Here is a 242,868-nt window from a genome sequence, read left to right on the forward strand (position 1 = left end):
GGGTCCCCCCCCCGTCGTTCTTCCCGGACCTCCTGTCCCATGATCCTCTCGTATCCCCTTTTGCCTATCACCTGTCCAGCTCTTGGCTCTATCCCTCCCCCTCCTGTCTTCTCTCATTTTGGATCTCCCCCTCCCCCTCCAACTTTCAAATCTCTTACTCACTCTTCCTTCAGTTAGTCCTGACGAAGGGTCTCGGCCTGAAACGTCGACTGCACCTCTTCCTAGAGATGCTGCCTGGCCTGGTGCGTTCACCAGCAACTTTGATGTGTGTTGCTTAAAGTGAGATAATTGGTTGTGGGAAATTCTCAATGGATGGGCAAATGAGTGTAGTTATCCCCTTTTGTTCCAGAGCCTGATTGTTGTGTGTTAGTAACTCTTCTTGAACCTGGTGGTGTGAGTCCTGAGGCACCTGTACCTTTTACGTACAAGTAGGTGATAAAAAAGACTGAGCAATACAAGACAGTTGTGCAAAAAAAAAATCAATCATAGACAAGGGACTTCAGATACGTTGACTGTCCGTTTTCCCCTATGTATGGTGTCTGACCCGCTGAACTTCTCTGGTGCTTTGTGTGTTACCATAAGATATTGGAGCAGATGTAGGCCATTTGGCCCACATCAGAGACAAGTCAATGCTAGTACAGGGGGTGGTGCATTGTGTTCCATTGGTGACACAGGATTAGAATTGTTTAAAATCACTGAAGAACCTGACAGTTGTAGCTGTTCCTGAAACTGGACTTCTGGCTGCTATGTCTTGTGCTCAGTGGTAGCAGCAAGAAGAGGGCGTGTCGTAAACACAAAATAATCTGCAGATGCTGAGTTCCTCCAGCGTGTTGTGAGTGTTGAAGAAGAAGGCATGACCTGGATGGTGGGGATACTTGATGATAGATGTAGCTTTCTTGAGGCAGCACCTCGTACAGATACTCTCAATGGTGGGGATGACTATGTCCAATACTCTCTACAACCTCCAATGTTCCTCCATGTTAGAACTGCCTACCAGGCTATGAATGCAAGTATTCACAGTACTTTCAATAGTGCATTTGTAGAATACTGTGAGAGTAATTGGTAACATTCAAAGTTCAAAGTAAATTTTAATATCTAGGTGCGTATGTATCACCATATACATTTTTGTGGGCATATTCATTATAAGGCATCCATTAGTCTTGTTAGATCTGCGCCTGGAAAGTCTTCACTCTCCAGGGTGCAGGCCTGAGCAAGGTTGAATGGAAGACAGGCAGTTGCCCATGCTGCAAGTCTCCCCTCTCCACGACACCGATGTTGTCCAAGGGCAGGGCAAGGGCCGATACAGCTTGGCACCAGTGTCGTCGCAGAGCACTGTGTGGTTAAGTGCCTTGCTCAAGGACACAACACGCTGCCTCGTCTTCAGGCCACTAGTCCAATGCCTTAAACACTTGGCCAAGTGCCCACATCATTAAATTCATAATATTCATCATATTCATTATCATATTCATTAAATCTATGGAGTAATAACCATAACAGAATCAATGGAAGTCCATTCAAGCAGAGTGCAGAAGACAACAAACTTCAAATAAAAGAAGAAATAATAATAATAATAATAAATAAGCAATAAATATCAAGAATGAGATGAAGAATCCTTGAAAGTGAGGCCATAGGTTGTGGGAACATTTCAATGATGGAGCAAGGGAAGTTGAGTGAAGTTTTCCCTTTCGTTCAAGAGCCTGATGGTTGAGGGGTAGAAGCTGTTCCTGAACCTGGCAGTGTGAGTCCTGAGGCTCCTGTACCTTCTTCCTGATGGCAGCAGCGAGAAGAGAGCATGACCTGGGAGGTGGGGATTCCTAATGATGGATGCTGCTTTCCTATGATGGCATTTCATGTAGAGGAGATGATTTTTTGAAGACTACAAATTTCACTAGGCCTTGTCGTCTTGGCTGTCTACCATCACAAAGGACAATATCGTAGAGTCCCACAGCACAGAAATGTGCCTTTGGTCCATCCATACTATCATATTCTTCTCCCAGTAGCCACCCACTTCAACTCTGCTTCCCACTCCCATTCAGATATATCCATACATGGCCTCCTCTACTGCCATGATGAGGCTAAACTCAGGTTGGAGGAGCAACACCTCATATACCGTCTAGGTAGTCTCCAGCCCCTTGGTATGAACATAGAATTCTCCAACTTCCGGTAATTCCCCCCTCCCTTCCCCTATCCCTATGTCACTTTGCCCCCTCCCCCAGCTGCCTACCACCTCCCTCATGGTTCCGCCTCCTTCTACTACCCATTGTGTTTTCCCCTATTCTTTCTTCACCTTTCCTGCCTATCACCTCTCTGCCTCCCTTCCCCCACCCTTTTATCTTTTCCCTTACTGGTTTTTCACCTGGAACCTACCAGCCTTCTCCTTCCCACCCTCCCCCCACCTTCTTTATAGGGCCTCTGCCCCTTCCCCCTACAGTCCTGACAAAGGGTTCCGGCCCGAAACGTCGATTGGTCATTTCCACTAATGCTACCCAACCTGCTGAGTTCCTCCAGCGTGTTGTGAGTGTTGCTTTGACCCCAGCATCTGCAGATTATTTTGTGTCTATCATATTCTTCATTTATAGGCACCCGTTAGTCTTGTGAGACCATGGATTTGCACCTTGGAAGGTTTCCAGGGCGCAGGCCTGGGCAAGGTTGTATGGAAGACTGGCAGTTGCCCATGCTGCAAGTCTCCCCTCTCCACGCCACCGATGTTGTCCAAGGGAAGGGTACTAGGTGTCGTCGCGGAGCAATGTGTTGTTAAGTGCCTTGCTCAAGGACACAACACGCTGCCTCAGCTGAGGCTCAAACTAGAGACCTTCAGATCACTAGACTGACGCCTAAACCACTTGGCCACATGACAACACCTTTCTTCATTATACCAGTCTAATCTACAGCCTTCTATACCCTGGAGATTCCTGTGCTCATCCACACATTTTAGATGGAGTGAAATGACCTTTCCTACCATCTTATCAGACAGGTTCTAACTGCTGTCCAGGTTAAAATAAAGATCCCTCACATTCTCCTAGATCCTGCCTTAAACCTATGCCCTTTGGCTTTAGACATCTCTTTTATGGGGAAAAGTTTCTCACTGTTCACACCTCTTGTCATTTTGGTTACCCCTATAAGGTCCACTCTCAGCTTTTGTTTCAACAGAAACAAACCCAGCCTATCCTGTCTCTCTTCGTCACTGAAACATCTCATTCTATGCACCATCCTGGTGAATCTTCACTCTGTTCTCTCCACTGAAATCAGGCCCTTTCGATAGAGTAGCGTTCAAATCTGCACACAATACTCCAGCTTTAACTAGTCAATGTTTTATAAAGTTGTACTGTGACCTCCATGTACTTACAGGTTTTGTCCAAGCTAGTGAACTACAGATTTCCATATGTCTTCTACACCACACCATTGATCTATGCTGCACCCTTTGGAGATCTATGGACTTACATACTCAGATTCTTCTGTTTCTGTAAACACCCCAAGGTCCCCCCTCATCCATAGTACATATCCAAGCCCCCCCCCCAAAAGTGCCTCACCCTGCACTTGTTAGGATTAAGTTCCATCCAACATTGCTCTGTCCATCTTACCAGCTGAGAAATATCCCTACCCGTCCCATTATCAACAACATTAACAATTTTCATGTCATTTGCAAATTACTAATCAGACCGCCTATGTACACACAACAGGGTCACGTGAAGCCATGGAAGCAGGAAGCAGGTGGATGGTCAGTTGAGCAGCTGGTGCATACCACAAGTCCTGATATGCGACCACTGACACCAGGCAGAAAATCTCCAAAGAGTATTGATAGTGGCCGGGGTCACCCATCTTGTAAAGCTACTGCCCAGAATAAGGCAATGGCAAACCACATCTGTAGAAAAATTTGCCCAGAACAATCATGGTCAACAGACTATGATCACCCACCTGGCACATAATGATGAAGATGATGTGCATATACAAATTATTAAATACATATGACAAACGGTAAGGAAAGTCTGCAGATGCTAAAAATCCAAAGCAGCACACACAAAATGCTGGAGGAACTCAGAATACAGTCAATGTTTTGGCCAAGACCCTTCTTCAGGACTGAGAAGGAAAGGGGAAGACACCTCCTTCCCTTTCTCCTCTGGTCCACTCTCCTCTCCTATTAGATTCCTTCTTCTCCAGCCCTTGTCCTTGCCCACCCACCTGGCTTCACCTATCACCTTCCAGCTAGCCTTTTTCTTCTCTCTCACATTTTTATTCTGGCATCTTCCCCCTTCCTTCTCAGTCCCAAAGAAGTAAGTGCCTCACCCCAAAATGTCGACTATCTATTCATTTCCTCCTGCTCACAGACATTCAGCTCTGAATAAATACCCAACAATCAGGCATTGCAATGCACACAAATTGCTGGGGGAACTCAGCAGGTGAGGCAGCATCTAGGAAAAGAGTACAGTCAACGTCTCGGGCTGAAACCCTTCGGCAGGAGTTTTCCATGGAGGCTGCCTGACCTGCTGAGTTCCTCCAGCACCTTGTGTGTGTTGCTTGGATTTCTCATCTGCGGATTTTCCCTTGCTTGTGATTGAATTACTGCGTCGCTCTCTGAGAAGTCAAGTAGTAAAGACTTAGGTCCTGACGAAGGGTCTCGGCCCGAAACGTCGACTGTACCTCTTCCTAGAGATGCTGCCTGGCCTATTGCGTTCACCAGCAACTTTGATGCATATTGCTCGTAAAGACTTAAATTTCTATTACACCATTCACCTCAGACTTCGGAGATCTGGATGTCCAGCCACTGTTTCCACGTAAAGAAATTTCCCCCTAGCATGCATGGTGAGATTCCCATAGGCAGCACTGTGAAGCTGACCAGATGAACCTTTTCATGGGTTTTGTATGAGGAATAAATGGCAGACAGGGATAATACCCCTTTATTGCTTCAGCTGAAGGGTCTTGCCCTGAAATATTGACTCTCCACTTTCCTCCAGAGATGCTACCTGACCCATTGAGTTTCTCAAATGGTTTGCGCCTGCTCCTTGGTTTGGGCTTGGCAGTGACATTTGCGGTTTCTGCTTTCTATATTTTTTATTATTTAAAGGTATAGGATGGTAACAAGCCCTTCCAGCCTCACCACCCGATTCCACTGACATGAACAATGAACCCAGGCCACAGTATGTCTTTAGAATGTTGGAGGAAACTGAAGCACCTGAAAGAAATGGGCCGTCGGGGAGAGTATACAATAGGGTAGTGGGAGGTAGGATGCACAGCAGGGATAGAAGTCAGTGTAACGTTAATACAGTGCCACTGGCCCAGGTTCAGTTCTGCCGCTCCTTACAGACAGTGGCGGAATTGAAGCTGGGTCGCGAGCACTGTAATAATGTTATGTTGACCTCTGCCCTGCTGTTCCACCCCAGTAAGCATTTTATATGCTGCTGAACCCCGTTCGCCTCCAGCCATTAACTCCGATACTTCTTAAGAGACCGGATCGATGAAAAGTGACAATTTCCCCTCAAAAAATACAGTTCGCACTGAGACAGGTGAATCACATCACAAGCAAGTCCCAATCCAGTAAAACTGGTGGTTGATGTTTCAGCAACAGTGGTAATTTACATCCCAACAGCATGTACAAAATGGTAAACAAATTGACGAAGGCAATGTCTGTATGAAAATTGCCTTTTTTTCTTATATTGAGCAGCAAGATCATAATCAGGACAACAGTGAGGAGACACCGGGATGTGCCATTGAGACAGTCCCTTCATAAGTAATGCAGGAAATTACAAAGTTAAGGCAAATAAAAAAGTAAGTGGGATTAATGTAGGATTAGTGTAAATAAGTGGGTGATGGTCACCATGGACTTGGTGGGACAAATGGCCTGTTTCTGTGCAGTATGTCACTGAGACTCTCTTCAGTGCACCCAACCTCCCAACAAGCTTCCTAGTGGGGTGGAGCTGATAGACAGTACACACAGGAAGTTCTTCAGCCCACATTGACTCCCCTCCAGAACTAAGATCTCACTGGTCTCGATCATCAAACGGCAGCATGCAAATATCTGCAAACCCAATGGACCTCTGGAATAGAAACTGTGAAAAGGGCCTGAGGCCTTGCTTTGAGAGCTCTGGGACGTGAACCCAGGATGTTGGACCGGGAGGTGACAACCTTACCAGCTATGCCACTGTGTAGCCCTGCTGTGTCGTCCAAGAAAACACTCTGTAGATTCGTAGAGTAATACAACAACTTCAGACCAACTCACCTCTCCCAACCAAGCTAATCCTATTTTCCTGCATTGACCCATGAACTATTCTTATTGATCTACCTGTCAAAGTGCTTTTTCAACATTGTAACTGTACCCACATCTACCATCTCCTCTGGCATCTCACTCCATAACTATCAGCCTTTATGTGAAGGTCTTACTTCTTAGCTCCCCTCTCATCTTAACCTTATGCCCTTTAGTTTTAGACTCCCTTACCCTCAGAAATGTACTGTGATCATCCACCTATGCCTGCCATAAATTTTGTATCCTTCTTTGAGATCACCCCTCAGCCTCCTTCACTCCAGGGAAAAGAGTCTATCCAAGCCTCTCCTTATAACCTGAGCCCTCCAGCCCTGATATTGTCCCCATGAATATTTTCTGTACCCTCTCTCGGTCAGAGTCGCGCTGCCGTGTTTAGCCAAGATTTTTGCACTGGAGCCTCCAGCGTGGGACGTGAATGCACTAACCCAAAAGAAACCCTCCTCTGCCGGGAGGAGTAAACCCAACCAAGAACCTCAAGTCCCCTCATCGGAGGCCAAGCCTCCCGCATCCGGCCGCAGTGCCAAGCTGAGAAGGGGACCCCCGGCCTCTTTGCTCCGGCTGCGTGGGAAGGAGCTGACCAGAGACATTGTCCGATGCCGCAGGTTGCTCCTAAGCTGACTCAGCACAATGCGCGCTCCGTATCAGGACAGCTCGGCCTCTAGCAGGTGTTGCCTGTGTTATCGCAGGCTGTCTGGCTGGGGAACGATTAATAAATATCAACAATCTGCAACATAGATAATGGACTGCACTCACTCGACTCCCTGTAGCTATAAGGCAGGCTGGAACACATTCAAGCACAATGGAGCTCCTTGGCTCTTGAAATAAAAAGATAAAAGAGGGTTGCACTTGTGTAGAACTCTTCACTCCCAGTATGTCTTTAATCACTGTACAGCCGGTGAAGTTTTTATATCAAGTCTACTCACTGTGATAATAACTATACTAAATATACAATTTGTATTTAAGGTATAGGGCAAATTAATTGGGAGGTGAATACTGGGATAAGATGCTGGCCGGTGGCATAGTAACTTCGAGGCAAGTGGTCCTGGTGTTGAATCCAGCACGTTTTCCATCCATGCTGGGTTGAGCATTGAGCTAGCAACTCGACCTTGTTAAAAAAAACAGGCAAAAGCGCTAAAGAAACAGCAGGGTGACTGCCTGATGTGCCACAAGGCGTGAAAGGAACAACAACTGGGGTAAGAAAAGAAGCCATGCCAACTCTGTCCTCCAATGAAATCGCAACAGGTCTTTCAACTCAACCCGACTTTCCTGTACGGGTCCCATATTCTTTCATTTTGCTAAGATCCAAAATCTGTTCACTTGTCACGAACTCAAGTGCTGGCTGTGTGGAGTTTGCATGTTCTCTCTGTGAATGTGTGGGATCCCCCCTCCCTCACCAGTGGCTCTGGTTTCCTACCCTTTCTCAAAGACATGCGGGTCAGTAGATTAATTGGCTACTGTAAGTTGCTTCCTAGGTGTGAGTGGGTGGTGTCATCTCGGGGGAGTTGATGGGAATGTGAGGGGGCGGGGGAATAAAATGGGATGAGTGCAAATGGGCAGACTCAGTGGGCTGAAGGGCCTTCTTTCAAGCTGCCCAACTCTGTTACTCACAAGCATTTCTTCAAGGCAAGGTTGCAGAATCTTTTATGTCCCAGAAAGCAGAACAGGTCCTCAGTTTACCACACTCGTCTTTAACAGTCAGAACCTCTGACAATATTTCAGTGATATACCCTGACTCTAGTATGCGAGGACATCGGCCGAGGTACTAGTGCTCATTTCTGGAACTGGATTGTGTCCATATGTTCATAACCAGATAAAGGTATCAGTTACTGAGCCGGACGACACAGCTCAATGTTTTTCACCTCAGAAAGCAGATGACAACAGCGACGATGGAAACTGGAATCTAGAACAAAAGCAGAACATTGGAAGAACACAGAGGGTCAATCCACAACTTTCTTTTATTTCAAAAATAATGTTTGTTCATAATAACATAGAAGCAGTGCAAAACAGGTTATGGCCTATCCAGGACCTCCCCTCCCCACCTTCCTATTCTGGCTTCTTCCCCCTTCCTTTGATGATAGTCTCAGCCCAAAGTGTCGATTGTTTATTCTTTTTCATAAATGCTGCCTGACCTGCTGAGTTCCTCCAGCATTTTGTGTGTCTTACATTTTTAGTGCCATTTGTCAATAGATTCACTAGTGTTAACCCTTTTAAAAAAAACTTTAACACCATTGCCACTCACGTGCCCCCGGGATGATACACCCATCTGTTGTTTGATGGGCTTCCCCAACAGCCCCTGGTAATGGAAGGAGCCTGGACTGTGGTTTTTTGTGGAAGCTAAAGGTGTATGTCACTCTGTCACGACTGGGAGGGAACAGGAAAGAGTGCCAATATGTAGCAGTACAGAAGGTGGGTTGGACGGAGGCTGGTAGGTGATAGCTGGAGCGATATTAGGAGGGGATGGGGGCAGATGGAACTGGGGGTATGTGAAAGGGGAACAAAGGGGAGTGAAAACTCAGTGGACAGGAGGGTGTGTGTAGGGGGTGGGGGGTGGAATAGAACACCATGAGTTACCTGAAACTGAAAGCCCATTATTCATAACGCTGGGTTGAAAGCTACCCAAGGGAAGGATGAGACCTTATTTACCTTCCTTCTGCTTCTGCTGTGAAGCAGGCCAATGGGAAAGTCACAGAAACATCTTTCTGCGGGACATAATCTTAAGATGATAGTAGGAATGTAGCAGTAGTGCGCTCACTCGAGTTGAGTATGGTGTTCTCCTGAGGGGTTGTCTGTTGGTAGGTGGGACTAGCTCAGTTAAGTAACTTGGTCAGAATGGACAAGATGGGCCGAGCGGCCTGCTTCTGTGCTGAGTAGCTCTACAACTCGAGATGTACATGCTTTATAGTAGTAGATCGATGACTTGAGTCGGGTACAATGTCCTCCTAAGGGGTTGTCTATCGGTGGGTGTTCAGGTAGCCGTAGGGGTTGATCTGGGATCCACCTATTCTGGTGCAGTGTGGGCAAGAGTAAGTGGTGATTCTGGTTAGTGTCTGGGTCTTTTGGTTGTTCAGTTTTTCCTTTCACAGCTGCTGCTTGTTCTCTACTGCACAGTGGAGGCCAATCTTACGTAATGCAACTCCCTCTTGAGCAGCTTTCCTCCGGATGTGTCTGTTTAATGTCTTCCCAGTTTTTAAATGTAATGTTAAATATTTTCAGGCTGATGTTGATGTTATCTTTGAAGCATTTCCTTTGCCCTGCAGGGGCAACTGGGAGTAAAGGATCTGTTTGGAGTTGAGTTAGACACCCACATGACATGAGCTATCCAATGGAGTTGGTGTTACTTTGTCATGGTGGAGATGCTGTTCAAGTTGGCCTCCTCCAGTATGCCAGTGTTAGTGTGTCTGTCCTTCCAGCTGATCCTCAAAATCTGTTGTAAAGGTCTTTGGGGATGTTGTTCCAGGCCTTTCCAGTGCCTGCTTTAGGTGGCCCATGGTTCAGTTCCGGTCAGTAATGCAGGAAGGAGGACTGCTCTATTCACCAAAAGTTTTGTTTGGACCTGTAGTTCATGGTCTTCAAGAACTCTCTCTTGCATAGGCTCCACTTGGACTACTCCGGCAGTGGTTGATCTCTGAGTCAATGTCTGCTTTTGAGGAGAGAATATTGATAAGTTAGAGAAAGTGGTCTATATTTTTAAGGGTGATATTGTCAACTTTTATGGAGGGCTGGTTGTTTGGGAGGTGGCTGATATATGACCTGTGTCTTTTTTATATTCAAGACAAGACCCAGTGCCCTTTATATATCTTGGCAAAGGCATTAATGATACATTGGAGATCTTCTTGTACGGGGGATTTTAGAGGTAACCTTTTTACACGTCACACTCTCTGTCAGGATTGGTGGTAGAGGAAGATACATTAAGGATACTTAAGAAGCTCTTAGCTAGATACATGGGTGACAGAAAAATTGAGGGCTATGTAGGAGGGAAGGGTTAGATTGATCTTAGACTAGGTAAAAGGGTTGGCACAACATCATGGGTCGAAGGTTGTGTACTGCACCGTATTATTCTGCTTTAATTATTCCACCACAGTTCTGGTCATGGTTCATTGCCCCTTCTAATCTCAGGAAAGGGTGGCAATCAAAACCCAGCCTCGACTGTTTTTTTTAATTCTCTCAGTAAAGGAGAGGTATTCAAAGAAGTTAACATCAGCTATCATGGGACAAAGTTAAGCCGTGACTTTAAGAAAGTAACTGTTTGGAATCAAAATCCTGATTGTTATTTCACAACAGTAGGTCAGCGGTCACAGTGATAAGACCACATTCCAAAGACGTATGAAATAGTAAGGGTTAGTGAGTAATGAGCGTGCTAAGCATGGTGACACTTGCAAGCGTCCCCAGCACATATTCGTTTGTTGACGCGAATGTTGCAATTCACTGTATGTTTAGATGTTTCGATGTACATGTGACAAAGAAAGATAATCTAATGTAGTGTAATCTAATGATGATAAGTGCACTTAGCTCAGTTGTAAATTTTCATCCAGCTGGCAGTATGATCTTGCATTTTGCAGTGTGTATTTACCTACACAGTTCTTCCCCTGCAGCTACTGCATATACTCTGCATTCTGTTTGCTTTTTACTTGCTCGAATTGCTTATGCGTGGCACGACCTGCCTGGAAGGTACACAGAGTATTTTAACCATATCTCGGTATATTTGTGGTGGCACAGCAGCAGAGTGGTTAGCACAATGTTTCGCAATACCACCAACTCCGGTTCAATTCCTGCCGTTGTGTGAGGAGTTTGCACATCCTCCCCGTGACCACTTGGGTTTGCTCCCACAGTCCAAAGATATACCGGTTGATAGGTTAATTAGTCATTGTAAATTGTCCTCTGATTAGGCTAGGTTTAAATTAGGGGGATTGCTGGGCGGTATGGCTTGAAGGGCCAGAAGGGCCTATTCCGTGCTGTATGTCAATAAATAAATAATATACCGATATTGATGGGGTGAGAAAGTTAGTAAAAGGAACACGTGCATTTACTTTGTGCAGTTAACAATTCGAGGACACCCAGCAGCAATTCACATTTACGGGACGGGAAAAGGCAGGAAGGTAGAAAGAGACGACCATTTGGCCTGAGCCTGCTTCACTCTTCATGCCTTTTCCTTTATCACAACACCATATTCCTGCACTCCCTGCACTCCTTGGCGCCTTTGGCATGCGAAACCTCAGACTGTGGTGTGAGAGTGGAACGGGCTGCCGGGGGAAGTGGTGGTCGCGGGCTCAATTGCAACATTTAAGAGAGGTTTGGATAAGTACAATAGTGAGAGGGGTATGGACAGTGTGGGTCGATAGGACTCTGCAGAACGGCAGGCAGGCACTGTCTAGATGTTTCTGTGATTGTAGAGCTCAATGACTCTGCGACTCAACCTAAGTCTGGTCCTGATGAACGCTCTTGGCCCAAAAATTTTGATTGTTTATTCTCCTCCGTAGATGCTGCCTAACGTGCTAAAGTCCTTCAGTGTTTTGTGAGTGTTACTTAACTTAATGTAGGATTAATCAAGGATTAGTGTAAATAGATAGATAGATATACTTTATTGATCCCGAGGGAAATTGGGTTTCATTACAGCCGCACCAACCAAGAATAGAGCATAAATATAGTAATACAAAAACCACAAACAATCAAACAACAAAATGCAAACTATGCCAGATGGAATAGCCTAGGGCCAGCCTATTGGCTCAGGGTGTTTGATCCTCCACAGGAGGAGCTGCAAAGTCCGATGGCCACAGGCAGGAACAACCTCCCGTGATGCCAAGTGTTGTATCTCGGTGGAATATGGCCGGCGTCCAACAGCAAAGACTTCAATATCCGGTCTACAAACATGTTCCTCGATCATAATATGACCCGGATTGCACCATCTGTTGTTAACCAGAACAATAAGCACCCAACTCCTTTACGCTTACCGCTCTCAGTGCACTTCTGGTCAGCCCAAACGGTCTGGAAGCCGTCCATGTAGAAGTTTTGATCGGGTATGTCCTCGTGCAGCCCCATTCCAGTAAAACACATAACACTGCACTCCCGAAATGTCCTCTGACGCCTGGCTAGCGCCGTGAACTCGTCCATTTTATTACCCACTGAACTCCTCTTCTCCATAAGTCTCTGTTGTCTCGACCCGGTCCTCTTTCCTCGCCTTTGTGATCCCCCTCTGCATCCTCTGTGTGTTTTCCTCCAGATTTCAGCAGGGGTGTCCGCCGCTCTGCTCGCTAAACCGGCCGGCGTAAACTCAATCAGCCGGTCCCTGGAATAAACAATGCGACCATGCTTCTGTCCCGCTAATGAGACGAATCGGAATGTAACTATTTCCAGCACTAAAAACCCAAATAAAACTCTCTCTACCAGCATGTTAGAGAGGGTGCAGCTTCAACGTGTTACCGTGAAAAAAAATACAAAAAATAACGTAAGTTAAAAAAGTAAGAATACTAGTCGGAACGGCTGTAACAGGCTGCATGCACGACCGGCGCACAGCGCACTAATTGAATGGACTCGATGGGCCAAAAGGCTCTTTCTGAACTGCATGTCTCTATGACCATCAACGATTAATGTTTCAGTTGATAAAACCACAAAGCTATCATCCCCAGACACTTCACAGGAAAGGCTATCAAGCAGTATTCCACAGAGAGTAACATGAGAAAACATTCGAGGGCAACCAGGTAGTTTTTCAAAGAGGAATGTTTGAAGATGGGAGGTAGGGTGACATTCAGGGATAGAATTCCAGAGTTTTGGCTAAAAGGGATGAATTGTTTGAGCTTAGACAATTCAGCATAACTGTCTGGACCAATGCCTTCCCTTTATTTGTTACAGGTGCATCGAAACTTGCAATGAAGTGTGTCTGTTGCACCAGTGACCAACACAGTCCGAAGATGTGCTGGGAACAGCCCACAAATGCCATCATGCTTCTCGCGCAAACATCTTACTAATCCTAACGGGGTCACCTTTGGAATGTGGGAGGAAACCAGAAAACCCAGAAGAAACCCACGAGATCATGAGGAGAACGTACAAACTCCTTAAAGACAGTGACGGGAACAGAAGCCCAATCTTATGCTAACCGCTACAATCCCATGTCACCCCCATGCGAGATGCTACACCAAGCTGCCCCAGCCCTAACCTCCCGCCCTGTGTCAAAGAGCAAAGATCTTTGGCCAGTCTTTGGCTCTCAGTCAATGCTTGTAAAAGCAAATCGCCTGACTATTATCACAATGCTCTGAGCTTGGTGTGGGAAATGTGGTTGCCATGAGTACACCACAATGATTTATTAGTCTCCTTCAGCATTTTGTGTGCGGGCCAGCATCTGCAGAGTCTCTTGGATCTATGTAACCACGAGACTTTTAGTTCAAACTGGGGATTGCACAGGAGGCCAACAGTGCAGAAGTGAAAGGAAAGTTGGATGGTTGGAGGAGGGGGTAGAGATCAAGAAAATTAGGGCCATCGACACGCTGAAATAATTGAGACATTAATGCAGCTCAATGTTGATCTTTATTTGATATCACTCCTATCAAGAATTTGGGGACCTTTTATTGGTTGAGAGATCCGTATGCACTCAGTGGCCACTTTATTGGGTACTTAACTGGCCACTGAGTATATGTTCTGGCATTCTGCGGCTGTAGCCCATCCGACGTGTTGTATATTCAGAGGTGATCTTCTTCACTTCAGTGTTGTAATGCTTGCTTATTAGTGATTATCACCTCCTTGTGAGCTTGAACCAGTCTGACCATTCTACTCTGACCCCTCTCATTAACAAGGCACTTTTGACCACAGAACTAGATGTATTTTTGATTTTCTGTAAATTCTAGAGACCATTGTGTATAAAAATCTCAGGTGATCAGCAGTTACTTAGATATTTAAATCATCCCTTCTGGCATGTGGCCAAGTGGTTAAAGCATTGGACTAGCGACCTGAAGGTCGTGAGTTCGAGCCCCAGCCGAGGGAACGTGTTGTGTCCTTGAGCAAGGCACTTAATCACACATTGCTCTGCAATGACACTGCTGCCAAGTTGGATGGGTCCTAATGGACAACATTGGTATCGTGGAGAGGGGAGACATGGGCAGCTGCTGGTCTTCCATACAACCTTGCCCAGGCCTGCACCCTGGAGAGTGAAGACTTTCCAGGTGCAGATCCATGGTCTCGCAAGACTAATGGATGCCTTTACTTTTCTTCTGGCACCAACAATCATTCCAACAGTCATTCCAAAGTCACTTAGATCACATTTCTTCCCCATTCTAATGTTTGATCTGAACAACAATTGAACCTCTTGACCATGTCTGCATGCTTTTATATATTGAGTTGCTGCCACATGATGGGCTGATTAGATATTTGCATTAATGAGTAGATAGATAGGTGTACCTAATAAACCAGCCACTGAGTGTATATACTCTTGTCAAAGTGAGTCATTGATTATAGTCATAGTCATAATCATACTTTATTGATCCCGGGGGAAATTGGTTTTCGTTACAGTTGCACCATAAATAATTAAATAGTATTATGTAAATTATGCCAGGAAATAAGTCCAGGACCAGCCTATTGGCTCAGGGTGTCTGACCCTCCAAGGGAGGAGTTGTAAAGTTTGATGGTCACAGGTAGGGATGACTTCCTGTGATGCTCTGTGTTGCATTTCGGTGGAATGAGTCTCTGGCTGAATGTACTCCTGTGCCCACCCAGGACCTTATGTAGTGGATGGGAGACATTGTCCAAGATGGCATGCAACTTGGACAGCATCCTCTTTTCAGACACCACCGTCAGAGAGTCCAGTTCCATCCCCACCAACATCACTGGCCTTACGAATGAGTTTGTTGATTCTGTTGGTGTCTGCTATCCTCAGCCTGCTGCCCCAGCACACAACAGCAAACACGATCGCACTGGCCACCACAGACTGAAAGCCCTTTGGACAGAATGGGCATTTGGACGCAAGCTCTATCCTTTTAGTATCCACGATTACAAGGTCACCAGTCCTGTTTCACTAGTGACAGCAATTCTTCTTCCTTGAGCAAATTAATTGGAATTGGAATTGGATTATTATCACATGTACAAGATCAGGTGTTCTTGACATCACAGCAGAACCAATTAGCTTTCTCAGTTAAACAGAACCATGGGCTTAACTGATAGTTACTTGTTCGATATCAGTGTCAGAGAAAGTCTACATGCTTCAGTGACCTTCTCACATATTCCTCCCTCTATAATTTGTGTGTTAAACCTTTCAGATGCCATTTGAAGTCCCTTCAAGTGCCCACTTCTAGGTCCTGTTAGGACTTTACTGAAAGGCCAGCTAGAAAGAAATTATTTCTCAGTTTTGCTGAAGGACTTTGATCTGAAATGTTATTTCTGTTTCTCTCCCCACAGATGCTGCCTGGCCTGCTGAGTGTTTATAACAGTTCTGTTTTTGCTCCAGAAACTCTTTCCTCTGCTTCAGGGGTCTAGCAATGGTGAGAAGAGTGGACAGAATTACAATCAGGACGTCAAGGAATGAAGTTAAAGATTAGCTTTATTTGTCATGTCACAGTGAAATGTGAAATCCAGTGAAATCCACTTCAAGTACGTCAGATGCTGGAGGAAACAATGTAGTCATTTGTTCCTTTCAAATCAGGAAGATGACAGAGCTCCTCTCCAGGTTAGAGCATCCCACTTATGGATTTCCTGTATGCACCAATTAGTGTTTGGGAGACCGGTGGGCTGGATGGGGATGGATTTGCTGGCTACTGTGGGGCTGCAGGCATCTTCTACCAGGTGGGAATGGGACATTTCAGCCTTCAGCCCTCCTCTTTTAACCCCTGAGCTGCACCAATTGTGTGGAACTGAGCTGAGTGGAGCACTGAGTTGACTCACTTAATCATTAAGGCCGGCTGGCGGCCGCTCTTCCTGCCCCTGCTCGTTTCCCTGTCACAGCGGTCTCTGTGATCCTCTCCCACACTCTGTTTTCATTTCTGAATTGTGTGCAGCTTTCAAACAGGAAACCAGCCTTAACCTGGGGACTGCCTGTGTCTTCTAGTAAACGGAGGTTATGTAAGGATATGGGCAATCAGAATCCAAATCAGGTCAATTATCACTAACACATGTTGTGTTGTGGCAGAGGTACAATGCAAGATAGAAAAAATGACTATGTTACAATAAAAAATAAAATAAATATGTCATAAAAAAGAGGAATAGTGAGTAGTGTTCACAGACAGTGTTCATGAGTTCACAGACCATTCAGAAATCTGATAGCGAAAGGGAAGAAATTGTTCCTAAAATGTTGAGTGTGCATGTTCCAGCTCCTATACCTACACTACCAAACTCTGTAGAGAGCGGGTCCTGGAGCTGCAGTATGCAGACGATTGTGCTCTTGTGGCCCATACTCCGGAGGATCTTCAGACTGTCCTTGCTGTGGCGGTGAGAGCGTACAGCAGGATGGGGCTGACTGTCAGTACGACCAAGATGGAAGTGGTTTGCCAATGGAGTACCAGTGTCCCACCCACTCTACCTGCCTTCACTGTTGGTGATGAAGAGCTGTCAGTGGTGCCGTCTTTCAAATATCTGGGGAGCATTCTCTCTGAGGATAGCGGCATTGACAACCACATCCAGAGCCGCATTAAACAGGCATCAGCTGCCTTTGAGAGACTTCGGCGTAGAGTCTTTCAGAACAGGAGCTTTCTTCCTCCCACAAAGGTCGCCTTATACCAAGCGGTCTGTGTCACCACCCTCCTTTATAGCTGTGAAGCTTGGGTAACCTACAGCCATCACATCAAGTCCTTGGAGCGCTTCCACATAAGCTGCCTCCAGCGCATCCTGGGAATTACCTGGAGTGAGCTGGTGCCTCACACTGAAATACTTGTAAAGACCAACTGCATGAGTATTGAGACCATGATGACCCAGCATCAGCTGCAGTGGCTGGGGCACGTGATAAGGATGCCCCCATGTTGGCTACCCCGCAGAGTGTTATACGGCCAGGTACATCATGGTCGACGCTCAGCTGGAGGGCCGAAGAAGCGCGATAAGGATCAGATGAAGAACGCTTTAAGGAAGTGCAAGATCAGACCCGAGGACCTGGAGGATGTTGCTGCTGACTGTACCACTTGGTGACAGCTTTGTAGGGACGGGGTTCGTATTCTGGAGATGGAAAGAACAACCAGAAGACAGCAGAAGAGAGCCAGGAGAAATGCAGCCATGGTTGCCACCACTACCACCACCACTACCTGTCCTATATACATATACATGTCCCATATACATATAGAAACATAGAAACATAGAAAATAGGTGCAGGAGTAGGCCATTCGGCCCTTCGAGCCTGCACCGCCATTTATTATGATCATGGCTGATCATCCAACTCAGAACCCAGCCTTCCCTCCATACCCCCTGACCCCTGTAGCCACAAGGGCCATATCTAACTTCCTTTTAAACATAGCTAATGAACTGGCCTCAACAGTTTGCTGTTTACCCAAGGGGTATATATACACATATACATGTCCCACCTGCATATGGGTCCAGGATAGGAATGCATAGTCACCGTTAAAGGAGTGGGCGTCGTCATTGGATTTTGATGGAGAATCGAAAAAGAAGATACCTACACTCTAATGGGAAGAGGACATGTCCTGGATGGTGAGGGTCCTTAATGATAGACACTGTCTTCTCGAAGGACGGCCTCATGCAGCCAATTGGTAGATTGAGGGGACTGGGTCGTACATTACCTGCGATTTTGCCGAGTCACTGAGCAGATGGCAAACTGAACAGCTTTTTGCTGTTTCTGGCATAAAGACTCCTGCATTCTGGAAAACACCCTGTCACTGGAATAGTATGCTATGGGATTTTGCTTACTTGAGGGAGGAGCCATGATGTGATCCTTCCTCAGGTGAGGATTATGGTGATTATTGTATTACGGATTTACTGATTATGCCCACAAAAATGGATTTCAGGGCTATATATGGTGACTTAGATGGACTTTGTTAATAATTGCAGTTGAAATTTGAAGGCCAGCGATCCCTTAGGTATATACTGGAGTGTCAGTGAGGCTATACGCTGTGGTGCGGGACTGAGCACGTGACCTGAGGTGAGTGCGCTCCATAGCCACAGAGACAGAAGAAGAACTGTGCAGCATCAATGCCTATTGCTACATTGCCCTTAACCTCAAAAATGTTCTCAGGGCCTTCAGACCAGACTAGGGCAGCCCAGTTGCACTGCTAGCTGAGCTCTTGCCTCATAGTTCCACGTAAAGGGTTTGATACTGACCTCCGATGCTGTCTGTATGCAGAGTTTCTGAATTTCCTTCCTGTGCTCTGGTTTCCTCCCACGTCTCAAAAGTACACAGGTTAGTCAGTGAAATGGCCACAGTAAATTGCCCCTGGCGTGTAGAGGAGTGTTAGAATCTGAGTGCAGTTGATGGAAATGTGAGGAGAATAAGTAGGATTACTGCAAATGGGTGTTTGATGGTCAGCACTCTGTGGGCTGAAAGGCCTGTTTCTGTACTATGTCTATCTAGGAGTGTAATCACACAATAATTGACACTGTGCTTAATATGCAGATGTTAGGAGAGACGACCAAAGATTTTTTGGGAAGAAAATCTTGAGCAAGGCACATAAAATGTTGGAGGAACTCAGCAAGTCAAGCAGCATCTATGGAGAGGAATAACCAGTCAGCAAATCTGGGTGAGTACACAGTCACAGAGTTGGACAGCAGCAGACATCACAGAGGGGGAGCAGTGAGAGAGGGTCTTACTGAACCCCCATTGGAGAGAAGGTTTAAACTTCAGAGTAGGCTTCCCTTGAAAAGACTTCACAGTGAAGTAGCAAATCATAAACACAGGAGATTCTGCAGATGCTGGAATTCTTGAGCAACACACACTTCTCTTTGACAGTGGTTCAGCAAGACCTTGTCTCACCACTCTCTGCTGTTCTGCAACACTTCGACCATGTGTTCACCCAGACTCACTGACTGTTTATTCCCCCTCTACTGTCGCCGGCTGGTTTGCTGAGTTCGTCCAGCACTTTGCGGGTGTGTGTGTGTGTGTGTGTGTGTGTGTGTGTGTGTGTGTGTGTGTGTGCGCGCGCACGCGCTTGGAAAGGTTAGGTTTTAAGAGAAGAGTAAAGTAGGCAAGGGAATTCCAGAGCTTAGGACCTGGCAGCTGAAGGCACGTCGGCCAGTGGTGAATGAAGTGGAGTTGGTCAAAAGGCCCAAACTGGAGGAGGATGAGGGTGGGAGGAGTTGTGAGAAGGACGGGAGCATGCTGTGGGGATTGGATTTGGGAACTTGCACCCGATAGAGTGCCAGAGGGGAATGGGACCTCCATCTTCACCTGTACCGTAGATCACCCAAGCAGGAAGCCCAAGCTCCCCCAGCAGCAAGTGACAACTTAAACCTCAGCCCAGCTCTGCAATTAATGCCCCTCAAGCTCAAGCAGCCCTGGATTTTCCCTCTTGGACTGCAGGCTGGAACAGAAGCTGTTTTCAGGGGGTCTGCAGCAGGTGGAGAAGGAGCAGGGAGGGGATGAAATTAAACTGTGGTTTAATCTTCCTGGAAATTCAAAGCTGAAAGGACATGATAAAGAGGATCACTTCTCACTGATAGGCTGCCTGTCTGAGATAGAGAAACACCCACCTCTCGAAAAATGTTCTGAATACTTGGAATCACTCAGCTGAGCTCCTGAAAACTCTGAAGGGCTTCAGTCAGGCAGGCAATGGGGAAGATCTTTCTCCTAGGCATTCATACAAAGTTTACAGAGCAGGATTCCCAGTGTCCATGGCTGAACTATGCAGAGGAGCCTTCTCCATGTTATTGGGCAACGCAAGCTTGACATCAGTACAATGATCACCAGTGCACTGAATGTCTCAGCGTCACCCAGACCTTTTCTCTCAGTTCCTCTGCACTGCCAATTGTCCACAATTCTCACTTGTGGAGGTCCCTGTTGATTCGGTTCTTTTCCTGTTTTAACCAGACCAGTAGAGGTAAACCAGTTTAAGTCATTTACTAAGGCATTTAACTGGTTCAAAGCAACAACCAAGGACTCTTGTCCTGCCAATACAACACGTCCACACTTTTCAGTCTCAGTTGGTACAAAATGGGTTCATAGGATTACAGGGTCGTAAATTCAGTCAGCTCCATCATGGGCACTGACCTCTGTGGTATCCAGGGCATCTTCAAGGAGTGATGCCTTCAAAGGCAGCCATCATTAAGGACTTCCACCACCCAGGTCATGTCTTATTCTCATTGCTACTGTAACGAAGGAGGTACAGAAGCCTGAAGGCACAGACTCAGCGATTCAGGAACAGCTTTTTCCCCTCTGCCATCTGATTTCTGAATGGACATTGAACCCATGAACGTTACCTCACTACCTTTTTATTTTTATTTTTGCACTACTTATTTAATTTAACTACTTAATATATATATATACTTACTGTAGTTCATGTATTTTTTGTCTTTTATTATGTATTGCATTGTACTGCTGGAGCAAAGACAAGAAATTTCATGACATATGCCAGTGATATTAAACCTGATTCTGATTCTGAGTTATACAACATGGAAACTGACCATTTACCTCAAGTAATCCAGGCTGATCATGGACCCCATACAAGCTGGTGCCATTTTCCAGCATTTGGCACATAACCTTCTAACTATCTTCAATCCATTTACCTACCCAACTGCCTTTCAGAAGTTATTGCACCTTCCTCAACCACTTCCTCTGGCAGCTCATTTCCCATACGCACCACCCTCTGTGTAAAAATGTTGGCCTTCAAGTTCCTTCTCATTTTTTCCCCTCTCAACTCAAATCAATACCCTCTGGTTCGTGATTGCCCAAGCCTGGGAGAACTCAAATCAATACCCTCTGGTTCGTGATTGCCCAAGCCTGGGAGAACTCAAATCAATACCCTCTGGTTCGTGATTGCCCAAGCCTGGGAGAACTCAAATCAATACCCTCTGGTTCGTGATTGCCCAAGCCTGGGAGAAGAGCTACTTTCGGTCTCGGAGATGCAGCTTGTGCAGCCACTACCTCACAGCGCTCGAGTCTCAGGTTTAATACCGACCTCAGGTGCTGTCTGTGTGGAGTTTGTATGCTCTCCCTGTGACCACTTGGGTTTTAACCAGATGCTCTGGTTCCTCCCACATCTGTAAAACATGCAGTAGGTAAGTTAATTGTCAAATTTACTAGTGTGTAGGTGAGCGGTAGCTTCCAGGGGAACTGCTGAGAACGACAGGAGAATAAAAAATGGGATTAACGTAGCATTAGTGTAGTTAACGGTAAACATGGACTCTGTGGGCCAAAGGGTCTGTTTATGTGCCAAACTCTCTATAACTCTATGACATTGTACAAGGCCCAGCAACAAGTTTCAAATCCCACGCATTTCAGTGCTATTTAAAGACATAACACATTTTGGTAAAATTATTACCTCTGCCTTAACCCTCCACCTCTATCTCCACTTATCTTTGTGTTCCCAAACTTTATTGTTTCACCACCAGTTTGGTTTAAAATATGCTCAAACTTATTTTCAAGTTCGTCTGTGGTCTCATCCCTCCCCGTCCCTGTGGACTTCTCCTGCCCAACAACTCTCCGAGATCTTGGCCCTCCTCCAGTTCCAGCCTTGATCTCTCCACCACTGATGAGTCATAGTCATAGAAAAGTACAAGGCCCTTCAGCCCATCTAGTGCATGCTAAAACTATTTAAACTGCCTACTCACATAGGCCTGATCTGGGACCATGGCCCTCCATATCCCTATCGTCCATATGCCTATCCAAACTTCACTTAAAAATTGAAATTGAGCTCAGAGGCACCACTTTGAGTGAAGAAGTTTCTCCATATGTTCCTCTTAAACTTTTCACCTTTCAACCTTAAAACATAACCTCTGGTTGTAGTCCCACCCAACCTCAGTGGAAAAAGCCTGCTTGCACTTACCCTATCTATACCCCTCATAATTTTGCATACCTCTATCAAATCTCTTCTCAAACGTCTACATTCTAAGGAATAAAGTCCTAACCTATTCAATATTTCCTTATAACTCAGATCCTTGTAAATTCTCTCTGCACTCTTTCAACCTGGTTTACATCTTTTCTGTAGGTAGGTGACCTAAACTGCATACAGTACTCCATATTAGGCCTCACCAACAGCTCATACCACTTCAACAGAACATCCCATTTCCTGTACTCAATACATTGAGTTATGAAAGCCAATGTGCCAAAAGCTTTCTTTACAACCCTATCTACCTGTGATAACACTTTCAACAAATTATGGACCTGTATTCCCAGATCCCTTTGTTCTACCACACTCCTCAATGCCCTACTATTCACTGTGTAAGATCTACCTTGGTTGGTCCTACTGAAGTGCAACACCTCGCACTTGTCTGCATTAAATTCCATCTGCCATATTTCAATCCATTTTTCCAGCTGATGCATATCGCTCTGCAAGCCATGATAGCCTTCCTTGCTGTCCACTACATCTCCAATCTTGGTGTCATCTGCAAATTTGCTGATCTGGTTAACCACATTATCCTCCAGATCATGGATATACTGTACATGACAAACAACAAAAGATCCAGCACCGATCCCTGTGGCACTCCCTAGCCACAGGCCTCCAGTCAGAGAGGCAACCATCGACTACCACTCTCTGGTTTCTCTGATAAAGCCAGTTTACTACCTCATGAATGCCAGGTGACTGAACTATTTTGACCAACCTCTCGTATGGGGGACCTTGTCAAATGCCATGAAAAAGTCCATGTAGTCAACATCCACTGCCTCGCCTTCATCTACTTTCCTGGATGAGTGAACACAGCCTGGGTTCTAGGCCCCAAACACCAACACCACATCCCTCTGCCTCTCAACCAAACTTTCAAATGGCTGCCTTCACATCTTCTTCTTGCTTGGCTTAAGTGCACGTATAAAAGAAGCATGAAACTATTAATGTATTATTTCAAGTGGTATCTGTCGAAGGGAGCTCAGGTACCATTACAACACATGGCAGAAACACCTTCTCTTTGAAGTAAAAGCAGAGGAAACATCATCGGTAACTCTTTTATTACACAGTGGTTTTTTTTTGTTTGCAAATTCCAAGTAAATAACCAACTTTGAGATGCACAACTGTGGTTTTCATTACTGTACAAAGCAGATGGGTCGGGGAGGCTACAAAAGACTCAGATATGGACCATAACAAAAAATTGAGCTGTTGCCTATTAACTCTTCAAGTTTGGTGTGATTTTCATTGCCTTTCCTTCTTGGCATGAGATGTGGTCTCCCCTTCTGAGGACTTGTGTCGCAAGAGTAAAATAAAACAGCGAGTGACCCTGAATTCCAGTGTGGCCCTCCATGGCTTCAAGACCCCATGCTGGATCACTCTCTCCTTGCGCTCCTGGCAAAGAGCCAAGGAGAACCGTGTCCCAGCTTCTGGACCACAGTATCTGCTCAAGGGATCGAGAGAGACACAGTCAGAGACTGAAGCCGAGACAGTGTGTGCGTGTGTGTTTGTTTCTGCTTATCTGACTGTGTAATTGAGTGTGTGTGTGTGTGTGTGTGTGTGTGTGTGTGTGTGTGTGTGTGTGTGTGTGTGTGCGTGTGTGTGTGTGTCTGCCATGCATGTCAGTGGGTATGAGAGATGGTGCATGCTTGTGTGGTCAAATCTTTGGTTGCATACATGTGCTGCCATATACATGTGTATATGCATCTGTGTAGATTTGTGTGTAAATAATCTATTGCGTGCGTTTGTGCATGCGTGTACATCTGTGTGTGTGTGTGTGTGTGTGTGTTTTGACACTGGTAGGTAACGTTCAGTGTGCTGCTTCCTTGGCAGGAGCACACCTCACACCGGAGAATTATTTTACCCCCGCAGCCTGCTTTATCCTTGAAGTGGGAGTATAGCACCAACGTTGCATTGATCACATGAGGCCGTGTCACTCTCTGCCATTGACAGTATTTCACTGGGCATCTCCATTGGCAAGCGTTACTGCAGACCTATTCTTTGGCTGCAACGTTACCAGTTGGACAGATGGTTGCTCATCACTCCGGGAAAGTGGTCGAATTGCTCCTCTGTCTCCACGCTCAAGGAGCCACCTAGATGGGAAAGAGACAGGAAGAAGGTTAAAAGCATCCTATGTACTGTGACGGTTGAAAAAAATCTCTACCTCCTCAGTAGATGCTGTGCTACTGTTCTCACCCATCTAGCTCTGATATAAAGTGGCGAGGGGCTTCTGTTACCTTCTGCTGGTTACTCCCTGGCTCTGTCTTGCTTTCTACTGGACATTCTCTCTTCTCCCCTCTCCCAGTGGGCAGAAGATATGAACGTCTGGAAGCATGTACTGCCAGACTCAACGACAACTTGTATCTCACCATTATTAGGCTCATGAATGGACCTCATATGACAAGACAGACATTTGACCTCATATTCCACCTTGTTATGATCTTGCACTTTGCGTTTATCTGCACTGGATTTTCTTTGAAGTTTTTACACTTCATTCTGCATTGTTATTGTTTTACCTTGTTGCACTGTGTAATGATTTGATCTTTGTGAACAGTTTGTGAAACGAACTTTTCACTATCTTAGCACACTATACAGCAAATTTTTTCAAACATATTGCTTCCTCAGAAAGTTTCTATGGTTATGATAGAACCCTTAAAACTGAACATAAATATAACTTCATTCTACTTGTACCACGTATGAATTTGGAGAAACAAGAAATTAACTTTTATTAAATGTAATACATTTAATTGCACAACGACACTTTGCAATAGTTCAACTAAGCTAAAAATGTTTTGTTGGTGATTTTCATCTGTACTCAGTGTCTGAGGCTTCTTGCTTAAGTGTCCAACAATAACCAGCCAGCATTTCTGGATTCCAGTTGCCCTGATACCTTTTCTCCATGACTGCAATGTCCTAGTGAAACTTTTCACCATGCTCGTCACTGACAGTGCCAAGATTTGCAGGGAAGAAGTCTAAATGGGAATGCAGAAGATGTAACTTCGGTGACATATTGCACTTCTTGTTTTTGCATGCTTCAAGCATGTTGCCAACCAGCAGCACATAGTTTGGTGCTCTGTAGTTACCAAGAAAATTTTCAACCTCCTTGAATGCCTTCCATGCAATTTTCTCCAGTCCCACTAGAAGATTTTTAAATTGCCTGTCATTGATGATGTGTTTGATTTGTGGACCAACAAAGGTGCCTTCCTTAATCTTGACATCTGTGACTCTGGAAAACATCTGTATCAAATATCAAAATACTTCCCAAAAATCTTTGTGCCTGGTGTCAGCAGATCCTTGCAGCCTTGAACTCAGTAATTCTGCTTTTGCCTTTGACAAACCCATGTCTCTGACCCAGTGACTTAACTCAGAATGAGTTATCGGATAAGATTCCCTCGACATAAGGGGTTCAAAATTCGTATCACTATCAGTTTTGTTTTCCATTCCTGGCTCTTGCATCATGACAGCTTCATCTGCCTCATCTAGACCCCATGTGTCTGGTGAATTCAGTACAGGAAAACTGTTGTCTTACAGCACAAATCTCATGGCTGAAGGGAGATCAGGGTATTCAATAGATTTCTTGCTCTTAGCAGAGAAACCAGACAAGTGGGACAGACAAAAGTAGCAGTCTGTCACATGATCCTTCTGCTCTAACCATATCACGGAGACAATGAATGGCATTGACTTTTGAGTCCCTCTGAGCCAAGCTTCAAGATCAATAGCACATGTTGTGCAAGAAATGTGAGAGCCCAGGCTTTGTAATGGTCGCCAATTTTACGTCCAAAGTAGAGTTCATAGGCTTTCTTAATAAGGGGAGTCATGCTCCACCTTCGAAATTTAGGCGTATACTCGCCACAAATAAAACAGAAACTATCATGGTTGTTGCTACATTGGCGAGACATTTTGCTATCCATATACTCCTGAATATACAATTTCTTTATTATAGTGAGTACACACAATATCCTATCCACACTGAGCATGCGCTTCAATGTGATCGCAAACCGATGTACATGTGAACTCAATGTATAGAACGGTTTGTATGCGTGATGCTTTTATAGCCTTTCTAAAATCTGTTCTGCTGTGCAGCATTCACCCTGCATAAGCATGCCTGGACAGGATAAAAACCTTTCAGCTTACGTTGTGGGCGACATTTTAATTGACTTGAATTATGAATTAAAATAACAAATACAGACAATTTTAAAAAATAGTGAGTGAAGGGAATTTTCATGGTGATTTTAATGATCAGCAGCCCAAAATCCATAAGGTACACCCAAAAGTATTCAGGTAGCAAAATCTTTGTTGTCCAATGTAATAAAGTAATATAACTCGAGCCTTCCAGTCCCAGTAATATCCTGTTTCGTCTTTTCTGCATCTTTTCCAGCTTAGATAGATTGGGAGGCCAATCTTCATACTTTTCCTGAACAGAAAGACTTGATGATTGTCCAACATTAACTTTTTCAGTATGCAGTACAAGCTTTTCACTGTACCTTGGTACATGAGACAATAATAAACCAATACTTATCCCTGTAAGTGTAACTGCTACACCTGTCGCTACACCTCCTCTCTTGCCACTATTCAGGGCCCCAAACAGTCCTTCCAGGTGAGGCAACACTTCACTTGTGAGCCTGTTGGGGTCATCTATTGCATCCGGTGCTCCCGGTGCGGCCTCCTACATCGGGGGACCGCTTCGTCGAGCACCTCCTCTCTGTCCGCCACAACAGACAGAATCTCCTGGTTGCCACCCACTTCAACTTTGCTTCACATTCCCATTCGGATACGTCCATACATGGCCTCCTCTACTGCCATGATGAGGCTAAACTCAGGTTGGAGGAGCAACACCTCATATACCATCTAGGTAGTCTCCAGCCCCTTGGTATGAACATAGAATTCTCCAACTTCCGGTAATTCCCTCCCCCTCCCTTCCCCTATCCCTATGTCACTCTGCCCCCTCACCCAGCTGCCTATCACCTCCCTCATGGTTCCACCTCCTTCTACTACCCATTGTGTTTTCCCCTATTCCTTCTTCACCTTTCCTGCTTATCCCCTCCCCCACCCCTTTATCTTTCCCCTTACTGGTTTTTCACCTGGAACCTACCAGCCTTCTCCTTCCCACCCTCCCCCCACCTTCTTTATAGGGCCTCTGCCCTTTCCCTCTTCAGTACTAATGAAGGGTTCCGGCCCGAAACGTTGACTGATCGTTTCCGCGGATGCTGCCCGACCTGCTGAGTTCCTCCAGCGTGTTGTGAGTGTCGCTTTGACCCCAGCACCTGCAGAATATTTTGTGTAAACCAATACCAATATCACCCAAAGCAAGCAACGTTCAAATCATAGCCTCAGCTAAAATAACTCTTGTACTGTTTATGAAAACAATAGCAGGCTAGGCAGCCCCTCTGGCTGTCCAGACAATCACTAGAATAAACCTGATCTGGTGGCAACTCCATCCCCTTTAATTATTTTGGTGAACATGACTGCGGCTTCAGTTCTGCTGGTCGCAGTGCTTCCTATCTCATTTTACCGCCTCCATTACACTGGTCTGCCAAGCCATGAATCACTTCCTAATCACTGCCACTTTGACTCAGGAACTTTGCACTGTGTGAAGATTTCAGCACATCCACACCAGCAAAGCACATCAGAAAAGTACTTCCTTTCTAAACATTTTCACTTTCAGATCTCCTAAAAGGAAAGTACAAAATGGGACAATGCAAGAAACAGCTCTGTTACAAGGAAGAGGAAAGTATTGAGCTCAAGTTTTGTCCCAGGAGAATAATATGCAAATATTCCATTGTTACACAATGAGTATACATGTAATGGAATTCACTTGCTTTGTCATCGATAAGGGTGAAGCAGAAAAAAATACTTAGCATGGGTTATATGTATTTAAGGGCATTTCTTTAATCATTCTCATAAAATGCATACAATTTACTGTGTAGGGAATAAGTAATTAATGTAGGGCTAATGTAAATGGTTGTCTAGGATTCTGTGGGTCTTGTGCTGCATGTCTTGTGGGTCTTGGGGGTCTAGGATTCTTGTGCTGCATGTCTCCATAACTATTACAAGTTACGGAGTGTGCTGTATTGCGATATGCAGGGAGGAAATTGGCGAGCTTCTGATTCAGTGTTATTATATGTAAACACGAGGAATTCTGCAGATGCTGGAAATTCAAGCAACACACATCAAAGTTGCTGGTGAACGCAGCAGACCAGGCAGCATCTCTAGGAAGAGGTACAGTCGACGTTTCAGGCCGAGACCCTTCATCAGGACTAACTGAAGGAAGAGTTAGTAAGAGATTTGAAAGTGGGAGGGGGAGGGGGAGATCCAAAATGATAGGAGAAGACAGGAGGGGGAGGGATGGAGCTAAGAGCTGGACAGGTGATTGGCAAAAGGGACATGAGAGGATCATGGGACAGGAGGCCCAGGGAGAAAGAAAAGGGGGAGGGGGGAAAATACCCCAGAGGATGGGCAAGGGGTATAGTGAGAGGGACAGAGGGAGAAAAAGGAGAGAGAGAAAAAGAATATGTGTATATAAATAAATAACAGATGGGGTACGAGGGGGAGGTGGGGCATTAGCGGAAGTTTGAGAAGTCAATGTTCATGCTATCAGGTTGGAGGCTACCCAGACAGAATATAAGGTGTTGTTCCTCCAACCTGAGTGTGGCTTCATCTTTACAGTAGAGGAGGCCGTGGATAGATATGTCAGAATGGGAATGGGATGTGGAATTAAAATGTGTGGCCACTGGGAGATCCTGCTTTCTCTGGTGGACAGAGCGTAGGTGTTCAGTGAAATGATCTCACAGTCTGCGTCGGGTCTCGCCAAAATATAGAAGGCCACATTGGGAGCACCAGACGCAGTATATCACCCCAGCCGACTCACAGGTGAAGTGTCGCCTCACCTGGAAGGACTGTCTGGGGCCCTGAATGGTGGTAAGGGAGGAAGTGTAAGGGCATATATAGCACTTGTTCCACTTATTATAGTGTCTTTTGCTGATATTGCTCACAGTATGTTCTTTAGACTCTGTAGAAACCTTTCAATCAAGCTATTTGCGGCTAGGTGGTACCGTGCAGGTGTAATATGTCATTTTCAGGAAAAACTGAAACAGTTCCACAACAAACTGTGGTCTGTAGTCATTGACGACGATTTCTGGAACACCAGTCTCTGAGAAGAGGCTTCTCAACACATTTACTGTGAGGGAGGCTGTAATGGAGGCTGTTGGGAACACTTCTGTATTCTTTGAGGCTGCATCCACTACTACCAACCACGAATGTTCCTTTATTCCCCTCCTCAGCCCCACTCCTTGGCATTCTCCCTGTAACCTTTGATACCATGGCCAATCAAGAACCTATCAATCTCCGCCTTGAATACACCCAGCTGCCTGTGGCAACAAATTCCACAAATTCACCAACCTCTGGCTAAAGAAATTTCTCCACATCTCTGTTTTAAATAGACGCTCCTCTATCCTGAGGCTACCCTCTACCCTCTTGTCCTAGACTTCTCCACCATCTGAAACATCCTTTCCACATCTACGCTGTCTAGGCCTTTCAACATTCTAAAGATTCCAATGAGATACTCCCTCATCCTTCTAAATTCCAGTGAGTACAGGCCCTGAGCCATCAAACGATCCTCAAAACTTTCATTCCCAGAATCATCCTTCTGAACCTCCTCTGAACCCTCTTCAATGCCAGCACATCTTTTCTTAGATAGGGTGCCCCAAACTGTTCACAATACTCAAGGTGAGGACTCAGCAGTGCCATACAAAGCCTCAGCATCACAACCCTGATCTTGTATTCTAGATCTCTTGAAATGAATGCTAACATGGCATTTGCCTTCCTCACCACCAACTCAACCCGCAAGCTAACCTTTAGTGTATTCTGCACGAGGACTCCCAAGACCCTCTGCACCTCAGATTTTTGGAGTTCTCTGTTTAGAAATAATATGGACATTTACTTCTACCAAAGTGAATAACCAGCATTTTCCGACATTGTATTTCATTTGCCATTTTCCTGCCCATTCTCCTAATCTGACTATGTCATTCTGCAGCATTTCTGTTTCCTCAACACTACCTGGTTCTCCACCAATCTTTGTATCATCTGCAAACTTGGCAACAAAGCCATCTATTCCATCATCTAAATCATTGATCTACAGCATAAAAAGAAGCGGTCCCAACACCGACCCTTGCGGAACACCACTAGTCACTGGCAGTCAACCAGAAAAGGATACTTTTATTTCAATTTGCTGCCTCCTACCAATCAGCCAATGCTCTAACCATGTTAGTAACTTTCCATCTTAACTTGGTAAGCAGCCTCATGTGTACCACCTTGTCAAAGGCCTCCTGAAAATCCAAATATACAACATCCACAACATCCCCTTTATCTATCCTACTTGTAATCTCCTCAGAGAATTCTAACAGGGTCGTCAGGCAAGATTTTTCCTTAAGAAAATCATGCTGATTTAATCTTATCTTGTTCTATGTCACCAAGCACCAAGTACTCCAGAACCTCATCCTTAACAATTGATTCCAACATCTTCCCAACCAATGAGGTCAGGCTAACTCGTCTATAATTTCCTTCTGCTGCCTCTTTTCCTTTCTTAAAAAGTAGAGTGATATTTGGAATTTTCCAGTCCTCCAGAATCATGCCAGAGCCCAATGATTCTTGAAAGTTCAGTACTAGTACCACCACAATCTCTACCGCTACCTCTTTCAGAACCTTAAGGTGCAGTTCATCTGGGTGACTTATGCACCTTTAGGTCCTTCAGCTTTTTAAGCACCTTCTTCCTTGTAATAGTAACTGCACTCACTTCTCTTCCCTCACACCCTTCAACACCTGTCACACTGCTAGTGTCTTCCACATTGAAGACTGATGCAAAATACTCATTTAGTTCATCTGTCATCTCCTTGTCTCCTGTTATGTTTTCTCTGGCCTCATTTTCTAGCAGTCCTACATCCACTCTGATCCCTCTTTTATTTTTTATATACCTGAAAATGCTTTTTCTATCCCCCTTGATATTGTTTGTTAGCTTGCTTCTATATTTTTCCATACTTTTCCCTCTGAATGATTCTTTTAGTTGCTTTCTGTAAGGTTTTAAAAGCTCTATCCTCTATCTTCCCGCTAATTTTTGCTTTGTTGTATGCCTTGTCTTTTGTTTTTACATTAGCTTTGACTTCCTTTATCAGCCATGGTTGTACTATTTTGCCATTTGAGTATTTCTTTGTTTTTTGGAATACATCTTTCCTGCACCTTCCTTATTCTTCACAGAAACTGAAGCCATTGCTGCTCTGCTGTCATCCCTGCCAGCATCTCCTTCCAATTTACATTGGCCAACATCATCTGTCATACCTCAAAGATTTCCTTTACTCCACTGAAATACTACTATGTCAGACTTTATTTTCTCCCTATGAAATTTCAAGTTGAACTCAATCATATTGTGGTTGCTGTCTCCTAAGGGTTCCTTTACCTTAAGCTCCCTAATCATCTCCAATTCATTACATAACACCCAATATAGTATAGCTGATCCCCTGGTAGGCTCAACATCAAACTGCTCTAAAAAGCCATCGCATAGGCATTCAACAAATTCACTCTTTTGAGGTCCATTACCTACCTGATTTTTCCTCTCTACTGGCATGTTAAAGGTTCCCATGACTATCATAATATTGCCTTTTTGACATACCTTTTCTATTTCCCATTTTGGAGGCCTGTATATAACTGCCATCAGGGTTATTTTACTCTTGCAGTTTCTTAACTCAACCCACAAGGATTCAACTTCTTCCAATCCTATGTCACATCTTTCTAATGATTTATACTTTATATTTAATACTTTATTGTTGCCAAACAATTGATACTAGAACGTACAGTCATCATAGCGATATTTGATTCTGCGCTTCCCGCTCCCTGGATTACAAATCGATATTAAATATTAAAAATTTAAATTATAAATCATAAATAGAAAATATAAAAATGGAAAGTAAGGTAGTGCAAAAAAAACAGATGCAGGTCTGGATATTTGGAGGGTACGGCCTAGATCCAGGTCAGGATCCGTTCAGCAGTCTTATCACAGTTGGAAAAAAGCTGTTCCCAAATCTGGCTGTACGAGTCTTCAAGCTCCTGAGCCTTCTCCCGGAGGGAAGAGGGATGAAAAGTGTGTTGGCTGGGTGGGTCGTGTCAATGATTATCCTGGCAGCACTGCTCCAACAGCATGTGGTGTAAAGTGAGTTCAAGGATGGAAGATTGGTTTGTGTGATGTGCTGCGCCGTGTTCACGATCTTCTGCAGCTTCTTCCAGTCTTGGACAGGACAACTTCCATACCAGGTTGTGATGCACTCTAGAAGAATGCTTTCTACGGTTCATTTGATGCCTTAAGTGCGCACGCGCCGGTCGTGCATGCAGCCTGTTACAGCCGTTCCGACGAGTAGTCTTACTTTTTTAACTTGCGTTATTTTTTGTTTTTTTTTCACGGTAACACGTTGAAGCTGCACCCTCTCTAACATGCTGGTAGAGAGAGTTTTATTTGGGTTTTTAGCGCTGGAAATAGTTACATTCTGACTCGTCTCATTAGTGGGGCAGAAGCATGGTCGCATTGTTTATTCCAGGGACCAGCTGATTGAGTTTATGCCGGCCGGTTTAGCGAGCAGAGCGGCGGACACCCCTGCTGAAATCTGGAGGAAAACACACAGAGGATGCAGAGGGGGATCACAAAGGCAAGGAAAGAGGACCGGGTTGAGACAACAGAGACTTATGGAGAAGAGGAGTTCGGTGGGTAATAAAATGGACGAGTTCACGGCGCTAGCCAGGAGTCAGAGAACATTTCGGGAGTGCAGTGTTATGTGTTTCACTGGAACGGGGCTGCATGGGGACATAGCCGATCAAAACTTCTCCATGGACGGCTTCCAGACCATTCGGGCTGGCCGGAAGTGCACTGAGAGCGGTAAGCGTAAAGGTGTTGGGTGCTTACTGTTCTGGTTAACAACGGATGGTGCAATCCAGGTCATATTACGATCGAGGAACGTGTTTGTAGACCAGATATTGAACATTTTGCTGTTGGACTCCAGCTATATTCCACCGAGATACAACACTGGGCATCATCGGAGGTTGTTCCTGCCTGTGGCCATCGAACTTTGCAGCTCCTCCCGTGGAGGGTCAGACACCCTGAGCCAATAGGCTGGTCCTGGACTTATTTCCATCTGGCATAGTTTGCATTTTGTTGTTTGATTGTTTGTGGTTTTTGTATTGTTATATTTATGCTCTATTCTTGGTTGCTGTGGCTGTAACAAAACCCAATTTCCCTCGGGATCAATAAAGTATATCTACCTATCTATCTATTCTTTACCAAGAAAGTGAGAAACGACTTGGATGTGCTCCAGTTTGCCTGCTGGTGCAACAGGTCTACAACAAATGCCACCTCATTGGTTCTTCACTCAACCCTGGAACATTTGAACATCAAGGATGCATATATCAGGATCCCAATCCGTACATGTCAAGCTGCTCGATCTGTTGATCTATCTCAGGCCACCAGACAAAGCTTTGAGACAATGCTTTCATTTTGACCATGCCTAGATGACTGGTTTGTACCTCATCCAACACTTTAATGCCCAGCTTGGATGGTACAACAACTCTCAATCCCTGCAAAAGGCAACCCCCATCAAGGGAAGTTCATCCTGGTGCAGTAAAAATGGTGAGGCCTGAGAATGCATGGGGTCTTTTCTGGTTTCCCTTTGGTTTCATGTCTACTGGGGGGCTTTTAATCTGCTTTAGTGAGAATACATCAAGAGAAGTGTCTCCTTTTGTAAATTTTTCAGGTATTTCCTTTTCCAAGGGTAAACGGAACAATCCATCAGCATTTCTGTGATTAGTCGTCCTCCTGAATTTAATGTTGTAATTGTGTCCTCCAAGAAAAAAAGATCCCATCTCTGCATCCGTGCTGGTGCAATTAGTGGAACACATTTCTGTGGACTGAAAGTGGACACGAGTGGCTGATAATCAGTCATGAGAGTAAACTCGCTCCCATACAAGTACTGTTTGAAACATTTTACACCCCAAACCAAACTCAAGGCCGTTCTGTCAATCTGTGCACAATTTTTCTCTGCACTGGTAAGGGAATTTGATGCAAATGGGTTTACTTCCGTTATTCACACCATGTGACATTCCTGCATTTATATCATAAAGCGGGCTGTCACAGGCAAACGTCACTGGATGTTATGGATCATAATGTGTGAGTAATGTGTCTGATGTCACCATTTCCTTTTTTTTTGGAAAGCCACCTCACATTGCTTTGTCCATTGCCAGTTTTTCCTGATCTGTAGTCAATGGGTGGAGCACAGTGGCAGGTTTGCCAGGAACCTGTTAAAGTAATTGACAAGTTCTCAAAAGAACCTCAAAAGTGACATGTCCTATGGCCTTGGGGCATCCACCACTGCTTGAATTTTCTCCGCAAACTTGTGTAAATCTTGTGCGTCAGTGCTAAGTGATGTCTGGCTTAACGAATTCACGCTTGTTGAGTCATGCTCTGAGCCCATAATCTTCTTATCTTTTTAACAATGTCTTGAGAATTTGGAGATGTTCCTTGTCATCCTTATTGGTAACAAAGATGTCATCCAGGTAACACTGAGTGCCTTGGCAGCTTTGCAGCGCCTGGTTCATAGGTTTCTGCCAGAGTGCAGGTGCTACTCCAAAAATAAGGCTATTTTAATGATAAAGTCATTTGTGAGCGTTTATGGTGAGAAACGCCTTGGACTCTTCTACCATCTCCATCTGTAGTTAGGCCTCAGCTAAGTCCACTTTTCTGACGTGTTTCCCTCTAAAAACATTCACCAAGATTTCCTCTATCTTGGGCAACGGGTCCTTAAGATCACCACAAATCTTGAAAGACCCATTCGTCTTGGCTACTGGGACCAGTGACACTGTCCATGGACTCCATTCAACCCTGGCAAGAATTCCTTCAGTCTCCATGCGATCTAGCTCACTGGCTACTTTACGATAGATTGTACGAGGAATTGGATGGGTTTTGTAAAACTTGGATGTGGCATTTTTTACTTAACACTATTTTACCCTTGAAAGGCATGTTTGAGTTTTCCAATACCATTCCTGAACATTGCTATGGCATCATCCAGTACCTTTCCTAATTCACTTTCAGTTGACTCTATGGCAGGCAAAGTGGCATGCAAATAGTGGATGGATCACCAATCAGGTTGTAGTTGTCTCAGCTAATCATAGCCCTACAATGCTGGCCCTCCTGTTTTTACCATATCCAAGCCCAAAGTGGCTTGTTGGTTGTTGTATTTCACAGTTACAAATGTCATCCCCACAGGAATGATCTTTTCTTATGAGTTCTTAGTTGAAAATTTGCAGGCCTCAGTTCAGTACCTTTCAAATGCCATTCAAACTCATTTTGTGGAATGGCTAAAACAGCTGAGCCAGTATCCAATTCCATTTTAATTAATTTGCCATTCACTTCTGGTGTAAGCCATACTACTTGTCTCCTGTTAGTTTTCACATTGGAAACCTCAAGGCTACCGAGTCTTGTGTCACTCTCATCATTTTCAGATTTGTCATCAACTACATGCAATTTAGTGCTCTTTTTGGAACTGCAACTTAACTTTTAAAAGAAAATATTTTTCTCTTTTCTTTGTATGTTCTTTGTATGTGTCCCTCTTTAGTCTGCATTGGTGTGGTATATGTGAGCCCCAGCCACAACAGTAACACAATTTGTTAGGCCAGGCTGCTTTCTGTTTAGACGTTGCAATTTTTTCACACTCATTTTCATTCCTGAGTGTAACTCAACTGTGTTTCTGGCTGTTGTTTCCATTGACACAGCAATTTCAAATGATCTCTTAAATGTGAATTGTGTTTTAGTTAGGAGTCATTTTTGAATGCTTTCTTGTAAGATGCCATAAACTAAATGATCTCTCAGTGCATCATTAAGCCGATCACTGAACTGACAATGCTCAGGTAGTTTCTTCAACTGAGTCACATAAGCTGAAAAGACTCCTTCCTTTTGATTCTGCTCATGAAACCTAAAGCATCCTGCAATCAGTAATGATTTTGGTTCTAAATGTTCCTGTATTGCTTTCATGATAGCAGCAAAGCTCATTTCAGCTGGTATGGTTGAAGCAGTTAAACTTCTAAGCAAACTGTTTTTTTCCCCCACCATTGTACTCAATATCACTGGCACTTGCTCTTCATTGGCTATTTCATTTGCTTCAAAATACTGTTCAATTCATTCAGTATACATCATCTAGTTATCTGTGGAGATATTGAATGAATATATCTTTCCAATGTAGCCAGCCATTTCTGCTTTTTTTTATTATTTATAGTTATCATCACCCTGTCTTTCTGTTTATGATGAACCTATGAACTCTGTCTGTTTCTGCCTCTTTTTTTTAACTCAGCAGTTTCTCCCGTTCCTTCCAAAGAAACACGTTTTTTTAAACTCAAACATCTCTCTCTCTCTCATCTTCCAAAAAATAAAATGAGCTGCACTTCAGCAGATAGGTTGTCGTCTTAGGTTACTTTAAGATCTTACCCATCACTACTTTTATGTTTCGTAACTCCAGAAACTCATTAAAATAAAAACTCGGGAGCCCTGGATAACCGGTCACTCTTATTTTTACTTTTGTGAGGTGCGCACATACGACGTGGTGGCACAATGATGTATGCCATGCACGTACTTCTTACGTATAACCCGTGATTAATTATTTAAACAAAGAATGCTTATTAAACTATATGTGTATGTGTGTGTTATATATATATATATACATAGGCATCTGTTAGTCTCATGAGACCATGGATTTGCGCCTTGGAAGGTTTCCAGGGTGCAGACCTGGGCAAGGTTGTATGGAAGACCAGCAGTTGCCCATGCTGCAAGTCTCCCCTCTCTACACCATCAATGCTGTCCAAGGGAAGGGCATTAGGACCCATACAGCTTGGCACTGGTGTCGTTGCAGAGCAATGTGTGGTTAAGTGCCTTGCTCAAGGACACGTACGCTGCCTCAGCCAAGGCTCGAACTAGCGACCTTCAAATCACTAGACGAACACCTTAACCACTTGGCCACGCGCCAACACATGAAACAATATATTTACAATATTACCAATACTGTACGTTACTGAAATATTAAATTCACTACATAAATACTCAGCTGGTTAGGCAGCATCTGCCTAAAGTCATCAGTCTGAACTGTTAACTATTTCTCCCGCTGCAGACGCTGCCTAACCGGCTGAGTATTTATGTAGTGAATTTCTTCTTCTTTGGCTGTCCATCAATTTCAGTCAACATTGAAATCGATGGACAGCCGAAGAAGAACAAATTCATGACATAAATACTCAGCCGGTTAGGCAGCATCTGCAGCGGAAGAAATAGTTAATAGTTCAGACTGATGACTTCTTGTCAAAAGTGGAAAGGTGAGAAAGCAAGTTTGCTTTATGATGCAGAAATTGGGAAGGGTGGAGGCCCATGTTGTCCAGGTGATACGATGCTTTCAGTGCCATATAGTTAGAAGTTAGTGAGGGGAAAAGCAAAGAAGGGAACTGTGAGATGCACTTGCTGGAATTCAGAAGCAAAAGAGAGTGTTGGAAGTATGAATGGGTCAAGCAGCTTTTGTGGAGAGAAATAGTGAGTTAACTTTATGGACATAGAAGAGTAGCCTTACATTAGAACTGTCCAGTTCTGTCATAAACAGGAAAGGCTGGTTATCTGGAATGATTGAATCCAACATGAGCTCTGAGGGCAAAAAATGAGGTACTGTCCCTCAAATATATTGATAACGCAGAAGGCCAAGGATAAAGAGGTCATAGTGGAAGTGGAAAGGAAAATTAAAGAGATAGGTGACATTACGTTAAGACAGAACAGGGCACATGTAGATGGAAACAATGGTCTGAGCCTCCAGGAATGTATTCAACTACAGCTAGTGTCCCTGCTCCCAGGAGGTGCATTCAGTCAGCCTAGGCAGGTGTTGGGAGCTCCCAGAATGGTTTGGTCTGAACCTCTAGATTGATAGCAACTGCTTTACACCTGGCAGAGACAATCAACTCCCTCAGACCTGTGTCCAACTGTGTGAGAGAGAGAGAGAGAGAGAGAGAGAGAGAGAGAGAGAGAGCGTGAATCTCAGACTCAGACCTGTATCCAAATGTGTGTGTGTGAGAGAGAGTGTGAATCTCAGCCCTTCTTGGGAGTAAATCTTTCACCAACCTGCCTTATTTTATTGGATCTGATTTTACCTCATGCTGATAGACAGCAGAAAAGACTTTTTCCTTTATGGTTTAAGATTACTGTCACAGCAAGGCTCACCAATGTGGCAGTTGTAAGACCAAATGCGATGCCCATCGTACTTGCATCGACATTTCACCATGTTGTTGGTGTAGTCGGACTCTGCCACCTCGAAGTTAGGGTTGACGACAACCTGTGGAGGGAAGGACAGGTTAACTGGGTTCCTTGAACAGCTTACATGAACACACATCCGTACACAGACACATGTCCATACCTAAATGCGCTCACACATATGTATGCATATGCACACACATACACCTGGAAAACCTTTCACTTCTGGGAGCTGATAGGGCTGGATGGAGGAGAGGAAGAGCATTTTATCCCTGGTCACCTTGCATTTATATGGCGCCTAGCTTAGCCTCGAAGTCTGGACTCCAGCATTTGGTGCTGAACTCTCAGCCACTGTGTTTCAGGATGACTGCTCAGACATGCTGGAGATGAGTGATTAGTTCACCAGTTTCCACTGGGTTTGTTATTATTTCAAAAATAAAATTTATTCATAAAACATACAAAACAGTACACAGTTTATTTTATATTCATACTCTCATTAAGTTAATACCATTGCCGCTGGTGTACTGTTTCTTTGAACAATACCCCTATTGACTCTGTGATTTCAGTCTCTGAGACGTGACAGCATCCTTCAGAAGGATGAACACACAGAAAGCACTCGGCCCAGATGGGGTACTTGCCCGAGTACTAAAGACCTGTGCTGATCAGTTGGCAGCAGTGTTCACTGATATCTTTAACCTCTCACTCCGGCAGGCTTCAGTTTTACCGGTGCCTAAGAAGAACATGGTAACCTTTCTCAATGATTGTTGTCCTGTAGTACTCACATCCACTGCGATGAAGTGCTTTGAGAGGTTGGTGATGAACATATCAACTGCTGCCTGAGAAGTGATTTAGATCCACTCCAACAGGTCCACAGTAGATGCCATTTTACTGGCTCTTTACTCAACCCTGGAATAGCTGGACAGCAAAGATGCATACATTAGGATGCTCTTTATTGACTACAGCTCGGTATTAAATACTATCATCCCCTCATAACTAATCAATAAGCTTCAAGACCTTGGCCTCAATACCTTCTTGTGCAATTGGATTTCCTTGCTTGCAGACCCCAGTCAGTTCGGATTGGGGTCCTTCACAATCTCCACCAGCACAGATGCACCACAAGGCTGTGTGCTTAGCCCCTGCTCTACTTGCTTTATAATTATGACTGTGAGTCTAAGCACAACTCCAATACCATATTTAAGTTTTTGATGACATTACTCATGAATCAGAGATGGTACTGAATCAGCAAGTACAATAGGATGGAGATTGAGAATCTGGCTGAGTGGAGCCACAACAACAACCTCTCACAATATCAGCAGGACCAAGGAGCTAATTATTGACTTCAGGAGGAGGAAACCAGAAGCCCATGAGCCAGTCCTCATCAGGGCATCAGAGATACAGAGGGTCAGCAACTTTAAATTCCTTGGTGCTATCATTTCAGAGGATCTGTCCAATTGTAGTTGGAGAACACACACACACACACACACACACACACACACACACCTATAATTTCCTCCAAACACTTTAACATTCACCCTCTCATATTGGCTATTTCCACCCTGAGATAAAGGCATTGGCTATCCAATCTATCAATGCTTCTTATCATCTTACCACTGTGCCTGTCCCTCCCAATAATATACCTTTACTGATACACCAGGCACAAGCTGGTTGACTGTGTCACCATACAGCTATGTTCAGTTCATGTGACCATCTGGAACCCCCACATGCCAGCCATTTTAATCCCCCTCCCCATTCCTACACCAATCTGTCTGTAACCATGGCAGCATCCCTGGAAGGACCTCACTGCAGGAGGACTTTTGTTTCCACAGACGAGCCCAGTTCTGGGTCACCCTCTTGCCCGAGGGGTGGGCACACTCACCTGCAGCACGTACTCTCCCGGGGGAACGTCCGTGATGTCGATCCACTGGCAGTCAATGTCGTGCCGGTATGTATCCCAGCAGCCCGCTGTGATACCCTGCTCCCCAAAGTTGGCGCACTGGTAGTTCTTCCGCTCCTCTGAAAGGCAGGCATCCCATCGTTAATCTCTGAAGTGTGTGTGGGGGGTGGGTAGCATGGCAGCGTGGGGGTTGGCATAGTGTTTCACCATGTCAGCGATTGGGGGTCAATTCCTGCTACTGTCTGTAAGGAGGTTGTACGTCCTTCCTGTGATCATGTGGGTTTCCCATGGTGCTCTGCTTTCCTCCCACACTCCGAAGATGTACAGATTAGTATGGGAGGTAAATTGTGGGCAGGCTACATTGGGACCAGAAACATGGCGACATTGTGGACTGACCCAGAACACCCTTGCAATGTGTTTTGGTGAATATGTGACAATTACAGATAAACTTTGAAAATAAAGAGACAGAAATATAGAGACAGCGAGATACAGAGACAGAGAGACACAGATTCAGAGAGATCGTAACAGAGAGACACAGAGACAGAGAGAGAGAGAGAGAGAGAGAGAGAGAGGGAGAGGAGATAGAGAGAGGGAGAGAGAACCATATGAAAGGCAAAAGTGAAGAAGAGAAGGAAAGATGGAAAATAATCAGGAGCATCAGTGATGAACTGAAAGAGGAGAAAAGAGAGAGAGGAGAGAAAGAAAGATATAGAGACGAGAAGGAAGGGGAGAGAAAGATAGATGAAGACAGAGAGCCAGAGGAAAGGTGGAGAGAAGACTTGGATTTCTGTGGTCCTTTTCCAGATAACAGTTAGTCCCAGTGCATGTTAGACCCATTGAGGTGTCCCTGCTGGCCATCAGCAGCTGTGGCTCAGTGCCTCCAGCTTCTGAATCAATAGATTTTAAGTTCAGGTTCCCCACCAGAGACGGGAGCACAACAGTGTAAGCTTACACTGCAGTGGCGCCATGTTGTCGGACGTCACCTTCCACATGACACACCAGTTCAGGTCGGGGAGCAGTCTACAGTTAAAGAGTCACGGAGCACTACAGCACAGAAACAGGCCCCTTGGCTCATTGAGTCCATGCTAACCTGGTTTGGGCCCATCTACCTTCACCGGGAACATTGAATAAAGCCCTTCGCTGCTCAATCTTTCCCTAGGACTCAGTCCCCCAAGCCAGAGTGGAGAAGGAAATTGGAGACATGAATTAAATTACTAAACCACGCGTAAAAACAACTGCTGCTGAACTCAGTGTACATTAAAAAAAAAATTATTACAGACAGGAAATAATTGAAGTAGATTTAACTTCCAGGGGATCTGAAGTGGAAAAGCACTTAGGGGTAGGAGTTTGGGGGTACCAGGATGTGGCTGAGCTGGGATCTGGATGACCTCAAGTTTAAGCTGGCAGAGGGAGATTGAATAGAGTAGTTATCCACTGCTAACATAGATCTGAGTGATCTCCGGGGAAGATTTGGGTGTTTATACAGAGGTATTACATCTGTTTTCAGATGACAAAGGAGAAGACCATTTGGCCCATTTAGTCACTGCCATTTCTCAGACCAATCCCAGCAATCCCATTCCCCCACAATTTCCCCCGTTACTACTTTCTGGGTGGCGTGGTGGAGATACATCTCTACCGAAGGAAGTGTAATATGCTCCTTCCCTCTGCTAGCCTGCGGGTCACTCTTGGGCAAGGTGTAGACCTGCTTAGCTCTCCCGATCAGGGTCACCTGCAGACATGGGAGGAGATGGTGGACAGTTGTACGAGCAGCTCGTGCAAATCACAGGTCCTGGTTTTTACGACTACAGACACCAGGCAGGCATCCTCTGAACAGTGTAGATATTGGCTGGGGTCACGCATCTTGTAACGGCACTGCCCAGAAGAAGGCAGTGGCAAACCACTTCTGTAGAAAAATTTGCCAAGAACAATCATGGTCATGGAAAGACTATGATCGCCCACGTCATAATGAACAAACAATTCTCTCACACATACACACATAGACCCTCCTGATTCACCCACCACCCACCTATACTTGGAACATTTACGACAGCCATCTAACCTAACAACCAGCACACCGCTGAGATGTCACAAGGCCACAAGGAGAACATGCAAACTCTGCACGGAAAGGGCTCGACGTCAGGATCGAACCTGAGACACTGGAGGCATTGGGCAGCAGCACCTCTTGCTATGTTGCAGCATTCTTGCAAGAATTGGAAAACAGCCGATCTAATTGGGATCTCGCTCCGACTCATACTCCCGCAGCGGTGTCATTACCTGAGTCACACTCTGTATCCTCGAGACAGAAGCTGGCCTTGTGACCCTCCGCAACCTTTGTCCCATTCAGCGATAAAAGGTCATAATTGGTAAAAACCTCCATGCTGTGGTAGTGCCTGCAAGTTGAACAGAGAGAGAACTTTAGTCAGCTTTAGACACCGCCCTTAAAGTCACCAAACATTGCAGGTTAATCCCCAGTTTACCGAATTCATACGAGGCTCCAAGGGATCTTCATTAAAAATACAGTAAATGGCAAGGAAGAAAGGTGAGTATTGACAGCCATTCCTGCTTAACTTTACCCTTTCTTGTGGGTATGATCAATCAGTGGGAGAGACTGGGATAACTCTGAAGAGTGGGTCCTCTCTCTCCACCCGTCAGGTGTCAAAATGGTCCACCAAATTTTTGCTTTTTGAACAAATAATTGGCAAGTATAAGAATGGAACACTTGGGCAGGTTGTATAGTTATACTGTAAACCCATTGGATGGCAGAGTTTGCTTCTCAACTCGTGCAACTACCACAGACTGAATATATCAATAGTTTAAAGACTTAGCAAGTGGGTAGTAAGTGTGCTGTCTGGTATAAACCTCTTCCTCCTTTGACTATATGTTTGCTGTGCTTCATTACATTCTGAAGACTCAAAACTTCACAAGATTCAAAGACTCTCACAAAGCCTTGGGGCAGAGGATTCCAACCTTTTTTATGCCATGGACCCCTACCATTAACTGAAGGGTCTGTGGATCCCAGGTTGGGAGCCCCTGCGTTGGAGTGACAATGATCAGCAGATACAACCAGTCTTTATCCCCACAGCTCTGATCCTTTGGGCTGTTAAAGGTTCTAGATGCCTGTCTGGGATTAACCAGCTGGCATTGTACCCTCAAGAACTATCTAAAACTGACATCGTTAAGACTAGCCCTGGGCCCGAGTACTCAGAATGTGCGTGGCCCAACTAGCAGGTCTGTTTTTAATCTCTCGCTCTCCCGGTGTAGAGTGCCCTAGTGCTTCAAAACATCTACCATTGTCCCTGTACCTAGAAAAACCAAGGTAACGTGTCTGAATGACTAGCGTCCTGTCGCATTCACCTCAATAATAAGAAAATGCTTTGAGAGGCTGGTCAACGACTCAGCTACCACCCACACTGGACCCCCTACAATTCGCCTACCGACACAACCGATCGACAGACGACTCATTGGCCACTGCTCTACACATCGTCCTTACACACCTGGAGAAGAGGGATGCTTTTGTGAGAATGCTGTTCTTGGACTACAGTCCTGCATTCAACACCATAATTCCCTCCAGGCTCGACAAGAAGCTCAGAAACCTTGGCCTTCACCTTGCCCTGTGTAGCTGGATCCTGGACTTGGATCAGATCACCGGCTCCCTCAACTCTGCCCCTCTGACCCTCAACACAGGTGCCCCTCAGGGCTATGTCTGAGCCCCCTCCTTTGCTCTCCGTATACCCATGATTGTGTCGCCACCCACAGCTCCAATCTGCTAATTCAATTTGCTGATGACACTACACTGATTGGCCTAATCTCAAATAATAATGTGGCCGCCTACAGAGAGCAAGTCATCACCCTGACACAGTGGTGACAAGAAAACAGCCTCTCCCTCAATGTCGCAAAAACAAAGAGGCTGGTTGTGGACTACAGGAGGAATGGAGACAGGCTAGCCCCTATTGGCATCAATCGATCTGGGGTTAAGAGGATGAACAGCTTTAAATTCCTCAGCATAAACATCACTGAGGATCTCATGTAGTCTGTACATACCGGCTGTGTGGTGAAAAAGGCACAACAGCGCCTCTTTCACCTCAGACGGTTGAAGAAGTTTGGTATGGCCCCCCCCAAATTCTAAGAACTTTCTATAGGGGCACGATTGAGAGCATCCTGACTGGTATGGGAACTGTACCTCCCTCAATCGCAGGACTCTGCAGAGAGTGATGCGGACAGCCCAGCGCATCTGCAGATGTGAACTTCCCACTATTCAGGACATTTACAAAGACAGGTGTGTAAAAAGGGCCCGAAGGATCATTGGGGACCCGAGTCACCCCAACCACAAACTGTTCCAGCTGCTACCATCCGGGAAACGGTACCACAACATGAAACCCAGGACCAACAGGCTCCGGGACGGCTTCCTCCACCAGGCCATCAGAATACTTAATTCATGTTGATACAGCTGTATTTCTATGTTATATTGACTATCCTGTTGTACATAATATTTATTATAAATTACTATAATTGCACTTTACACATTTGAACATTTTTACTCTTGTATATGAAGGATGTAAGTAATAAAGTCAATTCAATTCAACTCAGTGGGGTCAGCATCACAAGAGGACACCACCTGCCCACAAGCCCCAAAAACCAAGAGCAGACAATGTTGTCCAACAACTCACAATTTAACATGGAACACGAGCTGGGTGCCCATCCTAATTCATGCTGGAGGAACTCAGTGGGTAAAGGCCGTCAGTGGGGGAACAGGAATGGTCAATTATTTGGTTCAGGACCCCACATCAGGACTGAGCGCAGAGAGGGAAGGTAGCCGTTATAATGAGGAGAGCGGGAGGGTTGAGACGGGCCAATCATTGATTTGAGGATGGAAGAGAGGTGATGGATGATGGGCAGAAGGAAGAGGGGAGGGGTGGAGTTGGGAGTCGGAGGCAAGTGGATGATAGGTGATAGGTGATAAAGACATCATGTGTTCGTCAACAGAAGAGGAGAACATTGACCTCTTGTTGACTGGAATTCCACAGGACTTAGAGGGCAGAAACTAGCCATTAAGCCCAAATAAACCCATGGCGATAGTCCTCAGCACCCTCTTTCCACTTTAGCTCACCCGCTCAGCACAGCCTCCTGCTCTCTCCTCCTCCACCAGGCTTTTCCATAACTGCAGCAGCACACAGAAGTTTGATAGCGGAACTCAGCAGGCCAGGCAGTATCTATGGAGGAGAATAGACAATGGATGTCTCAGGCCGAGGCCCAGCCTGACCTGCTGCGTTCGTCCAGAATTCTGTGTGTGTTGCTCAAGATTTCAAACATCTGCTGAATCTGTTGTGTCAGTAACTGCAGTGCAGAGGGGAAGAGCTGTAGTGTTGGCACCACTGGTTTTTGGAAAGGGAATAAACCATCCCTGCATGAACAAATAGGAGGAGTGAGCCATTGAGCCCTTGGGGTTAATTCCAAAACAACTCTGGTTGAACTGATCTCAGGGTCAGCATTTTCTTGCCAATTTCATGTTGAGCTTGACTCCCCCGTAATCAAGAATTCTCTCTCAAACATCTCCAATGACTCCACTTCCTCGGCTCTCCGGGAAAGAAGGTTTTAGTTCTAATTCCCTTCTGAGGGAGGGAATTAATTCTCTCTTGTTCCATCACCTCCATTGTAAAAGGATGACCCCTTGTTCTGAGGGATGACCAGAGGGAAGGGTCTCAGGACCTGGTACTGATGGATGGTTAAGCAGGGACTTACACAATGACAAGATGGAGTACAGAAAGCGGATATGGAGCCTGGTGACGTGGTATCAAGACAACAATGTTTCTTTCCCGCAGTATCAGAAAAAATGAAGGAGCTGATTATTAACAGGAATTAGGATAGAGTATGTGTCCGTATCTGCATCTATGCTGATGTAGGAATGATTCAGAGTTTCAAATTCCTACATGTAAGTATCACCCACACTTTTTTTCACGTTTGGCCATGAAGATATTATGACCAAAGAAGCAATCCTCTACCTCCTTAGAAGGCCAAGGAAATTCAGTATGACCTTAGAAAGCATCCTACCCAGATGCATTACAGCTCGGTATGGCTAACCACCCTGCCTATGACTTCTAGAAAGTGCAGAAAGTTGTGGGCACATCTCAGTCCATCATGAAAATCAGTCTCCCCTCCACTTATGCACTCTGCACTTTCCGTTGCCTGAAGAAAGCAGCCGAGATAACCCAAGTCCTATTTTCCACCCCAGACATTCTTTTTTTTCACCTCTCCCATTGAACAGAAGACAGAAAAGCCTGACAGTATGAACCACACAATTCAAGGACAGCTTCCATCGAAAAGTAAAAGACAAGATGTTGAACTGGATTTTCCAGCCTACCTCATTGTGACCCTTGAACTTTAGTTCTGTCTCTGCTATTTTCTCTGTAATTAAAACACTATATTCTACCATTTGTTCACATTTTACTACCTCACTGTAACTATGAATGTTATAACACATCTTTACCAGCCCCCCCCCCACTTTCCCCTTTCCACAGAGATTGCACCCTCCATGATTCCCGTGTCCATTCATTCCCCACCCCCCCCCCCACGAATCTCCCTCCTGGCACTTCTCCCTGCAAGTGGCGGAAGTCCTACCCCTGCCCATTTAGCTCCTCCCTCTCCTCCATTCAGGGCCCCAAACAGCCCTTCCAGGTGAGGCAACACTTCACCTGTGAATCTGTTGTGGTGATCTATTGCATTCGGTGCTCCCGGTGTGGCCTCCTCTACACTGGTGAGCCCCACCGTAAATTGGGGATCACTTCACCCAGCGCCTCAGCTCAAACCGCTAAAAGCGGGATTTCCCAGTGGCCAACCATTTTAATTCCTATTCCCATTCCCATTCTGACACGTCGGTCCATGGCCTCCTCTTGTGCCACAATGAGGCCACTCTCAGAGTAGAGGAGCAACACCTCATATTGCATCTGGGTAGCCTCCAACCTGCTGGAATGAACATTGATTTCTCCTTCCGGTAAAAAAAAATCCCTCCCTCTTCCTTCTTCTTGTATTCCCCACTCCGTCCTCTTACGTCATATCGCCTGGCTATCACCTCCCCCTGCCCCTCCTCCTTCCCTTTCTCCCATGGTCCGCCCTCCTCTCCTGTCAGATTCCTTCCTTTCCAGCCCTTGACCTTTCCCACCCACCTGGCTTCACCCATCTCCTTCCAGCTGTCCTCCTTCCCCTCCCCCCATCTTTTTATTCCGGCATCTTCCTCCTTCCTTTCCAGTCCTGAAGAAGGGCTTAGGCCCAAAATATCGACTGTCTGTTCATTTCTATAGATGCTACCTGACCTGCTGAGTTCCTCCAGCATTATGTATGTGTTGCTATGTACGTTATGATGTATCTGGATGGTCAGAAAGCACTGTATCAAAGTTCAAAGTAAATTTATTGTCAAAGAACGTTTATGTCACCATTTATGACCTTGAGATTCATTGGTGCATGTGACAATAATAACCAATACCAATATGTAGCTGTTGTCAGTGTCAGGACTGGGGGAGCTTGGAGCCCTGGCCTGATGGATTGCTTGGGTAATGGGATGGTCAGAATAAGAGGAATAATCTCAGAGCCCCAACCTTTATGCAACACTGGGCACGTGATGACGTCTGGGGATTTTCTCAAGACTCAGTCCTGGATGAGTGGAGATCTGTGGGGGAGATGAGTAGAGATCTGTGGGGGCTGAAGCAGGTGGGTGAAGTGGTAAGGAATAATCAAAGCTGTCCAGAGGAATGGGATATAAAATTGATTGACCTTACCAGCCTTCACAGTTCTGTACTTATACAGATAAGCAGGCCATTCTGCCCAAGTGGTCCATGCTAACAAAGATTTCCATCTAAGCTTCTCCCATTTACTGGCATTCTACCCATATACCTCTGAACCGTTTCTGTACATAGTACAAGTACTTTTAAATGCTCTTAATGTACCAACTAAACCACCTTCTCTGGCAGTTCAATTCAAATACCATGAGACCACAAGGTATAAGAGCAGAATTAAGCCAGGTGGTCTATCAAGTCTTCTCTTCTGTTCTATCATGGCTGATTTGAGCTGTGGCTAGGCATAGCTCAAACGTCATCTATAAGTTTGCTGACAGCACAATTATTGTTGACAGAGTTTCAGATGACGACAAGAAGGAAGGCGTACAGGAGTGAGGTAGATCAGCTAACTGAGTGGTGTTGCTGCAACAGCCTTGCACCCAACATCCATAAAACCAAAGAACTGGTTGCGGACTTCAGACATGGTAAGCTGAGGGAACACACACGAGTCCTCATTGAGGGATCTGAAGTGGAAAGAGCAAGGAATTTCAAGTTCCTGGGTGTCAGCATGTCTGAGAATTTGTTCAGGGCCCAACATATCAATGCAGTTACAAAGAAGGCACAACAATGGCTATATTTCATTAGGAGTTTGAGGAAATTTGGTATGTCACTAAAGACACTCACAAATTTCTACAGATGTACCTTGGAACACATTCTAATTTGTTGCATCACCATCTGGTATGGTGGGGTGCTGGCACTGCACAGGATTGAAATACACGGCAGAAAGTCGTAAACTCAGTCAGCTCCATCATGGGCACTAGCCTCCTCAGCATCCAGGACTTCTTCAAGGAACGGTGCCTCAAAAAGTGCAGTAACAAATATTCAGGACCCCTATCGCTCAGGGCACGCCCTCTTCTCATTGCTATCAGCAGGGAGGAAGTACAGGAGCCTGAAGGCACACACTCAGTGATTCAGGAATAGCTTCAGATTTCTTAATGGACATTGAACCCATGAATATTACCTCACTACTTTTTCCCCCTCCTTTCACACTACTTATTTAATCTTACTTTTAATATATATACTTACTGTAATTTACTGCTGCCACATAACAAGAAATTTCACAACATTTGCCAGTAATATTAAATCTGATTCTGATTATTATTCCTCTCAACCCATTCTCCTTGCCTTCACCCTGTATCCTTTGCTGTCCTTACTAACTAAGAACCTACCACCTTTGCATTAAACATACTCAATGACTTCGCTCTGCAGCCATCTGTGGCAATGAATTCCACAGATTCACCTGCTCTGGCTAAAAAAATTCCTCCTCATCTCTGTTCTAAAGAGAAGTCTTAGTATTCTGAAGCTGTGTCCGCTTGCTCTAAACTCCCCCCACTATTGGACCTCTCCACGTCAAATCTGTCCAGGTCTTTCACTATTCAATAGGTTTCAAAGAGATTCCCTTAAACTCATGTGATTACATGCTCAGTGCCATCCACACCCTTCATATGTTAACCCTTTAATTCCCAGGATTATTCTCATTAAACCTCCTCTGGATGCTCTACAATGCCCCAGCACATCTTTTGTTAGATATGGGGCCCTATATTGTTCACAATACTCCAAATGCAGTCTGACTAATGCCTTATAAGTTCTCAGCATTACATCTTTGTTTTTATATTCCAGTGGTCTTGTAATGTATGTTAACATTGCAATTGCCTTCCTTCCTACCACACACTGGGTGAAAAGTTTGCTACTCATGTTCCTGTTAAACCTCTTCACACACACCCGACACCTATACCCTCAAGTTTCTGATTCCCCAAACCTGTGAAAAAGACAAAATGCATGGACCCTGTCTGCACCCCTCATGATTTTACACACCTCTCTAAGATCACTTCCCGCTCTCCTTGGTTCCAGTGAAAAAAATTCCAAACTTGCTCAACCCCTCTCCATAACTCAGTCACTCAACTGCCAGAAACATCCTTGCCAATCTCGTCTGCACGCACAGGAAAACCTTTCATGGTCACTCCCAGTTGCCCCGGTAAATAGAACAACACACACAGACTGCAGGAGAAACTCCTCAGATCAGGCAGGATCTATGGAAGGGAATAAATGTTCGAAATTTCAGGCCAAGACCTTTCATCAGGACTTCCCTACCGTAAATGTTGCCTGACCTGCCGAGTTTCCACAGCATTTCATGTGTGTTGCTCAAAATTTCCAGCATCTGCAGAATCTCCTGTGTATTAAGATATGGCCAAGAAGAGAGCCATTTCATGAGTTCACCAATAAACTAGAAGTCTGTCAACATTCTAGAGTGATATAAAATAATCCATAAATTATCATTCTGTAAAACATTTATTTTGCATCGAATACGTCTGATAAATAAGAGCACAAAGTGAATGAATTGGTATTTCTCTCCGTCCGTCAGAGTTGTTGAGTGTCACAGACAGCAGAGGGCGCTCCTAGTGCCTTTTGTAGCCCAGCACAGCCCCAATGTCGCCACCCGGTGGTTAGGATTAACCCAGCGCAGGAGCTGCCCACCGTAACTTCCGTGCTTCACCATGGCCTGCTCACCTCCATGTGTAAAGCTGCAGTTCAGAATGTTGCTTACTGCAATATATGTTTTTTGACAACACCATTTTGTCAGTTGCCTGGAATATGAGCACGTATCTGCCAAGACCCTGCAAAAATTAACCGAGCTTCAATAATCCCCATTTCTCACCAATGCACTCCGGAACTGAGGGCGAATGATCTTGCAAGGAGCACCACTTATAAATTTGTTATGTTGAAGATCAGCAACACAGACAGGCAATTCAGTATAGAACATAGACAAGTACAGTACAGGAACAGGCCCTTCATCCCTCCATGTCTGTGCTGTGACCATGATGCCAGCTAACTAGTGCTATCAGTCCACACATGGTCTACCCTCAGTGGCCACTTTATTTGCTGCAGGAGGCACCTAATCAAGTGGCCACTGAGAGTATTTCTGTATGTTTGTGGTCTTCTGCTGCTGTAGCCCAACCATTCCAAGCTTCGACACGTTGTGTGTTCAGAGATGCTCTTCAGTACACCACTGTTGTAACATGTGGTTAATGTCACCTTCCTGTCAGCTTGAACTGGTCTGGCCATTGACCTCTGACCTCTCTCGTTAACAAGGAAGGCATTTTCGTCCACAGACTGCCACTCGCTGGATGGTTTTTTCCTCGCACCATTCTCCGTAAACTCCAGAGACCGTTGCGCGTCAGCCGTTTCTGAGATATTCAATCCGCCAGTCTGGCACCAACAATCATTCCATAGTAAAAGTCATTTACATCGCATTTCTTCCCCATTCTGATGTTTGGTCTCCAAACAACCGAATTTTCTTGCCCATGTCTGCATGCTTTTATACATTGAGTTGCTGCTGCGTGATTGGCTGATTAGATATTTCCAATAGCAAGCAGGTGTGCAGTTGTATAGGTGTACAGGTGTACCTAATAAACCAGCCACTGCATATCCCCTTCATTCCGTGCCTCTCTAACTGTCTCTTGGTAAGACCATAAGACCATAAGATATGGGAGCAGCATTTGGCCATTTCCACTTTTCCTCTAAGGCCCAATCTCCTGCCTTCCCCCTGTATCCCTTCATGCCCTGACCAATCAAGAATCTAGCAACCTCTGCCTTAAGTACACATAAAGACTTGGCCTCCACAGATGCCTGTGGCAAAATATCCCACAGATTCATCACTCTCCGGCTAAAGAAATTCCTCCTCATCTCCATTCCAAAAGGATGACCCTCTATTTTGAGGCTGTGTCCTCTGGTTTTAGGCACTCCCACCATAGGAAACATCCTGTCCACATCCACTGTATCAAGGCCTTTCACCATTTCATAGGTTTCAATTAGGCCACCCCCTCATTCATCCAAATTCCAGTGAGTACAGGCCCAGAGCCATCAAATGCTCTTCTTAAGACAAGCCATTCAATCCTGGAATCATTTTTGTGAACCTCATTTGAACTCTCTCCAGTTTCAGCACATTCTTTCCAAGACAAGGGGCCCAAACCTGCTCACAATACTCCAAGTGAGGCCTCACCAGTGCTTTACAAAGTCTCAACCTTACATCCTTGCTTTTATATTCTAGTTCTCTTGAAATGTATGCGAATATTGCATTTACCTTCCTCACCACAGACTCAACCTGCAAATTAACCTTCAGGGATTACTACACAAGGGATTCCTAAATCCCTTTGCACCTCAGATTTTTGTATTTTCTTTCCATTTAGAAAATAGTCAACCCTTCCATTTCTTCTACCAAAGTGCATGACTATACACTTCCCGACACTGTATTCCATCTAAATGCCTCTATTGTACCTGCTTCCACCATCAGCTCCGGCAGCATATTCCAGGCATCCACTACTATTAAAGTAAAAATACTTGCCCCACACATCTACTTTGAATTTAACCCCACTTCCCCCACCTTAAATGCAGGCCCCGTTGTATTAGAAAAACCTAAAACCCTGGGAAAGGACACTGGCTTCTTATAAATCTTATAAATTTCTATCAGGTGCCCCTCAACTATTACCACTCCAGAGAAAACACCACAAGTTTGTCCAAAGTTTTATGACACATGCCCTCTCATCCAGATATTACCGGATAAACCTCTTCTACAGCCTCTCCAAAGCTCCACATCTTTCCTGACCAGAGCTGCAAAGGTGGCCTTCCAAATTTTTACATAGCTGTAATGTGCATTTAAAAGCTTATCATATTTGTATTCAGTAAGCAGATTCCAGCCAGTGATCAGCGTCTGGTGAATGATCGGAATCGATAGTCAGTGTCTGGTCAGTCACTGCAATTGGCTACCAGTGTCAGGTGAAACACTGGATGGCCAGTTTCTGGTAAATCACTGGAATTGATGGCCAGAGTCGAATAAACACAGAGATTGATGGTGAGTCACTGGACGTCAGTACCTGGTTGATTGCTATGACTTTTTTCCTTGGAAGGTTAATAATCTTCCTTCCTGTGCTGGCGCTGTTAGGGGCAGGGTGGTTACTGAGGTTACTGATACCAGACCACAAGAGACACAGTGAAAATGATGCAGCATGAGGCCAATCAGCCCATTGTTCCCTGCTAGCCCAGGGGGTGGTGTTACATAGGAGGCCTGATGCCTGCCATGATGAGACAGGTTTGCCCACCTACCTGTGGCACTCGTGCCACTGCCACTCATGCCGCCCCGCCTTTGGCCGGAAGTCGGCCTCGCCGTTGTTGTGGATCTGGGAGGAGAAGCGCAGGAGTCGACGGAAGCTGCTGAGGAGGGGCTGCCCCTCGGCCGACGCGGCCAGGCAGTTCTCCTCCATCGCGCAGGTCAGCATGGCCATGGGCCGGTTCTCCAGGTACGTGGTCTCCTGAACGACCTGGGGGTTGAGAACGATGTCGGAAGCAGCTGGAAACGAGACAGCAGAGGTGTTAAACAAAAGCAGCACACTGTCAGATGAACCCAGCCGGCCGAGGCAGCAGCCGTGAACAGAGAAAAAAGTTCACTGCCATTGCACACGTCCAGTGAGGTACAGGCACAATGAAAAACCTACCTGCGGTAGCATTGCAAGTACCTATAGTCGACTCAAACAACAGGCAGAACATAAAGCATACGGAAATTATACAGGTCAGAGGAAAATATATAAAAAGCAAAGGGTCAACAACTCTTCTCAGAGCACAGAAACAGAGACGTTAACATATACAAGCTGCTCCCATTCCCAAAGGAACCAGCTCCCCTCCATCTGGAAGTTAAAAATTCATCGTGTGGTTGTGCAAGAGACGAACGTGGCTGCACTAGGAGTGTTGGGTTCAGTCTTGGTCACCCTGCTACAGGATAGTTGTTAGTAAACTGGAAAGAGTGCAGCGAAGATTGATAAGAATGCTGCCAGGACTTGGGGGACTGAGTTATCGGGAGAGGTTGAACAGTCTGGGACTTTTTCCCTTTGAGAGTAGGGGACTGACAGGTGATCTTACAGAGATGTATAAACTCATAAGGGCATAGATAACACCAATAAAAAAGCCGAGAGACCAAGAAACAAAAAGGAACCAGAAAGTTAAACCCAAGCTGGGACTACAGAAGACAAGTAACCACTAAACAGCTTTCTATGATCCAAAGGGCCTGTACTGTGCTGCACTCTTCCATGCTTTTATTCAATGTTCTCTGCCCTTGATTTACTGACTTCTCCAAAGATGAAAAGTCCTTTCTATTCACTCTGTCAAAGCCTCTCAGAATTTTGAAAAATTCTTCAGCCTCCTCTGTTCCAAGGAAAACAAGCAAGCTCCTCCACATTTTCCTTGGTTAACGTATTCGAGTCATTGTCATAGTCATATTTCACTGATCCCGAGGGAAATTGGGTTTCGTTACAGTTGCACCAACCAAGAATAGAGTATAAACATAGCAATATAAAACCATAAATAATTAAATAATAATATGTAAATTATGCCAGAAGGAAATAAGTCTAGCACCAGCCTTTTGGCTCAGGGTGTCTGACCCTCCAAGGGAGGAGTTATAAAGTTTGATGGCCACAGGCAGGAATGACTTCCTATGACGCTCTGTGTTGCATCTCGGTGGAATGAGCCTCTGGCTGAATGTACTCCTGTGCCCAACCAGTACATTGTGTAGTGGATGGGAGACATTGTCCAAGAGTTGTGCAACGTGTTCATCTATCAGTGCTCTTCACAGGGCAATCACAGGTTAACTGTATTGTGGTAACTGGACATACAACTTGTTGCCCTGCCTTTTGGAGTGTTAGATCAGCTGAACCCAGGTGAGGAAATGGGGGACTTACCTTCAGTGCAGGAGATGCCAGCGGCAAAGCGCCCTCCGCTGTTGGAGCACTCAAGATCTTCACCATGGTGGCGACACTGGAACAGGGACACTTCGGCCCCCGAGCACTTGACTCCACTCATCACCACTTCATCTGCTGATGGATCGCCGTTCCAGAACCAGGAGTCCTGGGAAGAAATAATGAAATAAAATTAGAGATGCCACAGGCACAGTGGGGATGGGGTGAAAACAAATCATAAGGAATGTCCCATGGGACTCAAATATTCCTGCATTTGACTTTGGATGCATCCCTTGAAGAATTGCTCCGAGTCATTGGTATGCTTGCCTCTTCCCAGGACTATCACTCTCCTCAATATCAGCCCTCTTGTATCCCACCTTCCATGCTATCTACCTTGCCTTTACCTCAGTATGTTCATCCTAAGGGAAAAGGAGCAATTGTGCAATATACTGTATAGAGAAAGATTAACTCATCTGGCCAAACAGTAACTGGGTGTTCAGGCCTCTCAAGGGATCAGAAAGGCTGCTGTCTCTGGCTGGATCTGTTCCAGGAGATTTGTCCTGTGGCCTCTCAAGTCCAATTCTCCCTGCAGTGACGTCCCCATGTTTAAACAGACAGGGTAAAAATGTTTCTCCTCGATTCTTTGTTGTCTATATTTATGACTTTCACAAACAGAACTCTCTCTCCAAGTCCCAAATCTAAACTTCATGATTTTAAAGATCTCTTTCAGACACCCACCCAGCCTTTTCTTCGACTGGAATCCCAGCCTGTTCAATCCATGGTGGTAGTTTGATACGATCAACTCCAAGGTCATCTGCTTAAGTCTTTCTTGAATCTCTTTCTCATCTACATAGTTTCCTTAGCCAAGGGACGGGACAATACATAACTAATGATATGAGAACCACAGATGTAGTTAGTGCAATGTAATGACTGACATTTGGAGTGATGGTATACTTATCAAGATTACATTTGCAAGGCAGATTTTTGCTGTCAAGTATTCATTAAAGGTGCCGAGCAGTGGTGCTACCCAGAATGAAGTTGATATAGTTAAGGACTCTGGTTATTGCTATTGGTTTAATATGTATCAAGATACAATTTTTGTTTTGCATCCACACAGATCATGTCATATATAATTACACTGAGATAGTAGAAAGGAAACAAAATGCAGAATATGGTGATATAGTTATGGAAAAAGTGCAGTGCAGATAGTCAAATAAAGTACAAGGGCTATGAAAAGGCAGACCGAGAGTTCGTCCTTTAGTGTTTGAAAGTGCAGTAACATACCTGAACTGCGTGGTCAGCAAAACCCAGACCCAGCTGCCGACACACTACCAAGGCTTCCATGATGCCCCAGTTGTCACTGCAGACTGTGCCCCACCTCATGGTACCATCCTTCCTCGCCAAAACCTCGACCCGTCCTTCATAAGGTGTACGACCTCCAACCAGTCGAATCTGGGCAGCATAAATTTCAATAGGACAGAGGCAGAGAGAAAGGGATATGAGCTGTGGCATTGATCTATTCAGGACAACGCTGCTTACTTCCAATATTCCTCATGGTTCCTTCTTCTATGTCAACAAACATGATCTCGGTGTTTTTACTGATCTCAACTGTGGGCATCTCTGGCATGGACAGCGATAATTGGCCAATCCTGGTTGCCATTGAGAAAGTCGTGGTACTGTTCCTTTCACTATTAACAAAATATTTCAGGATGAGGGAATGGTCAATAGTAGTCCAAGTCACGTTGGTGACTATGGTCCCATGAACTTTGCTGATCATCTTATTTTAAGTTACAAATGGAGGGAGAGAGTGTTAATGAACTTTAGACATTTTTATTCAGTTATATCCAATAGGAAGACAACATTTCTTTAAAGAAAATGACATATAAATGACATATATCCCACTGAGAGTTCATTACGAGGGCCCTGCTTCATAATGAGAACTGTAGATGAGAGCTGGGTTTAAATAGGCTGCAGGTGATGTGTTGAAAATGACTGGCATCACCTGCAGCCTATTTAAACCCAGTTGTCATCCACAATCCTTGTTCACTCATTGAACTAGCTAGCCTCAACCAGTTTCTCCTGGCCTTTAGTCACCTTGTTACCTAAGAGTTTAGTATCTGTTCTCTCTTGTTTTATGGTCCTCGTGGTTTGGTATTTTGCAGTTGATTATTAAAGTAATTGCTTACTGCTAAATCATATCACCCGCACTGCTTTTGGGTCAAGCTTCCTTTACATTTCCTGACAGATGGAGGGATTTAGGAAGGAGAATTTCAGGCAACAAGGTACCATATTGCTGCCTCCCAGCTCCAATAACCCAGTTTCAGACCTGACCTCCAGTACTGACTGTGAGGAGTTTGCATATTCTCCCTCAAAGCTCAAAGTAAACTTATTATAAAAATATGTACATTTCACCATATACTACCTTGAGATTCATTTTCTTTCAGGCATTTACAGAAAGAAAAAGAAATACAATCGAATTTACGCAAAATTGTACATAGAGAAAGACTGACCAACAACCGATATACAAAAGAAGTCTAACCATGCAAATTAAAAACAAATAATACTGAGAACACGAGTTGTAAAGAGTCCTTGAACATTAGTGTGTAGGTCATAGAATTAGTACAGGGTAGTTGTGATTGAAGTTATCCATACTGGTTCAGGAGCCTGATGGTTGCAGGGCAATAATTGTTCCTGAACCTGGTGGTGTGGGACCTCCTGCCTGATTGTAGTCGTGAGAAGAGGGCAGAGCCTGAATGGTGGGGGTCTTGAGGATGGATGCTGTTTTCCTTTTGGCAGTGTTTCACGTGAGTGTGCTTAGTGATGGGAAACCCTGTGACCACGTAGGTTCCCTCCTTGTGCTCCAGTTCCCTCCCATGTCACAAAGATGTGACGGCAGGTAGGATGACTGGTCATTGTAAATTCCCCCGAGTGTTTGAGTGAGTGGTAGAATCTGAGGGGAGTTGATGGAGTTATGGAGTAAATAAAATGTCATTAGTGTAGGATTAGTGTAATTGGGTGCATGAAGGTTAGCACAGACTCGGTGGGCAGAAGGGCCTACTTCTGTGCTCCATTTTCCTATGACTTTGATGAGAACTGTCAGCATTGTGAATAGTGGGTGGGGCGATCACGAGCAAACAAGGACAACACATCCTATGTCTGAGAGCAAATTCCAGAACTATAAACGATTCAATTCTGAAAGAAAACAGAAAATAAAATCATTACTCGGCATCTGTGAGGAGAGAAACAGGGAGAGACTCGTGGATCATCAGGACTTGTCAGAAGTGTCCAGAAGAGTCTTTGGTTTTAAGATGGCTGGAGGATTGCAACCCCTGATGCCTGAAAACAAAGAAAAACGCCTGTATTCAAGTATTGGATGCAATGAAAAATGAGGTTGAACAGGACTGGTCTGTGGCAGGGAGGTGGGCAGAGACTAGAATGGTGGAGAAAGAATGGTCAGGATAAGAGAAAGTTTTGTGGAATGAGATCAGGCTGAAATGATAGAAGAGAGCTATCATGTTGAGGTTGGAGGCTGTGAAAGGAAGGTGAAAAGAAGAACCCTGTCAATGATGTTGTAATTGTTTGGGGAACACGATCTGTTTGCTAGTGTGGTGTTAGTTCACAGGTATGAAGGGGTATCAAGTAGTTGGTTCACAGGTAGAGCCAAACAGTCACAGTACCATCTGTGTCTTTTTTTTTTAAGATTAACTTCATTAGTCACATATATAGGCGGGAGGAGAAGATGGCGGCGCGACGCAGCGCGCACAGCTCTCTGGTGAAATGATATCGTATTTGTAAGTAGGACGCCATGCACAATTCTGATTTGATGGAGACAGACGTGAGAAGCAGAGGAACATCTGGAGAAATTTCTGAAATGTCCAGTTCGCTGCCGCTGCTACCGTGCGAGCGAGAATCTCCGGAGGGAAGGCCCCAAAATCCCCGGCTTTGCCTGCTGCTGGCGACCGAGGCTGAGGTTGAAGCGTTCGGCAGAGTACTCGGTGTCGGGGGGCTGATCAGAGCTCGAAGTTTTCGGGCGACTCAGAGTCGGACTGTGATCGGGCATGGCAGGGAGAGTTTTCTTCCTTCTCCCGTCTGCGTGAGATGTGGGACATTTGAGAGACTTTGAACTTTTTTACTGTGCCATGGCCTGTTCTTCATCAAGTTATGGTATTGTTGCACTGTTGTAACTACATGTTATAATTATGTGGTTTTGTTAGTTTTTCGGTCTTGGTCTGTCCTGTGTTTCTGTGATATCACATCGGAGGAATATTGTATCATTTCTTAACGCATGAATTACTAAATGACAATAAAAGAGGACTGCGTGTCCTCATAATCTAATCTAATCTATATCGAAATATCGAAAGGTACAGTGAAATGTGTCGGTTTCAGCAACAACCAACACAGTCTGAGGATTGTGTTGGGGGCAGTCCGCAAATATCACTAAGCTTCCAGCACCAACATAGCATACCCCAGCTCGCTAACCTGAGCTGTGTGTGCTTGGAATGTGAGAGGAAGCTGGAGCTTCCAGAGGAAACCCACGCGGTCACCGGGAGAACGTACAAACTCCTTCCAGTCAGTGGCGGGAATTGAACCCCGAACTGACAATCGCTGGTGCTGTAAAGCGTTATACTAACTGCTATGCTACAACCCTGCCCTTGTCAACAGGTCAAAAGCAGTGCTCACGGGTGGTGCTTTCTAAGTCTGATGCTGCAAGATCCATGCAAAATGTGACCAAATGGAGTGATAAAAATCAAAATGGTTAATGCCAATTTGGCAGCTTGGGATAAGAATATATATAATTGGTGAGAGGGAGAGATCTTCATGGATGGTAAGTTCTAGAGATAGAAGAAAGGGACCACAGTCTGAGGAGAAGACATCTGGCCAGATAAATGAACAGAGGTAAAGGCAGCAGAAGCGTTTTAATAAAAATATCACTGGTGGAACCCATGATGCTGAATGTTGGCGATGACGATGTGCATGGTTGGGTGAGGTTGGGAGAGGAACGTCGATCCAGAGGAGAGTTTAAATTGAAAAGCTGTTGGAAGTTTGTGATCCTCAGTGAATGTTAGGAGGCAATAATGTTGCAAAACCATTGAACTCAACAAAGAAAGAAGTGAAACTGAGGAACTTGGGAGCCTTGAGACAGAGTAAGTGCATGCTACTGGAGAGAGTGGGGAAGAGCGTGCGTATGCCTACAGAGGGCATTAAATGTGGACTTCAAGCTGTGACGGCAACAGTAACTGAGCAGTAGCGAGTACGCTGAGGAAATCTGCATTTATGGGTGAATCTGAAATGTGGCAGGCGGGATTTCTGATGGAATCTCCATGGAATAAGGTAGAGCCGGAGACAATTGTGGATCAGAGACGTGACTGTGAACTGAGCCTGTGAAACATCTTGGAATGTTTTACGTTAAAAGTAATAGAAAGTGCAAAGAACAGTATGGGTCCTATCAGCCCCACCAAGCATGCAGTCCTTTTCTCAGGAAAAGGGAGTCAAAAACTAGGCATGGGACTATGGCAAGAGGGGAAATATTTAAAAGGGACCTGGGCAGGAACTTCTTAGTGCAGAAGGTGGTGCATATGTGGAATGAGCTGCCAGAGGAAGTGGTTTGAGGTGGGTACAATAACAACATTTAAAAGACAGTTGAACAGGAATATGGATAGGAAAGTCTATCCATATAGGGGGATATAGGCCAAATGCAGGGCAATGGGACTAGCTGAGGTGGGCTCCCTAGTCAGTATTGATGCATAGGACTGAAGGGGCTGTCTCCATACTCTAAAACAAAATGGTTTTACCCCACCTGGTTTTCAAAACCCATGTTTGGAATGTTACACCGCACTGAAGCGTCCTCATCATGGTTACACAAGTCGTACTGGTTGAAGAAGCAGTCGATGATAGAGTCCTCAAAGCCTGTACAGGACACCTTACTCATGTGAATTGTGCCGATTCCTGTGAGAGAGAGACTTTGGTGAGATGCGAGCATTATGCGGCTCCCAGTCCCTGGCCTGTGGCAGTTTCTGAAACCTCAGGGAGACACAAGGGACACCCAGGTCAGGCATCCTCTAGGCCAGTGGTCCCCAGCCGGTACAGGGCCACAAAGCATGTGCTACCAGGCCGCAAAGAAACGATATGATTTGGCGATATGAAACGATATGAGTCAAGGGCACCTTTCCTCATTCCCTGTCATGCACTGTTGAACTTGAACACTCCCCCACCCCACCCTCCGTCGGCCGGTCCACAAGAATATTGTCAATATTAAACCGGTCCGCAGTGCAGAAAAGGTTGGGGACCCCTGGTTTAGGCTGCTGAGTCCGATCCAAATCAATGACTGACAACAATCAGTGTTTCAAATGTTCCAATGCAAATCACAGATGGTGAATCCATGCCCTTTGGGTCTAGATTTGATCTGCTTTGGTATCAAGAGGGTAAATAAAGTTTTTAACTCCAACAATAGAATTAAGAACTTCAGGGTCACCATTGTGGTAAACTCCCCTTGAACTGATCTTTACAATCCTAATCCAACCTCAAGGACAGATGCTCTTACAATATCACAGACTAATTTTGCACAAGTGCCTCCTTTTCCTCTTCATCATTTTGTACAATTTGTGTATTATTTCTCTGTGCTGTCTAAATTCACATGCCCGTGGATACAAGATTTTCACTTACCTGCATCTTACCATACTTGTGCAGGTGACTATGAGCTTGAGTTGAATGAATTGACAATCCTAATGCTCCTGTTGTTACATCAACACTATCACCAGGCAGTACAAACAATTCTTTTATTACAGACATGAGAAAGTCTGCTGGAAATCCAAATCAACACATACAGTACGCTGGAGGAATTCAGCAGATCAGGCAGTATCTACGGAGATGAATAAACAGTCGATACTTTGGCCCAAGACCCTTCTTCAGGGCTGAGAAGGAAGGGGGAAGATGCCAGAATAAAAAGGCTGGGGAGGGGAGAGAGGCTAGCTGGAAGGTGATCGGTGAAGCCAGGTGGGTGGGAAAGGTCAAGGGCTGATGAGGAGGGAATCTGATAGGAGAGGAGAGTGGACCATAGGAGAAATGAAAGGAGGAGAGGACCTGGGGGAAGTAATAGGCAGATGAGAAGTAAAAGGTCAGAGGGGTAATTTGGTTCCAGAAGGAAAAAAAAAATCGATATTCATGTCATCAGTTTGGAGGGTACCCAGGCGGAATATAAAATGTTGCTCCACCACCCTGAAGGTGACCTCATCTTGGCACAAGAGGAGGCCTTTGATCCACAAGTTCTTTTGTCAACTCGTCTCAAATTGTCTGATAGAAAATTAAAGCAAGCTACCCCTGTCCTCTGTCCACCCAGACAGATTTGAGACTAGATGCTGCCTGACTCACTGAGTTCCTGCAGCACTTTGTATGTTGCTTCAGATTCCAGCATCTGCAGTCTCCCGTGTCTCGAGATCCTGAGGAATAATTTTGAAAAAGAACAGGGGTATCCTTACTGAAACTTATCAAGATCATCGAAACAGGCTAAATGGTCCTGTTTTGCCATAAATGGTTTGCCAATGAGCACATCTACATGAAACGCTGTTGCAGGAAAGCAGCATCCATCATCAGGGACCCCCATCGCCCAGGACATGCTCTCTTCTTGCAGCCGTCATCAGGAAGAAGATACAGGAGCCTCAGGACTCACATCACCGGGTTCAGAAACAGTTACTACCTCTCAATCATCAGGCTCTTGAACCAAAGGGGATAAATTCACTCAACTTCACTTCATCATTGAAATGTTCCCTCAATGTATGGACTCACTTTCAAGGGCTCTTCATCTCATGTTCTCGATATTTATTGCTTATTTATTCATTATTATTATTTCTTTCTTATTGTATTTGCACAGTTTGTTGTCTTTTGCAAGTTGGTGTGGTCCTTCATTGATCCTGTTAGGGCTATTATGAATTTATTGAGTATGCCTGCAAGAAAATGAATGTCAGGGCTGTATATGGTGACGTATATCGTACTTTGATAATAAATTTACTTTGAACTTTGCTGTCATGAATAAGCTACAGTGTTTCCTAAATTAACATTGACTAGACTTTTTCTTTAATTGTCGAACAGTTGGGACGTCGAGAGAGAGAGAGAGAGAGAGGAGATACAAGAGATGCAAGTAATGGAATCTACAATAGCACGCCAGCTGCTGCAAAAAAATCAATGGGTTGAGCAGCATCCATGGAGGCCCTTCATCAGATGTTGTAAAAGGTGTTACAGAAACACCAGCCTTTCTGTTATTTGGAAAACACTATGAAAATAATTGTTAAATCACCTGGGATAGGAAGAAAGAGAGGAAGGAAAGAAAGGGCAAAAGGGAGGAGGATATTTTCAGAGGGAAGAACAAGGCAAAGGACAGAAGGGGAGAAAGACATAGCAGGGAAATGGAAGAAAAATCATTTATGGAGAGAATGAAAGAAGAAACAAAAGACGAATAAGAGAGTATGGGTGGGAGAGGCGGAGAAAGAAAACAGAATAAACAGAGAGAGAGAGGGGAGGGAGAGAGATAGTGTAAGTATCTGGGACGGTAGCTGGTGCTGACCTCGCTGTGTGCCTTGGGAAGGCTTTACATCTGGCCGTATAAACAGCTGCACTCTAACAGCCATAGGAAGGCCAGATCCCCTTTGGCAGGGAGTCAGGAATTTTCTGAAATGTTTTGCTGGGACTTGGCACACTGTTAGGGACAAGCAATGAAAAGTGGAATGCAGACAAGAACGCAGGGTGAAGGTGATGGGCTGGGGTGGACAGCTAATTTGATATACAGTAACGAATGGTCAATTAATAGCAATAGACAAGACATGGTGGGCAAGGTACAGCAGATTACGGAGAACCAATTTACTATTATTAAGCTTCAAACATACCCAGGAACATTCTACACTGGTGAACAGTGGTGTATCAGGAAGATAATAATGCCTTCATGTGTAACATTTAATTCATGAGATTATAGTTGCAAGAGGTTTCTAGGAAAAAATTTACAAAATACTTGGATTAGCCCCAGACATACATATATTTAAATGGGAAAAGGAAGCTTTTATTTCTGCACTAGAGAGCCGATATGACCTTCAATTAACAGTGGACCAAAAAGCAATGGAACAGGAAACACTCAGTACAACAGTACGCCTTCAGTACGACAGCACACACTTAGTACAGAAGTACACCCTCACACAGCATACTTTCAGTACTAGGACCACAAGACATAGTGGCCAAATTAGGCCATTTGCCCCAATGATTCTGCTCTGTCATTCTATCATGGCCAACTTATTCTCTCTCTCAACCCCGTTTTCCTGCCTTCTCCCCATAATCTTTGACGCCCTTACTAATCAAGATCCTATCAACCTCTGCATTAAATATTCCCAATGTCTCGTCCTCCACAGCCGTCTGCAGTGATGAATTCCACCCTCGAGCTAGAGAAATTCCTCCTCATCTCTGTTCTAAAGGGAAGTCCCAAGTACAGCAGCATACCCCCAGTATTGCAGCATATCGTCAGTAACGCAGCACAGCCTGGATACTACAGCACGGTCACAGAACCACAGGATGGGTTGATCACCGTTGCACGTGAGAAGTGAGGGCTGGAGAACATGCTCCAAATACAAGGCACAAACCTAGGTGTAATCTCCAGATGACTGTGAAGGCAAATAAAGCTACCAGTCCACCAAGGTCCACAAGGGTGTGGAACGCATTATTCCATGCTGGATGTTTATATCCCATTGTATGTAATTTCTGCCTGTGAGATCAGGTTCTGGTTAAACTTCTTCAGTCTCTGTTCACAAGGATGAAGATGTATCTTTTTTATGATAGTGTCTTAATTGTTGTTTTCTTCTGCGTTTTTCTCTCTCTTTGGAAACTCCCAACTCGGGCCAGCAGCTGTCCAGTGGCCTGAGGGTGACCCAGCTTTGGTCTTTGCATGTGGGAGAACACAGCCAGTCTACAAAGCAAATAATGTTCCCGAAACCTCCTTTTAAAACACAGCAGGGTCTCACACGAGCTTTCCGTTGTCTTGGATCACAGGCAGTGGCTTCAAGGGACTAGTGGAGATGATCTACGTTGACAGCCCATTAATGTGTTTCATTTGTTCTCCCGGGTGGATGTAAAAGATTCCAGACTTCCAAAGTCTGAGTGGTAAAATATTCCCGGTGCCCTGACCAAGAAACAGGATTTGGTTATCTAATTCTGGGATCCTGCTGTGCATAAATTAGCTGACACATCTCCTACCCTGCAGCGGTGAGCACATTTCCTTGGCCTTCAGGTGATTTGGGATGCTTTGAGGTTATAAAACAAATGTTGCTGCTTACACTCAATCTCAACCCTGGACTGTGGGAATGGAGGGGAAGGAATGAGGTTATCAGGGAGTAGTGGGAGTAAAATGGAGGGAAAGGGCCACAGGGGACGAAAGGTGGGGAAGGCCTCACCTTTTCCCATTTGAGATCCAGCCAAGGCATCCTTGGCTGTGCCAAAGCCCAGTTGCCGGCAGACCACGCTGGCTGACACCAGACTCCACTGGTCGTCACATATGGTTCCCCAATTCCCGTCCTTCAACACTTCCACTCTGCCTTCTCCGATCCTGGCTCCTCCCCTGAGACGAACTTGTGGTTCCTGTGGATACAAAACAATTCGTTGGCCACCTAGACACCTGCAGAGAGCAGTGGGAATTTTTCCCTTTCCCCTGCCCTGCTATACCGCGCCCCAGCACTGCTTACGGCAAATATTGGCAGCTTGAGAAAGCTGGGATTCCCAACCTCTTACCCCATTCAGACAGGGAAGGATGAGCAGAGGATGGTGGAGGAGAAAGCACTGAGGTCAGGTTGAATTATCAATGCACTCAGGGAAATGCATGCAACAGAACACCCGCCAAGTGGGGAAAACCCCATCAGTGTCCTAAGAAGCTTTAATGGCGCAAGGCAGGGATCTTCATGTGTAGATCATTAAGATGCACGCACAGGGAAGCAAAAAGTAATTAAAAAGGCTAAAGAATTGCTGGCCATTGTATCTTATGAACTAGAACACACAGAGGCAGATGTTGGTAAGACCTCTGACAAAGTTAGAAATATAAAGGTTGAGCATGGTGCAACTAGTGTTCTGAGCTGTGTATATTTCATTGCAAGAAATTAATAGGAAAGGCGGATAATAGTTCTGAAGATGAGGTCGCTGGTTTACAAACAGAGATAATGTGTAGTGAAGAGAGGCTGCTGATAGGGAAAAATTGATGAGCTGCAATGTAAGAAGAATCTCAGGATGTATATTGTACACATTTCTCTGATATTAAACTTACCAATTGAAACCTATTGAAAAGGGTCAATGCAGGACTGAAGGTGTTAAATTTGAATGTGTGCAGTATATGGAATAAGGTCGATGAAATTGTAGCACAGTTGCAAATTGGCATGTATGATGTAGGCATCACTAAATCATGACTGAAAGAAGATTTTAGCTGGAGCTTAATGTCCAGGGATACACGTTGTATCGAAAGGATAGCTAGGAAGGCAGAATGGGTGGCATTTGAAATCAAATCATTAGAAAGAGGTGACATAGGGTTGAAAGGTATTAAATCATTGTAAACAGAGCCAAGGTAAAAAGACCCTGATGGGAGCTGCAGTAAGGATGGGGTCTACATATTGCAACAGGAGATAGAAAATGCACGCCAAAAGGGCAATGTCACAATGGTCATGGTGGATTTCAATATGCAGGTAGATTGGGAATACCAGGTTGGTGCTGGATTCCAAGAGTGACGATGAGATGGCTTTTAAGGGCAGCTCATGGTTGATTCCACTGGGGGATCAACTATACTGGATTGGGTGCTATATAATGAAGTGGAATTGATTAGAGAGCTTGAGGTAAAAGAACCCTTATGGGTAGAGATCATAATATAATCAAATTCACCCTGAAACTTGAGAAGGAGAAGCTAAAGTCAGATGTATCAGTATTACAGTGGAGTAAAGGGAATTACAGAGGCCTAAGAGAGGCATTGGCCAGCATTGACTGGAAAAGAACACTGGCAGGGATGATGGCAGAGCCTCAATGGCTGAATTTCTAGAAGTAATTTGGAAGGCACAGGATATATACATCCCAAAAAGGAAGAAGTATTCTAAAGGCAAGATGACACAACTGTGGCTAACAAGAGAAGCCAAAGCCAACATAAAAGCCGAAGAGAGGGTATATAACAGAGCAAAAATTAGAACGTAGAACATAGAAATTTATGGCACAGCAGGAAGGAGCTTAAGAAAGAAATTAGGAGAGCCAGAAGAGGCCATGAGAAAGCCTTGGCGGACAGGATTAAGGAAATTCCCAAGGCATTCTACAAATATGTGAAGAGCAAGAGGATAAGACGTGAGAGAATAGGACCAATCAACAGTGGCAGTGGAAAAGTGTATATGGAATCGAAGGAGATAGCAGAGGTACTTAATGAGTACATTGCTTCAGTATTCACTACAGAAAACAATCTTGGCAATTGTAGGGATGACTTGCAGCGGACTGAAGAGCTTGAGAATGCAGATATTAAGAAAGAGGATATGCTGGAGCTTTTAGAAAGCATCAAGTTGGATAAGTCACCGGGACTGGATGAGATGTACCCCAGGCTACTGTGGGAGGCGAGAGAGGTGATTACTGAGCCTTTGGCAATTATCTTTGCATCATCAATGGGGATGGGAGAGGTTCCGGAGGATTGGAGGGTTGTGGATGTTGTTCCATTATTCAAGAAAGGGAGTAGAGATAGCCCAGGAAATTATAGACCAGTGAGTCTTACTTCAGTGGTTGGTAAGTTGATGGAGAAGATCCTGAGAAGCTGGATTTATGAACATTTGGAAAGGCATAAAATGATTAGGAATAGTCAGCATGGCTTTGTGAAAGGCAAGTCGTGCCTGACGAGCCTGATTGAATTTTTTGAGGATGTGACTAAACACATTGATGAAGGTAGAGCCATAGATGTCGTGTATAAGGATTTCAGCAAGGCATTTGACATGGTACCCCATGCAAGGCTTATTGAGAAAGTAAGGAGGCATGGGATCCAAGGGAACATTGCCTTGTGGATCCAGAACTGGCTTGCCCACAGAAGGCAAAGAGTGGTTGTAGATGGGTCATATTCTGCATGGAGGTCGGGGACCAGTGGTGTGCCTCAGGGATCTGTTCTGGGACCCCTTATTCTTCGTGATTTTTATAAATGATCTGGATAAGGAAGTGGAGGAATGAATTAGTAAATTTGCTGATGACAGAAACACTGGGGGTGTTGTGAATAGTGTGGAAGGCTGTCAGAGGTTACAGCGGGACATTGATAGGATGCAAAACAGGGCTGAGAAGTGGCAGATAGAGTTCAACCCAGATAAGTGTGAGGTGGTTCATTTTGGTAGGTCAAATATGATGGCAGAATATAGTATTAATGGTAATACTCTTGGCAGTGTGGAGGATCAGAGGGATCTTGGGGTCTGAGTCCATAGGACACTCAAAGCTGTTGCGCAGGTTGACTTTGTGGTTAAGAAAGCATATGGTGCATTGGCTTCCATCAATCATGGGATTGAGTTTAGGAGCCGAGAGGTAATGTTGCAGCTATATAGGACCCTGGTCAGACCCCACATGGAGTATTGTGCTCAGTTCTAGTCGCCTCACTACAGGAAGGATGTGGAAATCATAGAAAGGGTGCAGAAGAGATTTACAAGGATGTTGCCTGGATTGGGGAGCATGCCTTATGAGAATAGGTTGAGTGAACTTGGCCTTTTTCCCTTGGAACGATGGAGGATGACACAGTTTTAAGGTGCTTGGAAGTAGGCACAGAGGAGATGTCAGGGGTAAGTTTTTTTACGCAGAGAGTGGTGAGTGCGTGGAATGGGCAGCCAGCGACTGTGGTGGAGGCGGATATGATAGGGTCTTTTAAGAGACACCTGGTACATGGAGCTCAGAAAAATAGAGGCCTATGGGTAACCCTAGAAAATTTCTAAGGTAGGGACATGTTCGGCACAGCTTTGTGGGCCAAAGGGCCTGTATTGTGCTGTAAGTTTTCTTTGTTCTTTCTATGTTCTATTATAGGCATTTCAGCCCACAATGTCGTACCAACCATGTAACCTACTCTAGAAATTGCGAGAATTTCCCTAGTGCAAAGCCCTCTATTTTTCTAAGCTCCATGTACCTACTTAACATGTACCTCTTAAAAGACCCTATTGTATCTGCTTCCATCACGGCTACTGGCAGTGCATTCCACACACCCACCACTCTCTGTGTGAAAAACTTATCCCTGACATCCCCTTGGTACTTATTTCCAAGCACCTCAAAACTATGCCCCTTATCATCTTATACACCTCTGTCAGGTCACCTCTCATCCCCCGTCAAATTAGTGGGTAGTTAGAGAATTGGGTTGCTTTTAAAAACAGTTGACATAAGTCAACTAAAAAGGTCATTAAGAAGGTAAAGATGGAACACAAAAGTAAGCTATATTAAAGAGGTGATATTAAAGAGGATACCGAAAGTTTCTTCAGAAACATGAAGTGTAAAAGAGAGGTGAGAGTGGATATCGGACTGCTGGAGTAACTGGGGACTAGGAAATGGTGGATAAACTGAGTAAGTATTTTGCATCAATCTTCACTGTGGAAGACACTAGCAGTATGTTGGAAGTTGCAGGTGTCAGGGATCATGAAGGGTGTGAAGTTACCATTACTAGGGAGAAGGGTCTTGGGAAACTGAAAGATCTGAAGGTAGATAAGACACCTGGACCAGATGGTATACACCCCAGTGTTCCGAAAAGGTGGTTGAAGAGATTGCGGAGGCGTTAGTAATGATCTTTCAAGAATCACTAGATTCCGGAATGGTTCCAGAAGACTAGAGAATTGCAAATTTCACTCTGCTCTTCAAGAAAGGAAAGAGGCAGAAGAAAGGAGACTATAGGCCAGTTAGTCTGACCTCAGTGGTTTGGAAGATGTTGGAGGGGATTATGTTGGATGAGGTCTCAGGCCAGATGACAAAATAGTCTGTAGACAGCATGGTTTCCTCAAGGGAAAATCTTTCCTGACAAATCTGTTGGAATTCTTTGAAGAAATAACAAGCAGTATAAACAAAGGAGAATTGGTTGATGTTGTGTTCTTGGATTTTCAGAAGGTCTTTGACAAGGTACAACACACAAGGTTACTTAACAAGCTACCAGCCCATGGCATTACAGGAAAGATTCTACCATGGATCAAGCAGTGGCTGATTGGCAGGAGGCAAAGAGGGGGAATAAAGGGAACCTTTTCTGGTTGGCTGTCAGTGAATACTGGTGTTCTATAGGGATCTGCGTTGGGACTGATTCTTTTTATGTTATATGTCAGTGATTTGGATAATGGAATTGATGGCTTTCTTGCAAAGTTTGCAGACAATATGAAGATAGGTGGAAGGGCAGGTAGTTTTGAGGAAGTAGAGAGACTAGAGAAGAACGTAGACGGATTAGGAGAATGGACAAAGAAATGGCAGATGGAATACAGTGTCAGGAAGTGTACGGTTATGGACTTTGGTAGAAGAAATGAAAGGTTGACTATTTTCTAAATGGTAAGAAAATACAAAAAATTGAGAAGCAAATGACTTGAGGGTCCTTACACCGGATTCCCTAAAGGTTAATTTTCAGTTTGAGTCTGTGGTAGGGAAGGCAAATGCGATGTTAGCAGTAATTGAAAGAGGATTAGAAGATAAATGCAAGGATGTAATGATGAGATTTTATAAAGCACTGGTAAGGCCTCACTTGGAGTATTGTGAGCAGTATTGGGCCCCTTATCTAAGAAAGGATGTGTTGAAACTGGAGAGGATTCAAAGGAAGTTCATGAAAATGATTCCAGGATTGAAAAGCTTGTCATATGAAGAGTGTTTGATGGCCCTGGTATTCACTAGAATTTAGAAGAATGAGGGGTACCTCATTGAAACCTATGAAATGGTGATAGACTTTGATAGAGTGGATGTGGAGAGGATGTTTCCAATGATGGGAGAGTCTAAGACCAGAGGACATGGCCTCAGAACAGAGGGGTGTCTTTTTAGAATGGAGATGAGGAGGAATTTCTTTAGCCAGGGTGGTGAATCTGTGGAATTCTCTGCCACAGGCAGCTTTATGTATATTTAAGGCAGAGGTTGATAAATTCTTGATTGATCAGGGCATGAAGGGATGGGGAGAAGGCAGGAGATTGGGACTGACAGGAAAATTGGATCAACCATGGTGAAACGGAGGAGCAGACTTGATAGGCCAAATGCCCTCATCCTGCTCCTATATCTTATGGTTTTATAACACAAAGGGTAGAAGTTCCCTATTGTGAGCAAAAACACTAGTTAACCACACTGAGCAGAGTTCCAGATTTCAGGGTAGGGATATATTGATTGAGGAGGGAATGGAGTAGTAATTCCATTGGTAGGCATCTCCATGGCTTAGAGAGTCTAGGAGCCAGGCTGCGATGAGTGGGAGTGGTTAGAAAGGATGGTTAGGAAGACAACAGAGAGCCAAGTTGCACACTTAACAGTTGTCAATACTGAATCAGGCCATTCAGCCGATTGACTCCATGCTGACCCATTCTCAACAATGGCCCCAGATTCTACCACTCGCCAACACATTTACAGCAGCCAATTTACCTACCAATCTGCATTTTTTTAAATGTGGGAGAAGACCGGAGGAAACCCATGTGGACACAAGGAAAACGGCAGACTCCACACAGATAACACCGGAGGACAGGATCAAACCCAGGTTTGCAACTGTGAGGCACTGGTTCTACCAGCTGTGGCTTTGTGCTGGTTATCAAAAACCTCAAGCAGAGGATAGCTTGGAACTCATCCCTACAAGTAAGAAACTGGGTCAACTGTACATTTTAAATCTGCACATGATAGATTTGTGATAATCAAAAGCTTCAGGTGAGATGGGGATGAGGCAGGAGCATGGAAGGAGGTTACAGATGACTTATTGGGAGGAGGGACAAGCACAATAGGGTGGGTGGTACCCCCATTCCCACATGCCCAGGTGGAAAACTCAGCTGGAGAATGAGGTACACTTACGTGTCTGAAGCTTTTTGGTCTTCTACTACAACACGATGCCCGTAAGCTGAGGCTTCATAAGGCGTGGATCAGACCACATCTGGAGTGTTGTGAACAGTTGTACGCCCATGTCTAAGGAAGGACGTGCTGGCATTGGAGAGGTTCAGAGGAGATTTACGAGCATAAAAGGGCTAACGCATGAGGATTGTTTGATGGCTCCGAGCTTGTACTCACTGGTGTTTAGAAGAACGAGGGGGATCTCATTGATATCTATCAAATATTGAAAGGCCTAGACAGAGTAGACATGCAGAAGATGTTTCCACAACGGGGAAAGTCGAGGACCAGAGGGCACAGCTTCAGAATAGAAGGATGTTCCTTTGGAACAAAGGTGTGGAGGAAGGTCTTTAGCTAGAGGGTTGTAAACCTATGGAATTCATTACCATGGACTGCAGAGGTCAAGTCATTTGGTACGTTTAAAGCAGAGATTGACGGTTCTCGATTATTCAGGGTGTGAATGGTTACGGAGAGAAGGCAGAAGAGCGGGGTTGAAATCAGCTGTGATCGAGTGGCAGAACAATGGGGCGAATGGCCTATTTCTGCTCCTAGCCTTATTGTCTTATGGTCATGAGGGAATGCTGTTGACTGGCACATTTAAGGCCACAGGAGCATGCGCTGAGTGCAGCCAGCGCAAAGGCTTTGTGGGGAAGGGCTGCAATCGAACGTCCTGGATACTGAGGTACTGGGACCTGTGTAACAGTCTCTTGAGCATCGGCTGCAGCTACGTTTGTGGGCTGCCCCCTCCCCCACACAATGCTCCAACTGCGTTGCTTGTTGGCACATGCAACAAATAAAGCAGTTTTTAAATCTCCTCTCCACCAAAAAGCAGAAAGTCAATCTGATGCAGACACTAACACAGCCACAAATGGCGGTCAACATCGACATGAACGGGGCCCGACAAGCATTAATGCCGATGAGATCAAAACTGAAAATACTGGGAATATTCAACCAGTCAGGCGGTATCTAGTCGGGAAACGTAATACCAATATTTCAGGTTGTTGACACCAATGTTGTTGGTGGAATGTCAGATGGTGACAAGGAGGTGTACAGGAGCGAGATAGATCAGCTGATTAAATGTTGTCACAATGATCATCAAGAGCAAGGAACTGACTGTGAACTTCAGGAAGAGGAAATTGGGAAAACAGACACCAATCCCCATTGACGTGTCAGCGGTGGAAAGGGTGAGCAGTTCCTGGGCAAGTTCCTGGGCAACAAGATCTTAGGCCCTGAAAGGTCAGTGATCCCATAAACACTACCTCACTATTCGTCTTTAGTATTATTTATTTAATATACGGTATTTTTACTATAACATAGTAATTTTCATATCTTGCCACCACAAAGCAACAAATTTCATGACATACAATATGTCAGTGTTAATAATAATAAAACCTGATTCTGATTTGGATCTGAAAACTTAATGAGAAATCAAGTTTAAAAGGCTACACTTCTAACAGTACTGATAGCCTTAAGTCTTTGGAATGGTGCCTGATACTTGCAACTTAGAAAAGGAAACCAAGAGGGCAACCCACTGTTCACTGTCGAGCTCCATATTCAATGCTCCCAAAGTTTAAAACAAGGTTGACTTTCACCAACTGCGTAGTCACAGAGAGGATGTCAGAATACCAAACATTAATGTTAAACGTGACTCCTCTGGGAAGAGAGAGAGGAAAGAGAGGCACACGTTCCAAGTCCAACAGAGGGCAGGGTTACAAGCACCATGCCGGACTTCCGCAATACCTCCAACCAACACAGGTTCAAAGTACTTTGATTATCGAAGTATATATACATTATACAATCTTGGGATTCGTCTCTTTACAGGCAGCCACAAAACAAATAAACCCAAAAGAACCCATTAACAAAAAAGACTGACAAATTCCCAATGTGCAGAGAGGGAAGAAAAGCAAATTGTGTGAACAGTAAAAGTAAGTCAATAGCATTTGGAACAGAAGTGAGTCTGCAGGCACGAAGCCCAGAGTAGCTGGTGCAGGCCACAGCCTCCGCCTCAGTGCAGTGCAGAGCAGAGTAAATATCGTTGAGCAGACAGCAGAACCTTGTCTTGGACCCGACACTCTGCCTTTTCAATCCATCTGGCCTGATGTTTCTTAATGGTGCTCTAATTTAACACACAGTTCCATCCTTTAGCCATGTTATGAAATGAAAAACTTGTACCTTCACATTGTGGCTTTCCTAGGCCTCAGGACCAGATTGGGGTCGATAGGTTAATGGTGACTGTAAATCCAGATTTCAAATTGGGATAAAGCAAGTGAGGATATAGAACTACAATATTTTTTTTAAAGGCTCAAAGGTTTATTTATTATCTAAGTATACAACTCTGAAATCTTTCAATTCTTAATGTATAAACACCCCAAGGTACTTCAAAACAGTGACACTGTGGGGGTGGGGTTGGTTTCACAGAGGTATTTTTTAAATTTTATTGACATACAGCATGGAGTAGGCCCTTCTGGCCCTTTGAGTTGCACCACCCAGCGGTCACCCAGTTTACTCCTAGTCTGATCACCGGACAATTTACAATGATCAATTAACCTACCAAACGATACATCTTTGCAACGTTGGAGGAAACAGGAGCACCCAGAGGAAAGCCAAGCAGCCATGGGGAGAACGTACAAACTACTTACAGGCAGCGGTGGGAATTGAACCCACGTCGCAGGTACTGTAAAGCACTACGCTACCGTGCTGCCCAAATAAAATCATTTGTAAAATCATGCAGGGCACAGAGAGGGTGAGAGATCTTTTTTTGTCCCTCATTTTGGTTATCAAAAACAAGACGTAGTTTTAAGATGAGAGGTGAAAGGTTTAGTAAGAACTTAAAGGATAACTCAAGTTCACCACCAACTGGATGGCTTCTTCTCATCACCACCATCAGGGAGGAGGTACAGGAGCCTGAAGCCATTCACTCAACGTTTTAGGAACAGCTCCTTCCTGTCCTCCAACAGATTTCTGAACGGACCGTGAACCCATTAACACTACATCAATAACTCACTATCCATCCTGTTAAAAGGTCTTGACCTGAAATGTTGACTGTACTCTTTTCCAGAGTTGCTGCCTAGCCTCCTGAGTTCCTCCAGCATCTTGTGAATGTGGCTCGGATTTCCAGCATCTGCAGGTTTTCTCTTGTTTGTGGCCTCACTATTTTGGTCTGTTGATTATTTTGAAAGTTTCTTTTTGTAGCTTATATTAATTTTTAAATGTATTGTTCTGTAATGTTGCCACAAAACAACAAATTTCATGGCATATGTCAATGATGATAAACCTGATCCCGATTCTGAACTTTTTTATACAGCGGGGTGGTACGTACACTCAGTAGCTACTTTATTAAGTACACCTACTCAGTAATGCAAATATCTAATGTAGCAGCAACTCAATGCATAAAAGCATGCAGACATGGTCAAGGGGTTTGGTTGTTGTTCAGGACAAACATCACAATGGGGGAAGGAATGTGATCGAAGTGACTTTGACTGTGGAATGATTGTTGGCGCCAGACCAGGTGGTTTGAGTATCTCAGAAACTGCTGATCTCTTTGGATTTTCATGCACAGCAGTCTGCAGGTGTTTCCAACTAAGGTCCATGGACTCCTTGCTTAATGGTATTCATCCATGGCATGATCTAGAGTTTACAGGGAAATGTGCAAAACACAAAAAAAAGTGAGCAGCAATTCTGTGGAGTGAAAGTGCCCTGATAATGAGAGAGGTCAGCAGAGAATGGCTACCCTGGTTCAAGCTGATAGGTAGGCAAAAGTAGCTCAACTAACCATGTGTTGTAACAGTGGTGTGCAGAAGAGCATCTCTGAATGCACAACATGTCAAACCTTGAAGTGAATGGGCTACAGCAGCAGAAGGCCATGAACATACTCTCAGTGGTCACATTATAAGGTGCAGGAGGTACCTAATAAACTGAGAACTGAGTGTACATGGAACCAGCGGCCAGAGGAAGCGGTTGGGGGAGGTACATTAAATACGTTTAAATATAATGTGGGCAGGTAGATGGAAGACAAGAGTTGAGAGGGCTTTAGGGCAAGTACTGGGAAATGGGAATCGCTTGAATCATGAGCAAGAGAAAATCTGCAGATGCTAGAAATCCAAGCAACACACACAAAATCCTGGAGGAACTCAGCATGGCAGGCAGCATCATGGAAAAGAGTACAGTCGACGTTTCGGGCCAAAACCCTAGAGGCGGGAGGAGAAGATGGCGGCGCGACACAGCGCGCGCAGCTCTCCGGTGAAATGATATCGTATTTGTAAGTAGGATGCCGTGCACAATTCTGATTTGATGGAGACAGACATGAGAAGCAGAGGAACACCTGGGGAAATTTCTGAAATGGCCGGTTTGCTGCCGCTGCTACTGTGTGATCGAGAATCTCTGGAGGGAAGGCCCCAAAATCCCCGGCTTTGCCTGCTGCTGGTGACCAAGGCTGAGGTCGAAGCGTTCAGCAGAGATGATGCTCGGTACTCGGTGTCGGAGGGCTGATCAGAGCTCCAAGTTTTCGGACGACTCAGAGTCGGACTGTTGTCGGGCATGGCAGGGAGAGTTTTCTTCCTTCTCCCGTCTGCATGAGATGTGGGACTTTCGAGAGACTTTGAACTTTTTTACTGTGGCCATGGCCTGTTCTTCATCAAGTTATGGTATTGTTGCACTGTTGGAACTATATGTTATAATTATGTGGTTTTTGTTAGTTTTTCAGTCTTGGTATGTCCTGTGTTTCTGTGATATCACACCGGAGGAATATTGTATCATTTCTTAATGCATGCATTACTAAATGACAATAAAAGAGGACTGCGTGTCCTCATAATCTAATCTAATCTAATAAACCCTTTGGGAGGACTTGAATTATCTTGGCCAGCATGGACACATATGAGCCAAAGGGCCTTTTTCCGTACTCTATGACTCTCTAACAGTGATATCAAATAACGTTTGACACCAAGTGACAATAACACAGGTGACCGTAAGCTTGGTCTAATAGCCAGGTGCTATGGAATGCGTAAAGTAACTGGTGTGGTGGTCAGGAAGGGACATAGGTTGGTGGCAAGGGAACGGAAGGAGGGATTAGAGGAGGATTGAACAACACACACAAGGGATCAGGGCTGAATCATCCACTTCTCTCTGTCCAGTCTCCCACTCCACTGTTCCTGAGCTTAGAGAAGGGACTAAACTGTCGAGCCTACGGTTTTTCATGTCAAAGGGATCCTCACCCACCCTCTCACCAGCCAAGAAAGTTTAGGGACCACGTGTTTTAAAAACTTCTGAGCAATTCACATTCTGGATCAAAGTGTTGGAGCACAGGAAAAATCTCTATTGATCTGTGTTTGGTCACTTAAGAAGAGAATCTCTGGCAGAACTGACTAATACGTGCAGAGGAATTGCAGCCAGAATTTCCATCTGGCTTCTATTTTCTGATGTGCATTACATACAGTAAGTGGAATGCACTGCATAATGACTTGCACTTCAAACTTAAGCTTATATAAACTATTTGAAAATACTTCTTACTAACAAGAGCCTTCATGTCCAAGCCACAGGTTCTTAATATGCCTTAGCAACGGCAGTATACACCTTCTGGTTATAAAACTACTCGTGGTTTCTGCGGGCTCCATGCCTTACTGGCATGAGCTTTGATTGTGACAACAATTGACCTCTGAAGGGCGACAACTCCAACCTTGTCAAACGTCTTAGCTTCAAACGTTCCAAGATATGTTTACTCCAAGTTAGCAGTCCACCCTCAAGCATCAGAGATGGTTATCTGATTATTTAGGGGAGATCGAATGAAAGTTTTAAAGATCATGACAGGCATAGATACAGTAGTCAGACAGCGTCCTTTTCCCCAGGGTTGAAATGGCTAATACCAGAGGGCATGCACTTAAGGTGAGAGGGGTCAAGTTCAAAGGAGATGTGCAGAACAAGATTTTTTACTCAGAGAGTGGTGGGTGGCTGGCGTGCGCTGACTGGGGTGGCAGTAGAGGCAAATACATTAGGGATTTTAAGAGACTTTTAGGTAGGCACATGAATGGGAGGGAAATGGAAGGATATAGACGTGGTGTAGGCAGAAGGGATGGACTTAATTGGCCAATTAATTACTAATATAATTGGCTCAGCACAGCTTTGTGGGCTGTTTGATAAACGTATCGTTCTATGCTCTACAACAGGAATTCTGCAGATGCTGGAAATTCAAGCAACATACATCAAAGTTGCTGGTGAACGCAGCAGGCCAAGCAGCATCTGTAGGAAGAGGTGCAGTCGATGTTTCAGGCCGAGACCCTTCGTCAGGACTAACTGAAGGAAGAGTGAGTAAGGGATTTGAAAGTTGGAGGGGGAGGGGGAGATCCAAAATGATAGAAGACAGGAGGGGGAGGGATAGAGCCGAGAGCTGGACAGGTGATAGGCAAAAGGGGATACGAGACCTCACTTTTGTCCCCCTTCGCCCACACCTCAGCGAGTTCCGTGTTCGCCACGATGCGGAACTTTTCTTCCGCCGTCTCCGTCTCCGAGCCTACTTCTTCGGCAAGGACTCTTCCACCCCCACCGATGACTCCTTCTCCCGTCTTCAACCCTCCTCTTCTTCGTGGACACCCCGCTCTGGTCTTCTGCCTGCTCTGGATCTCTTTATTGCTAACTGCCGACGGGACATCAACCGTCTCGACTTCACCGCACCTTGTCCCCATTCCAACCTCACTCCTTCGGAACGCTCTGCTCTCCACTCCCTCCGCACTAATCCTAACCTTATTATTAAACCCGCCGATAAGGGGGGTGCTGTTGTAGTCTGGCGCACTGACCTCTACCTTGCCGAGGCACAGTGACAACTCGCGGATACCTCTCTTATTTACCCCTCGATCGTGACCCCACTAAGGAGCACCAGGCCATTGTCTCCCACACCATCACCGACTTTATCCGCTCAGGGGATCTCCCATCCACTGCTACCAACCTTATAGTTCCCACACCCCGCACTTCCCGTTTCTACCTCCCACCCAAGATCCACAAACCTGCCTGTCCTGGCCAACCTATTGTCTCAGCTTGCTCCTGCCCCACCGAACTCATTTCTGCATACCTCGACACTGTTTTATCACCCCTTGTTCAATCCCTTCCGACCTATGTTCGTGACACTGCTCACGCTTTTAAACTTTTCGATGATTTTAAGTTCCCTGGCCCCCACCGCTTTATTTTCACCATGGATGCCCAGTCCTTATATACTTCCAACCCCCATCAGGAAGGTCTCAAAGCTCTATGCTTCTTTTTGGATTCCAGACCTAATCAGTTCCCCTCTACCACCACTCTGCTCCGTCTAGCGGAATTAGTCCTTACTCTTAATAATTTCTCCTTTGGTTCCTCCCACTTCCTCCAAACTAAAGGTGTAGCTATGGGCACCCGTATGGGTCCTAGCTATGCCTGCCTTTTTGTTGGGTTTGTGGAACAATCTATGTTCCGTGCCTATTCTGGTATCTGTCCCCCACTTTTCCTTCGCTACATCGACGACTGCATTGGCGCTGCTTCCTGCACGCATGCAGAACTCGTTGACTTTATTAACTTTGCCTCCAACTTTCACCCTGCCCTCAAGTTTACCTGGTCCATTTCCGACACCTTCCTCCCCTTTCTAGATCTTTCTGACTCTGTCTCTGGAGACAGCTTATCCACTGATGTCCACTATAAGCCTACTGACTCTCACAGCTATCTGGACTATTCCTCTTCTCACCCTGTCTCTTGCAAAAACGCCATCCCCTTCTCGCAATTCCTCCGTCTCCGCCGCATCTGCTCTCAGGATGAGGCTTTTCATTCTAGGACGAGGGAGATGTCTTCCTTTTTTAAAGAAAGGGGCTTCCCTTCCTCCACTATCAACTCTGCTCTTAAATGCATCTCCCCCATTTCACGTACATCTGCTCTCACTCCATCCTCCCACCACCCCACTAGGAATAGGGTTCCCCTGGTCCTCACCTACCACCCCACCAGCCTCCGGGTCCAACATATTATTCTCCGTAACTTCCGCCACCTCCAGATCCCACCACTAAGCACATCTTTCCCTCCCCCCATCTCTCTGCATTCCGCAGGGATCGCTCCCTACACAACTCCCTTGTCCATTTGTCCCCCCCATCCCTCCCCACTGATCTCCCTCCTGGCACTTATCCGTGTAAGCGGAACAAGTGCTACACATGCCCTTACACTTCCTCCCTCACCACCATTCAGGGCCCCAAATAGTCCTTCCAGGTGAGGCATCACTTCACCTGTAAGTCGACTGGGGTGATATACTGCGTCCGGTGCTCCCGATGTGGCCTTTTATATATTGGCGAGACCCGACGCAGACTGGGAGACCGCTTTGCTGAACATCTACGCTCTGTCCGCCGGAAAAAGCAGGATCTCCCAGTGGCCACACATTTTAATTCCACATCCCATTCTCATTCTGACATGTCTATCCACGGCCTCCTCTACTGTAAAGATGAAGCCACACTCAGGTTGGAGGAACAACACCTTATATTCCGTCTGGGTAGCCTCCAACCTGATGGCATGAACATTGACTTCTCTAACTTCCGCTAAGGCCCCACCTCCCCCTCGTACCCCATCTGTTACTCATTTTTATGCACACATTCTTTCTCTCACTCTCCTTTTTCTCCCTCTGTCCCTCTGTATATACCTCTTGCCCATCCTCTGGGTCACCCCCCCCCTTGTCTTTCTTCCCGGACCTCCTGTCCCATGATCTTCTCGTATCCCCTTTTGCCAATCACCTGTCCAGCTCTCGGCTCTATCCCTCTCCCTCCTGTCTTCTCCTATCATTTGGATCTCCCCCTCCCCCTCCAACTTTCAAATCCCTAACTCACTCTTCCTTCAGTTAGTCCTGACGAAGGGTCTCGGCCTGAAACGTCGACTGCACCTCTTCCTACAGATGCTGCCTGGCCTGCTGTGTTCACCAGCAACTTTGATGTGTGTTGCTCGTTCTATGTTCTACCCTTTTGCTCATTGTAGGATCTTGCTGTGTATGCGTCAGCTGCAGTACTTAATTGAACTGTGCGTGCATTTTAAAAATTACCAGCCGTTTGGAACAGGACAGGGCAAACTACCTGAGCAAACCAATTCCAAGCTTATGCAGAAACATTGATCCTGCCGGCATTCGGGCAGACACAGGCACCGCATCATGCACACAACACCCATACCTGTGAGCGCGTGCACACACTCACAGACGCAATGCAGGTGTTCATACAGAAATGCATGGACACCCATACACGGCGCATATGCTCACTCAACTATAGGTGCGCGCACACACACACACACACACACACACACACACACACACACACACCACCACCACCACCACCAACGCCGCCACCAGGATACACGAGAGAGATCCATAATTGACTCATTCAGAGCCCAGCATATCACCAGATCAAGGGACCACTTGGAACTGCAATGTCCAAACCCAATGAGTCTCCAGCCTACTCTCAGCCTTCCGACCTCCTTTACTTGACCCACCTGAACTTCTGGATGAGTTCACTGTCTTGACTTTCTGTGTTCCTTGAGTCCCCGGGCTAACACGGTTTAGGAACAGGATGAGACCATTCAGCGACTCAAACCATTCAATTCCATCAAGCCACCTTGGGTACCATTTACCCACCACCCTCCCAAGCTGGACAGCTGCACAAATCACATCACCTTGAGCGGGAAGGCTTTCCGGATTCGAGTGGAGGTGATGGTTGTGAAGGGGCGCCCAGCGACACAGCTCACCACCACGGGCATCCCGCTCTTGCATGTGTTGTTCCTGTCCACGGCGGGAGGGCCCAAGCCACAGTCGGAGAGGTGGATCTCGGTGCCTGTGCAGTTGATGGAGTAAGGCCAGTAAGTGTGCTTCTTCTTGCCCGCAAAAATCCTGCAGATAGGGGGGGAAATCAAAACCCAGTCAGTTCCATGAACGATACACCCTTCAGCAGGAACAAGAAGGAAATCATACAGCCCTTAACCTGCCCACACTACCTTCAGTTCCTCTAATGCTCTCAGCCATCAAAAATGCAAGAAATTCAGGTTAAAGGAAATTCAAGGAGCAAGGGGTCAGTGGAAAGATTTCCACCAAAGTCAAAGTCAAGTTTAGTGTCATCTGCAGAAATACATGTGTGCATGCTTGCAACGAGAAGCTTACTCGTGTCAGCAACACAGGCACACAGCGGCAGAGAAGCAGCGTTTTCAAGACCATAAATTATTTTATTTTTTTATTTAGAGACACTGAGGCACACCACCCAGCAATCCGCTGATTTTAACCCTTGCAATTTACAATGACTAATTAACCTTCTAACCAGTACACCTTTGGACTGTGGGAGGAAACCGGAGCACCCAGAAGAAACCCACGCACACATGGAAAGAACGTACAAACTTCCTTTCAGAGGACGCTGGAATTAAACTCTGAATTCCCAAGCTCTGAGTGTTAATAGCATCACCCTAACCACTATGCTAACATGGCATATACATGTGGCGTATACATGAATTATTTACAATTTTTATGAGAAAGTATGCAATTAGAAAAAAAGTCAACTTTAGTGCAAAGTGATCAAAGTGGTCATAGCTTTGCCAGAACTTTAGTGATGAAGGTTTTGCTGGTTGGTTAAAAAACTGAATGATTAAAGGGAAGAGACTGGTACTCAAATCATTTGACCATGTCCTAATCTCCCACGTTCATCAATGTCAACAGTTTAAGCAGTTTCAGCCAACTTATCCTCCCAACTCCTTTCAAAATCCAACAAACCTCTATCATTTCAAACCATTATTGGCTAGAGGCTGCAAGGTTGGACTTAAACAGGAAGAAAGACTTGTGTTTATACTCAGTGATCAGTTCTCTTAAAGTATAATTCCAAGTTCTTTGGGTGGCCCAGTGAAACAATGAGTAGACATATTGCTTCATGGCTCCAGTGACCAGGGTTCAATTCTGACTTCGGTTGCTGTCTATGTGGAGTTTGCATGTTCTCCTTACGAGCATATGGGTTTCCTCCCACATGGCAAAATAGAACAGAACAGCACAGTACAGGTTCTTCAGCCCATGATATTCTCTCAGTCCCTACCCCCCTACATAGCCCTTCATTTTTCTATCAACCATGTGCCCACCTGAGAATTTCTTAAATGTCTCTAATGTACCTCCCTCCACCACTACCCCTGAGAGAGTGATCCATATACTCACCACTCTCTGTGAAAAAACAGAGGTCAGGTCACTCATCTGAGTGCTACTGGTACCATGTAACCCAGTACTACCTGTCGCATGGTCGGGTGGTCGGCGAATAAACCAGCTCCCCCACCAGGCTTGCCTGGTGAGGAGGGTGGCTAGACACCCTGCAGGATGAAAAGCAAGACCTGTCAAAGGGCAGATGAACCCTCTCGTAGGGTCAACAGCCATCTGGGAAACACGTGCCGTGAAGCACAGAAAGGGCATCCCTTGCATTGAAGCTTGGTCTGGCCATTCGCAGCAACAGAACTTCCGCCAGCCGTCTTGGACCCCAGCATGCTGCTGGATCTGCGAGGGGATGTCAAGAGGGTGGGTCTGGACCTGTGCAACCCCCTACTCACCTAAAATCCACTCACGCACACACTGTTCCTTTCTGAGGAGTGGGGGTAACCCCACTAACTGACTGAAAGGAACCATCATCATCCTATGGGATGGATAGCCAGAGAGAGAGGGAGAAAAAAACCTACCTCTGCCATTTCCCTTGTACTTTCCTCCAATCACCTTAAAATCATGTCCCCTTGTATTAACCAGATCCACCCTGGATAAAAGTCTCTGGCTATCCACTCGATCTACTCATCTTGTATACGTCTATTAAGTTACCTCTAGTCCGCCTTTGCTCCAAAGAGAAAAGCTCTAGCTTGCTCAACCTACCCACATAAAACATGCTCTCTAATCCAGGCAACATCCTGGTAAATTGCTTCTGCACCCGCTCTAAAGCTTCCACGTCTTTTCTATAATGAGGCGACCAGTACTGTACACAATATTCCAAGTGCAGTCTAACCAGAGTTTTCGAGCTACAATATTTCCTTGCAGCTCTTGAACTCAGTCCCCTAAATAATGAAGGCCAACACTCAATATGCTTTAACAACCCTGTCAACTTGTGTGGCAACTTTAGGGGATCTGTGGATGTGAACCCCAAGACCCCTCTGTTCCTCCACACTGCTAAGAATCCTGCCATTAACCCCACATTCTGCCTTCAAATTTGACTTTCCAAAGGGAATCACTTCACACTCTTATCAGTTGATTAGGTTAATTTGCCCTAAGTTTTTAGGTGGGCAGTGGAATCTGGAGAGGGTTGTTGGGACTGTGGGGAGAATGACAAATTGGATTAATGTAGGGTCAGCACGAGTGTGGGTGATGGTAGATGCAAACTTCGTGGGTCAAAGGAAGTGTTTCAATGGTGTATAACTCAATGGCTATGAGACCCTTCTGAAGTGTCACTATTTCCATAACATGATGCCAATTTATGCACAGCATGCTTCCGCAAACTGTAATGTGATAATGATCAAATCACTGTTTTAAAGATCTGAATGAAGCACCAGGGAGAACTACTCTGCTCTTTACTATAGTATGCTGAGATCTATTGCATCCACCTGAGTTATTGGACAGAACTTTAAGTTAACATCTCATGCAGTGTTCAAGTGGAGCATGGAGGAGCTCTCCAATAATCCTTACATGGAAACGGTGAAGGAAGCCTTTGGTTTAAAGTGTGTTTAATAGACCCATTATAAAACAGCCCTAGTTTAAACACCTGGGAAAACTTTTGAGAGAAGCACCACATGCCGACAAAGCAGCACACCAATACTTCACCACTATTTTAAGTTACTTATCAAGTAAATTGAAACTGCACAGCACAGAAGGAAGCCATTCAGCCCATCATAATCATACTGGCTGCTCTGAAAGAATAATTTAATCCGACAATTCCCAATCCTATGCCACGTTTCTCTGTAACCTTGAAAAGTTAAATATCCAAAAGTTAAAATGCCAAATGCGTGTATCATAATCTTAGATCTAAAGCTAAACCATTTAGGAGCAATATCTGGCAGCATTACATTCGCATAAATAACAGTGGAATCCTCAACTCTCTTTTCCCAAAGGCTGAATTTCTGCAAGCCATCATTTTCAAGGTGGATTTGGAGAGATTTTTGTTAGATGATTATATCAATGGAGCAGGAGCATATGTGGGTAAATTGGGAAGGAAAATCAATTGGCTGTGTTGGAATATCAATGGAGGGCTAAATAACCACACTTATTTATGTTCACATTGGTCAAAGTTTGTTGTCACATATCTCCTCAAACAGCAAGATAAAAAAATAATGTGCATTTACTCCTTCAACACATCAAACTAAAACCTCAAAGCAGTTACACAACTGATTGGACTGATATGGTGACATTAGGAACAAACGTCAGTGAAGGAGGAATTTCTCGGACATTGTGAGCCAACTAGAAGATGCAGAGACATAATAACTACATATTTTAACATTGTTATCAATAACCATATAACAATTACAGCACAGAAACAGGCCATCTCGGCCCTTGTAGTCCGTGCCAAACTCTTACTCTCACCTAATCCCACCGACCTGCACTCAGCTTATAACCTTCCATTCCTTTCCTGTCCATATATCTATCCAATTTAACGTTAAACGACAAAAATAGGTTCTTAAAATATTGTACATGGGGTAAATAGCCAAACGTTTGACATTTGAGGCTGGAATTGTTGAAGGCAGAGGAATCTCCAGAAGTAAATAAGAAATTAAATTAGTATAAATAATTAAACAGTGGAATGCAATATTTACATTTTAAAAAGGGGCAGCACAGTAGTGCAGTATTGCTCTTACAGCACCAGAGGCATGGGAATCAATTCCTGTTGGTCTCTGTGAAGAGTTTGCACATTCTCACAGTGACTGTGTGGATTTCTTCAAGGTGCTCTGATTTCCTTCTACATTCCAAAGATAAATGCATTAGTATTTGGTCCAATGAGTGCATCTGGGCAGCGTGAGCTCGTCGGGCAGAAGGACCTGTTGCCATGCAGTAGCTCTAAATAACAAATAAGAATAAAGTACATCCAACTAGGGATGGCAGTCCTAGTTTCCTCTGGTACCGCTGCTCTTCTCTGCGACAGGAATTGAACTCCTGCCTCGCGCTACCCAAGGACAGCCTACCTCCTACCCACAATTGTCTCTGGGGACACATGAGCCACCTCCACACAGCCCTCTAGGGTAGTAATTCTGTTCCAACCCTCAGATCCTCGCAGTAAAGTTTGGGCTTCTCCCCACAGTTCCCTCCAGGAAGACCAGTGCCAGCTAAAATTTCTGATGGTATCAAATGGGCTCTTAGTTATAATTCTAGCTCTCTGAGATATGGCCCATACTTCCCTATGGTAAAACCTGTTCCTGTACACAATTCCCTCATATCAGATGGGCTCAAATGCTATCACAAGCAACTGTGGGTGAGAAGATGCCTTGTCCTGTTGGCAGCAAACAATAATCTTTATTCCTTTAACCAGAAATTGGGTTCTCACTTCTCTCCATCCTTTCAGAAACTACAAAACCCCACTCTTATAATCCACCCTAATTTGAATTTAAATAGTTTGGTGCTAAACACTTGTTTGTTAGTGCTCCTTAGAATATAAATGGCAGCGGTTGCTTGAAATCTCAAGCAAAGCTATAGGAAATGACCAATCTGAGTGGTGGGAATGTGCAGTCTGAACAGGAACAGATTCACTGAAAACCTTCAAGGGGAAGTGAGATATCCATGTGAAAATGAAAAGTATGCATGATTATGGAGAAAAAATACAGACATTGGAGCTACTGTATTGTGTACAGTTCTGGTCACCGAATTATAGGAAAGATGTCAATAAAATTGAGAAAGTACAGAGGAGATTTACTAGAATGTTGCCTGGGTTTCATCTCCTAAGTTAAAGAGAAAGGTTGAACAAGTTGGGTCTTTATTCTTTGGAGTGTAGAAGGTTGAGGGGGGACTTGATAGAGGTATTTAAAATTATGAGAAGGATAGATTGAGTTGACGTGGATAGGCTTTTTCCATTGAGAGTGGGGAAGATTCAAACAAGAGGACATGAGTTGAGAGTTAAAGGGCAAAAGTTTAGGGGTAACATGAGGGGGAACTTCTTTACTCAGAGAGTGGTAGCTGTGTGGAACGAGCTTCCAGCAGAAGTGGTTGAGGCAGGTTTGATGTTGTCATTTAAAGTTAAATTGGATAGATATATGGACAGGAAAAGAATGGAGGGTTATGAGCTGAGTGCAGGTCGGTGGGACTCGGTGAGAGTAAGCGTTCGGCATGGACTAGAAGGGCTGAGATGGACTGTTTCCGTGCTGTAATTGTTATATGGTTACATTGTTCTGATGGGCCAATGACCTCTCACAGTCTTTGATGTTTCTTTGAGAAGGAATGATGAAATAGGATAGTTAGCAGTTTTTAAAGGTTAGCTTGGCAGATTATTGATGAATGAAATAATGAAAACTGCTCTGAGAAAGAGAGTGTGGATCTGTGGGATTACCCTTCTGGAGGGTACTGCAGGGTCCAATTAGTCAGGTATCCTTTTCCCACCTCCATGATCATGTTATCTTCCCTCATAATTGTAATGCGAAAATTGATATCTATATAGTGATTTTTATGGGTGTGCATGAGTGGAGGGTCACTGGAGAACATAGAACATAGAGCATAGAATAGTACAGCACATTACAGGCCCTTTGGCCCACAATGTTGTACCAACCCTCAAACCCTGCCTCCCATATAAGCCCCCATCTTAAATTCCTCCATATACCTGTCTAGTAGTCTCTTAAACTTCACTAGTGTATCTGTCTCCACCACTGACTCAGGCAGTGCATTCCACGCATGAATCACTCTCTGAGTGAAAAACCTTCCTCTAATATCCCCCTCGAACTTCCCACCCCTTACCTTAAAGCCATGTCCTTTTATATCGAGCAGTCCTGCCCTGGGGAAGAGGCGCTGGCTATCCACTCTATCTATTCCTCTTATTATCTTGTACACCTCTATCATGTCTCCTCTCATCCTCCTTCTCTCCAAAGAGTAAAGCCCTAGCTCCCTTAATCTCTGATCATAATGCATACTCTTTAAACCAGGCAGCATCCTGGTAAATCTCCTCTGTACCCTTTCCAATGCTTCCACATCCTTCCTATAGTGAGGCGACCAGAACTGGACACAGTACTCCAAGTGTGGCCTAACCAGAGTTTTATAGAGCTGCATCATTACATCGCGACTCTTAAACTCTATCCCTCGACTTATGAAAGCTAACACCCCATAAGCTTTCTCAACTACTCTATCTACCTGTGAGGCAACTTTCAGGGATCTGTGGACATGTACCCCCAGATCCCTCTGCTCCTCCACACTACCAAGTATCCTGCCATTTACTTTGTACTCTGCCTTGGAGTTTGTCCTTCCAAAGTGTACCACCTCACACTTCTCCGGGTTGAATTCCATCTGCCACTTCTCAGCCCACTTCTGCATCCTATCAATGTCTCTCTGCAATCTTCGACAATCCTCTACACTATCTACAAGGCCACCAACATTTGTGTCATCTGCAAACTTGCCAACCCACCCATCTATACCCACATCCAGGTCGTTAATAAAAATCACGAAAAGAAGAGGTCCCAGAACAGATCCTCGTGGGACACCACTAGTCACAATATTCCAATCTGAATCTACTCCCTCCACCACCACCCTCTGCCTTCTGCAGGCAAGCCAATTCTGAATCCACCTGGCCAAACTTCCCTGGAACCCATGCCTTCTGACTTTCTGAATAAGCCTACCGTGTAGAACCTTGTCAAATGCCTTACTAAAATCCATATAGATCACATCCACTGCACTGCCCTCATCTATATGCCTGGTCACCACCTCAAAGAACTCTATCAGGCTTGTTAGACATGATCTGCCCTTCACAAAGCCATGCTGACTGTCCCTGATCAGACCATGATTCTCTAAATGCCCATAGATCCTATCTTTAAGAATCTTTTCCAGCAGCTTTCCCACCACAGACGTAAGGCTCACTGGTCTATAATTACCCGGACTATCCCTACTACCTTTTTTGAACAAGGGGACAACATTCGCCCCCCCTCCAATCCTCCGGTACCATTCCCGTGGACAACGAGGACATAAAGATCCTAGCCAGAGGCTCGGCAATCTCTTCTCTCGCCTCGTGGAGCAGCCTGGGGAATATTCCATCAGGCCCCGGGGACTTATCCGTCCTAATATATTTTAACAACTCCAACACCTCCTCTGCCTTAATATCAACATGCTCCAGAACATCAACCTCACTCATATTGTCCTCACCTTCATCAAGTTCCCTCTCATTGGTGAATACCGAAGAGAAGTATTCATTGAGGACCTCACTCACTTCCACAGTCTCCAGGCACATCTTCCCACCTTTCTCTAATTGGTCCTATCTTCACTCCTGGCATCCTTTTGTTTGTCACATAATTGAAGAATGCCTTGGGGTTTTCCTTTACCCTCCTCGCTAAGGCCTTCTCATGCCCCCTTCTTGCTCTTTTCAGCCCTTTCTTAAGCTCCTTTCTTGCTTCCCTATATTCCTCAATAGACCCATCTGATCCTTGCTTCCTAAATCTCATGTATGCTGCCTTCTTCCACCTGACTAGATTTTCCACCTCACTTGTCACCCATGGTTCCTTCACCCTACCATTCTTTGTCTTCCTCACCGGGACAAATTTATCCTTAACATCCTGCAAGAGATCTCTAAACATCAACCACATGTCCATAGTACATTTCCCTGCAAAAACATCATCCCAATTCACACCCGCAAGTTCTAGCCTTATAGCCTCATAATTTGCCCTTCCCCAATTAAAAATTTTCCTGTCCTCTCTGATTCTATCCTTTTCCATGATAATGTTAAAGGCCAGGGAGCGGTGGTCACTGTCCCCCAGATGCTCACCCACTGAGAGATCTGTGACCTGGCCCAGTTCATTACCTAGTACTAGATCTAGTATGGCATTCCCCCTCGTCGGCCTGTCCACATACTGTGACAGGAATCCATCCTGGACACACTTAACAAACTCTGCCCCATCTAAGCCCTTGGAACTAACCAGGTGCAAATCAATATTAGGGAAGTTAAAGTCACCCATGATAACAACCCTGTTATTTTTGCACCTTTCCAAAATCTGCCTCCCAATCTGCTCTTCGGTATCTCTGCTGCTACTAGGGGGCCTATAGAATACTCCCAATAGAGTAACTGCTCCCTTCCTGTTCCTGACTTCCACCCATACTGGCTCAAAAGAGGATCCTGCTACATTACCCACCCTTTCTGTAGCTGTAATAGTATCCCTGACCAGTAATGCCACCCCTCCTCCCCTTTTCCCCCCTCTCTATCCCCTTTAAAGCACTGAAATCCAGGAATATTGAGAATCCATTCCTGCCCTGGTGCCAGCCAAGTCTCTGTAATGGCCACTGCATCGTAATTCCATGTATGTATCCAAGCTCTCAGTTCATCACCTTTGTTCCTGATGCTTCTTGCATTGAGGTACACACACTTTAGCCCCTCTACCTTACTGTCTTTACACCCTTTATTCTGCTTCTTTTTCCTCAAGGCCTCTCTATATGTTAGATCTAGCTTTACTCCATGCACTTCTTTCACTGCTCTATCGCTCCGGGTCCCATCCCCCTTGCAAATTAGTTTAAACCCTCCCGAACCATGCTAGCAAACCTACCTGCAAGGATATTGCTCCCCCTCAAGTTCAGGTGCAACCCATCCAATCTGTACAGGTCCCACCTTCCCCAGAAGAGATCCCAATGATCCAAAAACCTAAAACCCTGCTCCCTGCACCAACTCCTCAGCCACGCATTCAACTGCCATCTCCTCCAATTCTTATCATTACTGTCACGTAGCACTGGCAGCAATCCTGAGAACGCCACCCTTGAGGTCCTGTTCTTCAGCCTTCTGCCTAGTTCCCGAAACTCACACTTCAGGATCTCATCTCTCTTCCTGTCTATGTCATTGGTACCAACATGTATCACGACTTCTGGCTGCTTTCCCTCTCGTACCAGGATGTCGTGCACCCAGTCAGAGACATCCCGGACCCTGGCACCCGGGAGGCAACAAACCATGTGGGTGTCCTTCTCACGTCCACAAAATCTCCTGTCTGCTCCCCTGACTATAGGGTCTCCAATGATGACAGCTCTCCTCTTCTCTGTCCCACCCTTCTGCACCACCGGGTCAGACTCAGTGCCAGAGGCCCTGCCACCGTGGCTCACACCTGGTTGGTCGTCCCCGCCAACAGTATCCAGGACGGTAGACTTATTATTCAGGGGAATGGCTACAGGGGTGCTCTGCACTACCTGTCTGCTCACCTTCGCTTCCCCCCCCTGACTGTCACCCAACGACCTGCTTCTGACAGCCTAGGTGTGACTACCTCCCTGTAGCTCTCATCTCTGACTGCCTCATTCTCCCTTATGAGTCGAAGGTCATCCAGCTGCTGCTCCAGATTCCTTACATGGTCTTCCAGATCGCCCAGCCGTATGCACTTCTGGCAGATGTGACTCTGCGGGAGAACCTTGGCAAAGGTACCTCCTTCATAAACAAGGGTCAATGGGCAACAGTGCTGCAGGTTGTCCTTACAGAATTAGGATGGGAGAGATATGATCATAACTGCTCTTAAGTATCTCATGGAGGAGAAGTGTTGGACAAATTGATATTAGATGAAGTGTAGCCATGTTATTATGCTGTAATTATGGGATGGTCACAGTCCTTACACACTGCTGTTTGCCAGAGAGTACAAGCTATAGTCTCTTTGTTCCTGATGGACTACCCCTTAAACCCCCAATCACAGCTGAAACCCATGACCTCTAATTACCTCATCACTGGTTATCTTACTCCATAGATGTTGGCCGATATGCTGAGCATTGCCTGCACTCTCTCTTTTTATTCTTACCCCGAGAACAGGTTAAAGGAGATCAGCTCATTCAATGCCCCTCAATGGAGTCAGGAATCAGACGCATAATTTCTAAACACAAGGGATTCTGCAGATGCTAGAACTCCAGAGTAACCCACTGGAGGAACTCAGCAGGTCAGGCAGCATCTATGGAAATGAATGAACAGTCAACATTTTGGGCTGAGACCTTCCATCACAATTGGAAAGGAAGGGGAAAGATGCCAGAATAAGAAGGTGGAGGGAGGGGATGAGGAGAAGCTATAAGGTGATAGGTAAACCAGGCTGGGTGGAGGAGAGGAGATGAAGAAAGAAGCTGGGAGGTGATAGGTGGAAAAGAAGAAGGAACCCAATAGGAGAGAAGAAGGAACCACAGGAGGAAAGGAAGGAGGAGTGGTTTGAGGAAGAGGTGGGAAAGGATGAAAGGTGTAGAATTGATGAGAGAAGGGGAAGGGGAAAAATTACTGGAAATTGGAGAAATGAAGTTCAAGTTCAATTTATTGTTATTCAACCATACACATGTATACTGCCAAACGAAACAATGTTCCTCCAGACCAAGGTGCACAACACGGTACATGTAACTCACACACAATACATAAGGTAATATTACCACAAATAAATTAACAAATAATAAGGCACATTTATGACACAAGTTAAAAAGTAAATTGTACAACTCTGCTGGCACTTCATACGTGATGATACCTGAACGATGCCAGGGAATATAGTAGCCTTACAGCCTGGGGGAAGAAACTGGTTCCCATCTAATGGTTTGAGTCCTAATGCTATGGTACCTCCTGCCTGATGGTAGGGTGTCAAAGAGATTGTTGGACGGATGGGACGGATCAGTGGCAATGGTAAGGGCACTGTATACGTGGTGCTCCTGATAAATATCTGTGATGGCAGGAAGAGAGACCCTGATAATCCTCTCAGCATGCCTCCCAATTCTTTGTATGGACTTACGGTCAGATGCCTTGCAATTTCCATACCAGACGATTATGTAGCTGCTCAGGACACTCTCGATGATGCTCCCACAAAAATTGTCTAGAATAGAGGGGTGGGGAGCCTCGCTTGCCTCAAACTCCTCAGGAAGTGGAGAGCACATTGCTGTGCTTTCTTGAAAACTTCTGTTATGTGCAATCCCAGAAACCTGGTGTTCCTAAATCTCACCACGGAGGAGCTGTGTATGTGCAGTGAGGAGTGGTCAGTCCACACCTTCCCAAAGTCCATAATCATCTCTTTGGTCTTGTCCACACTGGGACTCAAGTTGTTGTGCTCACGCCATTTTACCAGTTCCTCTACCTCCTCTGTGTACACCGTCTCATTTTCATTGTTGATGAGGCCAGCCACTGTTGTGTCATCAGCAAGCTTGGCGATTCAGTTTGAACTGGATCTAGCAGTGCAGTCGTGTCAGCAGAGTGAACAACAGCGTGCTGAGAATTCAGCCCTGAGTAGTGCCAGTGCTCAGTGTGATGGAGCTAGAGGTGTTTCTGCCAACATGGACTGACTGTGGCCTTTCTGTCGAGAAGCCCAGGATCCAGTTGGGACCCAATTTTACCCAACAGCTTCTAAGGGGTGATCAAGGTTGGATAGATTTTTGCATTCTAGGGGAATTAAGGGCTATGGGGAAAAGGCAGGTAGGTGGAGACGAGTCTATGGCCAGATCAGCCATGATCTTATTGAATGGCGGAGCAGGCTCGACGGGCCAGATGGCCTACTCCTGCTCCTGTTTCTTACGTTCTTATGAACATATTAAATGGCGAGCAGAAGTTGATAAAACAGCATCCTGGCATATGAGGGACATGACAGAGTGGAGTGCAGGAGCTATGGCATCATCAGTGGAATGGTCTGAGCGACAAGCGAACTGGAAAGGGTCCAATGTAGCAGGAAGATGGGATTTAATGTGATACATAACCAACCACTCAAAGCACTTCATTATTGTACAGGTCAGTGCCGCTGGATGGTAGTCTTTGAGGCAGTGAATTGATGTTCATGCCATCAGGTTGGAGGCTTCCTAGTCAGAATATGAGGTGTTTCTCCTTCGACCTGAGAGTGATTTCATTGTGGCAGAAGAGGAGGCCATGAACAAACATGTTGGAACGGGAATGGGGATAGGAATTAAAATGGTCGGCCACCGTGAAATTCCACTTTTTGTGGATGGAGCAGAGGTGCTCGACAAAGCGTCCCCCAATCTACATCAGATTTCACTAATGTAGAAGAGGCCACTTTGGGAGCTCCAAGTACAGTAGGTGACCCCAACAGACTTGCAAGTGAAATGTTGCCTCACCTGGAAGGACTGTTTGGGGTCCCAAATGGAATTGAGGGAGGAGATGAATCAGCAGGTGTAGAATTTCTGCTGCTTGCAGGGATAAGTGGCAGGAGGAGGAATAATTTCTAACTCACTTATATTTGTTTTGGGAGAAGTAATTCACAGAGGGGAGTTTAAGACAAAGTACAAGACACCTTGTAAAGTAGCATTTCATGGTCAAGTCTGTTTCAATAGAGATAAATATGTGATGGTGCATTTTGAAAATAATAATATTCCTCAGCAACAGGTAAAGAGTAGGTGGGGAGATTCATCTATCATCTACATACTGATACATTGAGGAGATAGGAAAGTGAACCAAACATTCACTCTCACTGATAGTAGACTTCAGGAGAGGGAAACCAGAGGCCCATGAGCCAGTAATCATTGGAGGATCAGGGGGTGGAGAGAATCTGTAACTTTAAGTTCCTGGGTGTTACTATCTCAGAGGACCTATTCTGGACCCATCATAGAAATATAATTGTGAAGAAAGCACGACAGCATCTCAGGAATCTGCGGAGATTTGGCATGTCATCATAAACCTTGGCAAACTGCATAGATGTGTGGTGGAAAGTGTGCTGACTGGCTGCATTATGGCCTGGTATGGGAAAACCAATGCCTTTAGGCAGATAGTCAGACGAAAAGTAGCGGATTCGATCCAATACCTCACAGGTAAAGCCCTCCCGCCCATTGAGCACATCTACATGAAACATCGCCATAGAAAAGCAGCATCCATTATCAAAGATCTTCACCACCCAGGCCATGCTCCTTTCTCATTGCTGACAAACTCTTTTCTCATCAGATAGAAATTACAGATGTCTCAGGACTTGTACCACCAGTTTCAAGAACAGTTACTACCCCTCAACCATCAGGCTCTTGAACAAAAGGGAATAACTACACTCATTTAAGGACTCTTTTATCTTGTTATTTCATGCTTGGTTTTTATTGCTATTTGTTTATAACCTGCATTTGCATGGAGTGTTTACAGTTTACAGATCCTGTTTATAGTTACAGTTCGATAGATTTGCTAAATATGCCGGCAGAGAAACAATCTCAGGGTTGTATGCGGTGACATGTACATACTCTGATAATAAATTTCATTTTGAACATTGGCATTCATTTCTGGAGGGTTGCAGATGAAATGTAAGTTATGTTCTCTGGGACCACCAAGACCACAGTTTCTATAGGAAGATGAAATGTAGCACCACTGTAGAATGAGCAAACAAAAAAAGATTCCAGAAGATGATGCCAGCAGCATGAGGTTATACCTATCAGGATATATTGAATAGCCCTAAACTGAGGAGTGATCTGACTGAAGATCATAAGATATAGGAGCAGAATTAAGCCACCTGGCAATTCGACTTTAGACAATGAAAGGGCTGATGTGAGAAAGGGAGAAAAAAGAGAGAGACAGAAAATGTTACACAATGTGACGTGAAGCTCCAGTCTCCACTTACAAAGGAGGTCAGGGCTTCATGTCATCAATGGAAGACCATCACCAATAAAGCCAACGGAGAATATGGACTGAAGGACAGATGAAGTGAAGGGCAGACAGGTCATCCAGGGTAAGCTGGATATACATGGGGAGAGAAGATGGAAAGGCACACTATTAGGGTGAAGATATGGTAGAGAATATACACTGGAAGGCACCAGATAGGCTGAAAGATGTGTGTCTCTGCTCTGTACCAGATTTAGGATGCTTGCACTCATCAACAAAGGAAGCCTTAATTCTGATTTAATGTGCAATGAAGGTATTATTTCAGACACAGGGTGGCCTAAATCACTTCATCTCCTCTCCGCAGCCTCACACCACATTCCGCAATCCCACGTAACGTGTCTCACTCCTACCAGTAGGGTACAGCCTCGGAATCCTACAGGAGGGAGAGGTGCATACCTATCCTCTTGTGAGTTACCTGCTCTTCCACATCACATTGAAAGCTCCAACGAGCCCAACTTTCTCCTTACTTGTAAACTCTGGCATTATAGCTTTTGTGCTTCGGGAATCCGAACATGCCGCAGATCACCCTTGTGTTCAGCTCCGTCCAGCCCGTGCTACAGATCTGCTTCCATTGGTCATCCTGTTTAACCTCCACGTAACCCTCGGTCACAGGCAAGCTCCTCCTGGAGGATCCAAAGACCGCCTTAATGCGAATGTCTTCTACGTGTTGCTGCGCCTCCTGAAGTTAAAATGAAAGATTTTTATTAGGTAGCACGTGCTGTTCTTTCCTCCACCTCTAACACCTGCTTTACACCTGAGTCAGAAGGCATTAAAATGTACTATATTACTACACAGAAAGTGACCATTTAGCCTATTGAAGAAATAGACATTAGCCTCATCCTTTCCTTTCACTCTGGCCATGCTACTTATCTACTTCCCTTCGGAATATTCCCTTCCACTGCCAAATTGATGCAATTCAATTCCTAAACAAATAAGTTCTTCAGGTGCTGGAAATAAACACAAAATGCGGGAGGAAGCAGGTCAGGCAGATTCCATGGAAATGAACAAACAGTCAAAGTTTTGGGCCGAGACCCCAATTCAATTGCTGACCACGACTAACTTAACCAATTTCGCATTCATACAATCTCTGTCAAATGTCCACAAGGTCAAAGAGTCTTAGAATCAGAAGTTATGCATCATGAAACCAAGCCCATCAGCCCAATTCGTCCTTGTTGACCAAAATGTCTGTTTGAGCCAGGTTGAGTTGCCTGCATATCGCTCTAAAACTTTCCTATCCATTTACCTTTCCAATTGTCTTTTAAACATCATAACTGAACTCATCATTACCATTTGCTCGAGAAGCTCATTACATACATCCATCACCCTCTGTGAAAATTTTGCCCCTCAGGTCCCTTTTAAGTCTTCCTCCTCTTGCCTTAACTCTATACCCTCCAATTTCAGACCGTCCTTTTTATCTACATCCATCGTGATTTCATGTAAACCTCTACATGTGTATCATCCCTTGGCCTCCTTCTTTCAACCAATCCAAACATTACTTGTAACTCAAGACCTTCAGTCCCAGGAATATCCTTGTGAATGTTTACTGCATCCTCTCTAATATTCCTATAGTGAGCCAATAGGCTGGTCCTGGATTTATTTCATAATTTACTGGCATAATTTACATATTACTATTTAACTACTTATGGTTTTATTACTATGTATTATTTATAGTGCAACTGTAACGAAAACCAATCCCGCCCCCCCCCGGGATCAATAAAGTATGACTATAACTATGACTATGACTATGAGAACAGAACTACACATAATATTTGGGTGCAGTCTCATAAACATCCTTACAAATGTAATTTATTTTCCAATTCTTGTACTCAAGATCCAGTCCAGCGAGGGCAAGCATGACAAATGTCTTCTTCAATTTTCTACACGAACCCTATCTCCTTTGTAACCCTTAGTATGCAAAAACCTATCAAGCCCTCATGTTAATAACTCAGTGTCTTGGGTTGAGAATGCCAAAGACTCAAAACTCTATGCCCTGAATGATTGGACTATTATGATCATCACATTTGGGGAGAAAACATTGTCCTACTTCTCCCTGCAAGCGAGTAAATTTGTTTTGTGTTTTGTGTTTCACTGAGATCACCTCACATTACTTGCCCCAGTGTACATAGACATCTAAAGGTTGGAGAAGAAAGAAGTTAATGATAGAAAAAGAGCTGGGGCTCCCAGATCAAACCAGGGGTTTCTCAGAGGAAAATGCTTCCTGATTTGGCTGGTTTAGGGGAGTACCTGGAGAAATGGAAGGACGCCTGGTTTAGGGAGGTAGTACTTGGAAAAACGAAAGAAGATATGTAAAGTTACAACCCCTGGGATCAAGTTGTGATGTGACATACCAATCAAGCTGTTTTTGACAAGGTGAGATGTATTGGACTCTGAGGTTTCGATCAAATGGGTGACAAAAGAAATCTCCACACCAAACCTGGGTACTAAATTGTTAGCAGCCTACACAGGGACGTGAAATAAACAAAGCCCATGCCTATTCTGAGATCCACAACGTGAATATATTTCCTTGCTATCTTCCCCACATCCTTGCTTCCCCACTGTCTAATAAAACCGATTGCTGACTTGAATCAACTTTTTGTGCAAAACCAAAGACTTTACACATTTTAAAGGAGTTTCACCTCAGATTTACAAGGCTTAATGCAGTGGGCACATGGCAGGAATTTTAAAGAAGGGTGCTGTGGAACTGGATGTTTCCTCATCTTTAACAATAACAACTTGCATTTATGTAACTATTTAAGTACGAAGATTGTCTAAAGGACATAGCAATCAATGATTTGACAATAGGCCACATAGTATGTTAGTGCAAGTGACCAAAAATGTTGTCAATATGGGAGGCCTTAGCTGTGGTTTGGAGAAAAAGAGGAAGAGAGAAGTGTAGAGGGTGAGGAGTGAATTTCAGAGCTTTAGAGCTTAGCAGCCAAAGGCATGGCCAGCACTAGGGCAGAAATTAAACCTGGAAATGCACCAAATGCCAGGGTTGGAGAAATGTTGGTATCTCACAGTGTTATGGAGTAGGAGGGGTGTGATAACATTCTTATGGTCTGGCTCCTCAGAATAATAATTGCTATGATACAATAGACTATCAAGAATTTACCTTTTTATTCATCCTCAGGATACTTTTGGGTTATCCACAATATTACTGAGATTTACAGCTCATTTCTGGATCTGAGGTGTTGCCTTATGCAACAACAGCAGCAGATTTCACACAACTGTATGACCTAACAGATTACTTCAAAGTGCAGTGATGAGTGAAATAATAGTTTTTTAGCTCAACTTATCCATGCTGACTGAAAAGTCTACCTGAGCTAGTGGCACTTGCCCGTGTTTGGCCAATGTCCCTCTAAACCCCTGCTATCCATGTACCTGTCCAAAAGTATTTTGACAATAGCAGTTGTACCTGCTCTATGGCTTCCGCTGGCATCTCGTTCCATATACTCAGCACCCTCTGAGTGAAATAGTTTTCCCTCAGGTCCCTTTTACACTTTTACTTCTCATTATAAAGATTGTGGTCACACACCTTATTTATGCCTCCTATGATCCTGGGAAAAAAAGGTACCAGTCAATCCAGCATCTTGTTATAACTTAAACCCTCCAGTCCCAGTAGCATCCTTGTGAATTTTTTTCCTGCACCCTTCCCAATTCAATGACATCCTCTCTGTAGCCGGGTGACAAGGACTGTGCACAATTATGTTGATTTCTTACATCACTACCTGGTATGGAGGCTCTAATGCACAGGATCAAAAGAGGCTGCACAGGTTTGTAGACTCAGCCAACTCCACCATGGGCACAACTCTCCCCAACATCAAGGACATCTTCAAAAGGCAGTGCTTCGAGATGGCAGCATCCATCATAAATGTCCTTCACCATCTAGGACGTGCCCTCTTCTCATTGTTACCATCAGGGAGGGGGTACAAAGACCAACACACAACATTTTAGGACCTTCTTTCCCTCTGCCATCAGATCTGAATGGTCCATGGACCCATGAACATGATCCCACTGTTCCTCTTCTGCCCTATTTTATTTATTAATTATTGTTATAATACTTTTTATGTCTTGCATTGTACTGCTGCCAGGAAACAACAAATTTCACAACATGTATCAGTGATAATAAGCTTGATTCTGATTCCTATAGCTGGGCAACCAGAACTGTGCCCGACTATGTTGGTGTGGGCACCGAGTTCAACTCAAGTCAGTTGTGGACCTGGATCATGAACAGGTGACAGATTGCATTCCTTTAAGAATACAATCAGTGTGCTTTAGTGTCAGGGCATCTTTTAACACTGCACCCCTTTAAGAAATAATTCCTACAATCAGTGCGATAGGACGTGGACATTGACTCATTGCAAGACTTACCACTACACCAGCCAAAATATTTTTTTTGTACTCCTGGGTAAGTGCTGTACTGAAAAACAGTCAGGACCTAGGAATGGAGGTGCGGTGGAAGTTGGATGCTGCAGATTCAATTTCACTGATATTGTTTTATTCAGATGAGAATAGCTTTACCTAAAATGAGATTTGATGATGATCATTTCCAGATTATTTCATGTTGCCCCAATTGCTCCCTGAATGATCCATCCGTGCATCCATTCACTCGCATTCACGATGGAACAGTGGTGCAGTGAATAGAGCTAATACACCACAGTTCCAGTGATCTTAGTTTAAACCTAACCACAAGCACTGTCTCTGTGGAGTTTGCATGTTCCCTCTGTGACAGTATGCCCCGACCAGAAGCTGCAGCCTCATCCCACAACCCAAAGATGAGCTGTTGGGTTAGTTGGATACAATACATTGATATATTAGTGCCTCAGGGGTCTTGGTCTGAAATGTCGTCTGCTTATTTCACTCCATTGATGCTGCCTGACCTGCTGAGTTCCTCAGGTGTTTTGTGTGTGAGTTGCTGTGCATTTCCAGCACCTGCAGGATCTCTTGTGTTTAACATGTTAGTGAAGGTGAAAGGCAACAGGAATCAAAGAGGAGTTAGAAATATAAAAACATAGAAAAACCTACAGCATAATACAGGTTCTTTGGCCCACAAAGCTGTGCCAAACATGTCCTTACCTTAGAAATTACCTAGGGTTACCCATTACCTTCTATTTTTCTAAGCTCCATGTACCTGTCCAGGAGTCTCTTAAAAGACCCTATCGTATCCGCCTCCACCACCGTCACCGGCAGCCCATTCCACGCACTCACCACTCTCTGTGTAAAAAACTTACCCCTGACATCTCCTCTGTACCTGCTTCCAAGCACCTTAAAACTGTGTCCTCTTGTGCTAGCCAGTTCAGCCCTGGGAAAAAGTCTCTGACTATCCACACGATCAATGCCTCTCATTATCTTATACACTTCTATCAGGTTACCTCTCATCCTCCGTCACTCCAAGGAGAAAAGGCCAAGTTCACTCAACCTATTCTCATAAGGCATGCTCCCCAATCCAGTCAACATCCTTGTAAATCTCCTCTGCACCCTTTCTATCATTTCCACATCCTTCCTGTAGTAAGGCCACCAGAACTGAGCACAGTACTCCAAGTGGGGTCTGACCAGGGTCCAACATAGCTGCAACATTACCTCTCGGCTCTTAAACTCAATCCCATGATTGATGAAGGCCATTGCACTGTATGCCTTCTTAACCACAGAGTCAACCTGTGCAGCAGCTTTGAGTGTCCTATGGACTTCGAACCCCAATGTGTGATCCTCCACACTGCCAAGAGTCTTATGATTAATACTATGTCCTGCCATCATATTTGACTACCAAGATGAACCACCTCACACTTATCTGGGTTGAACTCCATCTGCCACTTCTCAGCCCGGTTTTGCATCCTGTCAATGTCCCGCTGTAACCTCTGACAGCCCTCTACACTATCCACAACACCCCCAACCTTTGTGTCATCAGCAAATTTACTAACCCAGGCATTTTTGACAGAAAATAAACTGAACAGGTATTGGCAAACAAGGAGGAAAGGAACAAAATGGATTGCTCCCCAGAAGCACAGATTTAATAGACTGAATGGCCTTATTCTATGACATTAAAAATATTGAATTATTCCTTCATGTTCCTCTGAAGCATTGCAATTGAAATTGGCCACATTGCTCTAGGAGCCACCAATCATCAGTCTCTTCAGGATCAACTGATCTCCACTGAAAAGAAGGGCTGCCAGGTTCTCCACTTTCCCACGCAGCCTCTACATGAATATCCCCCAGTTTAATTAGCTCACTTTGCCTCTGAGCAGCTGTCTTTCCCACAAGCAAACACATCGTAATTCCTCACTGCTATAACTAAACATAAAACTCAAGTCCTTCCAAAACACTGGATTTTTTTCTCATTGCAATTATCTGCAATTCTCTTTTCTAATCTTCATGCGACAAATGTTCAAACAGCATTACCCTGAGGCTATCTTGGAAAAAGGCAGAATCTATGACATCCACATCCAGTAAATGAATGGAAGGAAAGCCTTTCTACTATGTATTCTCTCTGCAATAACATCAGAAAACATACCTAGTACCACTGCTCTTTTTATACAGTAATGCTATCTTGACCCTTTTTTGAGGTTATTATAGAGAGCACCCTTCCATTCATTCACTAGAAATGGGTGGCATTGGCAAAATCCACTTTCAGACAGCTGCAGTCCTTCTAGTGAGGGTGCTCCTGTTGTACTGGTGAAGAGAGAGTTCCAGGACTTCGAACCCGTGACACAGGTAACATTCTTCAAAGCTGGGATGGAGTTTGCCCACGCTCCCATTTTTTTTAGAGAAAGATACATTGTCCTGAATCTATTCCAAGGCTATGAAGGTAAAACGGAACGAGGAGAAATGAACTGGACAGGACTTTCAACAAGTTACAAAGGCAGAATAGCTTCCATGTAATTACCTGCTTTTCAGTTTTAAATGTGGAAGCACCCCACTCATGACAAAATTCAGGCATTGAGGTGCTATTCAATTTAGCTCTCGTCTCTTCATTATTGGAAGGATGTGGGGGCTTTAGAAAGGATGCTGAAGAGATTTACAAGGATGTTGCCTGGATCGGAGAACATATCTTTTGAGGAAAGGTTCTATGAGCTAGGGATTTTCTCTTTGGAGCAATAGAAGATGATAGGTGACTTTCTAGGGGGTGTAGAATATCGGTCGGCTGGTGGCGCAGTGAGATCAGCACCAGGCTCGAGAATGGAGGTTCCCGAGTTCGATCCAGTGATAGACCGCCCCCGTGTGTGCTCTCCATCCGTGCCAGGTTGATGTCGAGCTCGCAACTCGGCCTCGTAAAATAATATTGCGCAATGTCTGCGTGAGGAGTGGCGCCCCACACAACCTTTCGAACTGCGCCTCGTAAGGCACAAAAATGTCCGACATTGGCCTGTCAGGTCTGAGTCAACGTCATCATCATCATCGTCATCATATCATGAGAAATTTAGATAGAGTAGCAGTGGCTAATACTAGAGGACATCCATTTAAGTTCAGTGGAGGAGATGACAGGAGAAGGTTTTTTTCCACAGAGTGGTGGGTGCATGGAATGCACGACCAGAACACTGGTAGAGACTAATACAACAGGGATATTGAAGAGACTTAGATAGTAAGAAAAATGGAGGGCAATGGTCTATGTAGGAGGAAAAAGTTAGATGGATGATAGAGTAGGTTTATATGGGTTAGCACAATATTGTGGGCTGAAGGGCTCATACTGCGCTGTCCTGTTCTATGTCCTATATTCTATGACAGCCACCATTGACCCACCACTGACAGCATCTATGGGAGTTGGTGCCTCAAGGCAGCATCTGTCATAAAAGATCCCCACCATCTTGACCGCGCCCTCTCCTCGCCCTACTGTCAGGCAGGAGGTACAGAAGCCTGAAGTTCCATACCACCAGGCTCAAGAACAGGTACTTCCCTACAGCCATCAGGTTCTTGAACTGATTTGCACCGCCCTAGCCCCAGCTGAGCAATACAGCCACCTCTTCAGCAAGTATGGTTTTGATTTCAATTGAGCCTTTTGTGTTTCTTTTTGCACTAAGGTCTTGACTTTGTGTAGTTTTTCATTTTCACTGTGTGATGTAGCTTTTTGTATAATTTACATTCTGTGTGTTGTTTGTACTTCTGTGCCTGTAACGTTGTAGCATTCATGTTTTCATTGCACCAGTACCTCACCGTACTTTTGCACATGACAATAAACTCCACTTGACATAACCTCACTATGTCCTAAAGCGCTCTACAGCCAATAGACTACTGCTGAGGTACATTTAATTGATTCCAAGTGATGACAGAAGCTAACCATTTTTTGGGAGACATTTGTTTAAGCAATGAGCAATTAAGCTGATGAGGACAACTGGTGGAAGGGTGTGGGTAACTCAAAGAGAAATCATAAATTTCTAAAATATACCAAGATGGGGCAGCTGATAGTTAATGTAAGTATCTAATTAGCCAATCATGTGGCAACAACTCAATGCATAAAAGCATGCAGATATGATCAAGAGGTTCAGTTGTTTGGACCAAACATCAGAATAGGGAAGAAATGCAAAAAAAAACGTCCATTGGGGCAGTTCTGTGGGCGCAAACACCTTAATAATCAGCGATGCAATCTCACTGGCTCTCCAGTCTGCCATGGTTCACCTAGACAATAACAATACCTATGCCAGGCTGCTGTTTATTGATTACAGCTCAGCGTTCAACACGACCATACCCTCAACTCTAATCAACAAGCTCCAAAATCTGCACCTCTGCACCTCTCTCTGGAAACTGAATCCTTGACATCCTCACCGGGAGACCACAGTCTGTGCAGAACGGAAATAACATCTCTTAGCTGACAACCTACACCTGCGCACCTCAAGAGTGCGTGCTCAGCCCACTGCTCTACTCTCTCTACATCCATGACTGTGTTACTAGGCACAGCTCAAACATCATCTAAAAGTTTGCCAGTGATATAACTTTTGTTGACAGAATTTGAGATGGTGTCGAGGAGGTGTACAGGAGCGAGATAGATCAGCTGGTGAAGTGGTGTCGCAACAACAACCTTGCACTCAAAGTCTGTAAGACCAATGATTGTGGACTTGAGAAAGGGCAAGTCGAGGGAACACACACCAGTTCTCATTCAGGGATCAGAAGTGAAAAGGGGGAGCAATTTTAAGTTCCAGGGTGATAACACTTCTGAATATACACCCTGGGCCCAAAATATTGATGCAATTACAAAGAAGGCATGCCCACATCTCATTAAGAGTATGAGAAGTCTTGGTATGTCACCAAAGGTACTCGCAAATTTTTACAGATGTACCTTAGAGAGCATATTTAATTTAATTTTTTATATATTTCCAATTGTAATTTATAGGGTTTTTATTATGATGTATTGCAATGTGCTGCTGCCACAAAACAACAAAGTTCGCAACATATGCCAGTGATATTAAACCAGATTCCGATTCTGAGGTTAGAGGAGAATGGCCACACTGGTTCAAGCTGACAGAAAGATGACAGTAACTCAAATAACCACGCATCACAACAATGGTGTGCAGAAGAACACCTCTGATTGTACAACACTTTGAACCTTGAAGAGGATGGGGTACAGCTGCAAACGACCATGAGCTACACTCAACACACATCAAACTTGCTGGTGAACACAGCAGGCCAGGCAGCATCTCTAAGAAGAGGTACAGTCGACGTTTCAGGCTGAGACCCTTCATCAAGTAGCTAATAAAGAGGACACTGAGTATATATATCACATCAGAAATAGTTCATAGCTTTTAAATTGTATTGGGATATCTTGAATTGGATACAGAACTACAAAGCTTTCCCTCTTTTCATCTGAAATATTTATTCAGTTTCTCTCTCCCACAGATTCAGACGGACCTTTTCAGTATTTTCAGCACTTTGGTTTATTTCAGATTTCCAGCACCACAGTACTTTGCTTTCAATTTCCATGTGCACTGAGCCACTGATTGGGGGCGAACAGAGTTAAACTAAGGAAACCTTTCCAGGACTCACTGCCATCAAAAAGAAGATGAAAGCAAATGTGCTGTTGAAAGTTGTAGCAATCCTGAGTGGCCTGTTGGAGGGATGGACTCTTGGAGCAGCTGAGCATAAGGAACAAAATGTACTGGATCACAGAATTATTTCATTCCATGTTTGGGAGCTAAGGATAAAAGCCATATGTTGAAAATGAAGTATGCACGGACAAACAGGCTTCTTCTGTGCTGCTGCATTCAATCTGCAACTTCTACAGAATGAGTCTCTAAAAACATGCTAAGTAAAAGCTGCATTGCAGGAAGAGCCAACATTTCAAAGTTCTAAGTGAACTTATCAAAGTACCGATGCACTTACTGTACACCTGTACATCTGCTTGTTAATGCAAATATCTAATCAGCCAATCATATGGCAGCAACCCAATGCATTAAAGCATGCAGACACGGTGAAGAAGTTCAATTGCTGTTCAGGCCAAACATCGGAATGGGGAAGAAATGTGATCCAAGTGACTTTGACCATGGAATGACTGTTGGTACTATACAGGATGGTTTGAGTATCTCAGGAACTGCTGTTCTTTTTTATTTTTATGCACAACAGTCTCTAGAGTTTACAGGGAATGACATGAGAAACATCCAGCGAGTGTCAGTTCTGTGAGCGAAAACCTCTTGTTAATGAGAGAGGTCAGAGGAGAATGGCCAGACCATTTCAAACTGACAGGAAGACAACAGCAACTCAAATAACCACGTGTTACAACAGTGGCTTGCAGAAGAGCCACTTTGAAGCACATGAAACCTTGAAGTGGATGAGCTATAGGAGCAGAAGACCACACACATACGCTCATTGGCCACTTTATTAGGCGCAGGAGATACCAAATAAAGTGGCCCCTGAATGTATGTTATCATATACTACCTTTGGATGAGATATAAACCAAATTCCCCTCTGCTCTCCCACAAGCAGAGCAGCAGAGGGCATATAGAGTTGACATGGATAGGCTTTTTCCATTGAGAGTGGGGGAGATTCAAACAAGAGGACATGAGTTGATAGTTAAAGGGCAAAAGTTAAGGGATAACATGAGGGGGAACTTCTTTACTCAGAGGGTGGTAGCTGTGTGGAACGAGCTTCCAGCAGAAGTGGTTGAGGCAGGTTCGATGTTGTCATTTAAAGTTAAATTGGACAGCTATATGGACAGGAAAGGAATGGAGGGTTATGGGCTGAGTGCAGGTCGGTGGGACTAGGTGAGAGTAAGGGTTTGGCATGGACCAGAAGGGCCGAGATGGCTGTAATTGTTATATGGTTATATGGTTATATCACCCTTGGTTCTTAGACCGAATGCTTAACTTCAATGAACATCTGCTTATTTGTGGTATCATTGAGCATGCTGTGTGCTCTATGAACCACTTTAAATTGAATTAGGGAATGTTTAGCACAAATAGAGGAAGTATTAACTAATTGTAAAATCTGCCCCCAATCATCCACAGAAATGGTAAGCCCCAATTCCTGTTCCCAATCTACCCTAATCTTATCAAATGGAGCTTTCCTAAGTTTCATAATAATATTATAAATCATAGCCGATGCACCTTTCTGACATGGATTAAGGTTAATTATCGAATCTAAAATATATGTAGGAGGAAGCATTGGAAAGGAAGAAAGTATAGTACTTAGGAAATTTCTAACTTGTGCTAAACATTCCCTAATTCAATTTAAAGTGGTTCATAGAGCACATATGTCCAAAGATAAGTTAGCGCGTTTTTACTCGCATATTAATCCTTTCTGTGATAGATGTTCGGGGCAGATAGCCTCTTTAACTCATATGTTTTGGTCTTGCCCTGCTTTGGAAACTTTTTGGAGAGATATTTTCAATATTATTTCTAAGGTATTAAATATAGATATCTCTCCTCACCCTATTACTGCTATCTTTGGACTACCTAAAATTTCTAGTAATCTTTCCCCTTCAGCCCGTAGAATGATTGCATTTCTTACTTTAATGGCGAAAAGATGTATTTTACAACATTGGAAAGAGCTTAATGCTCCAACTACCTTTTTTTGGTTTTCTCAGACGATTTTATGTTTGAATTTGGAGAAAATTAGAAGTAACCTTTATGATTCTTCATTTAAATTTGAACAGATTTGGGGACCTTTTATTCGATATTTTCATTTAATGTAATATTTACCCTTCTTGTTTTTTTTTCACTGTTTTTAATGGAGGTCGGGATTGAGGACGTGATTTTAAGTTTAACTCTGTTTGGTTTCAAGTTAGCCCATTGCTTTGCCTTGCTTTTAGTTAGCTGCACGGTGGGTTTTTTTTGGGGTTTTTTTTTCTTTTTCCATTGATATATATAAAATTTAGTATACTATTATGTTATCTTGGTTTCTTATGTTTAAATTACATTGTTTGTAGTAATTTCTTTTTGGTATTGATATCTTTTGGAATTTTATTATACTTTAACATTGTATTAATGTTTATATGGCTTACCTTTTTTGTATACTTACTCAATAAAAAGATTTAAAAAGAAAGAAAGAGCATGCTGTGCACAAATGAGATGACAAATAGATTCAAGGCAACATACACGAAATGCTGGAGGAATTCAGCAGGCCAGACAACATCTATGGCAAAAAAGTAAACAGTCAATGTTTCAGGCTGGGACCCTTCATCAAGACTGGAAAGAAAGATGAGAAGTCATAATAAGAAGGTGGGGGAGAGGAGGAAGAAGCTCAAGGTGGAGGGTGATAGGTGAAACCGGGAGAGAGGGAGGGGTTGAAGTAAAGAGCTGCAAAATTGATAGGTGAAAGGGCTGGAAAAGGTGGAATTTGACTATGGAAGACAATGGAAGAAAGGGAAAAGGGAGGAGATTCTACCCTCTCCTATCAGACTTCCCCTCGTCCAGCCTTTTATTTCTTTCATCAACTAACTTCCCGGCTGTTTACTTCAACACCCCCACCCCCCCCCCGCCACTCTCCCAGTTTCACCCATCACCTACCACCTTGTACTTCTTCCTCACCACACCCCCACCTTCTTAAACTGACTTCTCATCTTTGTTCCATTCCTAATGAAGGACCCTGGGCCTGACACGTTGACTGCACTCTTTTTTCATCCATGCTGCCTAGATTACTGAGTTCCTCCAGCATCTTGTGTGTGTTGTCTTGGATTTTCAGCATCTGAGGGTTTTTTCATGTTTGTAACAAAGAGATTCAAGTTTATTTATCACATCTACATCAAAACATCTGGTGAATTGCATTGTTTGCATTAACAACCAACAGATCTGAGAATGTCTTGGGGGGCAGCCCGGAAGTATTGCCACACATTTTGGTGCCTGCATGTCTCCACAAAGCCTGGCAGAACAACACAGAACACAACAAAGCAGAAGGCAACAAACAACAGAACAACAGGAAAACCTCCCTCCCGGGACAAGCCATCCTCTTCAGCGTCCAGACTCAGACTCGAGCTTGCAGACATTGGGGTTCACCTTGCCCAGCTGCCTCACAAGATTTGCAGACTGTGGTATCTGCCTTCAAAAACACTTGAAAATCATTTCTTTAGCCAGAAAGGACACATTGGGATGTGCTGAGGTAGTGGAATACATGACTTTCCTAAGTTTTCTAGTGAGCTTTTCGATCAGGCAGTAGGAAAATAAACTTCAAGGATTGTAAAACAGGCAATTCTTCTACAAAGGTGCTTTGATGAGATCTGCAAATGGACCAGCAGTAGATCAAAGCTTGACATATTATGGATGTAATTAAACTTCAAGGAACTATTTCCTGTAAGTTTAATCACATAATTATGCATTGTTCCTTCAGTTATGCGGTTGAAAACCAATTGTATTTTTGCCAGAGCAATGCAAATAAAGACATTTCTAGGTCATTTCACACCAATGGTAGTTGACCTGGTTGCAAATGCTTCAGGGCACGCAGGACAATCTCAGCCCATGGGCTGTGCTCCCTTTGAAACATTGCTGGGTAGCTCAAATTACGCTGTCCCAAGAAGTGGTGATCATTGACTATTCCTGGAGCCACATGACTTCCAGTCCATCCTCAGTCCTGAATCTCAATTTCTATACCCGGATCTTTAATCCCAATACCCTGTTCACCCACTACTACTATGGTTTTTGGTCTAAATCTGGAACCCTCAAACACCTCATTCAGCTCCAACTCACCATGGACTCCAGTCCTCAGTCCTTGATCCCCTCACTCAGCCCCACCATCTCATGACCATGTGGGTTTGCTCTGGGTGCTCCAATATTCTCCCTCATCCCCAAAGACTAGTAGCTCCCACATCCCAAAGACAGGCAGTCAAGTTAATTGGCTACTATAAATTGCCCCTAGTGTGTGGGCAAATAGTAGAATCTGGGGGAATTGAAGGTCGAATAAAATGAGATTGCTGAAGGATTTGTGTAAATAAATGCATTTAATTGCATTATCTCTTATCCTACCTCCCCCGTCATCTGGTTTCACCTATCATTTGCCAGCTTGTACTCCTTCCTTTCCTCTACCTTCTTCCCCCTTCAGGCCCAGTACCGATGAAGGGTCTCAGCCCAAAATATGGCTGAGCAAAATTGCTGTATCAGAGGGACATCAGGAACTGCTGTGTACTTTGCTTCGTGGAAACATAGCTGTCACCCGCTATTTTGAATGCAATGCTGCAGCTCGATGGCTTCACCATTTTCCGCAAAAACTGGACAGCTCAGCCTCTTAAAGGCAGAGGAGGTGAAGTATGCTTTATGATGAACTCATTGTGGTGTACAAATGTGTCAGGTTTGTCTCAGTCCTGCACACCCGGCCAGGAAGGTCTAACGACAAAATGTTATCCATGTTATCTACCGAGGGAATTTTCTGCCATCATCCTGGTGGTGGTGTACGTTCCACCTCAGGCCAATGTCATGCAGGCATTGGAGCAGCTGAATAACATATCAGCAGACATGATACTGTGATGTCTTCATTATCATTTTGGGGGATTTCAACTTGAATTAGTCTCTGAATATCTACCACCAACATATCACCTGTAGAACCAGGGGAGCTAACATTCTTGACCACTGTTATACCACCACCAATAACACTTACCATGCCATCCCGCACCCATACTTTGGAAAATCCTATCACCTGTCTGTATTTCTACTCCCAGCATATAGGCAGAGACTAAAGACCTCAGCACCAGTGGTGAGGACCAAGATGGCATGGACAAGGAAGGCAGAGGAAGGCTTACAGGACAGCTTTGGGTCGCTGGAATGGACAATATTCAGGGATTCATCTTCAAGTCTGAATGAATACACCACAGTTGTCACTGAAAATTTATATGGATGAGTGTGTGCCTTCAAGAACATATCAGACATTATCCAAACCAAAAGCTGTGGATGAATCAGAAGATTCAGAGTCTGCTGAGAGCTAGATCTGTGGCATTCAAGACCAGTGATCCATAACTATACAAGAAGTCCAGATATGACCTACAGAAAGCTATTTTAAGGACAAAAAAATTAATTCCAATTGAGGTTAGACAGAATCAGATACACCTCGGCTCTGGCAGGGTTTGCAGGCGACTACTCCCTACAAGGCGAAACCTGACATCCTGAATGGCTGTGATGCTTCACTCTCAAATGAGCTCAATGCCTTTTACGTACATTTTGAAAGGGAGAATAAAACTTCATCTATGCAAATCTATGCAGTATCTAATGATCCTGATACTTCTGTCTCAGAGTCCAATGATCAGAACATCTTTCAAGAGGGTGTACCCTTGCAAGGCATTAACCTCTAATGGTGAACCTGGCAGGGCTCTGAAAACCTGTGCCAAGCAACTGGCGGGAATGTTCAAGGACCTCTTCAATCTCTCACTGCTGCAGTTGGAGGTTCCCATTTGCTTCAAAAGAGTGACAATCATATCAGTGTCCAAGAAGAGTAGATGAGCTGCCTCAATAACTGTCACCCAGTGGCACTCACAGCTACTGTGATGAAGTTGGTCATGGCTAGAATCAGCTCCTGCATAAGCAGGAATCTAGACTCACTGCAGTTTGCCTAACGCCACAATACATTAAGAGTGGATGCAATCTCACTGACTCTCCGATCTGCCTTTCATCACCTGGACAATAGTAATACTTACGCCAGGCTGCTATTTATTGACTAAAGCTCAGAGTTCAACACAATCATCCCCTCAGTTCTAATCAACAAACTCTAAAATCTGGTCATCTGTACCACCCTCTGCAACTGGATCCTTGACTTCCTGACTGAGCGACCACAGTCTACGCAGATCAGAAATAACATCTTCTCCTTGCTAACAATCAACACTGGCCCACCTCAAGATTGTGTGCTGTGCCCACTGCTGTACTCTCTTTACCCCCATGATGGCATGGCCGGGCACAGTTCCAACACCATCTATAAATTTCCAACCACACAACTATTGTTGGCAGAACTTCAGATGGGAACGAGGAGGAGTTCAGGAATGAGACATCAGCTGGTTGAGTGATGATGCAGCAACAAACTTGCACTCAATGTCAGTAAGACCAAGGAATTGATTGTGAACTTCAGAAAGGGTAAGTTGAGGAAACACATACCAGTCCTCATCGAGGGATCGGAAGTGGAAAGGGTGAGCAGTCTCAAGTTCCTGGGTGTCAACATCTCTGAAGATCTATCCTGGGTCCAACATATTGATGCAATTACAAAGAAGGTACAGCAGCAACTACATTTCATTCGGAGTTTGAGTAAAATTGGTATATCACCAAAGTCACTCGCAAATTTCTACAGATGTATCATGGACAGCATTCTAACTGGTTGCATCACAGTATGGTAGGAAGGGGCAACTGCACAGAATCAGATAAACTGGCAGAAAGATGTAAACTCAGCCAACTCCATCATGAGCTCATTGCTACCGTCAATGACGAGGTACAGGAGTCTGAAGATACACAGTCAATGTTTCAGGAACAGTTTCTTCCCCTCCACCATCAGATTTCTGAATGGACATTGAACCCATGAACACTAACTCAGTATTATTCCCTTCTCTTTTTGCAATACTTATTTTATTTTGATGTACTTTTTATAGTAATTAATAGTTTTAATTATTACGCGTTGTAATATACTGCTGCCACAAAACAACAAACTTCACATGTGCCAGCGATAACAACCCCGATTCTGATTCTGATTATATTTATTCCTCCCCACAGATGCTGCCAGTCCTCTGGCATGTTGTGTATGCTGCTCTGGATTTCCAGCATCTGCGGAGTCTAACTATTTAAATCGCATGAATGGAATCAGAGGAATAGGTTTGTTCAGCAACACCCCCAGAAGTATGGATGCAGAAGTGAGGCAGGGTAATCAAAGGTTCAACGTTCTGTTCACCTTCCCAAAAGGACGCTTCTTCCCTTCTGCCATCAGACTTCTGAATGGCCCATGAACACTACCTTATTATTCCTTTTCTTTGGCGTATTTATTTATTTCTGTAATTTATAATTATTTTATTTCTTTGCCCTGTACTTCTGTCACTAAACGAGTCTTGTTCGCGGTCTTCTGCTGCTGTGGCCCATCCACTTTAAGGTCCGACGCATTGTGCCTTCAGAGATGGTCTTCTGCACACCACTGTTTTCATGGTGTTTTAACAGTGGTTATTTGATTTGCTGTTGCCTTCTTGTCCGCTTGAACCAGTCTGGCCATTCTCCTCTGACCCCTCTCTTTAACAAGGCATTTACGTCCACAGAACTGCTATTCACTGGATGTCTTTTTCTTACTTGCACCATTGTAAACACTTGTCACTGTTGTACGTGAAAATCCCAGAAGATCAGCAGTTTTTGAGATACTCAAACCACCCTGTCTGGCACCAACAGTCAAAGTCACTTAGATCATATTTCTTCCCATTCTGATGTTTGGTGGGAACAACAACAGAGTTGACCACGTCTGCATGCTTTTAATGGATTGAGTTCCTGCACATGATTGTCTGTTTAAATACTTGCATTAATGAGCAAGTGTACAAGTGTACCTAATGAAGTTGCTACTGAGTATAAGGCAGTAATAATAAATCTGAGTCTGATTTGGAAGAAGATCTTCCATCACTCTGCAATGGACTTTAAGCATCCCAGCATTATTACCTGGGCAAGATCCATTTACGATGGCACTTCATAAACCTTCCTATGCCTTTGTCTGTTTCTTCTGGCATCTGTTAACAAGTTCATTAAATGTCCAAAACTAACTTAACAAATATCAGAACTACTTTGATTTAGGTCCAGTTGGTCACACCTTATCCCAACATTTCTTGTAATTTCAGTGCCATGACAATAATAAACCAATACAATACCAACAACACCTCCATACTTAATAATTGTGTAAGCCACAGGCCACCAACACTGCTAAGTATTCCTGGCCTCTAAAGAATACACTATCAAGTCCGGATTTTGTCCAGAAACAAAGTTAAGTTAGAAACAGAAAATACCGGGAGTGCCTTGAAGGTCAGGCAGCATCTGTGGGGAGAGAGACAATGAGAATGTTTTAGGTGGATATTTCATCAAATGAAAGCCTTCGGCCTGAAACAGTTACACTATTTTTTCTCCACTGCTCTGCTTTCCTAGCTGAGTATATCCACCACAATCTATTCTTCATTTCAGATTTCCAGAATCTAGAGTTCTTAAACTCAAGAACTATATAACATTGTGGTTAATCCATGCCTAAAAGCATCAAATAATTAGATCTGGCAGGGACAGGAACCTTTGGGCTCACACCCACTATCTGAAAGAAATACTGACTTCATGGGAAAAGTATCTTAACAAAACATTGTTTCTCTAAGGAACAAAGCAGAAGCTATCTGTCCAGTTCATTGGCCTGATGTTGCACTCAGTTTTACCCAAGTAAGAACAGATTTGAACAGTTGCTGGAACTCAAATGATGCTTAAAAATTAAAAATTGTAAAAACATTTGCCTCCATTTTGCATGCTAATGTAGCAGCTCATATTTACATGAGTTGACATCAAGGTACTGGCTGACATCTGTTAACAAGCTGTCCAACTGTTTGTAGAAATGCATTTTGTTTTCACCATTCCTGGTTCCTTTGTTCCCTAAACCGAGGCCACTGTGAGAGAACTTACCCAAGTCCCTGTGGAGCTTGGACTTTGCATGTTGTGAGTAATCAGATCAAACTTGCTAAGGAATCCTTTTAATCTCTTCTGTGTTATATAACAAAAACTTTTAAGCTTTACAGAAAAAAAAGATCAGGTATAAAGCTACCTTTTCACATTTAAATAATGACACAAATAATGCTGAAAGCTGGTGGTGCTACGGATAGCAATGCCTCTCAAAGTCCAACCCTACATCCCCATTGTGCGAGGTGGAAATGTGTAAGGCTGGCCTAAAGGGCTCTGGTAACCCTGTATAGGCCAATCCCCCATACAGTGGATGGAATGAATTGCAGAATTGTTGATGCACAGTTTTTTGAGGAAATTACAAGCAGGATAAACAAGGGAGATGCAGTAGATGTGGTGTACTTGGATTTTCAGAAGGCCTTTGACAAGATGCCGCACATGAGGCTGCTTAGCAAGATAAGAGCCCAAGGAATAACAGGGAAGTTACTAGCACGGGTAGAGCATTAGCTGGTTGGCAGAAAACAGAGAGTGGGAATAAAGGTATCCTATTCTGGCTGGCTGCCGGTTACCGGTGGAGTTCCACAGGGGTCAGTGTTGGGAAGGCTGCTTTTTACGGTGTATGTCAATGATTTGGACTATGGGATTAATGGATTTGTGGCTAAATTTGCCAATGATGCAAAGATAGGTGGAGGAGCGGGTAGTGTTGAGCAAACAGCAAGCCTGCAGATAGACTTAGATAGTTTAGGGGAATGGGCAAAGAAGTGGCAAATGAAATACGATGTTGGAAAGTGTATGGTCATGCACTTTGGTGGATGAAATAAATGGGTAGACCATTACTTAGATGGGGAGAAAATTCAAAATGCAGAGATACAAAGGGACTTGGGAGTCCTTGTGCAGGATACCTGAAAGGTTAACCTCCAAGTTGAGCTGGTGGTGAAGAAGGTGAATGCAATGCTGGCATTCATTTCTAGAGGTATAGAATATAAGTGTAGGGATGTGATGTTGAGATTCTATAAGGCACTCGTGAGACCACATTTGGAGTATCATGTGCAGTTTTGGGTTCCTTATTTTAGAAAGGATATACTGACATTGGAGAGGGTTCAGAGGAGATTCACGAGAATGATTCCAGGAACGAGGAATATCTGGCAGCTCTTGGGCTGTATTCCCTGGAGTTCAGGAGAATGGGGGTGATCTCAGAAACATTCTTAATGTTAAAAGGCCTGAACAGATTAGATATGGCAAAGTTATTTCTCATCTAGGGGAGTCTAGGACAAGAGGACACGACTTCAAGATTGAAAGACATCTATTTAGGATACAGCTGCAGAGAAATTATTTTCGTCAGGGGGTGGTAAATCTGTGGAATTTGTTGCCACGAGCAGCTGTGAAGGCCAAGTCATTGGATGTATTTAAGGCAGAGATAGATAGGTTCTTGATTAGCCAGGGCATCAAAGGGCATGGGAAGAAGGCAGGGGAGTGGGGATGACTGGAAGAATTAGATCAGCCCATGATTGAATGGCGGAACAGACTTGATGGGCCAAATGGCCTACTTCTGCTCCTATATCTTATAGTCTTATGGTCTAACTCCAACCATATGATCAACTTCAGAGGACGATGGAGACGGCAGGTCATCAGTGGTCTATGCTTCACTGGGGGCTGAGGGCCCATGTAAGTAAGTAAGTAGGGATAGCAACAGAATTGTCTAAGTTTAGAGCAGGACATAGGTCAGATTGAAAATTGTGTGAAGCATTGGCAGAATTATAAGGTAATGCATTTGGGAAGTCAAATGGGGTAGGACGTATACAATAATTTTGTATCAACGTACTATAGAAAGCATCTGGATACATAACAGCTTGGTAAGGCAACTGATCCGCACGTGACCACAAGAAAGTGCAGAGAGTTGTGGATATATTGTAGCTCAGCCTGTCATGGAAACCAGTCTCCCCACTGTGTTCCCTCTCTGCTTTAGTAAATCAGCCAGCATAATCAAAGACTCCACCCAATCCAGATATTCTCTCTTCTCCTGTCTCCCATCAAGCAGAAGATATAAAAGCCTGAAAGCATGTACTTGCCAGGCTCAAGAACAACTTCTACCCTACTGCAATAAGACTATGAAATAGTTCCCTAATATGACAAAATGGATTCTGGACCTCACAATCTACCTCATTATGATCTTGTCCTTGCTGTTTAGCTGCACTGCACTTTCTCTGGAGATGTTACACTTTATCTTGCATTGTCATTGTTTTACCTCAGTGCACTGTGCGATGATTTGATCTGTAAAAACAGTATAAAAGACAAGTAACCCATATTCATTCCTGACCTCCAGTGCCGTCAGTATGCTTGCACATTCTCTCCAGGCACTCCAGCTCCCTGCCTCATCTCAAAGATTTGTTGGTTGAACACTGTCATTCCCTTAGTAGTTATAAGAGTGTAGAATCTTAAGTTGTTGAAGAGAATGTGGAGAGAATAAAAATGGGATTAGTATAGGATTAGTGTATATGAGTGTTTGATGGTTGACCTGGACTTCCTGGGCACTGTTACTATCCTGGTTATATATATATATCTTCACCGCCCTCCCATCCCTCAATCACATACTACACCTGTGTTCCTGTTTCTTTCTCTGGCTTTCTTTCTTTCTTTCTGCATTTCTCTGTCCCTGTCTCTCTGTCACTCTTTCTCTTTCTCTCTCACATTCACACACACACACAAAATCTTCTCCCCTCCCCGCCCTCTCTCTCTCTCTCTCTCTGCTCCCTCTCACCACCCACCCTCACACCATTCCTGGTAGGTATAAAAACTCAGAAAAGACAGAGCAACAGATCTGAGTTTGCTCAGACCTTGTGCAACATTGATATTAGTGACTTGCCATTAGACCAGGCATTGGTGACCTGCCATTAGACCAGGCATTGGTGACTTGCCATTAGACCAGGCATTGGTGACCTGCCATTAGACCAGGCATTGGTGACCTGCCATTAGACCAGGCATTGGTGACTTGCCATTAGACCAGGCATTGGTGACCTGCCATTAGACCAGGCATTGGTGACCTGCCATTAGACCAGGCAATCCTCTGTGGATTCCAGGCTGACACTTGCTCGCGCCACGTTCCACACGTCAACTTTATAAAGGAGGCTGCTGACCTGTCCACCCAACTGACTTCAGTATGACGGTCTCCAGGGTTTCACCTGCACAATGCCAATGCTAAACCATGACCTGTCTAGCCGGAAGTTGAAGCATGAAACCCATCAGTCCAACTTGATGTCCTGGATGTGGCCATAGAGAAGTAACCATGAACGCTTACAACAGGTAACAAGGGAAGACACGTGGCAATTTCCTGATCAGGCTGTCTGGGGCTTCAGAAGCTCCATAAGCCTCAACCTGAAGACTGTTGGTCTGGCTCCCTGTCACTCAATGGTGCAGTACTTTGGACCAATTTAGAGTTGATCTTGATTCACCAAGCTCATTCATGTTCATCAATGTGCATCATGTCAGGAACTTTTCAACCCAGCCCCTCCAACACGTTGACTAGCACTGTCCCCTTCATATACAGCAGAAAGGCACATTGATCTGGACACATCTGTGAGCCCTAGACCTACTGATGTATCACCATTATAATCACTTAATATATCTAGGAAGCTCCTCTGATCAAAACTGCCAGATAATCTGTCAGCAAAGCTCCATCTGGATTCAATGTGTCAGAGGCAATTTGTGGTCCCTGACAATTAGAGTCAAGGTCTCTTCTCACTGCTGGGCTTTTCATGATAATTCTGACTGAAGCGGCAGCAAACCACGAACAGTGCTGCCTTCCATTCACAACAGCCCAGTGACAAACGTAGCACTGGACTACATTAACTACATAGAGGCTGTCTCAGTGCTTGGAAATTGCATGCACATGTGAGCATGTTCCAACTACAGTAGCCGGGTAACTGAAAGCCATACATCAAGAATGCATGGAAGACTTGAGTTAAGAATTACAGACCCCAGACAGAGCAGAATCTCCCTGGATGGATCTCAGGCTTCATGAATTTTTAAATTTAAAGTTGCCCATCACTATAAGATTAGTGGAGTTCCATGAACTTATGGCTTGAGTATTCTAGGAAACCATGTTAGGATCTGTGGCGGGACAGGAAAAGCTAATTAGAAAGTTCAAAATACATTTATTATCGAAAGTACATATATGTCGCCATTTACATTCTTACAGGCATTTACAGGAAAATGAATACAATAGAGTCTATAAAAACTATACATAAACAAAGAATGACAAACATCCAATGTGCAAAAGAGGAAAATAATAAATTTTAAAAGTAAATAAATAATACTGAGAACATGAGATTCAAAGTCCTAAAAAGTAAGTCTGCAGGTTGTGGAATCAGTTCAGAGTGAAGGTAAGTAAAGTTATCCATGCTGCTTCAGGACCCTGATAGTTGAAGGGTGGTAGTTGTTACTGAACCCTGTTGTGTGGGACCTAAAGCTCCTATGCTTCCTGCTCAATGACAGTCGTAAGAAGAGATCATGACTGGGATAATGGGGATCACTGATGATGGATTCTGCTTTCTTGTAAATGTGCTCAGGGACGGAGAGGGCTCTGGCTGTGATGGACCATCCAATATACTATGGGAAAGAGTATAGGCTTCTTATCTGTTCATTCACAAGAGTTCTAAACAACCTCAGTGTGAAAAGGAGATGCCAAGCACAGGCAGATGACTCACAACAGCTCCTGATCCAAGGCATAGACAATAATTATGTACTGCTCTTTGTAGAGTGTACAAGAAAAAGAGTTTGATGATAGAAACAGCTGCCAAAACTGGAGAAAATTGATGTTTTATAGTTGGAATATAGGTCGCATGAGGACACAGACTTCAGACATTTGGTACAAAAACCATAAAATAAGTGAGTAGAAGTTTCTTCTGCAGTCAGATGGAATGCACGGCCTGGAAAGGCAGGCAAAGCAGATTCCAGAGCGACCCTGCCTTTCTATTTTTTCTATATATAGGTATCCGTTAGTCTCATGAGACCATGGATTGGCGCCTTAGAAGGTTTCCAGGGCGCAGGCCTGGGTAAGGTTGTATGGAAGACCAGCAGTTGCCCATGCTGCAAGTCTCCCCTCTCCATGCCACCAATGTTGTCCAAGGGAAGGGCATTAGGACCCATACAGCTTGGCACCAGTGTCGTCACAGAGCACTGTGTGGTTAAGTGCCTTGCTCAAGGACACAACAGCCTGCCTCAGCCAAGGCTCAAACTAGCCACCTTCAAATCATTAGACAAATGCCTTAACCACTTGGCCACGTGCCAAGTATATATATGTAATATTAATTTGTAACTTCTAGTAATTTTAATGTCCAGCACTGTACCACTACAGTAAATCAGCGGTCCCCAAGCACCGGGCCGCGAGGAGGCGATATGATTTGGTGATATGAGTCAGCTGCACCGTTCCTCATTCCCTGTCACGGCCACTGATCAGTCATTACGCATGCGAGGTCCTGACCCGTGCGTCATCTGTGTCAGGGCGGGAAGGTGATCAACTCCTCGAGCTTGCAAATGACGGCGGACTGAAAAGTATGTTTGAGATAACATCTCTGTCGGCATTTTGGATCAAAGTCAAGGCTAAATATCCTGAGATAGCCACGAAAGCAGGGAAAACGTTGCTTCCATTTCCAACATTTTTCTGCGAAGCGGAGTTTTCTGCAATGAATGCAACGAAAACTAAACTGCGGAATAGACTGGACATAACGAACCCCTTTCCAGTATCGCTGTCTCCCATCACCCCTCGATAGGATGGTGTTGTTGCAGGGAAACAAGCCCAGGGCTCCCACTGATTCAGCGATATTGGTGTGTTGCAATGATTTTATATGTCCATACGGGGAAAATATGTACTGTGTGTTTAATATCCAAACGTTACTTAAAATGTTATGATGCTATTGACTTATAAGTGACCTATATAACCATATAACAATTACAGCACGGAAACAGCCCATCTCGACCCTTCTAGTCCGTGCCGAACGCTACTCTCACCTAGTCCCGCCGACCTGCACTCAGCCCATAACCCTCCATTCCTTTCCTGTCCATATAGCTATCCAATTTTTCTTTAAATGATTATACCGAACCTGCTTCTGCCACTTCTACTGGAAGTTCGTTCAACACTTACTTCAAGCTCCCCGATAATTGACTTATCATTATATTCATGCGAGGAAAATATGCGCTCTGTGTTTAATATTAAATTCGTTAGATAAAACCCTATTAGAAACAAAATTGAGTGTATTACCCACTTATCACCTACATTCTGGTAGTGGTTAACACCCACCCCCACAAACAGAATCGCCAAAATGGATTTGCTAGGGGTGGGGAAATCGGCAGCTCACGACGCGCATGCGCATTGGTGCACGCGCAAGGCTCCATGGTCATTGTAGTCTTTTGGGTAAACAACGCATTTGACTGCTAACAACAGGAATTCTGCAGATGCTGGGAATTCAAGCAACACACTTCAAAGTTGCTGGTGAACGCAGCAGGCCAGGCAGCATCTGTAGGAAGAGGAGCAGTCGACGTTTCAGGCCGAGACCCTTCTTCAGGACTCACTGAAGGAAGAGTGAGTAAGGCATTTGACTGCTACTCTTGTTCGTTGGCAACCCTACCACCCCCCCCCCCACCCGCCGGTCGGCCGGTCCAAAGTGCAAAAGGTTGGGGACCCCTGCAGTAAAACAATGAATTTCACAGTATATGTCAGTGATAATAAACCTGATTCTACTTGCAAAAGGGAATTGCATAAATATTTCTAGAAGAAATATTTATACTGCTGAAGAGGAAGAGCAGGGAATGATGAGTGGGGCTGGGTGAAATTGAAAGCTTTCTTAAAGGGTTGGTGTAGATTTGAAGTTGAATTACTATTCTCCTGTGCTGTATCATTGACTGACCCTACAAACCTATTAAGAGTCGGAAATGAGATATATTGGATAGGCTTTCAAAAGGCCAGCAGAGAGTATGATGATAGATTTTTATTTAATTTCTTGCAGCATTATTTGGAAAGAGGACACAAAAAAGCTGTTTGATTGATTATTGTAGTTTACAATTGAGTCATCTGGAATTCATTTAGCTTCCAATTGGATTGGGAAGGTGGGGACTGATAGACGAAGTGGGGAGAATTTGGGGCGGTGCGTAGAGGCATGAAGTTATGTGATGAAACCTGAAGGCACATCTCCAACCATTGATGCATAAAGCTCCAATGAGTCACTTAGGTACCTTGCTGTCAGAGTAATTAGATGCTACTGCACAATATGACTGCAAGTTTCCATTTGTTAACCTCCACTGTTTTATTTTCCACTTTAGTCAAAACAGCAAGTCCCAGCCTCAACAGCTGTACCTTCAGTGTAATAAACTTTAGTTCCAACAGTTGTGGAAACAGTCTTAATATCTCAGAAGACCACTGAATTAAAACAATGCAGATTTTCAACCCCTGCATGTTGGAACCTAGGTATAAGAGTATGCCTTAGGAATAATTTCAAGAATGAAAGGCTTAATGTAAGACCATAAGACAAAGGAGCAGAAGTAGGCCATTCGGCCCATCGAGTCTGCTCTGCCATTTTATCATGAGCTGATCCATTTTATCCTATTTAGTCCCACTGCCCCGCCTTCTCACCATAACCTTTGATGCCCTGGCTACTCAGATCCCTATCAATCTCTGCCTTAAATACACCCAATGACTTGGCCTCCACTGCTGCCCGTGGCAACAAATTCCATAGATTCACCACCCTCTGATTAAAAAATTTTTTTCGCATTTCTGTTCTGAAAGGGCACCCTTCAATCCTGAAGTCATGCCCTCTCGTACTAGACTCCCCCATCATGGGAAACAACTTTGCCACATCCACTCTGTCCATGCCTTTTAACATTCGAAATGTTTCTATGCCTCATTCTTCTAAACTCCAAGGAATACAGTCCAAGAGCGGACAAACGTTCCTCATATGTTAACCCTCTCATTCCCGGAATCATTCTAGTGAATCTTCTCTGTACCCTCTCCAACGTCAGCACATCCTTTCTTAAATAAGGAGACCAAAACTGCCCACAGTACTCCAAGTGAGGTCTCACCAGTGCCTTATAGAGCCTTAACATCACATCCCTGCTCCTATACTCTATTCCTCTAGAAATGAATGCCAACATTGCATTTGCCTTCTTCACTACCGACTCAACCTGAAAGATTTTGATATAGTGGATGTGGAGAGGATGATTCCTTTAGAAGAAAGTGTGGGACAGAGGGGGTGGCCTCAGAACAAAAGGACATCCAATTAGAACTGAGGTAAGGAGGAATTTTAAACCAGAGGGTGGTGAATCTGTTCAGCTCTGACCCCATTCTCTTCTCCTCACCTGCCTATCACCTCCCTCTGGTTCACTTTCTCCTTCCCTTTGTCTCAAGATACTCTCCAATTAGATTCCTTCTTCTTCAACCATTTCTCTCTTCCACCTATCCTCTCCCAGATTATTACTTAATTCCACCCCCCACATCCTGCTCACCTGGTCTCACCTATCACCTGCCAGCTTGCACTCCTTCCCCTCCCCCCCCACACCCCACCTACTTATTCTGGCTTCTGCCCTCTTCCTTTCCAGTCCTGAAGAAGGATCTTGGCCCAAAACATTGACTATTTATTGCCTTCCGTAAATGTTGCCAACTTACTCAGTTCCTCTAGCATTTTGTCTGTGTTGCTCAAGATTTCCTACATTTCCAGAATCTCTTGTGTTATGATTGCCACAGATGGCTGTGCAGGCCAGGTCATTGTGTGTATTCAAGGCAGAGGCTGGTTGAGGTGTTAAGGATTATGGGGAGAATGAAGGAAAATGGGATGGTCTGAAGGGCAAAATCAAACATTTGAGTCCAGAGTTCAGCGAGTCTGGAAGTAGAAAGCCCGAAGGCTGAAGACCAAAGTTGGTGAACCCTGAGAGAGAGGCCTAAAGGCCGAGTCTGCGAGGCTGGATCCGGGACTGGAGGCTGGAAACTTGATATCTGAGAGTCAGAGAGTCCGGGGGCAAGGACTGCAGGCCAGGAAGGTGGCCTGTCCTGTGTGTGTGTGTGTGTGTGTGAGAGGGTGGGTAAGGGTCTTATTGTTGTTGCTATTGTTGCTGCTTGTGTGGTTAGGCCGAACATGGTGAGCATGTTGTTAGTGCTGGAATGTTTGGCAATACTTGCGTGCTGGCCCCAGTAAATCCTTGGGTATATTGGTTGTTAACGTAAACAACACATTTCACTGCAGGTTTCAGTGTACATGCGATAAATAAATCTGAAACCTATAAGCAAAAATCCCTCCTGAACATGCCACCCGTTCAAACTGCACATTCCAAGTCACCACAGCTTGCTGCACTGTTTTCCCACAGGTCGCCTCCACTTTCTTTCGCAGACTAGATTGATTAAGAATTGTTTCCTCTATGAACGAAGTTCTATCCAAATGAGAAGCTACCATACTGGGTAGGTCTCCCCAAGGTTGAATGGAGTGTTGAATTTCAGTGCAAGCCAGTCATCCCAAAGGAATGAAATAGTTTAAAAATAACAAAACCTCCGAAATATGATGATTTATTCCAGTCGTTTGGTGTTCCTCAAGTTCACATCTGTACTTTGCGGACTTATAATGAAACCAGTAGCTCGGTGAGCAATACCCTCTCCGCTGAGTCAGGGAATTGCAAAAGCAGGCTCCTCTCCACAGACCTGAGCACAAATGTCTGGCTAATGTCTTTTGAAGTTATTAAACTATTCTCTAGCTGCAAAAATTCCCAACAAAAACACCTCCTAGAACAGGGAGAATTTTACAACAAAATCCAGTAGAATGCATTTCTTCAATCAACAGCACCAAAATGGACCATCAGTTCGCAACTTGTGGGATCTTTCTGTGCGCAACAGAAACCGTGTTCATGGATCATTAAGAAATCTGACGGTAGAAGGGATCACATTGCGTCTGCATAATCTCTGCTTGTACAATGAACATGTCAGTCTAGTGAGGCCTCCATTTACTTCCAAAGGCAACAAAGCAGAGCTAGTTGAAAGGCAACTTGAAACCACCATGCTTCATCTTTCCATATTGATTTAGCCTTCTCACCAGTTGTTAAAGATGCATTGGAATGCTCCTTTAAAAGTAGGGACCAAGCAAGGCACGTGGTTCAATTGTTGACCCTACTAGGGTCACTCCTGGGCCCCACCTACTGCAGTCAGTGAGATTACTGTTAAGCAGATTGATTCCAGGTGCCAGGGGTGAAGGAAAAAACATAATTCCAATAAAATCCAGCTGCCCAGAATCTGGCTCAACTGAAACACGGCAGCATCACACCCATTCACTGCTTAGCCATAATGAAATAGTGTTAGTGCTTTAAAGAAGAATGTGAAGGTCTGCTTCTGCAAGGATGCGGTGAAGGTTGTGGAAGCTGAACATAAAACACAATGCAGAATTTCCCTTCTTCAAACACAGACTGACTACACATTTTTCCCTGCTTTCAAACTCTCGCCTCCGACTCAATTCCCACAGCGGTCTATGAAAAGTTTACTCGCTGTCCCTGTGACAGTGTGGGTTTTCTCTGAGTGCTGCAATCTCCTCCCAGGTTCCGAAGGAATACAAGCAAGGGTTAGTAAGTTGTGGACATGTTATGTTGGCACCAGCAGCGTGGCAACATTTGTGAGCTGTTCTCAGCACAAACTTTGGACTGCATTGGTCCTTGGCACAACTGATACATTTCACTGTACGGTTCAATGTTTCAATGTTCATGTGACAAATAAAAGCTAATCTTCAAAATCTTCTTTGAATGAGGTGTTAGATGACTGCCCTGTCTGCTACTGTTCTGAAGAAAAATAGACTGGTGTTCTGGGCCAATACTTAGCACTCACCCACAAACATTCCCACTTAAGAGGAGTACATAGAACAGTATAGCACATGAACAAGCCCTTCACCCCATGACAGCTGCAATAAACTGATGCCAATCTAAACTAAATTTCTTCTGCCTGTACATGATCCATATTCCTCCAGTCCCTGCATGTTCATGTAACTTAAACACCACGGCAGCATCTGCTTCCTCCACTCCTGTCGGCAGCCTGTGCCTCTCTCAATATAGAATAATTGCCAAGCATATCTCCTTTAAACACACTCGTTCTCATCTTAAGGGTATGTCCTCTAGTACTTCCTTCCAGATTCAAGATTGTTTATTGTCATTTTTCAGTACACGAGTGTAAAGGAGAATGAAATGATTGGTACTCCGGATCTGATGCGGTTGAAAAAAAACACAATAAGCATGAAGAACACAATTTTAAAAACACAGTAAATATAAAAGCAGTCCTATAACACACTATATATATATATATAACTGTTATATACATAGACTGACTGTACGTACATACATCAAGTGATGCTAGATGATGTGCATGTAGTGGTGATGAGAGATGGTAGGGAGGGTTAATGGTTGGATGGTTTGAGCATGCTATGGCTCATTGGCCAGTGTTCTATATTGTACCGTCCTCACCCTCCCAATTCTCTATCTTCCCACCAGTTTTTGCTTTGTTGTATGGCCTCTCTTTTGTTTTTGCATTAGCTTTGACTTTCCATGTCAGCCATTTGAGTATTTCTTAGTTTTTGGAATACATCTGTCCTGCACCTTCCTCATTGTTCCCAGAAACTCACGCCGTTACTTCTCTGCTGTCATCCCTGCCAACATCTCCTTCCAATTTACTCTGGCCACCTCCTATCTCATACCACTGTAATGTCCTTTAATCCACTGAAAAACTGCTAGGTCAAACTTTACTTTCTCCCTATCAAATTTCAAGTTGAACTCAATCATATTGTGATCACTGCCTCCTGAGGGTTCTTTTACCTTAAGCTCCCTAATCACCTTTGGTTCATTACATAACAACCAGTCCAGTATAGCTGATCCCCTGGTAGGCTCAACAACTAACTGCTCTAAAAAGCCATCTCTTAGGCATTCAACAAACTCACTCTTTTGAGATCCACTTCCAACCTGATCTTCCCAATTAACCTGCATGATGGAATCTCCCATGACTATCATAACATTACCCCTTTGACACACTTTTTCTATTTCCTGTTGTAATCTGTGGTTCACATCCCAGCTACTGTTGGAAGGCCTGTATATAACTGCCATCAGAGACCTCTTACCCTTGCAGTTTCTTAACACAACCCACTAGCATTCAGCATCTTTTACCATGTTGCATCTTTCTTTTGATTTGATGCCATTCTTTACCAGCAGAGCCACACCTTCCTATCCCTCCGATACAAGGTGTAATCTTGGACACTCAGGTTCCAACTACAAACATCCTTCAGCCACAATTCAGTGATGGCCACAGCATTATACCTAACAATCTGTAATGGTGCAACAAGATCATCAACCTTATTTCTTATACTCCATGCATTGAGATATAAAACTCTGAGTACTGTCTTTGCTATCCTTTTTGATTCTGCGTCCCTAGTGCACTGATACTCACCCTGCTGGCTGCAATTTTGTCCTATCATCTCCTTGCCCTTTTTGACTGTCTGACTGCACACTATCTTTGCTTTTTAACCATCCGTCCTATCCTGAGCCCCTTCACTCCAGTTCCCACACCCTGCCAAATCAGTTTAAACCCGCCCCAACAGCTCCTACAAATCTGCCTGCGAGAATATTGGTCCCCCTTGGGTTCACTTGCAACCCGTCACTTTTGAACAGGTCATACCTCCCCCAGAAGAGATCTCAATGATCCAACAACCTGAAGCCCTGCCCACTGCACCAGCTTCTCAGCCAGGTACTAGTTTGCCGAATCATCATGTTTCTATGCTCACTGACGCGTGGCACAGACAGCAATCCAGAAATTACTACCCAGGAGGTCCTGCTTCTCAGCTTTCTACCTAGCTCTCTAAAATCTCTTTTCTGGACCTGTTTGCGTTTCTTTCCTATGTCATTAGTACCAATATATGCCAAGACATCAGGCTGCTCTCCCACCCTTTCCAAAATGTTGGGGATGTGATCCGAGACGTCCCTGACCTTGGCTGCTGAGCGGCAACATACCATTCGCGTATCCCGTTCACGTCCACAGAATCTCCTGTCTGTTCCCCTGAGTATTGAGTCCCTGTCACTACTGCTCCCCTCTTCTCTCTCTGTTTCTCTTCTGCACCATGGACCTATGCTCAGTGCCAGTAACCCAGTCTCTGTGGCATTCCCCTGGGAGGTCACCCCCCACAACAGTATCCAAAATGGTATACCTGTTATTGAGGAAAATGGCCACAGGGGTGTTCTGTGCTAACTGCCTATTCACATTTCCATTTCTCCTGACAGACACCCAGCTGCTTGTCTCATGCAACTTTGGGGTAACTACTTCCCAGTAACTCTGATCGATTATCTTCTCACTCTCCCGTGTAAGCCAAAGGTCATCCAGTTGCTGTTCCAGATCCTTAACACGGTTTTCAAGGAGCTGCAGCCGGATACACTTCACTCAGAAGTAGTTCCCTGGGAGACTTTGGGTCTCCCATGACTCCAACAGCATGAAGAACACACATCTGCCATTTACCATACTAGGTACAGTAAGGGAACAAAAAAGGGAACCTTAACAGAAGCTTACACAGAGCCAAAGCCTCCTTTGAGACAAAGCCTGACACTCCTACAGTCACCACTTGCCTAAACCCAGCAATGGACATCCCGCTTGTCCCTTCTGTACTTTTAAACAAGTGTCTCCGACCTGCGAGAAACCTCATTGCTGTGGCCTGCTCCAGCCACTGACTGAGCTGTCAGAATTCCATTCCAATTAGTTTACATTGAGCTTTACGATAGGAACAATTATTTCCTTGTACTTATCGACACACAATCTAATTGGATTCAAGTCCAACATGTAAAATACTGTATTTCCAAAGTCAAGACAATAGTCATATACAATTAGAGGGAAAAAAAAGAAAGTCAATTGTAGTGCAAAGTGATCAAAGTGGTCTTAGTGTCGTTATACTAAGGTAGGGATTAGGGCGCACAGGTTGCTTCAAGAACCAAATGGTTGAAGTAGCTGCTCTTGAACCTGGTGGTGTGAGACTTCAGGCTTCTGCACCTCCTGCACATTGCTAGCTGCGAGAAGATGGCGTGGCCCAGATGCTGGGGATCTTTGATAATGGATGTTGCCTTCTTGAGGAACTTCCAGGAACTTCTGCTGGTGGAGAGGGATGTGCTGTGAAGTATTAGGCAGAGTCCTCTACTCTCACAGCTTCTAACATTCCTGCCTATTAGAATTGCTCCATCAGACTATGATGTAACCAGTCAGGATACTTTTAACAGTATATCTGGAGAAGTTTGAGTGTTCGGTTGCTTGCTGAAACTTGCTTAACCTTCTAAAAAAGAACAAATCACCTGATATGTTAACACCCGGGAGTTTAAATCTGATGACCCTCCCAACTGCTAATCCACCAATGTAGATTGGTACATATTTGCCATTTTCTCCTTTCTGTAGTCAACAATCAGCTCTTTAGTTTTACTGACACTGAGTGAGAAGTTGCTGGTGCCACTCCACTTAACCAGGTGTCCTACCCCGCTACCTGTGATTCGTCCAACAACAGTGCTGTCAGTGGTGAATTTGTGGGGTTAACGTGTATCCGGGAAGTAGAGCAAGGGGCTTGGAGCTGCATCTTATCACAACTTATTCACAGCATCCAACCCTTCCACCATCGACAAACAGTTGCAGCAGTGTGTACTATCTACAGGATGCACTGCAACGACACACCGAAGTTCCTAAGGCAACACCTTCCACACCCTTGAAAGGTTGGGATGGATCCATGCAACTCCTGATATACCGACAGACGTATTGCCTGACAATGGATCAAAGTTCACTTTACATTTAGTTGAGAGCGCTATAGGGTGTAACAGCATATAACATTGATTGATTTCCCCCATTACAGGCTGTTTCTCAGAACGCAGCAGAGCAGTATCAACATGTCATAGAGTCATTCAGGCCATCTAGAAAAATGCATCCAAGAGGCCACTGAACTAGTCTCATCTGCCTGCATTTGGCTGCTAGGCCTCTACACCACTCCTATCCATGTACTTATCCAGATGGCCTTTAAATGTTGCAAATGCGCTGACCCCAACCACTATTTCTGGCAGTTCATTCCAAATATGCGCCAGCCTTTGTATGAAGAAATAGTCATAGTCATACTTTATTGATCCTGGGGGAAATTAGTTTTCGTTACAGTTGCACCATAAATAATAAATAGTAATAGAATCATAAATAGTTAAATAGTAATATGTAAATTATGCCAGTAAATTATGAAATAAGTCCAGGACCAGCCTATCTGCTCAGGGTGTCTGACCCTCCATGGGAGGAGTTGTAAAGTTTGATGGCCACAAGCAGGAAAGACTTCCTATGACTGTTTGCGGAAGATGGGGCCTTGTGGAAAAGAGGCAGGAACATGGACTATATAATCAGGAAACTACAAGAAGCAATTGATGAAGTGATGGAGTGGGGTTATGATTGGGGATGTAGATTTTCAGTAGATAAAACTCAAACTGTATTTTTTACCAGGAAAAGGGTTGAGGTAGGGAAGAAGTTAAGGATGTATGGGGTTGAATTAGAAAGGGTTGCATCATTTAAATTTCTGGGAGTTATATTTGATTCACGATTAACATGGGCAGACCATATCAGGAAAGTTGAGGAGAAATGTAAAAAAGGAATAAATGTGATGAGATGTTTGACTGGTAGGGAATGGGGAGCAAGTTGTTCAGCTTTGAAGAGAATGTATGTGGCTTTAGTAAGATCTGTATTGGATTATGGAAATATAGTATATGGATCAGCAGCTAGGTCTCTTATAAGGAAACTGGATGTGATTCAGGCTCAGGCCTTGAGAGTGTGCAGTGGGGCTTTTAAAACGTCACCAGTGTCAGCCCTACAGGTAGAAATGGGAATAATGCCTTTGGAACTAAGAAGGATGCAACTGATGGCAAACTACTGGGCTAACTTGCAGGGGCACAATGATTCTCACCCTACTAAAGGAGTGTTGCAGGAGTGCTGGGAAAATGGGAGGTTTCAGAGGGATACCTTTAGTCGGGTAGGGAATGATATCGCGAAAGAATGTGGAGTGTTTGATCTGAGGATAAGTCCTTCAGTAGTTTATCTGGTTGTGGCTCCATGGAAGCTTGTATGGCCTGACATAGACTGGCATTTGTTAGAGGTAAAAAGGAAAGAAAGATATAAAACAGATTTGGTAAATGCATTTAACTGTCATGTGATGGAAAAGTATAGTGATTATACTCACATTTATACAGATGGTGCGAAGGAACCTGAAACAGGAGTGACAGGGTTTGGGGTGGTAATACCAGCAAAAGAAATTGGATTCAGCAGAAGAACATCTAATAAGTTAGGGGTGTTTACAGTGGAGATGCTGGCAGTGTTGGTTGCGTTGCAATGGGTGCAGAAAGCCAGACCATCCAAAGCATTGATATGTTCAGATTCATCCTCAGTTCTAGCAAGTTTAAGGTCTTTTCACACAAACAGTCGGCAAGATGTACTTTATGAAGTCCTTCAGTTAGTTACAAGAATTGCAAATCAGGGAGGTCAGGTAAAATTTCTATGAGTTCCAGCACATGTAGGGGTGAAGGGGAATGAGAGGGTGGATGAGTTGGCAAAGAGGGCATTAAAGAAAGAAAATGTGGAAATGCACATTAGTATCAGTAAAGCAGAGGTTAAGTGTGTAATCTGGGAAAAAGTCAACCAAATGTGGCAAGAAAGATGGGACAGGGAGGGGAAAGGGAGGCATTTATATCAAATACAAAAGAGTATTGCAGTTACTAGGGTAGGTAATGGAAACAGAAGAGAGGAAATTGTGTGGACTAGGTTAAGGCTGGGGCACTGTGCATTAAACAAAACATTGAAAATGATAGGGAAACACCAGACAGGATTGTGTGAGGAATGTCAGGAAGAGGAGTCAGTAGAACATGTAGTTCTGAGTTGCAGGAAGTATGGGATACAGAGAAAGATAATGAGAAATAAATTAAGGGAGTTGGGGATGCAGGAATTCACATTAAAAGGGTTGCTGGGCATGGGTGAGAGAGCACAAGTCCGGGTATTTTTAGCGTTTTTAAGGGGTACAGGGGTTTTTTATAGAATATGACGAATAAACAGGAATAGGATACTAGGATGGTCAAAGACGGGAGGGTGAAGTGTAGGTGTGTGTTTTTTGTGTGTGAAGGGATTTAGAATGTATGTCTAGTGCACATTCTGGAGCAGAGGGTGGCGGTAATGCACCATTAAGCTGGATGCCAACCGCAGTAAAACAAGATACAGACAGACAGACTTCCTATGACGCTCTGTGTTGCATCTCGGTAGAATGAGTCTCTGGCTGAATGTACTCCTGTGCCCAACCAGTACATTATGTAGTGGATGGGAGACATTGACCAAGATGGCATGCAACTTAGACAGCATCTTCTTTTCAGACACCACCGTGAGAGAGTCCAGTTCCATCCCCACAACATCGCTGGCCTTATGAATGAGTTTGTTGATTCATAGAAACATAGAAACATAGAAAATAGGTGCAGGAGTAGGCCATTCGGCCCTTCGAGCCTGCACCGCCATTTATTATGATCATGGCTGATCATCCAACTCAGAACCCCGCCCCAGCCTTCCCTCCATACCCCCTGACCCCCGTAGCCACAAGGGCCATATCTAACTCCCTCTTAAATATAGCCAATGAACTGGCCTCAACAGTTTGCTGTGGCAGAGAATTCCACAGATTCACCACTCTCTGTGTGAAGAAGTTTTTCCTAATCTCGGTCCTAAAAGGCTTCCCCTCTATCCTCAAACTGTGACCCCTCGTTCTGGACTTCCCCAACATCGGGAACAATCTTCCTGCATCTAGCCTGTCCAATCCCTTTAGGATCTTATATGTTTCAATCAGATCCCCCCTCAATCTTCTAAATTCCAACGAGTACAAGCCCAGTTCATCCAGTCTTTCTTCATATGAAAGTCCTGCCATCCCAGGAATCAATCTGGTGAACCTTCTTTGTACTCCCTCTATGGGAAAGATGTCTTTCCTCAGATTAGGGGACCAAAACTGCACACAATACTCCAGGTGTGGTCTCACCAAGGCCTTGTACAACTGCAGTAGTACCTCCCTGCTCCTGTACTCGAATCCTCTCGCTATAAATGCCAGCATACCATTCGCCTTTTTCACCGCCTGCTGTACCTGCATGCCCACTTTCAATGACTGGTGTATAATGACACCCAGGTCTCGTTGCACCTCCCCTTTTCCTAATCGGCCACCATTCAGATAATAATCTGTTTTCCTATTTTTTCCACCAAAGTGGATAACTTCACATTTATCCACATTAAATTGCATCTGCCATGAATTCGCCCACTCACCCAACCTATCCAAGTCACCCTGCATCCTCTTAGCATCCTCCTCACTGCTAACACTGCCACCCAGCTTCGTGTCATCCGCAAACTTGGAGATGCTGCATTTAATTCCCTCATCCAAGTCATTAATATATATTGTAAACAACTGGGGTCCCAGCACTGAGCCTTGCGGTACCCCACTAGTCACCGCCTGCCATTCTGAAAAGGTCCCGTTTATTCCCACTCTTTGCTTCCTGTCTGCTAACCAATTCTCCACCCACACCAATACCTTACCCCCAATACCGTGTGCTTTAAGTTTGCACACTAATCTCCTGTGTGGGACCTTGTCAAAAGCCTTTTGAAAATCCAAATATACCACATCCACTGGTTCTCCCCTATCCACTCTACTAGTTACATCTTCAAAAAATTCTATGAGATTCGTCAGACATGATTTTCCTTTCACAAATCCATGCTGACTTTGTCCGATCATTTCACCGCTTTCCAAATGTGCTGTTATCACATCCTTGATAACTGACTCCAGCAGTTTCCCCACCACCGACGTTAGGCTAACTGGTCTATAATTCCCCGATTTCTCTCTCCCTCCTTTTTTAAAAAGTGGGGTTACATTAGCCACCCTCCAATCCTCAGGAACTAGTCCAGAATCTAACGAGTTTTGAAAAATTATCACTAATGCATCCACTATTTCTTGGGCTACTTCCTTAAGCACTCTGGGATGCAGACCATCTGGCCCTGGGGATTTATCTGCCTTCAATCCCTTCAATTTACCTAACACCACTTCCCTACTAACATGTAATTCGCTCAGTTCCTCCATCTCACTGGACCCTCTGTCCCTTACTATTTCTGGAAGATTATTTATGTCCTCCTTAGTGAAGACAGAACCAAAGTAATTATTCAATTGGTCTGCCATGTCCTTGCTCCCCATAATCAATTCACCTGTTTCTGTCTGCAGGGGACCTACATTTGTCTTTACCAGTCTTTTCCTTTTTACATATCTATAAAAGCTTTTACAGTCCGTTTTTATGTTCCCTGCCAGTTTTCTCTCATAATCTTTTTTCCCCTTCCTAATTAAGCCCTTTGTCCTCCTCTGCTGAACTCTGAATTTCTCCCAGTCCTCAGGTGAGCCACTTTCTCTGGCTAATTTGTATGCTTCTTCTTTGGAATTGATACTATCCCTAATTTCTCTTGTCAGCCACGGGTGCACTACCTTCCTTGATTTATTCTTTTGCCAAACTGGGATGAACAATTGTTGTAGTTCATCCATGCAACCTTTAAATGTTTGCCATTGCATATCCACCGTCAATCCTTTAAGTGTCATTTGCCAGTCTATCTTAGCTAATTCACGTCTCATACCTTCAAAGTCACCCCTCTTTAAGATTCTGTTGGTGTCTGCTACCCTCAGCCTGCTGCCCCAGCACACAACAGCAAACATGATAGCACTGTCTACCACAGACTCGTAGAACATCCTTAGCATTGTCTGGCAGATGTTAAAGGACCTCAGTCTCCTCAGGAAATAGAGACGGCTTTGTCCCTTCTTGTAGACAGCCTCAGTGTTCTTTGACAAGTCCAGTTTATTGTCAATTCGTATCCACAGGTATTTGTAATCCTCCACCATGTCCACACTGACCCCCTGGATGGAAACAGGGGTCACCGGTACCTTAGCTCTCCTCAGGTCTACCACCAGCTCCTTAGTCTTTTTCACATAAAGCTGCAGATAATTCTGCTCACGGCATGAGACAAAGTTTCCTACCGTAGCCCTGTACTCAGCCTCATCTCCCTTGCTGATGCATCCAACTATGGCAGAGTCATCCGAAAACTTCTGAAGATGACAAGACTCTGTGCAGTAGTTGAAGTCCGATGTGTAAATGGTGAAGAGAAAGGGAGACAAGACAGTCCCCTGTGGAGCCCCAGTGCTGCTGATCACTCTGTCGGACACACAGTGTTGCAAGCACACGTACTGTGGTCTGCCAGTCAGGTAATCAAGAATCCATGACACCAGGGAAGCATCCACCTGCATCGCTGTCAGCTTCTCCCCCAGCAGAGCAGGGCGGATGGTGTTGAACGCACTGGAGAAGTCAAAAAACATGACTCTCACAGTGCTCGCTGGCTTGTCCAGGTGGGCGTAGACACGGTTTAGCAGGTAGACGATGGCATCCTCAACTCCTAGTCAGAGCTGGTAGGTGACTGCCCTTGACATCCCTTTTTAATCTCTTGACACTGATCTTAAATCTATGCCCTTTTGCTTTTAGCACCTCCTCCCCAGGAAAGTGACTGTGTGCTTTCACCCTGTCAATGCCCTCGTGGTCTTAAATACCTCTATCAGGTCACCCACTCACCACTTACAGGTGTTAAACAAAGTGAGATCTCCAAGTTTACTTCAGATTTGTGATGAGTAAGAACTTGGCTAATCTTAGGTTCCATTCTGTACTATGTAATTGCACATGGTACAGCTTAACTGAGAGGTAAGTAGGCAGACAGTGATTGAAGCATAATGTTTCAAGGGAAAGGAAAACAATTTTGACTCAGTGAGGGTTAGAGTTATCAGACCAGCAAACAATAAACAGACTGAACAATGGGACTAACAGTAAACAGTTCCAAACTTTGTACTGGAAATCATGTTGGAGATGTCCACGTGGGCCATGTGATGCTAGTAAGAGACATATAAGGCATTACATATTTTGATGAAATTGTTCCTTACATCAAACTGAGTCACAAACATTCCACTGGAAGAAATCAGCAGGTCAAACAGCAGACGTTCAAGAACATCTGTCAAAACTGTGTCAACGTTTTGGTTCTTGACTCTGCATCAGGTCCTTGTGAAGGGTTTTGGGCTGAAATTTTGACATTTCCTTTCCTCCCACAGATGCTGCTTGACCCCTTGACCCCAGCAGATTGTTTGCTGCCCCACATTCCAGGATCTGGAGTCTCTCGTGCTCTTGTGTCTCCATCAAACAGAGTCATTTACAGTTCCAGAGTCATAGAACAGTAAAGAGACAAGTCAAGAGTCAGCCAGTTCCTCATTTACAACACACTATGGAGGATGTCAAACTGTCTAAGGAAGCCAAGCAACAGACTGAACCTCCCGTTACTGTTACTGTAAGCAGCGCTCACCAAGGCTCCAGCAAGATCCAGCATCACCTTGGCACACCAAACAAGAGAAAACCTCTAGATGCTGGAAATCAAAGTAACCCACGCAAACTGCTGGAGGAACTCAGCAGGCCAGGGGGCATCTGTGGAAAAGAGTGAACAGCCGATGTTTCGGGCCGAAACCTTTCATCAGGACCTCATCGTGCTGCCTGGCCTGCTGAGTTGCCCCAGCATTTTGTGTGCATCACCTTAGGTTACATTACACTTAATGGGTGGCATGGCAGCGTAGTGGTTAGTGCAATCATTTTGCAGCACCCCTGATCACTGATCGGAGTTCAATCCCCGACACTCTTCGTATGACCACATGCGTTTCCTCCAGGTGCTCAGGCTCCCTCCCACATTCCAAAGATGGACGGTTAGAGTTAGTGAGTGGTGGATATGCTATGTTAATGCCAGAAGCATGGCAACACTTGTGGTCTGCCCCCAGCATATTGCAAAAAAAATGATGATGCAAATGATGCATTCCAGTGTACGTATTGGTGTTTTGATGTACGTGTCACAAATAAAGCTCTTCTTAATCTTTATCTTGCAGCATGCCATCACTGAATTCAAGCACCTTCCAAAAGGCCTTGCTCAGTTCCTATTGGTGTTGGGCAAGGTGATTGAAATAGGGATAGACCAAAACCAGAGTGGATGGCAATGTTGGTGCAACTGAATTTTGCTGCACAGAGTGATGGAAATCTGCATTTTAGAATGCAGGGGCAAGGTTTTTTTTTCCTGAAGAGCGAAACCTCCTCTGGGGAGGCCCTGCTTTCTCAGAATCCATCATCACTTCCAAGAAAGGGGCCCTGGAGCTTGATGCTGGCAGGGTTCCCTTGGTAAGCCCCAAGTGTTCAATGCACTTAATGTAAACATCTCAGTTTGCTCTCCAAGATGTACAGGGTTAGGAGGTTGGAGGCTCTTTATGCCTACTACTAATTGACAAAGGGATAAGAGGGCTACGTGCAGGTTTGAGTTCAGCAGTTGGGAAGAAACAAAGGGTGTCTCCATGTACAGTACCTGCTGAAGTCAGGCTCAACAATCCTCATCCATGTTTATCTTACAATCTTAATGACTTCAAACATTCCTGCATGTAAACTTTTCATTTATGGAACATTAGGCTTAAAGTTCAGCTGCCTGGTTAAAATAACATCATTGCTTAATCTCTTATACTTAGCAGCTGCCCCCTTCCACTGTCCTCTTCATCCCATAAACAAATCTTAATGTACATACTTTTTCTATTGACTACACAGGCCTGATGATATTTAGAAATATTTAGGTGGATGCTTTCAAAATTCAAAGTTTAATATCAAAGAGTCATTTTCTTGCAGGCATTCACAGTAGAACAAAGAAATACAACAGGATCGATGAAAAACTACACACAAGGCTGACAAACAACCAATGTGCAAACAGAGACAATATGTGTGAACAAAAAAAAAGATAGTTACATTCATAGATAGATAATACTGACAACATAAGTTATAGAGTCCTTGAAAGGGAGTCCATAGGTTGTGGAATCAGTTCAGAGTTGAGGTGAGTGAAGTTGTCCACGCTTGTTGAAGGGTAATAACTGCTCCTGAGCTTGGTGGCTATTGTCGTCTCCACAATGCACCCAATGCAACTACTAGATGAAGTGTTTGTCAGTTTGTTGCATTCCAATTCTGAAAGTTGGGTAGAATTTCAGAGGAGTACCAATGTTCCCTGTGACACACCTACCACCACTGGTCCAAGGAAAAATCACAAAGCCAAAGTCAAGCAACACACATAAAGATTGCTGGTGAACGCAGCAGGCCAGGCAGCATCTCTAGGAAGAGGTACAGTCGACGTTTCGGGCCGAGACCCTTCCTCAGGACTAACTGAAAGAAGAGCTAGTAAAAGATTTGAGAGGGGGAGGGGGAGATCCAAAATGATGGGAGAAGACAGGAGGGGGAGGGATGGAGCTAACAGCTGGACAGTTGATTGGCAAAAGGGATATGAGAGGATCATGGGACAGGAGGCCTAGGGAGAAAGAAAGGGGGAGGGGGAAGCCCAGAGGATGGGCAAGGAGAGAGGGACAGAAGGAGAAAAATGAGAGAGAGAAAAAGAATGTGTGTATATAAATAAATAATGGATGGGGTACAAGGGGGAGGTGGGGCATTAGCGGAAGTTAGAGAAGTCAATGTTCATGCCAACAACAGGAATTCTGCAGATGCTGGAAATTCAAGCAACATAGATCAAAGTTGCTGGTGAACGCAGCAGGCCAGGCAGCATCTATAGGAAGAAGCGCAGTCGACGTTTCAGGCCGAGACCCTTCGTCAGGACTAACTGAAGGAAGAGTGAGTAAGGGATTTGAAAGCTGGAGGGGGAGGGGGAGATGCAAAATGATAGGAGAAGACAGGAGGGGGAGGGATGGAGCCGAGAGCTGGACAGGTGATAGGCAGAAGGGGATACGAGAGGATCATGGGACAGGAGGTCCGGGAAGAAAGACGGGGGGGGGGGTGACCCAGAGGATGGGCAAGAGGTATATTCAGAGGGACAGAGGGAGAAAAAGGAGAGTGAGAGAAAGAATGTGTGCATTAAAAAGAGTAACAGATGGGGTACGAGGGGGAGGTGGGGCCTAGCGGAAGTTAGAGAAGTCAATGTTCATGCCATCAGGTTGGAGGCTACCCATACGGAATATAAGGTGTTGTTCCTCCAACCTGAGTGTGGCTTCATCTTTACAGTCGAGGAGGCCGTGGATAGACATGTCAGAATGGGAATGGGATGTGGAATTAAAATGTGTGGCCACTGGGAGATCCTGCTTTCTCTGGCGGACAGAGCGTAGATGTTCAGCAAAGCGGTCTCCCAGTCTGCGTCGGGTCTCACCAATATATAAAAGGCCACATCGGGAGCACCGGACGCAGTATATCACCCCAGTCGACTCACAGGTGAAGTGATGCCTCACCTGGAAGGACTGTTTGGGGCCCTGAATGGTGGTAAGGGAGGAAGTGTAAGGGCATGTGTAGCACTTGTTCCACTTACACGGATAAGTGCCAGCAGGGAGATCAGTGGGGAGGGATGGGGGGGACGAATGGACAAGGGAGTTGTGTAGGGAGCGATCCCTGCGGAATGCAGAGAGAGGGGGGGAGGGAAAGATATGCTTAGTGGTGGGATCCCGTTGGAGGTGGCGGAAGTTACGGAGAATAATATGTTGGACCCGGAGGCTGGTGGGGTGGTAGGTGAGGACCAGGGGAACCCTATTCCTAGTGGGGTGGTGGGAGGATGGAGTGAGAGCAGATGTACGTGAAATGGGGGAGATGCGTTTAAGAGCAGAGTTGATAGTGGAGGAAGGGAAGCCCCTTTCTTTAAAAAATGAAGACATCTCCCTCGTCCTAGAATGAAAAGCCTCATCCTGAGAGCAGATGCGGCGGAGACGGAGGAATTGCGAGAAGGGGATGGCGTTTTTGCAAGAGACAGGGTGAGAAGAGGAATAGTCCAGATAGTTGTGAGAGTCAGTAGGCTTATAGTAGACATCAGTGGATAAGCTATCTCCAGAGACAGAGACAGAAAGATCTAGAAAGGGGAGGGAGGTGTCAGAAATGGACCAGGTAAACTTGAGGGCAGGGTGAAAGTTGGAGGCAAAGTTAATAAAGTCAACGAGTTCTGCATGCGTGCAGGAAGCAGCGCCAATGCAGTCGTCGATGTAGCGAAGGAAAAGTGGGGGACAGATACCAGAATAGGCACGGAACATAGATTGTTCCACAAACCCAACAAAAAGGCAGGCATAGCTAGGACCCATACGGGTGCCCATAGCTACACCTTTAGTTTGGAGGAAATGGGAGGAGCAAAAGGAGAAATTATTAAGAGTAAGGACTAATTCTGCTAGACGGAGCAGAGTGGTGGTAGAGGGGAACTGATTAGGTCTGGAATCCAAAAAGAAGTGTAGAGCTTTGAGACCTTCCTGATGGGGGATGGAAGTATATAGGGACTGGACCAAGATCCACAAACCTGCCTGTCCTGGCCGACCTATTGTCTCAGCTTGCTCCTGCCCCACCGAACTCGTTTCTGCATACCTCGACTCTGTTTTATCACCCCTTGTTCAATCCCTTCCGACCTATGTTCGTGACACTTCTCACGCTCTTAAACTTTTCGATGATTTTAAGTTCCCTGGCCCCCACCGCTTTATTTTCACCTTGGATGTCCAGTCCCTATATACTTCCATCCCCCATCAGGAAGGTCTCAAAGCTCTACGCTTCTTTTTGGATTCCAGACCTAATCAGTTCCCCTCTACCACCACTCTGCTCCGTCTAGCAGAATTAGTCCTTACTCTTAATAATTTCTCCTTTTGCTCCTCCCATTTCCTCCAAACTAAAGGTGTAGCTATGGGCACCCGTATGGGTCCTAGCTATGCCTGCCTTTTTGTTGGGTTTGTGGAACAATCTATGTTCCGTGCCTATTCTGGTATCTGTCCCCCACTTTTCCTTCGCTACATCGACGACTGCATTGGCGCTGCTTCCTGCACGCATGCAGAACTCGTTGACTTTATTAACTTTGCCTCCAACTTTCACCCTGCCCTCAAGTTTACCTGGTCCATTTTCGACACCTCCCTCCCCTTTCTAGATCTTTCTGTCTCTGTCTCTGGAGACAGCTTATCCACAGATGTCTACTATAAGCCTACTGACTCTCACAGCTATCTGGACTATTCCTCTTCTCACCCTGTCTCTTGCAAAAACACCATCCCCTTCTCGCAATTCCTCCGTCTCCGCCGCATCTGCTCTCAGGATGAGGCTTTTCATTCTAGGACGAGGGAGATGTCTTCCCTTGTTAAAGAAAAGGGCTTCCCTTCCTCCACTATCAACTCTGCTCTTAAACGCATCTCCCCCATTTCACGTACATCTGCTCTCACTCCATCCTCCCACCACCCCACTAGGAATAGGGTTCCCCTGGTCCTCACCTACCACCCCACCAGCCTCCGGGTCCAACATATTATTCTCCGTAACTTCCGCCACCTCCAACGGGATCCCACCACTAAGCATATCTTTCCCTCCCCCCCTCTCTCTGCATTCCGCAGGGATCGCTCCCTACACAACTCCCTTGTCCATTCGTCCCCCCCATCCCTCCCCACTGATCTCCCTGCTGGCACTTATCCGTGTAAGCGGAACAAGTGCTACACATGCCCTTACACTTCCTCCCTTACCACCATTCAGGGCCCCAAACAGTCCTTCCAGGTGAGGCATCACTTCACCTGTGAGTCGACTGGGGTGATATACTGCGTCCGGTGCTCCCGATGTGGCCTTTTATATATTGGTGAGACCCGACGCAGACTGGGAGACCGCTTTGCTGAACATCTACGCTCTGTCCGCCAGAGAAAGCAGGATCTCCCAGTGGCCACACATTTTAATTCCACATCCCATTCCCATTCTGACATGTCTATCCACGGCCTCCTCGACTGTAAAGATGAAGCCACACTCAGGTTGGAGGAACAACACCTTATATTCCGTATGGGTAGCCTCCAACCTGATGGCATGAACATTGACTTCTCTAACTTCCGCTAGGCCCCACCTCCCCCTCGTACCCCATCTGTTACTCTTTTTAATGCACACATTCTTTCTCTCACTCTCCTTTTTCTCCCTCTGTCCCTCTGAATATACCTCTTGCCCATCCTCTGGGTCACCCCCCCCCCCGTCTTTCTTCCCGGACCTCCTGTCCCATGATCCTCTCGTATCCCCTTCTGCCTATCACCTGTCCAGCTCTCGGCTCCATCCCTCCCCCTCCTGTCTTCTCCTATCATTTTGCATCTCCCCCTCCCCCTCCAGCTTTCAAATCCCTTACTCACTCTTCCTTCAGTTAGTCCTGACGAAGGGTCTCGGCCTGAAACGTCGACTGCACTTCTTCCTATAGATGCTGCCTGGCCTGCTGCGTTCACCAGCAACTTTGATGTATGTTGCTTCAATGTTCATGCCCTCAGCTTGAAGGCTACCCAGACGGAATATAAGGTTTTGTTCCTCCAACCTGAGTGTGGCTTCATCTTGACAGTAGAGGAGGCCGTGGATAGACATAACAATGGGAATGGGATGTGGAATTAAAATGTGTGGCCACTGGGAGATCCTGCTTTCTCTGGCGGACAGAGTGTAGGTGTTCAGCGAACCGATCTCCCAGTCTGTGTCGGGTCTCGCCAATATATAGAAGGCCACATCGGGAGCACCGGACACAGTATATCACCCCAGCCGAAGTGTTGCCTCACCTGGAAGGACTGTCTGGGGCCCTGAATGGTGGTAAGGGAGGAAGAGTAAGGGCATGTGTAGCACTTGTTCCACTTACATGGATAAGTGCCGGGAGGGAGATCGGTGGAAAGGGATGGGGGAGACGAATGGACAAGGGAGTCGCGTAGGGAGCAATCCCTGCAGAAAGCAGAGAGAGGGGGGAGGGAAAGACGTGCTTAGTGGTGGGATCCCATTGGAGGTGGTGGAAGTTACGGAGAATTATATGTTGGACCTGAAGGCTGGTGGGGTAGTAGGTGAGGACAAGGGGAACCCTATTCCTAGTGGGGTGGCGGGAGGATGGGGTGAGAGCAGATGTGCGTGAAATAGGAGAGATGTGTTTGAGAGCAGAGTTGATGGTGGAGGAAGGGAAGCCCCTTTCTTTAAAAAAGGACGACATCTCCTTCGTCCTGGAATGAAAAGCCTCATCCTGAGAGCAGATGCGGCAGAGACAGAGGAATTGCGAGAAGGGGATGGCATTTTTGCAAGAGACGGGGTGAGTCGAGGAATAGTCTATGTAGCTGTGAGAGTCCGTAGGCTTACAGTAGACATCAGTAGATAAGCTGCCTCCAGAGATAGAGACAGAAAGATCAAGAAAGGGGAGGGAGGTGTCAGAAATGGACCAGGTAAACTTGAGGACAGGATGAAAGTTGGAGGCAACGTTAATGAAGTCAACGAGCTCAGCATGCGTGCAGGAAGCAGTGCCAATGCAGTCGTCGATGTAGCGAAGGAAAAGTGGGGGACAGATACCAGTATAGGCTTGGAACATGGATTGTTCCACAAAGCCAACAAAAAGGCAGGCATAGCTAGGACCCATACGGGTGCCCAGGGCCACACCTTTAGTTTGGAGGAAGTGGGAGGAGCCAAAGGAGAAATTATTAAGAGTAAGGACTAATTCCGCTAGATGGAGCAGAATGGTGGTAGAGGGGAACTGGTTAGGTCTGGAATCCAAAAAGAAGTGGAGAGCTTTGAGACCTTCCTGGTGGGGGATGGAAGTATATAGGGACTGGACATCCATGGTGAAAATAAAGCAGTGGGGGCCAGGGAACTTAAAATCATCGAAAAAATTCAGAGCGTAAAAGGGTTATATTGTTAAATGGACAAGTTCATGTATGCACAGATGCAATGAAAAACATTCTTACAGCAGCATTTCTGGCATATAGCAATACATGAACAGCTTTCAAAAGGTATCATCAACAGTGCTATCAAGCCCCAATTATAGACTCCAAGTCATTCAAGCTGAGTTTGAGTTTGGACCATACATGGAGCAAAGGGCTGAACTTCTGAGGTAAGTCGGTAGTGAATGCCATTGACATCCAGGTTGCATCTGCTTCAATGTGAGCATAAATATAAGAACATAAGAAATAGGAGCAGAAGTAGGCCATTTGGCCCGTCGAGCCTGCTCCTTCGTTTAATAAGATCATGGCTGATCTGGCCATCTCCACCTTCCTGCCTTTACCCCACATCCTTTAATTTGCCTACTATGCAAAAATCTATCCAACCTTGTCTTAAATATATTTACTGAGATAGCCTCCACTGCTCCATTGGGCAGAGAATTCTACAGATTCACCACCCTCTGGGAAAAGCAGCTCTCCTCATCTCCATCCTCAATCTACTCCCCTGAATCTTCAGGCTATGTCCCCTAGTTCTAGTCTCACCTACCACTGAAAACAACTTTCCTGCCTCTATCTTATCTACCCCTTTCATAATTTTATATGTTTCTATAAGATCTCCTCTCATTCTTCTGAATTCCAACGAGAACAGTCCCAGGCAACTCAAACTCTCCTCGTAGTCTAACCCTGTCATCACTGGAATCAAGTTGGTGAACCTCCTCTGTACTGCCTCCAAGACCAGTATATCCTTCCTCAAGTAAGGAGACCAGAACTGCATGCAATACTCCAGGTGCAGCCTCATTAGTCCTGGTAAAACTGAAGCTAATGGACATCAAGAAAAACAATCAAATGATCAAAGCCTCAGAAGTTGCACAAGGTAAAATGGTCGTGGTTTTCACAAATCAATCATCCCCGCCCTAGATCAGCATAGCTGGAGTTCCTCCTATTGTCCTAACTAGGTTTAACCATCTTCAGCCCCTTCATCAGTGATCTTCCTCCCATCATAAGGTCAGAAGTGAAGATGTTCACCCATGATAGTGCAATGGTCAATGCCATTCACAATTCCTCAGGAAATGAACCAGCACATGCAATCCACCTACATCCCCAGTTTCTTCACCTAGTTCACATACATAAAACCCTTTGTTGTTCTTCCTAACAGACTTCATCTGCTCGGTTGCTTAATCTTGCTTTGATTTTGCCTTGCTTTCTAGCAAACTATTGCTAAATGTCCTTGTTTCCATGACAATGGTGAACAATCTCCAGAAGTCCATAACGTTAACATGTCCTTTTCAGGCAGTTCTTTCCTTTGCCTTAACTTGTTAAATGTTCTGGACCTTCACTGTATGATGTTCCTAATTCTGTCTCCATCAACTTGGCTACTGTCTCTATTGCCTAGTCAATATCAAATACTTGTTAGAAATTCAATTCTGTTTGTGTTCCACAAACTCTGCAGTACCACATTTTTCTCCAAGCTTTTCTGCACCATACTCACAGAGTTCAGTAACTCATCTCCGATCCACAGATTCTTCTGGATGATGAAATTACTGTTAAGCATTCCTTTGAGCTCTGGAACTGAGAAGGGGCATTTCTTGAGGACATCTTCAGTAGCCGATGCCCCTAAAAGGCAGCATCCATCATTAAGGAACTCACCAAACAGGACATCTCCTCTTCTTATTATTACCAACAGGGAGGAGATGAAGAGCTTAAAGCACACACTCAAGGATTAAGGAACAGCTTCTTCCCCTCTGCCATCAGATTCCTGAATGGACCGTTAGTTTCTGCTCATTGTAACTTATAATAACTTTTATGTATTGCCTGGTACTACTGCTGCAAAACAGCAAATTTCATGACATGTCAGTGACAGTAAACCTGATCCTGATGAACCTGATTGAAGCTTTAGCTAATCCTACAAACATCTTATCTCAGGGTTTAGCAAACACAAAATAATCTGCAGATGCTGGGGTCAAAGCAACACTCACAACACACTGGAGGAACTCAGCAGGTCGGGCAGCATTCGTAGAAACAATGAGTTGACGTTTCGGGCCGCAACCCTTCATCAGGACTGTAGAGGGAAGGGGCAGAGGCCCTATAAAGAAGGTGGGGGGGAGGGTGGGAAGGAGAAGGCTGGTAGGTTCCAGGTGAAAAACCAGTAAGGGGAAAGATAAAGGGGTGGGGGAAGGGAGGCAGGAAAGGTGAAGAAAGAATAGGGGAAAACACAATGGGTAGTAGAAGGAGGCGGAACCATGAGGGAGGTGGTAGGCAGCTGGGTGAGGGGACAGAGTGACATAGGGATAGGGGAAGGGAATTACCGGAAGTTGGAGAATTCTATGTTCATACCAAGGGGCTGGAGACTACCTAGACGGTACATGAGGTGTTGCTCCTCCAACCTGAGATTAGCTTCATCATGGCAGTAGAGGAGGCCATGTATGGATATATCTGAATGGGAGTGGGAAGCGGAGTTGAAGTGGGTGGCTACTGGGAGATCCTGTCTGTTTTGGCGGATGGAGCGGAGGTGCTCGATGAAGCGGTCCCCCAATCTGCGTCGGGTTTCACCGATGTAGAGGAGGCCGCACCAGGAGCACCGGATGCAATAGATGCTCCAACAGACTCACAAGTGAAGTGTTGCCTCACTTGGAAATACTGTTTGGAACTACCTCAACTATACCTCTTCCCACCCCGCCACATGCAAAAATGCCATTCCCTATTCCCAGTTCCTCCGTCTCCGCCGCATCTGCTCCGAGGATGAGGTTTTCCATTCCAGGACATCTCAAATGTCCTCTTTCTTTAAGGATTGCGGTTTCCCTTCTACCGTCATCAATGATGCCCTCACCCGCATCTCCTCCATTTCCCGCTCTTCAGCTCTCACCCCATCCTCCCTCCACCACAACAGGGACAGAGTTCCCCTTGTCCTCACCTACCACCTCACCAGCCTCCGGATCCAGCACATTATCCTCCGCAACTTCCGCCACCTTCAACAGGACCCCACCACTAAGCACATCTCTCTCTTTCCACCCCTCTCCGCCTTCCACAGGAATCGGTCCCTCCGCGACTCCCTGATCCACACGTCCCTCCCCACGGATCTCCCACCTGGCACTTATCCCTGTAAGCGCAAGTGCTACACCTGTCCCTACATCTCCTCTCTTGCCACCATTTAGGGCCCCAAACAGTACTTCCAAGTGAGGCAACACTCCACTTGTGAGTCTGTTGGGGTCATCTATTGCATCCAGTGCTGCCGGTGTGGCCTCCTCTACATCGGTGAAACCCGACGCAGATTGGGGGACCGCTTTGTCCACCAAAACAGACAGGATCTCCCAGTAGCCACCCACTTCAATGCTGTTTCCCACTCCCTTTCTTTTTAAATCTTTTTATTGAGTAAGTATACAAAAAAGGTAAGCCATATAAACATTAATACAATGTTAAAGTATAATAAAATTCCAAAAGATAACAATACCAAAAAGAAAATACTACAAACAATGTAATTTAAGCATAAGAAACCAAGATAACATAATAGTATACTAGATTTTATATATATCAATGGAAAAAAAGAAAAAAAAACCCCAAAAAAAAACCCACCGTGCAACTAACTAAAAGCAAAGCAAAGCAATGGGCTAACTTGAAACCAAACAGAGTTAAACTTAAAATCACGTCCTCAATCCCGACCTCCATTAAAACAGTGAAAAAAAACAAGAAGGGTAAATATTACATTAAATGAAAATATCGAATAAAAGGTCCCCAAATCTGTTCAAATTTAAATGAAGAATCATAAAGGTTACTTCTAATTTTCTCCAGATTCAAACATAAAATCGTCTGAGAAAACCAAAAAAAGGTAGTTGGAGCATTAAGCTCTTTCCAATGTTGTAAAATACATCTTTTCGCCATTAAAGTAAGAAATGCAATCATTCTACGGGCTGAAGGGGAAAGATTACTAGAAATTTTAGGTAGTCCAAAGATAGCAGTAATAGGGTGAGGAGAGATATCTATATTTAATACCTTAGAAATAATATTGAAAATATCTCTCCAAAAAGTTTCCAAAGTAGGGCAAGACCAAAACATATGCGTTAAAGAGGCTATCTGCCCCGAACATCTATCACAGAAAGGATTAATATGCGAGTAAAAACGCGCTAACTTATCTTTGGACATATGTGCTCTATGCACCACTTTAAATTGAATTAGGGAATGTTTAGCACAAATAGAGGAAGTATTAACTAATTGTAAAATCTGCCCCCAATCATCCACAGAAATGGTAAGCCCCAATTCCTGTTCCCAATCTACCCTAATCTTATCAAATGGAGCTTTCCTAAGTTTCATAATAATATTATAAATCATAGCCGATGCACCTTTCTGACATGGATTAAGGTTAATTATCGAATCTAAAATATATATAGGAGGAAGCATTGGAAAGGAAGAAAGTATAGTACTTAGGAAATTTCTAACTTGTAAATATCTAAAAAAATGTATTCTTGATAAGTTATATTTATTAGATAATTGTTCAAAAGACATAAGGGAACCATCTAAAAATAAATCCAAAAACCGTAAAATACCCTTAGTCTTCCAAGTTTGAAAAGCGCGATCCGTAAAAGAGGGAGGAAAAAATATGTTACCTAAAATAGGAATCGCTAACCCGAATTGATTAAGATCAAAAAATTTTCTGAATTGAAACCAAATACGCAAAGCATATTTAACGATCGGGTTAGAGACCTGCTTAAGGCGTTTCGAATCAAAAGGAAGAGATGAACCTAAAATAGAACCAAGTGTATAACCCTGAACAGATTGTAATTCCAATGCTACCCATTTAGGAATAGATAGTATATCCCGGTCAAGTAACCAAAATTTCATATGTCGAATATTAATAGCCCAATAATAAAATCTAAAGTTAGGTAATGCTAAACCTCCATCTCTCTTAGCTTTCTGTAAATGTATTTTACCCAGTCTCGGATTCTTATTCTGCCAAATAAATGAAGAAATTTTAGAGTCGACTTTATCAAAAAAAGATTTAGGAACGAAAATTGGTAATGCCTGAAACACATATAAAAATTTTGGCAAAAAAAACATCTTAACTGCATTAATACGACCAATCAAAGTTAAATATAAGGGAAACCATTTAGATGAAAGTTGAGTAATATGGTCTATTAATGGTAAAAAGTTAGTCTTAAATAAATCTTTATGTTTACAAGTAATTTTAATCCCAAGATATGAAAGGTAATTATTAATCAATTTAAATGGAAATTTATAATATAAGGAAAGATGTTTATTAATCGGAAAAAGTTCACTCTTACTAAGATTTAATTTATAACCTGAGAAAAGACCAAATTGTGCTAATAACTCTAAAACAACAGGAATAGATCTCTCAGGATTAGAAATATATAAAAGTAAATCATCAGCATAGAGTGATAATTTATGGGACTTTAATCCCCGAGTTATCCCAGTAATATTTGAAGATTCTCGAATAGCAATTGCAAGAGGTTCTAATGCAATATCAAATAATAGGGGACTAAGAGGACAGCCTTGTCGAGTACCACGAAAGAGAGGAAAAAAAGGTGAGTTTAAAGAGTTAGTACGAACCGAGGCTACAGGGGAGTGATATAACAGTTTAATCCAGGATATAAATTTCAAGCTAAAATTAAACATTTCAAGCACCTTAAATAAATAAGGCCATTCTACTCTATCAAAAGCTTTCTCGGCATCTAAAGAAATAACACACTCAGGAACATTTTGTGAGGGAGTATAAACGATATTTAACAATGTACGAATATTATAAAAAGAGTAACGACCTTTAATAAAACCCGTTTGGTCTTCCGAAATAATAGAAGGAAGTACTTTTTCTAGTCTATTTGCTAATAACTTAGAAAAAACTTTAGAATCCACATTTAATAAAGATATTGGTCTATAAGATGCACATTGAGCAGGGTCTTTATCCTTCTTTAGTATTAAAGAAATTGATGCTCTATTAAAAGATTCCGGAAGTTTACCAAGTTTCAAAGAAGCCTCAAAAACCTTATAGAGCCAAGGAATCAATAAAGAAGCAAAACATTTATAAAATTCAACGGTAAACCCATCAGGGCCAGGAGCTTTCCCCAGATTCACAGAAAAAATAACATTCTTAATCTCATCCATTGTAATGGAAGTATCTAATAAAGAAGACATATCCTGTGAAATCTGAGGAAAGTCTAACTTATCTAAAAAATCATTCATATATTTAGAATCTCGAGGAGACTCTGATTGATATAAAGAAGAATAAAAATCACAAAAGGTTTGATTAATCCCCACATGATCCAATATCAATCGATCATTTTGGTTATAAATCTGATTGATTTGAGATTTAACATAATTAGATTTCAATTGATTAGCCAGCAGCTTGCCAATTTTATCACTGTGAACATAAAAATCACTTCTTGTTTTCTTTAATTGGTTTACAATCGAGGACGAGAGTAGTAAACTGTGTTCCATTTGAAGTTCAGTTCTTTGTTTGTATAGCTCCTCAGAAGGAGCCATAACATATTTCTTATCAATTTCTTTAATCTTGTCCACAATTACCATCTCCTCCTGCTTCTGTTTCTTCCTCAAAGCAACGGAATACGAAATAATCTGACCCCGAATATAGGCTTTAAAAGTGTCCCAAAGAGTGTTAACCGAAATATCTTCTGTATGGTTAATTGTAAAAAAAAGCTCAATCTGTTCATTCATAAAATTAACAAAGTCCGAGTCCTGAAGCAACAGCGAATTAAAACGCCATTGTCTATTGTTTGGTATATTGGCCATAATTTTAATAGAAAGCTTAAGTGGAGCATGATCCAAAATGGTTATAGAATCATAATCACATTTAATCACTGAAGGAATGAGACGAGAATCAATAAAAAAATAATCAATTCTTGAATAGGAATGATGAACATGTGAAAAAAAGGAAAAATCTTTTTCCTGAGGATGCAGAAAACGCCAAATGTCCGTCGACCCAGAATCAGAAAGGAAAAAATTAATCAAATTTGCAGATTTATTAGGTAAAGTCCGTAAAGGAGCCGAACGGTCCAAAGCTGGAGATAAACAGGTATTAAGATCTCCGCCCCAAATCAATGAAAACTCATTCAAATTCGGAAACTGATCAAACAATGATTTATAAAATTCCGGACAATCCATATTAGGAGCATAAACATTAACCAAAACTACTTTTTTATTAAATAGTAAACCACTAACCAATAAAAATCTACCATTCGGATCAGAGATAATATCCTGTTGTATAAAAGTAACTGAGGAATCTATAAAAATAGAGACGCCTCGAATCTTAGCATTGGAGTTCGAATGAAATTGTTGTCCCTTCCAGAATTTGAAAAAACGTAGTCTGTCCCCCCTCCGTACATGGGTCTCTTGTAAAAATAAAATTTGTGCTTTAAGTCTCCGGAACACTTTAAAAACTTTTTTTCTTTTAATAGGATGATTAAGACCATTAGTATTCCAGGAGACAAAATTAATAATAGACTCCATAAATCCTAAAGTCAACCCACAACAAGGAGGATTGACAATAGGCGCGACCCACAAACCCGGAGAGGAAACAGAACATACAAAAGATACCGGGGAAAAGGACGCAACCAGAACTTCAATAATGTATATAGCCCAAAGAAAAACAAACTAAAACGTGAAGCCCCTCCCGCCACCCCCCAGCCCAAGACCCCAAGGCAAAATCTAAAGCAGACCCGCCAGAAAGAAGCAAGCGCTAAAACTACCCCCATGACTTCCGGTATACGCTCCCTAAAAAAAAGGTATAAATATGAAAAGGATCAGCTAATTGTAAAACAGTAAAAAAATAAGTAAAAAAAAAGTTAGCTCAATTAGAATACACACAGAACAGAACAAAAGCCGGAAAATATATATTAAAAAAAAACCACAATAAACCTCAAACTCATGAATAGACACAGCAACAAAAAAAAATAGGATTATTAACATAAAGTGATTATAAAAAGCAAAACAGAATAAAATTTAAACAAAAACTACAAAATTTAAGGCCGCACAGGAAATACGTAAGATGACAAAAGGGAAGTAACCACCCAGAATCCCCTGGGAAAAGAAAGAAATGACGCAGTTAAAAAGAAAGTTTAGCAGCCATATTAAGAAATCGAAAGTAAACTTTTCTGCCCAAATAGGGCACAGAAAAGTTAAAACCAACCAATTCACAGCCTCCGATCAACGGAGAAAATTAAAAAGAAGGCAATTAAGATGTTGGAGATGAAAGTTGATCCAGATAACTCTGGGCATCCGATGGAGAATCAAAAAAACGAAGGGCTCCATCTGACATGCGAATCCTTAGACGTGCAGGGTACAGCAGCGCTGGTCTTAAATCCATCTTATAGAATTCCGACATCACGGATCTGTAACGGACCCGTTGGTCCCAGATTGGTTTACTGAAATCTTCCACGAATCGGAACTTAAGATCCGAAAAATCAATGAAACCTTTAGATCGAGCGAATCGAAACAGTCTCTCCTTGTCTTGAAAGTAATGAAAACGTAAGATAACATGCCTAGGTCTATCTGACCTAGACGAGTATGATGGGATTCTGTGAACACGATCCAGTAGCGGTGGTTGGTCAGGAAATACAGTAGGGAATGCATCTTTTAAAAGTTGGGAGAAATATTTCATGGGGTTGTTAGCTTCAACGGCTTCCCTCACGCCAATCATTCGTAAATTCTGCCGTCGCATTCTAGATTCCAAGTCAGAGTTTTTAAAAGTCAAAAAGTCAAGTTTCTTCTTCATTACATTAATTGTTTCTTCGATTTTCCCCATCTTAAGCTCACTTTGTTGCGCGAATTTTTGAAGATCAGATATAGCCGACTGATGTTCCGCAATACATGTTTGCATCTTATCCATTGAATCGGCAATTTTCTGGAGATTAGTTGAGATTTCCGTATGAATCAGGTCTTTAACAGGGCCTGCAATTTCCGTACGAATCATCTCCCTAACAGAGGTTGAAATTTCCCTCTGAATTAACTCCGATATCGCTTTCAAAGTCACCGGTGATTCAGTCGGGGGGAGATCCGTAGCTTTCGGTTTAGCCGAAGGTTTACCATCCTTGCCGTTTTTCCCGTTCTTAGACATAGCAGATCTAAGTATCATCCAATTGTCAAAGAATTCAGTTTAATTCAAAGTATTGTAAAAATTGATGCCTTAATAGTTAATTAAAGTATAGCTGACCATAGAGAAAAAAAACTCAGAGGTAATGGAGCGAGTCAAGAACGCGACTTCACTCCATGAGCGCTACCGGAAGTCCCCCGCTGTTTCCCACTCCCATTCAGATATGTTCATACATGGCCTCCTCTACTGCCATGATGAGGCTAAACTCAGGTTGGAGGAGCAACACCTCATATACCGTCTAGGTAGTCTCCAGCCCCTTGGTATGAACGTAGAATTCTCCAACTTCTGGTAATTCCCTCCCCCTCCCTTCCCCTATCCCTATGTCACTCTGCCCCCTCCCCCAGCTGCCTACCACCTCCCTCATGGTTCCGCCTCCTTCTACTACCCATTGTGTTTTCCCCTATTCTTTCTTCACCTTTCCTGCCTCCCTTCCCCCACCCCTTTATCTTACCCCTTACTGGTTTTTCACCTGGAACCTACTAGCCTTCTTTTCCCCACCCTCCCCCCACCTTCTTTATAGGGCCCCGTCCCTTCCCCCTACAGTCCTGACGATGGATTCCGGCCGGAAACGTCGGCCCATCGTTTCCACGGATGCTGCCCGACCTGCTGAGTTCCTCCAGTGTGTTGTGAGTGTTGCTCAGGGTTTAGCCACAGTTATTATATTTCTCCCGATATGCCACTTCTTCCTTTCTGGGAAATTATGTGCAATAAAAATCCCTTTCCAACTATCTCGTCCATGACTTGATCATGTTTTTGAAAGAATTTGTAGTATTCATGGTGCTTGCTTTTTGCTGTATTACAAAAAGCACCAACACTTTGCGTGTTACTATGCTGTTTGGGCTAAAAGCTTTATTTTGTACATTGTGGCAGTTTGACTAAGGTTCACCTTTCTCTACTACTACAGCTGGGACATAAAACTAACACAAATTGCATAATTAAGCAAGAAAAGTCTTATTCCTGAAGGACATGTTCTGCTCAGCCCTCATGTCAATTACATAATGGAACCACACAATTGATCCACACAGTGAAAATGCAGATCTCCAATTCATTGTGACTGTCCAACATGTATAAGTTACATCAATCATTATCCTTTATTTCTACTATTGGAATAGTTCTCCATACACTAATGGTTCAATCCTCCAAGAGGACCACAAACGTGTCGTGATTTGGAGGCTTGTGTGCCTCAATGACCCGGACAGCAATGTTGGCTGGAGTCAAGCCTGTATGCTTTGGCTCTTGGTAGGGTCACCCATGCCAAACAGGTCAAAGGGCAGAGGTCAGGCTAAGAGCATTCCACCAATCCTCCAGGTTCGGGGGTTCAGCTCAGGGCTAACAACCCTGACCAGTAAAATTAATTTTTTATTGAAACAGCAATGAAGGAACCTTCAACATCTGAGTGTGATGGTATTCCTGAGTCTCCACCTGGGACTCGCATGACTGACAGTAGTGAAAACCGAGAGGAAGCTACTGACATGATGAAGGAAGCCCTGATCACTGCCAGAGATGGAGGACTTTCACTGCTGCCCTAAACACCAGCGGCGAAATGGGTAGAAACGCAATGGTTCAATGGTTCAACTTAATATCAGAGAATGTATATAATCTGAAATTCTTACTCTTCACATTCATCCACAAAACAAAAAAAATTCAAAGAATAAATGACAGGAAACATTAGAAGCCCGCCAACCCCTCCCAAACACAAATAGCTGCAAAAGCATTATCCCTCCCCCTCCCCCACTTGATCCAGTAAAAGCATCCACCGCCCCCCCCCCCAGCTACCTACCAAGCAGGCAATAACAAAGCCCTCAAAGCAACCACAATCTAGAGTCTATCAAAAACTACTGTCCAACCCAACTCTTCGACAACTTAGACAGGCTCTATCTCTCTCACTAGCGAGGAAGAGCAAGATATCGCTCCCGCAATGAGAGGGGAGTACTGCCATTCAAAATGCAAACACATTCTAGTGTCGGTATGACAGCCTAGACAACCCTGACCTCTGGAGATGTCTGTGAGGAGTTTGTATATTCTCCCTGTGACCACACAGGTTTCCTCCAAGTGTTCCAGTTTCTTCTCACTTTCCACGCATGAGTAGCTGTCCTGATATTGCCAGAGTCCCAAGTTCTGTTACAGAGGATTGCCACAAAGCCTTCTCTGTTAAGCTCAAGGGTGAAAACAGCACTTTTCCACTTGATTACAACATGAGAAGAGTACCTTATTATCCAGTACTCTCCACAAGTCTGTGCGTCAAGGTCACACAGCATGGAAACATATGCTTTTGCCCACTGATTCCACACCAACCATCAAGCACTTATTTATACTCACTCTATTTCATCTAAAAATTTCTCTTCATTCCCATTTCCTCCCTACAGATTCACATGAAGAGCAATTTATTGACCCATTAACCCAACATCTTACTAGCATACAGTAAGGCGGTACAACGACATTGCAGTTAGGGCAATGCCTTAGAGTGCCAGCTGTAAGATCGGGGTTCAATTCCCACTGCTGTTTGTAAGGAGTTTGACCACTCTCGCTGTGACTGTTTCAGTTCCTCTGGGCACACTAGATTGCCTCCCACATTCCAAACATGTACAAGTTCAGGTTAGTGAGTCGTAGGCATGCTATGTTGACGTCAGAAGTGTGGCGATACTTTTGGGCTACCTGACACAGCACTCACTGATTTGATTAGATGCAAAAACAATGCATTTCACTGCATGTTTCGATGTATGTGTGACAAATAAAGCCAATCTGAGCTGCTGGGGCTGTTTCCTATCCCTAGACTAGGGGAACAAATGCTAATAGTGCGACACACACACAAAATGCACTCCTGGGCCCGAAATGTTGACTGTTTACTCTTTTCCATAGCTGCTGCCTAGCCTGCTGAGCTCCTCCAGCATTTTGTGTGTGTTACTTGGATTTACGGCATCTGCAGATTTTATCTTGTTTGCTAATAGTGCTACTGTGTTATAGAGGCATAAAGCAGAGAAACAGGCCCTTGGCCTACTGAGTCCACAAAGTTCATCAATCACCCTTTACATTAATCTCAGTAATCCCATGCAGACAAATGCTGACTGACCAGCTGAGGTTCTCTAGTAGTATGATTTGTTTTTGCACAATAGTTTATACTCTTCCCATTTCCTTCAGTACTCTTCTGCTTCTACTGCTCACCCAGACATTTATTACAGTAGCCAACCTCCACCCAGGGACGGGAGAGGGAAGCAGAACGCCCGGAGGAAACACATGCAGTCGTAGCAAGCGCTACGCAGACCCTACACAGCAAGTGCCACCTCATTGGCTCTCCACTCAACCCTGGAACATCTGGACAGCAAAGATGCATACATGAGGATGCTCTTTATCGACTATAGCTCAGTACTATCATCCCCTCAAAACTAATCAATAAGCTTCAAGACCTTGGCCTTAATACCTCCTTGGGCAATTGGATCATCGATTTCCTCACTTGCAGCCCCCAATCAGTTTAGATTGGCAACAACATCCCCTCTACAATCTCCATCAACACAGGTGCACCAAAAGGCTGCGTGCTTAGTGCCCTGCTCTACTCATTTTACCGTTATGACCGCGTGGCTAAGCACAACTCCAATCACATTTGTAAGTTTGCTGATGACACCACTGTCATAGATCGAAACAGGGATGGTGATGAATCAGCATATAGGAGGGTGATTGAAAATCAGGCTGAGTAGTGCCACAACAACAACCGCTTACTCAATGTCAGCAAGACAAAGGAGCAGATTATTGACTTCAGAAGGAAGAAACCAGAGGTCCATGAGCCAGTCCTCACTGGAGGATCAGAGGTGGAGAGGGTCAGCAACTTTAAAGTCCTCAGTGCTATCATTTCAGAGGACCTATCCTGGGCCAGCACGTAAGTGCAATTACAAAGAAAGCACAAGAATGCCTCTACTTCCTTAGAAGTTTGTGAAGATTTGGTATGACACCTAAAACTTTGGCAAACTTCTGTAAATGTGTGGCGGAGAGTATATTGACTGGCTGCATCACAGTCTGGTATGGAAACACCAATGTTCTTGAAAGGAAAAAAGTACAGGAGCCTCAGGACTCACATCACCAGGTTCAGGAACATTTATTATCCCTCAACCATCAGACTCTTGATCCAAAGGGGATAACTGCACTTGTCTTGCCGCTGAAAAGTTCCCAAAACCTATGGACTCACCTTCAAAGTCTCTTCATCTCATGTTCTTGATACTTACTGCTTACTTATTTATTGGTATTATTATTTTTTTGTATTTGCACAGTTTGTTTACACACTGGTTGAATTCCCATTTGATGGACTCTGTCATTTCATGGTTATTATTCTATTATGGGTTTATTGAGTATGCCGCAAAAATGAATCTCAGGGTTGTAGATGGTGACATGTATGTACTTTGATAATGAATTTACTTGGAACTTTAAACAGACAGCAGTGGAGCTCAGGACTGAACCTACGAAACAGCAACTCTACTAACCGAGCCATTGTGCCTTCTGCCTCAACAACAGTGCCCATGCTAGCCCACAATGTAACTTCAGTCCTCTGTAGAGTGTTAACACCGAAGAGAACATTGGTATTTGTATTGTCACATGTACCAACATACAGTGATATGCTCTTGTTGCATTCCATCCAGTCAGATTATGCCGTAAATAAGCACACTGAGGTGATAAAAAGGAAAACAATGCAAAATAGAGTACTGCAGCTACAGAGGGAGTCCAATGCTGGAAGGTCAAGAATTCATCTTCAGCATCAGAGATGCCTGTTCAAGAATCTGACAAAGGAGGGATAGAAGCTGTCTTTGAGCCTGGTGGTGTATGTCTTCAAGCTTTCTCATTCCGTTTTCAATTTAAATTTAGTTGGCATTCAACCAGAGATAGATTGCCATGAATAGAACCAATCAAGGCAGCATTCCTGCAGGGTCAAGGTGCAAAACACAGTACCAACAGTCACAGCACAAAGCACACACAGCATATACAAGATAGCAAGCACAGGCAAGACATCAAGAGTTCAGCTTTATCATACATGATTGTATTTGAAAGTTTCCAGGGGAATAGTGCTCTATTCTCTGTACACATCTGGTTTTATATTCAATGTGCTAACATTTATCAAAAAGTATTCTATTTACTCAATGTACAGTTGTGTTAAACTCAGTTGGGAATCATGCAGTTTAACACTCCACAGCTGTAACAAAAAACCTTGTGTAATGCATTGTGTTGCTGCTGAATTTTTGTGACATTTATACCCTGGGTATGTATGCCTATGACAATAAACTTGAATTTGAACTTGAAAGCTTGAGGAACATCATGTGTATTGTTCAACCCAGGCAGCCTGATTCTGCAAGAGCCTCGTACTGACCCATTCAAAATTATGGTTATGTTATTGTCTCAAGTCAAGTCAAGTTTATTGTCATTTAACTATAGTCATGTACACCATCAAACAAGATGTTTCTCTGAACCATGGTGTAAAGCACTGTAGTATGCATAAGACACAACACATAATAATTTATGAAAATAAGCATGAAATCTACAAATGCATTAGCATAAATAAAGTGCATATATTAAATATTGTATGGTAGCAAACAGATTAACCAGTGACACTTTGAATGTGATGGAACAGTGAGTTCAGAAGCCTATGGCCTAAGGGAAGAAACTATCTCCCGTACTAACCACCCTTACAAAGGAATCTCCTCCCAGAAAATACCAGCCTAGATGACAGTTTAATCATGTGGCAATCCTCAGCTGGAAGGCAATATTGGAAGTGTATAAAATTTAACTGGCAGTGATTCCAAAACCCGACTGGACTCCTTAGAATGGGAAACAGATGTTCATTGGAATGATTCCTGTTTGTATTATGTAGCCTTGGTTTAATCTGAACTTTCTTCATGTTGGATCAATTAAATGAAAAATTTAATAAACATACAACTCTTCAACTTTAATTTGTGATCCACAAAGCTACAATAAATCACAGCTGCACAAGCATATTTAATGAGTTTATGTGAGTTCTCAAGGCACTTTGCAGGGATATTATTGGCCAAATGAAGCCGATGTGAGTGCCTAGAATGCATACAAAGAAAGTTGGTATAGCACCAGGGCAGCACAGTAGTGCAGAAGTTAATGTAATTGCTTTACAATGCCAGAGATCACCGATTGGAGTTCAATTCCTGCCACTGTCTGCAAGGTTTTGTCCATTCTCCTCGCAACCTCATGGGCTTCCTCCCACATTCGAAAGTCGTACGGTTAGGGTTTGGACTAGTAAGTTCTGAGCATGCTACGTTGGTGTGAGAATCACTGTAACACTTGTGGACTGCCCCCCAGCACATTCCAAGGAACAACTGTGTTGGTCATTGACGCAAAACTACGCAGCTCACATACGTGTGACAATACAAGACAGTTATTAGGAGTTTGAAGAGGTTTAGCATTTTAGCAAATGCACTCAAAAACTTGTATAGTTGTACTGTGGAGAGCATTCTGACAGGCTGCATCACTGTCTGGTATGGAGGGGCTACTGCACAGGACTGAAAGAAGCTGCAGAAGGTTGTAAATCTTGTCATTTCCATCTTGGGTACTAGCCTACAAAGTACCCAGGACATCTTTAGGGAGCAGTGCCTCAGAAAGGTAGCGTCCATTATTAAGGACCTCCAGCACTCAGGGCATGCCCTTTTCTCACTGTTACCATCAGGTAGGAGATACAGAAGCCTGAAGGTACACACTCAGCGATTCAGGAACAGCTTCTTCCCCTTTGCCATCCGATTTCTAAACGGACATTGAAGCTTCGGAGACTACCTCACTTTTTTTAATATACAGTATTTGCACATTTTTTAAAATCTATTCAATATACGTAATTGATTTACTTGTTTATTTTATTTATTATGATTATTTTTTTTCCCTCTCTGCTAGATTATGTAATGCATTGAACTGCTGCTGCTAAGTTAACAAATTTCATGTCACATGCCGGTGATAATAAACCTGATTCTGATAAAGCTAAACTTTGGAGTGGGTACAGTGGAAAGGGTCTGTGCCCATCATACATGGTGGGAGAAGTTGAACCGTTTGACAGTTCACACATTTTCCAGCTTCTAAGGAAGTAGATAGAACTATAGCTTGGGAAATTGCTGTTATTGTTTTGTTGCATGTTGTTTTCTGTGTTGTTCTGCCGAGCATTGTGAGTATCCTATGTTGGCACTGGAATGTGTGTTGACTCTTGCCCCCAGCACATCCCTATGTTATGTTGGTTGATAACGCAACTGATACATATCACAGTACGCGGGAGAAATAAACTTGAATCGGAGTCAGTATCTGACTCAGTCTCCTTCTTAACCATTCACCTCTCAGTCATCCATATAACAAGGAGATCATCGGCCAGCATTGATTACCCATTCCAAAACATCTCTGAGAAAGTTGTGAAGAACCATCCTCGAACCACAGGGGTAGGGGAGAAGAGGCACTCACATCCTGTAGATATCCTTGCTTCCCGTGCCTGTTCAGCTGGTAGAAGTTACTAATTGAAGACGAGATGTCAAAGGGCCCTTGATGAGTAATATAAGCATGTCGTGGATGATGCGCCAGTGACAGATAGGGCGTATGTTTTAGCTTAAGCTTTCCAAAGGTCACAGGGACAGCAGAAGTCTTCATGTATTGCAGCCCCTTTAAAAATCCTGCCTCCTTAATTTCTTGCTCCCCCCCGCCCCCCCACTCCACCCATCCACTTTCCTCCTTCTTTTGAAAGGACAGTCAGGAGAGAGAAAACTTAGTCTGAAGAAGCTAATAAATAATAATAAAATAAAGGCATCCGTTAGTCTTGCGAGACCATGGATCTGCGCCTGGAAAGTCTTCACTCTCCAGGGTGCAGGCCTGGACGAGGTTGTATGGAAGACCAGCAGTTGCCCATGCTGCAAGTCTCCCCTCTCCACAACACCAATGTTGTCCAAGGGAAGGACATTAGGACCCATACAGCTTGGCACCAGAGCAATGTGTGATTAAGTGCCTTGCTCAAGGACACAACACATTCCCACGGCTGGGGCTCGAACTCACGACCTTCAGGTCGCTAGTCCAATACCTTAACTACTTGATCACATGCAAATGTTACTTCACGAACAGGGAAAGCTGCAAACAGAACAAATGTGGGAGCCACTTGGAGACAAAGGCTCAGATTCTCTTTGGTAGCAGCTTCTGTTCAACCCTGTGAGTAGAAAGATTTTATTCGGCTCGATCTTGATGGGAGACTATAGTTACAAAAATCTCTGGCATGCACATTGAAACCAAAGTGATTACTCACTGCTGGACAGACGTGATTGACATTTAAAAAGATACCTGCAGTTCAAAAATAAGTAAGAAATAACTAAGAATGCAAAAAAGTTGGAAACATTGACACAATGAAGCAGTGGAATATAGAACTATGGAGTCATACAGCAGGGAAACAAGCCTTTTGGCCTAACGTATTCTTGCTGACCAACATGTCCATCTGACAGTCCCATTGGCCTGCAATATACTGAGTAAATAAGATGCATGGCACAGGTACATATAATTGGGAGTGTTTTGACCATAAGATATAGAGGCAGAATTGGGCCATTTGGCCCATCAAGTCCGGTCCACTAGGGCCATGTATTCCCTCTCAACTTCATTCTCCTGTCTAATCCATGACAACCTAACTAATCAAAAACCTATCACTCCACACAACAATCTGGCTATTGGGTTTTGTGGTCGTCATTGCTAAAACTAATTGGCAATTTTTTTCAATATTCTTGACCATGAACAGAATTTAAATTGCCTTAACTACTAACCATAAGACCATAAGACAAAGGAGCAGAAGTCGGCCATTCAGCCCATCGAGTTTGCTCCGCCATTTTATCATGAGCTGATCCATTCTCCCATTTTGTCCCACTCCCCCGCCTTCTCACCATAACCTTTGATGCCCTGGCTTCTCAGATACCTATCAATCTCTGCCTTAAATACACTCACTGACTTGGCCTCCACTGCTGCCCGTGGCAACAAATTCCATAGATTCTCCACTCTCTGGCTAAAAAAATTTCTTCGCATCCCTGTTCTGAATGGGCGCCCTTCAATCCTTAAGTCATGCCCTCTTGTACTAGACTCCCCCATCATGGGAAACAACTTTGCCACATCCACTCTGTCCATGCCTTTCAACCAGGCCTTTAAACTCATCTTTCATCAATAGCATTACACTAACTGCTGTGCCCGTTACAGTCAGTGCACCTGGTTGGTAAGGAGGAGGGATAGGAAAGGAAGCGGATTGGCCGCCGCATTCCGACCAACCCTCCACCCGTGATCTGCTTCCTCCCATCTCTGATGCTTCCAGACCGTCAAGCGGAATCAGAGAGCGTCAGCGTACCGTCAGGGTGGGTGGGGGGGCACCTGAAGGAAAGTGTAGAGCAAGAGGAGAAGCGACAACTACTTTCATTCACGTGATGCCTTCAGCATAGTAAACAGTCCCACCATGCTGTGTTGCAGCAATCTGAGACACGGGAGAGTTGAGGATTAGAATCAGATTTATTATCACTGAATTAGATGACATGAAATTGGTTGTTGTGTGGCAGCAGTACAGTGTAAAGAATTAAATCATGATCGATTACAAAAATTAAAAAGCACTACAAAAAAAGGACTAACATAGCCATGTTTGTGGATTGTTCCAGAAATCTGATAGCAGAGTTTAAGAGGCTGCTTCCAAAGCACTGAGTGTGGTTCCTGTACCTTCTCCCCTGTGGTAGTAATGAGAAGAGGGCATGTCCCAAATGGTGAGGGTTCTTAGTGATGGACCATCACTCTTTTAATAGAATATACAGAATGAATACTGGTTCTTGCATTTCCAGCTTACTGAAGCCCAACAGGGATTTGCCTGCGTTAATACAAAGAAGGGAAGGCCCCATCCTAAGATTTCCCTTCAACCATTGCTAATGAAAACTGAGAGCTGCCATCCCCATGAGCTCACTGCTCACACGATGGTCGGAACAAATACCTCTTTCTGTTCAAACTGCCCCTCTGGGTCCAGTGGTAAGGCTGTTGCTGTTTCTCAGCAGATTCAGACACATCTGTGCGGAGATGGCAGGGGGTGGTGCTTGAAGCACTCGTGCAGGCACGGACCTGACGTTTCCCTGTCAGAGTCACCTCCCCTCCCCCACCCCATCCCCCTCACCACATCTTCACGCCCTCACAGGCGAGGCGCGTGATCAGAAACAGAGCTCACTGCCTCAGCGAGCGCACACTGATCCCCATCTCTTACTCCCGCGCTCCATGCTACTTTGCCCACGTTTGGGAGACATATTCATACCTGACAAGAAAAATTGTCCCAGTTTTTAAAACTTAATTGAATTGCTGGATGTGGGAATCTGAAAAACCTGGAATGGATTCCTCTTGGATCACAGGGCAAAGTTCTAGCAAGCTCATCTCCCGAATCTCTGCATCTGGACGAATATTGGGATTGTGAGTGCAGCAGGAAGGGAGTCAGGCAAATTGCAGAAGGAAAGTCTCTTCCTTTTACAGTTTATCAGGGTCCCCAGGGCAGGGAAATCAAGAACCAGCGAGTCTAGGTTTAAAGTGAGAGCAGAGTAATCTGAGAAATATCCTTTTCACCCAAAAGGTGGTCAGTATATGGAATGAGCTGCCAGAGGAAATGGTTGGCAAAGGTACAATAACAACAGTTAAGAAGTACTCGAACAGATAGCTAGATATGAAGGTTTTAGAGCAGGGGTTCCCAACCTAGGATCCATGGACCCCTCAGGTAATGGTAAGTGACCATGCCATAAAAATGGTTGGGAACCTCTGTTTCAGAGGGTTATGGGTCAAATGCAGGCAAATAGAACCAGCTCAGTTGGGAATCTTGGTCAGCATGGACCATTTGGGCCAAAGGGCCTGTACTCGTGCTGTAGTACTCTTAAGAAACAACTTGGCAATTTTTGACGTCATTCGTCTCTGATTTTGGTTCCATTTACTTTCTGTAATAGTACAGCCTGGTCTTCTGGGCATATCGCGCACTCTGCTATTTGCATCACATAACACAGGCAGGCACCGACTGCTACATCATGTCATTTGTTCTCACACTGTCAGAGGTATATCCCACTTGCCCATCTACCCCCACACTTCTCTGCTATAACTAACTTGGTTATATCCCTTTCACAGTTCTGACAAAGGGTTTCAGACCCGAAACATTAACTCCTCTTCTTTTGCCACAAAGGCTGCCTGACAACTTGAGTGCTTCCAGCCTTTTCACTTCGCAAAACACATAGGCCCAGGAGAAAGGTGTGCCAGATGGAAGAAAAATTCAGCGGGGTTCAACACTCACATGACCCACATTTTTACCACTTACAGCAAAAGGTGAATTTCTATTCCAGAGTCACTGCAAAAGGACTTGCTTCTACCATCAGTGTTTCCACACAAAATATAACTGGACCTGCTGTATAAACTGACTGAGTACTCCTGCTCAGTACAATTGGAGCCACAGGTTCAGACATTTAATGTGTGCATTTGGCGGAGTCCTTTCAACACCTATAATCAAAGAGTGAAACAGAGTATTCAGCAGTTTGGAAATGCTGAGTATTTCAAAGGTTCATTTAAAGGCTCAAAGGTTCAATTATTATTAAAGCATACAACTCTGAAATTCTTCTTCTCCAGATAGCCACAAAATCAAGAAAGAAAAGAACAGCAGCACGGTCATCAACCCCATAAATCTCTCCTCTCTGCATAAAAGAAACAAAAATGGCACAGGCACATCAACCCCGCCCCCCCAACCACCACCCCCCACCCCCGTCCACATACAAAACTGAGAAAGATCAAGTGAAAAACACAGAATATAAACAAAAACTGTAAGTCTAAAAAAAAGTCTATACTCCAAGTCCATATCCAAAATGCAGAAAACCTGGGTTGCATTCTCCAGGCACAGTGCAGCCTCTCCTCCCTCTGATAGCAGAACGATCCCCCAGCAATCAGAAGGCAGTCTCCCCTCTCTGGCAACAGAGCAATCCCATCAGCGGTCAAAAGGTAGGTAGCCAGTGCTCACCTTCCGCATTCATCTTAATGTTTCAATCTCTCTCTTCATTTTAATTGCTTTAATTTTCACTATTTTCTACTTTAATTTCAGATTTCCAGTTTGCACAGTATTTCTTTCTGTGTGACAGAGAGGTGTTGTCCCGTTTAGGAGCATCGACAATGTCCTGGACAAAGCAGCTTGCTTTACTGACTGCCAATATTTGTATTGTAGCTAACACGAGTGGAAAGTATGCAGGAGAGAAGTATTAGACTGATTTGGTGTAGGTTAAATGCTCGGCACAACATTGTGGACAAAAGGGCCTACTGTGCTGTACTGTTCTACGGTATGTTCTGTGTTCAATTACCATACCTAAACCACACTCCTTCATCAGCAGTGCACAGAGATCACTGTAGTACTCTGACATATCTGTCCATAAGCAAGCCCAAAAACCACAGCCTCTACTACTACTAAGGGAACACCACCACCCACAGGTTCCGCTCCTAGCCACACCTTGACTTGGAAATATATCATCACTCCTTCACTCTCCTGGAACTATGTCTCCAGCAGCCCTGTGGAAACATCATCAACAAAGGTCTGCAGTGGTTCAAGGTGGTTCTCAACTCAACCTTCTCAAGGGGCAGTTATGAATGGACAATACATGCTGGCTTTTTCAACAACACTGGGCAACTTAAAAGACTTGCTCCAGCATTAATTCATAGAATCTCATCAAATCCAGTCCATTATTTGACACGGTTACAAGAACAAAGGTCTAGGAAGCCCTCTTCCTCTTGTATTCCTTACTGACATCACCCTGATATATACATTGACACACATGCCCTAACGTTCACTTGGAAAAGATTTGTGCAAAAAATCTTGGACAAAAGATTGGACAAAATAGTCCGATGTCATGAGGTCAATTGTCAATTATGCCAATACCTCAGTTCCCAGGCAATTTTAAATACCAAGAGGAAATGGAATGGGAACAACAGATCTCTCCATAAACCAGATGACTTGGAAGGAATGCAGTCTGGCCACAGATGTCTTGCAAGTGGTTTTCTCTAAGGCACATTAAGTTATGTTTACTCAAAATTATCATGATAAAGTAATTAAAACAAAACAAAAATAGTTAAAGTAAAATTGATTTGGAGTCCAGTGGAACTAATCCAGCAACAGTCAAAGATGTTTGTTTTTGCAAAGTAATCGTCTTGGTGGAAATAGAGTGGTCGATGGCTCTGTCTGATATGCTGGCAGGAGAGTGGGAATGTTGGAGGCAATGAAGCCAAGAACAGGAGTATGATCTGTAGGCAATGTTAAAGAAGGGAAACCACATCCGAGAAACCACAAATCGGAAGAGGCCACTCTGCCTTTCACACAGCCCAAAAAATTAATGCCCAAACCTCACTGGCCTGCAGTTTACCATACAGGAGGGTGCCACGGCACACTGTGTCAGTGCTGGTCAAAAAAGAGCTTTCTGGACGAAGGTCACCTTCCAGGAGCCAGGTTCATGGCCCTGCAGAACATGGTCTTCAAGTGCACGTCTACTTGCCTTGTGTTGATTCACTTCCATAGTAAAAACCAATCAGTCTTAGGAGACACGAGAGGGGTGGCACAAAAGCACAGAGGAGGTGGCATAGTAGCTTAACTCTTCACAGTGCCAGCTATTCTCTGCTACCTGGAAGGAGTCCGTCAATTCTCTCCATGACCATGAGGGTTTTTCTCCGAGTGCTCCAATTAGCTCCCATATGTCAAAGAAATGTGGGTTAGAGTTAGTAAGTTGCATTGGCGCTGGATGCATAGTGGCATGAACATGCCCCCAGCACATCCTCAGACTATGTTGGACATTGACACAAAGACTCTTTCCATCTGACGATGTCTTAACGTACATGTGACAGTTCATGCCAAGACTTTTTTTTAAACACTGCAGATGCTCAAATCAGGAGCAACAATCAACCTGCTGAAGAAACTCAGCGGGTCGAGCAGCATCTGTCAGCGGAAAGAGACCATTGACGTTTCGTGTCCCGACATAGTGTTTTGATGCAAAACATTAACAATTCCTACCCAGTGCTTCCCATCCTCCCAAAGGTGCTGCTTGATCCCTCGACTTCCTCAGCAGATCAATCTTAGTTCTGCAATTTTTGCGCTACCACTCCCAGTGAAGGAAACAATTGCAGTTTTCTCCGCTGTCAGATCAGAAATAGATTTATAACAACCATGTGACTAGATTGTGAAACAACTCACAGTGTCATTTAAAAAACCAGAAGCTCCTTACATAATTCAGTCGAAGACACGTTAATCCCAAAGTATAAGTGAACTACATTTATTTACAAGCGACCAAACGGCTGCCAACTTTAGAAAGACTCAACAATGAACCAGCTTGAGTGAGCTTCAGTGAAAAATGTTTGGTGTCTATTACCCTTTTATTTTTAACTAACAGAGACATTAACATCAATTTGCCAATGATATTGGTTAGTTGCTACATTTGGCTAACAGGAAATCTAGATCTGCATTTCAGTTTTGGAGAACGTAATTTGAGAAAACAACACAGATTGAGTATGTGAGTTCAATGCTTAGCACAGGTGTACCTCCTGCAAAGGTAACAATAACCATGCAAGTAGGTCTTCAGTGTTTGATTCTAAACTTTGCTCTGTCGAAGCCTCAGCTCTCACCATCTTAACTTCTTGTAGTTCTGTATTACAAGGGAAACATCCCAACAAGTATGCCAGAAGGAAATAATTATAAATTCTTATAAAAGTGAGCTCATTATCCACTAATCTCTACATAATTTAAAATACTCCCAGTAACCATCCCCATTAACTTGGTTGTTAACAGCAAATTGCACCATAAATTCAATTGTGCATTGCTCCCTATCTTTTTTACTTATCTTCAGTTCTCCATGCTGCTCTAACTCCAGTGTCTTAAACATCCAGATTTAATCAGGACCAATAAATAGCTAAGTCATAAGACCATAAAACATAGGAGCAGAATTAGGCCATTCAGTGATCAAGCCTACTTTGTCATTCCATCATGGCTGAATGATTATCCTCATTCTCCTGCCTTTTCCCTGCAACTTTTGATGCCCTTACAAATCAAGAACCTATCAACCTCTACTTCAAACATACCCAATGACGACCTCCGCAGCTGTCTGTAGCAATGAATGTAGCCACAGATTCATCCCCTTAATGAAGTTCCTCCTCATCTCAGTTCTGAGGCTGTGATCCCTGGTCCTAGACTATTGAAAACATCCCCTCCACATTCACTTTATCTAGGCCTTTCAATATTAACTGCTCATTCTTCTAAACTGCAGTGAGTACAGGCCTAGAGCCGTCAAACACTCTTCATATATTAAAACTGCTTAAGATCCATGCTTTGAGGTTTGCTCCGTAAACCTCTCCGCTTTCGTCCATTTATGGTGCCTTGAAGGTGAAATATTAAAGAAAGTTATCATCCTTTTTGCTTTCTTTGTACAAAGCAGTGAAATAGTGTAAGTGTAGTGGACTCTACATTCTTGGGAGTTCAGCAGTTATTGCCCTTTAACAGACACAGTTAGGAATTTTGGAATCGGGGATTTGGATAGTTCAATATTGGATAGTTACATGAATCAATGAGCCCTCAAAGAACCAGAAGGTCACAAGGTTCTGGATTCAAGTCCAATTCTAGTTAACCTTAACGAGGAGGAGCCTACTGCTCCAGTCAATAATGTATCAAAACCCTGTGGGGTACACAGATCCAATAGGCATGGAGCTATAATCCCATTCATTGCTTCCAGCTGGGTATTGCACATAATGAGAGTGCGTAACAGCAATATAATGCTTTAAAGTATTCTGGGATTTGATAAAAGGCAGGAGATATTTCCTCTAGGGAGAGAATCCATATGAGCAATCATGGTCTTAGAAATAAAGTGATTAAGGTCTGAAATTTAAGGAATTCTTCAGGACAAGAAATGTAGGCCTTGTTCCCACAAAAGGCAGGGACAGAGGAAACTCACACTACTGTGAGAAAATTCAGATTGTTAAAGTTTAGTTAGAAAAATGTATGAGAAAAATGGAGCAAAAATGTGTAAAAGTTTTATTTTCATACCATTGTGGGCATGCTTTGTTGGTGCTAGGATGCATGGCAACATTTGAGAGCAGTTCCAGCACATCCTTAGGTGCAGTAGTTGTCAATGCAAATGACACATTTCACCATATGTTTCCATGTACATGGGATAAATCTACCTGAATCCGAATCTGAAAGAGTTTGAATCAAGGAAAGGTAGTCACTACTAAATCCAGGAGAGAACTCAGGAGAAACTTTACCCAGAGGGTGAGGTGAATGAAGGATGTGAAGTAGATGAAGGGGTGAACAAGCAGAGGTGTGTTTTTCAGAGATCAGTCTGGATGTACACTGCAGGAGAATGGACTTGAAGAATATATGAAGAGAGTGAGATGAAAATGGAGCAAGGAGGCTTGAATGGAGCATTAAAACCAACGCAGGCTACACTGGGGGCAACAGGCTGCTTTCCCTTTAGTCTTGTACCTGCTTGGTTTAACCATCTTGCTTTCCAGATGGGGTGATAGATAAACTGTCCACTCAGGTAGATCTGTTCTATCATCTGATGTGTCACTCAACTGATAATACATACAAACATGTCTGAACAGTGCAAAGTTTTGGAATACAGAAACTTACCCCAAATGGAAAAACTGTACACAATTTAGAGGTGTTGCTTTTGAGCGATATTCCTATCCACTGCAATACCTACAATACTAAATACTTTATACTTTATTGTCGCCAAACAATTGATACTATAAGGTACAATCATCATAGCGATATTCGATTCTGCGCTTCCCGCTCCCTGGATTACAAATCGATAGTAAATATTAAAAATTTAAATTATAAATCATAAATAGAAAATAGAAAAATGGAAAGTAAGGTAGTGCAAAAAAAAACCGAGAGGCAGGTCCGGATATTTGGAGGGTACGGCCCAGATCTGGGTCAGGATCTGTTCAGCAGCCTTATCACAGTTAGAAAGAAGCTGTTCCCAAATCTGGCCGTACGAGTCTTCAAGCTCCTGAGCCTTCTTCCGGAGGGAAGAGGGACAAAAAGTGCGTTGGCTGGGTGGGTCGTGTCCTTGATTATCCTGGCAGCACTGCTCCGACAGCGTGCGGTGTAAACTGGGCCCAAGGACAGAAGATTGGTTTGTGTGATGTGCTGCGCCGTGTTCACGATCTTCTGCAGCTTCTTCCAGCCTTGGACAGGACAACTTCCATACCAGGTTGTGATGCACCCTAGAAGAATGCTTTCTATGGTGCATCTATAAAAGTTAGTGAAGGTTTTAGGGGACAGGTCAAATTTCTTTAGTTTTCTCAGGAAGTAAAGGCGCTGGTGGGCCTTCTTGGCAGTGAACTCTGCTTGGTTGGACCAAGTCAGGTCATTTGTGATATTGACCCCGAGGAACTTAAAGCTATTCCAGCTCCACTCCCACCAGAGCTAAGTTTGGCTTTCAAACCCAAACGCTGGCATCACTTTACTGGTATAACCTTTCACCTTCTCACCTCATTTTTCATCCCTGGAACTGTCAACACTCTCATTAAGGTTTCAAATCCCATTCCAGAGGCTTGAACACATAACATCTGACTGATACTCTCGGTGCAGCTGTGTGTGAGTTCCACAATTTTTGGGTGTGTCGTCTCTCAAGTAAGATATTAGCCAGGGCTCCACCTGCTCTCCTAAACACATGGAAAAGATCTCACAATATGAATATGAGAAAGCACAGGGAGTCTGGGATATTTTCAACAATATTTATCCCATAGGATCCTAACAAAAAATATGAAGTATTTGATACTCGATGTTTTGGGCTGAGGCCCTTCACTGGCCTGAAACATCAACTGCTTATTCTTTCCTGTAGATGCTGCCTGACCTGCTTAGTTCCTCCAGCAATTTGTGTGTGTTACTCCGGATTTCCAACACCAGCAGAACCTCCTGTGGTCAGTATTTGAGAGTTTTCTGTGTGAAACCTGATTGTCGTTTCTTGTTAGAAGTAAATCACTGGCCATGAAAGGCATTAGGACCTCCTAAAATGAGTGAGAGAGATTTTTCAGTGAAAATAGCCTTTAGACCTTGACTGTTTGGATTACAGAAGATTTGTTTCTATGAGTCTGCACCCCTGTCCATCTGTATACCTCTGAAAATCAATAACTCAGTTGTAGCATGGAGTGTCAGGTGACATAAACAACGCATTCTCCATTTCATCAATGGTTAGTAGTCCGCTAAACTCAGAGCCTGCTCAACGAAAGGATCCTCTACAAATGTACAGACACTGTAGTTACCGTCCAACAGAACAACAAGGAACAAACAGCAATTTTCTCACCTCTATATCATTGATAAAAGTGTTGGTGAATTTGAAGCCAGGTATCCTCTTTTCGTTGCACACTACTCCGACATCTTCTGAGTGCTTGCAGTCAGTGACCCCCCAGCCATTGAACTTGCAAGCAGCAAGGGTGCTCTCGGCACCAGTGCATCGGATATTATCCATCCAGATACGGCCTGTGGGCAACAATAAACTATTAGTTCCCTGCCAGAGGCAACAGCTGTCTGGGGGAACAGCCCATCAGTTCAGTTTCACAGGTCGTGCAAATCCAATTGTGCTTATGGACAAGTTTAGGAAGTGCTTATCTTCCCTCAGCTATCTACAGATATTTCTTGCCCAATAATCCCCGAAATTAAAACCCAAGCCCTTCTTTATTCAGCTACACTAACCACTTGTGTGGGTCAATAGCCATCCCTATTCCCCGATGAATCAAGTTAGGATTAACGGCTATAGTTACTGTTGGAGCACAGGTTGATATACTGATCCGGTGCATATCAGCTGGACTTGGATTTTTATTTAAAGCTGAGAAACTTTGAGGAATTTTGCTCTTTTCCCAGTACGCTTACTATGCCCGGATGCAATTATATTGTCCGAGTTGTTAACGCGGTTATGTAATGGATGGGCTTAGATTTTAAGTTTCCCGATGAATATGAACAATAGGGAGAACAGCATCCATTTTTGGCCTTTTCAAAAAGTAAACTTGCCTTGAGAAGGTTTTACAACAAAGATTCTCAATTTGAGAAGGGGAACCATGATGCGAAACAAGGAAAATGAGCCTATGAGATTGGATGAATGAGGTAACCTTACTGAAGCATTAAATCATTAAAGGGCTAAAGAGATAGGTGAGGAGTCCAAGATAGGATAAGCATCATCTAAGGAGAGGAAAAATTTCTTCCTTCAGAGAATTGGGAACCTTTTGAATTCTTTAGACACCTATGCGTTCTCAATTGAGTATATTCACATCTCAGGTTGACAGGTATAGTACGCATGCACCAGTCGTGCATGCAGCCTGGTACAGCCGTTCCGATCCGTTCTTTTACTTTCTTCTTCTTACTTTTTAATTTACGTTATTTTTTGTATTTTTTTCTCACGGTAACACATCGAAGCTGCACCCTCTCTAATATGCTGGTAGAGAGAGTTTTATTTGGGTTTTCTTTAATGCTGGAAATGGTTACATCCCGACACATGGGACAGAAGCAAGGTCGCATTGTGTATTCCACCGACCGGCAAATTCCGGTCGGCTTAGCGAACAGAGCGGCGGACACCCGTGCTGAAATCCGGAGGAAAACACACAGAGGGGGACCACAACGCCGAGGAAAGAGGACTGGGTCGAGACAACAGAGACTTTTGGAGAAGAGGAGTTCGGTGGGTAATACCGTTCCAGCTGACTGGAAGTGCACCGAGAGCGGTAAGTGGCGTGAAGGAGTGGGGTGCTTACTGATCTGGCTAACAACAGATGGTGCAATCCGGGGTATATTACGATCGAGGAACGTGTTTGTAGACCAGATATTGGACTTTTTACTGTTGGACTTCGGCCACATTCCACCGAGATTCAACACTTGGCGGCACGGGAGGTCGTTCCTGCCTGTGGCCATCGAACGTGCAGCTCCTCCCGTGGAGGGTCAGACACCCTGAGCCAATAGACTGGTCCTGGACTTATTTTCCATCTGACATAGTTTTGCATTTTGTTGTTTGATTGTTGGGGGGGGGTTTGTATTGCTATATTTACGCTCTATTCTGGGTTGGTGCGGCTGTAACGAAACCAAATTTCCCTCGGGATTAATAAAGTATATCTATCTAGCTATATAGAAGTTATACAAAGGAGGTTTGGGCAGGACAATACACTTGAGAGAGAACTTCAACTGTATTCTTAGTCAAAGTGAAACAGCCTCGTAGGGTTTGACCAAGTGATGGGACCTGTTATCACGTAATGCACCAGATGAATGATTTCCACAGACCTTCAAACCCTCCATTCCAATAGATATGGTACAATAGTAACTTAGGTTACCTTTTCCTTGGCCATACTTGGCGCCAGGCATCCAGCTTTCCGCTTGAATGAAGCCCAGTTCCTTACAAATCACGTGCGCTGCTGCAACAGAGAAATCGTCATCACACAGAGTGCCCCACTCGCCATTGTAGTAGACCTCAATCCGGCCCTCATTCCCTTTCTTCCTCCGGCCAGCCAGCCGCAGTTGAATTCTGGGAACTGGCTGCACTTTGCTCTGTTCCAAGCAGTGTAGCTCCAAGGCGCAGTGGAGGAACACCAGGGCCAAACATTGATGGAGAATGCAAAGGATGGTTTTCATACTTCCTCACTTCCTCGGGCAGCAAAGAAACCTATGTCTTACTCCTTGCGCTTGACTTTTAAAGGTCGGCTCAAGAATCCTATAACAGAGAAACACACAAATTCAGCAGGGAACACAGATGTTACTGTTAGCAGTATGTTTTACTGGATTATGGAAGGTCTTTGCCATTGATTGTGTGTGGGGCCATCAAGCCGGAGGAGCAAGGAATATCTTCGCTCCTGGTGTACACTTAGTGGCTACTTTATTAGTACACCTTCTCGTTAATCCATGAAACAATGCAGACATGGTCATGAGGTTCAGTTATTGTTCAGACTAAATATCATAATGGGAACAAATGTGATTTAAGTGACTTTGACCATGCAATGATTGTCAGTGTCAGATGGAGTGGTTTGAGTTATCTCAGAAACTGCTGATCTCCTAGGATTATAGTGCACAGCAATCTCTAGAGTTTGCAGAGAATGCTGTGAAAAGAAAAAAAAAGTGGTTAAGAAGTCCTATTAATGAGAGAGATCATGGGAGAATGGCCAAACTGCTTTAAGCTGATAGGGAGGTGACAGTAACACAAATAGCAACATGTTACCACATGAATACACAACGTGTCGAACATTGAAGAGGATTGGACTACAGAAATAGAAGGCCACACTGGCTTCCACTCCTGTACCTAATACTGAGTGTATATGACAATAATCTAATCTAAATCGCTTTGGAATGAAATTCCTCACAAACAGTAATAATCTGTGTGAAGTGCATCCAGCTGCAACTCCTTGAAGACCGTGTTAGGGATCTGGAGCAGCAGCTGGATGACCTTTGGCTTATACAGGAGAGTGAGGAGACACAGGGAAGTGGTCATCCTGAAATTGCAGGAGGTGAGTAGCTGGGTGACCATCAGGAGAAATGGAAATGTGAATAGACAGTTAGCGCAGAGCACCCTTGTGGCCATTCCCCTCAAAAATAAGTATACAGTTGTGGGGGATGACCTCCCAGGAGAATGCCATGGAGACCAGGTTGCTGGCATTGACCATGGGTCCATGGTGCAGATGGTAAAAAGGGAGAAGAGGGAAGCAGTAGTGATATGGGACTCAATAGTCAAAGGAACAGACAGGAGATTCTGTGGACATGAACAGGACACTCAGATGGCATGTTGCCTCCCAGGTGCCAAGGTTAGGTACATCTCAGATTGCATCCACAGCATTATAGAGAGGGAGGGAGAGCAGCCAGATGCCTTGGTACATATTAGTACCAATGACATAGGAAGGAAAAAAAAATGAGGTCCTGAAGAGAAAGTTTAGAGAGCTAGGTAGAAAGCTGAGACCTCCAGGATAGCAATTTCTGGATTGCTGCCTGTGCCACGTTCTAGTGAGGGTAGAAACAGGATGATTTGGCAGATAAATGTGTGGCTGAGAAGCTGGTGCAGGAGGCAGTGTTTCAGGTACTTGGATCATTGGGATCTCTTCTGGGGGAGGTATGACCTGCACAAAAGGGATGGGTTGCACCTGGACCCAAGGGGGACCAATATGCTCACGGGCAGGTTTGTTAGAGCTGTTGGGGAGTATTTAAACTAATTTGACAGTGGGGTGTGAACCGGAATGAAGGGATTCAGGATAGGACAGATGGGAAAAAGCAAAGATAGTGTGCACTTAGACAGTCCACTTTGATATTATTTGCTAGCTTGCTTTCATATATCATCTTTTCCTTTCTAATGATTTTTAGTTGCTCTCTGTAGGTTTTTAAAAACTTCCCAATCCTCTGTCTTCCCACTATTTTTTGCTTTGTTGTATGCCCCTTTTTTGCTTTTACAATAGCTTGGAATTCCCTTGTCAGCCACAGTTGTGCTATTTTATCATTTGAGTATTTCTTCATTTTTGGAATACACATGTCCTGCACCTTCCTCATTTTTTCCCAGAAATGCACACCATTGCTGCTCTACTGACATCCCTGCCAGCAGCTCCTTCCAATTTACTTCAGCCAACTCCTCTCTCATACTACTGTAATTTCCCTTACTCCAGGGAAATACTGTTACATCAAACTTTACTTTCTCCCAATCAAATTTCAAGTTGAACATAATCATATTGTGATCACTGGTCCCTAAGGGTTCCTTTACCTTAAGCTCCCTAACCACCTCTTGTTCATTACATAACAACCAGTCCAGTATAGCTGATCCACTAGTAGGCTCAACGACAAACTGCTCTAAAAAGGCATTCAACAAACTCACTCTCTTGAGATCCATTACCAAACTGATTTTCCCAATCGACCTGCATGGTAAAATCTCCCATGACTACCATAACATTGCCCTTTTGATTCAGATGTTGTAACCTGTGGTCCACCACCCAATCACTGTTGGGAGGCCTGTATATAACTGCCATCAACATCCTTTTACCCTTGCAGTTTCTTAACTCAACCCACAAGGATTCAACATCTTTTGATCCTATGTCACATCTTTCTATTGATTTGATGCCATTCTTTACCAGTAGAGCCACACACCACCTCCTCTGCCTACCTTCCTACCCCTCCAAAATAACATGTAACCTTAGACATTCAGCTCCCAACTACAACTATCCTTCAGCCACCGTTCAGTGATGGCTACAACTTCGTACCTGGCAATCTGTAATACTCAGTGGAGTAAAGGAAATTACAGTGGTATGAGAAAGGAGTTGGCCAAAGTAAATTGGAAGGAGATGTTGGCAGGGATGACAGCAGAGCAGCAATGGCATGAGAATCTGGGAAAAAATGAAGAAGGTGCAGTATAGATGTATTCCAAAAACTAAGAAATACGTAAATGGCAAATAGTACAACCATAGCTCACAAGGGAAGTCAAAGCTCATGTAAAAATGAAAGAGGGCGCATACAACAAAGCAAAAATTAGCGGGAAGCTTTTTAAAACCTGCAGAGAGAAACTAAAAGAATCATTACAAGGGAAAAGATAAAATATGAAAGCAAGCTAGCAAACAATATAAAAGTGGATAGTAAAAGCTTTTCCAAGTCTGTAAACAATGAAAGACAGTTGAGAGTGGATACAGGACCGCTGGAAAATGAGGCTGGAGAAATAATAACAGGGGACAAGGAGACGGCAGATGAATTAAATGAGCATTTTGCATCAGTCGTCACTGTGGAAGACATTAGCAGTGTGCCGGATGTTATAGTGTGTGAAGGAAGAGAGGTAAGTGCAGTTACTTCTGGGAGTAACTTCAAGGGAGAAGGTACTCATAATGCTGAAAGACCTAAGTGTACATAAGTCACCCGGACCAGATGAACTGCACCCTAGCATTCTGAAAGAGGTAGCGGTGAAGATTGTGGAGGCATTAGTAATGACCTTCAAACATCATTGGATTCTGGCATTATGCAAAAAGACTGGAAAATTGCAATTCTTTAAGAAGCAGGAAGGTAGCAGAGAGGAAATTATAGACCAGTTAGCCTGACCTCAGTGGCTGAGAAGGTATTGGAATCAATTGTTAAGGATGAGGTTATGGAGTACTTGGTGACACAGGACAAGATAGGACAAAGTCAGCATGGTTTCCTTAATCTTGCCTGACGAACCTGTTGGAATTCTTTGAGGAGATTACAAGTAGGATAGATAAAGGGGATGCAGTGGATGTTGTAAATTTGGACTTTCGGAATGCCTTTGACAAGGTGCCACACATGAGGCTGCTTACCAAGTTAGAGCTCATGGTATTACATTAAAGTTACTAACATGGTTAGAGCACTGGCTGATTGGTAGGAGGCAGCAAGTGGGAATAAAAGGATCCTTATCTGGTTGGGAGCCAGTGACTAGTGGTGTTCCACAGGGATTGGTGTTGGGACCACTTCTTTTTATGCTGTATATCAGTAATTTAGATGATGGAATAGATGGCCTTGCTGCCAAGTTTGCTGATGACACAAAGATTGGTGGAGAGGCAGATAGTGTTGAGGAAATTGGTAAGCTGCTGAAGGTCTTAGACAGATTGGGAGAGTGGGCAAGAAAGTGGGAATTGAAATACAATGTTGGAAAATGCATTGTCATGCACTTTGGTAGTAGAAATAAATGTGCAGACAATTTTTTAAATTGGGGAGAAAATCCAAAAATCTGAGATGCAAAGCGACTTGGGAGTCCTTGTGCAGAACACCCTAAGGTTAACTTGCAGGTTGAGTCAGTGATGAGAAAAGCAAATGCCATGTTAGCATTCATTACAAGAGATCTTGAATTCAAGAGCAGGGATATCATTCTGACGCTTTATAAGGCCCCACCTTGAGTGTTGTGAACAGTTTTGGGCTCCTCATCTGAGAAAAGATGTGCTGGCATTGGAGAGGGTTCAGAGGATGTTCACAAGGATGATTCCCAGAATGAAAGGGTTATCATATGAGGAATGTCTGATGGCCCTGGGTCTGTACTCGCAGGAATTTAGAAGGATGAGGGGAGATCTCATTGAAACCTTTCAAATGTTGAAAGGCCTAGACAGAGTAGATGTGGAAAAGATGTTTTCCATGGTGGGGGAATCTAGGACAAGGTGGCACAACCTCAGGATAGAGGGGCGTCCATTTAAAACAGAGATGCTGAAAAATTTCATTCGCCAGAGGGCGGTGGATTTGTGGAATTTGTTACCACAGACAGCTGTGGATGCATGGTCGTAAGGCAGAGATTGATAGGTTCTTGATTGGACATGGCATCAAGGTTAAGGGAGAAGGCCGGGGAATGAAATTGACGAGGGGAAAAAAGAATCAGACATGATTGAATGGTGGAGCAGACTTGATTGGCCAAATGGCCTAATTCTGCTCCTATGTCTTATGGTCTTATAGGAATTCAGAACAAAGCAGAATGGTGAAAAGATTGTACTGTGTAAAAAAAGCTAACGATACAATAATGAACTAACTGAGAGAGGGTGAGCTAAGCATCCGAAAATATGGCAACATCAATAGAAGTGGGTGTGAAAGGGTGACGGGTCCAGGTTCCAGTAGCAGTGGGGAAGAAACTGTTGAGAGAGAATTCCAACAGGTTATGGCTCATTTTTTTTTCCTGGTTTTCTTGGGTCAGACTGCACCATGATCAACACTTCTTTGTTACGTTACCTCGAGAACTTAACAATTCACCTTGCAACAGACGATACCTTACGGTAACATACCACCATGCAGTAAACGTCTGTGACTCAGCTGCACTATATGGGGGGGGAAGAATGGGAGATCAATATTGACTAGAGATTCAATCACAAGGGGAAGAAATAAACATCTCTGCTTCTGTGAACCCAACTCCAGAATGGCACGCTGTCTTGCTGGTGTTTGGGATGAGGATATCATGGAAATCTGGAAGGGAGGATTACAGCCAGTGGCGGTGGTCAGATCAGTACCAGTAACAGGTTAAATAGGGGATGAAGTCCTGCAAGTGTAGTGTTTGGAGGTAATTAAAAAGCAGGAATTCAAAGATAGTAATCTCAGGATGACTGCCAGTGCCATGCACTGTATGGGAGTAGACACAGAGGACAGAGGAATGGTGCAGGAGAGAGAAAAGAATTCCTAAGGTTCTGAGATCAGCTCTGGGAAGATGAGACCTGCACAAACTGTACCGGTTACATCCAGGCAGGACCAAGCCAGGTATCAACTTGGGTGTGTCCACTGGTGTTACAAGGATGGGTTTAAACTGGATTGGCAGTATATTGGGTACCAGAGATTTAAGGGAGGGTGAAATAATGATAGAGCTGAAAGCCAGAAAAATGGAAAACAGAAGAAGAGGGCAGGAGAAAGAAAGGCAAAAGATTCTTAATTTTATGATGCAATAATGCTACAAAAGACCAAAATAAAACTTCAAATCCATCTCTGACAGATGGAAAAGTTCAACAAGAGACTTATGCATAAACTAGAAAACCTATAGGTCTGTTTTCTCACTCCAGATTCTAACATATGGTTTTCAGAAAGGAATCTGTGAAAAGGAAACCGTAAAAGTCTAAATAAATTTAGTACTAAAAGCATACAAAATGCTAAAGGAATTCAGCAGGTCCACTAGCATCTATAGAAAGGAATAAAGAATCAAAATTTTGGGCCGAGACCCTTCATCAGGACAGGAATATTAAAAATATCTTTTCAGGGCAACGAGACAAAAACTAGAGAGGGTGACTAAAGAGACACTACAGTAATGATGACGCACTCTCCTTTTGTGCCATAAGATCCTACAAGCAAGAAAAATCCTTTTTGTAATCAGAAATTGCTTTCTAATGAACACAAAATAAACAAATATAATAAGATATATTATATATCTTATAGGGGATAAGGGGATAAGGCAGGAACTGGATTTTGATAGTGGATGATCAGCCATGATCACAGTGAATGGCAGTGCTGGCTTGAAGGGCTGACTGGCCTACTCCTGCACCTATTGTCTATTGTCTAAATATAGAGTGAATGGGTGCCAGTTACCTAGGAGAGAGTTTCCTGGGGTGTGTACTTCCCTGGTTCTCTCTTCAAAGCCTTTATGTTGGAATTGGAATTGGAACTGAATATGGAATTGGCCCCATGTACAGAACTACAGTGGAAAACTCGTCCTGCATAGTGTTAACACAGGTCTACCTCTATTGAGGTAGTACAAGGTCAGACAGTAACAGAACGCAGAATAAACTGTAACATCTACAGAGAAAATGCATTGCAGGTACACAATAATATGCGAGGTTATAATGAGGTAGATGTTGAGGTCAAGAATCCAACTTGTTGTTCTAGGGAACCATTCAATAATTTCTTAACAGTGTGATAGAAGCTGTTCTTGAGCTTGGTGGCACGTGCTTTCGGGCTTCTGTATCGTCTGCTTGTTAGAGGAGAGAGAAAGTCTGGGGTGGGTGAGGGCTTTGATTATTTTGGCTGCTTTACTGAAGCAGCGACAAGCACAGAAAGAGTCTATGGAGGGGAGGCTGGTTTCTGTGACGCGCTGAGCTGTGTCCACAACTCTCCGCAGTTTCTTGTGGTCGCATGTAGATCAGCAGCCAAACCAAGCTGTGATGCTTCAATAAAACTTACTTACTTTATTTGTTTATTTAGAGATATAGCACAGAATATGCCCTTCGAGCCCTCTGAGCCAGGCCACCCAGAAACCCCCAACAACCCGATTTAACCCTAACCTAATCACAATACAATTTACAATAACCTGTTAACCTACCAACCAGTACACCCTTGCACTGTGGGAGGAAACAGGAGCACCAGATAAAACCCATGCATTCCATTTGGAGGACAGAGAGACTTCTTACAGAGGAATCCAGGATTGAACTCTGAACCCCAACTCCATGTACTGTAATACTGTCCACTCACTGTTACGTTACTGTGCAATATGATTGATGAGTGCCAACAAGGTCATGCCAGACTTCTTCAGCATCCTGAGGTAGTTGAATGAATCGTGAAAATAGTGACATTGTGTGAATAGTGTGGAGACTGAGTCAACTTTATTCCCCACTTTCACGATTACACTGAGAACAGAGAGCCCTCTGCCCAAATGAGCCCCACCATCTGTTTCAAACCCCCAAGCTAAAGCTGCTCATCCCTCCCCTGAATTCTCCTTGCCACCCCACAATCTGCTGTTCAAAACCATTTATTTTGCCCCACTACACTACCCCACAGTAACTATCTTCCACAACTCACAGACTAGATTTGACGCAGCAATCTCCAGCTCGAGGGAAATGACTCCTTCGTTGGGACAGTGCAAAATTGGAAGGTGAGTGGAAAAGACAGCAGGCAAGAGGGGGGAATGTCAGAGAATGGAAAGAGCATGGAAATAAAGGAGGTACAGGGAGGCAGGGGAGGGAAGGCAAGAAATGGAGGGAGGGAGAGTAGAGAGAGATTCTGGGTGGAAAGGAATGGAGGACAGAGAGAGAGCTGCACGGTGGTGCAGCTAGTAGAGTTACTGGGTCAGAGCTTCACAGATCCAATCCTGACTTCCAGTGTTGACTCTGTGGAGTTTGCATAATGTATAATCTACCCATGCTTCAAATAATCTTTCAAAATGCAATTAGATGCAATGTTAAAACCCAAGTAATCCTTGAACTCCCAACTCTACGATCCATTCCAACAGCATCTGCAAGTTTTTGTATTAGTTTTTGTATTATGCAGTAAAGACTGCAGTGGTTGAAATTGCACCCAAATGCAATTAGTGATGAGCGACAAATAATGGCCTTTCCTGAACCTCAAAAGTTTTTTTAATATAAATTATGTGGATTATCTCTCAGTCACTTCAAGAACCACAGAGTTCCGCAGCTGTTCCACATAAGCAAATAAAGTATGCTGACAAATGTTTGCAGCAGTAAATTATTTCTAGTTTTTGATTCTGAAATTTAAAGAATTTGTGGTGTTGCTTACAATCTCAGGACATGTCAAAAATGCCTAACAGTCAATGAGGTAATTCTGAAGAGCAGATTCCATGTAATGTTGCAAATGCACACTTGTACACAGAAAGATTCCATAAACAGCAGGTAGCAAATAGCGTTTGGTGGCTCTGGAGTTTAAAAGAATGAAGGGAATCTTATTGAAACCTATTGAACATTGAAATGCTTAGATAGCGTGGATGTGGAGAGGATGTTTTCTATAGTGGGAGAGTCTAGGGCCAGAAGGCACAGACTCAGAATACAAGGACATCCCTTTAGAACATAGATGAGGAGGAATTTCTTTAGCCAGAGGGTGGTGAATCTGTGGAATTCGTTGTTACAGACAACTGTGGAGGCTAAGTTATTGGGTATATTTAAACCAGAGGTTGATAGGTTCTTGATTAGTAATGTCATCAAAGATTACAGGGAGAAGGCCAAAGAATGGGGTTGAGAAGGATAATAAATCAGCCATAAATGAATGATAGAGCAGATTCATTGGACTAAATGGCATAATTCTTCTCTTACATCTTAGGGTCTAAATAGCACCCAAAACATTGACTGTCTGTTTCCCTCTACAAACAGTACTTGACCTGCTGAGTTCCTCCAGCAGTTTCAAGCAATCTGCTGGAGGAATTCAGTGAGTCAAACAGTATATGTGGGAAGAAATGAACAGTTGCCATTTCAAACTGAAATATCAACACCTCCTTTCCTTCCACAGATGCTGCCTGACTCACTAGGTTCTTCCAGCAGATAGATGGTTGCTCCAGATTGCAGCAGCAGCTAGTTTTTTGCTCCACAAACAGAAAAAACAACAGTCAACATGTTTTGCTGCTACCTTTTACTGAACAGAGCATGAGGGAAGCTCCCCACGATCTCCATTTCCCTTCACCCTACTCAGGCTGGTACGAGATGATCTTTCATATCTGCCTGAGACCCCACTACAGCCTCTCAGCTAAACAACTGCTTTTCAACATCAGGCTCCCTCAGCATTGCACCCAATGAACCAGCCGAGATTCAAGTGGTCATGTCTGGGAACGGAAGCTGAACCCAGGTTCTTTCTGGCACAGAGGGGAGAAAGTTAGCTACTGGGACACAGACGACAAACTTAGCAAAGTGACACAAGTGGAAAGGGCAATTCAGTTTCCTAATAAGCCAGAGATTAACAAGACACACAGGGTTTTCAGTTTCAGGATATAGAGCAAGAGGCAACTAAGAAGAAGGCATGCCAGTGACTCCACTTCATTGGGAGTTTGAGGAGATTTGGTATGTCAGCAAAGATTCTTACAAATTTCAATGGATGTATGGCGGACAGTACTCTGACTGGTTACAATACAGCTTGGGTATTGAGGCTGCAAAGAGTTGAATACTTAGCCAATTGTCACCAGCCAGCACTCCACATCACTGAGAATATTTTCTGGAAGATTGTATCTACCATTAAGAACTCTCGCCATTTGGCACATGCCCTCTGCTCGGTACTACAATCCAGGAGAAGGTTCAGGATCCAGAAGATTAGGAAATGATTAATTTCTGCTTTAAATATACACACAGACCTGGCCTCCACCGCAGTCTGTGGCAGAGTATTCCACAGATTGATAGGCTAAAAAAACTCCACCTTATCTCTGTTCTCAAAGGTTGCCCTTCAATTTTGAGGCTGTGCCCTCTAGTTCTGGATAGCCCCACTATAGGAAACATCCTCTCCACATCCACCCTATATAGTCCTTTCAACATTTGGAAGGCTTCAATGAGATCCCCCCACATTCTTCTAAATTCCAGTGAGTACAAGCCCAAAGCTGCCAACAATCCTCATATGTTAACCCCTTCATACCTGGAATCATCCTCGTGAAACTCCACTGGACTCTCCCCAATGACAATTTATCCTTTTGGAGATATGGGGCCGAAAACTGTTGACAATACTCCAAGTGCAGCCTGACTAAAGTCTTATAAAGGCTCACCATTATCTCCTTACTCTATTCCCCTTGAAATAAATGCCAACATTGCATTTGCCTTCTTTACCACAGACTCAACCTGTAAATTAACCTTCTGGGAGTCTTGCACAAGGACTCCTAAGTCCCTTTGCACCTCTGATGTTTGAACCTTCTCCCCATTTAGATAATAGTCCACACTATTGTTCCTTTTACCAAAATGCATTATCATACATTTCCCAACACTGTATTCCATCTGCCATTTTTCTTGCCCATTCTTCCAATTTGTCTGAGACCTGCTGCAATCACAATGCTTCCTCAGCACTACCTACCCCTTCACCTATCTTCATACCATCCACAAACTTTGCCACAAAGCTATCAATTCCATTATCTAAATCATTGACAAACAATGAGAAAAGCAGCAGTCCCAATACTGACCCCTGAGGAACACCACTAGTCACTGGCACCCAACCAGTGGCAATCTTTATTCCCACTCTCTGCCTCCTGCCTGTCAGCCATTCCTCTATCTATGTCAGTGTCTTTCTGTAATGCCAGAGGATTTTAACTTGTTAAGCAGCCTCATGTGCGGCAACTTATTTAAAAAAAACTTCTGAACATCCAAGTGATTGAAATGCACTGCCTCTCCTTTGTCCACTCTGTTTGTTACTTCTTTGAAGAACTCTAACAGGTTTGTCAGGCAAGATCTCCCTTTCAGAAACCATGCTGAATTTGACTTATTTTATCATTAGTCTCCATGTACCCCAAAACTTTATCCTTAATAATAGCCTCCAACACTTTCCCTACCACTGAGGTTAGGCTAAATGGCCCATCATTTCTTTCTTTTGCTTTCCTCTCTTCTTAAAGAGTGGAGTGACATTTGCAATCTTCCAGTCCTCCAGGACCATGCCAGAATCAAGTGATTCTTGAAAGATCATGACCAATGCATCTGTTATCTCTTCAGCAATCTCTCTCAGGACTTTGGGATGTAGTCCAGCTGGCCCAGGTGACTTATCCACCTTAAGACCTTTCAGTTTTCCTGGCACTTTTTCCTTTGTAATAGCATTGGCACTCACGGACCTCTGGCACACTACTAGTGTTTTCCACAGTGAAGATGGATGCAAAGAACTCACTCATTAAGTTCAACTGCCGTTTCTTTGCCCCCATTACTACCTCATCAGCAGCATTTTCCAGTGATCCAATATTAACTCTCACCTCCCTTTTACTGTTTATATAACAGAAAAAAATCTTTTGGTATCCTTTATATTATTGGCTAGCCTGTCCTTATAATTCATCTTTTCCCTTCTTGATGCTCTTTTAGTTGCCTTTTGTTGTATTTTAAAAGCTTCCCACTCCTCCAACTTCCCACTCACTTTTGCTACCTTACTTGCCATTTCATTGGCTTTTATGCAGTTCTTAACTTCCTTTGTCAGCCACGGTTGCCCACCCCTGCCATTTGATAACTTCTTCATCTGTGGTACATATCTATCCTGCGCCTTGTGAACTATTCCCAGAAACTTCAGCCGCCTCTGCTCTGCCATCATCCCTGCCAGTATTCTCCTCTAATCCACATGGGCAAGCTCCTCTCTCAATCCTCAGTAATTCCCTTTATTCTATTGCAATACTTATGACTTATGCCTCTCCGTCTTAAATTGCATTATGAATTCAATCATATTATGATCACTGCCTCCTAAGGGTTCCTTTAGGTTACGCTCCCTAATGAGATCTGGGTTATTACACAACATCCAATCTAGCCTTTCCCTGAGTAGGCTCAAGCAATAGCTGCTCTAAAAAGCCGTCTCTCGCAGGCATTCATCAAATTCCCTCCCTTGCGATCCGACACTAACGTGATTTTCCCAGTCCCCTTACATATTGAAGTTCAACGCTTCGCTCGCCCCTTCTCGGCCAAATCTTAGAAGCATCAGATTAAGTCTGATTTCAGTGCCTGAGCATTACACAGACAGACGAGGTGCGTACAGCACTCATTTCCCTGTCTGCACCCATCACCATGACCACAAAAGCAACAGCCAGCAGACAGGAGGAATCTGAATTAAGAACAGAAAATACCTCAAATACTCAGCAAGTCAGGAAGCATTTGCTGAGTCAAAAAAAAAAGAAACATTTCAAGTCAACGACCTCTCCTGAAATTCGTCACCAGCACTGTTTTTCCATTAAAGATGAAGGGTCTCGGTCCGAAATGTCGACTGTTTTTTCCCTTTCGTAGATGCTGTCTGGGTTGCTGAGTTTCTCCCGTATTCTTGTGTGTTGCTCAAGGTTTCAATCTCTTGTGCTTACCGTTTTCCATTCTTTCCCACTATCTTTACTAATATATCCCTTCCAATGCTCCGTCAGTTCCATATCTCGGTCCTCCCTGTGTACAATGGTTTCTCCTGAAACCCCTCGGTGTGTTGGGTGATTGCCTCACCATTAAAAGAGAGTTTTCTCCCCTTTATTGCATTTTTTATTCGTGCGGCTCTTTGTTGGTGTCTCAGACAATCACCCGACCGAACTCGTTCTGCAGCCTCTTCCGCAGTCTGCGGGAACCGCTGGGGTGACCACGGAGTAAAAGGAGAAGCTGAGAAAAGGTACTTCAGAGCCTCAAAGAAAGTGTAAATCACGATTTCCCTCCGAAATCACCTTCACACACGTCTCCCGTCTTCGCTGCTGTTCCTGAATACTTCCACGTCTTAATTTCATCTGTGGTTATAGCCATTAGCGTTTCCTTAATAACATCCAGCGTATACCGACCTTATTCCGTTAAGTGCAGTGAAAGTTTCTGCGAGTGGAAGACATGGAACAATTTTCATGTACTTACCGGGAAAAAGTTATCCAGCTCCTCTCGCTCGAAAGAGATTCCGATCTCCCGTTAATTTAGGGAGCTGCCGCCACCAGTGCAAAAAGTCAACACAGTTTGCCCAGTTCGGATCCCGCAACTCTACTGCTGCATCTTGCCGTGCCTTGTCATTCACAGCCGCCCGCCTGCCACATCTCACTGGTGCTCAGGACGATGATGTAATAGATTGAGCGGCGGCAGCCACTGAGCGAAGGGATTCCCTCAAACTGCACTCCGCCCCAAAAAAGTTTCCAGATGTGAAACTTTTTGGGGCGGAGCTTGGGTTTGGGAGGTGGTCGCACAAGGGGTCACCCGGCCCCCTGCTGAAATCACACAGACTAGAGGCACACACACATACACGAAGTCCCTGACATATCCATACACTCACAAATATACCACTCAAATAAATTCCCATATAAAAGCAGACACATGCAATATATACACAAATTTAAGCGCACGCACACATACCCACAAACCCTTCCAGGCAAACTTTCAAGACCACTTTCCCCACACATACACCACACTTCCACAAATATATGAACATACACAAACCCAACCTACTTAAATGCAAACACCACATTAAGAAATTCATATTTTATTCATATGTGTAGACGAGGTTATCATCTGGACAGAAGGAAAAAAAATACAAAATGTTCTCTATGACTCCTTGAGAAAGTGCAGTGTACCTGCTGTTTCCTGGGAATCTTTGGTCCATTATCATTCAGAATATTTGGATTGACAGTGAGTGGGAGCAGAGAGAGGTTCAGTGTAAACAGAACTCTGCAGAAAACTGCAGAAAAGGAATTACCTACACACTCTACACCAATACATTCTGCTACGCAACTGCAAAGCCTTTGAATGCTACATTGGTCCCAAACCTGCAGAAATGGGGTGGATGTATGTTCTCAATCCCAAGCGTTCACCTACCGAGATGAGTACAACAGATATATTTTGGACTTTTTAAAAACTGGACAACAAGTTGCCACTTGGCTCAACTAACATTTCTCTGGCCTCCACTCCCAATTGCTCAATTCGAGCCCATAACCATACCTACCCATGTGGCTATATCACTCAGTAAGATCTTCACCCTTTCAGTATGGTTCCCTTGGTTCTTATGAGTGTGAGAACTCTTTTTTCTTTTAGCACCAATTCCAAGCTGCTAGCTTCTGCTAGTGTGGTCACCTCTTCCCTTTCCTTCCCTACTGCCCAATGACAAGCAAGCAACAATTCTCCACTGTGTAAGAACTATGCAATGAAATGGGCAACCATGCTATCTTTCCATTGTTGTGGTATGTCACGTTGCACCAATAATAGGGGCATTGCACTCTGATGGAATTCAATCAACGTACATTGTACGGTGATGGAGATTAATTGGTCTAAACAATGCACTACTGCTGGCAATTGTTAGTGTGTTCATGTGTGCGGGGGGGGCACACTTCAGTGCCTCTAATGTGACAAAAGCTTGCAGGAGCATGATCAAACAAAAACTGATACTGTGCAATAACAAAGCAATGTTATTGTTCAAATAAGAAGGTGTGAGGTGCATATTAAATGAGATGGGGAGGCAGCGAGGTTTAGGAAAATAATTCCAATGATCAGAGAAGTAGAAAGTACAGTTCACAATGGTGCTGCAATAGATATGCAATTGCAGTGACCTTAGAGAATTTAAGTACTTGGGAAGATTACAGACATGGGGAGGGCTGAGACCATGGAGAATATTTAATTGTGGCATTGCCAGATCAGGGGAGAATGATATGGCTGATTGGTGAAACTATCTGGATGTGATACAGGACACGTGTAGCTGTATTTATTAGGAACTCAAATCCACGGAGGATGAAGACGGAAGAATAAAGGCACAGACATATTTCACTCTCAAGGCTCAGTCACAGGGCTTTCCAAGTTGGCTGCGTGTATGTTTAGTACAGATGATATGCTTCATAATTTCCACTGAACCACTGGCAAGACCACAGACACTCATGGTGAAACGGAGAGGACACCTTCTTACTGCTCAGCTGCCTTCAATCCCAAACCGAGTTCTTGGTTAGGAGTCAGAGGTTCAAGCCCGCTCCAGAAATTTTACTAATTATCAAGTTGCAATCAATGATATGCTGCCTTTTGGGAAGGACTGAACCTTTCAGAAAGGATACCTTTCTGCTCTATACCCTTGCCCAACCATAGAGCATAGAAAGAGTCAATTTATCCCACTGAATCCATGCCAAGTATTAAGCACCAATTTACACCAATCCTACACTAATTCCATTTTTATTCTCCTCATGTCATCAGCTCCAGTGGATTGTGGATCCGTGAAGATGGGGCTGATAGGACATGGTGATGCTTTGCAGGCAGCAAACAAAACTACTTTCTATTTTTTCTGGACTACAATCACTCCAATCCACAACCTGTAATTTTCCTTTGGGATTTGTGCTTTTGAACCTTCTGAGTGACCTGCCATTTTCGGGGTACACTGAAAGATTCCGCAAACTGGTCTCTTGGGAATGCAGGTACGTGTGCAGCAGCCTTTGCTGCAGCGGACTTCAGGCCAGATTGAAGCAATGGGGCCCATGCCTGAGAGTGATAAACAAACTGATGTTTAGCCAATTGAAGCACTGAGCCAGATTAAAAAGATCAAGAGGTCAAGGTCGAGGGCGAAGGACTAAGCCGATCTTCAGCTCATTACTGCATGAGGCTTTACTCAGCTCAGCGCTGAACTGACTCTGCAGCTGTGGCCTGCAAACATCAGGCACCCGAACTGGCTGCAGTGCTGAACAGTCCTTAGTCTCACTTTTGAGGACACTGGGGTTCATGTTCTCTGTGTTACTTGCTTTACATTTTTATTGTTTGCACTGTTTTTTCTTTTTATTTGCACATTGGATGTTCAACAGTCTTTGTTGTGCGCAGTTATTTAATGGGTTGTTTTGTGGGTGCCTGCAAGGAGACGAATCTCAAGGTTGCATATGGTATACACACTTTGATTATCCATGTACGTCAAACTTTAAAATGTTGAACTTTTTTGGCAACAGTTAGAGAGCACCACCAAAAAACAAAGTTTAAGATAACTCAAAAAAAGTAGGACATAGTCAATATGTTAGGCTATATCTATGGAAGGAGACAAACAACCGGGCCAATTTCGCAGATGGATCACTTACAGTGGAAATGGCCAGAAATGACACAAAGAGAAAAAGTGAGAAACCTGTAGTACAGTTCAATATTAAGTCTGGAAGACTGCAACACAGACCAAAGCAGCTTAAGGTGCAAGTAAGGGAGATAAGAAGAGAAGCATGCAGGAACGTCATCAGGATGCTGGCTGGATTAGACCTTTTGAATAATAAGTTGGATAGACTTGGATTGTTTTCTGTGGAGAACTGGCGGCTGAGGGAGAGCTGATAAAAGTTTATGTAATCATGAAAGGAATTTCTTTCTCAGGATAGGAAATGTCAAATACTAGTGGTTGTAGCTCTGAAGCGTGAGCGGGGAGGTTTAAGGGAGATAGGAAGGGTTAGTTTTTTTTATATGGAGAGCGGCAGGTGTCTGAATACCCTACCATGATTGTAGTGGAAACAGATATGACAGTGTTATTTAAGAAATGTTTAGACAACACATGAAGATGATGGTACTGGAGGAAGATGGATCATGTGCGGGCAGATAGGGTTAGTTTCATTTGCTGTGGCTAGCAGAGATACTGTGGGCCGAATAGCCTTTCCTACGCTGCATTAATCTTATATAACCTGTATTAATGTTGACAGGATAAACTGGAATGTGAAGCATTATCAACAGTCAGAGCCACATGGGCTGAAAAGTTACTTCTCTGCTCCAAGTACTATGCATAGTATTTATATAATTTGGACCCAGTACTGAATATAACTTCCTTTGAAGGCATCAAAGATTCAAAGATTCAAAAAACTTTGTCATTCTAACCGTACATCAGCTCTGCAGGGTAGAACGAGACAGTGTTTCTCAGGAGCAGTGCAATCATAACATAACAAACGCAACACTAAATAATAAACATAACAATAAATGGTAAAATACAACAGCCACATGTCAGTTAAAATCAAGTTATAAGTGTCCAGTGCAAGTTAAAAGTGTCCAAAGCAGAGTCAGGTAGAGCAGCTATTTAGCAGTCTGACTGCCTGTGGGAGGGAGCTGTTTAGTAGCCTTGTGGTTTTAGTTTTGATGCTCCTGTAACATTTGCCTGATGGCAGAAGAACAAACAGTTCATGGAGAGGGTGTGAGGGGTCTTTAATGATGTACCGTGTCTTCTGGAGGCATTGACTCTGAAAGAGGTCTTGGACAGAAGGTAGGGAGACCCCAATAACCTTCTCTGCTCCCCTAACCACCCTCTGCAAGGCTTTTTTGTTGACAGCACTGCAGCTGGAGTACCAGATTGTGATGCAAGAGGTCAACACACTCTCAACCACGCCTCTGTAGAATGTAGTTAAGATGTTAGTGGGGAGTGATGCTTGTTTAAGCTTCCTCAGAAAGTGCAGTCTCTGCTGGGCCCGTGTCACAATCCCGGTGGTGTTCCTGGACCAGATGAGATTGTCCGAGATCTGCAGCCCAAGGAACTTGATGTTTTCCACTCTCTCCACTGTGGAGCCGCTGATGCTGAGGGGTGTGTGCTCAGGCTGACACCGTCTGAAATCGACGATCATCTCCTTGGTTTTGGTGACATTAAGCATCAAGTTGTTATCCCTGCACCAACTCTCTAGGTGTTTGACCTCCTCCCTGTACATTGTTTCATCATTTTTGCTGATGAGCCCCACCACTGTGGTATCATCCGCAAATTTAATGATCAGGTTCTCCTTGAATCTGGCTGCACAGTCATGTGTTAGCAGTGTAAACAGCAATGGGCTAAGCACACAGCCTTGTGTGGATCCAGTGCTCAGTGTGATGGAGTCAGAGATGTTTCTACCAACACAGACTGACTGTGGTCTCTCTGTCAAGAAATCCAGAATCCAGCGACACATGGCAGTGTTAAGGCCAAGCAGTCAGGCCTTGCTGCTGTCTTATTATTAAGAGCCATTCATCATGATAATGAAAGAACCCCAGTGAGGTTCTTTTTCAGCTCTGATAACAGAGGGTAAAGCTGTTGGGTTTCTGAGCTCAGTGACAACAATGGGAAACATACAAAATAACACAACTGTAGAATTATGTTGTCATACAGGACAGGAAAAGCCTTTCAGCCATTGACCCACCTCAATGATGCTGGAGCAATGAGACCAGAAATTTTATTTATTTTTTCATTCCTTGGGAACTGGGCTTTATCAAGGGAGCACAGCTCCTGGAAGTTTCTCTGAGTTATACTGCACCCTGACCAGATAAATACATCAAGAGTCTCAGTCCTGAAACTTCCACTCAAAGCTATAAACTTATCACATACACTTAGTGGCCACTTTATCAGGTACCTTCTGTATCTAATTAAGTGGCCACTGAGTGTATGTTCATGGTCTTCTGTTGTTGTATCCATCCATTTCGAGGTTTGATATGTTGTGGTTCAGAGATGCTCTTCTGCACACCACTGTTGCAACACGTGATTATCTGAGTTACTGTTGCCTTTCTGTCAGCTTGAACGAGTCTGACCATTCTCCTCTTACCTCTCCCGTTAACAAGGCATTTTCACCCACAGAACTGCTACTCACCAGACCTTTCTTGTTTTTTGCACCATTCTCTGTAAACTCTAGAGACTGTTGTGTGTGAAAATCCCAGGAGACCAGCATTTTCTGAGATACTCAAACCACTCTGCCTTGCACTAACACTATCATGTACCCCGTGACGGGTTAAAGAACCAGCAGAAATGGAAAACACTTTGGAGTCCAGTATTGCTACTAACTAATGATATTTATTAGTAACTACACAATCAGTAATATAAATGCAGATAAATCAAACAGATTAGCAATGATTATATATAAGTAAGTATTTCAGTAAGTGTGGAAATATATGAAAACCAAGCTTCTTTAGGTCTAGGGGTAAATAGATACAGTCTTACGATGATGAGTAAAGTTCAGTTCAGTTCATGGTATTGAGTTGAGTAGTGATGAAGAGAGAGATAGAGGAAAAGATTTGAGTCTTCAGGTGAGCTGACGCCATCGATCTTCCCGTTGTCCTCCGAATTCCTTTAGAAGTCGCCGACTGTGACCACAACAAAAGGGGACCGTTCTTCTGTGGTGGAGCTATCAACCCAGGCGAGGGTTGGACATACAAATAACTCCCCACCGGTCACACGCCGTTCACACTGCAAGAGCCACTGATCGATCCGCTTGATCGATCCTCCAAAACCCACTTTTTCTGTGGGCACAACAAAGCTCACTCAGTGTCCAAAACCATGTGTCTCAGGTCTATCATCTGACCTTCTATTTATCTCCCCGTGCTGAGTACCAACTGTCTCTCAAATAACTCCTCCCTTCTCTTTCTGTAAGAACGTACAAGCAGGCAATGTCCTTGGGAAAGTATAAACAAACTGTGAGCAGTCTTCGTCCCGCTCTCTCCTTCTTTCTCTCTCTCTCTCTTTTTAACAAGGTGTCTGTTGTTGAGCAGCTCTCTCTCTCTCATTTCAAAATCACAGTTCATAGGGATATTTCGGGACCCCGTCACAAACACTCATTCCCCATTCTGATGTTTGGTTGGGATAACAACTGAACCTCTTGACCATGTCTGCATGTGTATGCATTGAGTTGCTGCCACATGATTATCTGATAAGATATTTGCATCAATAAAGTGTACACGTGCACCTGATAAAGTAGCCACTGATGTATATGGATTGCATGGGTTCAGCAATACACCAGTTTCAAGAGAGGCTGCTGAGGGGATTAAATGACAGCCTTACCACCACATTCTGTGAATGAATTCGAACTTGCAGACTGCACAAAAATCAGCTCAAAAGCCAAGACAATTCAAACGCCTTCCTGGCCCTGGACTTATGGAGAGGCTGCAAAAGTGGCAGCCTTTGTATTGGAACTAGCAAGAATATGAAATAACCAGATGTAGGCTGAAGCATGAACATTGTCACGTATCAGTTGTGCAGACCATTTGGGAGCTACAATGCCAGCACAAACACCAAAATGGAGCAATGAAACCAGCACATCAAATGCTTAATAAATATGTAGAATACAAAAAAAATGACGGCTTGCAGTGATTTCAAAGCAGTGTACCTAACCTCTAAGACTGTTAAATTGGTTCACATCCAATTTTCCACTCGTCCAAGAAGCAAGGTTTAGATTCTTTCTCTTATGCTGCAAACAAGTTACATCTCCAAACACTGACCCTTGCGTAGACGGCCAACTGCCTATGTCCTTGTTTAACAGGCTATACTGCTTCACCATCTTAATAGCCGTGCTTCTTACACCTGGAAAGTGCCTTGTGCTGCAGGACTACTGCCAGATATAGAAATGAACATACTCTCAGTGGTGCAGGAGTTACCTAATAAAGTGGCCACGGAATGTAAATTACCACTAGTATGCAGATGGGAAGTAGAATCAGCAGGGAATTCATGAGAATGTGGCAAGAATTAAATGGGATTAGTGTGAGATTGGTGTAAACGATTGAGTGATTGTCAGTAGTAATTCCCCCCTGGGTTTGAATTGCAACAGGGGCAAGGGTGAGACATAGAAACATAGAAAATAGGTGCAGGAGTAGGCCATTCAGCCTTTTGATCCTGCACCGCCATTCGGTACGATCATGACTGGTCATCCAACTCAGAACCCTGTACCTGCCTTCTCTCCATACCCCCTGATCCCTTTAGCCACAAGGGCCATATCTAACTCCCTCTTAAATATAGCCAATGAAGTGGCCTCAACTGTTTCCTGTGGCAGAGAATTCCACAGATTCACCACTCTCTGTGTGAAGAAGTTTTTCCTCATCTCGGTCCTAGAAGGCTTCCCCTTTATCCTTAAACTGTGACCCCTCATTCTGGACTTTCCCAACATTGGGAACAATCTTCCTGCATCTAGCATGTCCAATCCCTTTAGAATTTTAAACGTTTCAATAAGATCCCCACCAATCTTCTAAATTCCAGCGAGTATAAGCCTAGCCGATCCAGTCTTTCATCATATGAAAGTCCTGCCATCCCAGGAATCAATCTGGTGAACCTTCTTTGTACTCCCTCTATGGCAAGGATGTCTTTCCTCAGATTAGGGGACCAAAACTGCACACAATATTCCAGGTGTGGTCTCACCAAGACCTTGTATAACTGCAGTAGTACCTTCCTGCTCCTGTACTCGAATCCTCTTGCTATGAATGCCAGCATACCATTCGCCTTTTTCACTGCCTGCTGTACCTGCATGCCCATTTTCAATGACTGGTGTACAATGATACCCTGGCCTTGTTTCACCTCCCCTTTTCCTAATCGGCCACCATTTAGATAATAATCTGTTTTCCTGTTCTTGCCACCAAAGTGGATAACCTCACATTTATCCACATTAAATTGCATCTGCCATGAATTTGCCCACTCACCTAACCTATCCAAGTTACCCTGCATCCTCTTAGCATCCTCCTCACAGCTAACGCTGCCGCCCAGCTTCCTGTCATCCGCAAACTTGGAGATGCTGCATTTAATTCCCTCATCTAAGTCATTAATATATATTGTAAACAACTGAGGTCCCAGCACTGAACCTTGTGGTACCCCACTAGTCACTGCCTGCCATTCTGAAAAGGTCCTGTTTATTCCCACTCTTTGCTTCCTGTCTGCCAACCAATTCTCTATCCACATCAATACCATACGCTTTAAGTTTGCACACTAATCTCCTGTGTGGGACCATGTCAAAACCCTTTTGAAAATCCAAATATGCCACATCCACTGGTTCTCCCCTATCCACTCTACTAGTTACATTTTCAAAAAATTCTGTGAGATTCGTCAGACAAGATTTTCCTTTCACAAATCCATGCTGACTTTGTCCGATGATTTCACCGCTTTCCAAATGTTTGTTTCAGTGGAGCTCTGAGTCTGAGGCCTTCATCCTAAGTGAGTTAGTTCTCATTAAACTCTGCTTGCATTTCCAACAACCGCAGCTCAGTTGTCAGCAGTGGAAAAACTATGCTGGTTGAGTTAAAATCTTGAAGGTCTCAGTTTAGCTTGCTTGATTTGATCAGTAAACACATCTTTGTCAATGATTCAGTATTTTTGTGCAATGATTTGCTTAAGTGGCCCAATCATTCTAGTCCACGTATTTTGTTAAATTATATTAACAGAAAAAGAAAGTTCACTGATGAGTTCTCAAATTACTCAACTCTTCTGCAAGTAATGAGAGAATGGTGAGAGGGGGGCCTCTTGTGGTGAACACAGGTGGTAGCAGGCAAGTGGCATAACCCACACCCAAGTGCAAGAGATTCTGCAGATGCTCGAAATCTTGAGCAACACACACAAGATGCAGGAGAAACTCAGCAAGTCAGGAAGCATCTACAGAGGGGAATAAACAGTTGAGATTTTGGGCTGAGAATTTTGTTTCCTTTCATAACTGCTGCCTGACTTGCTAAGTTCCTCCAGCATTTTGTGTGTATAACCCATACCAAACCGCCAATCAATTGCACCAGAAAGATGCTTTCATTTCTCATTTGGGTTATCCTTTGAGCTCTCAGGGTGAGATTGTCAGTTTACCTTTGGTTCATGAAAAAGTGAACAACAGAAACCATTCACTCAGCAACAAAAATGTTCTGGGACACTTTCCAAGAGCATTATCAAACAAGGGAACTTAGTCTGAAAGAGATTTTTAAACCCAGATAAAAAAAAAATACTTGTTTGATGAAGTAAGTGGTAAACAGAGTCCTAAAGGAGATGGAGAGATTTATGAAACTGCGGAGTTTGGGCTGTTGTAGATATAGCTACCACCTTAAGGAAAATTTGCTTTCACAGACAGACTGCTCAAGAACTAGAGGACAGATTTAAGGTAATTGTCCAATGGGTTAGCTGGAGAGATGGGACACTGCTTGCACATTTTTGTCAACTGCTTGGACTGGAAAGGAAATGGAGTCAGACTCAACTGGAAATATGCCAAGGGAGCAGGGTAAGTATTTGTCAGAAAGAACCCAAAGGTTTGGTTCATCAAAAGGTGATTTAATGAACATGCTGGGCAGAATGGCTTCTTCCTGAAGACCAAGCTTCCATGAATTCACATACTTAAACCACACAGGAGGAGGCCATCTAATTTGTCTCATTCCTCTGCAACTTTGCAATTTAACCCTTCCACAACTACTCCCTTTATGACTCCTTTCTCATTCAGCTAGTCTGGGGCAATTTGAAGTGCTCTTCGCACAGCTTATAACACACTGTAATCAGACTCTTGAAAGGACCTCTCGTACATTACAAGATGAACTCTTGATCTCCCAAACTACCTTATCATGGCCTATGCACTTTATTTGCCTACCTGCTCTGCACTTTTCTCTGTAACTATGACACCGTACTCTGCAATCTGCTTTCCTTTTCACATCCTCGTTGTAACCATGATCTGTCTGCATGGCATGCAAAATGAATGCTTTTCACTGTAGTACATAAAACAATATCAAACCAAGGTCAATACCCCTGGGACGCGGAAGAGAGAAAAAGGGTCCACAGAGAGAATGTGCAAGCCCCGTATGGACTGCAACTAGAGACTGAAACTAAGCCCCTGGAGATATGAGGCTGCTCTATTATGCCATCCACTTCAGATGCAGATGGGATGTGCATCCATTCTGGGATGATTCAACCAACACAATTTGTTGGTATTTGTCTAGTGCTAATATTTTGAGCAAGCGATTGGGGTACACTCTTCATGTTTCCTAAAAGATGATACAGTTTGATCCACACTTCAGAGAGAAAAGAAACAGGCACCTCTAGCAGTTTTCTTTGAACAGAGTGCAACTCCACACCAAAAGGATGAAATTCTCCCAATTATCATTGCTTCCTTTTATCCCAATGAAGGAATCATCTCTACAAGGTTGTTTCACGCCCCTTCACAATATCTCAGCCAATGAGAAACATTCACGATCTTGCCATAATGAATGCACCAGCTCATTTGCCCAAAGTGATATTACTCAAAAAAATCTTTTTAGTAATGGTGATTGAAGGGTTAAATATTGGTCAAGACATCAGGGATTAAACCCCCAATTTTCTTTCAAACAATAGATCCCTTCTGAGCCATAAATTTCAATGATTTAATAGTTTACCAGCTGTTGTGGAGCAGATCACCAATGTGTTACGACTCAGGACCAGCGGCTATGACAAGTATTGTGGTCAAGAGTTCAGAAAAACCTTATCCATTCTGCCAAGTTTGGGCAGAAACTGAGTACCTGAGACAGGACATGTGTGTTTCTTGTCCAGATCAGGATAGTTTCTGATATGGAGACAAGTATGCATCCCTCCAGGGGAGGGAAGGGCACTGAACAGATCTCAAGAATTGTGTCGATTGGGCAAGATGTACTTCACCACTGAACTCAGTGGCAGTAACCCGAGTTTGAACACACATAAAACATCCCTGACTAGTCAGACGGATGAACAGATTGTGGTCTGCTTAAATAGCAGAAGCAAATAGGTGATCAGAGATGAATCTGAAGTTGGGGGCTCTTCCTTCATTTTGTTTAGTGGTATTTTATTTTGTGTTTCCTCCATTCCTCTTCTTTACTGAACACCAAGTATAAGTTAATCATTGTGGAGTGAAAACCACAGAGGCCCTCTGACATTACACTTTTAGTGTGTGCTGTCACAATTACCCTGGCATATCTGATACTTTTCCTTTGTCTGTGTCCAGCCCGGAAGATTTGCTATTAATATCTTCTATAAACTCACCAATTACTAACTTGCCTCCCCCAAGGATGGCATCCATTTATCTTAATTTCTTGAAAGCCATAGAGTCACAGGAACAAGCCCTTCAGCGCATCAAGACCATGCTAACCTGGTCTTCTACCTCATCCTGTCTATCTGCACTTGGACCATAGTTCTTCATATATCTCTCATCCATGTATCTATGCAAATTTCTCTTAAATGTTACATTTGAACACGTATCCACCACTTACGCAGGCAGCTCAGTCCACACTCACACCTCCCTCTGAATGAAGAGGATCCCCCTCAGATTCTTCTTAAATATTTCAACTTTTACCCTAAAGCTATGGCCTCTAGTTCTCTTCTCACCCAACCTGAGGGAAAAAGCTTGTGTACATTCATCCTATGTATACCCCTCATAGTTTTGTATGCATTGCTATGATCTCCCCTTATTTTTCAATGCTCTAGAGAATAAAGTCCTAACCTATTCAACCTTTATCTATGACGCAGGTTCTCAAGTCCAGGCAACACACTTGTAAATGTTCTTTGCATTCTGTCAAGCTTACTGGTATTTCCTGTACGTAGGTGACCTGAACTGCACACAATATTCCAAATTTGGCCTCATGAGCATCTCATACAGCTTCAATATAACATCCTATATTTAATGCCCTGACAAATGAAGGCCAATGTGTCAAGCATTCTTCTTGCAACCCTGTCAACCACCTTCAAGGAATTATAGATCCATATTCTCAGGTCCATTTGCTTTACTGCACACCATTCACTGTGCAAGTCCTACCCTGGTTTGTCCTCCCAAAGTGCAACACCTCACATTTGTCTGCATTAAATTCCATCTGCCACTTTTCAGCCCATTTTCCCAGCTGGTTCAGACCACACTGCAAACTTTGATAGCCTTCCTTGCTGTCCACTGCACCCCCAATCTTGTTATCACCTCCAATTTGCTGATCCAGTTTACGACATTATCATCTGATAAACAACAACAGACCCCCTGACAAATGACAGAAAACCTGCAGATGCTGGAAATCCAAGCAACACACACAAAGTGCTGGAGGAAATCAGAAGGCCAGGCAGCATCTATGTAAAACAGTAGTCAACGTTTCGGGTCGAGACCCTTCAGCAGGACTGGAGAGAAAAAAAGATGAGGGGTAGAGTTAAAAGGTGGGGGGGGGAGGGAGGGAGAAATACAAGGTGATAGGCGAAACGGGAAGGGGAGGGGGTGAAGTAAAAAGCTGGGAAGTTGATTAGTGAAAGATATACAGGGCTGGAGAAGGGGGAGTCTGATAGGAGAGGACAGAAGGCCATGGAAGAAAAGTGGGGAGGAGGAGAACCAGAGGGAGACAATGGGCAGGCAAGGACACAAGAGCTAGGGAAAAGGGGGCTGGGGAATGGTGTAGGTGGGGCATTACCAGAAGTTCAAGAAATCAATGTTCATGCTATCAGGTTGGAGGAATACAAGGTGTTGTTCCTCCAACCTGAGTGTGGCCTCATCAATCCTGTGGTTCACCACTATTCATGGCCTCTAGCCAGAGAGATAACCTCAACTATCACTATCTGGCTTCTCCCACTAAGCAAATCTAATTGACCAGTTTATCCTGAATGCTAAACAACCTAAACCTCTGGACCAGCCTCCCATGTGAGACTTTGCTAAATTCCATGTTGACGACATCCATCACCTTTTCTTTATAAACATAGTCCACCATGCAGAGTCATGTTGACTCTTCCCAATCAGTCCCTATCCAAATATTTATATACACTGTCCCTTAGAATACCTTCCAATAATTTACCTACAACTCATATCAGATTCACTGGCCTGTAATTTCCTCACTTATTTTCAGAGCTTCTCTTGAACTATAGAACCGCATTAGCTATCCTCCTGTCCTCCAGTACCTCACCCATGCCTAAAGATCTTTTAAACATCTCTGCCACAGCCCTTGCAATTTCTGAACTATCTTCACACAAAGTCCAAATGGAGCATCTTATGAGGCACTGGGGATTTATCCACCTGATTTGCCTCAGACCACAACCTCTTCCTCTTGCATAATCCATATACAGCCCAAGACCTCACTTCTCTTTTGCCTCAGTTCTATAAACTGTCTCCTGAGTAAATACAGATGCAAAAATTTCATCTAAATTTTCCCCCATCTCTTTCAACTCCATTCATAGATGGCTACACCGATCTTCAAGAGGACCAATTTTGTCCTTTGCTATCATTTTGTTCTTTAAAATTGCAATAAAAGCCTTTGGGATTCTCTTTTATCTGGTCTGCCAGCCCAACCTTATGCTTTCATTTCTTTCTAAAGTGTTCACTTGTATTTCTTATACCCATCAAGTCTCTCATTTGATCCTAACTGCCTATACCCAAAATGCACCTCCTTCTATTTCTTTAACAGGGCCTCAATAACCAAGGTTCCCTAAACCTATTAGCTTTACCTTTCATTCTAACAGGTTGGCCTTTCAATATTTCACCACTGTATCTTTTCTCAATACGAAGGATTCTGCTTGAGAACGTCGATAATGTCCTGCTCCTTCTGGAAATGTGACTTTCTGCAGTCAATGGAGACCCTCACATGGACTTTCTCCATTTCCTGCATATCTACTCCCATCCCAACAACCCAATCCCCACTCCGCTCCCAAAAGACACATAGAACACCAATAAAGTTTTTTTGGTCTTCTTCATCATGTCATCTCCAATGTGACCCCACTCCTGGTCACATTCTGATCACCTCCTCAGCACCATCCCCACCCACTTTTCTGCTTTCTATATGAACCACTTTGCCTTGTCTGCTCATTGTTCCCCATCTATCCCTTGGTACTTTCCTCTGTAACTCTTGGAGGTGTAACACAGTCCTGTGCCTATCAATTTGCCAGTTGTGTTTGTCTTCCTAGGTGAAATCCCCATGACAATTTTTTTTGCAAAGTAGCACACTCATTGCATCCTTATTTACAATTGAAACAAAAATGAAAAATTAGTGTATCTCTTCATCTGTTTGTGGCATCTTGCTGTGGCAACAGTGATGTGAAGTGAAAACTGGAAGTGCTTTGAATAGTGCAGTACACACCAGTTGTGTCATGTCAGAGGATGGTACAAACAGTAGTTGATCCAAATGATCAAAGTTTTATGTTCCATGCATCCATCCTCTCCACAGATCCTCTGTCCCGTTCTTTCGTAACTTACTTCCACTTGAATCTCTCCATAATCTCCACATCCTCACCACCTTGAGACTTTTCATTCAATCCCTACTGAATTCAGAGGTGACCCCAATTATTTAGCCAAAGCATCAAAGCACCTCCTCCCTCACCACCATTCAGAACCCCAAACAGTCCTTCCCAGGTCTTCACCTTCAAGCGTGTCAGTGTCATCTATTATATCCAGTGCTCCTGGTTCTACATCAGTGAGACCTGACATAGATTGGAGGCGTGCTTCATCGAGCACCTTCAATCTATCTGCCACAAGAGGCAGGATCTCCCAGTAACCACCCATTTTAATTCTACTTCCCATTCCTATTCTGACACGTCAGTTCATAGCCTCCTCCACTGCCGCAATGTGGTCACTGTCAGATTGGAGGAGCGACACCTCATGTTCTGTCTGGGCAGCCTCTAACCTGATGGCACGAACACTGGATTCTCTAACCTCCAGTATTTCTCTCCCATCCACCTTTTCCACTGCTAGAAAACTGCTGCAGTAACCCTTCCTTCCCAAAGGTCCCAGCATACTGTATCTGGACTTCCACACAGCAGAGTGTGGTCTGCAGGTGACAGCAGAAGAAATGTTGCTGAGATGTTATCTGGAGGTGTGAGAAAGAAGAATTACGATGAGAAGCAGATGCATTGTTTTGACAACAGAGAAGATTCAGCGACTGAATGGAGGATTTCAAAATTATTAAATTCCCTTGCTCGGAATACAGTTATACACCAGAAACTCAAACTTGGTTTTAACTACAATCTTCAAGGTGAAATTTCACAACAGTACAACAGAGGTTATAGCCAGCAACTGTCAGCATGGCTGCGATGGGAAGTGATTTAAAAGTCAGGACACACCAAAAACCAGAAGCAGAGAGCTCAGGAGGGGATATAGGCTGCGGAAAGTCAGAGGAAGGAAAAGTCATGAACAAGTATGAAAACAGAGGGTGAAGACATGCTGCCAGAAGCCAATGCACAGTCAATGGAACTTGGTGCAATTTACAATAGGTGAGGAGAAGCTTACAGTTGCAAGGTGAGAGTTTGGTAAGAAGAAACAGAAAATTTGGGTGTGATGGAAGCAAAGGGCTGAATAAGTAATTCAGCAACACGTGGGATGAGGCAGAAGTGGGGATAGGTAATGTTAGGAGGTGAAAATGTAAAAGACATTGTGATGGAGCACGTAGCCAGGCATCCAGGTTTAGGGACATGTTACACAGCATCTAGGTCAAAACACTGCATTATATGCAACAGAACAATGATGAAGGCAAGGGATATTTTGTAAAGACATTTATTATCACATGGTCATTGATTGCTAAGTAACAAATGTATCCTCATCAGCTCAATTTATTGCAATTATAAATAAACATTTCAACATGTTCGATTGTCATTCATTTTCATATTACAAGCATGTATTGGACCAGACTCTCTTCCCCTGAAAGGAGACATCCAGGTTTGGCTTAGAACACTCTGCAAAGTAACACGGTTTTCCAAATGTTTAATTTTTTTTTAAATGAAAGACAAAATGGGAAGTTTTGTCACTCAAAGCCCCAAACCTGGTTGACTACTATTACTTTGTGCAAGACATCTGACAACTTTAGGAGGTTCCATTCTCTTATACAAACTTTGAAGATCACGTTTTGCAGCCTACCACTTGACAAACCAATGGAAGGAAACATACAAATCAGTCTTGACAGCCCTAAAAGACAGGTGAAGATCTGAAGGATGTCCAGGAGGAAAAGTTAAGCCAGATGACAATGTCCATATACCTGCTGTGCCAGTCCAATGGAAACCATTTCAAAGCTTTGCACGTTGCCTCGTGTTCCTCAACAAAGATCATGCTGGCAGACAAACTTCACCCCAAGAAGCTGCCATTCCAGCCACAGGATCTCAAGAAACTTCGGATATCTGAGGTAGCCCGCCTTCAGCCATCCAGAGCGCAGCAGGCGAGGAGTTGTGCAACATCCTGCGATGGATCCGTCGCAGTCGCAGCAAGTAGAGAACGATGGACAAGAGGACCACCAGGAAACAGACAAAAAATAAATAATGGTTGTAGACGAAGGAGAAGCCCCTCCAGTGTGAGTGGTTCACCTTGAAATTGTCCTGTTGAATGTCCCTGTTGACATCAAGGCAAACAGAATGAGAGGAAATAATTGCCAAAGATATTTAAAAAGCCACTGATTAGTGCACTGGCAGCAAATGGGACCCATTTTTAAAGTTTCTTATACCATAAGTGCATTGAGGGCAATTTAGAAATCAGTAAGAAGACCGTGACATTAAGAAAACAATACAGAGTATGAGAGGAAAATTGCAATAAAAACTTTATAAGTTTACAATTTATAAAAAAATTACTGAAGACAAATGTAGTGCTCTTACATTTATAAATGGAGGGTTTGATAAGGGAGAGCAAAGAAGTAGCAAAGTAACTAAAGCTTGGTTCACTCTTCATGGAAAAGGTAATGAAATAGCAAGCAAGAAGATGCTAAGCATAAAGAGAGTCTAATAAAAATGAGTCTTTTAAAAAAAAGCGGGGAGGGTGCTGGAGAAATTAATGCGACCAAAATCCAATAAATCTCTCATGTCTTATATTCTGCATCCTAGGCTACAACAAACAGCAGTCATGGATTCAGTGACTTCATTGGCTGTAACCTTCAAAAATGTCAGAATAACTCCCGCAGATTGGAAGATGACAAAAGTATACCCAATGTTAAAAAAGTAGGGAAAGAAAGGAGACTTGCTAGCCTTATGTCAGTAGTAGGGGAAATGCTACAGTCAATGAAAAGATGCAATCAAAGTACAGTTAGAAAATGTTAGACATTATGACATAGGAGCAGAATCAGACCATTTGCCCCATTGAGTATGTTCCGTCATTCCATCATGGCTGATTTATGATCCCTTTCAACCCCATTTTCCTCATCCTACAAGTAACCTTTGACACTCTTAATAATCAAGAGCCTATCAACCACTGGTTTAAATACACTCAATGACTGCCATCTATGCCAGTGAATTTCACAGATTCACCTTCTGGCTAAAGGGATGTCCCTCTATTCTGAGGCTATGGCCTCTGGTCCTAAATTCCCCTGCTATAGAAAGACATCCTCTCCACATCCACTCTACCTAGGCCTTTCAATATTAGGATGAGAAAATCTGCAGATGCTGGAAATCCAAGCAGCACACACAAAGTGCTGGAGAAACTCAGCAGGCCAAGCAGCATTATGCAAAAGAGTAAACAGTTGATGTTTTGAGCCCTGAAGGAGGCTCTCGGCTGCCTGGCCTGCTGAGCTCCGCCACCATTTTGTGTGTGTTGCTTTCAATATTCAATTAGTTTCAACAAAATCCCCACTCATTCTCCAAAACTCCACAGAAGTAAAGGCCCAGAGACATCAAATGCTCCTCATACATTGACCAGGATAATTCTTGTGAACTCCTCCGGACCATCTCCATGGCCAGCACATCCTTTCTTAGAGAATGGGGCCCAAATAATGGATTTATGAAAGAAGTATTTTTTGACAAACCTGTTTTGTCTGAAGATGAAAATGGTTAAACCTGTTTTGTCTGAAGATGAAAATGGTTGAACAGATATTTAGATTTTCACTAAGTCTATGAAAAAGTCCCAACAGAAGTAGTTAGTATGCAACATTGGAAACAAGGGATTGTAGTACAAGGAAACACTAAAGGAAAAATTGGGCCTTTTTTGCTGCAGACAAATGAGGTAGTGCATTGATTAGTGACTACACACAGTTCACAATATACAGCAATGATTTGGAATAGGGAACTAAGTGTAATACTAAGTTCACTAACAACATTATGAAAATGATACAAAGACGCTTTAAGACAAGTTGGACAGGTTGAATGTGTGGGCAGGTACATGGTAGAGAAAATAAAGTAAAATTTCTGTCTTTTGGTAAAAGAAATAAAAAAGCATCTAAATGGTGAAATAATGTTGATTATACAAAAGCTTCTGCGTGGCCTAGAACACCTATCAATGGCAGCAAACATCGAGGTGCAGCAAATAGTTGAAGTACGTGTGGATATCCAGAAACTTTTTCCTAGGGCTGAAATGGCTAACATGAGGGGGCTAGCTTTAAGGTGCTTCGAAGTAGGTACAAGGGGGATGTCAGAGGTAAGTTTTTCCACACAGAGTGGTGGGTGCATGGAATGCACTGCCAGCAACGGTGGTAGAGGCAGATACAGTAGGGTCTTTTAAGAGACTCTTAGATAGGTACATGGAGCTTAGAAAAATAGAGGGCTATGCGGTAGGGAAATTCTAGGCAGTTTCTAGAGTAGGTTTCACGGTCGACACAACATTGTGGGCTGAAGGGCCTGTAATGTGCTGTAGATTTCTATGGTTCTATGTTATGTAAAAAGTCTAGAATACAGGAGCAAGGATGTCTTACTATAATTATAAAGGCCTTTTTAAGACTACACCTGGAATAGAGAATACAGTTTTAGACCCCCTTAAAGATTAAAGGATCCATTTGCCAGTACCATAAATATTCACCTAACTGATTGCTGGGATAACAGGGCTCCATTTCAGGAAAGACTGTGGCAACTGAGCCTCTATTACACAGCAGCTTGGGAGCATAGAAACATAGAAACATAGAAAATAGGTGCAGGAGTAGGCCATTCGGCCCTTCGAGCCTGCACCGCCATTCATTATGATCATGGCTGATCATCCAACTCAGAACCCAGCCTTCCCTCCATACCCCCTGACCCCTGTAGCCACAAGGGCCATATCTAACTCCCTCTTAAACATAGCCAATGAACTGGCCTCAACAGTTTGCTGTGGCAGAGAATTCCACAGATTCACCACTCTCTGTGTGAAGAAGTTTTTCCTAATCTCGGTCCTAAAAGGCTTCCCCTCTATCCTCAAACTGTGACCCCTCGTTCTGGACCTCCCCAACATCGGGAACAATCTTCCCGCATCTAGCCTGTCCAATCCCTTTAGGATCTTATACGTTTCAATCAGATCCCCCCTCAATCTTCTAAATTCCAACGAGTACAAGCCCAGTTCATCCAGTCTTTCTTCATATGAAAGACCTGCCATCCCAGGAATCAATCTGGTGAACCTTCTTTGTACTCCCTCTATGGCAAAGATGTCTTTCCTCAGATTAGGGGACCAAAACTGCACACAATACTCCAGGTGTGGTCTCACCAAGGCCTTGTACAACTGCAGTAGTACCTCCCTGCTCCTGTACTCGAATCCTCTCGCTATAAATGCCAGCATACCATTCGCCTTTTTCACCGCCTGCTGTACCTGCATGCCCACTTTCAATCACTGGTGTATAATGACACCCAGGTCTCGTTGCACCTCCCCTTTTCCTAATCGGCCACCATTCAGATAATAATCTGTTTTCCTATTTTTGCCACCAAAGTGGATAACTTCACATTTATCCACATTAAATTGCATCTGCCATGAGTTTGCCCACTCAGCCAACCTATCCAAGTCACCCTGCATCCTCTCAGCATCCTCCTCACTGCTAACACTGCCACCCAGCTTCGTGTCATCCGCAAACTTAGAGATGTTGCATTTAATTCCCTCATCCAAGTCATTAATATATATTGTAAACAACTGGGGTCCCAGCACTGAGCCTTGCGGTACCCCACTAGTCACCGCCTGCCATTCTGAAACGGTCCCGTTTATTCCCACTCTTTGCTTCCTGTCTGCTAACCAATTCTCCACCCACACCAATACCTTACCCCCAATACCGTGTGCTTTAAGTTTGCACACTAATCTCCTGTGTGGGACCTTGTCAAAAGCCTTTTGAAAATCCAAATATACCACATCCACTGGTTCTCCCCTATCCACTCTACTAGTTACATCCTCAAAAAATTCTATGAGATTCGTCAGACATGATTTTCCTTTCACAAATCCATGCTGACTTTGTCCGATCATTTCACCGCTTTCCAAATGTGCTGTTATCACATCCTTGATAACTGACTCCAGCAGTTTCCCCACCACCGACGTTAGGCTAACCGGCCTATAATTCCCCAGTTTCTCTCTCCCTCCTTTTTTAAAAAGTGGGGTTACATTAGCCACCCTCCAATCCTCAGGAACTAGTCCAGAATCTAACAAGTTTTGAAAAATTATCACTAATGCATCCACTATTTCTTGGGCTACTTCCTTAAGCACTCTGGGATGCAGACCATCTGGCCCTGGGGATTTATCTGCCTTCAATCCCTTCAATTTACCTAACACCACTTCCCTACTAACATGTATTTCACTCAGTTCCTCCATCTCACTGGACCCTCTGTCCCTTACTATTTCTGGAAGATTATTTATATCCTCCTTAGTGAAGACAGAACCAAAGTAATTATTCAATTGGTCTGCCATGTCCTTGCTCCCCATAATCAATTCACCTGTTTCTGTCTGCAGGGGGCCTACATTTGTCTTTATCAGTCTTTTCCTTTTTACATATCTATAAAAGCTTTTACAGTCCATTTTTATGTTCTCTGCCAGTTTTCTCTCATAATTTTTTTTCCCCTTCCTAATTAAGCCAAAGATCTCATTGAACTCGACAATATTCTGATGGTGTTTTACAGATTGGATCAGCTTGAATGTTTCCCTTTGCTGGTGGGTGGGGGGGAGGTGTCAAGGGTCGGGGAGTCCAGAACCAGAGATTACAGTCTCAGTCTTCAGGACTGTGATGGGGCAAAATTTCTTCATGGTGAAATCGTGAAATCCTCTTATTACAGAAGTCAACTGTTGAATATATTCAAAAAAAGGATAGATAGATTTGGAGGAAATACAAGTCTTCAAGAGATATGGTGAAAGAGGTGAAACTTGGAAAAGGACAAATTGAATAGCAGAGCACTTCAAAGCACCAGATGGCCTTCTCCTGTTCCTGTGTCTTTACATATTGTTCAGGGTGACCAGATCAACAAGCTTTATCCAATGAGAATCAAGTGGCTCTTTAGCATTGATCTGAAAGTAATCAATACAGAACCTAACAACCAACGTGTACACAAGCTCCCAAGTAAAACAGCATCATGGTAAATGGAGAATTTGTATTTAAGTACTGGTGCTGAACAACAGAACATTGAACAGGGCAGTTTCAACCCAGGATCTTTCACCCGAAACATTAACTCAGCTTCTATTTCCACAGTTCCTGTCTTATCTATGCAATTATTCTAGTATTTTCTACTTTAGTTCTGCTTTTAACTGATGTTGTTTTGACAGATAGCGAACTTATCTGTGTGATATCCAATGAGCCTTTGGAGTTAATTGTACATCCACCTGAAATAGCACAGAGGGAACTTTGATTTAATTTCTTATCCGAAAAATGACACCTCTGATCGAGCCATATTCGCTCTGTCCTGCATTGGGCCAACAGCCTAAGGTACTGTGCTTAAGTTTAACCAGTTGGATTTGACCCATACTGTTCAGACTAGAAGGTGGACATGTCACCAACTTATGCAGATCCTAAGAAATGCAATCTTGGCCCCTCTGTCATTCTAAGTAACCTGCAATCCCCCGTGCAATCCAGTAGACGATTGTTCTGCACTGTAAATTACTGAAGGCAGAAGAGGAACAGGGAGATTGTATCAGCATAACCTGAGTTCAAATCTGCATCCCAGATCCAACAAGTGCGCTTGCTAGCTCTTCTCAATCCATCTTCAATTCCTCTGGCATAAAGAAAAATCTTTAACACATGCACAGACTTCTAGCATCACTCACTTGGAGTCGAAGGACATGCAAAATTGAGAAGAAATCTTGGGCCAGACATAGATCAAGTCCCATTCCATAAACTTAAGCACAGAAGTCTGGCAGATGCCCCAGTGCAGGACTGAGAGTGCACTCATCAGTCAGAGGTCAAATGCTTCACGTGCTGAGTGGCACAATAGCAACAGCAGTCAGCACGATGCTTTAGAGTGCCACTTTAAGATCAGGGTTCGATTACTGCTGCTGTCTGTAAGGAGTTTGTACATTCTCCCCGTGACCGCGTGGGTTTCCTCTGGGGGCTTCCAATTTCCTCCCATATTCCAAGAACATAGAAGTTAGGGTTAGTAAGTTGTGGGCATGCTATGTTGGCACTGGAAGCAAATGGCAACACTTGAAGGCTGCCCCCAGCACATTTTGGACCGTGTTGAACGTTGATGCAATACAACACATTTCATTCTAAGTTTCAATTGGGTGTGACAATAATGCAAATCCTTTATCGTTAGGAAATTACACCAAGGTCCCCTCTCTACTTTCCATAGTGGGTGAACAAAATCCCACAGCCTCACTAGATAATGCATAGGCGAATTTGCCATTGCAACAAGGCCAATATTTATCTCTTAAAAAAATCACTAAAATGTAGAAATAAAAATAATAAAATGCTGGAAACAATCAGCAAGTCAGACAGAATTGTGGAAAGAATCTAAAGTGCATGGGGAATCAGTTGAGAGAAGGAAGATGTATAAACCTCGAATGAGTCTCACCTTAAGGGTAGGTAACGAGTGCGGTAGAGGATTGCTCCAAGTGTCCATTGTACTTCCTTGTCATAGACCAACTGAGCTGTTTTCAAGTTGGTATAGTTCACAGGGAAGGAGAACCCACGATGAAGAACCTCATGCATCCACGCCGATTTAAAACACTGATACCTGAATTTAACACACACAGCATTTACAGATTTTGCCCCCAAGCTTTCCTGTTGTCTTACAATAAGAAAGTAAAATAAGATACTCTTTCTTCAGAGTCTTGAGCTGAGGAAAGTAAAATATTCATAAGTATAGTTAAATGTTCATAACACAATTTCCAGACATTTAGGTATTCTGACAGTATAACTCCTGGCTTATTCATTAGTGAGACAGCGGTTCAGAGTTCAGGGAGAAGTAGTGTTGCCAGAGCCAGGGGCCTGGGAAGCAGTCAGGGATGGCATTTGGACGATGTGTTGGATGTGCAGTCACATCTCAGACTGAGGTTTTGAACACCAGGAGCCTAGACTATGATTAGGTTGCAGCCAGTGCTTGTATATTTCCTACTACCTTTAAATTCACCGGGTTCACTAGAAAAAATGATTGAGCTACTGTTCAAGTAAGTTAAGTCTGGGAACTAACAGAAGTAACATCGAATTGTTTAGAAAATATGCTGGGCTGGCACCAAAGCCCAGGGGTGTCAATGTGACAGAGGAGAGCTTGTCCAGGAAAAAATTGGCTTCACCTCAGCAATTCTATTACCAACCCCTCCCCACCCCCCATTCTCTGGGAACCCATCAGCCCTGGTTACCTTCCCATTACAAAAACTGGGATCAAAGATGAAGTTGATTAAATTCACACACAAACGTTTCACCTATCAAACCATTTCACAAGGATGCCTTATTCAAAGCGTGTTTCAGCCCTATTCTCCGAGAATGTAGTATTCCCTTTGGCTAATGACTGATCCAAGTGATGCAATCTTGACATTTAAACACATAAGTAAAGAGAGGAAAGCCAAATTATTCTCCCTAAAAGTCCACAAGACACAGTAAATTAGCAAGAACAATGAGAAGTGAAGTTAAGCAGCACCTTCTCACACAAGTGATAGAACAAAGTCCATCTGGAAGTTTCAAGATTGAGTGCAATGGAGAGTAAAGAACACCCATGCCGGACAAATAGTATTGCCAATAGAGAATTTATTGAGCTACCCTTACTAGTTAATGACACAATCATTGAATATCCCTACACTAAAATCCTGATGTCACCATTAGCTGAAACTTAATAAAACTATTCACATCAATGACATTGACTCTTTTTCATTCTGGAATGCAATGGCTGCACTTAGCATCATCCACCAAATCTTGACCACAATTAAACAAGGCTTCTTCACCAGCATCTCCTGAACTCACTTCATCTACCATCGCATAGTCGCATTGGAGCAATGCCACCTCTTGACTTGGAAATGTACCTCTATTCTTTCATCATGGTTGGGTCAAAATGTTCCAATTTCCTAACTAACAGGAGTACAACAGTTTAATAAGCACATGACTATGAGCTTCTCAAAAGCATGTAGGAACATGAATTAAAATGCCAACCTTGTCACTGAGCCTCAGTCATTGAATAAATAAATTTAGTTAAGTATTGGAGACTCATAGCTGAGAAAGTTTTGCAGTTGCATTCTAACATCAGGGTAGAGAAGACAATCCTGCTCTGGTTCTCGGTACTCTTGAATTTGAGCACCTTTAAGAAGGTAGCATTTTGAAAAGGATTATGTCGTTCAATCCCAATGATCTGGCAGCAGATGCCTGTTTGTTACTTGTCATTATGTATACATCTGAGTCTCCCTGAACACAGATTTAGTTTAGATTTTCTCTCTTAGTGTGATTTCAAGCTCTATACCAAAGATGAAAAATAAGAAAGACATTCTACTTCCTTCCATCCCTTACCTCCAGTGCTACAAGATAAACATGCTTTTGGAAAATGTGCTATAGCAGGTAATCAGAGCTCAGTATGCTACACTCAGGAGGTTAGCAAGTACGCTCTGCTCTAGTACATAGATGATAGGAATGGAGGCTTTAACAGTCCACAGTAGGGCTGGTAGAGCATGGCCAGCTTCATCTTCATTGAACCACAGTATTTGTACAAGTATGAGATAGGAATGAGGATCCACTATAACATTTCCTTGTTCAGTGAGATGAATGCAATACCACGAGCCACTCACTTCAGTCTGTGCAGGTCCGCGTGAGAGGAGTACAAGCCACGGTCAAAACGTTCCTTCAGAACTGTCCACTTTGTTGCACAATAATCCTATATATTAAAAAGAACACACATAAACAATGCTAGTCTCCTGAGCAACACACATCAAAGTTGCTGGTGAACGCAGCAGGCCAGGCAGCATCTCTAGGAAGAGGTACAGTTGACATTTCGGGCCAAGACCCTTCGTCAGGACTAGTCTCCTGAGTTTATGCTAGCTCTTTAATCCAACTAGACCTACTTCCTTGCTCTCTCTATATAAACCTGCAACTTTTCACTATGTACTTTTGCTATTTCCTTTTAAAGGCTACTACTGAATCTATTATCTGATGAGGCAGGGAATACAATGCTACATTCCGATTACTTGCTGCATAAAAATAAATTTTATTATTCACATTGTTTCAGGTTATTTTGCTGATGCCAAAGCTGTGGGCTCTGGTGACTAACCCTGCTGCCAGTGAAAACAAATCAATGGTAGCACCAAGAATAATTGGCAGATTTGGAGATTGATGATGATAGTGATTGCTGGTCTCCACTTTATATCAGCACCCTGGTATCCATGAATTGATAACATTTGAATTTAAACAAGTCTATCAAATCTTCCCTTAACCTTCTTTTCTATCCACTGCACTTAATTGTTTGAAGACCTTTCAGACTGTCAAATGTCACCTCTGCAAAGAATAAATCCCTTTTGAAAAGCATGTAAACAGGTGCATCTTGAAACCACCTTGTGTGAACTAAGCCTCAAAAGACATCTGATAAACCACAAAAGATAATTACCTAGTCAGCTAAGCAGTCAGGAACAGGAAAGGCAAGCTGATTTGACCATCATGCTGTCATTTCGCACATCCTAGAAGTTCAGTCAAGTTAAAATGCTGGCTTACAAATTGATGTAAAACTTGCAAGAAAGGCTTGTCCTCTCTGGCCCACATGTGATGATACCCAATTGTTTTCTCCCCAGTGGTGCAATTCATGCAGAATTATTGGGCAGCACAGTGGCATAGCAGTTAGTGTTAACAGTTTATGATGCTAACTGTAAAATGGGGTTTAATCTCTGCCACTGTCTGCGATGAGTTTGTACATCCTCCTCGTCAATGCATGGGTCTCCTCTAGGTGCTCAGTTTCCTCCCACATTCCAAACACCCAGGAGCTAGGGTTAGTAAGTTGTGGACATGCTATACTGGCACCAAAAGCATGGTGACACTAGCAGTCTGCCCCTAGCACATACATGCACTGCGTTGGTTGTTGACCAAATGACACATTTCACTGTATGCTTCAATGAACATGTGACACATAAAGATGATCTTCGATACTTCAATTATTATTTAGGACACCAGAGACAACAGCTGTGCTCTAAGATTTTATCAAGAGATCTAAAACACCAGTTGACAGATGTGATTTTAGTTTGACATCTCTTCTGAAAGATGGCACTTTCAGCAGTGTGGTGCTCCCATGCTAAAGCACTGCAGCATCAGGCAGTGTGTCTATTTTCAAGCTTCTGCAGTGAGACTTGAACCATAAACTGGCACACAGAGAGCTGTACCCACTCAGGCAAGATGAATACCCACCTGACAATCAAGATGTACATTTAGAGACATTTCACTGGATATATGAAATTCAGCTCAATACCTTAGCAGCCTTCATGAATTTAGTAACGTTGTAGGCACCACCCATTCGCAAGACATCTTCAGTACAGTAAAAAAATTCAGAAAAACCATAAAATTCACTGTTTCTGTAGTCTACGGGTGGCTGGTAGACCCCACTAAGGGATGTCGAAGTTTCATTAGTTTTATTCAATAAGGGGCTAATCACTTCCCGACACCAGTCAAAATCTCCCAGTCCTCTCAAGTACACAGTATGCCCATCTTGATGAATTTCATCCTTGATGTCAACTGGCAAACAGGGGTCCAAGTATGGGATTTCCTCAGATGTACCCGTCTTCTGCCCCAGCAACCTGCAACAGAAATGAGGCAAGTGAATTTATTGTTATTTAACATGATTACATTTTCACTTCTCTCCATTAATCATAAAATGCACCAGCACAGAAACAGGCCTTATGGCCTGTCTAATCCCTGCCAAACTATTACTCTGCCCAGACGCATGGATTTGCACTTGGACCAAAGCCCTCCATACCTCCCCCAACCATGTACCTATCCAAATTTCTCTCAAATGTTTAAATGGAAGCTGGATCCACCACTTCAGCTGGCAAGTCATTCGACACTCTCACCACCCTCTAAGGGAAGAGGTTCCCCTTCATGTTCTCCCCAAATATTAGTTGTAACAGTTACTATGTCTTTCCAGTCAAACAAATGAGAATGCGTATGCTTTATATCAGGCCTGCACAAACCATTGTGCGCAGACCACTACCACTTGAGAATTGCCAGGCATGCCCAGTGTTGTCTAACAGTGTAGAATGTAGACTCGCACAAGGATGACAAATGCCACTCACGTTAAATGCTGACAAACTGGAAGTGCTTCACCTGCCCCAGGATCATATGCTCTTATTCCTCCAGGTTTATTTCTCCCCTCATCAAACCCACCCCTTTACCACCAATGATGTTTTAAAATTTATACCATACCAATCGCCTCTTTTTCCATCATCCACACTGTACAGCCCACCCCAACTAATCCACTCACTGATATTTTCTCCCATATTCCCATCAGCCACAACAAGAATCATAAAGGAAATTCCACCACACAACATATCTTGGGCATTGCACACAGCAAAATACCTAATACTGGGTTAGTGATCCAAACCATGTTTTGTACCTTTCCCCTCTCAAACCAAGCAGTTCAATAAACAACATAAATTGTTTTGCTTTTAACACATCAAGCAACAGACAAAACAAGAACTTTCTCAGAATTATTAATAGAAAACAAACCCATATAATCTGAGCTGTGTTTTTTTGTGCTGTGGCTGACTTCATTTCACCCTACCTGCAAATCTTTTTATTTCTTTCCCTTATTAATGAAGTTTTAAGCGTATTGGGGAAGTAGGAAATGACTTTTAGATTCTTGTAGATAACGGGTTAAAATTGCTTACAAAATTCTGTTTATTCTGCTCTGAGTAATCCGCCTGAGGCAGGTTTCAGACTAACAACCTTGCAGATGTCTCCTGACTTTGTAATGTTCTGGGGGTTAGGTTCTGCTTATCGGTCGCACACATCCTGCCTTATGGTTTTGCAAAAATTGAGCTAAGTACTGTACCCTCTTTTGTTTAGGGAAAGGGAAGACCCACTAAAAAGGACAGGAATGAACATCTGTCTGTTATTAAGTCAGGGCCTAGCAAAGGGAATAACTGATAAGGACTGCACAGTACATTCATCTTTAATTAAAACGTTAATTTAGTGGACTTTCTTATCTAATTAATTAAGTTTTGCTCCAACAGACTTGGTGAGAATAACAGTTGAACTAAGTGCTCTTTGTCTTTCGAGTTCTATAAATTGTAACTTGTCTGCATGTTAGACAGAGGTCTGATACGGGCCCCCAGGGGGAGAGGAAATCTGTCCCTCTGGTGTTTGGCTCTATACCTCTCGCCAGCTGAGTTTGAACAAATTAAACTGGTGAATAAGATAAAGTAAAGAACTGTTTGTGGTGTGGTTATTGGCCCGACGAATTTAAGTTTACATTATGGACCTATCAAGCTTCCCCTAAATCAATACCTGTCACTTCCAGAAGTCGGTGTGAGCTTCATGTTCTCAGTGCTTGTCACACCAAGAAATTTATTAACTTTCTTTTGGATTTATTAATTACAATCTTGTATTAATAAGTTTTGGATTTACTCAAAAAACAAACTCCTTTTGCTCATGTTCTATAATAGAAAACTATTCTCAGGATTCTGACTGTTTCAAGTTCAATTTTTAATTCGCTTATAAACACGACGTGCAGCTTAAAAGGATGGTCAACATCTCTATTTGGGAGGTATTTCATTGGCTTGAAAAATCTTGTAGGGCGTCAAAAACAAGGGTGCTTAGTTTTAAGCTGAGAGATAGAAAATTTAAAGGGGACAGTTGTTGACAGCTGAAATACACTGCCACAGGAGGTAGTGGAATCAAATAAATTTACTGTGTTAGGGAGTTATTCCGATAGATACTTAAATAAGCAAGGCAAAGAAGGAAATGACTCTAATGTGGGAAAGTGGGATTGGTGTAGATGGGCAAACAAGGTCAGCTTGGACATGTGGGCCTAAGAGCTCATTTATATTCTGTTCAACAATTATACCATGACATGTAGAGTTGTTGTACTGATGCTACTACCTTCTCTCTTAAAAAAGATGGAGCAGAGTGGGAAGAAGCACAAATGGAGCAAACACACTGAAATCCACCAGGTGGGCCACAAAATATATTTGCCTGGCCCACATGTATGAATCTATCCTCAAATAGTTTCAGTACCTGTTTGTGAGCATAGTCTTGTAGACAATCTGTTCTTCATAGCGCTGCCTGGCAGCATTCCCACCGAAACCTAGAAATGTGGTGACATAGACTCTGTATACATGCTCTGTTTGATGGGCATCACAGCCCAGATTGAACTCTGCCAGCAGGTTCTTGGCTACTTCCTCCTGCTCAAAGTGAGAGTAACCAAACATAAGAAGACAACTTTATCCTGCACCTAGACCTTTCAGCATGCAGCTCAAATTACAAAGCATAATTAACAAACAGCATTGAATAAGTAGAATAGCAATTCGACCTAAAGGAAGTGAGCAGACATTGGCCCAAAGTGAAATGAAAATAAATGTATAAGAGTTAAATGGGCATCAGCTGGATTCAGCAGAAAACAATTAGATTTGTTAGACTTGTTTTTTTTTGTGCCTTTAGCTTAAATATAAAATGTACCTTAACTTACTGGGGCCATGAGCTGGTGGGATGATGGCACAAACAGGGTGCCTCAGTAATTGAACAGATTCAAGGATTGAAATTACATGGGAAAAATGAAAATTATATTCAAATTACTGGCAAACTTTGAATTAAGTGAGAAAGAAAGAGACAAAGGAAAAGCACACTGATATCCCCCAAGATCACGACAGAAAATATCCTTCTTTTCTTTCAACATTGAGAGGAGGACAAATAGAGGAAAAGAGAATTTTATCACAATACCACGCAAACAGCCAAACACCAGGATTAACTTCCTACGGCAAACAAATACAAATTCACTGGGATTGATCACATTAAGTAGAAGGGAAAGTCATATGGCTCTTTGGGTCCACTCCAAAATTCAGAGTCATGGCTTGAGGCCATTTTCTTGCCAAGTACCTTTATGATCCAAAGTGCTATCAAACTTTGGTTTTCATATGCTCAATCACTGAACTGTCACTTTCTGGGTCCGGGTCTACTGAAATTTGTCCATGCTCACTGAATTCTTGCTGAGACCAAAAGTTTGGTTTCACATACTGGGAAGGTGGCCTCTAGGAAAAAATCTACAGAAAGACAGGCTGTAAGTAGAGGGGTTCAAAATTTACTTTGGTGCTTGGGGAGAATGAATCACTACAGCATAAAGTTCTCATCCACAATGTACAAACTGCTGCAGGGTCTTCATTGCTCCTAAGCCCTGCGTGATTTCTGCAAACCTTGAGTTGAATTGACTTTATTACTTACATCCTTCATATACATGTGTAAAAATCTTTATGTTATTTCTCTGTCTAAATGTGCAATGTGTAATTTATGGTAATTTATAATAAATACTATGTACAACAATATAACAGTTATACAGAAATACAATATAACAGTTATACAGAAATACAGTTATGTCAACATGAATTAATCAGTCTGATGGCCTGGTGGAAGAAGCTGTCCTGGAGCGTGTTGGTCCTGACTTATATGCTGCGGTACCGTTTCCCAGATGGTAGCAGCTGGAGCAGTTTGTGGTTGGGGTGATTCAGGTCCCCAATGATCCTTTGGGCCCTTTTTACAACCTGTCTTTGCAAATGTCCTGAATAGTGGGAAGTTCACATCTACAGATGCACTGGGCTGTCTCTCTGCACTCTCTACAGGATCCTACAATTAGGGAAGTACAGTGCCCATACCAGGCAGCGATGCAGGCAGTCAGGATGCTCTCAATTGTGCTCCTGTAGAAAGTTCTTAGGATTTGGGGGCCTATACCAAACTTCTTCAATCATCTGAGGTGAAAGAGGCGCTGTGTGCCTTTTTCACACACACAACCACTATGTACAGACCACGTGAGATCCTCAGTGATGTGTATGCTGAGGAATTTAAAGATGTTCATCCTCTCAACCACAGACCCATTGATGCCTATCTCCATTCCTCCTGGAGTCCACAACCAGCTCCTTTGTTTTGGCGACATTGAGGGAGAGGTTGTTGTCTTGACACCACTGTGTCAGGGTGCTGACTTCTTCTCTGTAGGCTGCCTCATTATTATTTGAGATTAGGCCAATCAGTGTAATGTCATCAGCAAATTTAATTAGCAGATTGGAGCTGCAGGAGACACTTTTAAAGCAAAAGACATATTTCCTAGTAGGCATGCAAACTTGTTGCAACCATTTTCATCTAAAGTTCAAGCAAAATTAAGAATTAAAATTAATAAGTTAAATTGGAACACAGGAGAAAAGAGACTTTGTTCTGCTAGGTAATATGGGCCTTCAGCTTTGGAAAATGCCACCAGGAACAATAAGGCCTTGGAGTCGTTTGAACATGAAAACGAGGACTTTATACTGTAGTGGTTCATCCCCCACCAAGCAACAATGTGAACTTCAAGCAACATACATCAAAGTTGCTGGTGAACGCAGCAGGCCAGGCAGCATCTGTAGGAAGAGGTGCAGTCGACGTTTCAGGCCGAGACCCTTCGTCAGGACTTTTTGCACCTCTTCCTACAGATGCTGCCTGGCCTGCTGCGTTCACCAGCAACTTTGATGTATGTTGCTTGAATTTCCAGCATCTGCAGAATTCCTGTTGTTTGCATGTGAATTTCAAACTGTTTCTGTGGATCTATTCCAGACGTCACCTCCCTATGCACAAAATCAAACTCATGGCTTCAGTGGTTACTCCGGTGAGGATCAAGACAGTGCACTGGACCCACAGGAATGACTGTTCAGGCATGAGCTTATTTAAATTGGAGTTTCATATCACTTTGGACAGTAAGGGAATTGGGGATCAGAATGGAAAATAGTCTTAAAACTGTGCAAGGGGGAGTACAACACAGAGTGCGAGCAGTCAGGCTTAACCCCAAGGGATTCCTTAAGACAGCAGTGGTGACCTGGGAGTTTACACTTTTACTGTGAGAAAAGACAATGTCCTCCCCTTGGTCTTGTAGTGGGAAATTTCTGTGCATTCAATATCAAATGTCATTGCAAATTTAAGCAAATGGACTGGTCCTCAGAGGACCTTAATCAAGTAGTATGCATTTATCCCCATTTCCAGCAGACTCATTATAAACAAGTATCAACAGAAACTTCATTTAACTCAACTATGCAGAAGTGAAAATCAAAAAAGGACATTCCAGCTTGTTACAAATCCCCCTTTGTTCTCACCACCTGCCCTCATCTCTTCCAGTCCTACAATGCTCCAAAATATCAGTGGTCTCACCCTTTAATCTGCCTAATCTCCCCAATCTCTATGCTCTGGAAGTTTCTTCCTACATCAGTCTTTTCATAAGGCCTCCTCCTTAACATAGACTTTTGGATGCCTTTCTGAGTGGCTCCTCATTTGTTTAAACGTTCTGTTTTGTTTGGCAGCTTTCCAGTGAAGCACCTTAGACTCTTATACATTAAGAGCAAATTGCTGCACTTCCCAGGCATTTCCAATTCTCAGAGTGCAATCCTGTAAACTCATTTAACTTAATGCATCTGAAGTTCTCACTCCCATAGTGTCTTCATAAAGATTCGTCAATCTGAAACAACAAACTCTTCCTCCCTTCCCACAGATGCGGCCGGACCTGCTGAGTGTTTCCAGCATTTTCTATTGCTGCACAAAATGCAACTTGCTGTTATTCAGTGACAGAACCCTAGACTGGGGCTGTTCTACAATGAGCCTTCACAGAGGCTGCAGCAAGCTCCAGGCTGACTTTCAGCACAGTCCGCTGCACCCTGGAATGTGCCAGTTAGCAGCGTTCCCTTGCGAACATCTCCTTACACGGGAAGACCAGATTCAGGATCAGGAGCTTCGACTTCCAGGCCTCAAACTCCAGAATTGCAAACTTTGGTCCTCCCCCTACCTCAAGTTCCATGCAAAGGCTGCACAGAGGCTCTTGTCTCAAGGAGAGTCCAGGACCAGAGGGCACAGCCTCAGAACAGAAGGATGTCCTTTTAAGATGAGGAAGGATTACTTTAGCCAGAGGGTAGTGAATCTGTGGAATTCATTGCCACAAATGGCCATAGAGGCCAAGTCACTGGATATATTAAAAACTGAGGTTGATAGATTCTTAATTAGTAAAAGTGTTAAAGGTTACAGAGAGAAGGCACAAGAATGGGGTTGAGGGGGAAATCAGCCAGGAGAATATGATGGAGCAGACTTGATGGGCTGAATGGCCTAATCCAATCCTATGTCTTACAGTATTAGGATTTTCCACACTCCCATTTTCCCCTTTACTCCCAAGCACTATCAACTCCAAAGGTTTTAAGGATAAGGATGCTGAAATGAATGTCACATACCCTGCACATCCTCTCCAATAAACCTTTCACACCCACCACTTTATCCCCTCATCCACTGCTGCTTTCCCACATCCATATCAAAGGCCCATTCATTCTGCCATCAAGCCTGCTATCAGACCTTCTCCACTTACTGTAAAATAGTGCAAAATTTTGTCTGATTCACAAGAAGTTAATTTAAAAATAGAACAGCCATTTCAAAAGAAAAACAAGCCAACACAACATACAAGATCAAAGATAATCCATTAGTTTTCACAGAGCATGCACATAAGTATCAGCGAGATACGGCCTAACCAACATGCAAAGTTGTGAAGACAAGGCTTCGATAACAAAGTTAAAGACCAAAGGGTGGGGAATACAGAATAAAAAGAAAAATGCAAAATAAAAGTAGGTTGGACAGATAATAACCTGTTGTGAAGAGGCAAAGCTTACAGTTTTGGGGACTTCATAGGCTATTTGAGTGGAAACTCCACCCATATCCAGCACACCAGTTGTCCTCTTGCGGACAATGGCCGCCTGGGTTTCAGTGCCAGGAACGTTGACTTCCACCATCGAATCTTCACCTGTGTGAATTCAGAAAAGGTCAAGTTTAACTTTTTTTTAAGCAATCATATTAGCTTTACACTAGTACACAATGCACATAGTACACAATGATCAGAATGGATTTTATTCATCCTACAAACACTTGGAAGATGTTTAAGCTTTTGATCTGCAAGCTGAGAAGTCCGGGAATTCCTGCAGCACTTCCCAATGTTATGATAACTACCACAGAGTACAAAGATGGAAGGTACAAAAATACACCGCCACTGGCAGATTCACATTCACCGTCCAACTCTGAATCATATCACTGTTCCTTTATCAATACTGGGTGCTAGGAATTACTGACAAAGAATGAGAGTAACTTCACCAAGAGGTACTGCAGTTCACTACTATCTTTAAGGGCAAATGTGGCTGAGCAATAAATACCGGTTTTGCCAATGACAATCAGATACCACACATAATATACTGTATATATCTCCAAAATACACCCAATTATCTGACAGCTCACTTTTCTGTAGGAAAATAAATTATATTTTAATCTCAAAACCATGCACAAAATATCTAACTTAATTCAGATTTTCAAACAAGCTGATGCGGCAAGAAGCAAAGGCAGAACCTGACTCTCTTCTAGCAGAACATGCCAAACATCTGTAATGTCACACAGCAAAGAAACATATCCTAGCACCCACTGAGCCCACACTGACCAACAAGCACCCCATTTGCACTAACTTTTCTTCCACCCACCCTTCCTATTGAATTTCTCTTGAATCTGCAATTCACTTATACTTGGGGCAACTCACAGTGGCCAATTAACCTAACCACCAACACATAACATTGAACCCAGGTCACTAGAGTTGTGAGGTGACTGTAATGATGCCATTCCTACATTATAAATTTATCGATCTTAAGGACTAGCAAAGACTTATATTAATTGGAACATAACTAGTGCAAAATAAGCTATAAATAACAAGGTACAAAATACACACAGCAAAAATTTAATCATATTATCCCTTATAATACATTAATTTATTTTTACCAGCACTGATGTGGTCAAATCTTCCCAGGACAAAATTGATTCCAATCCAAGCATACACACCTAAAACGATTTTTGAAAGAGAAATATTTAAAAGCACAACTCACCACAGAAAGACTGAATATTAATTACTTACGATTCCAGAATCACAAAAAAAAAGTGAAGATATGAACACAAGTTTTATTTTGTTATACTTTGTGAATATAGTCTAAACATACTCTGTTTGCATGCAAGATATTTTCAAATCCTTAAGTGCCAAAAGTAATTTTTAAGTATTAAGCCTAATCTTTAACTTATTGTCTGATATAATAGCAGAGTTACTATTCAACCAGTGTATCATTCTTAACACCAAACTCAGTGCCAGTGTTGCAATTTGCCTGTTAATATCTATCCACAATACCCACAGAATACATTTGTCAAGTAAGTGATGACTGATTTAAAATTATAGAAAGCACAGAATACATACCTTCCTGTTTGCCTGAAATTACCTCAGCATGTGAGTCTGCAAACAGGAAATCATAGTGAAGTGGGATATCTGTACGGAGGTCTTCAAGTATTGCATTTTGCTGGCTGCCAAACAAAAATGTCAGTGGTCAACACTTTGAATATATTTGTTCATATTGTGTGAAACACAAATGTGCATCCGCATTCTCTTAATTACATACTTCAGACTGGCCAAGACAATCTGTCAACTCTAGCTCCCTGTCAAAAGTGAATGATCTATGTGACATTGATTAGCAGCAAGGGATTTGACAGTAAGGATATCACAGTTGAATTCAAACTGAACTGCACCTGAAATGGGCAAAACATGGTCGGTACAACGTTGTGGGCCGAAGGGCCTGTACTGTGCTGCAATATTCTATGTTCTAATGCTTTCCAGCTTAAAGGGGAATGTTTTTCTTCAACAACTGAATACAGACATACAGATGAAAATTCAAAGTTCACAGAAAATCTATTATCAAGGTACATATTTATCACCATATAACTATCCTGAGATTCATTTTCTTGTGGGCATTCACAGTAATTAAAAACACAGCAGAATCAATGAAATATCCCACACAACAAAGGCGGACAAACAAACAATGCGCAAAATACTGAAAGGAAAAAAGGAATAATAAATAAATAAATATCAAGAACTGTAGAGTCCTTAAAAGTGAGCCCATAGATTGTGGAATCAGTTCCATATTGCAGTGGGTGACATTATCCCCTCTGGTTCAAAAGCCTGATGGTGGAGGGATAGTAACTGTTCCTGAACCTGGCAGTGTAGTCCTGTACCTCCTTCCTGATGGCAGCACTGAAAAGAGTGAATGGCCTGGATGGTGGGGGTCTTTGATGATGGATGCTTCTTTCCTGTGACAGCTCTACTTGTAAGTGCTCAACGGTGGGGAGGGCTTTACCTGTGACAGACTGGGCTGTAGGCTTCTCTGTATTATCTCCATTGTTGTCCAACCTGAGATCAACCTGCTCAGTATGCACACTATGATATGAATTAACGTTTGCTCTACTATGTATGAAGGGTTCCAGATTACATACCTATTTTATTTAGTGTATAGAAAAGGAGATTCCACTGAGTCGTTCTGAGAGGAATAAATAAGGCAGTTGTGGAGAAGCAACAGCCCCTGTTGGAGATAGGCTCTCGGGGTAAATGGTCAGTCATTTAGGATTAAAAGAGACTTTTTTGAGACATTTTTTAAAATATCCATTGCAGAGAGAGTTGAGTAAAATCATCAAATAAATTCAAAGCAGTGGTTGACAGATTTTGAGGAAATTAGTCTTAATTTCAATAAAGTGTGAAGGCTCAAAGGGTGAGATAGTCAACTGCGGCAGGGTATCAGCTTGAAATATCAATTAAACTCTTTCCCTCCATGGACGCTGAGTTGTTCCAGCAGTTTATCTGTGCCCTAACTCAAATCCCCTGGATCAAGTGCACAGCATAAATCCTCAATTTCAAGATTTGCATTATCATCATTTCTCAATGCAAACACAGACAAATGGCAGCTTCTCTCAGGCCTCCAATCTATCTGACATTATGTTTATCTCATCAGGAGGTACACCATACTTACAAAACATTCCTTTAAAAAAAAAGGGTAATATTTACCAGACTTTTACTCCCTAATTTGGGCTGCCTTGGATGATGAACTAACTGGCCTCCTTCAGAACTGGAAATTCCCATGATTCTATAACTCCAGTCCTGATAAAGGGTCTCGGCCCAAAACGTCGACAGTTTGTTCATTTCCATGAATTGCTGCCTGACCTGTTGAGTTCCTACAGCATGTGTGTGCGTCACTTTGGATTTCCAGCATCTGCAGAATTTCTCGTGTTTTCTATAAACATTATTTGTGTTTTAGGTGTTGCCCTATTCCAGAAATGTTATGCTTCTAGTGAAACACAACCTTACCACTTACCAGTGCCACTGTGCTTTCTGAAGAATTGACCCAATTTTCCAGCTCAGCTACGTATTAAAAAATTGGATACAACCTGTTTTTTTTAAACTGCCTATAGTACTGTGTTACAGATTGCAAAATTCATATCAATTTCTTACAGCTGTGTTTTTATGAGCAGGGAGGAATAGAAACCATTAACAGATCAACTAATGGTAAAAATGCTTTTAAACAATTATTATATTGCTTCACCCATTTAAATTCGGTTCCTATTTGCAACACCACCCAAACAGGATAATGGATTTATTTAAATACAAGTAAAAGTTACTTTTCAGGCAAAATCCTCATGCCTGCAGTGCATAGGATGTATAAAGGAGTCTCTTGGTGTTTAGAATGAGGAATATGGTCTGCAGCAAAATTCAGAAGAGGTGCGAGGTAATCACTAGCTTTTTCTGGTGTTGATGCCAGTTCTGAAATACCTGCAAAAAAAGTTGAAAGTTAAATAAACTTCTGTATGTATAACTAATGAATAATTTGTAATTTTAAGAATTGTTTTCAGTGAAAAACCATTTGATCCAAGCTCTATCACAAGTCCCATTCAACATCCAACTATTGTTAGCAGTCAATCTGTACATTAATCACTGTCATAGATCCAAAAATCAAACACAAATTTGGATGGGCCCGTCGTGTATTGTTACATTATAGTGTACATGAATATTTGCGTTCAGAAGACCCATAATGTGGTGCTAAAACGCTGTCATGCACAGTGCAAAGATTTAAAATCTAATCATGAAAAATGATGCAGTGCAGGGCTTTTAGAAAGTTTGAGAATGTAATGGTATATGTCAACTTAGAAAAATAATCATACATTACCCTTCATTGCCTCTTTTGGTGTTGTATCATTCTATGTGTGGAAGTGAATGAAAGCTCTGTTAAATCATTGCAGCACTGCAATAGGCCAATCAGTATACCTATTGATCAATATTGGTGTTCATGATTAGCTTCCTGCTTCATCTCACTACGTATTACATTTTTTAATGCATTTATTTAGCTCTCCTTAAATGCTTCAGATGCTGAACCAAAATTATAGAAGTTTAAAGCAGTCAAGGGCCATTGTAGACTTTTACAACTGCACCGGGTCTTCTTGAACAGCAATCGCATATCTTCTAGTTAAGATGATGCCAGGCTGTGGTCTCCATTGAGATTGTTTCTCAGACTTAGTTGTCTTTATTAGTTCCTAGGAATGGCTCTGGGGACAGACAGGAGCATTATGGGCAGGTTAGTGTATAGGGACGGGCATGTGGGGGAATTAAAAGTTTAGAAATAGGGATCAAAGGCCAGCAATGTGGACAGGTGATGAAGGATGCCCGGATTCAAGGCCTTTGCTCCAAACTTGAAGGAATATGGATGGGCGATGAAGGATGTTGGGCTGTCCTGGGATCAGATCAATCATGGTGGGGGGGGTGATCAGTCGGTGCGCTGAGAGTTTGGGCCTAGAGTTTGGGGTCCTATCAGCATCTAGTCCAGCTGTTATTGTTTTGTTGCTTGTTATGTTCTGTTTTGTTCTGCTGACCATTGCAGGCGTGCTCTGTTGGTGCCAGAATGTGTGACAACATTTGTGAGCTGCCCCCCCAGTACATCCATAGGTGCGTTGGTTATTAACGCAAATGAGGCCTTTCATTACATGTTTTGATATACATGTGATAAATAAATCTGAATCTGAATTCAATTTTCATCCAGAACCAGGCCTCACTTCTAGATTTTCTGCCAAGCGTTTTAATTGTGATCTTTGATTTTTAGTAACTGCAGCTTTTGATTTTCACCATCCACTTAAGAGAAAGTCTGTTTTCCCATTTATCAGGACATCTTTACATACAGATTTAAAAACTGCAAATCCTAAACAAATTCTGTGTGTTAATTCATGTCAACTTCCTCAGTACTTTTACAAAATCTTCCATATTGAAAGTTCAAAAGCAGAGTTAAGAAGACAAATCCCACCTGGCTTTATCTTCATCACCACAGGCAGTCTGTTCGTGCCCCTCATCTGTTTGATATCGAGTAGATCATGCGGATTCCCATTGTGTCTTGGCCAGCAGTACACAAAGAGCCTCGAGCCACTACTTCCACAGTCTATCACTATACCATAGTTTAAGTAAGGATTCTTTACATCAGTGGCCTCCATATCTATCAATCTGGTTAAATATCTGCAAGACAATATCAACAACAGTGGCACAATGCCCAAGAGGCTTTACAGCAGTTAAAGGTGACAATATTTAATATTGATTGACATAAAAAGATACAAGGATAAATAACCAAAAATTGGACAAAGAGGTTTCAAGATGTGAATTATAAAGTATGGGACTTCATTTTGAGGAAGGCATGAATGCCAGTGATACAGTAGTTAAAATTAGTAATATGCATGAGACTGAAACAGAGCTCAAATGGTTATATAACTGGAGTAATATACAGAGTCATAACGGAATGGTGAGCAGACTCGATGAGCCGAGCGGCATAACTTCTCTAGTCCTGAAACCAATGATAAAAAAGCATTAAAATGGAAAAGAAATGCAGTTCTGGGAATGCACAAACATTCTGGATCATATGTTCAAGCAACACAGTATTCACCACTTCTATTCTCAATTATTCCAACATTTTCACAGCTGGGCTTTAAATTAACAGCCAGCAGAAGCTCAAGCTCATGCCAAACACTTTCAATCACATCCAAATTCATACATCTTTTGAAAAGTCAATAAATCTTGTAATATATAGCTGTCATGAAGAGATGTTCAATACTGTCAAACCAACACACAAACGCTGGAGGAACTCAATGTGTCAGGCAGCATCTAGGGAGGGAAATGGACAGTTGATGCTTCAGACTGAGATCTGTGTAACATTTGTTACCACTGTCAAACTCTCTTAAGAAGCTATTGTTGAGCTCTGATACAAAATTGCAGGACCTTCTTTGAAGTTTAGATATTAATGACTCGAGGACAATACAAGTGGGGAATGTCGAGAAGGGTGGATTCAGAAGGGTTTGGGCAGCATTCAGCAAGTGCAATTTTTTACATTGGGATGCAAGAAAGATAAAACAGTATTGGAACCCAGGCTGAGTAGTAGTTTAAAAGGGGAAAAGAAAACAGCTGTTCCATACACTACCTATCTCCTTTGTCCTGGTAGAAACGTCCCCATCGACTCCTGTCCAATACCAGCAAAATGTATAATAGAGAGATTAAAACAGTAAGTAATGCAACAGCTGTCAACTGGCGATAGGTCGTGTTGAGAGGCCGAGGGCACGCTGAAGGGGATAAACTGAAATGCCACGAAGCAGGAAATAAGCAGGAAACACAGAACCTAAAAAACAGTAAAGTTATTAGTTAAAATGAGTGCTGTAAGATTTTAATATCGATCCCCCACACCCATATATAACAGATTACCGCTTAACTATGCAAAAGCAAGTTCTTCCCACAGTAGAAATCAGAAAGCTGAGGGGATTGCTCCAAGGTTAATAAGTGCAAGGATAAATACAGAGATTTTAAAAAGTACTCATCCCCCACAAATATTTTCTCATTTTACTGTCTCATTTGCCAAATTTAAAATACAGTATATTCAAGTACAATTGTTGAGCTAGTCTACTAAACATTGTGCATCATGTCAAATTGAAAGATAAATTCTGATCCCTGTCAACAGCTTAATAAAAATTATAAACCAAAACTGTGAGGTGGAAAAAGTATTCATCCCCTTTGTAATTAACATGCTAACTTTCCTCAGATGAAATACTGGGTATTATCTTACCAACTCATCCAATTTACTGATGTAGAAAAGTGGAAGATCACTTGTCTTCAATGAATTCATAAGAATAAATACCACCCTCCCTCTCTGTAAAGTCCAACAGTTTGATAGATTTTCAACATACCAAAGCCACAATGAAGACGAAAGAACATTCAAGATGAGTAAGGGAAATGATAATAGAGAAGCACAAATCTGGGGAAGGGCACAAAACCATCTCAAAGGCATTGAACATACCTTGAAGCTCAGTGCAGTCCATTGTGAAAAAGTGGAAAAATATGAAACCACAGCCATATTACCTCGGTCAGGCCACACCTCTAAACTTAGTCACTGGAGAAGAATGCCACTTATAAGAAAGGGTACTGTGAGGCCAACAGTCACTCTGAGTGAGCTGCAGAAGTTAGTGGCTGCAAATGGAGATGAACTTCATGGCTCCACGATCTCAAGGCCCTGGACAAAAAGGGTATTTATGGAAGAGTGGCATGGAAGAAGCCCTGGCTGAATTAGACTTTGCAAAGCATCACTTAGAAGACACTGTAAAGATGTGGAAGAAGGTCTTGTAGTCGGATGAGACTAAAGTGGTACATTTTGGCGTCAACATAAAGTGGTGCATGTGGCGAAATGAAATACTGCGCATTACCACCATCCTTAATGTAAAGTATGGTGGATGTCGCATCATGCTATGGGGACGCTTTACAGCAGCTGGGACTGGAAATGTGGTCAATATTGATGGGAAGGTGAATGCTGCTAAATACAGAGAGATCCTGGATAAAAGACCTACTGGCCTCTGCCAGAAAGATTAAACTGGGGAAAAGTTCATCTTTCAGCAGATTAACGACCCAAAGCACACTGCCAGAGCAACCATGGAGTGGCTTCAAATGAAGAAAACTGATGTCCTTCAGTGGCCCAGTCAGAGTCCTGACCTAAACTCAATCAAACATCTCTGGCAAGACCTCAAGATTACTGTCTATCACCACTCCCCAACTAACCTGGCACAGTTAGAGCAATTTTGCAAAAAGGAATGGGTAAATTTTGCTCCATCATGTTGTGCAAAGCTAACAGAAGTGAATGCAAAAAATCTACTGGCTGTAATAGCTGCGAGAGGTGGTTCAACTAATTAATGAGCAAAAGGGGATGTATACTTTTATTCTGCTGACATTTCAGATTTTGAATTTTTAGTTTTTCATACTTTACAATTTTCCCGGGGGGGGGGGGGCTCTACTGTGCAAAACATGTGAATCACAAATAAATATTCTCAGTTAAATCAAAATCCCTGGTCGCAATACTCATTTATGTGAATCAAGGGCTGGGGGCCAAATACTTTCACAAGGCACTGTATCCACATGCAAGCCATGCATTAAATTAAAGAATCTCAACTTCAATTGACCACATTAATGCATGATTAGAGATAAATATTAAAGCATTATTGCAGTTAAATTGGCAGTACTTTTGACTGGGTCAGATGATTGCAGGTTCGTGCCATGGTGGAAAATCCAGATTTGCACTTGAGTGCAAATTTTTATTCCTTGACCTCCAGCAGTACAAAAACCTGGTCAATATCATATTGTTGCTAGTGATGGGGGATTGCCAAGTACAAACTGGCTTCAGTGTTCATGACATTGTAAATGTAACAATATTTCATCTTCAGACTGTAAAGCAGTAGGATGCCTGAAGTTTTGAGAAAATATGCAATTTATTTTATTTAGGCATTGTGATGAGAAAGTTCCCACCGATGTATTCATTATAAATGTAATAATGCACCAGAAAATGTTATTAAATCCAAATGTTGTTTTCATAACTTATTTCAAAGAAATGAATGAAATTCTAAATGTTTCCACCAGAAAAAAAATCATATAAATAATCGTGTATATTATCTTGGATATATATGCAGTCCTGCGCAGGTCTGTAGTCTAGTGCAGTTTTTACGTTTGTTTTATGTAGTTTAGTGTAGCCTTGTGTTGTCTCACATAGTCTAGTGTAGTTTTGTGTTGCTTCATGTAGCACCAGGGAGGAACGTTGTTTCATTTTTACTGTGTACTGTACCAGCAGCTTATGGTCGAAATGACAATAAACTTGACTTGGAGACAAATGACTACTGAAACTATAAATGATTTAATTAAGTCAGATCCACCACTATAAAATCCGGTTCTAGCAGCTGAACACTAGTTTTAAGCAATGATAACAGGCCAACATGTACACAAAGCAAACAAGAGAAAATCTGCAGATGCTGGAAATCCAAGCAACACACACAAAATGCTGGAGGAACTCAGCAGGACAGGCAACATCTATGGAAAAGATTAGTCAACTGTAATTTTAGTGCACAGGATTGGCCTAAAATCTTACCTTCCCATGGCAAATATTTGCTCCAATTATGTTGAGAAAAAGCAACTATGTGTCCTCAATGCATCCAAGATTGGTTGAGCACAGTGCATTGCTCTGCCAAGTAGACATTTTTATTCTGAAACCAAAAAAAAATCAGCACTTTATCTTCCCATGCATTTCAAAGACAATGAATCATCTGTAGGCCATCAAGATCAGTGTTTATGGGCCATTATTAACTGATCATGAAAGGTGGTATCCTGAAAACTGTAAGGCCTGCCAGGCCATTTCAGAAGGTTGCTGAATAGCAACAACATTGCTATGGGGTGTGCATCACAGTAAGTCAGAGCCAGAAAGGACATCAATGATCAAATAAATCATCACTGACAATCCAGACGCTTCAGTATACAGGTTTACCCCGCCACCTGAAGGTAGAGCGTTCCTATGAAACGGTTCGTAAGCCGGAATGTCGTAAAGTGAAGAAGCAATTACCATTTATTTATATGGGAAAATTTTGTGAGCATTCGCAGACCCAAAAAAATAACCTACCAAATCATGCCAAATAACACATAAAACCTAAAATAACAGTAACATATAGAAAAAGCAGGAATGATATGATAAATACACAGCCTATATAAAGTAGAAATACTTTTCTACAATCATTGCCGCAATGTCCACCGTAGCGAAAATCTCACGCAAGCGCTCTCGGCAGAAACACTCTCTCCAGTAACCTTTAAGCTATGAAGCTGCCAAATCATACCAAGTAACACTTAGTATAAAACTAGAGTTCAGAGTCCAAATCGCCTCTGATCTGGGCCGACATTTACGTGCCGGGCGGCACCTAATTAATTAGCATGTTTATTTCGGCTTTTTTCTTAAAGATGTGCTAGGTGCACCCCGGCTACCGTTGCACCACTGCATGCTTTGCAGATTGGTATCGGTCCATGGCTTGGAGGTTGGGGTGGTGGGACACTGGAATGTCATCTCATTGTCATCTGTTTCCATCAGGGCAGGCAGGTCATCTTCTTCTATGTCTGCCTGCCTCGATGTCGAAGGTTGAAGTTCGTCGTCTGCTGTGGAAGGCTTGAAAAACAACAGTATGCTTGACCGCTTAGCCTCGCGTATTTTTCTATCATACAGTTCTTTGTAAGCACTCAAACCATCCCGCAAATATGCCCCAAACCCACGTACCCTTTCAAAATTAAAGTCGTACTTTTCTGCAATCATTGCAGTGAAAATCTCACGCAGTTGCTTCATGTTCAGTTCCTGGACGACTTCACTTTCAGTCCATTCGCTACTGCATTCGGTTTCGATTGCTATCCTTTCCTCTTCCAATTGCATCAGCTCTTCATCTATCAGTTCCTGGTCATGGGATGCCAAAACCTCTTCAACATCATCTTCGTCAACTTCCACAAGCCAAACTCACTTTGTCCTTACTTCGTTCACCATGATCGAAATGCTTAATTATGTCTAGTTTTAAGCTAAGTGTAACACCTTTACGAGCTCTTTAAGGCTTTTCCGATACCTTAGAACTCATCTTGCTTACGGATGCTCAAAGTAAATCGAGATAAAGCACAGATGCTCACAGGCATGTGTTTAAGCAATGCCTGCTAGAATGCAGTTCCGGGGGAGGAGCATGGCGGCTCGGGGCGCGCGCTGCCTTTTTTCGTAACAGTGAAAACACCTTCTGTTAGTGAAAACAGGTAACTAATGTAGGTCTTTTGTAACAGCGAGGTTTCGTAAAGCGAATGTTCAAAATGCGGGGGAAACCTGCACCAGCTCGCAACACTAACTTTATACTCCAGTCTTAAATAACTAACCAGCCTCGAAGGACATCAGCAGTTCTTTAATAGAATCCGAACAGAACACAGACACTTTGGCAACAAAATGCTTAAGTAGCAAATCAAATCATCTGCTGACAGTGAATATATAAACTGGATCAGACAATGACATGCTGTCCTTGTTGAATATTCAAAACATGGCATATACCACAGAAGTATCTCTGAAAGTTCCATCTAGTGCCTTACAAACCTCAAACACAATACCTTTCTAACGATACAGAAAAAAAGCTGAATGTTAACACTCCAGCTGTGCTAGGATTTGACCTTCCTCACAGATCATTTGTCCAGCTCTCTCCAATACAAATTCAGTAACAATGTCTTCGTTATCTATTAACAATACATCTGACCTTTCAGTTTATGCAATTGCAGTAAAACTCCAATAACCTGGCATACTTAGGACTTTGGTACTACCAGACTATTACTGTGGTGTTAGAAAGTTTGTGAATCCTGTAGAATTTTTTCATTTCTGCATAGATAAGACCTAAAATGTGATCCTATCTTCATGCAAGTCTTAAAACTAGATAAAGAGAACTCAAATAAGCAAATAACACACAAAAATTATACTTGTTCATTCATTCATTGAGAAAAATTATCCAGATCAGAGGCAAGAGCCACTTTCGCTAGCTCTCTGTGATGTTCACTCTTCTCTCCAGGGCGCAGGGCCTATTGCTGTTCCATTGTTGGGTCAATTTGAACACCAGCACAGATAGACTGAAAAGACAGGGTGTCGTTTGGGACGCGAGTCGAGTTTGCTCATCTCTGCGATGGTCATCTCCACGGCACTGAGGCTATGAAGACTGCCCCAACTGCTGCGCTCCGTGCCCGTTAGCATGAGAACTGATAAGTAAGGCTTTGGGCCTACTCTGGGCTGCTCCGGGGATCAGATCTGAGGACTCAATTTTGGTTTGAAATGCTATTGTTCGCTTCAATTGTTAGCATGATTTGATTTTTTTTCCTTCTCTTGCACATGGAGTGTTAGACTTTTTTTTATTCTTTATTTTTCTTTTAAATTAGTTTCTTTCTGATTTCTTGCTTTCTGGCTACCTGTGAGCAAGCAAATTTAAAGGATGTATAATTTATACATTCTTTGATAATAAATAAATCTTGAATTCTTCTAAACAACTCAAGTAACATGCCTAACTGTTCAACCCTTCATCAACCTTGCCTAGTCCAGGTATTAGTGAAAAAAAAACCTTCTCTGAACTACTTCTAAAGGAAGTATTAACATTATTCATTAAGAAATACTATACACTGTAATCCATCCGATGTCCTACATGTGACTGAAGATTAATCTGCATATTTTTGTATTCAATTCCCATGCAATTAATGATAGCATAATGTTAACTCTTCTTGTAGTACCTACACACTAGCTTTTTCCAACACTCAGCTCCCACTGCATCTCTAAATCTCCCAACCCAAAATTATTTGGATAAAAAATGCTTCTTTATTTATCCTTTTTTTCTGGCCAAAATGAACAATTTCATCTCTTTCTATATCATGATCCAATTGCTAGATCACAGCTAACCAGTATACAGATTAGAATGGTAGGGTAGTAATTCCATAATGTACTGACTGGAGTATTAATAAACATAAATTCAATCTGCAGCACAGCAGCTACGGAATTTAATTTCAATTAGGCAAATAAATCTGTAATTAAAAGACTAGCACCAGTAGGACTAATCATGAAATTGTAGAATTGTTTTAAAAATCCACTTGGTTCACCACTTCCTTGGGGAAATTAAATCTATTGCCTTATTTGACTCTTAACCACTTTCTGAAGTGATCTAGCAGGCTGCACAGTCCAAAGGTAATCTGATAGGAAATCAGTATGACTATGTCAGTAATACACTTATCACATTTATGAATTTGAATAAAAACTCCACCTAGGCATGCAAATTTTTTTAAAAGGGGAAGAAAATAGTAAGAAGAAAGATCAATTTTTCTCAGCAGAAGTTCAAACACAATTTATAGAGGTGGACAATGTCCACATGCACTTTACCAAGGCCTTTGACAAAGTTACACATAGTAGGTTAACCCAGAAAGTTAAGGATGAACTAGCCATTTGGATACAAAACTGGTTTGATGGAAGGAGTCAGGGGCAGTGGTAAGGTGTTTTTCAGATTAAAGATCTGTGACCAGAGCTATGCAGCAGAGATTGGTGCTAGGCCCACTGTTCATCATTAATATTAACATTTTGCACACAAATGTAATTGACATGGTTAATAAGTTTGCAGATGAAATCAAAATTGATGGTTAAGTAGACCGTGAAGAAGTTTATCTAAGATTACAACAGCAGACTTCCCACCTCCCACATATTAATAGCGGCTCCCTGACGCCCGGAAATTATATACAATATCCCGGAAATCAATTTTTTTGAGAGGGAGAGCGAGCATCCTGATTGGTCTCTTCGTGCTTAGAGTGGTCCCCAACCACCGGGCCGCGAGGAAGCTATATGATTTGGCAATATGAAACTCTTATGAGTCAGCTGCACCTTCCCTCATTCCCTGTCACGCACTGTTGAACTTGAACGCACGCGAGGTCATTACGCACGCGTCATCCATGTCAGCGTGGGAAGAAGATCAACTCCTCGAGCTTGCAAATGACGACAGGCTGAAAAGTATGCTTGACATAACATCTTTGCTGGCATTCTGGATCAAAGTCAAGGCTGAATATCCTGAGATAGCCACGAAAGCACTGAAAACATTGCTTCCGTTTCCAACATATCTCAGCAAAGCAGGGTTTTCTGCAATGAATGCAACGAAAACTAAATTGCGGAATAGACTGGACATAAGGAACCCCCTTCGAGTATCGCTGTCTCCCATCACCCTTCGATGGCACGGTCTTGCTGCAGGAAAACAAGCCAAGAGCTCCCACTGATCAGCAGTATTGGTGTGTTGCAATGATTTTATATGTACGTACGAGGAAAATATGCGCTGTGTGTTTAATATTAAATTTGTTACATAAACCCTTTTAGAAATGAAATTGAGTGCATTAGCCACTTATAAGTAACTTATAGTTGACTTACCATCTATATTAAACTGGTCTGCAGCGCAAAAAAGGTTGGGGACCCCTGCTAAGTAGACCTATCAGTTTTCTCTGTGGGTGGGCTTTACGGTCAACCTCAAAAATCATGACAGTGTTGCTCGCTGCATTGTTTGCACCAGTGACTTTTCTATTGCCCATGGTGAGTTAAAATGTAAAAGACATGTTGAGGGGAGTTTAACAGGTGTCATTCGTTCATTTCACCTTGCAGCATTCGAGGCTGACATAAGATATAAAGTCATGGGGGACATAAATAAGGTGAATGCTGGCAGCTCTTTCCCCACTGTGGAGGAGCCTAAAACTACAGAACACAGGCTTATGTGAGAGAGAAAAGATTTAAAAGGAACTCAAGGGTTATAGACAGTGGTGAGTACATAGAGTAAGCTGTCGAAGGAAGCTGTAGAGGCAGGTACAACTACAAAGTTTAAAAGACACTTAAATAGGTATATGGGTAGGAAAGATTTTGTGAGAAATGGGCCAAACACAAGCAAATGGGACTAGCTCAGGAGGGCACTATAGTCATCATGGACGAGTTCAGCCAAAGAAGCTGTTTGCTTCCTGAATAATTCCATGATCCTGTAATTCTCCAATTATATGGTTTTCAGATAATTCGTACAAAGGTTAAAGATGAGAAATTTACATCAGACGATGATATAACGATATAACAATGTCAGAAAGGATGGCTGACTGAGAAATGCTCACATTAAAAGTATTTAGATGTGCACTCAGAAAGTTGTAATATCCAAGACTACAGATTAAATTCTTAACAGTGAGATTAAATTGGACAATATAGACACTGGGCGAAATTCTCTTTACCTGCCACCTACATACTCTCGACAAACTAGTACAAGTTGGTAGGTCAGCGGCCATCCTTGAGAGGCAAATGGATAGTCGGCATTTCAGTTTGAGACCCTTCACTGGACTGGGTCCGGATCTGAAATGTCAACCGTTCACTTCCCCCTTTGGAGATGGCCTAACCCTCTGAACTCTATCAGCTGTTCTAGATTCCAGCATCTGAATCAGTCAGAGATCAGCAACCTCTCGCATCGCTTAACACCTCTACCGAGAACAATTAACTGTGTATATATCGCAGAGTTTTCTTATGATTATCGCCACAATGTATGGAAATATAACTTAAAGCAAAAGTTACCTCAATTAGTCGTTTGCGCTCTACATCAGTTATCTTGATAGCAAAGGCCCTACTCTTTTCTTGTATCTCAAAATAGGTAAGTGATTGTTTTTCCCCAATCGTGCTCCTTTTCCCGATGGCGCGATCACTGACCTCACCCTGCACCCACTGCTACCTGTCGCCGAGATCTCACTACGTGGCTGCCCACCTGGGCATCCTCACCCAGGGAATTGGACCCGCCTCCTCCACCTGATGACTGGTTGCAGCCTGCCGGAGCGGCTCAGTATTCTCTAGTTGATTGGTCGAGCATCGTCGTCAATCAAGCCCGTGGCTTGACGTCAAGGCCTACGGACGTCAGAGCGGATATTGACGCAGTCGCACGGCCCACGATAACAACATTTAAACAAATTAGCCCGGGATTACCTGCCTCAGCACCGCGGTTGAGAGGGTGAATGCTTACCTGTTCATGATTGACCACTGGTGGTCCTGTCATTTAAAACAAATACAAAACGGAGGGAATAAAACCCCAACAACACCCGTAATCACAGCAACCATCTTGCCAGCGTCTCCTTCAACTGGTCACTGATGCACCGCACCACCCTTCACGACATTGCCGCCAACCTGTGCTGACGCAAGGCGCGCTTCTCGCTGTTAATTTTGGGGCCTGTAGTCTTTTGAACTTATTGTCAAGAAGTGAATCTGGGGCCAATGCACTTAAGATGCTGCCAACCCCAACAGGAAATTCTGGAAGAGCCCGACCAGTCAGGCAGTATTAGTGAATGCTTCTGATCAAGTTTTGCAAAAGTGAACTAACAAGTGTGTTTTAAGCTGTAGACACTGGGAGCAGTGGAGATATTAGAGGGAGCATCTGAGATAAGAGTAATCTGAATCAGGTTTATTATCACTGGCATGTGACGGCTAGTAGCAAATACTTAAAATACGGCAGTCAACAGAGATCATAGAAATATGATCTTGCTTACTTGAAATGATTAAGTTTTGAGTGTTGTAATGTGCTCCAGTGGAAGTTGAGATGCTGCTCTTTAAGGTTACTTCATAAGAAGCCAAAGACCATAAGATATAGGAGCAGAATTAGGCCATTTGGCCAATCGAGTTGCTCTGCCATTTCATCATGGCTGATCCAATTTTCCTCTCAGCCCCAATCTCCTCCCTTCTCCCCACATCCCTTCATGTGCTGACAAATCAAGAATCTATCAATCTCTGCCTTAAAAAGACATAAAGACTTAGCCTCTACAGCTGCCTGTGGCAAAGAATTCCACAGATTCACCAGTCACTGGCTAAAGAAATTCCTCACTCACCATTCATACTTTTGTTGATGCAAGTTGTGACTAACATGTCCATTTCAGAGACGGTCAAGAGGCAATGACATTGCTGGCAGCTAGAGTTACTTGTAGACCATTCTGAGCAGGGGTGGCAGATTTCCTTTTGGTGATGGACTTTAATAAACTGGGTAGGTTTTTAATGACAACCCAGTAGTTTCACAGAGAAAAAAAATTCTAAAATAAACTCTAAGATCAGCAGAAATGTTGATACACTCCCATTCCAGAGACAGAAACACAGTGAAGAACTCCACCAGAGATTTTGTTTCCAACTGAGGCCACTCCTCAGGTGTTTATCAGACATTCATTCCAGCATGTGCAAGTGATTTATCCTGGTGCTTTGGCCAATATTTAACTCTCAAGTCAAAGAATCACATTGCTGCTTGTGGGATCCTGCTGTTTTGCCAAACGATGACTTCACTTCACTTCTATCTCATTATATTGCCCGTAAGGTGGTTCAGAACATCCCAATTACGGTCAGTGCTCCAGAAATGCAGGCCTTCCATTCATTCAATTTCTACTCCCATACATCTTATTGGGTGTACATACTGTAATTTATAGTTTCTTTTTATTATGTATTGCACTGCACTGCAGCCACAAAACAAATTTCACCACATATGCCAGCGATATTAAACCTGACTGATTCTGCCAATTGGCGTGCTGACAGCTTTTCCATCAGTACGCTTGCTACTGCAGATCGCCACCAACTCAGTAACAAGACAAACAATGCTGCATTACCACTTGATTACGAGATTTACTATGGCAGCAAAAACGCTAGTAAATTTCTACAGATGTTCCATCGAGAGCATCACCATCTGACATGGACGTGCCAAAGCGCAGTATCGTAAGAGGTTGCAGAGGGCTGTACCCATCCAGTTCCATCATGGGTCAAGCCCCCCCCCAAACCACCATCGAGGGTGTCTTCAAAAGGCAGTGCCTCAAGAAAGCAGCATCCATCATTAAGCACCCTCACCATCCAGGACATGCCCACTTCTCATTACTACCATCAGGGAGGTGGTACAGGATCCTGAAGACCCACACTCAACACTTTAGGAACAGCTTTTTCCCCTCTTGTATCAGATTTCAGAACAATCCATGATCTCATGAACACATCATTATTCCCCTTTTGCACTACTTAATTTATTTTTATTAGTGTAACCTCATTTTTCATTATGCCTGCACTGTACTGCTGAAGCAAAACATCAAACTCCACGACTTATACACTTCATGGCAGTGATCACAATATGATTGAGTTCAACTTGAAATTTGATAGAGAGAAAGTCAAGTCTGACGTAGCTGGGACGTGGACTGCAGATTACAACAGGAGATAGAAAAGGCATCTCAAAAGAGCAATGTTATGATAGTCATAGATTTTAACACATAGGGACAGAAAGATTGGGAAAATCAGATTGACAATGGATCTCAAGAGAGTGAGCTTGTTGAATGCCTACGAGATGGCTTTTTAGAGCACTTGCCCTTGAATCTACTTTGGTTCAGCTATTCTGGATTGGGTGTTATGTGTTGAAATGGTAGCGATTAGGGAGCTTTAGATAAAAGTATCCCTAGGGGACAGTGATCACAATATGATTGAGTTCAACTTGAAACTTGATAGGGAGAAAGTAAGGTGTCACACAGCAGTATTTCAGTTGAATAAAGGAAATTACAGTGGTTTGAGAGAGGAGTTGGCCAAATTAAATCGGAAGGAGATGCTGGCAGGGGTGACAGCAGTGCAGCAATGGCTTGAGTTTCTGAGGAAAACCGGGAAGGTGTCGGATATTTGTATTCCAAAAACAAATAAGCACTCAAATGGCAAAATAGTACAACCGTGGCTGACAAGAGAAGTCAAAGCTAATGTAAAAGCAAAAGAGAGGGCATACAACAAAGCAAAAAATCGTGGGAAGGAGGAGGACTGGGAAGCTTTTAAAAACCTACAGAGAGCAACTAAAAGAACCACTAGGAGGGAAAAGATGAAAGATGAAATCAAGCTGGCAAACAATATCAAGGTGGCTAGAAAAAGCTTTCTCGAATATACAAAAAGTAAGAGAGATAAGACTGCTAGAAAATGAGCCCACAGAAATAATAGCAGGGGACAAGGAGATGGCAGAAAACTAAATGAGTATTTTGCATTAGTCTTCACTACAGAAGACACTAGCAGTGTACCAGATGATGAGGGAAGAGAGGTGAGTTACTTTACTTCATACTTTATTGTCGCCAACCAATTGATACTAGAACGTACAATCATCACAGCGATATTTGATTCTGCGCTTCCCGCTCCCTGGATTACAAATATTAAATATTAAAATTAGTAAATATAAAAATTTAAATTATAAATCATAAATAGAAAAATGGAAAGTAAGGTAGTGCAAAAAAAAACCGAGAGGCAGGTCCGGATATTTGGAGGGTACGGCCCAGATCCGGGTCAGGATCCGTTCAGCAGTCTTATCACAGTTGGAAAGAAGCTGTTCCCAAATCTGGCCGTACGAGTCCTCAAGCTCCTGAGCCTTCTCCCGAAGGGAAGAGGGACGAAAAGTGTGTTGGCTGGGTGGGTCTTACACGGAAGAAGGTGCTCAAAAAGCTGAAAGACTGAAAGGTACACAAGTCACCCAGACCAGATGAACTACACCCCAGGGTTCTGAAAGAGGTTGTGGTAGAGATTATGGAAGCATTAGTAATGACCTTTTAAGAATCATTGGACTCTGGCCTGGTTCCAGAGGATTGGAAAATTGCAAATGTTACTCCATTCTTTGAGGAGGGAGGCAGCAGAAAGGAAATTATAGACCACTCAGCCTACTTGGTGACACAGAAGATAGATGTTGTAAATTTGGATTTTCAGGCCTTTGATAAGATGCCACACATGAGACTATTTACCAAGTTAAGAATCCATGGTATTACAGGGAAGTTACTAGCATGGTTAAAGCATTGAGTAATTGGTGGGAGGAAATAAAAGGATCCTTGTCTGGTTGGCTGCAAGTGACTAGTGGTGTTCCGCAGGGGTCAGTGTTGGGACCGCTTCTTTTATGCTGTATAATCAATGATTTAGATGATGGAATAGACAGCGTTGTTGCCAAGTTTGCAGATGATACAAAGATTGGTGGAGTGACAGGTAGTGTTGAGGAAACAGGAAGGCTGCAGGACTAAGACAGATTAGAATGAGCAAGAAAGTGGCAAATTAAATACAATGTTGGAAAATGCATGGTCATGCACTTTGGTAGAACAGGGAGAAGATCCAAAAATCTGAGGTGCAAAAGGACTTAGGGGGTTCTTGTGCAGAACCCTAAGACTAACTTGCAGGTTGAGTTGGTGGTGAGGAAAACAAATGCAATTTTAGCATTCATTTCATGAGGTCTAAAATATAAGAACAGGGATGTGGTTTGAGGCTTTATAAGACATTGGTGAGGCCTCACCTTGAGTATTATGAACAGCTTTGGGCTCCTCATCTAAGATGTGCTGGCATTGAAGAGGGTCCAGAGGCAGTTCACAAGGATGATTCCGGGAATGAAAAGGTTATCATATGGGAACATTTATTGGCTCCTGGCCTGTACTCACTGGAATTTAGAAGGATGGGGCAGGGGGAGGGGCCTAATTGAAACATTTTGGATGTTAAAAGACCTAAACAGAGTAGATGTGGTGACAGTGTCTACGACAAGGTAGCACAGCCTCAGAATAGAGGGGCATCTACTTAAAGCAGAGATGCAGATTAATTTCTTTAGGCACAGAGTGGTGAACTTGTGGAATTTGTTACCACAGGCGGCCGTGAAGGCCAGGACATTGGGTGCATTTAAGGCAGAGATTCTTGATTGGCCACAGCATCAAAGGTTACTAGAAGAAAGCCAGGGTGTGGGGCTGAGGAAGGGGAAAAAAAAAGGATCAGCCATGATGGAATGGCAGAGCAAACTCAATGGGCCAAATGGCCTAATTCTGCTCCTATGTCTTCTGGTCTTATGTTGGTGATAATAAACCTGTTTCTGATGAATCCTTAAATATTTAGCAATGACCTGGTGAAACCAATGAATCACAGGTGGCCCTAGTAGAAGACAACAATAACTTAAGCTAGAGTGTGTGGACTCTAGTGTTAACTAGTGTCTACAAATGTATTAATCACTGGAGGCTGCAATCTCATCCAGCATATTCAGTATTGTGTATAAGTCATAGGCACATACTTTATATATAGATAGGGTGTCTGTAGCATGAGGGAGGAAAAGATGGCGGCGCAACGCGGCTCACAGCAGCTACTCCGGTGGTGATGTCTGTTATTTGTCAAGTAGGGTGTCGTGCACAATCCTGATTTGACGGAGATGGATGTGAGAGCACAGAGGAACATCTGGTGAAACTTTTGAAATGCCTGCTTCGCTGCTGCTGCTACTGTGTGATCCAGAATCTCCAGAGGGGAAGGCCCCGAGTCCTCAGCTTTGCTTGTTGCTCGGTGGCTGGGGCGGGGTCGAAGTGCTCGGCAGAGGATGGTGCTCAGAGAGGCTGTGTTGGAGGGGCTGGTCGGAGGCTCGAAGTTTTCAGACGGACTCAGAGCCTGCTGCGGTCGAGTGCTTCCAATGGTGCTGCATCGACAAGTTTGCGGCGCTTGGAGGTTCATGGCAGGGAGAGTTTCTCCCTTCTGCCACCTGCGTGAAATGATGAAGCTATTGAGATTTTGAGACTTTTTTTTATCTCGCCCACGGTCTGCTCTTTATCAAATTATGGTATTGCTTTGCACTGTTGTAACTATATGTTATAATTATGTGGTTTTGTAAGTATTAGCCTTGGTTTGTCCTGTGTTTTTCTTGTGATATCATTCTGGAGGAACGTTGTATCATTTTTAATGCATGCATTTTGAAATGACAATAAACGAGGACTGAGTGTCCTCATAATCTAATTTGTCAATGTGGAGGGGAGAGCGAGCTTGTAAATCTGGCAGGAGCAAAAGCTGTTGGGAATGGTGAGGGTGAAGTGCCACGGGAGGGGTATGGGGCAAGTGGCAGAGAAGGCATACTTGGGACAGGTGCTGTCAGCAGAATCGGTGGATTCAGGTCCAATTTCAACAGTTAAGTTTGGTTGGTATAGCGGGCTATGGTCCAAATGCAGG

General features: G+C 43.6%; 2 protein-coding genes across 6 annotated transcripts; both read right to left on the reverse strand.

The window, feature by feature from the left end:
* Nucleotides 1-23,745: 23,745 nt before the first annotated feature.
* LOC134351007 (lysyl oxidase homolog 2-like) lies at nt 23,746-186,357 on the reverse strand. Of its 2 annotated transcripts, XM_063056964.1 has the most exons (14): nt 186,200-186,357; nt 172,868-173,244; nt 170,860-171,035; nt 96,128-96,339; nt 81,613-81,826; nt 65,367-65,550; nt 60,740-60,888; nt 56,227-56,394; nt 54,946-55,111; nt 53,321-53,564; nt 42,669-42,784; nt 40,377-40,513; nt 38,471-38,582; nt 23,746-24,293 (listed from the first exon to the last, which is right to left on the reverse strand). In XM_063056964.1, the coding sequence occupies exons 2-14, from the start codon at nt 173,163-173,165 to the stop codon at nt 24,214-24,216; spliced, it is 2,256 nt and encodes a 751-aa protein (XP_062913034.1). In that variant the 5' UTR covers nt 173,166-173,244; nt 186,200-186,357; the 3' UTR covers nt 23,746-24,213. The 2 variants fall into 2 exon arrangements, with proteins under 2 accessions (XP_062913034.1, XP_062913035.1); XM_063056965.1 differs by lacking the exons at nt 170,860-171,035; nt 172,868-173,244; nt 186,200-186,357 and adding an exon at nt 162,507-162,587.
* Nucleotides 186,358-202,429: 16,072 nt separating this feature from the next.
* entpd4 (ectonucleoside triphosphate diphosphohydrolase 4) lies at nt 202,430-237,043 on the reverse strand. 4 transcript variants are annotated; one of them, XM_063056968.1, is made up of 13 exons: nt 236,915-237,043; nt 230,467-230,581; nt 227,494-227,688; nt 226,336-226,541; nt 224,666-224,816; nt 222,423-222,526; nt 221,960-222,019; nt 220,816-220,946; nt 216,179-216,345; nt 213,417-213,741; nt 211,756-211,841; nt 209,559-209,720; nt 202,430-203,250 (listed from the first exon to the last, which is right to left on the reverse strand). In XM_063056968.1, exons 2-13 carry the CDS (start codon nt 230,472-230,474, stop codon nt 203,025-203,027), a joined length of 1,821 nt encoding a protein of 606 aa, XP_062913038.1. In that variant the 5' UTR covers nt 230,475-230,581; nt 236,915-237,043; the 3' UTR covers nt 202,430-203,024. The 4 variants fall into 4 exon arrangements, with proteins under 4 accessions (XP_062913038.1, XP_062913036.1, XP_062913037.1 ...); XM_063056966.1 differs by having other exon boundaries at nt 220,792-220,946; XM_063056967.1 differs by lacking the exon at nt 236,915-237,043 and adding an exon at nt 236,476-236,683 and having other exon boundaries at nt 220,792-220,946.
* Between the last annotated feature and the right edge of the window lie 5,825 nt (nt 237,044-242,868).

This window comes from Mobula hypostoma, chromosome 8 (genome assembly GCF_963921235.1).
Source record: "Mobula hypostoma chromosome 8, sMobHyp1.1, whole genome shotgun sequence".
Taxonomy (NCBI): domain Eukaryota; kingdom Metazoa; phylum Chordata; class Chondrichthyes; order Myliobatiformes; family Myliobatidae; genus Mobula; species Mobula hypostoma.

Coding starts and splice junctions, on each gene's coding strand:
- LOC134351007 (XM_063056964.1), bottom strand. CDS start 173,165: ATGAAAACCATCCTTTGCATTCTCCATCAATGTTTGGCCCTGGTGTTC. Junction 65,551..81,612: donor GGAAAGCCTTCCCGCTCAAG/GTGATGTGATTT, acceptor TTGTATCCACAG/GAACCACAAGTTCGTCTCAG. Junction 40,514..42,668: donor GGATACAGAGTGTGACTCAG/GTAATGACACCG, acceptor CCTGCCTTTCAG/AGGAGCGGAAGAACTACCAG.
- entpd4 (XM_063056966.1), bottom strand. Junction 220,947..221,959: donor ATTTGACCACATCAGTGCTG/GTAAAAATAAAT, acceptor GAATTCACACAG/GTGAAGATTCGATGGTGGAA. Junction 216,346..220,791: donor GCTTTGCCTCTTCACAACAG/GTTATTATCTGT, acceptor CACTTTGAGCAG/GAGGAAGTAGCCAAGAACCT.